At 47.6% G+C, this 288,358-nt stretch overlaps 3 protein-coding genes and 3 pseudogenes across 22 annotated transcripts; 3 read left to right on the top strand and 3 right to left on the bottom strand.

Annotated features, from left to right (window-relative positions):
• The first annotated feature begins 86,159 nt into the window (after positions 1 to 86,159).
• Positions 86,160 to 88,171, top strand: LOC149346442 (uncharacterized; annotated as a pseudogene).
• A 7,584-nt stretch (positions 88,172 to 95,755) lies between these two features.
• LOC149346441 (uncharacterized) lies at positions 95,756 to 97,644 on the bottom strand. Its single transcript, XM_089585396.1, has 2 exons — positions 96,571 to 97,644; positions 95,756 to 96,011 (listed from the first exon to the last, which is right to left on the bottom strand). Exons 1-2 carry the CDS (start codon positions 97,419 to 97,421, stop codon positions 95,927 to 95,929), a joined length of 936 nt encoding a protein of 311 aa, XP_089441522.1. The 5' UTR covers positions 97,422 to 97,644; the 3' UTR covers positions 95,756 to 95,926.
• A 5,693-nt stretch (positions 97,645 to 103,337) lies between these two features.
• LOC149346440 (uncharacterized) lies at positions 103,338 to 113,838 on the top strand (annotated as a pseudogene).
• A 3,242-nt stretch (positions 113,839 to 117,080) lies between these two features.
• LOC149346438 (uncharacterized) lies at positions 117,081 to 254,470 on the bottom strand. 20 transcript variants are annotated; one of them, XM_089586437.1, is made up of 24 exons: positions 253,897 to 254,416; positions 249,008 to 249,052; positions 238,036 to 238,153; positions 232,824 to 232,962; positions 225,877 to 226,034; positions 225,402 to 225,558; positions 215,823 to 215,962; positions 211,976 to 212,112; positions 208,223 to 208,306; positions 207,665 to 207,821; positions 202,865 to 203,004; positions 201,111 to 201,222; positions 194,779 to 194,936; positions 192,751 to 192,907; positions 188,334 to 188,473; positions 178,316 to 178,424; positions 176,718 to 176,859; positions 172,145 to 172,205; positions 167,974 to 168,175; positions 139,106 to 139,272; positions 133,368 to 133,538; positions 122,723 to 122,807; positions 119,283 to 119,370; positions 117,082 to 117,206 (listed from the first exon to the last, which is right to left on the bottom strand). In XM_089586437.1, exons 1-5 carry the CDS (start codon positions 254,008 to 254,010, stop codon positions 225,998 to 226,000), a joined length of 453 nt encoding a protein of 150 aa, XP_089442563.1. In that variant the 5' UTR covers positions 254,011 to 254,416; the 3' UTR covers positions 117,082 to 117,206; positions 119,283 to 119,370; positions 122,723 to 122,807; positions 133,368 to 133,538; positions 139,106 to 139,272; positions 167,974 to 168,175; positions 172,145 to 172,205; positions 176,718 to 176,859; positions 178,316 to 178,424; positions 188,334 to 188,473; positions 192,751 to 192,907; positions 194,779 to 194,936; positions 201,111 to 201,222; positions 202,865 to 203,004; positions 207,665 to 207,821; positions 208,223 to 208,306; positions 211,976 to 212,112; positions 215,823 to 215,962; positions 225,402 to 225,558; positions 225,877 to 225,997. The 20 variants fall into 20 exon arrangements, 11 of the variants coding, with proteins under 11 accessions (XP_089442566.1, XP_089442567.1, XP_089442563.1 ...); XM_089586436.1 differs by having other exon boundaries at positions 117,083 to 117,206; positions 208,149 to 208,306; XM_089586440.1 differs by lacking the exon at positions 201,111 to 201,222 and having other exon boundaries at positions 117,081 to 117,206; positions 208,149 to 208,306.
• LOC149346439 (uncharacterized) lies at positions 182,407 to 183,234 on the top strand (annotated as a pseudogene).
• Positions 254,471 to 260,110: 5,640 nt separating the features above from the next.
• On the bottom strand, positions 260,111 to 267,801 carry LOC149346437 (uncharacterized). Its single transcript, XM_089585395.1, has 2 exons — positions 266,902 to 267,801; positions 260,111 to 260,254 (listed from the first exon to the last, which is right to left on the bottom strand). Exons 1-2 carry the CDS (start codon positions 267,784 to 267,786, stop codon positions 260,111 to 260,113), a joined length of 1,029 nt encoding a protein of 342 aa, XP_089441521.1. The 5' UTR covers positions 267,787 to 267,801.
• Between the last annotated feature and the right edge of the window lie 20,557 nt (positions 267,802 to 288,358).

The raw sequence follows: 288,358 nt of genomic DNA, 5'->3' as shown, positions 1-288,358 counted from the left end.
ACAACAGCGTCATCTAAATATACCAGACAAATTTGTACTTGAGGCCCGGCAGCACTATATCCATTACTCGCTGAAACATCGGTGGCACAGAACAAGAGACCACATGGCATCACCTTGAAATCGAAGATGCCATCTGGAGTGAATAATGCGGTCTTCTCACGATCTTTTTCATCGATCTCAATTTGCCAACAGCCGCTCTTTAGGTCTACAGATAAACAATACTTACCGTTACAGAGCCGGTCCAGCGCGTCGTTGATGCGGGGTGGAGTTAGACGCCCTTCTTTGTTTATTGTTCAAGCGGCGGTAATGTACGCAAAATCGAAGTGCGCCGTCTTTCTCACTAGAACAACCGGTGCCCCCAAGGGGCTCTTTGAAGGCTGGATGACACCGTCGGGAATCACTTTTTTCACTTGGTTCCCGATGACTTGTAGTTCTCGCTGCGACATGCTGTAGGGGCTTTGGCGGAGAGGTCGGGCGTGCTGGTCGGTTTTTTCGCCTGACCTTAGGCGTTGAGAAGCAGCACTCGCTGCAGCTTCGAAGCAGATTGCGGATCTGGCCTTGTCTGTTCCGGGGCAGGGCTGGATTGATGTCGAAAGTGGGCTTGTTCTCTTGGTGCGGCGAGTCTTGTGCAGATGGGAAAAAGAGGGAGAAGTCTCGTGTGTCGGGTATTTCGTCGAAGAAAGCAATCGTCATTCCTCTGTTAACGTGCCGGTATTCTTCGCTGAATTTACAATACAATACAATACAATCTTTATTCAACATCTCAAGGATGTTTGGAGCACAGACAGAAAGCGTGATAAAGGCTTGACTAGGCCCGCACCCCAATACATGGCAAACAGACGTAGCGCATGGTAAAAATAAAAAGAGAAAAAAAAGAAAATAAAACACAGAATTTGGATTTTGGGAACGCAATCTGCAGCTACTGCTGCAGTGATAAAAAGTATATATATAAGTGCATAAAGCAGACTAAAAAATGACAGTGAAACGTATACGCCAGTCCAAGTTGTGCATGCATCAATAAGACATACAGGTAATGAAATTATTACATAACACATAGAAGCGTGCACGAACTTAGACTCCCGTATAAGATAGTTGAAATATACCTGGTAAAAAATAGAGACACATAAGTAAATGCAAAAAAACAAATGGTTCCAAAGAATAAGGAAAGCATGTTAACATTCTAATTCCATACAAATTTTTTTCGCAGGTTTTTCAGTAAAGTAGATTGTATATCTGTGTTCTTGTCCTTCGAAAAATCATTTAGTATTGTCGGCAGTTGGAATTTAAACATTTGATTTCCATAACCCGTACGGCATTTACTCACATTCCATTGTTCGGGCTTGCGCGTTGGGTAGGTAGGAGTGTGTTTTTCCAGTCCGGCCAGCAATTTTAATGCATTTATATTTTTAGATTCTTCTAATTTATATTGTTCAGACAGTCTATAGGTGTACATAGATTCCACACTAACAATGTTCAGCTGCCTGTACATGTCCTTCGTATGGCTTAAATAGGGTGTTTTACAAATTATGCGGACGGCACGTTTCTGTAGCAACTGAAGATCATTAATATTATTTTTGCTTGTGGTTCCCCACACGTGTGCGCCGTAGTTGAGCGTGGATGAGAATAAAGCTGTAAAGCAGAATATTAACTGCTCTTGGAAAAGTAAAACAATGACGCCTCATGCGACCAACAGTTTTCGAAAGTTTTTTTATGAGGTCATTTATGTGCTGATCCCAGGACAAATTTGCAGAAAAAATAACACCGAGCGACTTGAAACTGTGCACAACCTCTATCTCTATACCCTCCACTAGAATTGGTGGCAGTACATAAAGTTTATTTTTTGGATGAAACATAACAACCTTCGTTCTTCCAATTTTAAACTTCAAGTCATTTTTTTGCTGCCCAGTTGCTAATTATACGAAGTGCACGATTAGCACGACGGGACAAATCTGCACCGGAAGAGCCGGAAAAGAATAAACTTGTATCTTCTGCATAAATTATGTACTTGGCCGTTGGGTCAGTGTTCACTATGTCATTTATATATAAAACAAATAGAAAAAGACCTAGAATGCTTCCTTGCGGAACGCCTAGTTTAACTGGTTTTACGGTGGAAGAATGCCCTGTTATTACAACACACTGATATCGGTGTTCAAGGTAGGATGAAATTAACTTAAGGGCTACACCGGGAATACCATAACACTCAAACTTTTCAATCATTATACGGTGACTAATATAGTCAAAGGCTTTTGTAAAGTCAAGGAAGACATCAAGGACCATGTTTTTATTTTCAAAACTTTCCAGGATAATTTCTTTTTGCGTAAGTAGTGCTAATTCGGTAGACCTATTTTTTCTGAAGCCATATTGCGCAGGAGCTAAGATGTTACAGTGATCGGTGAAAGAAGATAGTCGTTTGAGAATAACTTTCTTAAGTCCTTTCGAAATAACTGGAAGTACTGAAATGGGACGGTAATTAGAAAGGTTGTTTCGGTCGCCCTTTTTATATATTACGGTTACCTTGGTACACTGCATACTCCGGGGGAACACCCCTGATGACAGGCAGATGTTGAATATATGCACCAATGTATGGGCAACTAAGTCAATTACATGTTTTACAGGCTTCACTTGAAGGCCCATTATGTCAGTGGAGGCGCTGTTTTTTAGGCTCGCAAACGTACTTATTATTTCAGTTTCCGAGACCGGCTCCAAAAACACAGCTTGTGGGCAAGAAGGTTTCATGAAAGTTGACTAGTCTCCGCCGGACGACACTGAGACCAGAGAAAGGAAGTGGTCATTGAAAGTATTTGCTAATCTCTCCCCTCATATTTCAACGCCATTATTATCTAGCTTTGTGATCGTCTCCGGAGATTTGCCGAAAATTTGGTGCAATCTACGCTAAACCTGACCTGATTGCTGATTCGAGGAAGTTAAAAGATTATAGTGGTAACGATTCTTAGCAGTACGAAGTTCCTTGGTGACTTGATTTCTATACCTCTTAAAGGCTTCGAGCGCGTCCGGGCAGTTGCTTTTGATAAATTTCTGGAAAAGCCGGTCACGCATTTTATTGCGGTTTAGCAGTTCTGACGTTACCCATGGTTTCCGGATTTTCTTTGACTTATGAAAACTTTTTTTCGGAAAACTGGAATTATACAAAGATAAGAATTTGTTTAAGAACTTGTCATAAGCTACGTCCGGGGTATATTCAGAGAGGACGTCATTCCAGTTTACTTCTGCAATGCATTCACGAAAGCTAGATAACGTGCGCAGATTGATTTGCCAGCGGAGCGAAGGCAGCTCAGATTTCGCACTGATTTTAAAACCGTGATACACTGAGAGAAATATCGGAAGGTCATCACTCAAAGAGTAATTGATGATACCAGATTTAATACGACAGGTTTCGAAGTTAACTATAAAAATATCAAGAAGTGTTTGGGAGCCAGCTGCTAGCCGTGTTGGTGACGTTATCACATTTTAGCATGAGTGGATGTTCAAAAGGGATTCAAATTTCATCTTTGTGCTATTCTCAGCCAGAAAATTAATATTCAGATCTCTACCCAATATAATGTAGAGGTTTTGAGCATTGACAAACTCTAGCAAAGAATCCATGAAAGTGAAAAATGAAGAGACGTCACGGCAAAGTGGACGATAACAACTACACAATAAGTATTTTCGCGATTTTAGTACAAGAACTTCGAAGTCAGCAGAAGCACAACAGAACTCATCAAGAACTTCGCACTCAATGTCGTTAGAAATCAGCATCGATACACCGCCACCACGTTTACCTACACGATTAACAAAGTAAGATTTGTAGCCAGATAGCTTAATCACGTCCTCTTCACAGTCAAACCAGGTTTCTGAAAACATCACTACATTAAATATAATATTGGCTTGGCTAAAGGAAACCTCAAGAGCGCCATCCTTATTCCTGCCAGATTGCAGATTAAAATGAATGCAGTTCAAACACTGTCGAGAATCACCCAATGCACAACCGTCCAGCTCCGTCGCGTCAACTAAGCCGCTCGTACATGTAGCCATCGTGAGAGAATTAGGGCAGATTTATATCTCGGCCACACGTTATCAAACGACCAGCGCTTGAAATATAAGGAAAGACAACTTCGCGCTGTTGCGCACCATTCATACTGGGGGCGGTGCATTAGGCTGGGATTCAGATTGTTCGATATCAAGTGTACGCAGACACCTGCGTTAACATATGACGACTCATTGAGAATGCTTTGTGCAAGCAATATCGGCAGTGCTTTAACTTTCGAAGGTCTGCGTAAAAAAAAGGGGGACATCAAGCGTCCGCGGGCACAAAAGAAAGAGACGTACATTGTCAAAATCAACTGCAAACCTAGTGTACATGTTACAAAAGGCTGATGAAGGCGGGTTTCTGGTTTCCGCTCGAAGCGTAATCGTTGGTGCTACGTTAGCGTCGTTGCAATCTGTTGTGAGGAAGTCTAAAAACTTCCACCGCATGCCGTTCCATTTTTTTGTTAATTAGTGGTGCCATCACGCGTTCAACGCCCTGACAGGAAACAATTTTAGACCTAACAGCGGCGCTCCAACGAACGTTAGTTTCCATGTTCTGCTCCATTGTTTGTTTGTTTTTTTCTTTTTTCCCCTCTTTGGAAGTCCAAGCTGATACAGGGACACTTTCACTGCATCTTTTCAAGATCGCATTCCTGCTTGATGACCAAGGCGTCAGAGCCATCTGACTTTCTAGCGAAAAATTTTCCGTTGCAGCACCAGACATACTTCCAGCCAGAAGAATGTTTTTGGCAGCAGCCATTCCCAAAAGAAGCTTGAGAGTAGGGCGCAGGTGTTCATTAACAAACACCGGGGATTCTGAAGTTTTGCTAAGGTCGGAATTCTTAAGGCGCGGCTTTCTAGCTTTTTCGAGTAAGAAATCCCTCTTTTGGCGCCGACTGAACTGAACAACAATGCAGCTGGGCTTATTCTTGGACGGGACGGGATGACAAGCCTCAATGTCCTCAGGGGCAATGGCCACACCAACGAGCGCACCAATGTCACAAACAATGCTGGTGACGTCCTCGTCGGCTTTTTCATCTAAGACTTTAATTTCAACGTTTTTGTTTCTCGAGTATTGCTCTGTCTGTGTCAGACGGAATTCCGTGCCGGCTATGGGTTTCTTAAGGGCATCAAGGTCAGCACGCAGTAAACTGTGTTCTTCTTTTAGTGCAGCATTCTCTGCCTTGACGTCACAGCAATCTTCCTTAAGCTCTTCAAAAACTTCATTCATGTGAGTCATACTTTTTTCATTTTCACGTGCTTCCGCACGCAGTTCCCTCAAATAGGCACGTAAATCCCGTTCAACTGTTTCACGGGCTTCCTTTATCTCCTGCCGCAGTTCTTCCCGCAGATCGTTGATTTGTTTGCCCATTTTGAACGAAATGCACAGCAAAGTAACTTCGCACAATGTATATTGAAACACTCAATGGCAGCAGTGACAGCGAACGAAAAAAAACGCACGCGCAGCGTGCTAAAATAGACAGGGCTGACAAACCAACCTGCTAAACATTGAATAGGTTGGGGCAACCGAAAAGGAAATAAAAATAATAGGCCCCTGCCTGCACCGTTTACACACAACAGGCTTAACCCAATTGAAAAATAAAAGAGGAGGCCCGTAGGCAAGTTGTAATTTGACCACCCGTGGGTGGAAAAATAAAATACTAGGGAAAATGCTACATTAGCGACCCACAGCCGAGAGAGCGGGCCCGGGGAGGATCCCCTGACCTCCCCTGGGAAGTAGCGGAAAGGGAAATGGGACGTGGGAAGGGAATGGGGACAGCGAGGTTTTTGCTCTGATCCTTCAATTATCTCGACTCCATTACTGGCCCGCCTGGCCAGGGCAGGGAGAGCATCGAGATTGCCCAATGGTGCGGCCCCACTCACGGGATGCCCGACCACCCACCATACGCAACGGGCTCCGACCGTCGGAGACAGGAAAACCTAACACGGGGTCAGTAGCTACCTGGGGCTCCTCATCGCACACTAGAACGCCTTTCCCACCTGCCGGCTACTAGCCGTCGATGGTTTTTAGCGGTTTTTCGGACACCGGAAGTATGTGTGATAGTCCCGAGCCAGTGGAGGTGCAGAACGTCAACGGCCTCGTGGCCTCAGAACTGGTCGCTCCGGGGGGTCCATCTGTGCTTCCTCCAACCATCCATGCACTTATTTCCTCTCCTAGCTTGCTCTGCTCCTACTGAGGAGAGAGTGTTCAAGGCTGGGCGACCGGGCCACTAACCAAGAACGTGGCTTAGGATGAGATGACCCGGGCCTACTCCACCGGTACTCCACACATCTTCGGTTTTCGCCAGACTCTTACGAGGCAGTACTAAGCCCTCATCCCCCGGCATCCCGCAGGCGGTGAAGCCTGCGGCCGGCCGTAAGGCCGCTTCCCCGAGGCGGCGGTCCTCAGAGCCTGGCCACTATGAACCCCCGCGCGGACCTGGTTTCTCCGTAACCAGAAACCGACGCGTCGGTAGCCAGACTTGCACGCCCCCGCGCGCAGAGGAAGGAAGGTAGCATGTATTTGAAAACCTTTTGGCGTTTTGACATGCCTTCCGGGCCGGATTTCGTGGGTCCAACCTGAGTATAAACCCAGGCCTGCCTCCGCTCAGGCATCGGACCTCACGTGCACGACTGGCCCTCACAGTCGTCTGGGAGTCGCTGCCACTCCCATTGGGGGTTTGCATCCCCAGAGGATGGGTCCCGGCCATCCCATACCCACTGCTGGCATTGCACCGAAACAAAGCCTAGTAGCCGAAACTACACCGGCCCGTATTCGGTGGCGGGGGGGGGGGGGGGGGGGGGCCACGAGCAGGCTGCACAGTCAGATTTCCCCCCCAACCTGCTAAACAGACGGAATGAAGGCTCAGAGCGTGCAGTCCGCTGCGCTGTCACTACCGCCAAAAAGTTAGTCAGCAGTACTTCAGCAGCCGCTAGCCGATGATGACCTGCTCCTCTGTAAGGAAATCGTGCCCTAAATAACTTCGCTGTATGATGAAGATCACCCGCAGTAGACCTCTGCGTCTAGTAGAAGACGAGGAGCTCGCGGCAGTCATTAGAGCAGCGTTTGGACGACTGCGCTCAGTTACCATCTTGTGACCATTCTGTGCACCGGAGCAATATGCCAACGTGACTCTCCAATCTACAGCGGCACTGACGAGCAAGGCTTCGAAGACTAGCTCGGAGCTTATGAGCGCATGAGTACGCACAACAAATGCGACAACGTGCTCAAGCTCAAAAAAAACGTTATTTCTTTTTTTTTTGCACAAGTAGCCAAGCTGTGGTTCACGAACCATGAAGCACACTTGCCGAACTGGACTACATTCAAGACACGCTTCACGGACGTTTTCGGTCGCCCTGCGATACGCAAACTTCGCACCGAGTATCGCTTGGGCGCACGTGCACAGCAGTCGGGCGAAACGTTTACCAGTTACATCGAGGACGTCACCGACCTGTGCCATCGAGTGAATGCTTCGGTGCCTGCGAGCGAAAAAATTACACATCCTAAAGGGCATCGATGAATCTGCTTTTCCCATGCTGCTGGCCAAGGATCACCATACTGTCGCCGACGTGATCGTTATATGCCAAAATTTCGGCGAACTCCGGCGGCAGCGGATCTTCGTCAGACGCTCAGTCGAGAGCTTGTCGAGTTGAACGGGTGGCGTTGACTCTACGCTACTGCATCAAATTCAAGAATTCGTACGTCAGGAGGTCGCACGGTAAAGTCATGTTATCCAGGAGCACGTTGCGGAAGCGGTTCCTCGTGCTTGCCAGCCAAGACCACCGGCTGCCCCGCTCACGTACGTCGAAGCCGTTACTCGCTGTCCAGGCGGCTTCCCCTCCTACCTACCGCAGGCCCGGACGTCTGCTCCCCTCCCCGTTGTGCTGCCAGCCGTTACTCGCTGGCGCACTCCAGACAACCGCCCTGTGTTTTTCGCCTGCAGCATCTCTGGCCTTGTAGCGCGGCACTGCCGACGCCGCATGCTTCCGCCTTACGATCCACCACGGCTAGACTACTATGCTTCCAGGCAAGGTGCCGACACCAGGTATGGTGCTTCCCTGTCTTACCAACCTTCCAACCCATCGCCACCTCCATTCAAAACAACCCGTCCGCTCTACACCAAAAGCCGGTCCAGGCCACCTCGCCGTCGCTCGCTTTCTCCGATGCGCCGCCGCACCAGCCCTGCACCTCCGGAAAACCATTAGCTGCAGTTCCCGAGGCAAGAACTGCATTTGTGTCGAAATTTTCAAGTCCTCGTACGTCGCCAGCTAATGCTGTTGATCTTCGTGTCGAAAGTGCTGCTACCCGCGCCCTTGTTGATACTGGAGCCGCCGTTTCCGTCATCGCTGCTCATCTGTGCCGCTCACTGCGAAAGTAACCACTCTGCTATCTGGCTTTTCACTTCGAACTGCAACAGCACACCCTATCCAGCCGTTAGCTGTGTGACCTCTCGGATCTACATACAGGACGCAGTGTATATTGTCGAATTTGTTGTGCTGCCCTCATGCTCATTAGACGTCATATTAAGCTGGGATTTCTTCTCTCAGCACCACGCCGTTATCGACTGCGCTCGCGCTGAAGTTGAGTTATTTGCTTTTTCTGAACTACCGCTGGCCACCGCGGCGCCTGTCTTTGACAAACTCAGTATTGTCGAAGAGATCGACGTGCCTGCGCATTCTTCCGTCGTCGCCACCGTCTCTTGTGGCTCACTTCTTAATTCTACTGTCCCGATCACCCAATCCGACGTTTTTGCTTCTTGCCATTCCCTTCTACTCCCCTTGCTGTGCTCACTGTGGAACACTGCGTCACCTGCTTGCCTATTTCTAAAACGCTCCCCTTCAATTTGACTTTGCCTGACTGACCTGCCTAGGGCGCGCTCAACCACTCGACTCTGCTCATATAACCCCTGTCCCGTCTACGTAAAATGAACTACAGCTGAACGCCCTCAGCCCTCCTCACCCGTGTCAGCATTCACATTTCTTACGAGCCACGCGGTCCCAACACGCCAGCACAGGACATTTAACGCTCCTGCTCAGCGACCACGAGGCGCCCCGCATCCCAACTTTCTCCTACGAGCGTCCCCCTTGACAAGCCACGATGCTGCGCCTTACGGCAGCGGAGTCGTAAGGAGAAGTATCTTCAACCAACACGTCTGGACTTGTCACAAGAGGCCAGACAGCGAGGCGCCGTTTCCTTCTCTCCCGGACGCCAGCGCGCGCGGCAAGATTTGAAGCGGTTGGCCGCGCGGTCGCTGGTTGGTCCTTTCGGAGTGCCGCCTTTGGATTGGCCAGTTCGGAGGGGCCACCGTTCCTCAGGCTATAAAAGCCCCACCGCTGCAGCATGAGGGAGAGACGACCGAGAGGCGCCGACGATACGAGACGCGTCGGCGAGGCCCTCTCAACTCTGCAGATCCGCCGAACCTCCTACGTATCAATAATCCGGTTATCTCATTCTTGTATCCTTAAGTCCTAAAATTAAACCTGTTTCCCTTATTCGAAAAGAATCCGGCCACTTCCTGCTAACATGGCGCAGCCGACAGGATCTGCAGAGGCGTCACCCGTGAACGAAGACCGAGCCGACAACGTGGAGCCCAGCAGAACGCCGACGGTGAGCTTGGAGTCCCCGCTCATTCTGTCCCTTCTGGCATCGGGAGCACGCAACGCACTGACCACCTTGAAGAAACGGCAACTGGTGGAAGAGCTCCGATGCCGAGGACTTTCGTGCAGCGGCCGCAAGGACGACCTCGTGACGCGGATCATGGACAACGCTCGCCGCCAAGCCGAGAGGGCGGAATTCGAGAGACTGCTGGCCGAGAGAGACCATCTGCGGAGGCTTCTTGCTCAACGACAAGTGTCACGCGATACGAGTGACAGCACGAACCAGCGGCCACTGTCGACACGGGCCGGCAACGAAACGGGCTCCCAACGACACGAAGGGCCACTCGTCCCTGCTGTGGACTCCACGGTGCGACTCGACGGACCCCGCGCCCCCGCCACGGACACTACGGTGCAGCACACGGTGTGGCCGCAAGCGGGCCACGAAAAGGGCTCCCAACGACACGACGGACCCCGCGCCCCTGCCACGGACACTACGGTGCAGCACACGGTGTCGCCGCAAGCGGGCCACGAAAAGGGCTCCCAACGACACGACGGACCCCACGCCCCTGCTACGGACACTACGGTGCAGCACACGGTGTCGCCGCAAGCGGGCCACGAAAAGGGCTCCCAACGACACGACGGACCCCGCGCCCCTGCCACGGACACTACGGTGCAGCACACGGTGTCGCCGCAAGCAGATAACGAAACGGGCTCCCAACGACACAACGGACCCCGCGCCCCTGCCACGGACACTACGGTACAGCAGCCGGTGTCACCGAGATCGAGCCACGGAACGGGCTCCCTACGACACGACGGGCCCCGCGCCCCAGCTACGGATATTACGGTGCAGCAGCCACTACCGACACGAGTTGGCCACGAGACGTGCCTCCAACGACACGGCGCAGCTTTCGCATCTGCTACAGTTACTACAATGCAGAAGCCATTGCCAAGACGAGCTGGCTCATCCATAAAGCCAGCGCCGCGACGAAAGCACGGCAGGATGCGGAACGATCCAACAAGCCCGGCTCCCTGGACCAAGAAACGTTACGAACGAGACAAACACGGCAGTCCGCATAAGTCGTATCACGTCCCCAGGTGGAAACGACGACGCAGTGGTATCGGTGAGCATCACGGTACAAGCCCGACTCCCTGTACCAAGAAACGAAACGAACGAGACAAACACGGCACTTCGCACAAGTCGCATCGTCTCCCCAGATGGAAGCGAAGGCGCATTAGAACGGGCTGGAAGCAAGCCACAAGGTACGCGGCGAACGCCCAGCTCGCCGCAGAATTGCTGTCGGCAACGTGCGCCTGAGGACAGGCGCAAATTTTGGAAAGGCCGTGTCAGCATTCACATTTCTTACGAGCCACGCGGTCCCAACACGCCAGCACAGGACATTTAACGCTCCTGCTCAGCGACCACGAGGCGCCCCGCATCCCAACTTTCTCCTACGAGCGTCCCCCTTGACAAGCCACGATGCTGCGCCTTACGGCAGCGGAGTCGTAAGGAGAAGTATCTTCAACCAACACGTCTGGACTTGTCACAAGAGGCCAGACAGCGAGGCGCCGTTTCCTTCTCTCCCGGACGCCAGCGCGCGCGGCAAGATTTGAAGCGGTTGGCCGCGCGGTCGCTGGTTGGTCCTTTCGGAGTGCCGCCTTTGGATTGGCCAGTTCGGAGGGGCCACCGTTCCTCAGGCTATAAAAGCCCCACCGCTGCAGCATGAGAGAGAGACGACCGAGAGGCGCCGACGATACGAGACGCGTCGGCGAGGCCCTCTCAACTCTGCAGATCCGCCGAACCTCCTACGTTTCAATAATCCAGTTATCTCATTCTTGTATCCTTAAGTTTTAAAATAAACCTGTTTTCTTTATTCGAAAAGAATCCGGCCACTTCTTGCTAACACCCGGTCCCAAGTTCTATTCCTTCATCTGTCTACGCCACTGCTATCGATGCTAGCCTGCAGCCTGCTCAACGTGACCAACTTCTGTCACTGCTGAACCGGTTTAGTCGCTGCTTCGACGTCCAGCAAGCGTCCTTAGGCCCCACCGATACTGTTGCCCATGACACCTACACTGGTGCTAATGCACCGCTGCGGCAACGCCATTAACCGCGTCTCCCATCGTGCACCGAGTCATACAAGCACAAGTCAACGACATGCTGCAGCGGCACGTCATTCTCCCGTCCACGAGCCCTTGTGATTCACCAGTCGTCCACGTTAAGAGAAAAGACGGCTCTATTCGCTTCTGTGTCGATTACCAAGGGTTAAACAAGATCTCCTGTAAGGACGTTTACAACCTCCCTACGAATGACGATGGCGTTGACCGTCTCCAAGGTGCCGCATTCGTTTCTTCTTTAGATTTACGTTTAGGATACTGGCAGGTTCCCAAGGCCGCATGTTACCACCGGAAGACAGCCTTTGCAGCACGTCAATTCAATATTTGATGTCACTTAGTCTGCAAAGGTGGCGTGCTTCCTGACCCGTCGAAATTCCATGCTGTTGCCTATTTTCAGAAGCCCACAACTGCGAAACAACTCCGCAGTTTCATTGGCCTCTGTTCTTATTTCCGTCGCTCTATACGGAGCTTCACTTCCACCCCCCGCGCCCTTAACCCGACCTCTGACCACTAAGTCTGAGCTGTCTGACTGGTCATCGGATTGCGATCAAGCCTTCAACACACATCGGGCTCTTCTAACGTCTCCGCCCATACTGCGCCATTTTGACCCGCCGCACCCACTGAGCTGCACAGTGAAGCCAGCGGTGCCGGTCTCGGTGCTGTGCTCGCTCAACGAAAAGACGGATTTGATCAATACGTCATCGCGTATGTCAGCCGGACTTTAACGAAGGCGGACACCAACTACACAGTCACGGAAAATGAGTGTCTAGCTGTTTGGGCACTTCACAAATTTCGCTCTTACCTGTATGGCCGCCTGCTCGACGTCGTTACAGACCACCATGCGCTGTGTTTGTTATCTTCACTCAAGACTCATGGGCTCTTCGATTCCAAGAATTTGTCATCGGTGTTGGCTACCGGTCTGCCTGGAAACAAGCTGACGCGGATGCTTTGTCCCGCTCTCCTATCCCGCTATGCAACCTCTCTTCGACGCCTTCAACATCCGAAGCTCTGTTGTCTTCTCTATTCTTCAGCGACATGATCTCTGAGCAGCAAAAAAATCCCTGGATCACCTCCCTTCCGGCTTATTTGTCTCAACGTTCGCCGCATTCAGCTCCTCGAGCACTCCGTCGCCAAGCGCCACACTTTACCGTTCGAGATCGACTGCTATATCGCCGCAACTACCTCTCCGATGGGCAAAGTGGTTACTTGCGGTTCCACACCATCTGAGATCTGAAATCTGGTCACTCTATCTCTCCAGCCCTCACTGCGCTCACGCCGGTATACTCAAGACGTACGAACGACTTCACCTCCGTTTCTACTGGCGAGGCATGTATTCTTACGTTCAGAAATAAGTCCGCTGCTGTTACCGCTGTCAACGCCGCAAATGTCCTCCATGCGATTCATCTTCTCCTCTCACTCTCTACCATGTCCAAGCCGACCTTTTTACCTCGTGGGCATCGATTTGTACGGACCACTTTTTTATACCGCCACCGGCAATCGCTGGATCGTTGGGGTGGTCGACCACCTGACCCGCTATGCAGAAAGAACAGCGTTGCCAACCGCTACCGCCGGTGATGTCGCACTTTTATTTTGTGTCACGTGGTCTTACGTCACGGCACGCCCTGCGAACATTTGAGCGACAGGGGGCGAGTTTTCTTCTCCCAAGTCTTTGAAGCGCTCCTGCGACAATGTCGCACTCTACACCGTACCACCAGTGCCTACCACCCACAAACTAACAGTCTCACTGAACGCTTCAACCGCACGCTTGGAGACATGATATCAATGTATAATACTTCAGACCATTCTCATTGCGACGTCTTCCCTTTCGTTACTTTCGCCTGCAATGCGGCCACGCAATACACCACCGGATTCTCGCCGTTCTTTCTTCTCCGTGGACGTGAGCCCTATTAAACGATTGATACTATCCTCCCGTACAGCCCTGATCCCTCCGAATTTACTCCGGTGTCGCAAGCCGCGACGCACTCTGAAGACTGCAGGTGTCTTGCGCGATCGCTTTCGTCAGAACACCAGTTCCGTCAACATACTCGCAGCGGAAGTCTCCAGCCGGTCAACACCGTCCCACATGGCTCTCTTGTTTGGCTGTGAGTTCCTCCCGCCACTCCCTAACTGTGCCAAAACCTGCTAGCAAAGACCCTTACCGTGTAATTCAACAGCCATCTCCAGTGAACTATGTCGTGGAGCCTGTCACTCCTCCTGCCGATCTCCCCTGCCGTGGGAGGAATCTGTTCACGCGCAGCGACTGAAGCCGTACTACAGCCCGCCATCTTTTCTCGTCCTTAAGTCGCCAGGATGGCTCCGTCTTTTCTCGAGGGGTGATTGTGATGAAGAAGATGACCCGCAGTAGACCTCTGCGACTAGTGAAAGACGAGGAGGTCGAGAAAGAGTCAGGGGAGCAGCGTTTGGACGACTGCGCTCGGTGACCACCTTCGCCAGGTTCTCTAAATAAACCACCTTGTTAGAGCTGGAACATTGCTCAGCACAACGAAGGTCGCATGATAGGCATGTCCCTTGAAAGTTCCTCGCACTGTGCATCGTCCGGATGGCGTAATGGGGTGGCACTTGTGGTGCGAATTTTTGGCTGTGCCAAGCGGTCATGGCTTTGCTCAGCTGTGCAGCGAACGTACCATTCATCGCCGAGTAACCCTATCCTGTGTATATGTTGTGTCCCCTTATTGCTTTTGTGTGTGTGCGCCCCCTCCTAACGACCACTCGCATTCCCCTCCTAACGACAGTTCGCATCCTCCTCCTAACGACCACTCAATCCTCCTCCTAACGACCACTCAATCCTCCTCCTAACGACCGCTTGCCCCTCGTCGCACGCTGTCACCAGATGCCCCCCCACGGTGCGCCCCCGCACCCTCCTCCTGTTCTGGGAAGCCACTCCCTCCCGTGGACGCTTCTCAGCTCCCTCCTTTCTTCGGGCGGCCAGTTCGGCTCCTGCCTCGGTCGACGCTGGTCGCACCTTCATCGGCTTTAAATAAACGAAGTCTAAAAGTACCGTGTGCGTCTTTCGCTGCATTCAACACAGCGACCGGACACGACAGTGGCGACGAGAAAGTGGATTCGACCCGCGCTACGCAACGCTATTGACAACCCATGGCTACGCGAGGGTTTCCCAATCAGATACCAGAATTCAACGGCTCATCGTGGTCATCGTGGGTTGGACGCCTTCAGTTCTACTTTGAAGCTAACAACATCACAGACCCAGCCTTGAAGAGGGCCAACCTGCTGACGCTGTGCGGGGAGCAGACCTACGATACTGTCTGCGCCCTTATTCAGCCAAGCACACCAGCGGCAGTGTCTTACGACGACATCGTAAAAGCGCTGCAAAAGCACTACGACCCAAGGCCATCCGAGGTCTACAGCCGGGCTCGCTTCCAACGACGAGATCAACTGGGAGGAGAAACTGTGAGCGCCTACGTAGCCGCGCTCAAGAAGCTCGCTGCCGACTGCAATTTTGGAACGCTGTCGACAACAGCTACCGGGCAGGAGGGAGACGCAGCTTCTTCTGCTAACACCACCATGCTTCCCTTGGACGTGATGTTACGCGACAGATTTGTGTGCGGACTGAGTGACGAGTCACTGCAGCAGCGCCTGTTCGCTGAGAAGGACCTCACATTCAGCAAAGCTTACGACATCGCCGTTCGAGCGGAGAGCGCCGGTCACCAGCAGAGAGGGATTCGCCGGAACACCGAGCCGGTACACCAGACAAGCAACCAGGTGCGCAAGCCTTCTGTTGTTGTAAAATCGGTCAAAAAGGCACAACGCTGCTGGCGGTGTGACGACCAACACAACCCCCAGGGATGTCGATTCCAGTCAGCCACGTGTAATTTTTGCCACAAGCGAGGGCATATCGAAAGAGCATGCATTACGAAACGGAGACTTGCCAAGATAAAGTCACCTTCCCAGCCTAATCACAGCGTCAACGCCTCAGAGAATACGCCGCTATCTGATCTCCATGGAACAACATCAGCAACACCATCTGTGTTGTACGACCTGAACACCATGAATCTCGGCACGCGACCGAAGATTTTTACAGAAGTAAGCGTACATCACCAGCTGATTAAGTTCGAGGTGGACTCCGGCGCAGCCTGTACTCTGATCAGTGAGGACACGTTCCGAACTTCATGGCCATCTGACGCACCCGCCCTGCAACAAGACGACACGCACCTGCGAACGTGGTCAGGACAGAATCTGCCACTATTGGGCTCTGCCAACGTGCAGGTTAACTACAACGGCCAGACCCATACGCTACCTCTGCTTGTTGTGAAGGGCACAGGATCAAGCCTTCTAGGGAGAAACTGGTTTTCTCCACTAGGCGTGATGATATGCGGCATACACCAGACGCCGAGCCAGAACATGGTTGAGCAACTGCAAGAGAAATACGAAAGAGTATTCTCGGAAGAGATTCCAGGAAACGAAGGGCCCCCGGTCACACTGGAGTTGTTGGACAACGCGCAACCCAAATTTCTGAAGGCCAGGCCGGTGCCGTTTGCTCTCCGAGATTCAGTTGAAAAAGAGTTGGACAAACTGGAGCAGCAAGGTGTCATCGAGCCGACGCAGCATTCCATCAAACTCTCAGCGTACGACTACGCTCTGCTCTACCGCAATGGGAGTAAACATCAAAACGCCGATGCGCTAAGCCGTCTGCCACTAGACGCAACTGTTGACGAACCATTTCCACCAGGAGACGTTCTGATGTTCGAAGCACTGCCAGAACCTCCGCTTACAGCAGGCACAGTTGCAGCATCTACGCAGAAGTGCGCAGCTCTCCGGCTAGTTTACACAGCTGTTCAACAAGGCAACGTGCATAAACTCAAAGGGGACAACTTCGACGCTTACCGCAGGCGAGCTACAGAGTTGAGCACCCATCGCGGCTGCATCATATTTGGGTCCCGAGTTGTTATGCCGAGAGAACTATGCGCACAGGCTATGTCTCTCATCCACGCCGGACATCGGGGCATCGTTGCAATGAAAAATTGTGCCAGAAGCTACATGTGGTGGCCTGGCATTGACAACGACATCGAAACAGTGGTGCGAGAATGCAAGCCTTGCCGGAGCAGCCGGAGCGCCCCGCCGAAAGCTCCTGTCCCAGAATGGGAAAAGCCAGACACACCATGGCACACACTGCACATTGATTTTGCAGGACCAATTGAGGGCTGCACTTTCCTTGTGGTCGTAGATGCCTACACAAAGTGGCTTGAGATAAGGCAAATGGGACAGACGACTTCGGCAGCAGTCATTGACAACCTCCGATCACTATTTGCAACGTTCGGCCTGCCGCGCAAGGTAGTGTCGGACAACGGAACACCGTTTGTGTCTGCGGAGATCCTCAAGTTTTATCGCGACAACGGGATCTCATCAGTTACATCGGCCCCCTACCACCCAGCGACAAACGGACAAGCCGAGCGCTACGTAGCCGAGCTAAAACGCGCCCTTGAAAGAGATCAGACAGGCTCGCTGCAGCGCCGCCTTGCGCGCTTTCTCTTCAAGCAGCACACGACGGTTCAGAGCACAACAGGCGAGACCCCCTCGAAAATGATGTTCGAGCGTGAAATGCGAACCCAGCTCACAGCCATCCTCCCCGAGCCAAAGGCAGAGACGTTCCGGGAAGAAAAAGCAATTCCGCGCTGCGGCACGCTTAATGAGGGGCAGCGCGTCCTCGCCCGACAGTTTCTGAAAAAGCCACGCTGGGAGGAAGCTACAATTGTCAGACGCATAGGCCTGCGCTCTTGGCTCGTCAACATACATGGCACAGTAGCACGCCGACATCTCAACCAGCTGCGTAGATTTACGACGCCGTCTGAGAGCTGTCCGCCAGCGGAGAGAACACGTGCACGATCTTCCCACATAGCCTGGCACCCCTTCCCGGAAGAAGAGACTTCGCCCAGGACAGACCTGGGAGACGCAGCGAACAACAGCCAGCCTACAAGTGTTTCTCCCCCGAGCGCACAAAGCCAGCGCGCCTCCACGCGTGAGCGCCGACCCCCTGCACGATACCAGGCAACTTTCTAAGGGGGAAGGAAGTGTTGTGTCCCCTTATTGCTTTTGTGTGTGTGCGCCCCCTACTAACGACCACTCGCATTCCCCTCCTAACGACAGTTCGCATCCTCCTCCTAACGACCACTCAATCCTCCTCCTAACGACCACTCAATCCTCCTCCTAACGACCGCTTGCCCCTCGTCGCACGCTGTCACCAGATGCCCCCCCACGGTGCGCCCCCGCACCCTCCTCCTGTTCTGGGAAGCCACTCCCTCCCGTGGACGCTTCTCAGCTCCCTCCTTTCTTCGGGCGGCCAGTTCGGCTCCTGCCTCGGTCGACGCTGGTCGCACCCTCATCGGCTTTAAATAAACGAAGTCTAAAAGTACCGTGTGCGTCTTTCGCTGCATTCAACACAGCGACTACTAGAGCGGCAACTTTCCGGTTGTGGATAACCACTTTTAAGCCGGATTTCCTGACTCTTGCGTGGCGTGTTCTTCTTGGCGCTGGATCACGGCTTCGTTCTCTATATCAGTCATAGGCAGTAGGTGTCGTCTTAGCTTTTTTTCGGCGGCGGCGACGTTTTCGAGACGGTTCGCGTCGTGGTCAAAGTTGTTTATACGCGGCGTCGCCGCGTCGGTAGCGGCGTCTTCATACGCTATGGTCGTTAGAGGATCTTTGGCGTGTTTCTCGTTAGTAACCTCACCTGTAGAGGCTGCTCTCTTTAGTTTCACCTACTGGGCCTGGGAGACCTTCCTCTTAACGCGGCGGCGTAGCGGTGGAGTGGCGACATCAAACGCGAGTCTGACGGCGATGGTGAGCGCGAAACAGGGTTCGGCGCAATCTCTTCCCGACGCGGGTACTCGCCAATTATTTGCGGATGTTGGTAGAAGCGTGGCCATGCTGCATCAACGGCAAAGCCACGAAGACGGATACGGCGAAACGGGCTGTGACGAAGAATATGACCGACTTCACTGCAATGGAAGCACAACGGGCGGCTTTCTATTGACCTCCAGGCATGGAATTTCCTGGGGCTTGGGCGTACTTGGTATCCTGGGCGGCCGAAGGCAGGGGGGCGGTGTTCGGGAGCAGTTAGTTCACGTTGAAGATGTTGCTGTAGGGTGTGTCGGTGGGACGGAGGACTGCGTACTGCAGTAGCCAAGGGCAAGGATTGAGCTTCAGCTGCAGGTGTAGATGATTGGGGGCCAATCATATGCTGCACTTTTTCGCGCAGGATTTCTTCAAAGGCCGCTTCTTGAGGCTCGTTTGAATATGGTTACAGGCGACGCACCTCTTCCAGTAAAATTTGCGGATGATATCCCGCAAGTTTCTTTCCAATGCGGTGCCATCCGAGAGGGTTGTTGATGTCACTTAGAGCTGTGGTGGGAAATGATGGGCTCGGGCTTCTAAAGTTTTCTTCAATGGTGGCTGCTTTGCTTGCGATTTCAACGTCAGTCTTCGGTAGACAGCAGGTCAGGCCAACGAAAAGACCTCTTTAACACCATGCATGTAAAGATCACCTTTTTCTCTTCCGTCATGTCAGTATCGACACGTCGAAAAGGCGCTTCGTCTGCTACGTACGCGGTAACTTTCTCATTCGGGTGCTGGATGCGTAACTGTACATGGAGCTGAGCTCTTTATAGTATACCTCCGGCAATTGAATGACGCATTTGTCTCGATGGGCTTACAGGTATCGGTAGGAACAAGTATCAACACGTTTAGGCGATTAGCTGGTTCACTTGCTCTGTTCATGATGCCAGAGAACTGCTCGTCAACATTAGCCCGGTGGCCGCAAAATATTCCGCAACTCAGTAGCATGGTGGTCCACAGAATAGAAGTCCATCGGTACGCTGTGCAGAACGTTCCTAACTGGCACCAGTCGTGAGCTGTACTTCACTGCAAAGTGAAAGCAAACGATGAAGAATTGCCTGGTTCTCACAAAAGACGATATGAACTGGTTGCCTAGGTACAGCGTTCGAGCTTCTTTCTAATGACTCCTCCAGTGCTTCAATTATGTCCCCGTAATGCTGAGAGAAGATCCTAATTGATTTGTATTTTGACGACCACCTTGCTTCACACAGCATAAGAATGTTGGGTGCCAATTTCCTTGGGAGCACTCTGCTATGAAAGAAGTTTACTGTTTGCTTCATGATGCCTATTGTGTGTCGAAGTTCCGAGGCCTCGTTAAAATAGTTAATCACGAGATTCAGTTTTACTTGCGCAATGGAAGAATAGTGCCTTTTCATGTTCTTTCTGTATTATTCTGTTCACTGCAGCTTCTTTTCACAGCAATTGTAGAGTATCCATCGTACTCCTGTGAAACGAGGTTTTAAAGAATCAGCATGGCATCCGTTAAAAACTTCAAGATTGCCGCGGCGATCGAAGCGAATTTTAGTTGCTCCAGCTTTACAAATCAAATAAAGCTGTTCTAGAATGCCAACCACGGTTCCTCCCTTGCCATTGACACGAATACCTATAGATATCAGCTCTGTTTCTGCAATATCTTCAGTTTCGACTGCAAGGACGGAAATACCAAACGCTGTGCCAGCCTTGGCCGCCATTTTCTTTCTCAGGATGTCGTGACAGATTTCGTTGATCTAGCTTTGAACGCGGATAGAAGTGTACTTAGCACTGCTAAGAAAAGAAGCGAAGTTCTAAGGATTTCGACTGTCTCCAACTTCTATCTGAAATTCAAGGAGATCAATGAAGACTGCACTGTCAGTCTGCTTCCCGCGAGTTGGCAAGTCGTGTGTTGTGCAAGGGAAAATAGTCGAAACTATAGGAAATAGCTTAACGATGTTGCTTTGAACTTGCTCGTATTGGACTCAGTTTAGCTGCTGAACAACGGTAGTTGCTTGCCAGTCATAACATTCATAAAGTTCTGCGATGCAGCCTGTTCCTTCTGGTGCCATTGGAATTTTGCATGGTCCCTGTAGTTACTGAAAGCGCGCACGATAAAACTTGATTGCGGTGGCGGGAGAACCGAAAGCCATGCAGTTGGCCGGGAGACATCGGTGCGTGCAGACTTGAGTGAGGTACGGCAGGTCAGTGGTCAGCAAATGAACCTAGGGGGGGGGGGGGGGGGGGCTACTAGGGAGTATAAGTGGTAGAGAGCGCGGACGGAGGCCCCGAAGACGCGAGGCCCACGTTCGCTCGTATCCGCCATCCCCATGAGCCCCGCAACGACTGTCTGCAGCCCCGAAGACGTCTGCAAAGGGGTCATGCACAACATAAATCCTGACGTGAGCGATGACTTTATCTTTCACGCCCTCTATTCACCCGACCACCACATCCTAGCGGCGCTTCGACTCGGAAAATTATCCTCTGTGGTAGCAGTGTTCACTCGGCACCGAGTTCCGTTCACCATCAGCTACGACTGGTCCAAGCGCCGTGTACACATATACCGCAAGACCAGACCAGTATGCCTCAACTGCGGCACGCCAGGACAGAGAATCGACGTTGGCCCTCAACCCAGAAAAACATTGTGCTAACTGTGCGGCAACGCGCTCACCGACGGAGCACATGAGTTTAAACCCATGTGCGCCCTTTGCAAGGGTTCGCACAATACCTATTCTAAGGACTGCGGAGAGAAATTTCACTCCCCCAAACCCAAAGCCTCAACTTCAACCACCACAACACTCATGGAAGACGAAAGGTAAGACGCAGAAGACCACAACCAATCTTCTTCAGGGAGACCACGAACAAGGGAACCACCCGGAAGGTGACGCTCGACATCAAAGTCCCTCCCCCGTTCCGGCTCCTCGAGCAAAAAACGATTCAACTCGAGGTCCCGAGACGTAGGTGATGGAAAACATTTATGTACAGGTAAACTTCAGGAGGAAATGCATGAGCTGACCCAGAGGGTGCCAGCCCTTACAAGTACTAGGTGGAGGTCCCTAGTTTGTGACCCCAGTGGCGTCGGCCGCCGCCCGGGCTCGCGCGGCCAAGGCCCGTAGGGCCTGGAGGTCAGAGCAGCCAAGCAGGGTCGCCTGCCAGTCCACCCGAGTTGGGTTGGGGTGAGGGGGGATAGCAGGGTTGGAGGGGCAGGCCCACACCATGTGGTAGATATCCGAAGAAATTTTCCACACAGTGTGGACAGCTGCCCGACAAAGAAGGATTGAAGTGTTTCAGAGCTGCCGGGCACAGGAAAGTATTAGTATACATGAAAAGCAGAAGCCGCTCCCGCGCCTTTGAGAGACCTTTACACGGGCGGGGATAAATACCGTGGCCAGATTGACAAAGTAAAACAATCTCTTTGAAGGAGTAGGCTGGAGTGAATTCGAGTGAAGCTGGAGTGAAGTCGAGGGGAATGTCTGGTGAGAGAGCGCGCGAGCGGCAGTGTCAGCTGACTGATTTCCCCCAAGGCCCGTGTGAGCAGGAGCCCAAACGATACGCCGGTGAGCGGGGTCCGCGGTGTAGACGCTGTTCTGGAGAATTCGGTAGGCTAGAGACGGTACTCAGCCCTGGTCGACTTTTGACAGGCACCTCGCGAGTTGGAAATAATTGTTTTTGAAGTGGGATCAGATGCAGCCAACGCAATGGCGACCTCCTCCGCGTGTGCTATGTCACGGACTCGGAAAGTAAGGCCGTTTACTGTTTTGGATTGCTGGACGACTACGGCCGTGTACCATCCCCCATGATGGGGGCCGGAGGCGTTAACTTAGAATACGCCGGGTTTCGATCCATAGTGGCGGGCAAGGGCTTCCGCACGCGCCAGGCGCCGGCCATTATGGTCCTCACGGTCCAAGTTGGCGTGATGAAAGCGCACGTGGAGGACGCAGCTCCACTGGGATGGAATACGTACGCGCTCTTAGATGAGGGCGGTGTGTTGGATGTGTAACCGGGCAAGGAGGGGAGGGGAGGAGGCCGACAATGTCTTCGAGAGTCGTGTGTATTGGTTGGTGAAGTGGGCTTCCCGGAGCTCCCCAAATGTCAAGCCCCAGGAGGCGCTTGTTGGAGGTGTTTGCGGAGAGGTCCAGAGCCCGCTTAATATTTTGCGGAGGATGACTTCGAGTGAATCCTCTTGTTGCTTCCCCAGGTGCATGTAGAATTCGGCTGGTTACCAATACATGAGCCAGCCGCAAGGCGTGCTTACATTGTAACCCCCCGCGCTTGTTAGAAACCCCGCGGACCAAGCGGCACACCTGGTCCCTCACCTGACAGAGTTTGGCAAATGTTGTTTGTGACCGTCTGTCTTGATGAATTAAGAGCCCCAGTACTCGGACTTCGCATTTTTCAGGGAGTCGACCTGTCTCAAGAGACAATGAAATTTTGGCTGTGCACTTTGGTGATGGGCGTATGTGCACAAATTCAGACTTTTGGGTGGGGCATTGGAGGCCGCAGCAGCGAGCATAACGGTCCACTATGGTCGCCGCCTCCTGCAGGCTGGCCTCAGAGTCTCCAAGGGAACCCTGTGTGGCCCACAGGGTGATGCAATCGGTGTAGAGCGCATGCTGCACACAGGCGACAGCACAAAACTGGGCCGGTAGGCGCATCGTATAGCCAGGTTGAATAACAGGGGAGAGAGCATCGTGCCCTGGGGTGTACCCCTGGTTCCTAAATGAAAAGCGCCATGTTGCTTATCCTGGATTCGAATGTAAAATTGTCTGCGGTCAAAAATTGCCGAATTTATCAAAAGGCGTTTCTGTCGCAGTTATTTTGGGAGAGGTGGGTGAGAACGATCTCGTGGGTAACGTTGTCGAATGCACCCTTTAAATCCAAGGCGAGTACGACCTTATCATTGCGAGGGTATTCGACGGGGTTGGAGGACAGCCCGGTTGAGTTGTAGCAGGACATGTTGCGCAGATCTGTGTGGGCGAAACCCGAACATGGTGTATGCGAAAAGGTGTTTGGATTCCATGAACTCGGACAACCTGTCGTGTACCATCGTCTCCATGAGTTTGCCCACACAGGAAGTCAGAGAGATGGGGCGGAGGTTGTCCGTGTTGATGGCCTTGCCATCTTTAAGAATAAAGGTGACCAGGGCGATCTTCCAGTCGATGGGGAGTGGCACTTCCCTAAGCCAGATTGAGTTATTGTAATTCAATAAAGACAGGTATGTCGGGTCGGGGAGGTTGGCTAACAATTTGACTCTAATCTTGTCCCGACCCGGAGTGGTACCACGTTTCATTTTTGCCAGGGCCGCCCTCGGGTGATGGAGGTGGAACGGTTGATCCAACTCAACGTTCTCAGTGCCTGCATAAGACTACGCCTGCCACGGGGGTCCTGGGTGGTGCACAAGTACTGGTCCCGGAGCTTGAGCGCCAACTGAGTTGTGTTGCCCTGAAAGCTGTGTATTGCTCTTTGGAGGTGTTTTTGATTTTCCGCGCGTGTTTGCGTTCGGTCAATCAGGGCGCGAAAGAGCCTCCACGCGTTCCGGCTTGACATTTTCCGCGCGGCCGTATTGCATCTGGCCACCCAGTTGGAGTCGGCCAGTTCGGCCGCATACTCAGCCGCTCGTTGAGTGCGCTCGGCGATGCGAGCTTTAAGTTTCCGGTTGTGCTTTTCCCTGCGCCACCGGCGAAGGAGGCAATGCCGGGCCACCCAGAGGTGAAGCAGGTGGTTGTCCACATCTGAGGCCGTCTCTGTGTTCTGAATTTTAGTTTCGGAGGAGCGAGGGCCAGAGACCAATTGTTCTGACCAAGACTGGTAGCTTTGCTCATGTATGGGTGCGGCTGTGTTATAATTTCGCCTGAACTTGGTCCAATCTGGGAGTCGGGCTTGTGTTGTTGGTCATGCGAAAGGATGTGTCCTAATCGTAGTGTTAAGGAGGCAGTGGTCGCTGCCGAGGGTTGCCTCGGTGTTGACCGAGTCTGCATGCTGAATGTTGCGGGTGAAGGTCAAGTTCGGACATGTATCCCTAGTCACGGAGTTGCCTATACGAGTTGGGTGGACGGGGTCAGTGGGCTCGGTGGCTGTGCTCCCGCACGAGTCACTAATCCTCTGATCTTCGTCATGCAGGTGTTCGCCATCGCTGCCAACGCGCTCTTCGCTGCTCTACTGGCCCTTTCCCCCCCTACTGTGTCGACTACAGCACCAAGCTGCTGTGATAACGGCATCATATTCCTGCTTCCGCCTGACATCATCGCTTCATCCTGTCCGACAGTGCCACTTCCCGGTTTTTTGTTCCTTCATGATCAATTGAAAGCCTCATCGCCAGTGTCATCACCCGCCGATAAAAAAGTTCTGCAACCTCCGTCGCCGCTCTGTGGGCTCGGTGGCTGTGCTCCCGCACGAGTCACTAATCCTTTGATCTTCGTCAAGCAGGTGTTCGCCATCGCTGCCAACGCGCTCATCGCTGCTCTACTGGCCCTTTCCCCCCCTACTGTGCCGACTACAGCCCCAAGCTGCTGTGATAACGGCATCATATTCCTGCTTCCGCCTGACATCACCGCTTCGTCCTGTCCGACAGCGCCACTTCCCGGTTTTTTATTCCTTCGTTATCAATTGAAAGCCTCATCGCCAGTGTCATCACCCGCAGATACAAAAGTGCTGCAACCTCCGTCGCCGCTCTGTGGGCTCTGTGGTTGCTCCCGCACGAGTCACTAATCCTCTGATCTTCGTCATGCAGGTTGGTGACAAGTATTCTCTGTTTGCCAAAAAAGCTAGCAATTATTTCTTAGTGCAGCTGCCGAGCCCGCAGTGCTTTGTGTTCATTGTAGCTGACTGCAGTAATATTTTGCGTGCCTTGCTCCTCTTGGCAGGAGATGTAGAATCCAATCCAGGCCCTAACACTATCGAGGATGTGCTCGCTGAACTAAAAATTCTATCTGCCGGTCAAACAACACTCATTACCAAAATACAGGGCCTCAAAACCGCGATAAATACCGCTGAAGTTGCCATAACCAGCTTGACTAAGCGAATGACCGATCTGAAGGCCCATTTTCAAGCTCTTTCGGATCTTCAAACCGATTTTGAAGCAATGAAATCTGAGAGTGCTGGGATGGGCCGACAGATCGACATTCTAGAGGCTCAAATAGAGGATGCAGAAAACCGCTTGCGTCGCAATAACCTCATATTCTATCGCATACCCGACACTAACGCATCCGAAAATTTTGCAGGCTCTGAGGAAATAGTCATCAACCATTGCCTTCAGAACTTGAGCGTAACAATTGACCCTGAGAACATCGAACGCGCCCATCGCCTTGGCCGTTACAAATCTAACCACACTCGTCCAATCATCGTCAAGTTTACTTCATCTAAAATTAAAGATGCCATATTATCCAATGGTCATAAGTTTAAGTAAACTAACTTCAGCATCGGCGAGGTCTTTTCCCTCACAGTCTGAAATGCACGAACGCACCAAGTCGCGTTCGCAAAAGAAAAGACAACGAAATTTGCTTGGAATTTCAAGACATTGCATATTAGTCCCAGGCGCTACGTGTTCGATGAAACCACGAAAACAGTCAAGGAAATAGTAACTCGTCCCTCACAATCAGACTAGCAATCACCTCATCATGAACCGTCTACAAACCGTACCACGAAAGCTTCTTTATCTAGCCTCTCGCTCTCCGTTATATACACTAACATCCGTAGTTTTATTCCTAAGCGTGAACTTATTTCCAGCCTTGTTTCGCCATCAAATAGCAACCTACTAATACTAACTGAGACTTGGCTGAGCGGTGACATAACAGATAACGAAGTACTTACTGATCTACCAAACATTCAGGTTTTTCGGAAAGACCGTGACGATTCACGAGGGGGGGGGGGGGGGGTGTACTCATTGCTGTCAGCCAAGATTTATCATGTTCCCTAATACAAGATTCATCCGACCTCGAAATGTTGTGGCTTATCTTAAACGCAGCACCTAACACAGTTTTACTCGGCATTTGTTACAGGCCGCCACACAGTAGTCACGATTTTTCCCGTCAGCCTAATAACGTACTAAGTGAACTGTCCACAAAGCATGCTAATTCACAAATATTCCTCTTTGGCGATTTTAATTTTCCGAATATTGACTGGCATAACCAGCCCACACCTATAGCTAACAATGGAGAAACAAGGGAATTCTTAGAATTTTGCAACAACCTCAATCTTACTCAGGTAATACTTGAACCTACCCACGTAACACAGAACTGTGCCAATATTTTAGATCTCTTATTAACCAATCACCCGGACAGCGTACAGCCCGTTACATACCTGCCTGAAATAAGCGATCACAAAGTCCTCCACGCTAACCTTGTCCTCACGCCAAACCGGCGCCGCAAATGCCATAAAACCATTCGTCTTTATGACAAAGGGAATTATAACGCCATAAATAATTAACTTAATGCGTTCCTTCAAGTCTTCTCGTCACGTTTTCATTCCCGCAGTATTCAAGAAAATTGGTTACTGTTCAGAGACAAACTAGTAAGTCTAACCAATAGATTCATCCCCCAAATTAGTTTTCGCTCTAATTCACAAAAGCCATGGTTCACTAAAACACTGAAACGTTTGGAGAACAAAAAGAAGCGTCTTTACCGTTCAGCCAAGTCTCAGGGGACGCATAGCGCATGGGTAAAATATCACGAAGCTGAAAGATCATATATCATTGCTATTTCTAATGCCAAGCATACCTTTTTTCACTCGGACTTGCCGAATATGCTCACAAATAACCCAAGAAAGTTCTGGCAAGTTACCAATCCGCATCATGCACCAGAAATAACCCTGGCAGATGAGTCAGGCGCAGTTTTGACTGATGGTGAGTGCGCCGCTATGTTTAACTCTGCCTTCTCATCCGTATTTACAAAAGAAACTGAAATATCATCATCTTTTTCAGCACCATCGTCGATGATAAGTGATGCTATGCCACCAGTTGTCTTCACGTCATCTGGCATTTCGTCCCTGATTGAAAACGTGAAACTTTATCTTCATCCGGTATTGACAACATTAACTCAAAGCTTTTGAAAAATACCAAGGATATTTGTGGGCAATTTTTATGCTTACTTTTTTCACAGTCACTGTTAACAAGTCCACTACCACACGATTGCAAAAGCGGTGTGGTCGTTCCAGTCTTCAAATCGGGTAAAAAAATTTCGCCGCTTAACTACCGTCCCATTTCCCTTACCAGTGTACCCTGCAAACTCATGGAACACGTCATCTACTCCAGTGTCATGAGCCTCCTCGACTGTCACAACTTTTTTCATCCTGCGCAACTTGGTTTTCAGAAAGGTTGTCATGCGAAACACAGCTGGTCATTTTTATCCATGATTTGCATGCTAATCTTGACTCTAACCTACAGACAAATGCTGTTTTTCTACACTATGCGAAAGCGTTTGATAAGGTTCCCCACAAACGCTTACTACTGAAACTTTCATATTTGAACCTCCCCTCTAATATCTTTAAATGGATACAAGAATTCTCGACTAACCGATCACAGTGCGTCACCGTTAACAGCCACAACTCTTGTCCTATTCTAGTAACGTCAGGTGTCCCGCAAGGGTCTGTCCTCGGTCCGCTTCTGTTTTTAATTTATATTAACGATTTACCAACGAATGTACGCAGTAATATTCGGATGTTCGCCGATGATTGTGTAATTTATCGCCAAGTTAATAACGCCTCTGACCAAAAATCTCTTCAAGACGACCTTAACCGCATTCTAGAATGGTGTTCTAATTGGTTAATGGAACTTAACCCTCATAAATGTAAAATCTTGTCCTTCACGCTTCGCCGCAACCCGCTTCATTTCCCAAAACGTAATAGCTAACGTCCCTGTACATCCGGTTTTATCATACAAGTATTTAGGCATTACCTTGTGTAGCGACTTGTCCTGGAGCGCACACGTTACAAACATAATTTCATCTGCTAATAAAACACTTGGATTTTTAAGACGTCATCTCCGCCAAGCCCCTATACATGTAAAGTTATTAGCACACAAATCTCTTGTTAGACTAAAAATAGAATATGCTTCACCCATTTGGGCCCCCACCAAGCTTACCTTATAAATACACTCGAATCACTCCAAAACGGAGCAGCCAGATTCATTCATTCATCGTATTCTTACAACATCAGTGTATCAGCGTTGAAAGCTGAATCCGACTTATTGCCCTTATCGCTTCGTGGCCGCAGTGCCAGCCTTTGCTTGTTCCATAAATTTTTCCATAGTTCACTAGGCCGCGCACCCTACATACTCCCTCCAACCCGCATATCTCATCGCACTCGTCATCCTTTTCAAGTTTCCAGACCTCGTGCCCGTACTATCACCTTTGCCGCATCATTCTTTTCCCGTACTGCAGCAGACTGGAACGACCTACCCAACGACATCGCAGCCATCATGTGCTCATCCAACTTTGCTAATAATGTTACCAGTCATGTTTCTTTGTGTTAACACTTGCTCACCAAAATATATGTACCCACCCCTTATGTAATACCCCTCGTGGGTCTTTAAGGTAATAAAATGAAATGAAAAGAGTGAGGCCCCGCGTTGACGCAAGCTCCGCCAACTTGCGTCCCCGCTTCTCTTCACGGCAGTAACCCCCCATCCGAGCGGGAGCGTTGAAATCGCCCACAATCAGGAGGGGGCGCCGACCGGCAACTCTCAGCGCGCGGCTAAAGAGGTCCGCGAACGATACATTCGGAAATTTCGCAACTGGGGCCGAGGGCGCCAGGAAGGATGGCAGCACAACAGGAACACAAAGAAACAGACGTCCTCGGGCCACCCTACCGGTTACAGAGGCCAATCCCAGCTACCCATTAGCCGAGCTACGGACACCAAGGTGAGCTGGGCAGAATGGCCTCCGCTCCCCAATTCCTCATCCCCCTGGAAGAAAGACAATGTTATAGAGTCACTCCGGCAAGAAAACAAACAATTAAAGGCAATGGTGGCTGCACTCACCACACGCCTCAACGCCATAGAGCAGAGCATGCGCACAAGCTGAAACCCGAAACCACAACCCGATTCTGAATCTAAGAATGCACCCGCAGCGTAACCCTTGCTCAAGGATATATACAAACAATGCATTCAAGAACTGAGGTCAGAAGAGTTCCGAGCCTACCAACAATACGTAGACCACCAAACTGCTGAAACGCGCGAGAGCATTGCAAACACTAAACACTACATGGAAACTACAATTTCAACAATCCGCCACGAACTGCCGGAAAAACGACACAAATATCGGCTCCCTAGACCGTGATCTCGGACGATCCATAATATAGTGAGCAAACATAGCTAATTCAAGAGAAACGCTGTGGCAGTGCAACTGCCGGGGATTTCAGCAGAAGCAAGCGACTCTTAGCCTCTACATTTCGCAAGAGCCCCCCCATCCAGCCATTCTGCTACAAGAACCACTTGCCACAGGATTAAAACTCATCAGTTACAGAACATAGCAACACGACCAATTCTCTGCCATAATAGTTCACATATCATACACAGCTGTAATGCACGAGATACTCGATGACATAACACATTGCTACATCACGCTCCGTGCCGCTACGGAGAGGCAAGGAAGGCATTCATATATTGAACGCCTACAGCCCACCTAAGGAACGAGAGCCTAGGCTAGGCCATCTCGTTAAAAGGTTCCTGGCGCTGGCGGGAAAGGCTGCCTGTATGATTGGGGGGGGGGGGGACTTCAACGCCCTGCACCCTTTGTGGGGACCCCACAAAACTCTTTAGAAGGCAGAAGAACACTCTTCTCCGACTACAAGCAGACACTCTTGAAACTCCATTTAAACTTCACCAGTGGTACCCCTGACTCGACAAACCAGAGTGCCCACACTGTGGAGAAATAGCGACAGCTTTTCACATGGTGTGCCCATGCCAATTCAATCCTGGCATAGACAGACTTCCGAATCCCAATTTGGAGCCGTGGGAGGCCATTCTGCACAGTGAGGACCCTGACCAGCAACGAGGATTGGCTCGCAGGGCCCGCGCTGCGGCGTAGGTCAGTGGGCTGCCGGAATAGGCGGACAACCCAAGGCTCCAGTAAGTGCCTTTTTTTTAAAAAAAGTTTTTAATCAATCAACCAAGCACCTTGGAAGGCTCATCTTGTGAACGCCATAACACGATTATCATTCGAGTTTAATTTTCGATATGGACGCTATACACTCCATAGACCCTGCGATCGTTCGAACTGGCCAGATTACAAGTGAAAAGAAAATATTTATTCATTGAATCTTTTAATCTACATCAGACAAATGCAGATAAGATGTTCGTACTGGAAACACATTTTTTCCTCCGAAGGTCACCTAACTGGCGCTATTTTGCGCGATTTCAACGCGCATAACTAGATTCAAACATCTGTACTAGGCCACAGGGATACTTTAGTCCTTCAAATAGCCCATGCTCCTTAAACTTGATAGGAAAAATGAAGTTTTCGTAGCGGAACCCAAAGACGTCAGTGCTTATCTCCATGGAAAGGATCGCGCTATGACCATCTGCTGAATTAGTTTCCTGCTGCTTAGGAATAAATAGATCTGAAGAAACGCATAATCACTCATTCGTGTGTGTGTGTCTACTTTGTGATGTATTCCGGAACGCTCGCTTACTCATTCTCCTTCGTGTAAATTCTGCGTTTTAACGACCCGAATCACAGATGAGCACAGACAGATGGCCTAGCTGTGGGCGTTGTATTTATTAGAATACCTTGGGTTCTCTAAGGAGCGCTGATTTCGCACATCAGACCGTCGTATTGACGTTTAGCCTCTAATGACATGCGATCGCTCAAGCCGACATTCGATGCTGTGACCTTGGGATCAGCAGCGGGACACGAATACTGCTAAGCCTGCGTGGGGGGCATAACAACGTCGCTATACGGGTATTTTATCCAATCTTACTTCTTTTGCGTTCGAGGATTCAAAGACGGTCAATGGAAGCAAGAGTGAAGTGTTTTTTTTTTCGGAAGCTTGTACACTACCTCGAAATGATTCACAAAATTATGCGAAAGAATAACAGCGCTAATAGATAGAAGAAGTTAAAAAAACAAGAGGGAAAAATATCTACAAGCCTGTGACGGTACAAAGCTGAGCATGATCATTAGAAAGCCAAGCTTTGCACTCAATATGCCATTAGAGCAAAGCGTGCATATGGCCCTGCCGCGAACCATTGCCGTCTTATAAAACCGGTATTCAGCAACCATCATTCTTCGCGGGCGACCACTATGTTGCAATGCTGCCACGAGTACTTTGTTTCAGCAAAGGAAATAGATATCTTTAGAGAGCTTTACAACATTTAGTAATGCAATCTACGAAAGAGAAGTTTTATTTTGTGTTTCGCATGAAGCGACTTTCAAATCAATCTCCTATGTAAAATGCCGTTCGTGTTCTTTGAAACAGTTTTTCATGTATCCCTAAGTAGCAAGGATATTTTTCCAGCGTCAGTCTGCGCAAATTTGGCAACTATCTCCTCATTTATGTAATGTGTATCGAATAAGTTGCGCATGATTATTTCATTACAGCGCAATTTATGCCAGAATAAGAGAACCAGATCTGCTACCTTAATATGCGAAGGGTCCGTAATGTGTCTCTGCATGTTTGTTTAAGGACGTACACTCGCTACTACTGAAAAAGTTTGTAACGTAGTTTTATTCTCTGTCAAAATGAAACCAGCACTGCTTAGCTTAAGCAGAGGACAATGCTATACTTGTGAATAGTACCCACACGTGTAGTTGCGTGCTGGACGAAGCATGCAATTAAATCTATTTACGAAATATTTTGTAGCGAAAGCTACACTAATACAGCTGGAACGCATTTGGCCGTGCCTCCGAATGACCTTGAAAAGACCTTGTCATAAGTATGGCTAGTGTTGCTAATCTCATATACCTAACCATGTGTGGAACACTCAGTAGACCACCTTTGACCTGAGACTTTTACCTTGACCTTCGATCCTTAAACTACTTGATTGGAATTTGACCTTGAACTTTGACATTTAATTTTGACCGTCTAAGTTGTCGGAAGAGGCAGTAAGAAAGCCTCGTCATGGACAAACACCACATGAACGTTCCGACGTAGAGTGGGACCGTGCAGTGGTCCAGGGACCCAAGGGGGGTCTAAACACACTTGCCATAATAAAGTTTTTCTCTCTCTCTCTCTCTCTATAGTGGTAATCACATTGTGTGACGTGATTCAGTTCCCAGTTGTGACGTGAGCTATAAGGTGTCTATAACCCGAGCTGTGCGCTTAGACGCTATGGAGGAGGACAGCGTGCTAAGGAGGGCAGCTATAGTGAACTACATTTTTTAATATTACGGATAGCTGCTTCTGACCACCCGTAAGAAATCGCTCGCCGTGAGCGGGCTCGTCAGCGAAGAAATGACACTACACAGCTAAACGAGCTGCGCAAAACACTGAAAAACGAGAAGACCGACTTGCCGAGAGACGGCGTAAAGAAACGGAGGAACGACACAAGCAAGCCACCGGCGACACATCGATCTCAACTGCTTCTACCACCGGCTCCGAGTAGGCGATGAACATCTCTGCGGGCAGAAAGACAATGGACGTGATTCGTTTAAGTGAAAGTGACACCGCTGCGAGAGAGTTTCACCAGCGCTTTACAGATAACGCGTTTGGCAGTGAGTGTGCCGTGTCTCCTTATGCGAAGTATTTTGTTTGCTCTTAAGAAACCTTGTAGGTGTGCAACTATCCACGTTCCATTCGTTAGGCTGTGGTAACGGCGTCAGTATCTTAGAATATGGCATGGAAAACCAGCGGAAAAAATGGCATGGGTTTACTATCGGTCAGTAGTCTATATCCATCAAGCTAATTAATGAAGACGGATAAGAAGCGTTGAAGTGGCGGAGGGAATTAAGAAACAACCAAAAATGTTCCCAAGATAAGCCATGTTTAATCGTGCTTATGTAGCTTTCGCTACGTGTAACTGGGTTCGGCAGAGTTAAAGCGCTTCCACACTTTTTTTTAATAAAGTTTCAAATTTATGTCATTGAATGAAAATAGAAGCGGCAATATGTTACTGCTTCATGCCAGATTACAGGTGGAGATGGTTCAGGGGCATTGACATTCTTATGCTAAGTCATATAAATATTTACCTTTTACCCGAACATGAACACATGCGTTTCACAAGTCTAGTATGTGCTGTAGATTCAACACATCACTCTCATGATGGACAAAATGAATGTGCTTCAGTCGTAACTCAAAGAACACCCTCCACCCCGGGCGACGAGACGAAATTTATGTCCTCAGTTTGGAGATAAAATTATCTTAAAGCTTTTTCGTACTGTTATATCTTTTCATTCATTGAATATGCTTAACGAGAAACCGAGGACAAATTTAATTTTGCCGGTATCCACAGAATAAGCTATTAAAATACAAAATAAGACTCTTTCACCGAAAATGAACCTTTCAGAGTCTGGAAGAGAAAAAAATAGTAAGCACAGAGGTCGCCACCAGCATTTCATTCCGAAAGTAAACCTCACGCTTCGAGGCCATTTTGTCGGCTGGAATTCCAGATGATGTTGTCACGGTGCATAGTCGCGATACGAAGACGACGTTGCTTGGACGCACGGCAGTTGACGACGACGAGGACGTGGCAGTTTGTTCTGGGGTGATTCGGTTAGTTGGTTTGGTTTATGGGGTTTAACGTCCCAAAGCGACTCAGGCTATGAGAGACGCCGTAGTGAAGGGCTTCAGAAATTTCGACCACCTGGGGTTCTTTAACGTGCACTGACATCGTACAGTACACGGGCCTCTAGAATTTCTCCTCCGTAGAAATTCGATTGCCGCGGCCGGGATCAAACCCGCGTCTTTCGGGACAGCAGCCGAGCACCATAGCCACTGAGGCACCGCGGGGTGATTTGGTTTGGTGTGCCTTCTAATGGTTAACCCCCCCGTAATAATATGCTATATCGCGTTCACTTGGAAATTGCGGTAACATGTGTACTGGGTGTAGGAAAATATCCCGAATATTCGTAAAATCAATTTTCTCTTTTGCTGACGCACAAACTGACATTTTCAGAAAGAAAGAGCGAATATATTTTTTCTGGGAAGAATATTTCGATCAGGCTACCTTCAGCGTCCCTTTAAAGGGACAGTGATCAGAACTTATTCCAGGTTTTGTTCCTAATAAATAATAATTTCATTACTCCTTCATTGCATATTGATAATTTTGTCATGGAAAGCGTTTATAGCTGAGAAAGTTGCTTTCATAAGTTATTCCTAGGGAATGCAAATTCTTCCAATCTAATCCTAACAACTGTTTCAAAGGAATGGCTTTCTAAGATAGCTTCAGCAACTCAATAAATAACAACAGTGTCGACCCACTGCTGCTTAATCCCAAAATCTAAGGCTGATGGAGACGCTGATAATGTCGTAATTCAAGCTTATCTCGTTAATAACAGCTCTGTTTTCATGAAAAGTACAGCTAGCGTCTTTATTGTTACAGTGCGATATGCTAGGGCCGCAGTAAATGCTCAATTTTTCCTTAGTGAACTTTTAGTATGTATGTCATTCGGCTCGTTGTTCGAAAAATTTCTTGAAAAATCGGGCTTCTTTCCTTCTGCACATATATTTCTGTTCCCGTTGTAAACCATTGCGACAGTTTATGATTAGACCGAAGTAAAATATCGGTCTCAAAATGAAAAGCGTGCGCTCCACAGATTGATGCTTTCTGCAGGCAGCAGATATGACGTCACACTGCGGTCCTTTGGCATCTGTGCAATAAAGTGAGCAGAACAGCCATTTTGAGAGCGTTTTGAATTGCTTAGTCATTTTTGATTGAAGAGCTCTGCCCTCGATATTCCCATAAAAGACAGTCACCGCGCACTATCTGCCTAAGCGCTCTAAACGTCGACCTTTCAGAGACATCACAGACATCTGGCGTACCTCAGCGCTGTCACCGCAGATAGGTGTGTATTGTTTTTCTCTGCCGAGTCTACAAAAGGCCCCTTAAGATGTTGCTTTCTTAACTATATTCGTTGTTGTACGACGAATACATTTTTACACAATTCATTCGTTGCACTAAAGAAAAGAAAACGAATTATGCATCGGCATTTTGCATTCTTTTGTCGTTGGTTGGTGTTTCTTTGCTATTTCATCACTCAGGAAAGCGCTGACGTGTAGCCAAATTCATGTACAAAAAAAGTGCGCAGGATCGCGAGAACATACGCTCGTCTGCATAAGACGTTATGAAAAAACGGGAACATCACCAGATGGATTGAGAAAGACATTCACCGCATCGCCCATTCCACATCATGGCCGGTCACCCGGTAAATTCGGCTTTATGAGAAGCCAGCTAGTCAGGAAAAAATAGCAAGTATAGTAAATGAGAGAAACCTTGCCTTAGGTTTCAAAACTCAGTTTTCATACCGGGCGTTCAGAAATTTAACGCCAAGCTTTCGAGACGATTTCCTGGTGGAAATATGTTAATACCAGGGTATAAACATATTTGAAGTGATTTATCAGGGTAATACCTTATATAGTCAACGAAACCTTAGACTTCAATCAACCAAATTATCAAGCCGGCCACGTAAAGTATACTCGACAATATACACTGTTTACACTATCAATTAGGTGATAGAGAAATGCGCAGAATGTAACCAACCTCTATAATAATTACGAGAAACCATTTGGGTCAGTGGTAATCTTAGCAGTCATGCAGGCATTGAGGAATCAGGGTGTAGAACGGTCCTGTAAAAGTACTGTAAGATATATGTAACAAATGCACTGCTACCACAGTCCTCCATAAACTAAGCCATAAAATTCTATTAAGAAAGAGCGTTAGGAACAGAGGCGTGATCTCACCAAACTACTCAGCGGCTATTTGCCGGAGGTATTAATGGGCCTGGAGTGGAAATAGTTGGGGATTACATTTGGTGGAGATTCCCTTAGTAACCTGGGATTCGCTGATGACATCGCCTTCCTAAGTCACTCAGATCAGCTGCACAACATTATAAAATGTTGAACATGATTCTAATATCGAATGTAACGTTCAACAGTCTCGGAAGGCAACGGCAGTTTACAGTTGGTAGCGAGGTACTGAAAGTGAGAAGGGAATCCATCTATTTGAAGCAGGTGGTGAGCTGATATTCACTCATGATAGCGAGAAATTTAGGATTATAATGAGGCTAACGAAAAGAGTACAACTGAAGAACAGCGCAAACAGGTATGGAAAGAAAAATGTTAGGTGTAATATTAAGAGACAGGAAGAGTGGAGAGTGTGCCAGAGATCACACACTGGCTAATGGCATCCTAGCCGAAATATAAGCGTCCTTGTGCACTACATGTAATGCGAAGAAAGCGGCATCGGAGAAACCGGAAACATTTAGCGACACATAAGGGATCGCCAGGGCGATGTAAGAAATAACCGCTCGTCAAAAATGCGATTGCAGAACACGTGTTGTACACAGGCCACAAGATAGGCCGGGATATGGCAACAATCGTGGCAACGAGAAGAAGCATTTCGGCGAGGCTAATTTGAAGTCTCTAATCATCCAGACGACGGCCAACACGCTGAACAAGAATCAGGGCACGATTCTTCACATCCACGGGAAAAGATTACGGAGAATGGTAAAGCCTATATAGCCTTCACTTTAACCTCCCTGCCTTTCCGTCCTTTTCTCTCTCTCTCGAGGCAGTCTTAGTCTGAACAAGGTTCTCGCAGAAACCGAAACGTAATTCTCTTTTTTATTTTACGCCCTGCCGCGGTGGATCAGTGGTTACAGCGCTCAGTTGCTGGCCCGAAACACGCGGGTTCGATCCCGGCTGCGGCGGCCGAATTTGTATGAAGGCGAAATTCTAGTGGCCCGTGCACTGTACAATGTCAGCGCACGTTAAAGAACCCCACAGGGTGGAAATTTCCGGAGCCCTTCACTACGGCGTTCCTCATAGCCTGAGTCTTTTTGGGACGTACGTTAAACCCGAATAAACAAGCTTTTTTTTACTTGGTCAGTGGCCCAATCTTCACGTTAACAAATTTGTGTCTGCGACGTAGCTTGCTGTAGAAGAACACGCGGGTAAAGTTCTTTTTTGCCGCGAGCCTAAAGGCATCCTGTTCACCGAAAAGAGCTCGAAGCTTTTCTTTGAAAACCTCCCAAATCGTTAGGCCTGCCTCATGCGTCTCATGCCGTTGCCGTACCGTGCCCGTGAAATAAAAAAAATGACGTTCGTCGGGATCACAGTTTGGTCCCACTTGTTATGGGTGTTTGCGAGTTCGTAGATGGCTGTCCTCTCCTTGAAATTTTCGCCCGGGCCACCGGACAAAGACATGGGTTCACGGGGATGAGGAATCATCACGAAAGTAAGGTTATAGTGCTCTGTGGCTCGCCGGGTTGAGTCATTGTGGCCGTCCCGCGTAGCGACAGCTAAGGACCTCCGTGGTCAAAGCGCATGTACTCAGTGAGGAACGCTCCACGGCGCCGATGATGGGAAAAGACCGCTGATCCACCAAGATGTAACGGGACAGAAGCCGATTGCAGTAAGTAGAGCCGCCGAAGAACTAACAACACGAGGTACAAAAAAAACACAAGACAGAGGGCGCCGCGATAGTTGGTTGGTTGATTAGCCTCAAATAAAATTGCACATACACACTACGGAAGAGTGGTCAAGACACAGGCGGTGTGTGGTTGGGAAGAGGAGCGTTTGTAGGTTATAGGCAGACAGATTGGACAACGCAACGGCGTGGGAACTGTTAGTTCGGAGATCGATAGATTTCGCCTGCAAGCACGCGCCCAGCGCACAAAACTTCGTCCGCGTCGTCGCAGTTCGCTGAGTTCGTAGCAATATCTTTTTGTTATATTATTTCTACTATCAGCCAGACATATAAATATTGCGATCATCTAAGCACCGCCTAAGTGCGGTGTTTTTAAACTACTAGGAAGCATTTCACTCTATGTAGGCCTTCCGAACCGTATAGGCATACGGAACCAGTGTATGGAGGAGGCACATGTGCAAATTTCTACAGCGCCGCTGTACAACAATAATTAACTCAAGAAAAATAACGAAATCCTAACAAATGAGGATGTCGGGCAGGGAGAAAAGATAACTGCCTCATAAATCACCGCATATTTACAGGAGGCACTTAATGATCTGCACTGAGAACCGTTGGGGAGAAATTTTATCTAGATGACCTGAGTAATCACTGATTCGCTGATAACATTCCCTTGCTAAGTTCAAGAACGAAGTGCCGTAGGCGACAAAAATTTTATATGCAGAATACAAACGTTTAGCAGTCCGAAAAATAAAGAGCATTTTGCGATAGTTATCGACAGGTTCAGCAGTAAGCGAAAACGTCTAATTATTGCATGCAATGTCGGAGGATTCGTAATACGAGAATGACAAAACTAGCAGAATAAATGCAGACTAGAAATTGCGGTTTACGAGTATCTCTGAACAGGTTTGCATATAACAGCTGACTCATCGGTACTCACCTGTAGGGGAGAAACATGGAGGCTTATGGAAACGGATTTCCCTATGAGGAGAAATCAGTCGGCAATAGAAAGGAAAACAATGGGTGTAAAGTTAAGAGAGGGAAAGACTGGACAGTAGGTTAGAGAACAGAAGCACATTATTGACATCATAGTTGATATCAGGAAAAAATGACATGGGCCGCGCATATAACGTGAACGCAAGATAACTGATGACAAATTGTAACGAGCAGGATTTGAGGAGAATTTGCCATAGCCCAAATCGGCATACCGTCAGGTGGGTGGATGAGGTACAGAAGTTTGAGCGGATAAGTAAAGATAAGTTTGTGCGGATGCGTAGGACAGTGTTGTTAGAGAATCCCTGGCACAGGACAGGGGTATTGGAAGAATTGGAGAAACCCCGGCACAGGAAAGTGGTAGTAGAGGTATTAAAGATACTTTTCTTCTGCAGTGGGCATAGTTAGCCTTACATTGAGAAACGTGAATATTTCGTTGACCTTCATTAAATTGTTGCGTATTCTACAGCGGACTTAGCCTTTGATGAGGCCCTGCGTAGAAGCTATTCCAGCGAGAATCTTAGAGCAATTGTTGTTCACAGATGAATGTAAGGAACCACGACGAACGCGTACGCGAAAGATACTAGTACTGTTGAACGGGTTTTGCAACATTTGGCTTCCGCGCATATGAAGGAAGGGCAAGGAAAAGTGCGAGAAGGGCAGCAAACAAGTGAGAAAAGACGGCGCGTGGAGCAGGGTAGGAAAGTACAAGGAAAATTAGGCCAAAAGGCAGAGGTTGTACGCAATGGCATGCTATTCCAACTCCCAGCGCGAGCCGAGACAATTCAGACGTGCACGCAGTGGTTATGTGTCATCTGCTTTGTCTCCGCAGGCGCTTTTTGCTATGCTCTGAGCTGCCAAAGACGCGTTACTTCCAGTGGTACAATTCCGCCGGTTGGCTGTGCGACTGGCAGTGATGCCGTTCCACTAACTCAGAACCACGGTACCGGTATTACTACGGTCGTCCCTTCATAGACCAGTTATTGCTGCATTTCGCGTTACCAGATGGGTGAGAGTCCAGGGATTTGTTTTCGCCTACTTCTGCAGGAAATGCGGCTTTTGTTTATTGTCGCAGATATAACACAAGCGTAACTTCTCACGAACTGCGCTACACCAGTCTTTACGATGTAAGAAGCATTTTTTCATTCGCTGTCCTCACGGTATTTATTTACTTAAGCACTCGTTCTTCTGGAAAAATATTCCCATTCAGGATAGAAGCCGAACCACGGGCACCTGAAAGGTTTTGCGAAATAGATTTTGTTAGTTATCCTGGTCCCCTTATTATATCTGCCATTCAATAACTGGAAAAGTCGGTTAATAGTGCCACATTTCGTACCTGTACCACCAAAGATGCAAATAATTTCATCAGGGTGAGGATATAGTCAGTATTGGAGATAAAATGCTTTATACCCCCGAAAAAGCTAATAGCAAGGATTATACAGATTATGCTCTTGCCGCGGATACTGCGTAGATGATCAGCAATATAAAAAACTTTATTTTCTATAGCAGACATTTTCTATTACTCCATACCTCAGCAACTCTTTCTCTATTTTTCTTTACCACCGACCAGGCAGCAGTGCGCGAGTGCTACCTTCGGAACAGCCATGGTTTACTACATCTCTGCAGAAACAAAAAATGATAATCTTTCTGGAATAGAACATTGATAACATTATCTGCACATATATTTTTCACATATTATATCGAATCACAGTTCAAAATTTTCAGCTCTAATCGCACTCTAGTCATTTTCTGCTTGCTATCTTAGCACTGTGGTCCTCGCAACTTAGTTGTTCCGTCGGTTCAGAAGATAAAATGCTAGCTTGATATTTTGTTTATGAAGGAAGGTTATCCCAACCTTAGCTTTCTTATCTCTTTTCCTGAACCAGCTCCTTCCGATGGTGGCCGCAGAAGAAAATTAGATGGAGTCACTCATCTGTGATCACGTGACCATTTTTGAGCAATAAAATAACCGAAGTGGGAAGTTACATTCGAGGAATTTGCCGTTTAGCCTGTTATAGCAGTGCCTCTCTTACATGCACCTCTGGTGCAGTTTCCAAGGTTATTTTGTCGAACGGTACAGATTCCTTTTGAGTACGATTGTATAAAAACACCAGCTTGGGTACTTACAGGGTTTTTAGCGGCTCTTGACCTCAAAAGCAAAAAAACTACTGTAAACAAGGCACTGATATCAAAAAACTGTCTGCTTTGGAATAAAATTGCTTATTATATAAAAAATCGCTCAAAAAAAGGATGACATTCATTCATCACTGCAATAAAAAAAATGCCCAGCGTTAACAGCGTGACAATTAATCCAAACAAAAGAACTGCTTGTCCAGAAGCCGTTAGCAACCTACTGTGCTACATCAACGCATAGCACAAGTGGGGTCAATGATTTTCACATGCATGGCTGAGCAAGACATACTTGCTACATTTGGAGACGTAAGTAAATGGTGGTCCATGTGGCCCTTACTTATTATGCTGCAAGAAAACAAAGCAGACCTAGATGATACACAAAGTGGCGACATCCCAGCACTAACGTTGAACCATCCTTTACTAAAATGAACCGCAATTGTATAAGCAGGTTGGCAACGAAGTGTTTTCGCTAAAAGCTATGGAAACAGCATAATGGATGAACTAGACCAGTGAATATATACTACATCAAAATTGAACAGAAACCATTTAGAGAAGCTTACTTTTTATATCGAATTTTCCAGCCAGTAGACCAGGAAGGCCTCGTTAAGCGCTTGTCCTGTCTACCTCGTTCCTTTGTGTCGTGTCTTTTGCGCAAAAAACCCACAATGCTTAGGCACCAACTAGCCTGCAAAAACATACTCGTGATGAATACGCTGCTTTTCGCTGGCGCTTTCTTTGTGACGGCGGCACGGATCACAAATGTGGCGATTCACGCGGAAACCTTCGTTCCGGTTCCTATGGATAACGGTGAGTTGTATTAAAAGAAAAGATTAATATTCTGCTGTGTTACAAGAGCTTCCAAATACTGCTCATTGGATTCGCGTATAAGGAAAAAATTGGCTGTGGTTTGACCAATGGCCAACCCGAGTAGAATTGCGGAAGCAACGGCGCGGCAATCGCAGCGTAGGCAGCACCTCTGAATCACCCGCGTAGCGGAGGGGTCGGCGCTGGCCCCAGCGCCACAGCAGTGCGCCGTGTGACGTCACTCCTCCTGGAGAATCCACTGCTGGCGCAGCGGCGACGGCACCTCTGAGTCACCCGCGCAGCGGAGGAGTCGGCGGCGGCTCCGCGTTGCTCTGACGTCAATCGCTGCTCGCGAATGCGCAGTTGGAGCTCTCCGGGGCTCCGCGAAATCACTCACACCTAGAGTAGTGTTGCTTCCGCAACCAAAGCAGCAGTGCAGCGTGCGCACGAGGAGGATGTTTTGCATGCGAGCCTGAAGTACTGTGAATAGTCCATGCTTGGCTGTTCTCAAAATGCAATTACAATGAGAACGATATTTGTAGACCTTTCAATTTACCGCGGTTCTGCACAGCACAGCTGCCAACAGAGGTTGCGTGCTGCTAGTGACTTTTTTGCCGATGACGAAGTTTATACATGCTGTCACCTGGCACTCATTTACTCCTGCATCCTGGTTTCAAAGGCCATGACTTTTTTTCGGCGCCAAAGTAAGATGATGGCCATTAACGGCGTAGTGGCAGAGTCAATATTGCTCTCATTCTATAAGCTTCGCGAAACTGAGTGCTTTAGTGAACTTAAAATTAATTTTACAAATTCAAGATTTCACTTGCAAAGCTCGCTTTTTCTGCATATTAATGCCAGTAGCGAGATACATAGAAAAATACGTAATAAGATTTCACTTGCAAAACTCGCTTTTACGGCATATTAATGCCTATAGCGAGATACATCGAAAAATACGTAATAAGATTTCACTTGCAAAACTCGCTTTTACTGCATATCAATGCCAGTAGCGAGATACATCGAAAAATACGTAATAAGATTTCACTTGCAAAACTCGCTTTTACTGCATATTAATGCCAGTAGCGAGATACATCGAAAAATACGTAATAAGATTTCACTTGCAAAACTCGCTTTTACTGCATATTAATGCCAGTAGCGAGATACATCGAAAAATACGTAATAAGAGTTCACTTGCAAAACTCGGTTTTACTGCATATTAATGCCAGTAGCGAGATACATCGAAAAATACGTAAATTATGTTGAAATGCCAGCGGCCAAATTCATTTCTTATATGTACCTTTAAAAAATAATTAATCTACAAAAATTTCTAGGTGGTTATTATTATTAGCCATATCAATTTATGATATTAGAGATATTAGAGAAACTAGAGTGCGTACGGAAGAAAGGAATTTGGGTCACTATCCATGCCATTATAAAATCGCGTGGTTACATGTAGCAGGGTTGCTGTATAAGTACACAGAGTTACGCTATTGTTCTCCCTGCACTGCTGGCGCCTGTATTAGCTAAAGGCGATCGCATAGTTGAAGAGCATCCATGCATTGCGTTGAAGACAAGTACTTGGCATCGTTTAGCACAATAACATTACTTATAGTTCCTGTGTACACCTACTTTCTTTGCGGCATTTCATTTTGTCCGAGTGCACAAGATTGCTGTAAACGGTGTTTTCTTATTAATAACACGGAATTTGTCACAACTCTTCGCCAATTCATTAGAGAAAATTTATGATTTGTGGCATTTACAACAGATGGCACCACCCATACGCATGGCGGGTATTTTCTTCGTGACTCCTTGAGATAGGCCTTGTGCAACACGCGCATTGCTACCAAGCTTAGTCATTCAATGCAACGCGAATTAGTTAGGCAGCCACAATAAACTAGATTAAGCTTGGACTCGGCATAATCACTGCACCAAGTGACCCTCTTGCATGCGCCGCACGTGTGGCAGTGAGAAGACTACGGGTAAGAGGGTAGAACGGTTTGTATCAAAAATGGCAAACCGACCTGACAACGAACATAATCGGGAGTACGAATATTTCGCTATGCTTCCACCAAAGCCTGCACGTTTGAACGTCAGTCGCAGCACCACAGGACGAGAGAAAAAAGACACAAGACTGCCTCTCCTGTGATGAACCGACAAGCCCATATCACCACCCTTCATCAGTTATAGCAGAATTGCACTTGGGCGGTCGCCGTCAGACATGTGGCAGATTTGGCTACTCTTTTGCGAGTCCTTGTGCTCGAGTAGCTTCTTGCTCCGAGCTTATTAAAATGATCCCACTTTCGCATCTTCGATTAAAGATGTGCGGTATGGGCTAGGGATTCCTTAGCTGCCAGTGAACGCTAATACTGTTATTGCATTCTTTGCGGCTGGAAAAGAGGCAATGTATTGAAATGAAAGTTAAGCGCACACGAAAAACGCACACAAGAGGAGGATACACACAGGACAGGCGCTAACTTCATCTGATTTATTCGCAGGTAAGAGAGCGAAAATATATATATTTTCGCTCTCTTACCTGCGAATAAATCAGATGAAGTTAGCGCCTGTCCTGTGTCTATCCTCCTCTTGTGTGCGTTTTTCGTGTGCGCTTAAATTTCATTTCAATATAAGCTATTCCCTATCTAGCCCAAACAGAAGTTTTGTTAAAATGAAGCAATGTTGGTGTGGTGTGCACAAAATGCTTAGTCACCCGTTTGCTTAAAAAACTTCTCTTTATTGCAGCACGTCACAGTGCAGCTAATACAATTTGTTTTTCATTTATGCAAAGAAAAATATTTGCTCCATACGGGACTAAAAAGCTGTCACAAAAGTTGAGACAGGTGCACAAAAAACAAAAAATACATAGCAATATATCTCGCCGTAAAATAAGAAAATAGCGAATCTGGATAATAGGCATCGCGCGGTACAGTTTTCAAAATTTGTATTCAAAGTTGAAAAACTTTTCATGCAAAATTTTCCGGACATCAAAATAAACAAGTTGCTGACGTGCGCCGCTTTCGCTCCTCTTATACCGCTTAGAAACAGGGACCACATCATCATTATCATCATTCACCGCTCGACTTCATTAGACAAGTGAACCTTTTTTCATTTATGTAAGCGTCCTTGCCATCCTCATTACATAACCTTTTAGGCCCTGGGACAATAAATATCGATTTAAAAAAGAAAACTGAAGTGCCAAGATTGATACCCCACATTACGAGGGGGTACCCAAAAGAAACCGGACTAAATTTTTTGGTCGGCAAAGCTTCTGTGGTACCGCGTTTTGCCACTAGGAGCGCATAGAACGAACATTCCAGAGTCAGTAAGCCGAGTACCGTCATTGAAGGAGGTCAGACTAGTTTAGGCAGAGTTTTAGAGTGACGACTGTTTTGTGTGAATGTCGTTTTTGCAATGGCTGATTTTCGTGAACAGCGTGCGCCGGTGAAATTCTGATTTTTGTTCGGAAAAAGTTGAATGGAAACTCTTGAAATACTAAGAAAGACGTAAAAGGACGATGCTATAGGGACAACTCAAGTGTTCCTGGATCGAAGCCTAAATCAAAGCAACAATCATGCCAATGGAAAACTTCAAATTCACCTCGCCTCAAGAAAGCTCGTCAGGTGAAACCAGACCTCAAAACAATGCTGATTTGTTTTTTCGACGTGAAAGGAGTCGTCCATTGAAAATTTGTTCCGCAGGGTCAGACATTTAGCCAGGCTTTCTACTTGGATGTTTTGAAAAGATTGGGCAACAGTGTTCGGTGGAAGCGGCCAGACTTGTGGCGGTCGGGTGACTGGTTTTTCCATCATGGCAATGCGCCTGCTCACAGAGCCCTGTCTCTACGACAATTTTCGACCAAAAATGGCATGACCCCTATTCCTCAACCCTCATACTCTCCCGACCTTGCTCCGTGCTACTTTCTTTGTTTCCTAGAATGAAAAAATAGGTGAATGAGAAGCGTTTCGCTGATGTTGCTGAGGTGAAGAAAAAAACGACGGAGGCACTGTCAAGCATCACAAAAGATGAATTTAAACAATGTTTTGAAAAATGGAATGAAAGATTCGACAAGCGTATCATTGCAAGTGGGGAATACTTTGAAGGAGATTGAAGGTCTGTGCTTAAAATGTGAACAAATAAGTTCAAACAAAAATAAGTCCGGTTTCTTTTGGGTACCCCCTCGTATTGTTCATTGCAGTGTCCAGCATTTTGCTGGTTACAAATAAATGTTTGCAATATGCCCGGTGCGTTAAAACAGGTTCTGAAAGCAACGAATCTCTTCGACAACCACGGAAGCGAAAGTTACAGACGGGCATATGTCGATAGTTAGGGCTGGGAGGAGCTATACTCTGCCTCCGGACACAATACGACAGATTTCCGTCCTGTTCTCGCGCACAGCTCTCCGTCGGGCTTATACCGGGTGTCCCAGCTAAATGTAACAAAACTTTTAAAAAAGGCGAAGTGTTCTAGTCCAGTGAAAGCAACTGAGGTTTGCTCATAGTCGCGTGGCCTAGTCTTGTGTATTTTTTTCCCTCTTCAACGTACATTAATTAGTTAAGTTGAATTCGCTAACTTTTTAATTATTGACTTCAGGCAGGAAGTGTCAATGAGAAAGTTTTAGATCGCCTCGAAAAACCGCTTGTGGTGCTGTTTCCGTCTAGTTACGATTTACGTGGCTTCGTTTATTGGCCTTAAAAGAAAGCTTTCACGTGATCAGCTGCGCGATCACTTCTCAGCCCTAATGTGCCCCCGAAGTCTCATTGAGGAGAGGACTTCAGAAAAAATTGATTTTATTCCTTCAGACGCGCCTTGGGACGTTAAAGTGGTACAGTTCTCATCTGGAAGCTTTGTCTTATTGTGCGGGTTATGGTTAAAGGCTGGTAAAAAAACTACTTTACGTAAATATCACTTTGCTGCAAAGGTCTTAGTAAGCTGTTTCTCAAAGCGAGCTACAACTTTTCTATTGACGCTTTGTTCCTAAAGTCAATAATTAAAAAGTTAGCAAATTAAGCTATACTAATTGGTCAACCTTGAGGAACGAAAAACATACTGCAGATTAGGTCACGCGGCTCTAAACAACCATAATTTGGTTTCAGACGGCTAGGACACCATGTGTTTTTTTAAAAGCTTGGTTACATTTAGCTGGGACACCTGGTATATCACCCGTCACTGCTGCGAAATGGCCAGAAAATCGTGACCTCTGAGGCCGTCAGTGTGAAAGGACACAAGCTTGGGCGCCGTACATAAGGTGTTCTCACTTAGCTGGCGATGTATAAAAACAGTACTTCCTCACGTGGCTCAATAAACATCCCAATCTAATACTGAAGTGCAGTGCTTTAGCAACGTACTCAACTTGTCCTCAAGAATTACTAAGAATGGAAATTTTTCGCCAGCTATAAAATTTAATGAATTGAATAGGCGCTGTTAGGAAAGGATTCAGCAATCTTTTCTGCTCTTATACTGAAACTTTTTTATTGTGCATGGTAGAAACTTTTGCAGTGAGAAATGAAACTTCTAAATAAAAGGTTTTCCTAGAACGTTGACGAAATCAGAATGGTATTAAGAAATTTGAGTGTACTGGATTCAGTGAAATGCGGTACACTTCGAGAGCTCAAAAAAACAGAACATTACAATCTGAATTCAGGGACATCTTCTAGTAGAGCTACGGCCCTGAAGGAAACTTCACCTCTAAACAGGCAATTATTCGCCTGCTTGGAGATTTTCAAAGCTTCGCGTATCGCAAGTGTCGCGCTAAAGCATGTCGTATTGCCGCATAGTGGTGAAGACAGACCGGTGGTCACGAAGACAGAGAAAATAGCTTCTGAAAATGACTCTTTATGGGGGAGACCTCCGCCCACAAAGAACTGAATGACTCGGTGGTCATCGGACAGAATAACGGCGTTCTTGCATGCGCTCAATTTAAAGCTCACAACGAACTTTCGAGATACAGCGTGCAAAATGAATACAACATTCTGGAACAATATGGAAGCAGTTGTGCGCGGCCGCGATCGATTGAGATAAGTGTTGTCATATCTCGCGTCACAAACAAAACGATAAAGCCGCGTGCTGGCGGCTTTCAGCTTGAACGAACACATTACAGATTCATGGTATTACTCTCCGCTCAAAGAATCATCTACTCGGTGCATTAACACAGCATGTCTTTTGATTAGAAATACACATGGACTCTACAATATACACATTGAGAATGGACACAGTTTATTTTGCCGCTTATAACACTGCTCTAGTCTTACGAGATGAATAATTTTTGGTCGTGCGCGCCGTCACTGGGGTGCTGTCATTACACGACAGACGGCTTCACAGTCCAGTTCACCTGGTCTATGAAGTAGGTCAAACGATACCAAATAGCGGAGCAATAGTCGCTCACTACGTCCGAAACGGCGAGTGGGCTTCCGCACCCATACACACCCCCTGGACTTGTATTACTCATGGCGTCGGCGTAGATTGTAGCGTCGGTCTTCGCTGCGCTGTTGGTCCCTTATCCGTAGCCGTGCAAGCCGTCGGGCATCTCCTGCGTGCTGAAGGTACGTGACCTCGAACCTGTCTTCATCGGTGGCGTTGATGAGCAAGGCATTGAGCGGCATGGTGGTTGGCTCCCTGTGGTGGACGAGTCTAAAGGGTTTCATCTGGGTGGGCTCCTGCACAGCAGTGTTGTACGCAAAGACGATGTACAGGAGGATGGCCTCCAATGTCATGTATTCGGCGTCTCCACATACCGAGTCCGCAGCATGCCAGCTATGGTTTTGTTCAGACGCTTCGCAAGTCCGTTAGTCACCCGGTAGTATACAGGACTTTACCGGTGGCTTGTGTGGCTGCAGTTCAAAGTAACTTAGGTAAGTTGTGCAGCAAACGCTGTTCCCCTATCCGTGAATATAACTTCTGGATTCTCATGGCGCCGCAGGATCTGTTCCCCGCAAAATTTCGTGACTTCCGCAGCAGTACCACTCGGTATGGCTTCCTCTGCGGCTTGGCCGGTCAAGCAGTCGGTCACCGCATAAGCCCCTTGTTGCCCGAATTTGAGGTAGCAAAGGTGCCTTGGAGACTGATGCACCACCAGCGACCTTCAGCACTAGCGGCGGCCTGACGCTCGCTCAGGAAAGAGAAGGAAAGAAAAAAAGGAGAGAGACGCGGGGCGTGGCGAAAACGGCGCGAGGAGACGAGCTCGGCCACTAATAGGCGAGGTCACGGCTGAATGGCTTCTTGAGCTGAGTAAAACTAACTTTCCACAGGGTCGTATTTGCATGATTGGTGACATCAATATTGACCTTCTGAAATCTAAAAAGCAATTGGTTGTCGATTATTTAAACACTCTTGCCGATACCGGCATTGATGCCACAATCAACCTTCCCACACGTGTTGAAATGTTTGGTAGTAAATTAGTATCGTCTTGCCTTGACCACGTGAACGTTCGTCTTGTACACAATGAATCCTGTTCATTTATCGTTGAACAAAAATTGGCGGACCATTTTTTCATTGGCTGTCGTGTCTTTCCGCAAGCTGGGATAAGGGCTATGAGGCAAGATAAATTGGACACAATCGAAGTCATTGACCGACTTCGACTTGACTCCGCAATTCAAAAATACGGCTGGGATCTGTTCCTAACTTGCGCATCCGAAAACGGCTTTATGATTCATTTGTTGAAACCTTCACGCTGTTGTTGGAGTCGTGTAAAAAAACTATATCGATAAAACAAAGAAAGTCTGGTCTTCCGTGGATTAACGACGACGTTTTATCGGCTATTGCAGAAAGGGAAATGGCTTGGGCCCGTTGTAGGCGCTCGCCGAAGAACACTCAATTGAGGGCACTGTACAGGGCTGCCCGCAACAGGGCTAATACTTTACTCCGATCAAAAAGACATCAGTATTTCCAAGCAAGGTTGTGGCGTTTAAAGGGAAGCCAGATAAGTCCTGGGATGTTGTTAATCGCTTACGTGGCTGTGCACCTAAGAATGTAGCTGATTCCATTCCCGTAACTTTGGGGCATTATCTCTGACACTTGCTGATGAATTCAATGCTTTTTTTTCTGCTCGCGGTCTGACTGCGGATTCAAAAGTTCCCAGTCAACCATCTCGTAGCATGCAATCTGTGCTTGAATCAGCATTTCTGCCACCTTGCACTGAAGATGATCTACGTTGCATTCTTTCTGGCTTCAGCAGGCGAAAGTCTCCAGGGTGGGACGGTATCTCAGTCGATACACTGTTCAGAAATTTTGAACGGGTAAAGCATGTTCTGCTCGCGATTATCAATGGTATAATCGCCACCCAAATAGTTCCTGAGGGCTTGAAGAGGGCGGTGGTTATCTCTATCTATAAGAATGGAGTAAAAAATAAAGTTGAAAATTATCGTGGTATTTCGATCCTACCATGCATTGCGCTTGTTTTAGAAAAACACATTTAGACGGTGATGTTAAGTTTTCTCGAAGCTCATGACGTGTTCGCTGGCAATCAGTTCGGGTTTATTAAGGGTCGTGGTACGCTGAACGCACTTGATGAACTATGTGATCTACTAAACAGCTGCATTGAAGAAAATAAATTTGCCTGTGCTTTATTTTTGGATGTGTCCAAGGCGTTTGACACGGTTAATTATGTTGTGTTGTCAAACTCCACAATTATGGGTTTAGGGGTCCTTTTCTGTCACTTCTTGTTCACTATCTTTCCAATCGTTCACAGCTCGTTGCATTAGGTAAATTTAGAAGTGGTCTGCTGCAGATTAAATCCGGCGTTCCTCAAGGATCTATACTTGCACCTATTTTGTTTAATTTATATGTCAATGACTTGAGCACTGTCTGCAAACTGTGCCGTGTATTTCAATATGCTGATGATACACTCTTAGTTGCTAGACATAATGACTTTAAGACAGCTTTATCTCTAATCCAACACGACAGCGAGCTACTTATGGAATGGTTCAGCAATAACTTGATTAATGTTAACAATAAAAAACTCAATTAGTATTTTTTCACAATTATTTAAAGAGAATTCCTAATGATTTGTCTCTTCGTTTGCACAAACCAAATTGTGCCCCGTGCAAATGCCCTTCAATCATACCTGTGTCAACGGTGAAATATTTAGGTGTATTCTTTGATTCTGACATGTATTGGAATACTCATTTGTCGTTCGTTTGTTCCCAGCTTCGCAAAATTGCATGTTTGCTGCACTCTATAAAGTCCCTTTGCCCTATGTATGTACGCAAGCAAATTGTACACGCCTTAGCCTACAGTGTGTTACGTTATGGTATTTGCTGCTTTTATTTCTGCTCCGCCTTTTGGCGAAAGAAGGTTAATAGCATACTGGAATCCATCCTCAAATCAGTTTTATATGGTAAGGCACGAATGAAGGGAGTAGTGTTTTTGATCTGTTACACATGCCTGACTTCTCTCACCTTTTTTCCGAATCAGTAGTGTTTAAGCATATCTGGACAAGCGATTTTTGTACACAATATATTCCGGTCAAAGATCTGAGAACTCGTGATCGTTTTCTCGTCCCTAGAGTCCGAACTCGATACGGCCAGCGTCTGCGAAAACATTATGTTCCTTCTGTGCTCAACCGGTTACCTAAAGAAATGTTTTCTGCTAACTCCAAAAAAATAGTTAAAGCTTTTCTTCAGAAACTTCGTTGTTAGTTCCAGCATTATGTTATGATTCTATGATTTTACGTGTTCTTTATTTTTCCGTGTGTTGCATTTTTTACTCCGCTCTTTGAATTTATTTTACTTTTCTTATGCCCCACTTTTTCTTTCTGTTTTCTGGCACTTTGTGTGTTCGGTGCATGAGTTGTGTGCCGTCTACTGCCGGGCGCTGCCACTCAAGCCTTCTAAGGCTTTGGCAGGCCCGCATTTGTATTGGAATGAATGAATAAAATTATTATTATTATTATTATTATTATTATTATTATTATTATTATTATTATTATTATTATTGAAATCGGTTGACAAGGCCTGGGGAAGCCGTCCTCGCCCAGTTCAGCGCAACCAGGGGCCTGCGTCTCCCGCCTGCCTCTTGCTGCCTCGGAGTGCGGGCGCCGTGCTGGGCACAGGCAGGTGCTGTCCGCCCGGGTATGCTGCCGGCCCTGCAGTCGGTTCGTGCCTGACGTCCCGTGGTTAGGACCTGCTGCTGTGAAAAGGTGCCTACCTGGCCGTGCCCGGGTGTCCAGACCTGGGCGGCCGTCTCCTCTTTGGTGCTTCATCGAAGCCACTGCTGCGAGTGTTCCGCGTCCGATTTCCGGCTTCTGCGGGAACAAGCTTGCGGTTGTGCTTGGGCCCGCCGCCTTTCTAGCGACAGAGAGCGGATTCCCCGGTCTGAACCACTCCTCGACCCTCGGCCGCACGGTTCTCTACCCATCTATGCCTGATTGACTTGAAGTAAAACTATTTTTGTTCTATCTACAGACGTGCTCGGTCTGGGACAGTTTTCTAGATGCTCCGGGGCCCCACCTCGGAGGACACTCGAACCTGCTTGGGGGACTTTTCCCCTCACAGAGGCCCATTCAATCAGCTGAAAGCGCTTGCTCTGTGGCGGATTAGATTTCAGTAGTCCAGCTGGCCTTATGAGCGGCGTCTTTTGTCGTTGACACTCATGGCATCTTTTGACCTAATATGCACCGTCTGCATACAGTTGTGACACACAGTAGTTATATTATTGTTTTGTGGGGTGCGAGTAATCTCGACGTGCCCAGGTTCCCATAATACAACATTTTGGGCGAGTTGGTTACATACATTCATTATTACAGCGCAAAGACGGCACAGAACAAGAAGGGGACACAACAGCGATGACTGTCAACTAAGATTTATTCGAGACCAGCAGGGTTTTTATACCACCTGGCGATCAGAACAGGAAAACAAACATACAAGAATAGCTGTAGGCACGCGCAAGGGTACAGTAACGGCGGTTATCCGGCACGTGTCAGATTTCACAATCTAGATACTTCATCTCTTTCTGGGACAATGCCACTGATGGTGCGCTTATGCACTCGTCCTGCAGTCTTATAATCATAGCAGCTTCTATTATTTCTCTTGTTAATGTGTCTCGGTGTTTCCCTATGACACTGCATTGCCTATACATCGGTTTACATTTATCGTCGCGGTCATCTTCTGCGCTGCAGTCCCTGCAATGTTTGGCTACGTGGCCTGTGGTAGCCACACGTGCGACATTGTCACTGTGCTCTTTTAGCCTGTTGTTGAGACAGCGGCCTGTCTGCCCGATGTATTTTTTCCCACAGGACATGGGCAGTGAATACACCACACCTTCTTTACATGGTACAAAATGATCCCCGTGTTTAACTTTACACCTGCGCGTTTCGTTAGTCGTGCAGTTAACTATTTTGCACAAGCTGGAAAGCTTTTCCACCGCTGAAAATACTACGTCAACGCCTGCCCTACTTCCAATTTTTCGGAGCTTGTGCGACACCTGATGGAGATAAGGCAAAACAACAACCTTTCTTTTTTCCCTTTGCCTAACCGGTTCGCTAGTGTGGTGAGTTCTCAGGTTTTTTAGCTGCTTTTCTGCCACTGACACTAGTACATCGGACGGATAACCAGCCATCGTAAGGCGATCAACTTGTTTCGCAAAGCTTAGTTCCATACTATGCTGGCAACACTTCTTTAAAACATTATTAAAAACAGAATGAATAATGGCCCTTTCTACAAGTTTCGAATGAGCTGATGCATATGGCAGGATGGGTTTTTTTGCTCGAGGCTCGTACGACCAACACACATGGGACGGAGTGAAATGAAGGGCGAGATCTAAGAACCTGATAGAATCATTAACTGGGGTTTCATGTGCTAAAACCAGTGGTTTAAGACACTCTGTGAACACTGAATGAATCCTTAAGAACTGCTGCTCAAAACTGAGGTTGTCATTCTGTACTAACACAAAGTAATCGTCAACAAATCTAAAAATGCGGCACACACCGAGCCTTTCCAAACGATCTTGCAGTGTTTTGTCACGCAAGGCCAAAAACATATCGCTAAGAACCGGAGCTAGGCACGAACCAATACATATCCCGTCTTTCTGAATGTACATATCCCCATGCCGCATTTTTAGATTTGTTGACGATTACTTTGTGTTAGTACAGAATGACAACCTCAGTTTTGAGCAGCAGTTCTTAAAGATTCATTCAATGTTCACAGAGTGTCTTAAACCACTGGTTTTAGCACATGAAACCCCAGTTAATGATTCTATCAGGTTCTTAGATCTCGCCCTTCATTTCACTCCGTCCCATGTGTGTTGGTCGTACGAGCCTCGAGCAAAAAAACCCATCCTGCCATATGCATCAGCTCATTCGAAACTTGTAAAAAGGGCCATTATTCATTCTGTTTTTAATAATGTTTTAAAGAAGTGTTGCCAGCATAGTATGGAACTAAGCTTTGCGAAACAAGTTGATCGCCTTACGATGGCTGGTTATCCGTCCGATGTACTAGTGTCAGTGGCAGAAAAGCAGCTAAAAAACCTGAGAACTCACCACACTAGCGAACCGGTTAGGCAAAGGGAAAAAGGAAAGGTTGTTGTTTTGCCTTATCTCCATCAGGTGTCGCACAAGCTCCGAAAAATTGGAAGTAGGGCAGGCGTTGACGTAGTATTTTCAGCGGCGGAAAAGCTTTCCAGCTTGTGCAAAATAGTTAACTGCACGACTAACGAAAGGCGCAGGTGTAAAGTTAAACACGGGGATCATTTTGTACCATGTAAAGAAGGTGTGGTGTATTCACTGCCCATGTCCTGTGGGAAAAAATACACCGGGCAGACAGGCCGCTGTCTCAACAACAGGCTAAAAGAGCACAGTGACAATGTCGCACGTGTGGCTACCACAGGCCACGTAGCCAAACATTGCAGGGACTGCAGCGCAGAAGATGACCGCGACGATAAATGTAAACCGATGTATAGGCAATGCAGTGTCATAGGGAAACACCGAGACACATTAACAAGAGAAATAATAGAAGCTGCTATGATTATAAGACTGCAGGACGAGTGCATAAGCGCACCATCAGTGGCATTGTCCCAGAAAGAGATGAAGTATCTAGATTGTGAAATCTGACGCGTGCCGGATAACCGCCGTTACTGTACCCTTGCGCGTGCCTACAGCTATTCTTGTATGTTTGTTTTCTGTTCTGATCGCCAGGTGGTATAAAAACCCTGCTGGTCTCGAATAAATCTTAGTTTACAGTCAGCGCTGTTGTGTCCCCTTCTTGTTCTGTGCCGTCTTTGCACTGTAATAATGAATCCAGGTTCCCAGCTGTTGGTTCCTCGTGCGAATCATGCATAATGCTTTCTCGGAAGATAATCGAAGCGACAAGGCGGTAAGCTGTATTGTTCGGTCAGTGTTTTTCACTAGAATGCCATTTTGGAGGCAGAAGGAGGCAAAACATCGCTTTAAAACTGCTAGGGTTAAAGAAGTCTTGCCTTCCAGTTAATGTATAAAATGCTCTACTCGGTGTCCGAGCGCTAGCTTTCGCGCGAAGTCACCCGGGGTTATCGGCCCCAAAAAGGCGTCCTCATCGTCCTCTTCCGGCGGCTTGTCGACAAGGGGCCCGAAATAGGGAGTGCGCACAGGCGTGACTCTGTCCAGATTTGTAGACGATGGGGATACCCTACTGCTGTAGGTGCAGACTCCATTGCGCAGAGCGGCCGGAGGGCTTCTTCAAATTGGCAAGCCACCACAGTGCGTGGTGATCAGTGACCACTTTGAATAGGCGACCGTATAGCTAGGGGTGGAATTTCGTCGTAATGCAGTTGATAACTAGGCACTCTTTCACGGCCGCCGAATACATAGAGTTGTTTTTCTGTACAGAATGACTAGCTGATGATAATACTTTCTCCAGTCGGTCGATTTTTAAGCATGAAATGCTTTTAGCTCCCGTTGTTGGCAGTGTGGTGACGTCACGCCGAGACCGAGATCCACTCATCCGAGCTCTGAAACGAGAACATCCGGGCACCGTACGAGACTTAACGAGATTTAACGACTCTCTCTAAGCCCTCCTACGCGACCGGCATGCAAGCGCCGGTTGGTCTCCAAACGAGTCACAAAAAATAACTGCTGCCAGTGCCTTCTCTATGTTTATCAAGATATCAGTCGAGCTGTCGTTTGATAATGCACGGAATTATAATTTCCAATTTCGAATAACGCGTGCAAAAAGCACATACATGCCACAATATTTAAGCATGAAATGCTTTACGGCGCGGTTCGGGTGTCCACCGCGATGACATAGAATTACTGCTCCATTTCCTGTCCGCAAAAAACGTTGCGTTCAAAGGGCAAGGCATCGCGCCGAACGGGTGGTGGCGTTCCTACCTTCCTGTAAGGTGCGGCTCGGGTGTCCACCGAGATGGCAGAGAATTACTGCGTAGTTTCCTTTCCTCAAAACGCGTCGCGTTCAAAGGACGAGGCATCACGCCGAACGGGTGGTGGCGTTCCGCGGACTGCCTGGCATCGCCACAACACGCTGTCGCGTTCCACTCCTAAAGGCGAAGCTTAAGCGTCATTAATTAGCAGTTTTTAGTATTTAGTCATTAATCAGTCATTACACACTAATCCGTAATTTGTCATTACTTCGTCATTCGACGTAATCCAGTGGTAACATCACCAGTGTCACATACGCAAAGTGGTGCTGAAAACGCTTTCGCCTCTACGCACTTCGGACAGTTTCGAACGCGCTGCATATACATTCTTGTCAGGCTTGCGTCTCGTCGTGTCTGCGCGCGCTTCGCATTATGCCCGTAAACATTTCATGCTTACTCTACTCTCGGTTACGGGAGAGGCAGAGTTCTTTTTAGCAACGACTGTGCCAAGGACTACGCTGCTTGCGTCGGCCAGAATTTCAGTCTCAGCGTTTCCATCAAAGTGCACAAGGACCGTAGGGGACAGTTATTAAGAAATTGTCGATAATGCACGCCCAGTCCGATAAATCTGCACACAGGTTTTTTATCGGCCTGAGGTAGAAACTGTGCATCAGCCGCTGTTTTTTTTTTTCGTGTCTGGGTGTACTCTCCTTGCTTACGATGTGGCCTAGAAACAGCAACTATTCATAGGTGAAGTCCCTTTTCTCTACTTTCTCTACTACTTTTCTGTACTCTCGACGACATGATTGCCTCCGGATCTCCTCGAAGCCTTCTTTTGTGGTCACCGAAAGTTAGAAGCGACGACAATGATGTCGTCTCAATATACTAGACAATTTTGCCGCTTCACGACTACCAGCACCGCTTCCCCTGCTTGTTGAAATGTCGCTGTTGTGGAACAGAGACCAAATCGCATTACTAAGAAATCGTACAGGTCATGAATGCTCTTTCCTTGTGACCTCTTTCATTGACCTCAATTTGCCAGTTGCCGCTATAGAGGTCCATCAATGAGGAATACTTTGATTTCCAGACCTGGTCCAGCGTGTCGTTGACACCAGGAGGTAGACATGATTCCTGTCTACTTTATTCACGGTAGATAATAAATACAGAACCTAAGTGCGTGCTTTTCTTTTTCACCAGAACAAACGGCGCTGCCCAGCATCTGCTGAATGGCTAGATGACATCGTTAGAAATTATTTATTGAACTTGATCCGGGATGGCTTGGCGTTCTTATAGCGACACATGGTAGGGACTTTGGCGGAGAGGCCTGCCTGTTGGTTGGTTCACAATGCGGTGTTTGGAGATGGGCATTTGACGAACCATTAACGACGACGAGACCCAATAGATGTAACTTCGAAGAAGACTGCGTATGTGGTCTTGCATCTTCCTGGGGAGGGCTGGGTTGATGTCGCAGGTGAGTGAGTTCTGTTCGTTAGGGGAATCTCCTGGGGATCGACGGAAGAAGGCGAGAGTGTCTGTTGTGTCGGACTCTGAGAAAGCAATCGTCGTGTCTCTGTCTGTTCAGCTGTCGGTATTCTTCGCTGGATCTTGTCGCTAGAACATCGGCGTGTCCATTCCGCAAAGGAACCATGCCTCTTGCGATGCCTAGTCCTTGGTCTAGAAGCAACTCCGTGTTCCCTTGGATGATAGCTACGATGCTCTATGCTTCGATGGCACCTACGATCGCCAATCCACTTCAGCGGGAGCGGGACGCTTCCTTGTTCTTCGAGGACACTCGGGCCCACGTGATGCTCCTTCGTTGTCAACAAAGGGACGGCTTCGTCCACCCAAAACGTGATCAGAACGCATCGTATGTAGATTAAAGTCTGGTGTCCATTAAGGAATGCATTTTCAAGATAACATCCAGGGAACATTGCTGTAGTACTACCAAGGTGGCACGACAGGTATGATCAAAAATGGCCACTCACGCATTGCATCTTTCGGATCGCGTAATAAGATGCCATCCTGCGGTACGGGTTTGTGGGCTGACCCAAGCGGTCGTGACTAATTTCAGCTGCGCAGCAAACTCTCGATTCATCAACTAATAATCAGCTACTGCGTTGGCTACAGCGGTAGCTTTCTGGCCATCGATACCGTATTTCCAAGTCGCATGTTCAGGCTCTTGCGTTGCCCGCCACCCTCAGCGTTTGGTTACGGCTTCGTCGGGTATGTGCATCATGAGTAGGTCTTCTCGTCGGTGCTTTTGCAGGTAGCGGCTTCATTCTGAAGTCAGATCTCGTCGTCGTCGAGCTTGTCCTTGTGAGCGGCGTCGGCGCATTAGTGGAGGCGTCTTCGGTGATCGGTGATCGGCATACGGCGTGATCGGTGCAAATTCGTCAACCGACCTCCGAAGGTCACATTTTTCAGTTTTCCCTGGGGGGTTGGAGGACCTTCGGTGGACAGCCGCTGCGTAACTGCGGAAGCGGAACGTGGTGCGCACTGTAATGGTGTGCCGGAAGAATGGCTCAAAGACTCGTACTTCTGTCGGCGCAGGTGCTGGTCGATCTCCCGTGGTTGTTGACCGCAGTCGGGACGAGGGGCATCAACTGAAAAGCCGCGCAGGCCCATTCTCCTTTAGGGGCAGTGCACAAAAATATGGCCGTGTTCGTTTAATGGAGGCGAGAGGTTGGCACTGATCAAGCATCCTTCAGAGGTATACTTTTCTTGACTGAGCTTGCAACATAGGCGAGCGCATGGGCGACAGGTATTTTTGTGGCAGTACATAAGGCCCCGGGCACATAGCTGCAGGACGGCTTTGGCTGCGCACTGCAGTGGCGTCTCTAGCGGCCTGGGGTTGTGTTGCCGTTGGAGTGTGGGTGCGACGTGCGTGTTGCACCTTTCGTACAACATCGATGATAGTCGCTGCTTCAGGCTATGAAAAGATGGCTGTAGCCCCCGTAGGTCTTCGCGGAGGACTTTACGGATAACCCTTCACCCAAGCTATCACTAGTTCTGGTAATCTTGTCTGGACGAAGTGCACACACTTGAGCTGGGTGGTATTGCCACCTAGTCCGTACACCAAGGCTCTTCTCGATCGTGGAGGCTTCTTGCCTGTATTCGTCGATGGTTCTTGGTGGCTGGCAGATGAGGCCGCAAAGGGTTCCTTGATGCCTCAGATAAAACTGAACATAATTTATCTCGGTCATCGTAGGGTCGGCACGGAGAAAGAGGCTGTTAATTCCTTCGACGTAACAGAGGAGGGCCTTGTTCCTGAGCTGGGCCCTGGACTCGTGTAGTGAACAGGCTCTTTATTTCATTGCGAGACTCGTGAATGCCTTCAACAGTGCTTTCTGGAATAGGTCTCAAGTCTTTAGGGAAAACTAGTGCTTTTCATTCCACGTACATGCTGAGCCCTTTATTGAGAAAACAACGGGTCCGACAATTGTAGCATCATCCCAACTGTTCAACAGTACCACGCGATTAAATTGGTCCAACCATTCCTCGGCGTCTTCGCCTGGGGAGCCATTGACAGTTGGCGGTGCCCGCGGCTGCTGCAGGATGAATGGAGTCGACGTCTGTGCCGAGGATATGGGGATGTTGCAGCTTCTTTTCGCTGTCGGCTGCGGTTCGCCAGGGTCCCCAACTCAGGTTACACACCTTGGAGACGTGGGCTGGCTCAGTGAACAGGCGACAGGTCGTCTGGTTCGAAGCGTAGAGAGCTGGCGTCACGGCTTGCAGGGGGTGTTCGGTACATGGACGGCCACCCAGCATCTCTGCCAGATGTCACGTGGTGCTGACGTCTTTCTGGCGGTCAGGAAGACAGACACAATGTTTTCTTTAACTCTTTATAGTGCAGACCTGCGCCCACAGAGAAATGAACAACCTAGCGGCGCTCAGAATGTCGGCGCTTGCCGCTGTACTCAGTTTAATGCTTACAACGAACTTACGATATACGGCGTGGAAAGTAACCACGCCAGCCTGGAACAATGTTTGAGCATTTGCGCTCGGCACCAATCGGGAGAAGTGTGGTCACGTCTCAGGGCTCAAAAAAATTGATTAAGCCCCCTTCCGGCGGGTTTGAGCACCATCAAGCAAACAGTACAAAGATTCGTGGCAGTATGATGCGAACAAAGTACCAGGAATTGTCTAGACGCAGAACACTTCCGTCTAGAGACAAAAAGCGTATCTTTGACCGAAGTTTCGGAATTCTAGAAAATCGAACTCTAATATTCACCGTATTCAGGTGACAACTCGAATTCTGTATAGATATATTAAGGCTAAGAAAAAAGAAGGGCAAGAAGGAACTACAAGAAGAAATTCGAAGTACCCTTCTTTTAACTGCCACTCACCCAGACCAGAAGGCACCTTCGCATTGACAGAAAATGTGTCAAAACAGATAAACATCCTGAAACAGGGCCGGAAAGTAAAGCCGCAGCATTCTTGCTTTAACGCAGTCGACGTTCCTCTCCGCGAGCCTTACGGCTAAGATTCTTTTTCGCAGGCCAGTAAGCTATGTCTAAACTGCGTTTGGAGCAGGCATTTTTTTACACTATGTGTACTGCTGGCACACGAAATTTCAGTGGCGGAAAGCGGACTTTGTGTCTGCAAATGTGCTGCACGGGCACAAGCTCAGAATACACGAACGGCGCAAAATGTAGAAGCATCGAAGGCAGCAAGCTATTTTCAGTCAGTGAAGACATCAAAAATGAAGGCTTGCGCTGTATTCATGGAAAATTGACGTTCGCTGTCTGTATCACATGGTCGCACTGTACATTAAACCGTTATGTGATAAAGTTTTTTCTTTTATGAGCCATTCAAACAGAACACGACGCGATGCATGCTGGCAGAGTGTGCTATCGGGGACAAAAGTGGTGTACCCAACGCGGTGCGAGTCTGAGCAACGGAAAACTGCTTTGCAACGACATCTACAGGCGGTATCTCGGATACAGATAGCCAGTCTGTGACTTTTATTAGCAGCAGGCATGCCGCTTGGCTCGTTTCAATGTTTCAAAAATGCGCTGCTTCCACGACAAGTTAGCCACGCGGGCGCGGGCATTTGATCGCATTACGACGGTCCGCACGCCGGCTCTCAAGCCATACCTCGAACGCGCGTTGAAAAAAAGAAGACACAAAAAGAAAAGAGGGCCACCAGATTGATACTGTTGCGGCGCCCCTCGGCATTTTGGCGAGCAAAAGCACGAACCATTGAAACGAGTCACGCGACATGCCTGCTGATAATAAAGGTCACAGATTGGCTGTTTGGGTCCGAGATGCCGCCTGCAGATGGCGTTGAAACGCAGTTTTCCGTTGCTCCGGCTCCCGCCGCATGGAGTATACCTCTTCTGTCCCCGATAGTACATGATATAAATATTTGTGTAAGATAGGGCAAATAGACCACGAATAAAAATTTGTCTGATATGTTTTAAAAAAAAAAAAAACTTTAGACCACAAACACATTGTGAAACTGAAAGCTGTCACAATCCAAGGAGAGCTTACAAATTGATACTTTCCGAATTGGCGACATAGGCGGACATATAGAATGTGAACGAAGGGTTTAAACACTTTTTAGGTTGTATTTATGGCGTTGACGTTCATAAAAATCTGTTATGCATGACGTCTAAATTCTTTGACAAAAAAACAAAAAAAATTGCTGGGGTTTAGCTTTGGTTAAACCCGGTATGTTGCGTAAGCATCCATAGCGTTTCATTCGGGATCATCACCGGTTGTAGACGATTCGGTCTCGATAGAGGCGCGGTGCGCCCGTCTAGCAGCGTCTTGAGCGCGCCGCTTAGCAAGGCGCTGGTCGCGTTCATCTGTGTCTTGTAGTTTCCTGGCTTCGTCAGCCGACGTAGCCTCCCTTTCTCATTATAAGGCGGCGTAACGACGGAGCCGGCAAGCGAGCGAACGCATTTTATACACCCCCTCCCCCCGTTCTCCAGCCTCCTCTCCACACTCCGCAGCTGGCGAGAGCGCGAAGAGGGCAGCGCCTCCACTCAGCAGCGGCGTGGCTACAGATGTAGTGCGCCGCGCCTCGCGCCGCCCTTCAAGGTCAAACGTGCCTCGCGGCCGCCCCGACGCGAAGGGCTTACGCAATAATAAACCTCAGCAATATTTCTTGGACTAAAATTTGAGAGTGCCGCTTTAAAAATGGGGCCCATGCCTCAGCCAGTATAACGCTTTTTGAAGCGCGATTTCCGCTCTTTATATTTCCGGTTTAAAATATGGCTCGCATGTTCTAGGATTTAAGCAAGTTTGCCACGAGAATAGCCATAAACTTAGACATAACTGCAGCGCGAACAAAACAACCACGTATGGAAAGAACACACTCAAGACATGGACAAACGCTGCACTCACAACTGATTTATTGTACCAATGCATTGCAAATATAAATGATGCGCCGCGCATGCGCAGAATACAGAAGGAAAGACGGAAGAAGAACACAAGTGCCACTGCAAGCATAAATCATTTTTCATCGTGCGAACACCTCAACTATTTTTCTCAGAAAGGGCCGTACTTCGAACTGTACAAATAAATAAAAGTATCGCTAACACAGTTCACGCCCTTTTTCTTTATATTGTATGCTCTTAATAACTCGCGTGCAGTTTGATCTCTGCTCTGTCCTAAAATCTAGGTACGATCAAAATGCGTTGAACAATTATTGCACGACCTGCAATGCTCAGCCAATATAACGTCTTCGTTATTCTCAAAATTTCATGCGTGCTCACTTCACCGATCGTTGACGCATCTGTCAGTTTGGCCGACTTAGGCTTTTGCGCACGACAGTGGAATTTTGTACATCACTCCTGAATGGCACTGCACATAGGGCTTGATATCTTTTTTTTCCGCATGCAGCTTTGGCGTTCTCCTTGCGGGAGATACGAAGCCATAGTTGACCGAGCTTTACCTGAACCGAAAAAAACAAGCGGCACCCCAAACCAGGTCGCTACTTTGTTCAAGTTATGCAAATCTTTGTGCAGGTAGGGGGAAACTTCAGGCCGCAGGGTCCCTTCAGCTTTCCTGTCTTCAATTTCGTGGTGCTCATTAATTTCTTCAGTAGAGTCTCGGCAACAGCCGTCACAACCGATCGAGGGTAGCCCGAATCCAAAATTCTTGCCCATTGGCTGTCGAAGTTGGCGTGCATTTCAAGTACGCATGATTTATCCAGCGCTGATTCGAGGCAGAAGTTCACAATACTTCTTTTTATTATTTTTGAGTGTGCTGAATTGTAAGGCAGCAGTTGTTTTTGCACACGTAGGGCGTAGCCCAAACACACATGGTCCCCGCAAACGTGTCTGAAAACTGAACTTATCTTGAGTGTGTTCTTCCCACATGTGGTTATTTTGTTCGCGCAGCAGTTATATCTGCGCTAAGCAACCAGCTTACCATAAAGTTGGTTTTACTAAATGGACCTAAATTTTGCTCCATATTCTTGCGGCCTGAAAGAAAATAAAAAAGTTGACGGTAACGGATTAGTTTTCATTTGCACCTTACCTAAGAATTGATGTCTGCCTTCCCGCATAATGCACCTGCACAGCCCGCAGATATATTTTACTAGTTTCGAAAGAATACCCTGGAATCAACCAAGGGGGCCAAACAATACGCTGGAAGCAACGAATGGTCGCTAAAGCTGATAAATTACTTGAGTGCTGTTATAGGTGACGACCTGCAAAAGTCTATATTAGTGAAGCCGTTCCAAGCTTGAAGGGACTGCAACCGAAAAGATAATCGAATGTGAATTAACCCTAAGGAATGGGGCTGCCTCGGGCATGGTGGCATCATGTAAGGCGTCGCGATTGCACATCACTCCGTTATTTAAAAGAACTATGCGAGTACGAGAAAAATAAGCAGTAACAATGTTACATTGACTACAGCAAAAAGAGACAAGCCGCTCAATATTTTGCCTTGCGCAGGGCTCTAACCAGGTATCAAGAAATTCCCGACAAGCATCATTACCTATTTAGGGTTCGAGATTCTTCCTTAGTTTTGACGTAATCCACAACCACATATAACTAGAGGAACATCAGAGTTTTGAAGCGGTGCTTCAGTTCGCTAGCGCATAAAAAATAGACGAGAGTAGGCAGAGGCCTTCATTAAGGCTTGCCAGGGAAAGGAAATCAAGAACTGATTATAGGGATTCACATCGACAGATGTTTCACAGCTCCGCACCAGGTAGTACTATGTTACTAGTGAATACGGTTAGAGAACGGCTGGATACAATGTTCACATCGAATAACTAATCAACCTTCTTTTCGCACGTACATTCTTGTTATCAGTTCAATATTCCTAGTCACTATATCGTGCTGAATGATATATATAGTATACAGAAAATATCTGTATATTCTGTAAAACTTGTAGATAATGCTGAGTGCAAAGCGCAAAATGTGCTAAAATTGCCTGTTTTTATACCTTTAATATCTACGCAAGTATCGAGACACCTCCCTTCCCCCCAAACAAAAACCGCGCAGTTATAAACAGCTAAAATGTTTCTAGGTACATGCAGTCATGGGTGAAGGATGACATAGAAGATAGTTGGACCATAACTGAACTGTAATTCATATGTGAGCAGCACCATAGAGGTTCGGCTTTTTTTGGTTTCAAGTCTCGGGTAACGTCCGACCAGAGATTCGCCGTAAGGTTTGATTTATCTTCGGCCTTATGCTGAGCACGGATTTTGAACAACGTTCTCCTTTACTTGCCACGACAGAACTGCATTTCATTTTTATTAATTTGTGTTTTATTTTTTCGATTTGTTTTTGTAAAGGTTCTTGTATCTACCACAACGAAACCATTCCAAATGGACAAGAACTTCATTTGGGACTTCTTGGAACTCCTTGCGAAAGACTGACATGTAATGGAGGCAGCAGTAATGTGACAGTGACCGGGTGAGTGGCATGGTAGCATTGCAAAATTTTGATGAAATATCTCCTAAACTGTTCTCAGTAATTCGTTAGTCCTCCATGAATGCTCCCATGGTTCAGTTGGACTCTTTCTTTACTGCCCAAGGTACATATTTTCATAGGCTTTTTTTTTCTGTTCGCTTCAAAGTGGCAAGCGAAAACTTCTATAAATAGCAAAAATGCACTCCCTCTCGTTGTCGAGAGCACATGTAAGCATGAAATTATCTACATTAGAGGCGTAGCACATTCGAGAGACTGAGCTTCTTTGCTAGGTACAGTATCGGGGAAGCACACCTATGCGTCGGTAACGTAGCTCGGATGGGAGATTGTAGAGCTTAGTCTCGTGCGGAGGAATGGCCCTATCTTTCGGCGTGGCGCGCTGTAGTTTTGAGCAGACACGACGACCTAACGTCTTGCGGGCTCGCGCGCAAACTTCTCATCACGGCGGCTCATACGTAATGAGGACTGCATATGTCGTGCTCCTGCTGCAGGACAGAGCACAGGCTTTTTCGCGCAGTGCGCTGGCTTCATCCTGCAAGAAATAAGGAAGGCGCTACTGTGGACGCATGCGCTGCTCCGGCGTCAGCGTAACGTGTAAGCGCCAGAGGGCAGACAGAAATTTACGCAAAAGTTCCTTTAGGATCATCTTTTTGTGTAGGCACTCCGCTCTGTAATGCTGCAGTGGCCTTGAAGTAATAATAACAAAATAAATAAATACACCCCTTCTGTTCGCCTTCGGTTCGGCGCCATGATCACCGTCCGCGCGCTGAGAACGGGAGCTAAAAGCATATCACGCAAAAACATACTTTGACAGAACTTAGCAGTCACGTCGCGGGAGCTTGCATCGTCCCTCGAAATCAAGCCACTGAGTGGCGGGGCAAATTGTGAGAGCATTGGGAACCTTAAGCACGCGGGGCAAAATAAGATAGTAACAACACAGGAATTAAACACTACAGCGTGGTACTCGGTCGCCCTAACCAATAATATCATAAATATTAAAAACGGGTGCACAATAGTTGGCAGCTTCCTAGCCTGATACAAAGGTGGTGGGCACACCTGTGACGCAGACGAGTATGCCAAGATCTCGGCATCCCGACAGTCGAGTTACATTCACTGGATAAATTATGTTACGAAACTAGTGTAAAAGTGCTTTTCTAGAAGCTATATGAAAAAAATACTTACTACAGTCCTTTCTCACGTTACGAGGATAGATAAGGAATATATATCATTCAAAAACGGAGAGTGTCTCACCTATGGTGCCACTGCGCTTTGCTGAAAATGAGAAAACTAGGATTGCAATCCCTGAAAAATAAATTTACACCTTGCAACATACCGCATTCATCTGGCATTGACAAAAGGGGGACAACTGTTGTCAGTACGCCTAATTTTTTTAAACATTTAATTCTCCCGAGGCATCATGTTTGAAGCATGTTGAGGAAATAAGTGAATTCTTCTTTTAGTCAAGTGGGTACACATGCAAACGCAGGAATGAGGAAACAGATGAGAATACTGTCCCACAGTGTGGATAACATTCCTTGATTAATGAAGTCTCCGCTCAATGAGAAATGTTTAAATACAACGTAATGTTTTAGTAAAAAAATTGAGAATATAAACTTGATACGAAGGAAGCCGAAAGGGGTGGCCGGAATCAAACTTTATTTGCTGCGCGCCTAAGTGTTCATTGAAGGATGCAGGAACAGGAGCCAAGGTGACGTAAAGAAAAATTTGAGTGATGTGAAGGTGAATATTTTCCCGTTTCACATTTACAGAAATAAAACTAATCAGAGTGAAACTTATACTTGACACAATGGATTGCGGAAAAGAATACTGAAGGCTGTTCGTGCAGACGAGGCATTCCGTATTCACACCGCAGGTGCCTTTTGCATGCGTGTGGTGAATAGCAGTTATAGACATTATTCACGGTGTGCTCAAAGAAAGTGACATTGAAAACATCTTGGTTGGATACTAGCCACCTACTGCCGAAAAAATATTTGCATAGCTGCGTGTAAAATCCTAGAAAAATTATAACGGGCACTAGAGTCACAGCTGGCCAGGGAACGTGAAGCCTAAAATGAAACGAATTTTGCGAGCTCGATGGCATCGAAGTAATATTAAAGGCGAAAAAGAAAGCTGAGGAGGTCAGTTAAGATTACTTAGGTGCTTTTAAGGCGAAAAAATTATTTTTATAGTATCATTTCAATTTTTTTGCGCTTCATAACGACACTACTGCATATGAGCGTACAGGCTTAAGACCGCGCATAAACTAGGTTCACCTTTCTTTGCCAGGAAGCGATACAAAGAATTCATTTCGATTTTCCCTCCTTCTATCTACCGCTCAATATACTTTTGCCGGGACATTATGTCACTACGCGGGTGCGATAACTTTTTTGAACAAGCTGCATACAAGTACAATGACGGTGACGAAATGGCTTCAGAAAAAGCGAATTTCTGTGTCGTTTCTCAACTACCACCATTGAGATGTGCCTGAAACAACTGAACATTGCTTCATGAGTTCTAAAGACCCAGTCACATTCTGAGGTGCCTTGCAATGGACCTTCAAAAAGGCAAATTAATTTTGACTAAATATACCATATGATACCTTTCCGGAAAGGAATATGCTGATGGGCCTTTTTATGAGCTTTTTCCAGATTCAACTGCAGAGCTTACGGAAAAATAGATTGATTTACCGGAACTGTGAGCCAGGTGTTGCGACAAAATCTCATTTCCGCGATGTGATAGTTCATTTCAGGGAAGTGTGAGAAAAGAAAGACATCAGACTTTAAAAAGGAGTGGCACTATCTCTTGTTGGCGGGGTAGGCTTTACCTCCATTTTAGTGCTCTGTTGCTGTGCATTTTTGTAGATGTCTTTCTTGCCGTATCCTAAAAGCTTTCCATGTAGTTCTTGAAAATATAACACAATTGCAGTGTACTAAATAGAATGTTCAAGAAAAGTGGTTTTATGGAGAATTGTTGCGCGCTCGCTTTGCAATGTCGGAGTATTATGTTCAATACCCCGCATGTTTCAACACCGAAGAAATTTCGTTTTTCTTTGTTACCACGCCGACGACGTCTGCTATTTTTGGGATCGCTGCTGCTGTGAAACGCCGACGCCTATTATCGTTGCTGATGACTCATATATTGCTGTCGGATTAAAAGTATGCCTTGTGAAATCAGATTCTGGCATCAAGACAAGAAGCGGCAGGATATTAGTAATTTTATTGAGATATTACTGCAGCTGATGGGATTTACACTATCCTACAACATATCCCTGTCACACAGGTTTGCCATTTCGTTATTCGATTAAAAACAGAAGTAGCAAGACTGTTCGAACTTATATCATCAGTACGAACCATATCCAATCATGTGCCTAATATATGATGTACCTGAACGCATTAAGTCTTCAAATAAAATGCCGAATATATTGACTTCATCCATGGAGCATGCGATAATACTATAATTGTCGCACTGTACACGACTTCGGCATCTTCTCTGTGATATCTAGGACTGTTATTTAGCAACTGGCTTGATTCTGTTTCATATAAAAATGGTTCATATATCTGTTTTCCAATCAGGAGATAAAAGAACAATTCGTGGTTACCACCAGTTCTGGATAAAAAGGGATGCAGTTTTTTACTGGCAATAAGTCCTGCCATATGCACGTGACGGGCTTTTTTCCAAGTGAGGGTAGATTCACGAAAGTGCTTTCCTACGACACTCAACTTAAAACATTTTGCATTATTTTTTTCATTATACAAACAAAATAACACAATAACACGATCCTCGTGCATTTTATTTTACTTTATGGGTTTAATCTGTACTACTTATTTATTATTCATACTTCCTAGTCACTTTGTCGACTCCTCTGTACTCTAATCATGTGTTAAAAATTTTTACTGTGCATTGTAATTCTTCCATTCTGTCTTGCTTATTAAGTTTGAGAGCACGGTTCGAAAATTTAAACCTCTCACAAAATACAGCACAGACGGTAAGTTATTTCAAATAAATAAAGAGATAAAATAAAGATCATTGATCAAAATCAACACACAAGTAGAACACTACCATAATACCGCGCCTGTATAGTGTGCACTGCTCTAGAAGTAATTGAAGAGCAGCTCACTTAAGCAGCTTGAATGTTGCTGCAAGTCACAATGTACTCACTATGCTCCCATGTAGCGAGCACCTTGTCGACTGCGTAACAACACGAGTACTGTTATCTGTTTTTCATGATTGTTGCTGGATTTCCAACAAATTTCTGCGTTCAGAAATCAAATATCTCCGAAGTTCCTAGTATTTACCGTGAGAGTAGTTCTAATTTTTAGTAAAACTGCATTCTGTCGTCTATTTATTTGCCTAAATATTCCTAATAAGACGTTTTTTTCAGGCTTATATTGTGAGGGGACCCGTAGCACAGATCTTGGAGCAGAACTGTGCAGATATCTTTGAATTTTAGCAGCAAAATTTACAGTCGAAATTGTGAATCTGTCACACCGTAGCCACAATAGCAAGAACGCTTCTCACGCGCCCACGTTCGATTCTTCTTTCCGGCTCAGAGAGCAGATTGTGCTGGTCTAGGCAGGCAATGGTTCCTTAGCCGGTTGGTCGTCGGTGCTGGAGGATGTACTTCAGCAAGAACAATTGACTAGTTCAAGCGCACCTCATACGTACGTTCTTAACTCATCTTTACGTCTTGCATAAACAGCGCGAAAGACGACAAGCACAAGAGACACGGAAATGGGCGACACAGCGCTGACTAACAGCTGAGGGTTTATTGCTGATCATACAAGTTTAAATACATAGATGTTGGCAGTTTGGAAAAATATACAAACTGCAAAATACCTTAAATGTGACAATAGCAACAAAAGCACGCTAGAAATCAGCAGAGATTATCAGCCCCCAGGAGTGACAGCTCTTTTTGCAGTAGTGTTAGCGAAGCAGTGCTGATACATGCATTGCCCTGCTTTCATGTGTTGTAGGCCTCGATAATTTCCCTTGCAGTTTTTTTCCCAGTTTTTGGCAATGACTGTGGTTTCATGATATAGCGGTACGCACTGTTTTTTCTCTTTCTTTGCCTATTCACATTCGCGGCAATGAATGCCGAGTGACCGGAAATTACTTTAGAGACTTTATAGCTGTGTTCGCTCAGCCTTTTATTAATACATCGTCCCGTCTGTCCAACATACTGCCCTCCATAGGGACCAAGTTGTTGACCACCAGAGAAGCCTTCATGGTGCAGATGTAGAATTTCTTTCAATAGATATAAAGAACCTGTACCACTCTTTGCCTCATCAGCATCTTTTAGAATACATTGAAGACTGCATTTATAAATTTGGCGCAGCATTGTTTCAAAACGAAGCCAGTATTTCAGTTGACGATTTCTTGAATCTAGTGTCATTACACTTGTCGTCAACCTTTGTTAAATGGAATGGGGAATTTTACCTGCGCAGAAAGGGAGTGTGTATTGGCTCGTGCATAGCGGCTGTCCTTAGTGACTTGTTTCTTGCTAGCGCACATAGGAGGATCCAGAGTAATCTAGACAGGGAAGTGGTGATAAAAACGTTCCGTTTTGTAGGTGATTACTTAGTTTTTCTTCGAATGACGAGTGGAAACTTTCTTCAGTTTGAAGAAAGCACAATATCTGCCTTTGCGAAGTGCCAGGAGCCACTGTCAATTACTCACGAGCTTCCTGTTGAGGGTATGATCCGGTTTCTTAATTTAAAACTAGTTGCTTCGAGTGAAGTTTGCTGGATCTATGAGCCTAGAGGGCATAAGGTTCTCTTACCGTATACCTCGGCACATACGAAGTTGGTTAAAAGAGGAGTAGCAAAAACATGGCTGTCTAATGCAGTAAATAAGTCATGCACATGCCTAATGACAACAAGTTTAAGTAATCAGATTCATCGCTTTTAGGAAGCGGGGTACCCGAGGTACCTCGTAGTAGCAGTAGCAGAAAGCATGTACATACAAAGAAAAAACACAAGGTTGACAGATAAAAAGGAAGGTCCCAACAAAATTGAAGTAATGCCATATATTCACAGGCTATCCCACGGCCTCAAAAAGATTGGAGAGAAATATGGAGTTAGAGTTTGCATCCCAGCCCAGAAAAGTTGTCCCGCATGTGTAAGGACACATGTCCCGATGAGCAGGGGAGGAACGTCTGCTCCGTACGGCACCAGAACCCCTGAGTAAATTTCACCGATAACGTTGTTCACAGGTTGCCACTTTCATGTGGCAAGTTGTATATTGACAGACAGGCCGGTGCTTGAATAAGCGACTAGCGAGCACTACAGAAACGTTAGAGATGAGGGGCTAGGTAATTTGGCTCGTTACTGTCGTGGTCACAAGTGCGCGCCTAAGTTCGAGGAGTGTTCAGTGATAGGAAAAAATAGCGATCAAAAACGAAGGAGATAATTAAAGCTGCGGCGATAGAAAAAGAGGGATTGGAAAATTGCGTTAGTGATCCTTCGGTGTCATTATCAAAAAAGGACAGCTTTCTTAGATTCAAGGCAGTAGGCGATAGTGTGAAATGTACTCACTGATTGGTGGCTTGCATTGTGTTTTTCTCATTCCTGACACGTCATGAACTTGACAAGATAATCATTGTTTTTCATCTATACCTGTAGCTTACGTGATATTTATAAGCTTGTCCGCGCCAAATAAAGATCGTTCAGTGGAAGTTTAGCGCTTGTGTTGCGTCCCTTCAATTTTGTGCGCTATGGATCCTCATGTTGACTACCCACTAGCTTGAACCCTGACCCTTCTAATGTATATGGACGGTACCCAGCACCTCCACGATATGTCACGTCGTAGTGACGGCAGTACAGCGAGCAGAAAGACAGCAAAAGGCGCTTTCAAACGAAGCTGTTCATTTAGGCTAACCTGCGCCAGCAAAGAACTGTATGAATGGGCTGCGGCGTAGCAGCAGGCGTGCTCGGCAATGGTCGAACAGAATCTATGCCGTTCTCAGCTGCGCTCAATTCAAGACTGATAGCAAGTTTGTCCCTGTACAAGAACGTGCAGGGACAACGTAGAATCGGCTGCGCCTTCATGCGATCGACATAAATGTGGTTGTCTTGCATCACAGACAAAGCGATAAACCAGCGTGCCGGTAGCTTTCAAGAATTAGCAAACACTGCAAAGACTCGCGGCAACATGACAGCCTCCAACAGTGCCTTCAATGCTTTATTAAAGTGTGTATACGGTAAACAAGGCAGAAATCCGCGCTTTAGACAGGTAGGAAAGTGACGATGGATAGTCGATTTTCTGGCGTTTACTACTTACGACCAGATCAACTCCAGACTGTTATTTACTTCTTTCTAAACTGCTTGCAGGAGCCGCGGGCATTTAGTTAGGACAGCAAAGTTGATATGATTGCAAACATAAAGAGAATACAACTCAAAGTCAAGGTAGCAAAATAAGTAGGAATGTTTGCTACAGAAAAAACTTCCTGAGCAAAACATAATTGCAAGGTAGGTGTTGGATGAGCAGTAGTACGCTCAATGAAGAAATATACAAATTTCGAACGAAGCAAAAAGCAGACGTTTTTATTTAAACAGCACATAGTTCATAGACCACAAAAAGCTGTAGGTAATGCAAAGTGGAGAAAACAAAAAGCTCATATATACAAAACAAACAGAAAATAGGGTCGCACGAGCTCGGCTGAGGTAATGTTTGCGCAGCAGTTCATGAAATGTTTAAACAATAAAGAAAGGCACCAGAGTTTCTACCAAAACATTGAAAAGAACAATATCGCGTGGAAATGCAGGTAACTTTAGGGTAACGGTGTTTCATAAATCTATTTGATGCTGTATTTATTCTTTATTCGCAAATAATGGTTTGAAGGCTCTTTGACAGAAAATTCATTCCGCAAGTTTATAGAGACAGATTTTAATTAACATAGGCTTCTCTCTCTCTCAAATTGCGGAATAATTTATGAACGCTACATCGCATTCCAATGTAAGCACGGGCACTGTCGCAGGTGGCGTGTAAGTATTCAGCTTTAGTCGGATAAACGACAGCTTTTCCCAGCCAAAGGACACCCTTAAAGTTAGTGGCGGCGGCCAATGGCCATGGCCCTTGCTAGCGTGATAATGCAGGGAGCGGCGGCATAATGAAGAGAGTGGTGGTCTATCTCGGCCACAGAGGGAAGGAATCATCCCCTTTGGTTTGCGGGGCTCTGCTTGCATGTCTACCCCTATGACATCAAGAGATGGCGTAGATGACCAGCATCCTTCTCGCTTGTAAGCCGAACGCGGTTCGAATCCATGTGCCGCGCCATAAGTCAATGGGTTTGAAAAAAAAAAAAAATCCGCGCGTCGATTGAATTGCGTAACCAGGCCTGGGGTGCGGCCTGATTTTGGTGACCAGAAAGAACAACGCACTCCCTCATAAGAACAGGATTTGGCCACCCTGGTGTAGTACTTGTCCACAACCTCTATGAACTAACCACTTAAGCCTAGCCCTTCTCCCCCCAGCGGCTGCGGAGCAACTGACCAAGGTGGCAGTCAGACCTCTGATGCAGTGCAGGGTGCTAGAGTCACTGACTCCGAGCAGGGTGCCATTGGAAACTGCACCTGAGAAAGTTTAACGCTAGAGCCTTATTGAGTGAGGCTAGTCTAGCTGTGCTGTTCGAGAAACTAGCGGGCATTAAATGACCTGTTATAGGGCTCAGCGAGTTAAGAGGACCGGTGAGCAGTTTACAGTACTGGAGGGCGAGCACACAGTGTCCTAACGCGGATCAGCGGATAGACGAGAACTAGGTGTGGGATTTCCCATTAATCAGGATATAGAGGGCAACGATTGGGAGTTCTATTGTACTACGGAGAGAGCGGTAGGCTAAATATAAGGTACAAGCTGGAGGTGGTACAGCCCTACGCGCGAACATCAAGCCATGATGACCAGATCGTTGAAATCTTCTATGAAGACATACAAGCGGCAATGAAAAATGTAAAATCACAGTGCACTAAACATATGCGCAATTTAAATGCGAAGTTAGTCAATAAACAGGCTGGCGACCAGATGGTCGGCGACTGTGGGATATGCTCTAGGAATAGCAAGGGATAGTTATCAGTAGAATTCGCAGATAGAAATAATTTACGGACCATGAATATCTTCTTCCAAAAAACGAGAGAATAGGAAGTGAACTCATTTTGATGCTGACCCTGGCATCGTGCAGGATGTCGAGGTGCTCGGCGAGGTGCGTTGTAGCGACCATAGAATGGTAAGGGCTCGAATTAGCCTACATTTGGAGACGGATCTGAAGAAATGAATGAAGCAGAACCGTATTAATGAGTTTTCTTTAGGACAGAAAGTAGAAGAATTCAGGATTTTTGTACGGAAGAGATAGTCGGCTTCAAGCAAGGCACATGATCATTACGTTCAAACAATGAACGATAATCTCATGGCTATCATTACGAAGTGCTCCTTAGAAGTAGGCGGTAGGACGGCGAGACAGGGTACCGGCAAGCTGTCTCAGGAGACTAACTATCTGGTTAAGAAGCGCCAAAGCCAGCAGAGCAATCGAAGTTGATAAATAAGTGCAGGGTAGCCGACATAAGGAAGTTTAATATGGAGGTACTCGAGCATGCTCTAACGAAAGGAGGTATCCTAAAAGGGCGAAAAGAAAACTAGGCATAGGCAAAAACCAGATATATGCGTTAAGAAACAAGGAGGGATATGTCATTAGCAGTATGTATAAGGTAGTTAAAGTAGCCGAAGAGTTCTACACGAATTTGTACAGTAGCCAATGTAATCAAAGCATTATTCAAAGAGTTTGTAGCGCACAGCAGTTCTTCATCCTTTGAGTAACGAAAGAAGAATTAAAGAAAGCCTTAGGTACAATACAAAGGGAGAAAGGCAGCTGGCCAAGATCAGGTAATAGCATACGAGTTAAAAGATGGAGGGGGGATTGTACTAGATAAACCAGCTGCCATGTGTACGCAATGACGTATCACCTCGAGTTTACCAGAAGCTTGAAAGAACGCTAAAATTATATAAATTCACATGAAAGGAGGCCCCAAGCACTTGAAAAAAATTACAGAGCAATCAGCTTAGTGTGGGTTGCCTGGACGGTATTTACTAAGGTAATCGCTAACAGAGTCAGGACAACTTTATACGTCAATCAACCAAATCATCCGTCAAGCTTTCGTGAGCGATTTTCCTCAAAAGATTGTATTCACACTATGAAACATGCGATAGTGAAATGCGAGAATATAACCAATTCCTATATATAGCCTTCATTGCTCATCAGAAAGCACTTGACTAAGTGGAAACGTCAGCAGTCATGCAGATGTCATGCAGTCATGCACATATCTTCCAGTATTGTCGCCTTCAGAGCACTTATCTGTGCCCTCACTGCTCCTCCTGTCTTGGCTCATTTCGATCCTTTTGCCCCCATGAAAATTCTCACCCATGCGAATTGTCATGGCATTTTGCCATACTTGCTCCTCAGCAACGCAATCAGATACGCGTGACTGCGTACGCTAGCTGCCCCCTCTCCTCGCCAGAGCGTAGGTATTCTATTCTATAAGGCAGTGGGAATGCCTTGCCCTCGTTTGGGAAATTGCCAAATTACGCTCTTTCTGTTGGGCCACCGCTTCTCTGTTTAGAGGTTCATCATGCCTTGTTCCGGCTCTCATCACTGAAGGACTCTTCTGGCCTGCTTGAGCGCGGGCTCTTCGCCTTCAAGAATATACATTTTCTGTCTTCCATAAGCCCGGCGGCTTGCACCAAGACGCAGATTGCTTGTCCCGTTACCCTGTCGACACCCCTTCCTCAAGCGGATGTGAGCCTTACACCTGCGTTTTGTCCATATCAGACATTTTGAACATTGCTCAAGAACAGCGCTTAGATTCCTCGCAATGCTCCCTCATCGACCGCCTCGCCGCCGACCGCTCTGATGCTTCCCTCGCCACATTAGTGCTCCGTGAAGACAACCTCTACTGGCGCAGTATGAGGCCTGACCATGCTGAGCTCTTCCTCGTGGACCTAGAACACGTGCATTCCAGCGTCCTTGAACAGTTCCGTGATGCTTCCACGGCAGATCAGCTTGGTGTATCCCGCTTGGATGAATGGATGGATGTATGATAAGAGCGTCCCCTTTGAAACGGGGTGGTGGCAATTGCCACCATGCTCAGCTTTTCTTCCTTTATTTTTGTTCAACTGTGTTGGCACGTACGGGAGCGAGCGCCGCTGCTTCTTTTGGGCAGGTATCTACCGCTCTGCAGGCCCTATGTAGCCTCCTACGAGGTCTGCCACTGCCGGAAGAAGCCCTCGGTTATTCGTCCCCGCCCTCTTCAGCTCACTGCCATCCAGATAGATCCGATTTCCCGTATTCCGTTTCCGGTGTCTTCTATGGGGAACCAATGGATCGTCGTCGCGATAGATTAGTCGACGCGCAACGCTATCAAACGAACGATCCCAAGCGGCTGCGCCACTGATGTCTCTGACTTCCCCTTGTACGACGTCAGCCTCCATCACGGAGATCCCCGTCATCTGGTCGGAGATTGCGGCAGCGCAGAAAAACGGCCTGACCAAACCCCTGAACCGTACCTTGACCGACATGATTTCCATACACGTCTCTGACCATCACCATGTCTGGGATATTAGGGAGCCATTCGTGACCTTCGCATATAATTCCACTCGTCACGATACAGCGGGTTACTCTCCTTTTTGTCTTATGTTTAACCGCGATAATTTGCTGCCTTTCGACAGCGTACTAGCCGCCACTAGCTGTTCTCGACCGTGACAGTGTCGTTATCGGAGTAGTGTGAACGCAGTGACCACCACCGTCGTCGTCGTTGTACACTGAAAACGAGCTGAGGCTTTAAAATGCGTTTGTAAAGTGTCGTACAGCACCACGAGAGTCCGTGTAGTCGAGTCCGAACGTCATTCCGAACGTCATTCCAAGTCTCGAATGCCATTCGACTCAGTTGACATTTGAACCTACGCGTGTAGCCGTGCAGCAAAAGTATTATTTGACCATACAACGGGCACGATCAATACACTTATATATCTATCCTTACGTAAATCTCGTTTGGGATATCTGAAATAATGTATGTTCTCGCAAATGACTCCAGTTTTTATCTACTTTTAACAGCGCTTTCCTCCGTGAGTAATTTTTTTTATTATTGACGAATGTGCGGAAATGTGTAATGTCATCCCCATGGGAGCTGTAGACACTTGGTTGCTGTTCGCAGCTACGGCTGCATTACGTACTAATAGAAGGAAAGCACGTATTTATTTTAAGTTTGTAATAGGTCCGCGACTTATGTTGATGATAGTGTTGAATTTAGGGCAGCTCTGGCAGAAGGGCGTCATGGTGCAAGATAAATTTTGGGAAAAAACATCTGTGATCAAATACACATTTTCAACCATTTAAATCTAGAGAAGCCTAACTTAAGGCCAGTGAAAATATTGTCCTCGACTTATATTCGGAGAGTACATGGCGGCACGCGGCTCAAACCTCGCCACTCTTACATGTGAGGCTTGTACTGATACCTCTAGGCCACCACGACTGATATTGAAACTCAGAAAGTGCAATGAGTGATAATTCTTATTTGAACTTCGTATTGCAGATGTCCTCCTCCTTTTCACTACCTCAAAGCAATCGCCTTTACCGGAAGTTTCGGAGGCCCTGGAAAACCATGGCCTTGGTGCTGCCCATCTTTTTGGCAGAATGAGAAGACGAAAGCGTAAGGCAATCACGAAGTCGTAGAGAGATATATATTGGGGGGCCTTCAGCTCAAAGAATCTTATTTCATAGATCTGAAATAAACTTTCAATTATCGCTGGATGTCCTGTCAAGAAATACAGCTTTTCTCGACACTTAGGGAGAACGTCACAACAAAAATTAAGAAGAATGAAACAGTTCCTGGTGGGCGCTGGATGTTTTAGATGGAAACACAGCTAACGAGCAGGTTTCTGCAAAAACGTATCGGGTATCTAGAGCAGACGACGTATATCATGGTTTATGATTTTTTACCTTTGCCAAAATTGTAGCACCCAGTTTCTTTTGAATCAACAATTTATTTTTAATCAAGGCACTGCGGACGTGTGCACATACAATCTTGTAAGACACTTTTTTTACAATTATCGAAGTCGTGTGGCTAATGATTCTCAACGACGGCTCTTAACAGATGTTTGCTAGGAAGCATCTCGAACAAACATTTGCAGAAAGGACGGAGAAAGGACAGGGCCGCTAAAGTCATCGCCAAGATAATCAAATTGGACCTCTAGTGGGAGGTCTTCAGGGTGAACGCAAAAGTTCTACCTTAAAAAGTTTCCCTCCTTATACATGTATAGAATCCAGTTAATGTTGGTAAAGAGGCGTAAATTCTAATGCTAATTAGGTGAAAACTTTGAATATGAATCTTGCTGTTTTAGTCGTTCACCAATGATCCTTAGAACCATTGCTGATTCAGAGTCGCGTTCATGAACAAATGAAGAAAAAGTATCCAATTTGCAGCGTGCTGGCAACACACATTTCTGCTGAACGGAACTTTTTATAATTCATATAGGTATCTAGTTGCCACAATAGTAAGTTCAACTTTCGCATCCCTATTTAAATAAAACTATTTCCCCTGTAAATATATTTTACAAAACATTGTGCGCATATCTAGAAAAATACAAGTTGCCTCTGCATTCTGTCTCAGGACTCTGAAACAGGAAGCCTACTGACCGACAACAATACTTAGATTTCACTAGCCATCATCCAAGACACTGCAAACAAGGTATATTCGTAGGACAGGCAACGAGACTAAGAACAATATGTAGCGACAGCGACGACTACCTGAAACACCTCCACTCGCTAAGAAACACACTAATCACCAGAAATCATCCACAGACAACCCTTAATAATGCGTTCCAATGAGCAACCACTTTGAAACGAGATGTAGTTCCTAAAAAACGAACAAAAACTAACAGTCAACGACCTCCTGCACTTATAACGAAATACTCAAACGCGCTTCCAAACAAACAATATCCTGCGGAAATACCACTCCATTTTAACTGGTAACGACCGTCTCAAGAAAATATTTCCCGACGCACCAAGGGTAACATACAGACGCAACACAAACCTGAAGGACATCCTGGTGCGTGCTAGGATCGGTAAGAAACCACCACCCACAGTAACTTCATGCTCTCGACTTAGATGCAAGACATGCAAACATTTACAAAGGGACACTACGGTTAAAAGTACGGCAAGTGATTTCAGTTTCGATATAAAGACCAGTTTTGACTGCACCTCGTCCAATATTATCTACGAGGGGCGTTCAATAAAGATTTCCCCTGACTCACTTCTACTAACTGCAGGATGCTGAAACTGCGCATGTGTAATGACTTATGTCTCTATAGGTCACGTGCCAATGTGCAACTTTCAACTAATAACGGTCTTCCTTTCACAAGTGCTGAAGTGGTGTGAGGTGTGATAATGAATGCAGTGGAATACAGAGCAGTCATCGAGTTTCTGTACTTGAAAGGCCGAACTCCAAGGGAGACGTTCGATGAGACAAAACAGGTTTATGGGGAGGATTCCCCATCATATGGTGTAGTAAAGAACTGGCATCGTCAATTCAAATGTGGTCGGACTTTGGTGGAAACGGCTCCAATTGCAGGGCGACCTCACTCCGTTATCGATGAACACACCATCCAGCAAGTAGAGGCCGCCATTTTAGAAAATCGCCGCGTAACCGTTCGAGACCTAGCCCAAAATATCAAGATTAGTGTGGGGTCCATGGAAAAAATCATTCAGAACAATCTTCACATGCGTAAGGTATCCGCTCGCTGGGTTCCCCGCTGGTCACACCTTTCCGAAAGCAGGAACGAGCCGAATGTTCCCAGGCTCTTTTGACCATGTGCCATGGAAACCAGGAGGACTTTTTCAACAGACTGATTGCGCAGTATAAAAGCTGAGTCCATTACTATGATCCGGAGACTAATGTCCAATCGGTGCAATTGAAGCACTTGGACTCACCGCCTCCAAAGAAGGCACGCGCCCAGCCCTAAACGGGCAAGGCCATGCTCACAGTCTTTTGGGACCAGCACGGAGTAGTCTTGATGGATTTCCTAGCAAAAGGTGCCACGATTACTGGCGCATACTATGCTTCACTGCGGCGGAAATTGCGGGCGGCCATCAAAAGCAAGAGACGTGGCATGCTCACCAAAGGTGTCCGCCTTCTGCAAGACAATGCCTCAGTTCACAACTCTCATGTTGCCCAGATGGAAGTACGCTGTTGCGGCTCTGAAATTCTACCGCATCCCCCTTATTCACCCGACCGCGCACCATCGGACTTCTACCCCTTTCCAATAATGAAATAATTTTTGAAGGACAAGTATTTTCCAGATGATGAGACTCTGATTTCCGAAGTCACAACATGGCTTTTGGAGCTACCTGTTGACTTCTACAAGCGAGCTGTTTACAGTTGCATAAAAAAATGGGAGAAGTGCGTGCCCCTGGGCGGCACCTATGTAGAGAAGGACTAATAAATCTGCAAAGTTTCGTTGCTCTCCGTCCAAAGGAAGTGGGTCAGGGGAAATCTTTATTGAACGACCCTCATGCTCCAGTGCTCCTTCTGCAGAAAAAATATATCGGTTAAACCGGGCAAACAATGAGTTACAGATTAAACGGGCAGCGGGCTGAAAAAACACGGAATGAGCAGAAGGCAGTGTCGACCCATTTTAATCAACGCCATCACAAATTCGACGAACTCAAATTGTTCATTCTTCAGTCAGGCTTCAAATCGACTAGGGACAGAAAATACAGAGAAGCATTCCTAATCCACAAATTTAAAACACTGCAACCAACAGGGATTAACATGTCCATAGGAAACCTGGAATCTTTCAGGTACATTTCAGGGTTAGCATCATTTTAAATTAACAAATGTCTTGCACATGGTCAGACCATTTCCTAGAACCTCGCATAAGTATATTATCTTTTCAGGAGGACACAGGGGCGCGATGGGGGGGGGGGGGGGGGCGGGCGTGGAGGTAGACAGGGACAAGCCCTTGTCCCTGTCTGCTTCTATGTCCGTGTCTTTTGTTGCGCCCCTGTGTCCTCCTAAAAAGTTATGAACCAACACGCCAAAATACAAGTACATCTGAGTATACTATCGCTCTTTGCATCCTTCCCACGTTATACCTTCCACCACATTTCCGGCCTTCTCACCCTCTCCCTTTGTTCACCTTTTTTTTTCTCCTAAACCCCTACTATCAGTTCGCGGAAACCATAACATTCCTGTTACCCCCTCTGCCCCCACCTTTTGGCTTTCTCTGAACTCGAGCCATCCACCCCCCCTGCCTTGTCCTTCCTTGGAAATGTCCCCCCTTTCCTTCTCCTGCCAGTGCCAGCTTATTTTGTTTGCCTTGTTCTCATTTCCCTGTACCACGCTGACTAATCCTCTTATCTGAGTTTTTCAGGTCCACCCAGTGCCAACCCCCCGTCGCAGCCCTTTCAAAGCCTTTGTTCATTACACACCCTCGGGATATAAGTTTTTCCACTATTGCAGCTTAACGAATCAAGATTCACCTCCCTCCCCTTCCTGACACGCATCCCCTTTCACACCACTTTCCTTCCCCACCCCCGGGGCCTTCCTCCTCGGAGCGAAGGCCCTATTTAATCCCTGCCAATGATGAACGCTTTGCCCCGACGAAGAGAAGTCCCCTTGTCGAAACGTTGCCTCAAGCAACCTGAGGTTTTCCCCTCCCTTGTTCATTTTGTGATCACCAAGGACCATCTACCACACCCTCTCTCTACCATGAAGCACACTCGGTTATTCTATCGCCCTTTGCTACGAAAAATAGAAGCAATGAGAGATAGCAACTGCCGAAAAATTCAGATGAAAAATATTTTATCAAATACCAAAAACCCGTTCTGGCCAACCCTTCCCGCAAAATATGTACGGACACATCTGCGCTGACAGCCGCTTTGGTTGCTATTATGCTGGAATTAACTAGGTACCGTAGGCAATGAAATAAAAAAAAAATCTCGCTAGAGATGCGACTTTGCCGCCTTTTTCAAACAGAGCACACTGATGACGCACAACATGCCGCTGAAATGATTGTTCAGAAGAGCATGCCGCCACGAAACACAGTGAACAAAGGAGGAGGTGGCACGAACTACGTTTCTTAACAAAATGCGTCCCTGCTAGTGAAGCTGTCAGTACGGTCCAAATGAGGGTGAATAAAATTGGCTGTCGTTTAGCTCTGGTTACACGTCGGGGATTGCGAAAGAAACATCTGCGCGTTGTCATATATTGTTGAGTGAGCTACATTTCCCACACACTCGCCGTTTCGCATGCTCTTGCACGACCATACCGCGCATGCGCGAGCAGCAAGTGACGTCACTATGCACAGCTGGCGTCCCGGCGGCACCGGTACGCTAGCTGTGCGCCGCTACTGCGCATCGGAGAGGAGAGGCGATGGAGAGCGCGCGGCAGCGGCTCCGGCATGCTAACTATGCGCCGCTACGCCGCATGCGCAACTGGCGAGCGCGGCAGCGGGACATCTGAGTCACCCGCGCAGCGACGGCGCGCCAGCTGTGCGCTGTGTCACGTCACTGCTCCTCGCGCATGCGCAGTATGATCTTTCCTCGGCACCGCGAATGGCTCGGCGACTAGCTTAGTGTTGCTTTCCGAACAAAAATAGAGCTCAGCACATGCTCAAAAAATACTTGTTCACGTAAACATGCATGACTATCTAACGATACGCTTGAGACATGCGCACTTAAAGTAAGTTAACAAGACTTCCTCTCATCATCATCATCAGCCTGACTACGCCCACTGCAGGGCAAAGGCCTCTCCCATGTCTCTCTATTTAACCCTGTCCTTCGGCACTTGCGGCCACTGTAGTAGTAGTAGTAGTAGAAGACATAATCGACCATAATTTACAGGCCGAGCATTTCGACCACCTGGGCGACCAGAAGCCGCTGTTCTTCTTCCCCTTCAGCGCCAAGCCAGTCGAGCCAGGTGGTGATGGATAGAGAGGGTGGGGGGAAGGAACCCGACTGCTGAGCAGCCGGGCAATAGAAGAGGCAATGGGCCAGGTCCGCATAGATACAAGGGCAGTTGGGACCGGAAGGGTCCGGTGTGACAACGGGTCCGGAGTGGCAGGTGTGACAACGTGGTGGAGGGCTTGCACGTTCTTGGCCGCATGGAAAGGAAAGCCAAGAAATCTGCACTGCATGTCCACAGGAATGGGAGAGCCAGAAAGGAGGAGAGAGACGAAGTGGTTTTGTGAGCGCTGGTAGGAGGAATGGTTGAGAAGGAAAAGCTCGGATTTCTCAGGAGCAGGAGAGAGGCCAGCGGTGGTGAGAAAGGAGTCGATAAGATCTAGGCCACGTTGCAGGGTGTCCTGTACGTGACCGGGAGAGCCAGATGAACACCAGAGAGTGATGTCATCGCCGTAAAATATATGATGCAGGTCGGGAATTTCAGCTAGCTGGGAGGCGAGAGGGGCCATAGCGAGATTGAAAAGGGTAGGAGAGAGAACAGCACCTTGAGGAGTGTCTCGGGTGAGGTTTGGGGGGTCGGACAGATAGGTGTCGACTCGAAAGCGAGCGACACGTTTAGAGAGGAATGAGCGGATATAACAGTACATGCGGGAGCCACACTCTAGGGAGGCAAGTTGGGAAAGGATGTGGTCGTGGCAAACACCGTCGAAGGCCTTGCGAACATCGACGGTCACAAGTGCGTGAATTTGAGGGGGGGTAGGTGACAGAAACGTGTGCTGGAGAACCAGAAACATGTCCTGTGCACAGACGTGGCGTCGGAAGCCGATGAGAGAATAAGGGAAGAACTCCCTCGTCTCGAGAAAATTAGAGAGGCGAGTCAGGGCCATTCGCTCAAGGGTCTTACCAACACATGATGTCAGGGAGATTGGGCGGAGGTTAGAGAGAGAGGGAGGCTTGCCCGGCTTTGGAATCATAGAAATGAGGGAGGAGGTCCAGGAGCTGGGCAGGCAGCCGCTGTCCCATGCATCATTGTGGGTTTTAAGGAGGAATTCTTTGGCGCAGTCAGGAAGGTTGCGAAGTGTGGTGTATGTAATGGCATCCTCACCGGGAGCCGAGCGTGTAGAATTAGCACCGAGAGCAGATTCGAGCTCCCGGAGAGTGAAGCATTTGTCCAGATCGGGGTTAGGTCCACCCGAGCACACCGGGTAGGAGGGTACCAGAGGGGGCAGGAGGGGGCGGGAGGTAGAGAGAGGCGAGTTGATCAAAAACTTCGGAGGGAGTCCCCTGAGTGAGGGCTTTAGCTAGAGTGGGAGCAAGGGCAGGCTTAGTGCCAAGGAGGGATTTAAAGAGAGACCATGCGGATCGCGAGTGCAATGCAGAATCAAGGCCGTCACAAAGAGCACTCCAACGAGAGGTCTCTTGGGAGGCGCAGTGGGCGACGATCTCGGCCCACAAAGCAGTGATCCGGGAGGAAAGTTGGGCATTGTGTGGTTGGGAGCGAAAGGAGCGTTGAAGACGTTTACGGCGACGCCATAAACGGAGAAGGTGAGGATCTGGGTCTTGGATTGGGTAACGAGAGCGAACGCGACGGCTACTGGACGTGAGCGCTGCAGAGATGCGCGACGTCCAGTCGTCGTAGGATTGAAAGGAGTCGGCGAGATTAGTGCGAAAAGCATGCCAGTCAGTGTGAATAATCGGATGACAGCGAGGGATGTGGGAGAGAGAGGTGGTGATATGGATGAGAAAGTGGTCACTTAGAAGAGTTTCGGCTGTCACCTGCCAGTGAAAGGAAAGTGAACCCCGAGAGAAAGTGAGGTCGGGTGTCGTAGGGCGTTGTGAGGCAGTGCCCGCTCGAGTAGGAGAGCCAGGAGTATTAAGAAGGGTGAGGTGGCGTTCCTGGGCCAGACAATGGAGGAGGCGGCCGGGTTTGAGGGTTTGTGGGTAGCCCCAGAGTGTGTGAGGGGCATTAAAGTCACCACCAAAGAGGAGATGGGAGGTAGAAGAAAGAGAGTGAAGGAATTTGCCCAGAGCAGAGAATAAAGAGGAAGTGACAGGGGGGTTGTAAAAAGACAAAAGGACGAGTGAGATGCGGGAAGAAGGGTGGTAATACACCACACCAACTAAATATTTAAGGAGGGTGGAGGGGATGTCAATTTTTTCTACGAGCACGTCACTGTGTACATAAATAGACGCAAGTGGTGTGGCCGTAGTGGCATGGCAGGCGCGGTAGCCTGGGACATTGCGGGCCGTCCGGGTCTCCTGGAGAAGGAGAAAATGAGGCAGGGAGGGGCGGATGAGTAGATACTTGTGGAGGGGGGTCTTATTGTGGCAAAGATTTCGGCAGTTCCACTGCACAGTCTCGAGGTCCTCGCCAAACGCCTTTATGATAGTGGAGAGGAACGCGATGGTACGCGTTGCTTCTTTTTTGCCGGGGGCAGTGACTCATGGACGGATTGGAGCATAGATGCGAAGGAATCCAATTGCTTTGATTGTGCTTGGAGGGCGGTAAGGATCTGGAGAACCGAAGTTTCCAGCTGAACTAAGCGAGTGTGATGTGCCTGTGTGGTGGTTTCTACAAGGTCAGAAAAAGGGGCGACCTGGGCGCTGGAGGAAGGAGTGGTGAACGTGGCAAGGTGCTCATTTAGCTTGCTAAGCTGGGAGGTAAGAGAGGAGGTGGTTGTCTGGAGGGTTTGAGTCAAGGCATGCGCTGCTGCTCTCCCTGCTGGCGTTCCAGCATTGCGAGCCGGAGGTCGAAGATCGCCGCTAGGGGGCCAACGGGAGCGGATGCCTGCAACGTCGGCTCCGGCAAACGGTACGTGCTTCTCCTACCCAATCTCTCCTACGGCCACTAATCTGCTCGAAAACCGACATAACTGCCTAAGGAGGACAGGAGAGCCGCCCATTACGGGCAAAATTCGATCTATTCTGAGGGAAGAACAATTATCGGACCGAGATGACAAGTCGCACAGCTAGGCCGCACTCGGATTCCTCCCCTCCGCAGACTCCGTCGGCGACGGCAGCCGTTGTCATGGAGGTAACGTTTGAAGGCCGCACCATCACCGCGGAAGAGCAAAACTCAAGCGACTGGACATCGGTGCTGTATAAAGCCTACGCCTCCCGACCAGCCAGTTCGCCGAAACCTTACCGCTCCGACAACGCAACCTCAGACGCAGCTCACCCGAACGCCAACAACGCGTCGCGCCACGCAGCAGCCGTAACCGGCAGCGGCAAGACGCCGGCCCGTCTACCACCTGCGACTCAGCAGGCTCGCCTCGCAGTACAGCGGAGCAAGCGGCTGCCACCACTCCCACCGAACGCTATTCGAGTAGTCGTTCGCCCGCGAGGTGAACTACAACTCCAAGATGTCCCAGCACCCCGGCTCTTGAAGACAGTGCAGACCCAGCTCGATATCATTCCACCGGACGACTTCTGTCTGCGCATTCACCCGACCAACAATACTTTCACCATGGCAACCACACATTTCCCAACAGTCGAGACTCTCAAGACGCTGACCTCTCTCACCATCGGAGGCAAAACATATCCCTGCGCGGCATACGTAGCACCACCACCGGGGGCTACCAGAGGAGTCATCACGAAAGCCTATGACGACGAGACGCCGACGCAACTGTACTACGACCTGGTCAAAATAAATCCTGAATACACCATTCTAGCAGCACGACGCATGGGAAAGACACACTCCATCCTGATCACCTTCGACGAAACCACAGTCTCACACTCCATCAAATACATGGGAACCATCCACCGCTGCACCCCATACCGTGGCAGTCCGGATGCCTGTACAAACTGCAGACAGCCGGGTCACCGCCACGACGTATGCCCGAGCCCCAAGACAAATATCTGCCCCCGTTGTGGAACTCAACACTCCCAAGAAGACACTCTTTGCACGCCCAAGAGCATTCTGTGCGAGGGCCCACACCTGACAGGCACGGGATCCTGCAAGGGACGAAACCTCCACCAGCCACGGAAACAGCAAAATCACCCACAAACGCAGCAGCAAGACTTGGTCCTCTCTAGAGAAAATTTTCCCCATTTGTCGTCCGGACTCCCACAGCCCAACCAAAACAAACCAGCTTGGTCAGTGCCGTTGAAACAAGTCTGGGACACCTCCGCGTCTTCACACAGGCACACGACATCCTTGACTGCAAAACCAAGTCTACAACAAGCCCTGGTAAAATCTCAGGAGGAAGCAGCAGCGGCTAAAGCAGAAGCTACAGCAGCCCGAGCAAAGCCGCCGCCTTGCGTCAACACATCACCAAGCTGGAAGCCCAGATAAGTGCTCTTGCCGCTGGTTCTACCCTTCCACCTGCCCCCGCTCCTACCACATCCCAAACTCCTCCCAACCCGCCTACCGCCCATACCTCGACCTCCCACTCCGAGCCTAATTCCTCTCCTGATTTGCTAGCAATGGAGGCTGACACTGATCCCTTTACAAATTCACCTATGTGCACAACGCCCCCTCCCTCCACACCGATCCCACTAAACAACATACCAACCCTGCTTGATTCATTTGCAGCTCGCTTTGAGGCAAAATTGCAGGGCGCTATAACTCGCATCAACGAAGAATGCACACCGCTCAAAGACACAGTAATCCGCATAACACAAGACAACGCTATTCTTAACCGCCGATTCGATGTGCTAACGCAAGGATTCTCTGAACGCTGCAACGATCTTGAGTGCCGACTCCCAAAGCGTGACCCCACACCAAACAGACGCAAGAAGCCAAAAGCACCGGAGAAACAGGCCAACCCTATCCCTACCATAGTTCAGGGCTCCCAACCCCCCGTTACAGCTTCCTCCTCTATAGATTGTCATGATGGCAGTTCCACTCCCTAATCTTACAATCTGGCAGTGGAACTGCCGGGGATTTGGTCAGAAGCGTCACGTAATCCACCAACTGCTGTCCTGCGCTGCAGGACCCGACATCCTTGCCCTGCAGGAACCCTCAAACCCACTCACCCTACCCGGCTATGCTCCTGTTCTGCCCATATCCCCCACACCCCCTCGGGTAGCATTTCTGGTTCGTCGTTCAATCACCACCATCTCCCATTCCATAGTGATTGAAGACATTGATGATTTTCTTATTGAGCTTGTGCCGCAACACGCTCGAGCGAACAGTGTCTTCATCCTAAATGTATATAGCCACCCTAAGTGCCTTCAAAGGTAACTTCGAACGCCTCCTTACCCTCGCGAAGCGCATAGCCAACAAGTGCCCCTTACTCGTCGTGGGAGACTTTAACGCCCCGCATACAGCCTGGGGTTACCCACATGACACATCGAAAGGACGTCGGGTATGGTTAGCCACGCAACAAGCCGGTCTCTCCCTGCTCACAGACCCCACCTCTCCTACACGTACGGGAAACAGTGTCTGTAAGGACACTACGCCAGACCTCACGTTCGCACATCGCCTCCCTGACGCCACATGGTGCAACACAGAAGAGAATCTAGGTAGCGACCATTTCATTATCAAGATTCTCTTACCCATTCAACTACATCGCAGGCCTCCCAGAGGCTCCACTCTTACAAAGTGGGACTCTTTCCGCTCATGTCGAACAGCACGCACTTTCGTTCCCATCACGGACATCACCGCATGTACCGAGCAGCTAAAAAGCGATATCCGATCCGTAACTTGTACTCTACCTGAAGACTGCCCAACCGACACAATTGAGTCCCGCCTCCTACATTTATGGGAGGCTAAAACAGGCCTAGAGCGTCGCCTCGCCCGCCTTAACAAAGAGGTAGAAACACACGTAGCGAATCTTTCACGTCAAAACTGGGACTCTATCTGCAACAAGCTTGATGGCAATATGAGTGTGCCTCAGACCTGGAACCTTTTTCGGCACTTAATAGACTCCACTCACTCTAAGACAGCCCAGAGACACGCCGTCACCAAACTCATACATACTTCCGATATACGTCCACCAGACCTCCTCCAAGAACTTCGAAATCGATACTTCCCCACATACCCTCCTGCACACTACCCTGAGTATGCAGGCCCCCCTAACGACCAGCTTGACCAACCCATTACAGAAGCAGAGGTCCAGGCTGAACTCCAGACACTTAACACGTCCTCAGCCCCCGGCCGAGATGGGGTACATAACAAGGCTCTCAGGAATCTCGACGCACAATCTATTGCTGCACTTACAGAATACTTTAATGAGTGCTGGCGACTGGGCACCCTCCCACCACAATGGAAAGAGGCGAGAGTCATTTTCGTCCCCAAACCTGGCAAACCTCTGCTCACTTCTAACCTCAGACCCATCTCCCTCACATCTTCTATTGGCAAACTCATGGAGCATGTACTCCAGCGCAGGCTTTGCCAATACCTAGAAGGCAACAATCTCATGCCCACTAGCATGCTTGGATTTCGACCAGGGCTTTCCACACAGGACGTCTTCTTGCAGCTAAAACATCACATTCTCGACTCACAGACCTCCGACACTAAAGCTATCCTAGGGGTGGATCTCACTAAGGCATTTGATAACGTTACACACTCAGCTATCCTAGAAAACCTTGCGACCCTGGGAGTCGGCGCCAGGATGTACAACTACATCCGAGACTTCCTCAGCCACCGCACAGCCACGCTTACCTTCGGCGACCACAGCCTACCAGGGATCACGCTGGGAGCACGAGGTACGCCCCAGGGAGCTGTCCTCTCCCCTATTTTATTCAACATAGCACTTCTTCACCTACCACAACAGCTAGCTCAAATTCCCGACATCCATTTCAGCCTCTACGCCGACGACATAACTGTCTGGGCAAATCATGGCAGCGATGCCGAAATAGTAGAGCACCTACAATTGGCCCTAACCACCATCGACACATATGTACGGGAGCGTGGCGTGACGTGCTCCCCTTCAAAATCGGAGCTTTTCCTCTACCGGCCCAAGCAACACGATTCAGTCAATGCACCCATCTCCCTCGCCCTAGGTACCCATCCCATCCCACTAGTACACAAAATCCGCGTACTAGGACTGGTTCTCCACTCCCACGGTGCGCACAGAGAAGTCATAAAGACACTTCAAACACACGCTCAAAACACCACTCGACTGATTCGCCGCATAGCGAACCGCAGGGCTGGCCTACGCGAGCGAAACACGACTCGCCTCACCCAGGCTTACATCATAAGCCGCCAGCTCAGAGGCTGGCCGTACTTTATTGTCCCAGTTGAGCCTGGCCCCAATTACAGAGCCTGCCGAGGGGGTCCCCCTCTCTGCTACCCTCCGCTCTAACCTCAACGTAACCCCCATCCCCAAGAACATGCACACTGAGCGAGACAGGGAACGCAGAGTAGCAAGGGCTCGGGCCCTTCACAAACAGTATAGCGAGGACCATGAGGTGGTCTACGTGGACGCAGCGGAATATACGGCAGGCTCCCGTATGGCCCTGGCGGTAGCCGACAATAATGCAAAGCTTCTAACCTCCGGCTCAATCATTACCAATTCGACCACAGAGGCAGAAGAGGCAGCCATCGCGCTTGCTCTCATTTCTACATCTGCCACAAAAATTATCTCCGATTCCAAATCTGCAATTTTGCATTATGCAAAGGGCTACATATCCAGCACCGCTGCTCGTTTACTACGTTTCTGGCAGCCCCGGCGCCTCATCACCCTCATCTAGACGCCAGCACATGCTGGCCTCCCTGGCAACGAGGAGGCTCATTCCCTAGCCCGAGGTCTCACATTCCGGGCAGAAGTCGAGCCCCCTCTACGAGCCTCGGAGCGCCTGCTCTCCTTCCGTGATATTCTCTCGTACTACCGAGACAAACGAAGGGAATACGCACCCCCAGCTCCATCCCTCACCATAGCCCAGGCTGCACATTGACGACAACTACAAACCCGAACTGCTCCATACCCAATAATGCTGCATGCCCGATACCCCGACCAATTCCCGTCATCATGCAAACTTTGCGGCTAACCAGAAGATTTCTTACACACCCTCCTCACATGCCCCACCTTCCCTCATCCCCCATCACCAACCGCGGCGGAGTCTTACTGGGAGTCTCTTCTGACCAGCTCGTCCGCTCAACACCAGCGTGGATCATCTCCTGCGCTCACAGAAGGATTGCGCTCCAGGGGCTATCCTTCGCGTTGTAAGGGTGCCTCCTCCTCACATTGAGGAGGCATCCAAGTGCCATGTAGGGGGCTTGGCCCCAACGATTGAAATCATTGGCAATAAAAGTTTCCACCACCGCCACCGGAGGTCGAAGGAGCGGCTCTCGTCAGTCAAAGATGGAGAGGGTGGTGTAGTGGAAGAGAGGGACGCTGGCACCGAGGATCCTTTAACTATGGCGGCGTAGGAGCCTGGTGGTGAAGTGATCGGAGATGATGGAGATTCATGATTAATAATTATAATAATAATAATAATATTTATTCAGCATAACCTGAACATACAAAGAAACAGAAGCGCCGAAGCCACAAGTGGGCTTGTGCGGCGACAACCGGCAGCCGCGGCAATCTTCGCGCTACATCAGAGCTCCATCAGAGGCAAAAGAAAATTAAAAGACGTAAACATGAAAAACACAAAAATTTTGGCACGGAAAGAATGAAAAAGCACTGATGAGATTTTAGTACATGTTAAAGATTCTCTAACGCTTGAACAGCAACACGCAGTTTTTTGCGGGTGGTTAAAGAAAATAAATCATCCGGTAATTCGTTAAAGATAGCTGGCACGTAATATTTTCTAGTTGCTTTGCCGTAGTGAGTGCGCACTCTCGGTTTATGATAGCGAGGAACATGTCTCAACGGTACCGGTTTCGTATTTATGTGTCTGTATGCGCTATTCCAAAAATATTTCAGTACTAGAATTTGTTTAAAAAGATTGTCAAAAGAAGGCAAACCGGCTGCGGTAAAGACACTGTTGGGCAGATTTTCCTGCGGCAAGTACAGAACGCTTGTAGCAATGTTTTTCAAAGTCCTATTAACACGATATTTCCATGTGAAAGAGCAGTTAAAAAAACAACACATACCGTATCTCAAGACACTATACCCCAGAGCCTGGGCGACTAATTTTCTCACAGAAAATGGCATCATAGTTCGCAAATTAAACAACAAGCATGCAACACTTCTGAGTTTCTTACAAATGTGAGCCATCTGAGTATTCCATGCCAAATCACTATCTATGTATATACCAAGATACTTAACCGACGGGACGCTAATTATAGTTTGACAAGAACACAAAGAGCAGTATGCGGTGTGTAAATATATGGAACCTGCACTTGTACATCTTTATGCGGGTTACGAAAACAGACAAGTCTGGATTTGGTGTTATTTATTTTTATTAAATTTGAGGCAAACCAATCACTAACTTTAATAGCGTCCTCCTGAAGGTTAGCCAGGGCATATGAAAAATCAGGGTTGCTTGAGACTAGTAAAGTGTCATCGGCGTAAAGGAATATGGTGGATGATTTCACATGGTCACATATGTCATTCACATATAAGTTAAACAACAAAGGAGATAAAATGGACCCTTGCGGGACACCACACAGCACTTTTACAGCGTCACTGCAGATAGGCCCAAACATGACTGCTTAGAACGATTGTGAAGATAGTTTTCAATTAAAAACAAAAAAGGAACCCTAAATCCATACGAGTACAGTTTAGAACACAAAATTTGATGATTTACCGTGTTGAAAGCTTTTTTTACGTCCAAAAAAAAGTGCGAATGCTACATAATTGTTCTCCAGGCTTTGATGCAGCAAATCGGAGAGATTTTCCAATAGCACCTGTGTTCCTGACCCGCTGACAAAACCGTACTGATTCCCACTCATTAGGTCATGTTTAGTAATAAAAGCATTCATTACAGAAAGTACATGTTTTTCCAATATCTGGGATACGCAGGAAAGAATAGATATAGGGCGGTAGTTTGCAATATCATTCTTCCTCCCACTTTTGTACAGAGGAACAACGCGAGCGCTCTTAAGTGATTCTGGCCATGTACCACTCTTAATTATGCCGTTTAAGATAAGCAGCAAAACATTTTTCAGAGCTGTAAGGTTTCTTATCAGATCCCCTATGAAAATGTTGTCAAGTCCGGCAGATTTGTTACGTTTCAGACTAGACAAAATGCTGAAAAGATCAGATTCTGTCATAAGAGGAAGGAAAGCCGATGGCGATACGCTTTTTATCATTTTCGTCGAGCTCACAGTTTGGACTGCGACCCGTTGCTCAGCGGAAAAAACGTTATTTAACTCATTCGCCAAAATATGCGACACAACACCGAAATTGTACTCCACTGATTCTTGAATGGAAAAGCGTTGGTTACCACGTAACTGATTAATCAGAGACCAGGTGCTCCTGACATCGCGACGAGTGCTGCGAAACTGCTGTGCAAAGAATTTTCTCTTTGATAAGCGAATAAGTGCAGTTACCTTGTTTCTGATGCAACGATATTCCGCTCGAAGTTTGTCATTTTTTGGTGCCCTGCGGCATCGAGACCAGATAGCTTCTTTTTCTTTGATGGCAGCCAGGATTTCAGCAGTCAGCCATTGACAGCTAATTTTACGTTTCTTCACAGCCAAAGTTTTTTTACACACTTCCTTTATTTCGCCTAATACCTTGACGAAACTGTCGTACGCGGTATCATTAGTGTTATGATGAATAAATGAATCCCAATCATATCCAGTAACATGATTATCGAACTTTTTTTGGTCTAAAATGGTCACGACATACCTGGTAGAGTCGGTGTGTAGCGTAGAGACTGCTTTCGTAAGGCGACACGCAATGTAATAGTGATCTGCAAGTTTCTGTCTGATCAAGGCTCTGGATACATAGACCTCCGACGCACGGACGTTAGCATGGTCAATGCAAGTAGTTGTGATGCGATTGTTAAGAAATTCTTCTCTGGTAGGATCGGCGAGCTCTGGTTCAATCCCAAATTCCGCGAGCATGGTTAAGTATTTTCAGTGCCATAGAGATCGCCCTTCATCAAATCGATATTAATATTTCCTATCATGCACTGATTTTTCCCAACAAAATTGGTTTTGAATATTGTTTGCAATTCTTCAATAAATGCCGACGCATTTAGACTAGGAGGTCGATACATAACAAGAAAGTAAAATGAAAAAGCATGAGTGGATATTTCAAAGGGCATGACCTCCACTGTGCCGAAGAAAACACTAACCTCGGAGACCATCAGTGATTTTTTGAAGAATACCGCAAAGCCGCCACCCCTGCTGTTGTGTGTGAGGAAGTAGGCATGGTAACCGGGAAGCCTAAAGACATCGGTTAGAGTGCCGGTAATGTTAATTTCCGTTAATGCAAACACGTCAACAAAGTCACTGAGAGCACAGGCCGTAACCGCAAATTGATCCCAATATTTCCTGATGCTCCGGTTATTAATGTGAAGGATGCTGCAAGAACAACCCAACGCTGGCTGAAAGGTCTTAACAAAGGAGTCGAAATCTGGAAACGACATACTCTATTCAAGGAAGTACAAACCTTAAACCATCTTATCAACGTCACTTATTGACGTGATCTTTAGAGCAGTAGCACCCTCTGTCTTCCTCGCAAATATTTTCCCGTTTCGCACCCAGACAAACTTATATCCCTTTGCTTTGCCTTGAACCCTAGTCCTCCAAAAAAGTTCACTATTCGTACGAGTCAGATCCTCACTGAAGAAAATGTCAGGAATAGTTTTGTTTCCAGCCAACGCCCTGAGTCTAGCCCTTTCCTACAGCCATGTGTCACGCAAGCCTGGCGACGTGAATCTTGCCAATACCACCGGTATCTTTCCCTGGCCTGCTGATAAGCGGTGAACAGAACTTACTTGTTCCGTCGTGTGGTCATTCAAATCAAGCTTTACAGCTAGGTCCGACAAGACTGCCTGCAAGTCTTCATCCGCCGTGACCGGTAATCCGCTTATTTCCAGGTTAGCTCGGCGAGTATACTGTTCAGTGTCATTTAGCTGCGATTGTAAGTCACTGATCTGTTTTGCTTGCTCCAATACAGTTTCCTCAAGGCAGGCCACTTTCTGATCAAGTTTCATCGTTGCTTGCGAGTTGGTGTTACACTGTTCCAGAAGCTTATCGTATTGGGATGACATGATCGTGACTGATGCTTTTAATTCAGCAGTCGTAGTCTGCAGGGTCTGACAAGTGAGTGTCAACTTATCAACGTGCACTGGTATCAGTGCAAGACTGTCAATGACGTCTTTCAAACCCAGGATAGCTGTCAACTTGTTTTCAAGGGAGGCTAACCTTGCTAATATGCCTGACGAGTTGTCCTGCGGTAGCTTTTCAGAAGCGACAGTAGCTCTAGGGTCTCCGCGACATTCACGACAACGCCGTTTCTCTCGTTTCGCAGGACCCATTGACGTGTATGTCGACTCAGCGATACCAGAACAGTGCTGCCCCAAATGATAACACAAGCTGCATTCTGCGCAAGTAATGCTACACTCATCCTTTTCAAATGCCACATTGCACAAACCACACTTTGCATTGCCGTCGGTCATAGTACCAGATCAAACAACTGCACGAAGAAACGCTTTGCAGTCAGCGGCGGGGCAAAAAAAAAGAAGATATATATGTATATATACGCAGCTCACCTGCCAACAATCAGAGTGACATTCAGAGCGCTGCAACAGACTGCTGCTGACTGCAGGGTTGAAGCGGGTCGCGTAGCCTTTTACAGCTGTTCCAGTAGCGCCTTCCGGTGGGAATTTCCTCGTCCTTCGCTCTTGAGTTCCCCTGGTGTGAAGTGGTGGAGAGCGACCGCCCGATGACAGCACCATCTTGATGACGGTGATAGCTTGAATGCGGTTGCAGCTCTGTCCCTCACTTCAAGGCGAAGGGGTGGTTATCCGATGAATGCTGCCAACAATCAGAGTGACATTCAGAGCGCTGCAACAGACTGCCGCTGACTGCCTAGAGGAGGAGGAGGAGGACGGGGAGGAGAAAGGGGTGGTGGGTTGAGTGGCCCGGCGCAAAGCTAGGCGTCGGAGGTATGAAGTTTTAGCACACTCGCGTTGCTTAGCAAGGATGAAGGGGCAAGTGGGGTCGAGGGAGGGGTGGGTGTTCACCTGGCAATGAACGCACCAGGGCTGGGCACACACATGAGCGGAAGGGTCAGCGGGTAGAGGAGCAGCACAGCGACGGAACGTGGCCGGAACACTGTGCTGGGGGCATTGGTGGGCGCGATGGCCTAGAGTGAGACAACGGGTGCAGGTGGGAGGCTTAGGTTTATGAGGACGGCACCGGAAGGCAACACGTTTCAAATAAACAAAGTGGGGGATGACGGTACCAGCGAATGTTATGAGCACTGACTGAGTGGATCCCATCATGCGAGCAGCGAGAATATCTGTTTTGAAAGATTCCAGGTCATGCATGAGGTCATCAGGAGTGAAGTGGCCCCCGACGTTATGGATGGCGCCGAGGCATGAGATGGGAGGATGGGGGGTGTAAGTTTTGATGGTGACAGGCTTACCATGAAGCTGAAGATGCGTGACAGAGAGTAGGAGGTGGGCGGTGAGAGGCGAATGAGTTTTTAGAAACAAGGCTTTGGGCTGGCCTGGCCTGAAGGGTGATGTCGGCACTGGTCTTCGAGAAAAGTTGTGCAGCGGAGGCGACTGCGGCGAGTACGTCGTAGAGAGGTAGCTTGGGGGTGAGGGTTCCAGGGGGAAGCTGGATGGCAACTGTGATGAGCTCGGCGCGGGGTCGGGCTGCGGTGGCAGGCTTACGGTTGGCACCGATGGTGGTCCAGCCGATTTCCTGGGATGGAGTGTCGTCTGCCGGGGACGTCGTAAGGTCCATGTCTGAGTCCTCAGCCGGAGTGTCAGTGTGCGACGCGGGTGCCGGGCTGGAGGTCTTGGTGTCAGTGGGACCTTTGGCTGGAGTAGGTGCAGCGGCTCCAGCGGCGGCGACGAACGCAGCCGGCTGCGACGCGTCTATGGCCCCGAAGCTCTTGGCGTCCCTTAGAGCGTGGAGTTGGCTAGGTGTGGACGCTGCGTCGACGACGAACGCTGCCGGCTGCGCAGCGGCCGTCGATCCGGTGCTCCCAGCGTCGCTCAAGGCGTGCAGTGCGGCAGGAATGTGCTCGGTTGCGTGGGCGGCGTTGAACGTACCCGTTTGAGAGACAGCTGTCGACGTGGTTGGAGCAGGCCCCGCGGTGGCGGCATCGGTGGGTCTGGGCTGCAGGGGCTTGGTCAGACGCTGTATTGCGGCGGTGCAGGCGCGGCGCGTTAGGTTTAACGAGGCGCCGCACCGCTTCACAGTTTTGAAGAAGCTTGGAGGGCCAGTTCGGCAGCGGGCCGTGATGCCGATGGTTTCCACGTGCATCGGGAGCCTTCCTGAAGCGATGGAGTGTAAATCCAGGGGCGGGCGAGGCCCTGGACCAGGCCAGGGGCAGGTTAAACCAGAGCGCGGTAGGCAGCCAGCTAACCAGGGCGGCGCCACCTAGCGGAAATCTCCCACTGTATTCTCCCAAATTTCTCAATCTCATCCGCCAACCTAACTTTCTACCGCTCCCTGCTACTCTTGCCTTCTAGTGGAATCCACTCCGTTACCCTTAAGGACCAGCAGTTATCTTGCCTTCGCGTTACGTGCCCTGCCCAAGATCACTTCTTCGTCTTGATTTCAACCAGGATGTGATTACCTGGGTTTGTTCACCCACCCACTCCGCCAGCTTCCGATCTCTTAATGTTACACCTATCATTTCTCTCTCCATAGCTCGCTGAGTTCTCCTTAACTTAAGCTGAACCCTCTTTGTTAGCTTCCACGTTTCTGCCACATAGGTGAATACTGGTAAGATACAGCTGTTTACTTTTCTCTTGAGGGATATTGCTAAACTGCCGTTCATGTTCTGAGATAACCTGCCATATGCGCTCCGCCCCATTCTTATTCTTCTAGTTACTTCCCTCTCATGATCCGGATGAGCTGTCACTACCTGCCCTAAATAGACATATTCTCTTACTACTTCCAGCACCACGCCATCAAATGTGAAGTGCTCTTGATTTGCTAGACTGTTGAATATTGCTTTGGTTTTCTGCATGTTATTTTTAGCCCCAACGTTCTTCTCTACCTCTTTAATTCATTGATCATGCTTTGCAGTTCATGTTCTGAGTGACTTAGCAAGGCAATGTCATCAGCGAATCGCCGATTAATTAGGTATTCTCCATTAGCTCTTATCCCCAAGTGTTCTCATTTCAGGCCCCGGAATACATCCTGTAAACAGGCAGTGAATAGTATAGGCGAGATCGTGCCTCCCTGCCGGACACCTTTCCTTATTGGAATTTCATTGCTGATTTTATGGAGAACTATGGTAGCTGTGCAATCGTTAAATATATCTTCCAATATTTTCGCATAACGCTCTTCTACGCCGTGATCGTGCAATGCCTGCATGACAGCTGTGGTTTCAACTGAGTCAAATGCTTTTTCGTAATCAATGAAGGCTATACAGGGGGGTTGGTTACATTCTGCGCATTTTCTATAACCTGACTGATAGTGTGATTATGTTCTATGGCCGCGTGTCCCTAACTAAATTCTGCCTGATCATTTCCATGATTGAAGCCTAACGTTTTACTGATTCTATTTCTGATTACCATAGTAAACACCTTGTAGGAAACGGACAGTAAGCTGATCGGTGGGCAATTTTTCAAGTCCTTCATGTCTTTTTTCTTTTAAAGTCAAATAATGTTAGCGTTCTTCCAAGCTTCTGGAACGCTCGAGGTCGAAGGCATTGTAAATACAGGGTGGCTAATTTTTTTAACACATTCTCCCCTCCATCCTTAAAGACATCTGGTGTTACCCTATCTTCACCATCTGCTCCTAAGGCTTTCTTTACTTCCTCCTTCGTTATTGGCGGGATGTTCCATGATGTGCTCTACTACATCTCCCAGTAAGATTCTGATTGAAATCGCTACTGTAGAGATTTGTATAAAACTCTTCGGCTACTTTAACTATCTTATCCGTATTGCTAATGACATAGCCCTCTTTGTCTCTTATCGCATACAACTGGTTTTTACCTATGCCTAGTTTTCTCTTCAGTGCTTTAGGCTACCTCCGCTCTTTAGAGCATTCTCGATTTTCTCCATGTTAGACTTTGTGATGTCGGCTACCTTGCGCTTATTTATTAACTTCGACAGCTCTACGAGTTCCATTCTGTCTATGGAGTTAGAAGTCCTCAGGCTTTGCCGTTTCTTAATCAGATCTTTAGTCTCCTGAGATAGCTTGCTGGTATCCTGTCGAACCATCCTACAACCTACTTCTGTGACACATTCCTTTACGATAGCTGTGAGATTATAGTTCATTGTTTCAACGTTACGATCGTCTTGTTCTGTTAAAGAGGAACATCTGCTCTGCAGCGAAATCCTGAATTCCTCTACTTTCCCTCTTAACGCTAACTCGTTAATAGCCTCTCGCTTCATTAGTTTCCTCCGTTCCCTTTTCAAATCTAAGCTAATACGTGGCCTTACCATTTTGTGGTCGCTACAACAGACCCCTCAGAGCACCTCCACATCCTCTACGATACCAGGGTGAGCGCACAGTATAAAATCTATTTCATTTTTATTCTCACCATTGGGGCTCTTCCACGTCCACCTCTCGTTTGGTTTTTTGCAGGAGAAGGTATTGATGATCCGTAAATTATTTCTATCCGCGAACTCTACTAATAACTCTCCCCTGCTATTTCTAAAACCTATCCCATGACGTCGTGGCTGAAGCTTTTTTCAAGGGGGATCCTGCAAGCTACTCGCGATACTACACTAGGAGAACCGTGACGTCACGGTAAACAATTTGAAGCCATTTACTTGATCTTCTCTCAGGGGAATTCGACCCTGCATTGTCGACTTTTACTCGACCATAGGAGCTAGATTCATTTTGCCGTAGAATTGAGAATTGATACTCCGCATGAAGTGCTAAAGATTAGACCCTGGTCGGAAAGTCGCTTTCAGCTCCACCGCGTTATGCAGCGTGCGAGTCCAGCCGGGCGAAGCATTTCATTATTTTCCGGTAGATTCCGTTCTGACTTCGCATGACAGGATTTTTTCGCTTCCACAGCGAGTTTGGTCTTTACACTAGATATTCACGTACGTAGGGACGAAATATAAGTGCTACGCGCAAGATATTGCGTGTTGCTTTTCTACCCATACCTCTGTTTTTAGGCATCGTTTGAACAGTACATCAAATTATTGGTGCTTGTCCCTCTCTCCACACTGAAATCTGCACAATATATCTGGATCTAGTAAAATATTATTGGGAAGTAGAACCGATGCCATTTGTTTCAGCTGACAAATTAGCCTTCGGCACCACAGCATAAGCATCCACGCAGACGTTCGAAGCCCCCTCTGTTAAGATCCTCGTGCTTCTCAGTTGCCATACTTATGAAAAAAAACAGCCAAGAAGACGGGTACAAAAGAGCGACGAGGCACACACAACGACTGGTTGTTGTGTGTCCCTCCTCTCTCCTTTGTCCCCGTCTTTTTGGCTGTTTGTTTTTAATAAATATGTGGCAACTAACCCAGACTTCAGCCCTCCTGCTAATTTGCCATATTTGCAGCTGAAGAAAAGTGCAGCACCAAATATGTTTGCAAAACTACAGCATAGAACATTAAAGGGAAACTGCCAGGCAGTTTCTACTGCTAAAGGCTGTTGTTGCCTCAAAAACGATGGCACATACACACGGTGGGGTATGGCCAGGGTTTGGTGCAAATCCAAACAAGAAAAAACTCGTCCAGATTTACCTCTAGCTGCTCTTAAATATTGATACATGCATTCGAAGAGACAGAAGTAGTGCATGCACTAGAAGAGCAAGAAGTTAGTTGGCTCTCGCGCGCGCGCTTGACCACTGAGGGACCGCCGCAGTTTTATCGCCTCTGCTCCGATGTTCTATTTAGCGTTGCACGCTACAATTTGGTGGAGGTGTGGGGTACGCTTCCCGACCTGCGCACTCTGTACAGCGTCACTACGGACCTCACACCGGTTCACCAGCGACCCAGCCGCCGTCTCCGCGGAGAGTCGCCTGAATTTGGGCCCCTTCCCCCGCCAACAAAGACGACGCAGCTTCGACCGCCGAGTCCAACTGACATGGCCACTGACACTAGGACCGCGCCGCCGATCCAGCCTCTACCGTCGAGTCCAACTGCCATGGCCGCTGACACCAGGCCCCTGGCGCCTATCCTTTGCCACCCACCGCGAACACGGCAATCTTTTCACGGTGACGTGTTCGAAGACGCTGAGGACTGGCTGGAGACGTTCGAGCGGGTCGCACGCTACAACGGCTGGTGCGACGAGCGCAAGCTCAATAACATCTACTTTGCCCTGGAGGAGTCTGCTCGGACATGGTTTGAAAACCACGAGGCTACCCTTCCCACCTGGGAGACGTTTTGCCGGAGTCTCCTGGCTACGTTCCCCAACGCTGACCGCCGGGAGAAGGCTGAAGCTGCGCTGCACTTCCGAAATCAGCGCACGAACGAAAGCTTGCGCATGTACACCGAAGACATGGCCCGTCTTTTCAAGCGCGCCGACCCCAGCATGACAGAGGAGAAGAAGCTGCGCCATCTCATGCGTGGGGTTAAGCACGAGCTATTCGCTGGCCTCGTGCGCAGCCCACCCCGCACGGTGGCGGAATTTCTAACCGAGGCGACCACGATGGAGACGACGCTGCAACAACGGGCCCGCCAGTACAATCGGGACATCAACTGCATGGTGCCCGAAGGATTTTTGTCGTGTCTCGGTGGCACTGCAGACACCTTGCGCGAACTAATTCGCTCCGTTGTCCGGGAGGAACTTCAACGGATCCATCTGCCCCAGGTTGCACCTGCGCCGCTGGCAGCGCTGACTGAACTTGGCAGTAGCGGCGAAGCGTCGAAGAACCACCCCTAAAGGCTCTCTGCTCTTACTGCAGTTACGGCCCCGGAATCAAGTGACAAGCGCATGCGTCTGGCCTACAAGATAGGACACGGACGACGGTATCACCATCTGCATCGCCACGCGGCAGCTGAGCTGCGCGTGCGCCGTACTGCGTCAGATCCTGGATGCTACAAAAGGAGCCCTGAAACGTCGGCCGGTCTCAATTGGAAGTAACGGTGAAGCGTCGAAGAACCACACCTAAAGGCTCTCTGCTCTTACTGCAGGTTAGTTACAAAAGCGATCTGCCAACATATTTGGAATGTCGAACTGTACGCCTCGTCGCTGCTGCCAGTTTTAACTGCATGAATAGCTGCACTGCATGAATTGCTGATTCTGGTGCGCTCGAATACTTGATTTTGTCGTTGATTGTGTATTTTGGAAACTGTTTTACAGCCTCCTGTCTTTTGTTGGCTAACAATGAGTAAGGAAGTGAAAGAGCTAGCAAAAGCTCTAGACGATTTCAAACGCGAGATAAGGGCTGACCTCCGAAACTTGAAAGACATTGTCAAGCACTGTAGCGACATATGTGACGGCGCCTACAAAATCAAAACCGAGATCGAAGAACTTCGGAAAGAAGTTAAAGGCGCTCTCAACAAAATGATGAACTGACTGCTGAAAACCAAAAGCTTACTGAAAAAAATGAAGAACTCGAGCAGTATCTGAGAGTAAACAATCTAGAAATAAAGGGTGTACCTGAGGAGGGTGATGCAATGGACATAGTTAAAAGGATTGGAAATCTGGTCAATGAGCAAATTGTCGACTCTGATATTGATGTGTGCCATCGCGTCAGTACCTTTAAGTCCGACAAGAACAACATTGTTGTCCGTTCTGTGCAGCGCACGAAGCGAGGCAAGCTCTCGCAGAAATGCAAGAAGCAGGATATCGATACCAAAGACCTTGACTATGATGGCGAGGGTACACCTCTGTATGTAAATGAACACCTGACTGGCACAAACAAAAAGCTTCTCGGTGCAGCCATTGCTCAAAAGAAAAGAGCAGGGTGGAAGTTTGTGTGGTTTACTCGCGGCCGAATCCTTGCAAGGAATGACGAGCAGGCAGACATTGTCAGAATCGCCAATATGACAGATATTGCCAAGATTGCAAGATAGACATGTAAGACAGGCCTTCGGCTCCCGAACCTTGGGCGGCTGGCGTGAGGAAGAAGAAGACGAAGACAGCGGCGCCAATGCTCGAGCGTGTGCGCTGATCGCTGCCGCTGGGACTGATCGCTGCCTCTGGACTGAGCCGAGACGTACCGCTAGCCGTTCGCGACGCAGCGCCTTCGTAGACGTCCTACACTACACTTGGTGGAGGTGCTGTCTGTACTCACCATCGAGATACGCCACCATGCCCAGGCTTCCAGGCTCTACCACGGTGCCCGACCCCCCGGCCCAACCTGCCCAGCCTGCAGGCCCTGCTGTCATCTGTTCTGGTGCCGTCCGACAGCGCGACCCCACGATCTTCAGCGGCACGGATGACACCGATGTGGAGGATTGGTTGGCCTCCTATGAACGCGTAAGCGCGTATAACAAGTGGGACGACAGCGTCAAGCTTACCAACGTTATATTTTATTTAAGCGACGTTGCCAACCTTTGGTTCCGCAACCACGAAGCGGACATCTCCAGCTGGGCGGATCTGAAAACCAGCCTCACGGAGGTCTTCGGCCGTCCCGCTGTGCGTAAGCTTCGTGCCGAGCAACGCTTGCGCAGTCGGGCACAACAGAGCGGCGAAAACTTTGCCAGCTACATCGAAGATGTAGTCGATCTCTGCAAACGCATCAACGCTTCCATGAGCGAGGCAGACAAGATCCGAAATATTCTGAAAGGGATTGATGATGACGCCTTTCAGATGCTCGTCGCGAAGAATCCCCAGTCTGTCTCCGACGTGATAAGCCATTGCCAAAACGTCGATGAGCTGCGCAAACAGCGCCTTTCGACCCGCCGAGCCGGCTTTCAAGAGGCAAATATTTCCAGCTTGGCTCTTCCCCGGGACGGTGCTCTGGACTAACAGTCGCTCCTCCAGCACATTCAGCAGTACGTCCGTGAAGAAGTCGCCCGCCAGCTGTGCTTGTCGACCAGCCCACCTACTCCTGCGCCGCCGCTCACTCCCAACATCCAGCGAGTCATACAGGAGCAGGTCGCCGAGGTACTGCCCTCTCCTCCTCCACCTCCTCAGCAGCCACTGATCACGGCTCCATTAACTTACGCGGATGCTGTGGCGCGACCGCGGCCTTCGCCTGCTGCTCCTGCTTACGGGCCTCCCCATCACCTCTTGGAGCCCCAGCGACCTGCACCAACCGCTTATCGTCCAGTTGCCCGCCCAAGACCACAGCCGCAGCCTCTCAACCCCTGGCGTACGCAAGACAACCGCCCTATTTGCTACGCCTGCGGAGTCGCTGGCCACGTGGCTCGCTTGTGCCGCAGTCGCGACTATCGACCGTATATTTATAGGCGTGAGCCGACTTACGATCTATCCCCGACCTCCTCGCCTGTGTCACATGAGCCGCCTCCCGATCCGTCTTCGTCTAGCTACCGTTTCCGCTCTCACCGCTCGCCGTCCCCTGGCCGACGTTCCCGCTCTCCGATGCTGCGCCGCCCACCCGCTCCGCAAGCGGAAAACTAAGGGCCGCAGTTCCGGAGGCAAGAACTGCGCCGCCAGCGACTCGCTCAAGCCCTGTATCTGTGCCAGCCAACATTATCACCGTGTTCGTTGAGGGAGTCGCCGTCGAAGCACTTGTTGACACGGGCGCAGCCGTTTCTGTTCTTAGCCACACACTATGTCGCAGACTCAAAAAAGTGACGACGCCTCTTCCCGCCGTTTCTCTCCGAACCGCCAGCGCTCAGGACATTCGACCATTAGCCGCCTGCACCGCCCGCCTGCTTATTGAGAACGTCCCCTACACAATAGAGTTCATCGTCCTCGCCCGCTCATCTCACGACGTCATCCTTGGTTGGGACTTCCTTTCCACTCATCATGCTGTAATTGACTGCGCCCGTGCTCAGCTTGAGTTATCGCCCTTCAGTGACGCTCCCTTGGACGTGCCCGACGCTGCTGCCGCTACGGTGATCGTCTCACAGGACACTGACGTTCCGCCCTTTTCTTCAGTGCTCGTGCCTCTTTCTTGTGCTGCTCTCTCCGACACAACTGTCGCTTATACGCCCTCTTTACGATGCGCTGACCAGAAATCTGTTTTGGTGCCTCATGCCGTGCTGGCAATTATTCGTGGCTCCAGCGCTATTTATGTATCTAACCCGTTCTCCTGCCCTACCACTTTGCTCCGTGGCCAATCGCTTGGTAGTGTTGCCGTGCTAGATCCCGCCTCAGCGTACCCCCTCGTCGATAGCTCGGCCGACCTTCACGTCAGCGCCATTACGCCTGTTTCCATCGCCAATCCGTCTCCTCTCGATGTTTTTCACCGCTCCGTCGACGCCGCCCTGACGCCTACCCAAAGGGCCCAACTTGTCGCCGTCCTGCACCGTTTTGCAGCTTCGTTTGACTACCAGCAAACATCATTGGGCCGCGCAACCACCGTTACCCACTCTATTGACACTGGCACACATGCCAACGTCCGTACCGCGTGTCAGCCGCTGAGCGCCGCATCATTGACGAACAGGTTACCGACATGCTCAAGCGCCACGTGATACAGCCGTCGCAAAGCCCGTGGGCATCGCCGGTGGTCCTTGTCAAGAAAAAAGACGGTTCCATCCGGTTCTGCGTTGACTACCGTCGTCTGAACAAGATTACACGCAAAGATGTTTACCCTCTCCCTCGTATCGACGACGCCCTCGACTGCCTGCAGGGCGCTGAGTTCTTCTCTTCATTGGACTTGCGCTCTGGTTACTGGCAGGTGCCGATGGCAGTGGCCGATCGCCCAAAAACTGCATTCGTCACACCCGACTAGCTCTATGAATTTAATGTCATGCCCTTCGGCCTGTGCAATGCCCCCGCCACATTCGAGCGCATGATGGACAACCTACTCCGCGGGCTTAAGTGGCACATATGCCTTTGTTACTTAGATGACGTTGTGATATTTTCGCCGGATGTTTCGTCTCACCTACAGCGCCTTGAGACTGTTCTTCGCTGCCTGGCCGACGCTGGCCTTCAACTCAATTTAAAAAAGTGCCGCTTCGGAGCTCGGCAGCTCACCATTCTCGGACATGTCGTGTCCAAGGATGGCGTTCTCCCGGACCCGGCAAAGTTGCGAGCTGTAGCAGAGTTTCCGAAACCGACTTCTGTAAAAGACCTCCGCAGCTTCGTGGGCCTCTGCTCCTATTTCCGCCGCTTTGTCCGCAACTTCGCCACTATCATCGACCCTCTCACCAAGCTCCTTTCCGGCCACGACCTTTCGGCCTGGTCGCCAGCCTGTGACGAAGCCTTTACGACACTGCGTCGCCTCTTGACCACTCCGCCAATTCTGCGCCATTTCGACTCTCGTTCTCCGACGGAACTCCACACCGATGCCAGCGGCGTCGGCCTCGGTGCAGTCCTCGCGCAGCGCAAGCCTGGTTTTGACGAATATGTTGTCGCTTACGCTAGCCGGACACTCATAAAAGCTGAAGCGAACTATTCTGTCACTGAGAAGGAGTGTTTAGCCATCCTGTGGGCGATAGTCAAATTCCGCCCTTACTTGTACGGGCGCCCTTTTGACGTTGTCACCGATCACCACGCCTTCTGCTGGTTGTCGTCTTTGAAAGATCCCTCTGGTCGACTGGCGCGCTGGGCTCTGCGGCTTCAAGAGTACGACATCCGCGTGGTCTATCGTTCCAGCCGTAAACATGCGGATGCTGATGCCCTCTCACATTCCCCTCTGCCGTCTGAGGCAGCGTCTTCTATCTGCGCCCTGTATTCTTTGACGTTTGAGCCCGCTGATATGGCTACCGAGCAACGCAAAGACCCATGGATCGCTTGCATCTTGGATTTCTTATCTGGCCAATCGCCTCGACCTCCTTCCTGTGCTCTGCGTCGTCAGTCCCACCATTTCGCCATCAGAGACGAGCTTCTTTACCGTTGGAACTACCTTCCGGATGGTCGCAAGTGGCTGCTTGTCATTCCGACCCATCTGCGCTCCTTCATTTGCTCTTCCTACCACGATGATCCCCAGTGTGCTCATGCCGGCTTCTTGAAGACCTCCACCCGCCTACGACATCGGTACTACTGGCGTGGGATGTACAGTTATGTGCGCAAGTTCGTTCAGTCGTGCCCCGCATGCCAGCGCCGAAAAAACCCACCTCGCCAACCCGCCGCTCCTTTGCAACCGCTGCCTTGCCCAGCGCAGCCCTTCGAGCGTGTTGGCATCGACCTCTACGGCCCTCTTCCCAGCACATCAGCCGGCAACAGCTGGATCATCGTCGCCATCGATCATCTTACCCGGTACGCCGAAACATCACCTTTGCCATCTGGTACAGCCCACGACATTGCATCCTTCATCCTCCATCGCATCGTTCTTCGCCATGGTGCTCCCAAAGAGTTGCTGAGTGACAGAGGTCCAGCCTTTCTGTCTGAAGTTGTCGAAGCTCTCCTTCGGGAATGCAACATCGTTCACCGCACCACCTCTGCCTACCATCAGCAGACAAATGGCCTGGTTGAGCGTTTTAACCGCACTCTTGGCGACATGCTGGCCATGTATGTGGCTTCCGATCACTGCAACTGGGACCGCGTTCTACCTTTCGTCACCTATGCTTATAATTCCGCTACTCAAGCCACCACCGGATTCTCTCCATACTTTCTCCTCTACGGCCGTGAGCCTTCTTGCACAATGGACGCCATTCTCCCTTACCGCCCTGATGCTTCTGAATTTACGACTCTTTCTCAAGCCGCCAATTATGCCGAAGAATGCCGCCAGCTTGCCCGGTCTTTCACTTCACACTCCCAGCAGCAGCAGAAAAGCACCCGTGATCCCTCTGCACTACTTCCCACTTATCTTCCTGACTCTTTGGTCTGGCTCTGGGTTCCTTCCTCAAGTCCCGGCCTTTCCTCCAAACTTCTCAGCAAGTACCAGGGCCCCTACCGCATTCTTAAGCAGACATCCCCCGTCAATTACCTCATCGAACCCCTTACACAGTCTACTGATCATCGTCGCCGAGGCCGTGAAATTGTCCACACCGACCGCCTCAAACCATACTACGACCCCGCCGTCGTCACATCTCCCTAGGCCGCCAGGATGGCGCCTTTTCGCCCGGGGGAAGTTGTAAGACAGGCCTTCGGCTCCCGAACCTTGGGCGGCTGGCGTGAGGAAGAAGAGGACGAAGACAGCGGCGCCGATGCTCGAGCGTGTGTGCTGATCGCTGCCGCTGGGACTGATCGCTGCCTCTGGACTGAGCCGAGACGTACCGCTAGCCGTTCGCGACGCAGCGCCTTCGTAGACGTCCTACACTACAGACAACATAACCCGCATTCTTGTGTGCTTCTGAAGCTGCTACAATAGAAAGACAGGCAATTTCTTGTTTCTATTATGACTCACCGACATTTAACAAAACATGTACAACTAAGAACCTCCAGTTTACCACCATACATTTGAACATGAGAAGTATTAAAAACAAGATAGACGATTTAGAAATGTACCTCGATTCTCTTGCTGTAAAATTTGATATCGTAGTCCTTACTGAAACTTGGTTAAAGAAGGATGAAGTGCCACCTCACATTCAAGGTTATAAGAGCGTAGCCGTTAGCAGAGAAAACAGGAGAGGCGGCGGTATAGCCATTTACTTTAAGTGTAGTTACGAATATGCAATTCTCGATGACCTAACAAAGCTTAATGAAAATAGCGAAAGCCTATTTCTTAAAGTATCGAACGTGGTAGTCGGTGCAGTCTACAGACTACCATCTGGCACTGTAGCGGAATTCTTAATTTTTTTTGAAAATGCCGTTGAATCACTTGGGCATCTAGCTGCCTCTTTCGTTATTCTCGGTGATGTGAATATTGATGGTCTATCCGATGAACCATGTGCAAAAGAATTTAAAGATATTGTTCATGAGCATGCGTGTAAAAATATGATAACCTTACCAACTAGGATTACTGCTGATACTGCCACGTGTATTGATGTCTGTGTCACAAACAATTAAATCGAAAATCTTATTGCTGGTGTGATGGCAAGCAATATCAGTGACCACATGCCAATCTTCTGTCTGGCCTCTGTCGCAACAAAAAACCAATGTAAAAAAAGCATATTAAGTCACAGGTCCGCACAATCAACGAACAGATGTTGGAAAACTTTCGTTTTCTTTTACAGCAGGCAGACTGGGATCATATATTTAAAGACACCAACCCCAAAACTGCTTATCAAAAATTTCTTCATCAGTTTCTTTCCTGCTATAATACAGCTTTCCCTGTGCGAGAAAGTAAGACCAAAAATGGAAAATTTAGAAAACCATGGGTAACCAAGCATCTATACAAAAGAATTAAAGAAAGGGACAACATGTATCATGCTTTTATAAAAAATCGTGATCCCGCTTTGCTTGTTGAGTACAAAAAGATCAGGAATCGATTGAACTCGGACCTGAAAAAAGACAAAACTGAATTTTATCAGAATAAGTTTAGCCAGATCAACGGAGACCATGATGGGACATGATTAACCACCTTATGAACAGAAAGCGTACTTGTGATGCTGTGCAAGAAATAATAGAAGACAACGAGCATGTAAAAGGGCAGAAACTGGCAGATATAATGAATTGTCACTTTGCTAACATTGGTCAGTATGTTGGGCAAAATACGTGCACGGATAACTGTCCACAAGGACATAGGCTGCCGCAATCTCTTATGCTTTGGTCATCTACTCCTGCTGAAATTGAGACAATAATAGCGCAACTAAAGAATGATGCAGCAGCTGGAGACGATGGAATAAGAGCATTGCCACTTAAATACACTGCGCCTATTGTTAGCCCAATACTGGCACATATCATTAATGCAATGCTTCAGTCTGGAGATTATCCAGAAGAATTAAAAATTGCTAAAGTCACGCCCGTGTATAAAGATGGTTGTGCATTAGATATCAATAACTATCGGTCTATTTCCGTCCTCCCAATGTTTTCAAAGATACTTGAAAGAGCTATAAGGGATCGGCTTGTGTCCTTTTTCGAAAAGCATCAGATTATTACCTCTGCCCAATACGGGTTCCAAAAGAGAAAATGAACGGAAATGGCTTTCATTCATATTAAAGAAAAGATAGTGCAAAACATTGAACAGTTATTTTTCGACCTAAAGAAAGCATTCGACACTGTACAGCACAACATTCTGATAAAAAAAACTGGATATGTATGGTGTACGAGGAATAGCACTCAATTTAATTAAAAGTTATTTATGTGATCGCTAGCAGTATGTTGACATTAATGGTATAGCATCCAGTAAAATGCGAATTCTGTATGGTGTTCCCCAAGGATCCATTCTAGGACCGTTTTTATTCCTGGTGTACATCAATGATATTACCTCAGTCACTGGCTTTACCGACATAGTTTTATATGAGGATGACACCAATGTCTTCTTCACTGGAGCAAACAAAGCAAGCTTGGAAGAAGCTGCTAATGAATACTTGCTTAAATTGTCAGGATGGCTTTTCAATAACAAATTGACCCTAAATAAAAGTAAGACAAAGTACATTATACTCAAGCCCATAAATAGGAGAGACTATTCAACCATAAATGTAACCTATGACGGAACTCTGATAGAACGTGTAGAACAAATATTTTTGGGTGTTTGGTTCAGTGAAGAGCTTTCCTGGACTACGCATGTTAATAAATTAAAAGCTGATTTGGCGCTAATAACTAGGAGCATCTACACGATCAGGAATATGATACCCACGTCCTTAAAACAGGTGTTATATTATTCTCTATTTTACTCTAGATTAAGTTATAGAATATTGGTCTGGGGGACGACGACAGGCTATAATTATAATAAATTAATTGTTGCACAAAAGAAGGTACTACGCTTGTGTGAGAACTATAAAGGCGATAGGCGCTACTTACTGACCGGGCCGCTTTTTGTTAAGTACAACATGCTAAAGGCAAACCAGGTCTATTACTTTACACTGCTGCAGTGGGTCCATCGAAACAAGCTACACATCCATCTAGGACAATATAGCAGTACACACATGATTCGCGAGCCTAAACGAAGAGTGCCTATGATATGAACTAACTATGGTAGCCAAACGCTAACTTTTCAGTCTATTAAACTGTTAAACAGCTTTCGGATGAACATGGATTTCAACAAACCTTTTACTGTTTTTAAATGTAAATGCAGACACTTCTTGGTTGATTCAGCAATTTCGTACACAACTTAATGATATGTGTTTCTACTAGAGCCTCATCAAATCGATTTAATCGACAATACGTGTTCCGCGGTTTGCACATGGAATATGGTACCTAACGATTGCCATTTGATACAAAATTGTTTTGGTTTTCTAATTTTCTTTTCTTTTGTTCATGACGGGGAGATGGCGCGGTGGGGAGCACGAGGTAAGGTAAGGGAGCGGCCCGTGTTCCTTCTGCGGTATCTTTTCATCATGAACGTTATCTAATTCGCCCAACTTTCGGCTTTGCTTTTCTTGTGTATTGGTTTTGATGTTTGTAGTGCCGGTTTCGCACTTGATATTTCCTATTGCCTGTGCCCTTTGTATGCAAACCTGGATATGTTTACAGAATCCGCGTTTTCTTACAACTTTGGATCGTTTGAAACTGATGTACAGGACGGTAAAGTTTTGCCTTTTAAAGAATTGTTTACATTTTTTTTCTCTGCTATTGGCCGAAGTATTATGCCTGAGTTCTGTTCGTTGCTGCAAAAATTTGTACAAGGGGCCAAAGCCTCGTCAGGCCTTTAGCCTTGGCTTTCTCTTAGACACTGTCTGAGGAACAAATAACGAAAAAAATAAATAAAGTCGTCAGGAACGAGGTGCGACAGGCTGCGCAGGCACCTCCTGTCTCCGAAGCGCCGCCCCGGTTCGATGAGAGACCCACGTACGCATCCATTGTACGTCGCACGACAGGCTACGGTCCCATTACCCCAACGCCTGGCGTGAGCAACATCGGCACGTGTCACGCAAACATGCCTGGCTACGGTATGACCCCGACGACCCCTGTGTGTAACATCGCCGCATATTCCTCAACCGCAACTGCTGCAGCTGGGCCACGCCCTCGCAAGTCGGATTCGTGGCGTACACCGGACCGCAGGCCTCTCTGCTACCACTGTGGGGAGCCCGGTCACCTCTACCGAGCGTGTCCGTACCGCCAAGTGGGCCTTCGCCGCTACCATCCCGACGCACCCTGCCCTCAGAACGGCGAACGACCGCATGGGATTGCGCAGCATCTCTGGGCACGCCAGAACCCTGCCTACTCTGGAAGGCGCGAGTCCCATCCCCTTCGCCTCTCCGTTATCGCTCTTCCAGCCCTGGCCGCCAGAGTAGCTCTGCTGGCCGTCGCTCGCCGAGTCCGCGTCGGGAAAACTAACACCAGCGACCTCTGGAGGCAAGGCCGCTGACGTCAGGACGCGCCAAGATCCTCGATCGCGAAACCCTCCAGCCGACGATACCTCGACAGAAAGAGGCAGCGACAGTATCATATACGCTGCATCCGTTTGCGTGTGACAATTGTTGGCACTGAGATTACCGCGCGGCTCGATACCGGTGCTGATTATTCTGTTATGAGCCGTGTCTTTGCTGGAGAACTTAAGAAGGTTCTGACACCGTGGACGGGGGCCCCCAATTCGCACCGCTGGTGGCCACTTATTTCCCCTGTGGGCAAGTGCACGGCTAGAGTTGGGATTAGTGGTTTCACGTACGTTGGTGAATTTTTCCTACTCCAAAAGTGTTCCAGAGACTTGATTCTGGGGATCGACTTTTCCTGCAGTCGAACGGCGCTGTGATTGACTTTCAGGAGGCACGTGTCACGTTCTCGACCAAACAGGCCGTGGCGCGCTTTGACTCCCGCGATCCCTGCAGCAACGCTCTGCGCATTGTCAAGGACGACGTTATGGTGCCGCCGCGGTGCAGTGTTCTGGTGCTCGTGCGGAATGACCTCTTTCACGACTACGAGGGCCTAGCGGACAGCCACAGTCCACTGCTGCTTAAGCGGGGACTTGCCGTTGCAAGAGGTCTCGTCCAACTACGTGACGGCCGCACCCACGTCCTCGCGACTAACTTTGCCAACGAATATCAGCACCTGGCCAAAGGCATGACTATTGCCTTCCTCCACGACGTTGCTGAGGTTCCAGGTTTGTGCAGCGTGGGAGGACCCACTCCGGTGTATGCTGGCCCACATCACGTTCTTCAGTCAGTCAGAATAAATACTGCCCTGCCGTCGGTTCAGAGTGATCTTCTGCCGGACCTCTTGGCAGACTTTGCGGACTGTTTCGCTACGTGCTCGAAGGACGGCCGAACTCCACTCGCCAAGCATCGTATCATCACTGATTAGACTACGCGACCGGTCTGCCAGCGCCCATATCGTGTTTCCCCGGTGGAGAGAGAAGCCATTCAGAATCAGGTTGCCGAGATGCTTGCAGACGATGTCATTCAGCCGTCCACCAGTCCGTGGGCATCGCCTGTGGTTCTTGTAAAAAAAAAAGGACAATACTCTGCGTTTCTGCGTGGACTACAGGAAACTTAACAACGTGACCAAAAAGGACGTTTACCCGCTGCCCAGGATAGATGACGCACTTGACCGATTGCGGAATGCCCGATACTTCTCGTCATTAGATCGTAAAAGCGGATACTGGCAAATCGAAGTGGGCGAGAGAGACCGGGAGAAGACGGCTTTCGTGACTCCTGACGGCTTCTATGAGTTTAAAGTGCTTCCATTCGGTCTGTGCGCAGCACCGGCCACGTTCCAACGTATGATGGACATTGCTCTCTTTGGCTTGAAATGACAGTCCTGCCTGGTGTACCTAACCGATGTCGTTATATTTTCGGCCACCTTTGACCAACACTTGGAGAGGTTGCGCATTGTGCTACAAGCGCTCAAATCCGCGCAACTCACCATCAAAGCCGAGAAATGCCATTTTGGCTTTGAGGAACTTCGCTTTCTTGGTGACGTTGTCAGCGCACAAGGTGTTCGCCCGGACCCTGACAAGACCGCTGCCGTCTCAGGGTTTCAACGGCCAACTGACAAGAAGGCCATTCGCCGGTTTTTGGGCCTCTGCTCCTATTATAGGCGCTTTATCCAAGATTTCTCGAAAATCGCGGAACCGCTGAACGCACTGACCCGTGACGACACGCCCTTCCTGTGGGGGACCGACGAAGAGGCTGCATTCGTCGAGCTTCGCAGCCGTCTGCAAAGCACTCCGATACTCGGCCATTTCGACGAGCATGCTGCCACGGACATCCACACTGACGCCAGCAATGTTGGCCTTGGTGCAGTACTGGACCAGTGGCAAGACGGTGCAGAACGAGTCATCAGTTATGCTAGTCGAACACTTACGCGCTCCGAGACCAATTATTCCACGACGGAGAAAGAATGTCTTGCAGTGATATGGGCCATCTGCAAGTTCCGACCGTACCTTTACGGACGACCCTTCCGTGTGGTAAGCGACCACCACTCCTTATGCTGGCTGGCGAGCCTCAAAGACCCCTCAGGACGCTTGGCTAGATGGAGCTTACGCTTGCAAGAATACGACTTAACCGTTGTTTACAAGTCTGGCCGTAAGCGTCAGGATGCGGATTGTCAGTCGCGCGCGCCTACCCCAATCAATACCGAAGAAACCACCGACGATTTTCCTTTCCTGGGCTCTGTTAGTACCACCCAAATGGCGCAGCTTCAGAGGGCGGACTCGGAGTTGGCGCCGCTCATCGATTACCGCGAAGGCAGTAAAGCTCCCATTCCTCGTGTTTTTCTTCGAGGGCTTCGCACCGTCACTTTACGGTCTGGTGTTTTCTACAAGCGCAACTTTGCCAACAGCTAATAAGTGTTCCTTCTTGTCGTACCATCACAGCTGCGGTCTGAGATCTTGAGTGCCTGTCATGATGCACCATCCGCCGGCAACCTTGGAGTCAGCCGTACACTCGCGCGGATTAGACAAAAGTATTATTGGCCCAGGTTACACCCATCGGTGTGGGCCTGCGTAAAAACATGCCGTGAATGACAACGCCGGAGCACTCCTCCATTGAAACCAGCCGGATTTCATCACCTCGTCGTTCGACCGAAGACCCCTTTCCATCAAGTGGGCATGGACCTCCTTGGTCTATTTCCGAAGTCGTCGTCTGGAAAGCGTTGGATAGTTGTTGCGACTGACTACCTCACACGGTGCGCTCAGACCACGTCTCTTGCCAAAGGCACTGCTTCTGAAGTGGCGCAGTTCTTCGTCCACAACATTGTCTTGCGTCATGGAGCACACGTCGTTGTTGTTACTGACCTGGGAACTGCTTTCACGGCGTGCTTAATCCAGTCCGTGATGACTCTGACGCACACGAGCCATCGACGTGCTACGGCGTATCACCCGCAGACAAACGGGTTGGTAGAGCGACTCAACTTCACGCTAGCCGACATGCTATCAATGTACGTTGACGTCGAGCATCGAACTTGGGACACCATTCTGCCATACGTAACGTTTGCGTACAACACCGCCCTGCAGGAAACAACCCGACTGACCCCTTTCAACTTGTGTTCGGTCGCCAGGTGACCACTCTGTTGGATGCTATGTTGCCCGTCGACCCCTACTGCGACTCTGACGCTGACCTCGACGTAGATACCTTCGTTCAGCGTGCTGAGGAACCGCGTCAACTGGCCCGCCTGCGAATCCACCGTCAGCAGGAGACGGACGTCGCTAGGTACAACTTTGGGCGCCGTTTCGTCAGTTATGCGCCCGGCGACCGTGTGTGGATTTGGATACCTGTTCGTCGCCGCGGGCTCTCTGAAAAGCTGCTGCGCCGATACTTCGGCTCTTACGAAGTAGTGCGCCGCATCAGTGATGTGACTTATGCAGTTGCTCCCGCCCCGACAGCTTGTTCATCGCGCCGGTCCCACGGAACTGAAGTCGTACACGTTGTTCGCGTGAAGCCTTACCACGACCGGCTACCTGCCTGAACTGCGGTTCACTGCAGCTGTGTTCTACCCTTTCGCTGACTTTTCTCTCCTAGCCGCATCGTGTCGATGCTGCAGAAGAGGGGGTCAGTGATACATGCATTCGAAGAGACAGAAGTAGTGCATGCTCTAGAAGAGGAAGAAGTTAGTTGGCTCTCGCGCGCGAGCTTGACCACTGAGGGACCGCCGCAGTTTTCAGTTTTGTCGTCTCTGCTTCGGTGTTCTATTTCGCGTTGCAGCTACAATTTAAATAGACAAATTTGTGAAAAATAAACAAATCATGAATTTGGCGAGGTCATGAAAAAATCCGAACGAAAATCGTGGAAACAAAGGTGTCTGGGTTGAATAAAAAATTTTAAAACAGTTATCAGAAATAAAATAATGTTGAGAGAAAACTAAAGGCATCGATAAGTTAACTCAGAAATCTCCCGGTTTCAATAACATCCTTGTGAAGAAGCTAACACATCGGCTTAAGGGCATGCCCTTTCCTGGCACGCCGGCTCCGAAGGACGCTGTCGAACTCCAGTATGGGCGGAACTGTACAGCTGGTTTATTTGTACATATTTACAATCTAGAAAGAAGGGTTCGGTCACAAAACAGCATCCCGTTGAATACGCTTCGTATTCCCCAGATCCCAGACCGGGAATAAACTTCGGAGAATGACATTCAATCAGCAGGGCAGTTGTGGACACTGGTGTATCCCGCACGGCAGGGGGCAGTGCTGATGCTCCCTCGCTCTCGCGAAGCTAGGTCCATGGAAAGGGTTAGAGACTCACTTATGAAACACGATATGTCAATTTGACCACTGCGGTAAGTATTCTGTTCGTTGCCTCCGCAGTCTCCCAGCAGATGACTGAGCATCCTCGCACTCCCCCGCCGGATGTCCGAAACGCATTACCTCTGTCGGGGACGAAACCATCTTTCAGTTAACAGCAAGAGCTTGACCTTTGGCAGGATCACTCCGTCCGGCGACCCGAGGGCAGACTCGGCCATTTGACGCCGCCGCCGTCGCCATTGCTTCCGCCGCTTCTGCCGTCGCCGCCGCTGCGGTCACCGCTGCTACCGTCGCCGCTGCTGCCATCGCGGCTGCTGTCGTCGCCAGTCCTCGCCGCTTCTTTGCTTCGCGATCTTTGCTTTTTGTACCTATTGTTATTGTTGTTGTCCTTTCCAGTGTAGTCTGATCGCGGTGAATAATCTCCGATGTGCGGCCATCATCATCTGTGAACACAGATTGGAAGTATGTATTTAAGGAATTTTCAAAGTTTTGATTTGTCCTTGCAAACTGAAGGTGTGTTTTTGCGTTTTGAGGAAGAGGTATTTCCAAAATTTTCCAAGGGAATGTTTTAAGAATTCGCGAGCGTAATTGAGAAGTAATTTGTTTCCGATGCCTTAATTTTTGCTTTCTTTTCACGTATGGCGTTCGTCAGCTTATGTTTTACTTGAGAGTCATTTTGAGTGATTTGTTTAGTCTTTTTACTTTGCGTTTCCCATGAATGAGATTACGTGTTATCCAGGGATTAAGTATAATTATTCGTTTGGTTTTCAATTGTACAAAGTTTTATGCAGCGCGATACAATGGCCTTGAAGCTTTCCCATAGGGTATCTATATTTGTACCTTGAAAATTAGCGAGTTGTTCAAACAACTCACGCTCCAAAATTAGGTAATTAAGTATGCTTCAATCATCAGCGTTTGTGAAATCTGGGTAAGTAGTTTTTGAGATAGTACGAACTGCTGTTACTTTAATGGGGGCGGTGCACAATGTTAGGTTATGATCCGATATCCCATCGAAGACTGCTAAGTTGGTTTGATCGATCGCAATGTGATTGCTGAGAAAGATGAGGTCAAGAATGTTAGATGCACTACATTGAACACGTGTGAGATCGTTGATAACTTGGAACAGGTCCAAACTAAGCATAATATCAAAAAGTGTTTGGGAACACAGGGAGCGATACGACATGCTTTGCCAATCTATATCTGGTAGGTCGAAGTCCCCAAGAAGGATCAGTGTAGATTTTTGAGCATGTTGTTGCATATAGTCATACAGCGAGTCCATTGCGGGCTGATTTGCCGAAGGGACGTGGTAAACACAATCAACAGGGGCAGTGTTCGCTCCAAATATCAACTTACAAAAGAATGCCTCGTCACGCTCAACTTCTGGTAAGATTGCGAAGAGTTATTTTTTATTTATTAGTACAGCCGCACCTCCTCCACGTGTTAACCTGTCTTTGAACACAATAGCATAGTTTTGTGGGGCGATTACTTTGTCATTGATATCACCAGTAATCCAAGTTTCTGTAATCGCTATGAAGTCAGGTTGGAGGCCGATCAGAAGAGATTCTAGTCACTCAGTTTATTGAGAATACTTCGCACATTTACATGTGCAAAGGTTACTTGTTTCGTTTGGTGGGATGGCGGGGGCGTAGGTTTGGTGCTTTGCCATGCTTGTTGTTTTGGCTTGTACTCGCGTTTGTCTCAGGACACGGGTTAGTTGTCGCGTTTGTATGTGTCTATACCGGTACTCGGCAGTTGCTTTCATCATCCCATTAGAACATTTCACGGTTTATGCGTATTTCATCGAACACTAGTGCAACCTTTGCCCCGGAATCTTTCGTTGCTTTCGCGCTAGTCCACCGCTTTTTCCTTATGTCGCGTACTCGGGCTGAGAAATCTTCACTGATCGCATATTCAGTATCTTTAAGTTTACTACAGTTTTTTAGCACAAGAGTGTTTTCACAATAGTCAAGAAGTTTTAGTATTAGAGGCCTAATTTTTTCAGCTGAAGAGTTTCCCAAACTATGTTTGCGTTCAATGGCGATAGGTTGAATTTTAAGGATATCCCTGGCTATGTTTTCATTAAAAATGTGCTCTAAGGACTTGTTGTTTTTATCAGGATCTTCTGTAATACCGTATACTAAAAGGTTACTCAACCTCGCTCAGTGTTCCAAGCCATCCAGTTTTAGTTCAAACGCGGCAACGACTTTTTGCATGTTCGCGACCTGGTATATGCAGTACAATATTTTTCTGCCAAGGGCAGCCATGTTTTCCCATTTAGCTTCAATTGATGCTAGTAGTTCCTCTTTGATGTTTTTTATGTCTCCTGCAATCGCCTCTAGCTGCTTGGAAATCTGGGCGAGATCTGGACGGGGGTTCACCTCGATGTCCCCGGCCAACAACAGCAATTCCACCACGTGCATTGCCAGATCACACAGTAAAAGACATAGCTGCGTAGAGCACGGCGGTACAAGAAGAAACGGATTATTTGAGCGAAGCCAATTGCAATAATGTTTTCTTACCTGCACAAGATAGAGGAACGGATAAAGCATCCGCATGCCGCTGCTGCTGCCCTGCCCAATGATGCTGGCGCTGAACTGTCCTCGTTTTCTGCAGAGAAATTTTGTAAAGTTAAATAGGCAATCGACTTATTATGTCTACTACCGTGCTTGTAGACACCGTGAAAAAAAATAATTCAATCATATATTACTTAATGTCTATATAGGATTTTACTGAGGTAGTTTCTGTCTAGTATGTAAACCAACACCTCCACCACGGGCTGACGTAGTGCTGGATAAGAGAGAAAAAGACAAGCAGAAATCGAAATGTGAGTAAAATGTGTGTGAATGTGAAATCTGTGCGAAACAGCATGAATGGAACCAACTGATTCTGTCTTTTCCATTCAAATTCGGCATCTCTCCCAGGCTGTGCCGATAATACTGCAGTGCAGTATGATATTAACGCGACATTCAAATTGTGAATTGCAAACAAAACGCTTATGATGATGCTAAAGATCGAGGGCTATGCAGATAATGCACTAAGATTTTAGGCAGGTGTTGGCGGATGACGCGAAAGTTTAAGCGCAGAAAATTAACAATGCAAGTGACACACGGTGCAAACATATTTTATTTTGGTTATCATAATCAAAGCCAATTGCTTGATTGCTGGACTAAAGCCCCTTTTTTAAGCAGTGTGCATTATTTTCTTCGTCTGAGTGCGAAATATTTTTATTCCCCATATATATTCGCTCTTTCACACTTTTAGGCATATTCCGTTCTTTAAGCTTCCTCTGCCGTCTTCACATTTTGCTGCACGATTCCCTTACGTTATGTATTCATTAAATTTGAGAGGTGTGCTACCTATATCATACACAGTCCGAAACATTGAAGCGTGGAGTTTCTTAACAAGGTTTTTATTTCCTACAAGAACATACCAGTGTCCTGTCCTGAGCCCAACCCTGTTCTGATCAGCCCTGTATGGTTACACTAGAAACGTCAGTAATCGTCAAGATAAAAGTTGCATGTCTGCTTTTAAGCGAGAGAATGAGAAACTCCATTTTTCTGTCCATCGCTATCAAGATGATGGCTCTGTTCGTTATTTGCTTTCTACTTCTTTACTGCAACGGAGATTTATATTTTACTCCACGAATCTTCGATCACCACATGGAACATTTCCTGGGTAGTCTACATTGTTCTCAATGTAGAGCTGGGAAGGTACCTAAAAAAATTCAATTTTTCAGGTTCACTTCTTGGCATTCGGTGCATTTTTTCAATCTTTTATTTACAACAAAGGTCTTCATAATTTGTATGCCATTTCATTTAGGAAAATTTGACTCATGAATGTTCTAGCTATCTTTGACACAAGCCGCAGTGTAGACTGCTCCGTGGTCGTTCGCCTGTGGTTTGCCAAGGTTGGTACTGAAATCGCTCGTCGGTACAGTGAACTGAATTTTTAGTTTACTCATTTCTCATTTAACGTCTTTTTAGCTTTTCTCTGTCATTAATTATTCCAAAGAAGCACCGGTGTGTTCTCTTCATACAAACCGGAGGGCGCCTTCATCAAGGGAGGTATCTCGTCGCCGTACGTTGAATGATGCAAGATAAAGCACAATGTCCCACAAAATGCTTGCGTTTAGTAGGCGCAAAAGTGCATTTCTTATTCTAGAGCTCTCTATTAGCTTTAGAAGTCGTGGTGGTGCACACATTTATTGTCAATATTAGAGATGTTGGGGGCGGATCCACTTACATGGCTCCTGGGAGCTCTCCTTTTGTTGGGAGGGCCCCTTGCCACTCATGTGCACGTATGGGTGGTCGCCAGCGATGCGCTGCTACACCGACGCGCTTGACAAGCCAGAAGTGGTGTTTTACGGCCTTCCTTACTGTTCTCGATAGCCACGGTGCTGTGGCTTCGCAGAGAGCTCGCGAGTTAGCTCGCAACTTTGTTTTCAGGCGCCGTGTTGGCATGTGTGCACTTCGCACCATGGCAGTCCTATAAAAACGTCGTCTGCGAAGTCGCCAGAGAAATACACCAGTTTTTTTAGCTGAACCCCTTTAATTATTTGCTGCAGAAAGCTGAAATACCTAACAGCAGCATCTTCTGGTTCTAGCAGTGCCTGCATAAAAGGAATGAAAAATATAAAATACCGTTTCGCAACCGTCTGATCAAAGCAGCAACTTACATTCAGCGATTTTGCAGACGGAAAGTCGTCACGGCGTCTTGATGATTCAGAATGGCAGGGAGCGCGCATTGTGTAGGGAGTGAGTGCATGCCATAAATTTTCCTCTCCGTTTGGTTTTCCTCTCAAGATAAATACAAAACTCTTAGTTGTGCGAACAAGAAAACTGCCTTTTATTTTCCATAGGCGATCGGTAGCTGTAGCGGTCGCCCTCAGCTTGTGCAAATCCATGCGTAGTTGTGTGCACTATTTTCTTCCTTTAAGTACTTCTTTTAAGTACACTTCCTGCCTTTACGGTCAGAAAAGAGCAATGAAAGAGTATCTGAACTATGGTCTCCATTTGTCTAGCCGAATGGGTAAGTAAACCAACTTTGATAATACCCGTTTAGAGTGGACTCTGAAGCGCGACTAAAATTGTGGCTGAATTTTTTTTTTTGTCGCACTGGTCGCGTTCCATTTCTCGCCGCTGGAAGTTTCGCGGCGGAAACCGCAAAGCAGTGACATCCTGCCGCCGCTGACAGTCGCAACCGAACCGACATCCGCTTCCGCCGTTTCGACCGATCAGGTGTGGTTGCTGTGGGAGATTTTGACGCTTTTGACTACGACACAAGCTCAGAATACGCCTCCAGCTGATGGGGCACTAAAAGAAACATTTATGCGGGACGCATAGCAAACACAGATAGAAGACACACAAAAGAAAGGAACAAAATTCCAATGCTACACCTAGATAGTCATGGTAAACGCTCAGCCCTAACATGAAGACAAACCTATACAAAAGAACGAAGTCTCATAAAACCGTCCCCGATGCAACGTACATTACTCAAACTTCGACATGGTGTGTCGCGCGGAGTGGGATTGGAGGTACCTGGCACGGGTGTTGATGGTGTGTTGGGTAGTAGTAGTGCTAATATACGCCGGCTACGTCACACAACTCCAGGGACCGACGGGTCGTTGCCCACGTTGCAAGGACACTGGTGTTTGTAACTTGCTTTTGAACCTTGATGTCAAAAAATCACCAGGTCCCGATAACATACCAAACACTTTTTTGAAGCGCTATGCGGAGTGGTGCGCAAAGTAGTTGACAGTAATATTCAATACATCTTTACATGACTGTTCTTTACCGAATGACTGGAGGACAGCCGCGATTAAACCTCTGGACAAACCCGTAAAAAAAGCACACATCGAGAATTACTGACCCATATCGGTAACGTCGACATCATGTACAATTTTATAACATATAATTCATAAACGTATAATAGGTTTTTGGGAAGAGCACAAAGTACTTACCGATTTTCAGCATGGTTTCAGGCGTGGGGTTTCTACACGTACACAGTTAGTTGAAACTGTGCATGACTTTGCTCAGTCGATTAACCTGAGAAAGCAAAAGACGCAATATTCATGGATTTCCGCAAAGCAATTGATAATGTGTCACATGATACACCAATTCGTAAATTAAGTTATTAAAATAAACACGACAGGATACTTACTTAGATTACAGCCTATCTCTAGAACAGGTATCAATTCGTCGCTCTAAACAATATTTCTTCTAGCAGTGTCCTGGTTATGTCTAGCGTCCCCCAGGGATCTGTTTTGGGACCACTCTTACTTCTTTTGTTTATTAATGACATTGTGGCAGATCTTTCAGTCCGTGTGAAGCTGTACGCGGATGACTGTATTCTGTATCAAGTGGTGTCTTCAGTTGACGACCAGGTCAAATAATGATCTAGCGAAGGTGGTTGTGTGGTAAAACAAATGACAGATGTGTAATAATTTTGAAAAAACCGTCTTCATAAAAATTACACACAAGAAAATGCCTCTTCATTTTGTGTACGGTACTAGCAGCATATAATTGTTAGAGGTGACAGAGTACAAATATTTGGGCCTATGTATTGCTAACAAGCTTTCATGGTCAAAACACATACACGCTGTGGTAACAAACTCAATGCGGAGACACTTTTTCTTGAGGCGCTCACTAAAGTCATCTCCACCTAGTGTTCGTCTATTGGCGTAAAATTCCCTCATCCGTCCGTTACTAGACTATGCCGTAATCATTTGGGACCATTTCACGTTAACAAACATTCAGAAAGTAGAGCGAATGCAGCATAAAGCAACTAGATTTGTTGTAACTGTTATGGCCGTGCATCTGTAAGGGAGCTCGTGAGGCGAAGTGGGTCACCCCCCGTCGTTGAGCGCAATCGTGTTTGTCGATTAAAATTTTTCTTCCAGCTTATAAAAGGACGTTATAAAGTTGATACTTCTAATTATTTTTTTACTCCTCAGGTTATAACACGAGACAAAGGCATGCACTAGCATAACCCATTTGAACACGCGAGCTAACTGCTTTAAATATTCTTTTTTTTTCCGAGGACAATTACTGACTGGAACAAACACAATAGCGAGACTGTTAGTCATAATTGTTTACTGCTGTTTGAAAAGTGCCTGCAAATGTTATGAATTTGAGTGTGTTTATATGCTTGTATTTTGTTTTGTCCCACCCTGCTATGATCTGCACACGATCGCAGTATATGTAAATAAATAAATTAAGTACATAAATAAATAATGGTAACACCAGCTGGCCTACTCGGCGTCCAAGGGGCGTTCACGCTGAGCCCTTGTAGCGCATGTTTTTCACACCTTGTTGAAGGCGCCCAAAGAACAAGCGACCAGATCAGATGACAGCCAAACAACGCCGTTGACGCATAGAATGCTCTCCCCGTAGTACACATCTATTTTCTTTTATACCCCTTGCTTGAACCTTTTCTTCTAAGCGATTTTGTTACTTTTTTCTCCTGTCCGATTTTTTATCATATTTAGCAAATCTTTTATTCTCATTTATTAGCCAATTAAACAAACGCACTTGATCTCCTTTCTTTCCATCGTAGTCTTCGTCCTCTTCTTCCTTATCTAACACCAAACTACCCTAATTCCCATCCTCAGCGTCTTCAACCTTGTCTTCTTTCATAGGCTTGCCACTCTGCCACCTTAAACCTTGACAAATGTATTCAACCCCTATATAGCCTGCTTCATCACAATAAAGAACGTGCCTGCGCCGGAACCTGGATAGTCATGCACATAATATGCTATCAGGGTGTACATGAGCCTTATGTATATATACTCGAAGATATGCATATGGAATGCGCAACTACCTTAGTCCATAAAGTAAGCAATGAAAGTCGAATAAGCAAGGATGTCATACTAAAAACCTCGCGAACAAGAGCGGAAGGCAGAGATGAGACGTTCACAGGAGCGCTGACCTACAACTGACGATTTATTGCAGAGTTTCACTTTTATTTGCATGTTGTGCGACTGAGAAGAAAGAGTTTTGAAAAAAATGATAGGAAAGACGGAAAAAAGGAATAATGAAACAATATATCGTCACAAAGGGTTCACCTATTCGCTTAAAAAAACATTTTTTTGTCGCATAAAAACATTGATGGAGCACTGACACATGCCTATATAATTAACATGTTGTTGGCCTGAATCACTTTCCTACTGAGCTCATCAGCATGCGAACCTACGACGTCACAGTATTTTAAATCTGGATGACACTTGCAGCATATTTTGGAAAGGGCGGCTAGATGCCTTTTCACGCGATTCGTTACGGCATTTTTATTATCCCGCAAAAAGTCATTTAGGCACTTGCAAGGCTGCCCAATGTATTTTAATTCATACCTTGGGGGAATTTCGGGAATTACTTTTTTTTTCACGTGGAACGAAGTGCTTTTCGTGACCTTTTTACTGATTCCTCCCGGCATTGAACGAAGGCTGACGCGGTTGCATATCAAAGGCAGCGTTTCAGAACTGGGAAAATTGATATTCACTTTATTGCGACTGAACACCTTTTTAGGGGTTTGTTTTTGTTTATTTTGTATTTCGTTCTACTGTTTGTTTTTGTTTTTATTTCTTGAGTTCGATCATTGTGCCTTACTTCAAATTTATTATGATTATGCTGCTTTGGACGCTTTAAACAGCAATATACAAAATATTTGTGGCGATCATTTGCATTATTTTTTCGCAATTTATTTGGATACAGCGTCGACAAGATTTTTTGAGACCGCTGTAAAAATAGAAAGTGGCTATGGCTCGCTTTATAAATTTTGAACCTGCTGATTGGAATGGAAGGAACGGTCTTCAACTCACAAGCTTTATGGCCTAGTCAAGGCAATGCCATCGGCGCCGCAGTTTGACCTTCAAGTGGAGGAGCGGTGGTGGTGAGGCAGCCACGCGACATACCACGTCACTCGCCGCATCTTCAACTGCGCGCCTCCGCAGTGCTGACCGCTGCGTCGACCGCCGCCTTGGAAGCTGTGGCCACGTGACTAACCACGTGTCTCACCGCTTGCTAGAAAAAGGAGCCCCACGTCGCTCTCGTAAAATTCACACTGCAGTTCTCTCAATGGACGGAGCGAGTTAGCCAGAGCCGTCTACGTCGTCGGAACGATGTCGCTAAATTACGCTTAGATGAGCCAAACTTCAATCATTTTTGCTGGTGGCTTCTTAGGTTGAACAGATGTGCACAAGCTGGTTACCCTTGATATCTTCTGTCACAGCGGTGGCTCAGTGGTTATGGTGCGCGGCTGCTGACAAGAAAGAGGCGACTTGGAACTCAACGAAGCGGTCCCAATACAATGAAAGCGAAATGTCAGAGGGTCGCGTACTGCGCGGTGTCAGTACGTGTAATTTATTTATTTATTGTGCATAAATGTACGCCCCGTAGGCACTACAGAAAGGAGTGGTGAGTTTGTTACATTAGTTGCAGAACAAAACAAAAGAAACTATAAGCAAGTTTCAGAAGCGATCTTGAAGTGAATGGCATCAAAAATGGAGAAGGTGGAGGAGGGAACACCGTTGCATTCTTCGCAAAGAGAAAGAATGGCACAAATTAGTTGGGCAAGTTGGCACTGCAACCCTCAACTTCAACTCAATGTTGAAGTGCCCCGGGAAAACCGGGCGTTCGAAAAGATCCAGAGCCCTACACAGCGGCGTCCCCGATAGCCCGAGTCACCATGGAATGTTGCACCCTATATTGCAACCGACCAACTTACCAACCAACTAAACTTCATATCTTCTCATTTCAGCCACGCTAAAGACGCACAAGTTGAAGAAAATTGGATTATGTCGGAATGCTTTGACTCAACAAATTAAAGGGAACCAAAAAATAGCGGTATTGCCGCAATCTCTCATGTAACCACAATCACACACCACGTAATCACATGATCGTAATTCACAACCTTAAAAAGATTGTGAACAGTGCTCGTCTAGAGAATTGCAGAAATTGTAAAAAAAGATCACCACAAGTAATTTCTACACTTTGATACAGAACTATTTTATGAATCTCCCATCAAATGTGTCCGAAATTCATTTCACAAACTGAGAGTTTGATAGATAGCAAAAGATAGCGTTTTTCCAAACCAGGAGGAGAGAGGATAAATGTACGTGTACATTTCCTCTCATTGAACATTTACTTCATGCTCACAAATTTCGTTCTATCAATTTATTTGTTTTCTCTCATGGTGCCTCAGGTACGCAGCAGAGGTGGAAAACCCGGTCGTTGTTGCTACAGGAGGATGGCTAGTCTACGCTGGCAGTGGTTTGCAGGCACTTCTATTTGTTTATCTTTCCTAGTCACTGCCATGCTCGTGTATTGTCCCATGTCCTCCATCAGGCCACTGTGCGTTGACAGGGTGAGAAGCAGGAGCTCCCTTTTACTGCAGGACAGCTGCAAATGCAAAATATAGAAAAAAAAACATTCGACAGCACTGAAGAGTTGAGCTGCGCGAATCACACGAAAAAAAGCTGAGTGCGGACGCTAATTCCGTGGAAATGTGCACTGACTTCGTGGTTTGTAGGTTTGTGCGGCAGAATTTAAGAGTGTTCAATGCCATTATATCTGAAAATTCAAAGCAGTATTTGAACTTTAAGGCAGTGTTTGAGAAAGTAACCCAATGTGACTTAACACTGTAAGTGAAACTGAGTATGTGAGCGACAAAGGTACACCTATGTCCAGATGAGTGACAAAAGTGAGACTGGCTGCTGGTAATTTAACTCAATTACAGAGAACACTGTCCCAAGGAAGTGCTGCTCAGCTCTGACCCAAGTGGTACAATTCTGGGCCGTCAAGTAGGTCAAAAAGGTTGCCAAGAGTCAGCGGCTTCTGGACACCTAGTGCTATCAACAACTCTCCAACTCTCAGCCCTTGCAGACGAATAAAGTTTTTCTTCGTCTGCTTCCTCCAAAGGACATCCTGAAATGATGCACAAATACTCATTTCGAAACCGACATAATTGGTGCATTCGGGATAGATCACTATGTTCCAGTGAAACTACTAACGAACACCCCTCATGAAAATGTTCTCAGTCTCTGCATTACTGGGCACCACAAGGATGATAATTGCTCAAACTAGCCAAGTACTTGCACACATGCGTGTAGCTCTCATCTATTAAAACCAACAAGTTTAATATATATTATTATAGAATACAGTATAATAAAGATAATTATGAGGCACTAAATGTTAGTTCTCGATAATAAATTTTGAATGATATCAGCTGCTTATTCATTTACTTACAAACACTGGTCTCACTTTTCTTAAGGCAGAGCAGAGGTGGATTACACATTTTTAACAACGTAAAGTAACATGGTGAGGCTTTTGTTAATGTATTATCAATGTCAAGCAACATAGAAGATTGGCCTGAGGGGAGAATGGTGTATGATGAAATGAACGGCGGCGCAGCAAGGACACTGACAAGAAAGGGGACACCACATATGCACACTACCAGTTTGGTAGTGTACAGTTGGTAGTGTGCGCATGTGGTGTCCCTTTTCTTATTACGGTCCTTGTTGCGCCGCCGTTCATTTCATCAAGTAACATGGTTAGGCTTTTGTTAATATATTAGTTAGTCATCCATAAGTACAGGGAACCATATAAGCTATTTCATTACACAACAGTAGGAAAAAATAAAAAAAATCTAAGGCTGAGACGGCTAAGTAGTCATAAGTGAGATTAAGTATCTGCACATACCTACTGCACAATTTTGGTAGCTTTTTGGAAACGGTATATGCGCTAACTGTTGCCTGAGTGAATTTTAGCATGGAGACGGCGTAATTAGTGTCAGTAGCAAGCTCTAGTCGTCGGTATCTGAAAGGCTGAATGCGAAACTTGTGGCCACAACCAAAGAGATCAGTAAATCAGCCACAACCAATCTTGCTGAACGTGGCCAACATTTTGGAAAAATTGTCTTGAAGGCAGAATGCAGCAGGAACGAAACAAAAAGAAAGATGTTGCATATTTTTCGTTAAAACTGACATCAAAGAGCAAATAATTACGTGGCTTCTAAGAGTCAGTCATCTTTCGCGTGATAAGTCGATTATCGCATTCTCTTCTAAGATCAAGCTCTGTTTGGAAGGGACGTGTACTCCATAAAATATGGACATCCAAATGTGCGGTCTCTTGACACAAGAAACGCTAACGCTACCTTCTCTGATCACGCTAGGTGCATTAATGCTTTCGAGGACTTTATACTGAACACACACGCTGTTATCTCGTACATACTTATAGCTCAAGGTTTGATGTAGTCAGAAACCTACAGGAGAATGTGCCGATTGTACATTCAGAGCCACCTAAAAACGGCAGTTTGGAACAGGCAGCACTCAACGGTGCGAACCGCGAGGGGCAGGGGGAACGCCGATGGCCGTGTACGTTCGACATCAGAGCAGATCGGCTGAGTGAGAGGGATCGATGTTCAGATGTGTCTGAGACAGTTTTGCACTACGATTCCTGATGCAGTAGATGTGCAACTTCAGCCGAGTTAATATAGGAGAAAACGCGAGTCAGCTGTGGCACTGCAGAAATCACATCTGCCGCACTTCAGGTTAGAACCACTCCCCTACGGCACTCTAAGAAAGGTCTCGGGAAAATAAGGGATAGACACGCCAATACCCAATGTGTTTCAAGCACCTGCGTGCAAGTCACTGCAGTGGTCACTTTTGGGGCAGATCAGGAGCGAAGTGTGGATACTTGAAAAGCCCAATTTTCTAAGCAGGCTTTCATACTGCTAACGCCTTTGACATTGGAGGGTACCAGAAAAGGATGATCTGACGCGTCCGAAAGTTAGGGCGTCAGAGCGCAACCTGGAGAATATTTACCGGGCACGAAGAAAACTTTATTCATATTCTTGTAGGCGTCTTCTACACAAAAAAAAACATAGGTGCTTATAATCACAGATTAAAACACCTAAAAGACTAGCGGCACTCATATCGCAGGATATGGTGCTAAGTGAACATTTCCAAGTCTCTGTGTAGGCCTCCAGGCCTGATCTTTAGCACTTGTGCATTCATTGAGAATCTCAGACGACCAAAGAGAGGTCGAGCTATTCATGGGGGAAAAAAAAACAGCAGACGCAAGTCAAATTCGGCTCCTTATGCATTCATACGATATATCCACATAGGTTGGCGGCTTTTAACGGCCGTGCATCTAAAACTCATTAGAACAGTATTTACACGACGTATCTTATGTTATAATACCAAGCTGGTACCAAGATTGAGAACAGGTACAATGCTTGCACGTGTTGAGGTTTGTTCAAATGTTCTTCAGACACACTATCTGCTCTTGAGCCATGTGGTCAGGCATTTGCTACATCCCCGAGTATCCTATCAAGACCGGGGAGGTGTGCCATCTTAAGGAGCTTTGCAGCTCGATAGGCACCTCATGTGCCCTCGCATGTATGTCCGCATCCCATCGAAGGCATATAGAGAAGCTTGCTTTGAAAAAGCAATTAAATTTAGTTCCATGCAAGGCTTTGCTTCAGATTTATTGCAGCAGTCTGTTTCTTATGGAGTCCACATTCGGCTGCATATATATTAGATTCCGATCTGTGTAAAAGAAGCCGATTAATTTATTTTCCTCCAGTTATTCTTTCCCAGAACTGCGCGCCGCTGATATACCAACGTCATAAGTTTTGTCTGAAACGCTGAAGCACTAGGCTATGGCACAACGTGAGTGAATTCATACCGCAACTGATTCCTCAAAGGCGCTTTTCTCACGCTTCTCTTGCTTGCATGGTTGTGCAGCTTTGCCTTAGTCTAATAAGTGTCCATAAGGTCCAGCGCGTTTTTGGAATATTTAATTTTTTTGCACCGCAGAGGGAATTCGAGGTGCTCTATAGGCAAGCGGTTTTATGTCGGTGCACAAAAATATAAACTAATAATATAATTGAATGTAGACATCTTCTCAACTCGAAACTTACAAGGCGGTGTTGGTACATTGGCGCTCTGTACATCTGCGATATTTTGGCACAACTCATGCAGCAGGCTTGTTCATTGAAACCATCTAGCGGAAACAGTGCTAGACTCGAGAGACATGTATGATTGTCCCTATTGGGCGGAACATTGCATGGGCACTGTATTCATAGCTCAATAATCAGTGTGGCGAAGAAAAGTTAACTTCGAGCGAATTAGTAGGTGGGCCGATAGCTCCCAAACAAAGCGGTAATCGGTGATTTACACAACGATGTAGCTCAATATTTTGCAGTTAAATTTTGCAAAGATTCCAAATTCTTTGCCTTGGCCATTAAAAACGCACCTTGTATACTTGAGCAGATGCAGTTCGCCCTCAGTGCCTCCTTTGTCTGCGCGCATTTCGTCACTTAAGGCGAACTGCATCTGCTCAAGTATACAAGGTGCGTTTCTAATGGCGAAGGCAAAGAATTTGGAATCTTTGCAAAATTTAGCTGCAAAATATTGAGTTACATCGTTGTGTAAACCATCGATTACCGCTTTGTTTGGGAGCTATTCGCTCACATACTAAGGCACTCGAAGTTAGCTTTTCCACGCAACACTGATTATTGAGCTATGAATACAGTGCCCATGCAATGTTCCGCCCAATAGGGACAATCATACATGTCTCTGGAGTCTAGCACTGTTTGCGCTAGATGGTTTCAATGAACAGGCCTGCTGCATGAGTTGTGCCAAAATATCGCAGGTGTACAGACCGCCAATGTACCAACACCACCTTGTAAGTTTCGAGTTGAGAAGATGTCTGCATTCAATTATATTATTAGTTTATATTTTTGTGCACAGACATAAAACCGCTTGCCTATAGATCACCTCCAATTCCCTCTCCGGTGCAAACAAATTAAATATTTCAAAAAAGCGCTGGACCTTATGGACACTTATTAGACTAAGGCAAAGCTGCACAACCATGCAAGCAAGAGAAGCGCGAGAAAAGCGCCTTTGACGAATCAGTTGCGCTATGAATATGTAGACTTTGAACTCACCATTCCGCTCACCTCAGATGTAGCGTACTTTCAATACCCCAATATATTTCACACCCAAACAAAAATACGAAGATCGTGCGCCAATTTAATATTTTTTTTGTGTTTTGATTGGGCAGTGTTCTATGCATATGTTCACCTTGACGCTGAAACCTGCGGAACCGATTCAGCCGGCATGTAAATCGCAATGTGTTCATGATAGGCTACGTAATGTGCTAAACTAGGCAGAACCTGTAGTCGTGCTGTTCGTTGTCGTTTGTTGGCTCCTATGGCCGGATGTAAAAGTTTATCACCAACAAACTTTGTGGCCACATTGCCACCCCTACGTTCACAAGGTCACCTGGTCATGAATGCGTGAGGTCACAGGAACGAATGCTTATTGTTTGTAAAAAGTCACATCCCAGTGTTTTGAGACAATAGCTGCATGCGAAGCATTCTTAAATAAAGATGCAGGTTGGTAAAGTGACCCAATATTCTGTATAGGGCGAACTCTTCCTTGTTCTCAGCTTTTCGTAGCAGTGACTTTTTTCATCGTTCTAGCTTCTGAAGTGGGCTGCCTCTTCTCGAGGCACCCATGTGACGAGTGCGCGGGTGACAATGCCGCGGGCGCACCTTCACTCATAGTTCAATCAGCAGAGGCTTTTCTTCCTGCTAATCTACAAAGGCGGATCATGCTCATTACAAATTCAGCTGCTACTGCAGCTTTACAGGTGACAACCTAATTACTTGGAACAAGAAAACAATACAAGCTGCATTGCATTGTTGCTTAGAGATGTCACCATATGCCATGCGTTGCGGTGCGCAGGTCAATGTGTAGTGATGAACATTCCATTGCTAGTGAAAGAATGAACAAGATAGTTTTCAGGCCCATGCCGGCTCCGGGCTACACTAAGCAGGTGGGCAGATGAGATCTGGTAGTTGTGCGGGATAAACTGCTGCATCTGGTGCTTTAAAGAGTTAATTTTAGGGATATGGGAGAGAGCTTTGTCATGCAATTGACGCATTTCGGTTTATCACGCTGACTACTGTTGTAAATTATCAAGGTTAAAGTTACAAAAGGCTATGGATATACCGTAAAGTGCGATTAATTTGAACCACCTGTTGACATGTACTGAAGCTGCGCAGTACGCGGGTAGTATTGCAATTCACCTCCATCAAAATACAGCCGGCTTGAGGAAGCGGGGACGTTGTCCCGTGGGCCTTGAGACAACAAGCAGAGCGCCAAAGCCATTCAGCTACCGTGGCGGGACTACTGCAGGCACCCTGATATTAGTTAATGTGCTCTAGAATATCATTGTACATCCATGTTTCAAGCTGTTACCTCTATCGAAACAGAGCTGTCGCGGAGAGTATGGTCTGTGGAACTCGCCAAATTACTGAACAATTTATATTAATTTTATGCGGTGGAGCACTGTGTCTCTCAGCAGTTGTAAGAGTGCAGCCAACACACATAAACGCTTAGTTGAGAGACAAGCACTCTAATATTCCTGTGCACTTCGAAAATTTTACGAACATTTAATACATTGGACAATGCCTGGGAAACAGGAAAAACCTCGAAACATCAAAGCAAAAATTCGCGCCATTACACAGCGAGAGTGGTCACATTGAAAGTTCGCGCCAACACACAGTGTAGTATGCAAGTAAACAAGCCGGTCTCTACTCACCTTTTCTGCCGCAGCAACATTTAGATCACAGCAGATTCATGTACGGGAGCGGTCAGATGACGCGAAGAAGTCGCTGCAGGCAGTGAAGAGCCCACTGCTGCAAGCTGGGAGGTGTGAAGCGGACGGCGATCATTCTCAACCTTGGTTTCCAAAGAGGACGCAGAGTCTGCGCTGGAGAATACGGTGAGCGATGTTAAGGGCGTCGCGGACAAATACATACATGAGACACAAGACGGGCCGAAGCTCGAAACGTTGAGACGTAAACAGACATGTATGCAATATATTAAGTGTGAGAATAGAAACTGCCAACAGGTGTTAGTCAGAGAAAAGTTAATCATTGTCTTATGCAACAGCCATAGTAACATAGGGGTTATCAAGACAAAAATTTGATGGAAGATGAGTGGGTAATCATGTGTTCTGATAGGGTAAGAAAGCGTGCAGTCGGATGGCGGCGTGTACTTAAAGCGGACGATGCCTTGCCCATCAAAGCGTACTGCCAATAATGACATTACGCTGTAAATTAGATTCCAGCAGATACGGACTGATGCGGGCAAAATTAGCATTTTTCATTGCTTCAATGTATTGACACTTCAGGTTGGAAGCACAGAGAGAACTGATAGAGACCATGGCGAAAGGAATAATATTAGATCCCCAGCACCACGTATAGTGTACATATGCACCCTACTATGCACCCTGATGGAACAACGTTAATGGACGAGAAGGAATACACAGAATCCTGCAGACAACATACAGAAGCGGCAATGAGCTGAAATCAGTTCACAAAGTGGCAAAAATGAACGAAAACAGAACAGAAACTTGCTGGCTGTTGAAGAAAAAAAGAACGTTCCAAGAATTCAGAAAAATGAAATGGAGTCCTATTCAGGGTAAAAAAATTGGTCTGGCAAAGTGCTAAGCAGTATCACACCAGTCCCTCTGAAAGGAACCGACAGATTTGAAGAAAATGTGCAAATAGTAAATTCAGTAATTAAAAATCTCAGCAATGATCACATATCACCAAATATTACTTTACCTATTTCTACAACAGACAGCATGGGGCACGAATTCATTGAATATTCAATTCAGTGAATGAATGAGCTATGTAGATTATAGAGACCTCATTATCATCACCATCATTCCAGTTGTAGCCCACGCAGGAGAAATGATTTTTCAATATTCTGACACCTAAGCATGTCCAGCACCAACAGCAGCTACCCCGTTCACGGCAACATTCTAATCATGCTAGCACACTACCTCCCTCTCCACCACGAAGAGCAGCCTTTCCAATGGCGGCTTCTCATCCAGAAAGCCTTAGCACCAGCCTCAGTGCAATTTGATAGCCCCTGAAAGGATTCCAAAACGGTGGGTTGAAAAATTAATACCCAGAAAACTAATATAATATTCAACAGTCTAGGAATAGGACAGCAGTTTCCGATTGGTAGCGAGGCGCTGGAAGTGGTAAGGGAATGTCTACTTATATCAGGTAGTGCCCGCAGATACACACCACAGCAGTGAAATAACTATAAAGACCAGACCAGGACAAATTTTTCTTAAACTAGGAAGTTTCTGAGAAAGCTGTATAGCTTTCCTTTGTAGCCGTATGGCTGCGCTTAGGTGGATGCCAATGAGTAATTACTTCCTTATTACAAATTTACTCCACCTTGGGGGTTTTCCCTAAACATTTGACAAACACAGTTCCCACTTCGAGTTATTGATCAATTCGCTCTCGCCCTACCATAAGCTTGCCGTCCTGATTAGCTCAGTTGGTAGAGCGACTGCTCCGGTGAAGCGCTGGTCCCGGGTTCGGACCCCGGACCAGGACGAATTTTTCTTTAACTGCGAAGTTTCTGAGAAAGCTGTATAGCTTTCCTTTGTAGCCGTATGGCTGCGCTTGGGTGGATGCCATGAGTAACTACTCCCTTATTACAAATTTACTCCGCCTTGGGGGATTCCCCTACACATTTGACTAACTATAAAGATAAGACCGGAAATTGGGCAGGTTCTAAGATCATAAACGGCAGCTTCCAGCTTACCGATATCCCTCAAGAGAAATATAACACCTGTTTATTACCAGTGTATCGGAATGGGGCACAAACGTGGAGGCTAAAGAAAAGGGTTCAACATAATTTGAATACAATGCACCTAGTTATGAAAAGTAAAATGATAGGCATAATGCTGGAAGACGGTTTAATGTTTATGAGGGTTCAACGTCTCAAAGCGACTCAAGCTTTAAGGGACGGCGTAGTGAACGGCTCCGAAGATTTCGATCACCTGGGGTCCATTAACGCCAGATGGTCAAATTTCCGGAGTCCTTCGCTATAACGTCCCTAAAACACAAGAAGAGAGCAGAGTGGGTGAGGGAACAAAAGCAGGTTAATGGCATCATATTCAAAAACAAACAGAACAAATAAGCTTGGTCATTGCATCCAACACCAAGGCAAGATAACCGATGGTCCAAAAGAGTAACGGACTGAAATCCAAGAGGAGGAAAGCGTAGCAAGAGGAGGTGGAAAGTTAGGTGGGTGGATGAGGTTAAGAAATTTGCTGGGATAAGGTGCCACGGCTTGTAGAGGAGCGGGTGAATTGGTGAGAGATATGAAACCTTTGTGATGAAGTGGGTGTGGTCACGCTGATTATGATGATGATGATGATGAAAGGATTGACAACTAAGCATAACGTGTTATATTCATTGTTAGAAATAATTACATGTTGGCTGACATTTCCCGTTAAAAGAACAGTTAGTAATTTTCTCTTCTTAGTAGAAAGCGTGTAAAACATGGCGGTGCGACGTTCTCTGGTCAAAGTTTGGCATAACTGCTTTGTCTCGTCAGTAAGCCATACCTCTGCAAACTATAATTTACACCCATGGAGTAAGGAAGCTTAGGAGAGGTCCTCACTATCCCAACTGCATAAAAAAAAGTGTGCCGGATGTTACATGCTACCGCATGGACTAGTGAGAGACTTTGGCCAATAGCGCAGCCAATAGTCACCTCGAGTGCAGTGTTGCCGCCTGCTTCATCGTAGTCTGCGCATGCGCGAGAACTCTGACACGGCGGCCAATTGGCGAGAGGGTGCCCTCACATAAGGCTTCACGAAATAGGGCTTTACGGAGTCTCCTAAATTCATTCACTCATCCTTGTTTACACAATGATAAAACCACGTCTTTTTTTTTTTCAAAAGTATTCATTTCTTCGATATGCTTTGTGCTGTTTCGAATGCGAAAATTGACTTAATAAAGAGAGTACATTGAAAAGTACACCTCCCTTTGCACCTATAACTCCATGTGCTCTGAACTGTTACGGCTGGATGGTGCCAGTGTTTACTGTCAGTGCGTTCAGCGATAACAAGTAAGGGCGTGCAAATCACACTTTTTCAATATGAAACAGAAGAAGTATAAATTAAGATTATTTGCTCAACAAGGGGAAGCTTTGGGCCAGTTGGAATGACATCTTGAAGAGGAGGAATAACCGCGAACTTGGACGAGACTTAAGAACGAGAAGTAGCTAGTTACCGCTCGTCCGGCCTTCATCTCGTTCTCAAGTCTCGTCCAAGTTCGCGGTTATTCCTCCTCTTCAATCAGGTTATTTGCTGCTTGGCCAAATGATCGTGCGAAACGAATATTCACATAAAACAGCAAATAGCCGGCGTGAGTGCTGAAAGTAACGGAGTTAATGCTGTAGCTGTCGAAAGAAGCAACATTGATCTCCGGAGTGATACCTGCACCAAGAAAGTAAGAATAATAACTCGTTGCCTGTCTTTTCATGCGCCTTAGCAAAATAACTTTTGGTAGTTACGACAACGGAGGACAAGCTAGCGCCACATCTAAATTTGATGCAAGGTTTGCTCAACTTGGCTGAACCCTGAAGCATCGCCTACTCTTGAAAGGCACGTCTGAGCATTGCACACCGCTACACAAATGGAATACTTCGTGGAGCTCGAGAATTGCGACATCATGTAGTGCGGCGTCAAACTAGGCACTGGTTTTAGAAGTACAAGCTTTACTAGCCTAGTGGCGCGGAATTCAGTGTGTAGGCACGAATGATCCTTCACAGGAGGAGAGTAGCTGCTTAAGAAAACACGCGACGTACCACGCGAGTCTCAGCAGCTGTAGCCGCACGCTGCCTATCAAGTGTCTTACTATAGATGAAACATGAATAAAGCTTCCTGGACCGTGTTTACGATTGTTTTGTTGATCCTTTATGCCTTTTACCCAGGTGTGCACGTTTTATACCCTTTTTTACGTCTGCTTTACACGAGTGCCGTCGGACTGGTAGTTTTTTATAACGCATATTTCTCCCAGACAACACCAAACGTTCCGTGGAGGTCCTTAAATGGTCAGAATGTCCTCATTCCGAACAGAACATTCTGAGTACTTTTTGAGTGCATCATGACCCTAGCGTCCTCATGAACATGTACTAAGTTTGTACTTCGCTGGACGACTCGAGGATGAAAATTTCTCAAATGCCCTACAAATGTCCTACACAGGAATATATTGTGTCATTGAACTTAGATACAACAAGCTTTATTCCTTGAACTCGGTCTTCATTAATTAAAAACTGCAGGTTTATTAAAAGATAATTATGTCCAATAATGATATACTGAAAGAAGCCATTGTGTCTGAAGAAAGTGTGACCCTTCAGGAGCTATTTTGATATTTTGGCTTTTAAACTGGTTCTGGTGTACTGCATGCTTATGATGGGATTGGACTTTAGATTTTGGGGCCATTAGTCCAAGTGGCCTTTGCACTACAGTGGCAGAGTTCAACTCCTGAACGTACCACGTACCAACAAATCTAGGTAACGAACCAGTATTGCACAAGGCAAAACTTTTGCATAATCTGTTTGCTAGAACCCAGATCAATTAAGGAAGAAAAGAAAACATTCACAGCCTCTGCTCACACTGCCTACAACTAAGCATTATATTGAAACACATTCTCGGGGCTACATACTCATCTGCCGTCGTGAAAACATACTAAAAACATCGCTGAGAGGAAATTTGAGGATGTCCTGAGGGCATACTATGTGATGACTTATTGAGGATAAGTTGAGTACGTTCTCAGGATAACACAACGTCCTCAAAAATAATCATCAGGACGGCCTGAGGATGTGTTTGCTTTGTATGGAGGTAGTTAGTTCCTCCCCGCATTTTATGTATTCCTTTTTATTAGGTTTGTGTATAAATACGGATTTAGTTCTTGCATAAAGTTAAGTGATTGTTCGTGACCTATGTCAAAAGTGTTGGAGGCATAATCGCTGCTAGTCTTAGGCTAAATATCAACTACGAAAACAAAAATAAAAACTGCTGCTGCTTCTCCTCTGCTCTCAACCTCCCCTCCCCCCCCCCCCTGGAATATATACGCCCCCCCCCCCCCCCCCCTCCCTCCATATTTCAATTCCTGTGGAAACCTGTTTCTCGAGTAGGACCAACGGCATCCTCTGGGAAGTGAATTAGGGGCTGCTAGTAAGCATTGAGCAAATGAGAGCTGAAGATTTGCAGTCGATGGGGAGGGCTTTATGCGAAGCCAAACTTGCGGAAGATTTTCCCGCGCCCCCATGGGCAGCACTTATTAGAAAAGGCAATTTTTTGCTATGTCTCTGCATTGCCATTATTCGTCCCAACATTTGTGCACAGGATGTTAAAAGGAATAAAGTATGTACCAACATTGCTTACAATGTTCGTGCCTCGAGTGAAAAAAACAGGCCCTCCGGCTGCGCCTGTGAAAGTTGCATCATTCTCCTTACCACTTGCACGCGAGCTGCCTTCGGCTCGCAGCGGATGCACCGCTTGGAGTCTTCCTCCGATGACGTGAAGAAATGAGTGCAGGCAGCAGGGCGGTATCCCCTACAGTAATGATCGGAGCTGAGCGTATGATCGGGCCCAACATTGGCTTCCGACGAAGACAGCCAGGCTAGAGCAGAGACGTAAAGACAAGGTTGTGAAAAACAGTCTTAGTTGGCTTGTTCACAAAAGATTGTGTAACATAATAAGAGATTGGCGACACCCTAGGCATCAATGTCTTATGCGGTACCGAATAATAACCTTTGCTCAACATCGCAAACCTTCAAGTGGGTTGTCAGACCGCAGTTACATCGTATCACAGCACACAGATAATTTTTCACTTTGCCTTCACTGAAAGCGCAGTCACTGAGTCCGTGGTTGATATCGTGACAGTGACTATAGCACATAGAGGCCAAAACACAAAGACACTGCTGAAGATTTTCACGATGTTTTGTGCTGCTTGTGTATATTTCTGCACGATTCATTCGAGTTGTGCATCTAGATCAGGTTTCCAAATTTTTGGCGATTAATGTGATCGGTTTCTGCAAATGCAGTTAGGTCCAAGATTTATTTGTCTCATACACAGGGTGATAACAGAAATATCTTGATATATTACACTTTTTGAATGTGACCGTATGACCCCTGTACTGTACGATATCAGTAAACGTTAAAGAAATCCAGCTGCTGGAGATTGTACACAGCTCTTCCTTTTGGCGTCCCCATAGCCAAAGTTTGTTTGGGGCGTTAAACCCCTTGAAATCAAATTGAACAGGTCCAGGTGACCATGCATGGCGGGAGCTTAAAAAACCAGCACTCCTACTACACAAGTCTGCTGGACTGAATTGCAGTTGGGTACAAGGGTCGCACAACCAATAAGCGTGACGAGTTAACTTTTGGGCCCAGCTGGGCTTTGCAGGTATACTGCAACAACAACACATCATATCTGACAGGCACATATATATGAGAGTAGCCAACAGCCACAGAAACCAAGGAACAGAGCGAATTTTTAAATATTTATTTATTTTGTGGTTTTGATCAACTGAGAATATTACTGAATATTTCATCGCTTACAGATAATTGATTAGAAAAGCAGAATAAACATGCAACCACATGGGGTAGCAGCCGAACCCATGACTTCCGAATTACGCACCGGTGCTCTACCAACTGTATATATATATATATATATATACTACGATGAAAAAACTTGCTCGACTGCTGGTAACATAAGGAAAGAGTTGAAGTACACTTCTTAGAGAAACATTTATTTACCGACGGTTTCGGACGGTGGACCGTCCTTCATCAGGGTAACAACCTTACCCTGATGAAGGACGATCCACCGTCCGAAACCGTCGGTAAATAAATGTTTCTCTAAGAAGTGTACTTCAACTCTTTCCTTATATATATATATATATATATATATATATATATATATATATATATATATATATATATATATATATATATATATATATATATATATATATGGCCTTCGTCAGAGTGTCACTCTGACGAAGGCCAGACCCTGGTCGAAACGTTAGAATAAAGTTGTTGTTTTTCTACCGTGTGTCAACCGAATTACGTTTATATATATATATATATATATATATATATATATATATATATATATATATATATATATATTGTATTCAGTAGGGGTTTCAATAGCCCAGTTTACTAGTTTAGGTACAGTATTACGACAAACGCGACTGTTCTTTTAACGTTTATTTTTCCAACAGTTTCGGGAATGGTATTCCCTTCATCAGGGTAGGCTTAAAATGAATCCGTTTCGTCAATATGAGGACACAGAACAAGCGAGGAGGTATATTCTCCGCCCTCTAAACAAACTTGAGAATGAGGGCAGGGGACCGTATAATAGGCAGCACGACAAGTCTCACACGGGCAGCAGCTGAACAACAACCAGAAAATTCAGGGGGCACTTTGAATGTCTAAAGTGCGTAGAGGCGAAAGCGTTTTCCGCACCACTTTCAGTGCTTCTGTGGCACTGGTGGCGTCACATGTAATTGAGGACTAATTACTAAGTGATGACAAATCACTAATTAATGGTTAATTCCTGATTAATGCTTGATTACTGATTAACTGCTAATTAAGCTTAAGCTTAAGCTTCGCCTTTAGGAGTGGAACGCGACAGCGTGTTGTAGCGCTGCCAGGGAGTCCACGGAACGCCACCACCCGTTCGGCGCGATGCCTTGCCGTTTCAACGCAACGGTTTTTGAGGAAAGGAAATGGCGCAGTAAATCTCTGTCATCTCGGTGGACACCTGAACCGCACCGTACAGGAACGGAGGAAGTGGGAGTGAAAGAAGAAAGACGAAGATGGCCCGTAATGAAGAAAATGAAAATTGTATTTGAGGAAAGAAAATTACGGAGTAACTGTCTCACATATCTCGGTGGACACCCGTCAAAATTCAGGGGAGGGGGGTGCACTTTTTTGACCAAAAGTGTGGTCACTGATGTGTGGTTAAGATGTTAAGCTTCGCCTCTAAGAGGAAAACGCTGCCAGGGAGTCCATAGAACGCCATCGCCCATTCGGTTCTACGCCTCGCTCGTCCGTAAATTGGTTTTTGAGGAAAGGAAATGTATTTCTCTCTCATATCTCGGTGGACACCTAAACCTCGCCGGAAGGGAAGGGAGGAGGATGGCAGTGAGCGAAGACACCGTATTCACTAGACGTGCCTTTGTTCATTCCAAACCATCGAGCTGGCATGGCGGAGTGGATAGCATGCTCGTCTCGCACTCCGAAGACCGGGGTTCGATTCCCGAGCTCGACCAATTTTTTACTAGGTTTTATTTATTTATATGGCCTGACTAGAGAAGTTAATTAGGCTAATTGGGTAATTAAGCATTTAACTAAGCTCAGTCCCACTTACTTGGAGCATCACTATATGGTCCCTTCAATTGGTTGCATGGTTACTAGCCAAAGTACAATCGGCCCCGTTTGAAATTGGCGCACTGTGACGTCACGACCGTTTCGACCAACTGAAAAGCGTGACATTGTCTGTCGACAACTGCTGCTTACAACGATGAGACATTAAAGGCTTTCGCCTTAAAAAACAAACGGGGAGGTGGAAATGGTTAAGTAGTAGCAAAGAACGAGCCTGAACAGCACAGCGATAGAAGGGGCAAAAGAGCGTTAAAACCGGCTCTCGGCGCACACGGAAACCGCTACCCCCCACCCCCCCCGCCCCCCCTCCCAATACGCGCACACCCCCGCAAGACGCCGCGGGCGGCCCGTATCAGGTATCCTGAGACGCTTGCAAGGGACGCGTTCGAGAGACGGCCAACACACACTTGTTAACCGCTGCAACGGCAACTTGCGACTGTGCCCTCTGCGTATTTTTGCTTCATTTCGTCGCATTGCTCTCCTGTCGGGCCTTTCTACCAGACAATCTGGTGCCCCTTTTCCCATAAATATACTAGGCTGTCCAAACCCGTGTCCCGCAGTGAGCTTCCCGTGAAAAAACAGCGTCCGTCGGGTAAAATACTGAGCTAGCCCGAGCGTGTAATGGGAAGGCAAAGATGAATTTGGGGGAACAAAACAAAAGAAGAGAAGAGCAGAAAAAAAAAATTAGCTCTAGAAATGTTTTAAGAAAGTGTAACACAAAAAATGTTAACGCACACAAAGGAAGAGAAAAGAGAAAAAGAAAAACTACTGATTAAATGTGGCGCCAAACAAGTATGACATGGTGAGAGCACTTTGATAAAGTTTTGCGCAGTGCATGTGGTTTCGAGATTTGCATGCACACGCAGTTTGAATCATTCTGAGATTATCGAGTTGAGTCGATGTTGGTGCAAGTAAATAACAAATGACAACGAATATGTAGAAAAATGAAAATAAAAATGGCACGGAGAATAAAAAATTGAGCACAAGAAGTTATACAAAAGTTAACAAATTAAAAATAATAATAATACATGTGTGCGGAAAACGCGAAAGGTCTGCGGCCCGCGGAGCTGCCGCGTGGTCCCAATGGTCTAGGTGATAGATCAAAGGTGTCTATTTGGAATGGAACATGGATGCTGGCAGGAGGTTGGACAAAAAAGTACTCAGGAAATAAACTGCTAGATTCCCTGCCATTTCAAAGTGTGTCTGCAGTTGTCAAGAAAAATTAGGTTCAGGCGTATTCTGATAATAACGCTGTCCAAGGCCTATGACCGGCGGAATTTCCTACGTTGGCTCCTTTAAGCAGGATAGTCTCCCGGGAGTAGCGTTCTTGCCATGAGAGAACGTGCCGAATTGATGAATGAAGTACGATTCCCTTTGTTCCCTGTAATATGTGTTAGGGAACCCGGACTGGAGAAGGATTACACAGATGTTTTCAAAACTGTGCAGGGGCAGACGCAGGTGCCTGGAAAGGGGCAAGTTGGGCAGGGATGACACATGCGCTTTGTGGTTGTTGAAGCGGAAACGAAATGTCTTGGTCTGACCAATGTACTCCTCCCCACACACCTCGCATTGAAGTTTGTAGAAAACATTGCTCGAATCGCAGTCGAGGTCTTCATTTATGTGAAACGTAAAGCAATCAGACTTGGATTTTTCCAGTTTGGTGTCGGAAATGTGCGAACACACCTTGCAACGGGGTTTTCCGCATGGGTGGCATCCACCTCGGGCAGCGGTCTTCTTAGTTTTCGCGTTGACAAGCAAGTCTCAAGTTCTTGTCCCTGCGGTACACCACTCGGGGTGGTTCCTTGAATATTAGTGACAGCCTATTACTCTATCTGATTATATTAAAATGACGGCTTAGTATGTTGTTTATCCTGGGAGCAGTTGCGGAGTAAGTAAGGATTAGGTTTGTTTTGCTGTCTTTTTTCACCTTGTTCTCTGCCAAGATGGAAGAACGGTCTAGGCTGCGAGCGCGTTGAATCACGTCTTCGACTATTTTTGGTTGGTAACAACTTTATTCATAGTCCTGCAGAGATTTCGCCGACGGGGCCTTAGGTCTCCCACGTGGGGACGTCGAGGCGCTGCCTCGCCGTCGCCTCGCGGGCCTGCTGGACGGCCCAGAGTTGGTCCCCGAGGCTGGGGCTGCGCAAGGCAGCGGCCAACCGCGGCGGGAGGGTTCCGGAATTAGCACCGTGAAGGTTTTTGTTACAGTCCCACAGCATATGAGTTAAAGTGGCTACATTGGCGTTGCAGACCTTGCATATATTTGTCGGGTATGTACCGGGGTAAAGCCCGTGGTATAGTTCCGGGTGAGCGTCTGCAGTTGTCTGACGTGAGCGTCTGCAGTTGTCTGAGGGTCACCGCGTGCGCCCTGTCCAGCTTGTCGCTGGGCGGAGGGAAGGTTCGGCGGGCCAGGCAGAGGGCCTTGGTAATTTCGTTGTAGCTGGTCAAGCAGTCTTTGGTGCTATTCCACGGACGACGGTCGCCGGCGCGGTTCGCGAGCTCGCGCGCCTTGGCGTGTGCCGTCTGGTTGCGGTTGCGATACGTCCTCGATACTTCTTCCATGTGCGCCGGGGACCATTGAATTCTGGTTTGGAATTCTACCTCCTGCTGGACTTGTCGGTTCCTCATGACTCGGGCCGCTCTCTGTGAGATCCATCCTTTGGCGAAGTTTCTAACCGTCTGACGCGAGTCGCAGAGAACCACGGTGCACGTCGGATCCGTGAGGGCGAGTGCCACCGCCGCTTCCTCCGCCTCTTCTGCGCGTTCGCACGCTACGCTTGACGTTATGCGCGTTTTGTCGCACGAATCGACGACCGCAACCGCGAATCGCGAGCGTTCTGCGTATTCCGCGGCTTCAACGAACCTTGTCCCCGTATCGGTTCCGTGGCTGTGCAGGAGAGCTCTGGCCCTGGCCACTCTTCTTCCCCGGTTGTGTTCCGGGTGGACGTTTCGTGGAATCGGGTCGACTCTTAGCGTTTGTCTGATCGCGTTTTGAATGGCGACTTTCTGGCCTTGTTGTACGTGGTAACGGATGCCGAGACTTTCCATGATCTCGCGGCCTGCTGTCGTTCCCGTTAATCTTTCCAGTTGTGAAGTGCGCTGCGCCTCGGCGATTTCGCTAAGCGTGTTGTGAAGTCCGAGCTGGAGCAAGCGATGCGTGCTGGTGGACTCGGGTAGACCCAGTGCTATCTTGTACACCCTGCGAATGAGGACATTGATCTTGGCTTCTTCTCCCTTGTACCAATTGTGGAATGCCGCAACGTACGCAATATGGCTAATGCCGAAAGAGTGTATGAGTCGTGTGAGACTCTCCTCCCTCATTCCGTTTCTTCTGCTAGTGACCCTCTTGAGGATTCGCATGGCGTTAGCTGTCTTGTGCATTATTTTAGTGATCGTTTCGCCGTTGACGCCGTTGGCCTCGATTATCATGCCGAGGACCCTAATTGTGTGTACTTTCCCCCGGGTATTTTTGTCGTGACAAAGCGTCCTTGAGAGTCCCCGTATGCTGGTCAAATTCCTCGGTTGTAGAACATATTCTTCGGTATCTGTGAGACTGAGAATATGGAAAACTTGTTTTGCGGTGCTCCGGGTGGCTACTGTGAAAATGGAGATACTGCTGCCTATCCGCTGGTTTTCTGTATAGGGTGGTTGAAAGGCAGTTGCCGTCTACCGATATTTCCACGTCGAGAAAGTTAATCTTTGAGTCGGAGATACAGTGGGTAAACCTAATGGAGGGATGAAGGGTATTAAAGTGCGCAATGAAGTCCAGCAGGCTCGCTTCATCATGTTCCCATACAAGAAAGATGTCGTCTAGGAAACGCTTGTAGAAAACTGGTTTTTTTGGCTCTTCCTCAAGGAAGGAAATTTCTAGTGACTCCATAAAGATGCTGGTATAGCTAGGGGCCATTTTCGTGCCCATAGCAGTACCGCTTGTTTGGAGGTAGTGCTCGCCATAATTCAAAATTATTGGAATTTAGGACCAGTCCAAGAAGGACAGAAAGGGTTCCACCGTCCAAATCAACCAAAGAGTTTGAGCTTTCGAATGCTGCCAGCGTTGCTGCTATGCCATCTGCGTGCGGATATATTTGTATACAGGGAGCAAACATCCATGGTCGCCAGAAGGCCTCCTGTGGGGATGGTCAAGTTTGAAATCTCCCGAAGGAAATGGCTTGTGTCTTTGATGTACGAGTGAAAACGGGGAGGGATGTCCTTGATGAGAAAACTAATGAAATTTGACACGGGTTTGGACAGCCTAGTATATTTATGGGAAAAGGGGCGCCTGATTGTCTGGTAGAAAGGCCCGACAGGAGAGCAAAGCCAGGAAATGAAGCAAAAATACGCAGAGGGCACAGTCGCAAGTTGCCGTTGCAGCGGTTAACAAGTGTGTGTTGGCCGTCTCTCGAACGCGTCCCTTGCAAGCGTCTCAGGATTCCTGATACGGGCCGCCCGCTCGGACCCGGCGGCGTCTTACGGGGGTGTGCGCGTATTGGGAGGGGGGCGGGGGGGGGGGGGGGGGTAGCGGCTTCCGTGTTCGCCGAGAGCCGGGTTTAACGCTCTTTTGCCCCTTCTATCGCTGTGCTGTTCAGGCTCGTTCTTTGCTACTACTTAACCATTTCCACCTCCCCGTTTGTTTTTTCTGGTTGTTGCTCAGCCGCGGCCCGTGTGAGACTTGTCGTGCTGCCTATTATACGGTCCAATGCCCTCATTCTCAAGTTTGTTTAGAGGGCGGAGAATATACCTCCTCGCTTGTTCTGTGTCCTTATATTGACGAAACGGATTCATTTTAAGCCTACCCTGATGAAGGGCTTACCATTCCCGAAACTGTTGGCAATATAAACATTAAAAGAACAGTCGCGTTTGTCGTAATACTGTACCTATATATACATATATATATATATATATATATATATATATATATATATATATATATATATAGCGAAGTATACGCTTCGTTAAAGGAAACATATTTAATTTCAATTTCAATTTATTTTCCCATGTACACATGGTGAGGGCCGAGGGAAAAAAGCCAGAAATTTTGGCTTGACGTGCCCCTCGGCCCCTACATTGCAGGGCAGCAAGTACCATAAATGTTTTAAACAAATAGCATCTCAAAATGCAAATAGTTATCAAAAATGGTTTTGCGTATTATTAGAAAAATGACAAGGAATGAAGTGTACAACAAAAAATGGTAACAAAAAAAAGGAAACAGAAAAATACACGTCATCGAACAACAGGAATTCGGTTACTCAAATTAGGTCAACGCTATACGGAAAGGAAAGAGATAAAGAAGCAGTGAAGGGATAAAGAAGCAATGAATCTATAAAGTGGCACATACATCGTGTATAACTTGGCGGAATGCACGTGAAAGATCAACTTGTGCAGTTTGAAACTTATTTAGAAGACGGGGCAACGTGTTTGCTAGACTATGTGTACCATATATTGCGCGGCAGGTTGGAATATGCCACAGTTCGCTGTGTCTGGTAGGATAAACTTGTACATTTAGTGAAAGGTGTGAAACTAGTGAAACTAGTGAAACTAAATGGGCATAGTTCACTTGGCACATAAAGAGCGAATTATATATTCGAATTATATATTATATAATTATTATATAAGCGAATTATATACTATATATATATTTATTCGACTCGACGTTTTGATCGGAAGACCGATCTTCTTTAGGAGTGATTTTACGTTGTTAATTCATCCCCTTTTATAGGGGTGGGCACAGCACAAGTAAGTGGGAAACACAAAGCACATAGCAGGAAAATACGCATAAAAAAATTATTAGAGGCAGTGCGACCCACACGAAAAAAGAAAAAAAGAAAGCAAAAGAAAAAAGAGAGAGAGGGACAGCGAGGAACAGCTACTCAGTAAGAAAATACAACGTCCAGATGCGGCCTCAGCTTTGTTAAGCACCACAGGATTGCTTATTGACAAGCGTGTCCTTAGCTCGGAGGTGCTCGACAGGTGCGTGGCCGTGAAACAAATTTCGTAGAAAAATGCGAAAACTTGTTCCTTCTCCTGGCCGCAAGGGCAAGCAAAAAAAAAATCTGACCCTTGTGGGTTTCTACGTGGACACAGGCCACCACCCACCGCGGGTTCGAGCTTCGCGCGAGCCAAGGGCCCCGATCAGCCGTCACCACACACACACTGGGACACCGATGCGGTGCACTCAACCTCCGCTGGGAGGAGAGCGATTCGCCGCAAAGAAATAGGCCTCCAAGTTCACAAAGGAGACGTTTATTCACGTCGTCCTTCAGCAGTACACACACACTCAATCGTCACCCCGTCCCGGGGGCGCGCGAGGAGCAAGGCTCCGCTGCGCGCACGAAGCGACTCGAGCAATGCGCGCCGCTAACACGCCGCTGCAGGAGAATGTCCCCGCGGCAGTGCTGTGATCTCTCTCTCGTGTCGACCGTTGGGCCGGTTGCGAGAGAGAGTGGGCAATCAACGCAAGGTACGCCTGTCGGAGGTCGCTGGACCCCGCTGGACAGGCTCGAGCCGCTGCAGGTCAGAGGACACGTGCGGGCGAGCTCGAGTAAGCACTGGTCCGAACGGCAGAGGCCGGGACGGACAAACAGTAACGTACGCACCTTTCGCTGTCTCGGAGGGATCTCTCTCTCTCTGGGCCCCGCTCGGACGGTCGCGGGATGCGCGGCCGCCAAAACGGGTCCCGGATTCCCGCCAAAAGGCGCCAATGGCAAAGGCCCTTGGGGAGCCGGGGCGGAGCTGTGGCTAAATGACAGTGATTAGTCACCCAGCCGCCTCTCCACCGCCTGAGGCGGGAGCAAGGGAAAGAGGAGAAACAACGCGGGAGGCCGGCTAGCCGCGCAAAGGCGACGGCGGAAAGCCAGATTCCCACATCCCCCTCTCCTTAAATGCCCTCCTACCCATCGGCAAAGCACGCGGCCAAAATAAAGAAATCAATACACAAAAAAAATAAGCTACACTTCAGTTCCAAAATAAAGAAATGAATACACAAAAAAACTATATACACTTCAGTTCCAGCCAGAACAATGTAAAAAAAACAAAGGAAAAACAAGGCAAACAACACTTGCATACGCTTCAGTAAATCAAAACAGCTTGCAGATTATATACACGGCACATAAGAAGATGTGAATACAACTGTACAACTATGTTACAGGTGGATGCCAGCCTCAAAGTTCGGTGGCGCGGCCCAGTGGGCCTGTCGGCGACTCACCGCTCGCAGACTTCAAGTTGAACGGGTTGGGAGGGCCGACGACTGATGGCGGTCTTCTTTCCGTTGATGACGACGGGGCCGCGGCAGAGCACTGACCTCGCGCCCTTGGACACGACATCACGTTCGGGCACAAGAAAGTTGGTGCACCCCTTTCACGCCGGCTGAAACGGGCGAGGACGTTCGGCGGCGTCCAGATGTGTAAAATTGTCCACAGCGAGGGGTCCTTCTCATCCTCGCGCTCACGCAGAAGGACACAACGGCACAACTCACAGGCGTCGCCTTGGCTCATGGTTACGCGCGCACACAGTCACAGCCACAACCACGCATAAACCGGCAAGTGCGCGGGCGCTGGTCGGCGACAACGATCCCCTCATCAGAAGCGTCCAGAGGCGCCGCGGCGAGGGTCAAAGGGTGCACTTTCCGCCCCCCATCGCCCCAAACGCCCCGCCAACTTCCCCTCCATACGGGCCGCACAAAACTCGCACCGCGACACACGGCTCCTTAACGAGCCAACCACCCACAGTCGGGCCGGAAATGAGAAAAGGCTCGCTGTACAAACGACACCCAATCTATTGCTTCTAGAAGATAAGAGCAAGCACGAGCGGGCTGAAGTTTGCCTATGTATGTACATCTCGGTACGTTAGAACGGAAACAGACGTACAAGCGGGGAAACGAATGTGGCTAGAAACTGACTCATACAAAACAAATAAATAAACTGATAAACACACAAGACTGGAACTGAGCATGCTGCAAAAAAAAAATAATAATAACACACCGTGCTTCGCCTGGGTAGGGCCTGACGAGAAAGCTCGCCAGCTAGCTGAGGCTGCGCGCCTTCGGTTGCGGAAAAGTCCGCCGTCCGGCATCAATCACACCGGTGACCGTCGCCTCAGATTGTACCGTTGCTCCGTACGCTTGCGTTCCGCAGCACCAGCTGTGCCTTTGCGCTTGCCTTTGATACCAATGGGTACCGGCGCAAGCTCGTCAGACCGTGACGCGTAGGCCTTCAAGTCTATGAACCCCTGCTTGCTCCTGGGGAAAGGCCCCATCAAATCGCAGGTGGCCATCTGCCACGGACGCACACTTTCAATCGGTTTCATCATTCCAGGCGGCTTGCCGCCCCGTGACTTCACCGCTTGACAGACATGGCAGGAACGGCAATAGCGGAAAATGTCACGCTTCATGCCGGGCCACGTCACCGAATGGCTCAGTTTTGCAAAAACTTTGGAGCCACTCAAATGACCGGCCAGTGGTTAGTCATGAGAGAATCTCAACAGTGCGCCTCTCAGACTTTTGGGGATAACCACCTAGAGCGGGTCGATGGACTCGTCATCGGTGGCTATGTATTTCAGCACGAGCCCGTCATGGTCCAGCAAATATGAATCCCCGGGGTTCGCCGCGACACACGCTGGCTTCTTCCCCCCTGCGCCCGCTACAATACAAGTAGCGTCACGGCGCTCCGTCTCCCTGAGACCGTCGCTCACCTCGCGACAAAAAAGGTCATTTTGCTGGGCTTTCAGTAGCTCTTACGGCTGAAAACGATTCCAGTCATCCCAGAGGGGAGCATGGTCTCGTCCCCACTCAGGTTTGCAGCCAAAATTTCCGTTCGCGTCGGCACCTCCGAGGCGCTCACGAAGAGCTTTGCCTCTCGTCCGCTTTGCGAAGCGCTGCTCGCCTGGTTAGCGGAATGGGTTAACCCGTTTGCGGGTTCCCCCTCCTTGCCGCCCGGCGGCTCGTCCGCTGTTTCGCCCCCTCCGCCTACAGGCGTCAAGGCGCCGCTGGCGAGTGGGGCACGGGATAGCGCGTCAGCTACCATGTTTGTGCTCCCCTTTCGACACTGCACGGAAAAGTCGTAATGCTGTATCAGGAGAGCCCAGCGCGCCAGCCGACCCGCAGGCTCGCGGAGCCGCATCAGCCAACTGAGCGCACTGCACCCCTGCCTCAGTGGAGGCTTGGGCGGGCTGCACGAACGAGGGAGGCAAGGCTCCTAGTTCGATGAGCGGCGTGGTTTCCACAGGGAACCGGGCCAGCGCCTCGCCGTTCCCAGAGCAGAATTGACTGCTCGCGGGGCACGGCTGCTGCTGTTCGAAACTGCCGGTTGCGGCAGCGTGACACGAACTGCTTTCGCACTGGACGGAAAGCTTGCACAGCTGAGGCATGTGACCAGCGGATGCACCGCAGGGTGCTCCCGGTACAGCTCCAATGGGAGCCGCGTGGTCGACATTTTGGGTTGTGCCGCAGTAAACCCCAATGGGGGCCGCGGCCAACCACGGTGTCTAGCTATTCGAAGGAACAGCAGCCAGCGGATCAAACGACGCTACAACTCCGTAGGGAGCCGACATGTAGCTGCCGAGTGCCCCGCTGGGGGTGGTAGACATGGTGCGCAAGCGTGATCGGCAAGGCGACCTGCTCGGCTAATGTGCCATCAAAGGCGTAAGCGCCAATGACTTAGCACGTTGGGCGCCAGTTGCGAGGGTTTCTACGTGGACACAGGCCACCACCCACCGCGGGTTCGAGCTTCGCGCGAGCCAAGGGCCCCGATCAGCCGTCACCACACACACACTGGGACACCGATGCGGTGCACTCAACCTCCGCTGGGAGGAGAGCGATTCGCCGCAAAGAAATAGGCCTCCAAGTTCACAAAGGAGACGTTTATTCACGTCGTCCTTCAGCAGTACACACACACTCAATCGTCACCCCGTCCCGGGGGCGCGCGAGGAGCAAGGCTCCGCTGCGCGCACGAAGCGACTCGAGCAATGCGCGCCGCTAACACGCCGCTGCAGGAGAATGTCCCCGCGGCAGTGCTGTGATCTCTCTCTCGTGTCGACCGTTGGGCCGGTTGCGAGAGAGAGTGGGCAATCAACGCAAGGTACGCCTGTCGGAGGTCGCTGGACCCCGCTGGACAGGCTCGAGCCGCTGCAGGTCAGAGGACACGTGCGGGCGAGCTCGAGTAAGCACTGGTCCGAACGGCAGAGGCCGGGACGGACAAACAGTAACGTACGCACCTTTCGCTGTCTCGGAGGGATCTCTCTCTCTCTGGGCCCCGCTCGGACGGTCGCGGGATGCGCGGCCGCCAAAACGGGTCCCGGATTCCCGCCAAAAGGCGCCAATGGCAAAGGCCCTTGGGGAGCCGGGGCGGAGCTGTGGCTAAATGACAGTGATTAGTCACCCAGCCGCCTCTCCACCGCCTGAGGCGGGAGCAAGGGAAAGAGGAGAAACAACGCGGGAGGCCGGCTAGCCGCGCAAAGGCGACGGCGGAAAGCCAGATTCCCACACCCTCCAACAGAGAGAGCAGACAACAGAAAAAAAGAAAACGAGAAAATGAAAACAGCAAGGAAGAAACTTCGAAAAAAAAAGTGAAATAGGTAAAAGAAAACTTTTAAAGTAGTGTTTTTTCTTCGAACCCAGCAATAATGCACCCATGCCCGGTTGAGGGGAAGTATTGGAAGGAATATATATATATATATATATATATATATATATATATGAAATTATTCCTTGGCAGGTGATTGATTAATATAAGATAAAGTCACCTGAAGTTGAAAAACATAACAAGATTTAATTCACGACGTTTCGGCTCAAGGACCAGCCTTTTTCAGACCAGGCTGATCCTCCAGCCGAAACGTCGTGAATTATATCTGATGTTTTACAACCTCTGGTGACTGTGTCTTGAATATATATATATATATATATATATATATATATATATATATATATATATATATATATATATATATATATATGAGAGAAGTCAACAGCCACAGAGACCAAGGGAGGGGCACAGGGGAGTTTTTGATTTATTTATTTATTTTGTGGTGCTGATCAATTAATATTACTGAATATGTTATCGCTTAAAGCTAATTGATTAGAAAAGCAGAAGAGAAACAACCACATGCCGCCGGTGGGATCCGAACCCACGACCTCCGAACGAGGGCCTCGGTTCTGGCAGCCTTGATGCCTTAGGGAAGCATAAGAGGGTTCTCACACAGCTTCCACCCTCGCCGTTCGATGACGTTCTAGGTCACATCAGCGGTAACACAGGACGTCCTACGTCCGCCGCTTAAGAACGTGGGTGGCGCTGGTGAACACTCCCAAGGTTAAGCAAACAAGGGAAGGGGATGAGGGGCTCGTTATAAATATGACAGAAGCCAACAGCCACAGAAACCAAGGGGCACAGGGGATTTTTTTTTTTAAGTTATTTATTTTGTGGTGTTGATCAATTTAGAATATTACTGAATATGTTATCGTTTAAAGATAACTGATTAGAAAAGCAGAAGAAAAAACAACCACCTGCCGCCGGTGCGATCCGAACCCACGACCTCCGAATTACGCGTCCGGTGCTCTACCTCTGAGCTACGGCGACGGCTGTCAATTCTGCTGCTTTCGGGGGTATTTATGTTTACAAGTAACCTAACCTTGAGAGTGTTCATCAGCGCCACCCACGTTCATAAGCGGCGGACGTGGAACGTCCTGAGTTACCGCAGGTGTGACGTAGAACGTCATCGAACGGAGAGGGTGGAAGCTGCGTGAGAACCCTCTTATGCTTCCTAAGGCGTCAAAGGCTGCCAGAATCGAGGCCCTCGCTAAGCAATTAAGCAAACAAGGGAAGGGGATGAGGGGCTCGTTATAAATATGACAGAAGCCAACAGCCACAGAAACCAAGGGGCACAGGGGATTTTTTTTTTTAAGTTATTTATTTTGTGGTGTTGATCAATTTAGAATATTACTGAATATGTTATCGTTTAAAGATAACTGATTAGAAAAGCAAAAGAAAAAACAACCACCTGCCGCCGGTGGGATCCGAACCCCCACGACCTCCGAATTACGCGTCCGGTGCTCTACCTCTGAGCTACGGCGACGGCTGTCAATTCTGCTGCTTTCGGGGGTATTTATGTTTACAAGTAACCTAACCTTGAGAGTGTTCATCAGCGCCACCCACGTTCATAAGCGGCGGACGTAGAACGTCCTGAGTTACCGCAGGTGTGACGTAGAACGTCATCGAACGGAGAGGGTGGAAGCTGCGTGAGAACCCTCTTATGCTTCCTAAGGCGTCAAAGGCTGCCAGAATCGAGGCCCTCGCTAAGCAATTAAGCAAACAAGGGAAGGGGATGAGGGGCTCGTTATAAATATGACAGAAGCCAACAGCCACAGAAACCAAGGGGCACAGGGGATTTTTTTTTTAAGTTATTTATTTTGTGGTGTTGATCAATTTAGAATATTACTGAATATGTTATCGTTTAAACATAACTGATTAGAAAAGCAGAAGAAAAAACAACCACCTGCCGCCGGTGGGATCCGAACCCACGACCTCCGAATTACGCGTCCGGTGCTCTACCTCTGAGCTACGGCGACGGCTGTCAATTCTGCTGCTTTCGGGGGTATTTATGTTTACAAGTAACCTAACCTTGAGAGTGTTCATCAGCGCCACCCACGTTCATAAGCGGCGGACGTAGAACGTCCTGAGTTACCGCAGGTGTGACGTAGAACGTCATCGAACGGAGAGGGTGGAAGCTGCGTGAGAACCCTGTTATGCTTCCTAAGGCGTCAAAGGCTGCCAGAATCGAGGCCCTCGCTAAGCAATTAAGCAAACAAGGGAAGGGGATGAGGGGCTCGTTATAAATATGACAGAAGCCAACAGCCACAGAAACCAAGGGGCACAGGGGATTTTTTTTTTGAAGTTATTTATTTTGTGGTGTTGATCAATTTAGAATATTACTGAATATGTTATCGTTTAAAGATAACTGATTAGAAAAGCAGAAGAAAAAACAACCACCTCCCGCCGGTGGGATCCGAACCCACGACCTCCGAATTACGCGTCCGGTGCTCTACCTCTGAGCTACGGCGACGGCTGTCAATTCTGCTGCTTTCGGGGGTATTTATGTTTACAAGTAACCTAACCTTGAGAGTGTTCATCAGCGCCACCCACGTTCATAAGCGGCGGACGTAGAACGTCCTGAGTTACCGCAGGTGTGACGTAGAACGTCATCGAACGGAGAGGGTGGAAGCTGCGTGAGAACCCTCTTATGCTTCCTAAGGCGTCAAAGGCTGCCAGAATCGAGGCCCTCGCTAAGCAATTAAGCAAACAAGGGAAGGGGATGAGGGGCTCGTTATAAATATGACAGAAGCCAACAGCCACAGAAACCAAGGGGCACAGGGGATTTTTTTTTTTAAGTTATTTATTTTGTGGTGTTGATCAATTTAGAATATTACTGAATATGTTATCGTTTAAAGATAACTGATTAGAAAAGCAGAAGAAAAAACAACCACCTGCCGCCGGTGGGATCCGAACCCACGACCTCCGAATTACGCGTCCGGTGCTCTACCTCTGAGCTACGGCGACGGCTGTCAATTCTGCTGCTTTCGGGGGTATTTATGTTTACAAGTAACCTAACCTTGAGAGTGTTCATCAGCGCCACCCACGTTCATAAGCGGCGGACGTAGAACGTCCTGAGTTACCGCAGGTGTGACGTAGAACGTCATCGAACGGAGAGGGTGGAAGCTGCGTGAGAACCCTCTTATGCTTCCTAAGGCGTCAAAGGCTGCCAGAATCGAGGCCCTCGCTAAGCAATTAAGCAAACAAGGGAAGGGGATGAGGGGCTCGTTATAAATATGACAGAAGCCAACAGCCACAGAAACCAAGGGGCACAGGGGATTTTTTTTTTAAGTTATTTATTTTGTGGTGTTGATCAATTTAGAATATTACTGAATATGTTATCGTTTAAAGATAACTGATTAGAAAAGCAGAAGAAAAAACAACCACCTGCCGCCGGTGGGATCCGAACCCACGACCTCCGAATTACGCGTCCGGTGCTCTACCTCTGAGCTACGGCGACGGCTGTCAATTCTGCTGCTTTCGGGGGTATTTATGTTTACAAGTAACCTAACCTTGAGAGTGTTCATCAGCGCCACCCACGTTCATAAGCGGCGGACGTAGAACGTCCTGAGTTACCGCAGGTGTGACGTAGAACGTCATCGAACGGAGAGGGTGGAAGCTGCGTGAGAACCCTCTTATGCTTCCTAAGGCGTCAAAGGCTGCCAGAATCGAGGCCCTCGCTAAGCAATTAAGCAAACAAGGGAAGGGGATGAGGGGCTCGTTATAAATATGTCAGAAGCCAACAGCCACAGAAACCAAGGGGCACAGGGGATTTTTTTTTTAAGTTATTTATTTTGTGGTGTTGATCAATTTAGAATATTACTGAATATGTTATCGTTTAAAGATAACTGATTAGAAAAGCAGAAGAAAAAACAACCACCTGCCGCCGGTGGGATCCGAACCCACGACCTCCGAATTACGCGTCCGGTGCTCTACCTCTGAGCTACGGCGACGGCTGTCAATTCTGCTGCTTTCGGGGGTATTTATGTTTACAAGTAACCTAACCTTGAGAGTGTTCATCAGCGCCACCCACGTTCATAAGCGGCGGACGTAGAACGTCCTGAGTTACCGCAGGTGTGACGTAGAACGTCATCGAACGGAGAGGGTGGAAGCTGCGTGAGAACCCTCTTATGCTTCCTAAGGCGTCAAAGGCTGCCAGAATCGAGGCCCTCGCTAAGCAATTAAGCAAACAAGGGAAGGGGATGAGGGGCTCGTTATAAATATGACAGAAGCCAACAGCCACAGAAACCAAGGGGCACAGGGGATTTTTTTTTTAAGTTATTTATTTTGTGGTGTTGATCAATTTAGAATATTACTGAATATGTTATCGTTTAAAGATAACTGATTAGAAAAGCAGAAGAAAAAACAACCACCTACCGCCGGTGGGATCCGAACCCACGACCTCCGAATTACGCGTCCGGTGCTCTACCTCTGAGCTACGGCGACGGCTGTCAATTCTGCTGCTTTCGGGGGTATTTATGTTTACAAGTAACCTAACCTTGAGAGTGTTCATCAGCGCCACCCACGTTCATAAGCGGCGGACGTAGAACGTCCTGAGTTACCGCAGGTGTGACGTAGAACGTCATCGAACGGAGAGGGTGGAAGCTGCGTGAGAACCCTCTTATGCTTCCTAAGGCGTCAAAGGCTGCCAGAATCGAGGCCCTCGCTAAGCAATTAAGCAAACAAGGGAAGGGGATGAGGGGCTCGTTATAAATATGACAGAAGCCAACAGCCACAGAAACCAAGGGGCACAGGGGATTTTTTTTTAAGTTATTTATTTTGTGGTGTTGATCAATTTAGAATATTACTGAATATGTTACCGTTTAAAGATAACTGATTAGAAAAGCAGAAGAAAAAACAACCACCTGCCGCCGGTGGGATCCGAACCCACGACCTCCGAATTACGCGTCCGGTGCTCTACCTCTGAGCTACGGCGACGGCTGTCAATTCTGCTGCTTTCGGGGGTATTTATGTTTACAAGTAACCTAACCTTGAGAGTGTTCATCAGCGCCACCCACGTTCATAAGCGGCGGTCGTAGAACGTCCTGAGTTACCGCAGGTGTGACGTAGAACGTCATCGAACGGAGAGGGTGGAAGCTGCGTGAGAACCCTCTTATGCTTCCTAAGGCGTCAAAGGCTGCCAGAATCGAGGCCCTCGCTAAGCAATTAAGCAAACAAGGGAAGGGGATGAGGGGCTCGTTATAAATATGACAGAAGCCAACAGCCACAGAAACCAAGGGGCACAGGGGATTTTTTTTTTTAAGTTATTTATTTTGTGGTGTTGATCAATTTAGAATATTACTGAATATGTTATCGTTTAAAGATAACTGATTGGAAAAGCAGAAGAAAAAACAACCACCTGCCGCCGGTGGGATCCGAACCCACGACCTCCGAATTACGCGTCCGGTGCTCTACCTCTGAGCTACGGCGACGGCTGTCAATTCTGCTGCTTTCGGGGGTATTTATGTTTACAAGTAACCTAACCTTGAGAGTGTTCATCAGCGCCAACCACGTTCATAAGCGGCGGACGTAGAACGTCCTGAGTTACCGCAGGTGTGACGTAGAACGTCATCGAACGGAGAGGGTGGAAGCTGCGTGAGAACCCTCTTATGCTTCCTAAGGCGTCAAAGGCTGCCAGAATCGAGGCCCTCGCTAAGCAATTAAGCAAACAAGGGAAGGGGATGAGGGGCTCGTTATAAATATGACAGAAGCCAACAGCCACAGAAACCAAGGGGCACAGGGGATTTTTTTTTAAGTTATTTATTTTGTGGTGTTGATCAATTTAGAATATTACTGAATATGTTATCGTTTAAAGATAACTGATTAGAAAAGCAGAAGAAAAAACAACCACCTGCCGCCGGTGGGATCCGAACCCACGACCTCCGAATTACGCGTCCGGTGCTCTACCTCTGAGCTACGGCGACGGCTGTCAATTCTGCTGCTTTCGGGGGTATTTATGTTTACAAGTAACCTAACCTTGAGAGTGTTCATCAGCGCCACCCACGTTCATAAGCGGCGGACGTAGAACGTCCTGAGTTACCGCAGGTGTGACGTAGAACGTCATCGAACGGAGAGGGTGGAAGCTGCGTGAGAACCCTCTTATGCTTCCTAAGGCGTCAAAGGCTGCCAGAATCGAGGCCCTCGCTAAGCAATTAAGCAAACAAGGGAAGGGGATGAGGGGCTCGTTATAAATATGACAGAAGCCAACAGCCACAGAAACCAAGGGGCACAGGGGATTTTTTTTTAAGTTATTTATTTTGTGGTGTTGATCAATTTAGAATATTACTGAATATGTTATCGTTTAAAGATAACTGATTAGAAAAGCAGAAGAAAAAACAACCACCTGCCGCCGGTGGGATCCGAACCCACGACCTCCGAATTACGCGTCCGGTGCTCTACCTCTGAGCTACGGCGACGGCTGTCAATTCTGCTGCTTTCGGGGGTATTTATGTTTACAAGTAACCTAACCTTGAGAGTGTTCATCAGCGCCACCCACGTTCATAAGCGGCGGACGTAGAACGTCCTGAGTTACCGCAGGTGTGACGTAGAACGTCATCGAACGGAGAGGGTGGAAGCTGCGTGAGAACCCTCTTATGCTTCCTAAGGCGTCAAAGGCTGCCAGAATCGAGGCCCTCGCTAAGCAATTAAGCAAACAAGGGAAGGGGATGAGGGGCTCGTTATAAATATGACAGAAGCCAACAGCCACAGAAACCAAGGGGCACAGGGGATTTTTTTTTAAGTTATTTATTTTGTGGTGTTGATCAATTTAGAATATTACTGAATATGTTACCGTTTAAAGATAACTGATTAGAAAAGCAGAAGAAAAAACAACCACCTGCCGCCGGTGGGATCCGAACCCACGACCTCCGAATTACGCGTCCGGTGCTCTACCTCTGAGCTACGGCGACGGCTGTCAATTCTGCTGCTTTCGGGGGTATTTATGTTTACAAGTAACCTAACCTTGAGAGTGTTCATCAGCGCCACCCACGTTCATAAGCGGCGGACGTAGAACGTCCTGAGTTACCGCAGGTGTGACGTAGAACGTCATCGAACGGAGAGGGTGGAAGCTGCGTGAGAACCCTCTTATGCTTCCTAAGGCGTCAAAGGCTGCCAGAATCGAGGCCCTCGCTAAGCAATTAAGCAAACAAGGGAAGGGGATGAGGGGCTCGTTATAAATATGACAGAAGCCAACAGCCACAGAAACCAAGGGGCACAGGGGATTTTTTTTTTTAAGTTATTTATTTTGTGGTGTTGATCAATTTAGAATATTACTGAATATGTTATCGTTTAAAGATAACTGATTGGAAAAGCAGAAGAAAAAACAACCACCTGCCGCCGGTGGGATCCGAACCCACGACCTCCGAATTACGCGTCCGGTGCTCTACCTCTGAGCTACGGCGACGGCTGTCAATTCTGCTGCTTTCGGGGGTATTTATGTTTACAAGTAACCTAACCTTGAGAGTGTTCATCAGCGCCACCCACGTTCATAAGCGGCGGACGTAGAACGTCCTGAGTTACCGCAGGTGTGACGTAGAACGTCATCGAACGGAGAGGGTGGAAGCTGCGTGAGAACCCTCTTATGCTTCCTAAGGCGTCAAAGGCTGCCAGAATCGAGGCCCTCGCTAAGCAATTAAGCAAACAAGGGAAGGGGATGAGGGGCTCGTTATAAATATGACAGAAGCCAACAGCCACAGAAACCAAGGGGCACAGGGGATTTTTTTTTTAAGTTATTTATTTTGTGGTGTTGATCAATTTAGAATATTACTGAATATGTTATCGTTTAAAGATAACTGATTAGAAAAGCAGAAGAAAAAACAACCACCTGCCGCCGGTGGGATCCGAACCCACGACCTCCGAATTACGCGTCCGGTGCTCTACCTCTGAGCTACGGCGACGGCTGTCAATTCTGCTGCTTTCGGGGGTATTTATGTTTACAAGTAACCTAACCTTGAGAGTGTTCATCAGCGCCACCCACGTTCATAAGCGGCGGACGTAGAACGTCCTGAGTTACCGCAGGTGTGACGTAGAACGTCATCGAACGGAGAGGGTGGAAGCTGCGTCAGAACCCTCTTATGCTTCCTAAGGCGTCAAAGGCTGCCAGAATCGAGGCCCTCGCTAAGCAATTAAGCAAACAAGGGAAGGGGATGAGGGGCTCGTTATAAATATGACAGAAGCCAACAGCCACAGAAACCAAGGGGCACAGGGGATTTTTTTTTTAAGTTATTTATTTTGTGGTGTTGATCAATTTAGAATATTACTGAATATGTTATCGTTTAAAGATAACTGATTAGAAAAGCAGAAGAAAAAACAACCACCTGCCGCCGGTGGGATCCGAACCCACGACCTCCGAATTACGCGTCCGGTGCTCTACCTCTGAGCTACGGCGACGGCTGTCAATTCTGCTGCTTTCGGGGGTATTTATGTTTACAAGTAACCTAACCTTGAGAGTGTTCATCAGCGCCACCCACGTTCATAAGCGGCGGACGTAGAACGTCCTGAGTTACCGCAGGTGTGACGTAGAACGTCATCGAACGGAGAGGGTGGAAGCTGCGTGAGAACCCTCTTATGCTTCCTAAGGCGCAAAGGCTGCCACAATCGAGGCCCTCGCTAAGCAATTAAGCAAACAAGGGAAGGGGATGAGGGGCTCGTTATAAATATGACAGAAGCCAACAGCCACAGAAACCAAGGGGCACAGGGGATTTTTTTTTTTAAGTTATTTATTTTGTGGTGTTGATCAATTTAGAATATTACTGAATATGTTATCGTTTAAAGATAACTGATTAGAAAAGCAGAAGAAAAAACAACCACCTGCCGCCGGTGGGATCCGAACCCACGACCTCCGAATTACGCGTCCGGTGCTCTACCTCTGAGCTACGGCGACGGCTGTCAATTCTGCTGCTTTCGGGGGTATTTATGTTTACAAGTAACCTAACCTTGAGAGTGTTCATCAGCGCCACCCACGTTCATAAGCGGCGGACGTAGAACGTCCTGAGTTACCGCAGGTGTGACGTAGAACGTCATCGAACGGAGAGGGTGGAAGCTGCGTGAGAACCCTCTTATGCTTCCTAAGGCGTCAAAGGCTGCCAGAATCGAGGCCCTCGCTAAGCAATTAAGCAAACAAGGGAAGGGGATGAGGGGCTCGTTATAAATATGACAGAAGCCAACAGCCACAGAAACCAAGGGGCACAGGGGATTTTTTTTTAAGTTATTTATTTTGTGGTGTTGATCAATTTAGAATATTACTGAATATGTTATCGTTTAAAGATAACTGATTAGAAAAGCAGAAGAAAAAACAACCACCTGCCGCCGGTGGGATCCGAACCCACGACCTCCGAATTACGCGTCCGGTGCTCTACCTCTGAGCTACGGCGACGGCTGTCAATTCTGCTGCTTTCGGGGGTATTTATGTTTACAAGTAACCTAACCTTGAGAGTGTTCATCAGCGCCACCCACGTTCATAAGCGGCGGACGTAGAACGTCCTGAGTTACCGCAGGTGTGACGTAGAACGTCATCGAACGGAGAGGGTGGAAGCTGCGTGAGAACCCTCTTATGCTTCCTAAGGCGTCAAAGGCTGCCAGAATCGAGGCCCTCGCTAAGCAATTAAGCAAACAAGGGAAGGGGATGAGGGGCTCGTTATAAATATGACAGAAGCCAACAGCCACAGAAACCAAGGGGCACAGGGGATTTTTTTTTTAAGTTATTTATTTTGTGGTGTTGATCAATTTAGAATATTACTGAATATTACAAGAAAAAACAACCACCTGCCGCCGGTGGGATCCGAACCCACGACCGCAGAAGGTTTGACAGCCGTCGCCGTAGCTCAGCGGTAGAGCACCGGACGCGTAATTCGGAGGTCGTGGGTTCGGATCCCACCGGCGGCATGTGGTTGTTTGTCTTCTGCTTTTCTAATCAATTAGCTTTAAGCGATAACATATTCAGTAATATTAATTGATCAGCACCACAAAATAAATAAATAAATTAAAAACTCCCCTGTGCCCCTTGGTCTCTGTGGCTGTTGGCTTCTCTCATATTTATAACGAGCCCCTCATTCCTTTTTCATCGTCTGCTTAATTGCTTAACGAGGGCCTCGGTTCTGGCAGCCTTGATGCCTTAGGGAAGCATAAGAGGGTTCTCACACAGCTTCCACCCTCGTCGTTCGATGACGTTCTAGGTCACATCAGCGGTAACACAGGACGTGCTACGTCCGCCGCTTAAGAACGTGGGTGGCGCTGGTGAACACTCCCAAGGTTAGGTTATTTGTAAACATAAATACCCCCGAAAGCAGAAGGTTTGACAGCCGTCGCCGTAGCTCAGCGGTAGAGCACCGGACGCGTAATTCGGAGGTCGTGGGTTCGGATCCCACCGGCGGCATGTGGTTGTTTCTCTTCTGCTTTTCTAATCAATTAGCTTTAAGCGATAACATATTCAATAATATTAATTGATCAGCACCACAATATAAATAAATAAACTAAAAACTCCCCTGTGCCCCTTTTTCTCTGTGGCTGTTGGCTTCTCTCATATTTATAACGAGCCCCTCATTCCTTTTTCCTCGTCTGCTTAATTGCTTAACGAGGGCCTCGGTTCTGGCAGCCTTGATGCCTTAGGGAAGCATAAGAGGGTTCTTACACAGCTTCCATCCTCGCCGTTCGATGACGTTCTAGGTCACATCAGCGGTAACACAGGACGTGCTACGTCCGCCGCTTAAGAACGTGGGTGGCGCTGGTGAACACTCCCAAGGTTAGGTTATTTGTAAACATAAATACCCCCGAAAGCAGAAGGTTTGACAGCCGTCGCCGTAGCTCAGCGGTAGAGCACCGGACGCGTAATTCGGAGGTCGTGGGTTCGGATCCCACCGGCGGCATGTGGTTGTTTCTCTTCTGCTTTTCTAATCAATTAGCTTTAAGCGATAACATATTCAATAATATTAATTGATCAGCACCACAAAATAAATAAATTAATTAAAAACTCCCCTGTGCCCCTTGGTCTCTGTGGCTGTTGGCTTCTCTCATATTTATAACGAGCCCCTCATTCCTTTTTTCTCGTCTGCTTAATTGCTTAACGCGGGGCTCGGTTCTGGCAGCCTTGATGCCTTAGGGAAGCATAAGAGGGTTCTCACACAGCTTCCACCCTCGCCGTTCGATGACGTTCTAGGTCACATCAGCGGTAACACAGGACGTGCTACGTCCGCCGCTTAAGAACGTGGGTGGCGCTGGTGAACACTCCCAAGGTTAGGTTATTTGTAAACATAAATACCCCCGAAAGCAGAAGGTTTGACAGCCGTCGCCGTAGCTCAGCGGTAGAGCACCGGACGCGTAATTCGGAGGTCGTGGGTTCGGATCCCACCGGCGGCATGTGGTTGTTTCTCTTCTGATTTTCTAATCAATTAGCTTTAAGCGATAACATATTCATTAATATTAATTGATCAGCACCACAAAATAAATAAATAAATTAAAAACTCCCCTGTGCCCCTTGGTCTCTGTGGCTGTTGGCTTCTCTCATATTTATAACGAGCCCCTCATTCCTTTTTCCTCGTCTGCTTAATTATATATATATATATATATATAGCACAATAAGGTAAACGTACTTGGTTGCTAGTTTAAAATAAGATGCGCAGGACAGGCTCTGTCCGAAACGTCGACTCCCAATAAACGAAGCGTTTCTCAATTTCACATCATATATATATATATATATATATATATATATATATATATATATAATCACATTTATTCCTCAGCTGACGTATGTACAGTAGCCTGTCCATACAAAACATGGACGCTGCACAACACCGAGAAAATCACCGCTTCAGTACACTAACACTAATGTAATCTAAGCTTATGCATCAATAATGTTAACAAATAAGTGACTATAATTCTAACCATCTAAACAACGTCACCGTATTTTCTACATGGTGCTCTACGCAGATTCATGCCTAGGAAACTAGCACAATCCCTAGATTCCCCTAGATAAGACCAGCAATGTCAGATCAGCTAATCTGGAGGCAAGCTTAATTTTATCAAACTCTCTTATCATGAAATTATGTTAGCGCGAAACTGGGTTCGAACCAGGCCACGGTACACAGGGTTTCGATGGAGGTGGAACGCAAAGGCGCCCGTGTGATGTACAATGCAAACATATTGCCACATTCGTTGGCACTCTCGTGGCGCCGTCGGTCCACACGACCTGCCGCGCCGAGGGCGGCGCTTTTCAGAGGGGGGAGCAATGCCACATTCGTTGGCACTCTCGTGGCGCCGTCGGTCCACACGACCTGCCGCGCCGAGGGCGGCGCTTTTCAGAGGGGGGAGCAATGCCACATTCGTTGGCACTCTCGTGGCGCCGTCGGTCCACACGACCTGCCGCGCCGAGGGCGGCGCTTTTCAGAGGGGGAGCAATGCCACATTCGTTGGCACTCTCGTGGCGCCGTCTCCCGGCCGAACTGCCTTCCCCGCTATTCTGGCTAGCCTTAGCCATGGTGGCGGGCAGTGTTTTCTTCGTCGTCTCTTCTGTGTGGTCCCCTCGGGAGTGGGCTGCTGCCTGACGCTGCACAGTAAAGCGTGTCCTGGCCGTCCCGACGGTCTAGCCGTGACAATATGATCAAACGGGCCCCGATTTTTTTTTCATTCTTGGCGCATCTTACGCAACCGTCAGTGCCATTGAATGTGACCCGCTCCTGTAACGTGACCCTGCGCAGTTACGTGAGAGACAGCATGCAGCTATCCGAGCGCACTCTACGCTGGCCGATCACGTCAATGCAAGACGCTACTGACAGGTCAATCTATGAGCACCCAAGGTGGCCAACTTAATGACTAGCCAGAACAGGCGAAATTAGATTAGTGGGGGCTACAGACGCCAGAAGGCCGCAACAGTGGACTAGAGCATCGTCCTCGGCGAGGCGTCAGCAGAAACCCAGCTGTGCTGTAATTATATATCGCAGCGTACACAACTATTTTTAGTGTATTGTTTACTTTCTGTTTCCTTCACCTGCGGTGTGGAGGATGGTTGTGATATAGCTTTACTATCACGGTTTGCTATCACAGCTGGCATTGAAAATAAGGCGAGGTATCAGGCATCTCCGGCGAAACCTGAAATCAGCATCTCCAGACGTTAAAAAACTGGCTTATCAAACATTCGTCCGCCCCAAACTTGAATTCGCATCATCTATCTGGCATCCATCCCAAGCATACCTTTCCGCCGAAATCGAGGCCATCCAAAATCGCGCCGTCAGGTTTATCACCTCTGAATATTCCAAAGAAGTTAGTATCACTGCACTCAAACGCTCTATTTCCCTCCCATCACTTGAATCACGCCGCATAATTTCACGTCTTTGCCTGCTTCATAACTTCTTCCATCATCCAGCTTCAAGACACCCACTTCTAAAATCCCCGATAAGAACTTCAAGTTGCCTCAGCCATAGCCACCCCATAGCCGGTATCAAGACCCGTACATTAGCAATGAATAGTTCATTTTTTCCCAATGCAATAACACTCTGGAATGCCCTACCTAACGACATAGTTTTATGCAACGATTCAAAATCTTTTCGTACAGAACTGGCCCGTCATCTTCAGAATAAGTGAATTCCTTGTCATTTTTTAACACGTGTTGATCACTGACTTTCATCTCTGCTCGCTGCCGCAAGCGAATTTTTTTTTCTTTTGTATGCTTTCACTGCACATGTAAACCCTTTATCTTTTTTCTTTATTTTTTTTCTCTTTAGCTTTTGAAGTTTGTTGTGTGTGTTCATTGTGCGTGTGTTTTTTATGCTTCTTTTATATGAATTGTAGCCCCCTCCTTATGTAATGCCCTTGGGCCTTTAAGGATGAAATAAATGAAATGAAATGAAATGCTGCGAGAACTTTCATGGCTTCTGGGAAAATTTTCGGGTCCCTCACCTGGCGGCCACATGTCGCCGCGTTGTGGGCCACGTTCTGTGTATGTGCTGACGAAGTGACACATGCTGCACTTTAATTCCGTCTATTGACTCGCGCCTCATTCAACGGGCATGGTGTTTCAATGTAGATGGATTCAATGACTGCCACCTGACATTTTCAAGATGGGAAGGCTAGCGATGCAGCGAGTTCTTGCTTGACCATGGAACAACATTCTCAGAGAGTGCCATAAAAATAACACTCATTACGGGGCACTCCCATACAGAGCGCTCTGGCAGGATCCTGTGAGTGGGCTTCGTCAAGAGGGGGGTGGGGGGGGGGGGGGTGTGGCCTGGCAGGCCGTTCAGCCCCAGGAAGATGCTGCCAATGTAAAGCTTTTCCAGTATAGTATTATATTAGACAGCAGTCGTTGGCGCTGTAGGCATTGGAATGAGGCTTGGTTCTCTAAAACTGTTTCTCGGAAAACATTTATAAGCTGCACACTCCTTGCGGGGGTCGTGCGCTTTTACGTTTCGGCTGCTAATATCATGGTGGTGCCTGTAGCAATTTCTTGTCGCAGCAGTTGCTTAATAAACCCAGGTGTTGTAAATTATTCCAGAGCTGTGCACTATCCCATATGTATCTAAGGGTATGAAAAGCCTCTATAAAAATGCTTCAAATAGGATTGTTTTCTTCCTCACGAGATGTTCTTCCTCACGAGTTGAGTTGTTTTCTTCCTCACGAGATATTGTGCAAGTTAACCTTATAAACTGAACTGGACCCATTCAGAGCTCTCAAAGAGAAGACAGTAGGCGTGCGCACGTTCGAAACCTAGGCACGTTTGCGTACGTGAACGTTAGGAGCACTCTTTAGCACACATCAACACCTCTAGGATGGCTGTTGACACATATGAACACCTGCTGAAGCAACAATCACTGCAATATTACTGTATGCTTCGAATATTTCTCAAACTGACATGCTTTCGACATGACATGGCACGCATGCAAAAATTCAAAACGCAGAAGAAATACAACAATAATGTATATCCGCAAGACTTAGACTGCAGGTCTCAGAGGGATAAATGACGGCGGCAGTCGTCAGTAAACAAGTCACAGCGAAGGACCCACAAGAATAACACAGGATGACAGAGGATTCAGCTTTGAGTAAAACGCAGCTGCGGGTCCCCGTTACCTGGCGAGTTAACAGCATGTGGCAAAAAGTACCAACCTCTTGATGACCTCCTCTTGCAGAGTCCTGCACAGCGGTCTCCATAGCGCATCTGTTTCCTTCTCGCGCAATCAAGTCACACGAATATTCTCACCCATGTCATTCTTGTGTTTATAACAGTGGTGAAAATTCGCTTCAGCCCAATGGGTACCAACACTGCTTGGTACGTCCTGGGGACGTTTGAAACATCCCGCGGACGTCGAGTGCAGTTTCAGTGCCCAATGTGAGCACACAGCATACAGGACAAAATAGCGGTCCCTTCTCACCTTATATGCCCCAACCACTTTTAGATCGAAGCCAGGTTCTCCTTGGGAGTCGTTTCCACTGACGCGGAGAAGTCCCTGCAGGCAGCTGCACTGTGCGGCTGCTGCAAGGTGCAGGAGGGAAGGCGATTGAGCCTATAGTTGGGTTCCAAGAAGGGCACTGAGCCTGGATTGGGAGACCGAGGTGAACGACGTTAGAAGTATGCTGCGTAAGGTAGATATAGAAGAGAGACGATAGGCAGAAAGCCTAGGATAACGAGATGAAAGTGAACGTCAGTGACCAAGCATTTCAGGAATAATTTTCAAAAATTTAGAAAGATAGGTTTTTTGGGTAAAAATATATCTTTTGTGCCATAGTTTTAACTGTTTGTGGACAACGGAAAGCCTGTGAATTCTCATTAGTACTAAGCTGGTGAACTAAATTTTAATAACTAACATTTTGTCTACCACAGATGGCCAACTGGTTGCAATTACAGAGATTTGTACCAGGTCATTAGTAATAGCCATATCAGCTTCTAGAATTTTGAAAACGCGATTACACTCGCCGCTGTAGCTCGACAGAATCTGGCCTCATCATGCGGAAATGCATGCAGGAAATCGCACCTATCAACTGCATGTAAGTAGTCAAAAAAGCCAAATTTTGTAGAATCTTAGCCCCAAGAGTAATCGCGTTTTCGAAATACTAAAAACTGATATGGCTATTACTAACACCTGGCTACAACTCTCTAACTGCAACTAGATGCCTACCTCAAATAATTAAAAAGTCAATTATTAACAATTAGTTAGCTAGCTTACTAGCACAGACGGTTCACTGGTTTTGTAGTGTTTTGGCGGACACTATAAAACCAGTGAACCGTTTGTGATAGTAAGCTGGCTTACTAATTGTTATTAATTGACTTTTTTGCCAACAATATTTGCCAACGCTGGTAACACTAAGCCGCTATGCCACAAAAGCCATTTTTTCCCGAAAAGCGTACTTTTCTTGCCTGTCTTGATGCCTGGAGACATGCAAGAAATGTCCGCTGAAACAACCAGTATAAATTGAGGATAGCAGCGTGGATAGGCAATATGTGTTAGATGCAGAAATGGAATTGGGGTCATTCTATAGAAACTAGAGCAAACTTTGTGCTCAACAATCTCATTTTTCTTTAATGACAATCATGATTCAGTGCGTTGCTATATCAAACTTTATTCATGGCGAAAAAATGTTTCATGCTCTGGTCGCCATCTGAAAGTTTTCAAACATTTTGCGCATGGCTTTTAATTTTTGTGCGTGAATAAAAGGCATTACGCTTTCACAGATGTTGATTTCAAATGAATTTGTTTTATTTTTCTCTGAAACATGAAATATAGAAAAAACATGCTAAAGTATGGGATTTCAAAGCTTATTTCAAATTTTGTGTTCTTACAGCAGTCATCTCAAATATTTTTCAAGTTTTCAGCAAGACAAAAAGCTGACAGGGACGTTTCAGTGATCAAGAAACATAAGCTGTGCCAGAAAAATATTCGTTCCTTGAGAATAATTTTTTTCGACATATTCACCCTTCAGCTGCAACAGAGGACGCGCACTACATTGCACAGTGTCATTAAATTACATTTTTTACGCAATTTAATGAAATCCAGTTTGTCTGTGGCGAGAAAATAACTTTACAACTCGAGCCCCAACCATCTATTCAGGCTTTCTACTTTGCCCGGTCTTCACTGCAGCGTGCACTGGAATTGGCTGCACTGAGCACGTAAATACCGCCGCATGGTGCTCTAAGAGGATCTTCCCAGAGTTTAGGTATTGAAAGGTAGGCTAGCGTGCTCATCCAGTATTCGACACTTGAAACTCTTGGGTCACTGGCAACACCGCAAGTCCAGCACGCACAGCTTAGGTAGACGAAGGTGCGATCTGATTAAACTCTCGTGGTCAATTAAGCTACACTATGCAGGTTGGAAGGAGTCTCACGTGCACTCTGCGCCGACCATACTGCGCATGCTTTGCAGCCGCGTGACGTCATGAGAGGTGCATCTGAGTCGCCCTTGTCGCCAGCTCGCGCGCTTCTCTCCGCCGATCGGCGCATTCCAGAGCGTGACGTCACAGTCTCGGCAGACGTGCCGGAGCCGCGTGCTCCCGCCGCTGTGCTTACGACTACCGCGCGCTACTGCGCATGCGCGAGGAGGGCGCACCGTGCGGATATAATGCGCGGGAGATGCGGTTGATGCAGTGTGCTCTACATGGAGGTTAAAGAGAGTCGAGCCGCAGTCGGCGGAGAAGACTAAAAAAAAACCTCAATTCCTCAGACCCCGAGGTTGTCGCTTGGTAGTCAGCCGCTTACGCTACGTATATCCTGGCCTAACAGAGCTAAGCCACTGGAATGTTTTTTTTTCCAAAAGCCCTTACAGCACGTCTTCGTTTGCTTGAGTAATTTATTGTACCACCAACAGACAGATTGACCGCTTCACAGTTTTGTCCGTGCAAACAAATAGCTCAAGAAGATCAGTATTTGACCTTTTTATGACCTCTGAAGACTGGCTCTTGCTGCTAAGCGCCTTCCTTCCTCTCCTGTGCGCGCGTGAGGCCTCCGTGATCAAGCGCCCGTTGCTCTTAACCGGAGCCGATTGCAGTGGGCACGGAAGGCTAATCCTGCGTGAGTCAGGGGAGGTTTTGGTGGGGCCCTTGCACGGATCTTTTTTTTTTAATATTTCGTTCAGGAAAACGGTTCTGCCCGTACACGGGTGCATTTATGCAGCATGTTCAGTTTTGCTAGTCGAAAAATTTCAGGAAATTTCAAACCGCGTAATAGGCGCACGCCGAACTTTGAGCCGGAATATTTGAAAAAAAAAAGTTTGGCTGTTATGCGAGTAAATAAGGTATATGCATTGGTGGAACCTACTGAAATATACACCACTGAATGACACTGAGCAGCGCAATGCCTTTCATTGTTTTGCTAGGACCAGATTCATCAATCGATTCATTAAATATTCTATTTTTACAAGTTTTCTGGCAGACAGGGGTTTCCTACAATTTCGAAATGCTTGTGGCCCCATCGCAGAAATATTTCCGCCGGAAACAACCTGGGATAATGTTTGTCGTAGTAAAGCAATTAACATTTTTGTAAACGAATTTGAAATGGTCCAGTTCAAAGTGTAGCTTAGTTGATGTTAAATGACGCAATTGCAGTTCTATGACTGCTAGTGTCAAAAAACGAGTTCAATGCAAGAAAGGTGAAGAACGAGGAGCTGTGGTAAACTTAGAAAATGCGTACTCGAGTGGCGTCCATAGACTAATCTCATTGGGCCTGACTTAGTAGAAATAGTATGTTACTATTGCACAGTATACCAAATTCGAGAACTAACGGACTGATACGGTTAAACGAGCAGTTTTTACTACTGACGCTGCAGAGTGCAAGTAATGCTAGAAGTTATAGAGGCAACCGCGGAGAGCATTCGAATAAGACTTTAGCACCACGAAAGAGGCCTCCAAGTATTTTGAGAGAATACTTCTAGTCCATAACAAGGAATACATACAAGGGTGCATGAATACTCAATGGAAAGTCCGCAAGAATATAGAAAGGATTAGTATTGGTCCACAATACAGTTACACCAATACAGGACTAAGCAACACATAACAGAACACTTGCAGGCAGTTCAACAAAAAGGAGTAACAAACAAGACGCAGTAAAGGCGTTACTCTCATTGCAATAAAGGTATGCGGTTGGAAACCAAAGCAGATATTGGTGGCATAGCAAAATGGCAATGCCTTCCGCGTTTGTTCGAAACAAACACTTACAACTTGATAGTAGCAGGTCAGATCCTTAGGGTGCTAGTTGAGCATGTTTTCTGCATTAGGCCAATAATTTCGCGGCATTCAAGAACTTATGGTTTTTGCAATACATACAACAGCACGTCTCGTACTTTACACGAGAGCTACACGAATAGATTGTTTTTAATAGCAATGTATGTAGGATAGCTGTACCACTTTCCAAAGTAATACAACGTTTTCAGGGCCTCTGTGTGCTTTCAAGCATCGACGCAGCTTGGAATGCAGCCAGCCGTAACACAGCCGCCTACAAACACAAACAAGACTGATTTCCTTTGAGACTTATATGTAAAACCTTCCTTTTTGCATCGTCTGCTATATATACTTTCTTCCACAATAATACTATAAAGAATAAGGCTGCACAATCACCTTCAAAGCTTAGGATGAAGTAGGCGACGCTTTTCCACGGCTGGCGTCGCCCGGTGGTGCCCTGCGAATAAGTGCTGCGTCAGCTCTTAGCCGTGGCAAGAGAGAGAGCATGATCAAAAAAAGTTAATTTCCCCAGATGAGTCGGGTGTAGTGCATTCAAAAAGTGTACTAATAGTCAGGGAATGAATTTGAGACAGGTGAGGTAAAGGACGTAGCAAGTTCAAAGTACACTTACGGGAAATACTGCCCCCCAAAAACATTTAGTTGAAATTTATTCGCATGCATTAGCGACTGCACATGTTACAGGTCTCACAGAGCTCCTACAGAATGTATTGCAAAGATTCTTTCCTGTTTCACTTCGTGAAACAGGAAACAGGAATTTGAGTACAGATAGCATTAGCCAATACTCCACCATCATCGTCATTATCACAAGCATCACTCAAGCATCACTCAAGGTCACATCAAGGACGTCTTAGCTTTAGATCTTACCAAAGCTTTTGATCGCATTGAACATCAGGCGATCCTGACTGCCCTTTCCAGATTGAATGTGGGCGAGCGCACGTACGCCTACATTTAAGCATTCCTAACTGACCGCACGCCTGAGATACACTTCGGCCCTCTTTCTTCCCCCTCCTACACGCTTCAGAGTATCGGCACCCCTCAAGGGTCCGTCCTTTCCCCCTTTCTCTTTAACATTACCCTCATCCCCCTCGCCCGAAAATTGGCAACTATTCCCCACCTGAAGCACTCTTTATGCCGACGATATCACCCTGTGGACCACCCACGGCAGTGACGGCGGCACAGAGAACACCTTACAGAAAGCTGCCACACTCACCCAAAATTACGCACGGACCATCGGACTGTCTTGCTCCCCAGAGAAATCAGAACTCTTCCTGATCCGGCCTACGAACCACCGCTACCCCCGCTCCATTGAACTGAATGGTGACCCGGTACCTGAGGTTGGCACCCTCCGTGTATTGGGCCTACACATCCAGAACGATGGTAAAAACAACACCACAATCAAGAAACTAAAGCAGGTTGTAGGCGCGATATCGTGCCTACAACCTGCTTTAGTTTCTTGATTGTGGTGTTGTTTTTACCATCCTCATCCGCAGAGTTTAAGGACATCACATAGGCATGAAGGAGCGCGACCTATGTCGCCTCGTTCACGCCTTTGTCCTCAGCCGTGTGGTGTACACTACCCCATATTTGCAACTATCCAAACATGACATAAACGCTTTGGATGCTTTGATTCGCAAGGCATTCAAGGTAGCACTTCATCTTCCCTGAACACACCCATAGACAGATTACTAGGCCTGGGCCTCCACAACACGATTGGGATCGGTGAACTGGTGGAGGCCCACCGACAGGCCCAATACATCAGGCTCACACAAACCTCCACAGGTCGGTATATTCTGGACTTCCTTGGAGTCAGAATACCGGCCAACGACCCAACCTTCCTCGCCATCACACGACCCCTTCACTGGGAGCTCCTCATTAGGCCGCTCCCGAGGAATATGCACCCGTCCCACCATAAGCAGCGCCGCAGAGCCCGGCGAAGGCACTCCATCGAGCGTACGGCTCCGAGCCGGACACCGTATGTGTGGACGCTGCCTGCACTGGAGATGAAGCGACAGCAGCTGTGGTGGACTCCTTTTTATCCGCCCTCCTCACACTACCTCTCCCTCCATACACCCCCCCAAAGGTTGCAGCGGAAGCCGCCATTGCACTTGCTATCACTCGCACGGAAGCCCAGTACATTTTAAGTGACTCTAAAACCGCGATTCTAAATTTTGCTAGAGGCCGAGTCCATGTCCCTGCTTTTGGCATACTGGACTCGCCCGATGCACCCCCATCCCGCCAAGTGGAGCTGATATCAGTGCCTGCGCACCGCGGGTATCCTGGAAACGAGGCCGCCAACCTTTTAGCCCGAGGTTCTTTAAACCGGGCTCAGGTGGCCTCGGATCGGGGATTCGCGAAGGAGCGCATGCACTCATTCATCGAGCTGACGCAGGCCTACAGAGCCTCACGCCAGCTCTACCCCCCCCCCGGCCCACTCCTCCCTAGGTAACAAACAAGCAAAACTCTGGCGCATACTACAGACACACTCTATCCCATCACCCCTTACCCTAGCCCACTATCATCCATCCTTCCCCACTCCGGCATGGGCCCTATGCCCAGAACCCTTCGCTTCTTCTCTCCACATCCTTTCCCTCAGCCTGGCGGACCCTCCACTGCGGGACCCAGAGAACCTCAAGACCTGGGAGGACTGGGAGACCTTGCTGCGCTCGGAGGACTCGGCCGTGCAGACCATCGCCACCGGCCGGGCTGCCAGTTTTATGGACCTTAGGAGCATAAACACTTGAGTGCAGTGGGGTCGTGCGGGGACCCTGGAGCAGGCCCCGAATTCCTCTTGAAATAATGTTTTTCTCTCTCTCTCTCTCTCGGCGACACTGCACTATTTGATTACCAGAATTAGTTTTGCACCTGGGAACTCCCCACACATCTGTATGATGAGTTGGTCGTACAGGCGCAGACTGTTTGCTGTTTTGAGTGGATGTCGTGCAATGTCTTCGGGAACTAAAATTAAATTGATTTAGTACTCTTCGATAATATATTTGCTGAATTTTAAGATAATTACATGTTTGAAATAAAGGTTAAGTGTTCTGTACATACTGAATCTGCTGAACAGGCTTACAGAGCGACTAACTCTTTGTCCAAAGAAATGAACTTGATCGCCATATAACTGATAGCACCCAAAATGCACACCAACAATTGAATAGTATTATTAATTTCATCTGTGCAAAGTTAAATGTTACATTGAGACTTCTTGGAATATTTGTACGTTTAGCGTAGAAAATGCCTTTTTTTGTCAGCAATATTTTGAGGAAATTCTGCATGGACCGTGCATTGAACTTACGTGAAATACGCGTGCTTGCTGAGTCAACTTAGCAGGAGAGGAAGAAGATATAAATATGCTGACGTCATCAACATGCATGATGAGCTTTGGTTCCTGTGTGTAGGCTACGTCACTTATGTAAAGGTTGATGAGCAACAGACCTAGAATGCTATCTTGAGGGGCACCTGTGTCTATCACCTCTATATCCAGTTTAAATTGATTTACTGACACAAATTGCAGCGTGGTTGTGAAATAAGACTTGAAAAATTGTAATGAACGGGCATGGGGGTGCAGTTGTGGGCAAATTTTGCAACACCCGAATTCCCCAGAAAAAATTATTACGGCATTGCTAGGCCCAGCAGTAGATTGAAATTGACAAGAGCGCAAGCAGACGTGTCTGCCCTAACTGCTAGAAAAATACCACCTGATTGCTAGAAAAATCTCATTGGATTGGCTGGTGAGTCAGTGGCTAGTGACGTCCGGCAAACTTTTGTCTATGACCGTACATAAAGAGGAGCCGCCGAACGGTGTAAATTACTGTGTAATGAGCTACTCTACCTTTTAAATTTGGTCACAGCATACTTTGTTTAACCAAATTTCGAAAGATCGCTTAAGGTTCCCCCAACTATTTGTCACATTTAGTTCTTTTAGCAGAGGAATGATGCTTCACTGAGCAAAATTTTGAGAATCAGAAGTAAAGAGTCTAACGTAATTCTGCCAATCACTGCTTCGCGACGTCTGTTTTGAAATCTTAGCTGCTATTTGGTGTGCAACCAGCATTTTACGTTGCAGAAGTGAAGCTCTCTGCGAGGTCTCTACCATGGCGAAGTGGCACTCGGTGTAATCTGTGCCAAGTGCCGTACTCACAAGATAGACACTGTAGACCTCGCTGTGATAGCTAGCAGCCTCTGCGGTGACCGGGCGGAGCACATGATGGTGCTACTAGAGACATCCCGGAAACCGCGGATTCTGGATGTTGCAGAGAAAGGAATGCAGAAGGTCAGATGTAGTTCTTCACGAGAACAGTGACGCCATTCAGAGAACATTCAGACACTGCTCATGACAACTTTGTAAACGCACCTTCAGTGTTCAGAGCTATAGCGGCATAGATTACAGTATAAATGTCGGCGGCCACCTGTGAAGAAAACACATGAATGTTGCCCGGGATGAAACATGCGATACGTACTTTGAGTGAGAGCGGCATTCTAATTTCAGATGAAGACGAAGGGAACCGGATGCATTGGCTACGCTAGTGGAATGCTTTGGTAGACCCAAATTATGATGCATGGCGCACGCGTAGAAACAGTCCCATGTAGGAAGCCATTAAATGCCCCCTTGCTGCAGATTTGGCCAGTGTAACCAGCAATACATTTCCGATTTTTCACCTAACATGATGCTTAATCTGACGTGAAAGATCGGTAGAAGTTTAACGGAAAATAATTAATACAAAAGACTATTAGACTGAAAACAGCTACTATTGAGAAACAAGTAATGGCGAATCATTCAGCACACTCATGTCTTGAGAAGAATTTGGGAAGACTAAATGGCCACCAAGCGGCAGCATGTACGCCGGAAGCATTATTAACCGATGTTACGAACGTCCTGATGCACGCTGCAGCTGTTATCACACGATGTTTGATCGTAACGTCGGTAATTTCGGAGCGATGCACGTACCTGGTGACCATTGACCTCTACAGCGAAACGCAACCGCTCCACCACCACCCGCTGACTGGACGTCGTCAGTACCGGAGAGCACCGCTGGCATTGGAGACAGGGCGCCTATGGGCGTAATTCCCAGCTTTGGCCGACCGGTACCCTGTGGCAAGTGAAATCCCCGCGCAGTTTAACGTACCCATGTAAACTGCTTAGCTAAAAAGAAGTGATCAAAGGAACAATAAAAAGTTAGAACTAGATGCAGACGCTGCCAGCTGGAACCCACCTTGCGGATTTCGGTGCATTTTCATGCGCACACACGACTGAAAAGTCGATGTGACATATTAACGAATATTTTACAGAAAGGAAGCATTTGCCTTACACGGAAGGAAAAGGCCATGGTGGTCAGCGGGAGCAGTGAGAGAGAACTCATTGGATGAACGGCAGACTAGAAAGTGCTAAAGCCAGAAGTGGCAGACTCGAAAGTGCTAAAGCTAGGAAAGATGCAGAAAAAGACCACAGTCGATTTGCGTAGTTAGGGCAAGTGGAAATTAGGTGGGCTAGCACTTCGGCTCCGGTGTTCGAATTCAAGGTACACAAATTGAAGTTATTCAAATAGCATTAATGGGTGAATTCTCATATATGCTGAATTGGTCATCCTCTACATTAAATTCATAAGTCCCTGGCGGTCCCCTTACTGCTACTGCCGCAGTGGTGCAGTGGCTAAGCGATGCGCCACTGCCCAGTAATGGCAGCTGATGCTATCAGTGGCACTAGTGAGGAGGTTGCCTTGGTTAAATGGTAAATGACCAATTTTTATAGCTTTAACGCCGGGATTAATGTACCGGGCTGCAAACCCACATCCACACATTTTCGTTTAGGGCAACTTGAATGAGCACATATACAATAGATGTCTTGTCTCTTTCCACGAATGTTTTGAAAAATAAAGTTCTTTAAAAGGCTACGTTCGAATACATTCACGTAGCCGCTTTTGGCTGCTTTGTGCCTATTCGGCAGGGATGAGCACCAAGAGAACATACCAAACAATTCCGGGTAAGAAAATTTTTGAACGCGAAACAGTTTTTTCATGCATTGTAAGACATCACATTTTCTCCCGTACACAGGCGTACATTTTTGTTATTATTGTTTTGGAGATCAAAAATGTTCACGTTCCCCATTGTTTTCCTACGGTAGTCTTGATTGCTACACATCTAATGAATTCAGCATTGGCTTCAATATTATCGCAACAGTACCTTACAATTTTCAATGTTTGTAATTTTTGTTCAAAAAAATTTTGGAGAAACGCAGGCGTAGTGCTGACAGTTGAGACCGGTGGAAGCGACATTTGTACATGCACCGATTAATATTAATTAGCGCGGTACAAGTGCAGCTATAGGAGCAGCTCTGCTCTAGCCTGCAGTCCTAGTTTCTTGGCGGTGTTCAATGGTAACTCCTCTAAAATTAACCACTTTGCTTAGTTTCAGTGACTGCTTGCAGTGCTGCATGCAATCGACCCCTGCACCTCCACCTCAACATTAAAAAAGCTGATGTGGAGCGAGAAAAACAAGCGATGCTTTCCGACTGTGTTCGCAACACGAAAGTGGCCCCTAGATTCTTACCTTTTGTGCCGAGCTGTTCTTGGATATGTGTGGATGAGCCTTAATGGTCAGCTGCTGAAGGTGCGCCTGCGGTCGAGCTCAGCTATGGCTTCTGAGAAGGGCACCCAGTCTGGAGAAGCGAAAATATGAGACGGATGAATTTAAAACGCTGTAGGTGACTGGTATTCTCCGTCAAAGAAAAACATTGGAACCAATCGGGCATTCCAATTGGAACTAATTGGACACTCCCATTGGTTAAATTGGATTTTCCAATTGGTTCCATTTGTGTTTTTGGACACCCGACCAATTAATTGCATCCAACTGGATTAGACAATTGGACCCATTAGGCCAGGCAGTTATTTCACCCAGAAAATATTTACAAAATGGGTTATGTTCATTGAGAAAGGTAGCTAAATGGTTGTGAATAATATGCTCTACGATCTTGGCTAAATATTTGTACAACTTAACATATTATCATGTGCGAAAGGAAAAACGATTTATGAGGACTGCAGGGAGACACTGTGCCTAGTGCCAGTCAACATTTTTCTCTGGTATTGAAATTAACATGCTTTTATAGAAATCAAAGCCAGCATACACACATACATGACACACAAGCAACACTGCACATTCAGGTACGGGTAGCATATATTAGCTCAATATTGACATCCAGGGAACATACTTCTGCTCCAACTAATGTACCCAATTTATGAGGCTGTTCTGCTGGGGCCACTGGTGCTTGCCCACTGAGCGCAGTTATTCAATTTATATAACTGCAGTGGTGTTGTATATGATGAGTACAGTTTGGTAGGTTAAGCTGCTGACATCTCTTATTATAAGAACCATATTATACCCTGTTTGTAAAATATGCAAACATTCATTGGATAAATTTGGTGCAGTTGGGCGGACCAATTGGATGCAATGAGTAAGGCCAATTGGGCTCATCAATTGGAAACCCAACAGGTTCAAATAGATAGTCCACTTGGACCATCCAATTGGAACACCATTCTAATTGGAACAAGTAGGAAACTGAACTGGTCGAATTGAAACCAGCTGTAACCGGTTGGATATCCAATTGGTTCCACAGTTTTTTTTCTGGGTCAATTGATACTAAATCTCCAGTTTACAATTATCCGGCTCGTATATGGGTGTAAAACTGCACTTGTGGGGAGGAGGTATGTCAGTTGGGGGAGAAGTATGTTTTCTAGCGTTGGCAGTCAATGACATGTTTACCCAACCTCTTTCATAATACCTGTCCAGCATTTTCATGTAGAGGCCCTGTGTTGTAAACCGGTGGTAGGAGTGGGCCACAATTCGGACTTCAGAAGACTATCGCGCTTCATGCGGCAACGAGAAAACTGTTCAACTGTGCATGACACGCCAATGTAACAGGCAAATAGTTCTTAACTGACAGCCCTGCTAAGAGGTGGCACTACCTTCTGTTAATATAGTAATGAATATAAAATTTCGCAGAAGATATGGCCAAATAGCTATGCTGCCTACTGAATTAATGCAGTGAATAACTGAGGTTTGCAAGATGCGGATGATGAGGAGGAGTAATACTACCAACGAAAGAATGCAGAACTCTACCGCTGGAATTTTTTTAAAGATGAAGACATATTATTTTTATTGGTTTCCTTGTTACACTCTCCAAACATTTCAGCGAATAATGAAAAGAAGCATATATTGCCCAAATGCGCTTTGTAACGTACATAACAAGAATATTCATGGAGAAGGAAACTGTTCTAAGACTTGAAAATTTGAACGACGATTTCGGTACTCCCTGTTGCGAAATCTGAGAGCAGCATGATTTTGCAATATATTGAGGCAGTTAACTTGCACTACGCGGAAGTGACATTTAAGAGTACAGTACGAAGCACTGCCGCTTGATAGCAGAAGACCTGTAAACCAAACCACTGAAACAAGGCTCCTCAGTGCTGTAGAGCTGCGCAATGCAACATTTCCCAGTTTTGGCTTCCTCTCCAGCGTTTGTTGATCCTGGCTAGCATGTGCTGCAACATGCTTGTCTCATTATTGGAGGAGGAATACTGAAACAATGAGCCCTCCACTACGGCAACTCACCCATTCCTTTATCCCTTCCTCAAGGCACATTTGAGATGTCCACCGAAATGTGAGGCAAATACTCAACCAGTTCTTTTCATCAAAAACCAATTATTTTTCTTTTTGAGGGAGGAATATTGAAGCCACAAAGGATGAGTCTTCGTTGGCAGAGGAACGAGGCACGTGGCCCGCACAATCAGAGTAGCGCGCACCCGTCCTCGTGGTAAATGGAGTGGACCCCTCCATGCACCACAGATCATTAGCCCTGTATTGGAAATGGGCGGTGTCCCTCTTGTCCTTCCCAGGGCCGGATTTCACCAATAAATTTTAAATATTGGGCCGATTAGCTATACTGCTTCGGCCAGGCACGACCGCCACAGACACACATGCATTTGTCGAGGTGAAAAGCTCGAGTGCCGAATTATATCTCAGTGGAGTTACGATTAGTGATTTTACGGCAGATCTTATGCTGCTTAGAACATGTTTACCCACGATTCTGTGTGACCATTAAGGGCCTTACAATATTTGCGCAAGTAATTACCTCACTTGGGCAAGGTAGTGAGGTGTTTTTCACAAAGTGTTCACTGTGTGCCACCTGAAACGGTGAATTTATGGAGAACACCCCCCTCCTACTGCATCCAACTCTGTCTCTTATGCGTGCGTAGGTTGTTTGGTGCTCATTCAAAGCATAATGTATATCGGGAGATGCGTTTAGAAGCAACAAAGGCTGGCGCAACCAGAGCGGGACTTCTCAACTTGCCACCGTCGTACCCTCCTAATTCACATTCCAACTTATGCTTCTGCTTTTCCTTCTTCCAACACTATCCTTCCTCTGAATTTCAATTTTCGCGCTTACTTTGTTATCACCCTGCTTTCATTCTTCGCCGTGCTGTTCAATTCTCTTGAGAGGACACGTCAACGCTTGTGGATTGTTGACGTGCTGCACGTGCTGCACGCTTGGCAGTGGTGACGCCGGTGTGAACGGCAGCTAACCAAATCTTCTACATATCGCAGATCATCGTGCAAGGTGGAATACCGTTTAATCTACGAGGAAGTGCTAGCGATTGCAAGTTGGCCGGCTTCTTGCTTCTTGCGCACCTGCTACATCGTCCGGCTGCGCCAGACCAACGACCACTGCAGACGACTACTTCATCGACACACGAGAGGGCTCTGCTGTTCGCCAAGGACAAGCCTACACCAGAGGGAGCGGCCACGTCACGTGTCTACCACGGTGGCTATAAAGCCGCAGCGCGTCCCGGAGGCAACGCTTGGCAGTGGTGACGCCGGTGTGAACGGCAGCTAACCAAATCTTCTACATATCGCATATCATCGTGCAAGGTGGAATACCGTTTAATCTACGAGGAAGTGCTAGCGATTGCAAGTTGGCCGGCTTCTTGCTTCTTGCGCACCTGCTACATCGTCCGGCTGCGCCAGACCAACGACCACTGCAGACGACTACTTCATCGACACACGAGAGGGCTCTGCTGTTCGCCAAGGACAAGCCTACACCAGAGGGAGCGGCCACGTCACGTGTCTACCACGGTGGCTATAAAGCCGCAGCGCGTCCCGGAGGCGACGCTTGGCAGTGGTGACGCCGGTGTGAACGGCAGCTAACCAAATCTTCTACATATCGCAGATCATCGTGCAAGGTGGAATACCGTTTAATCTACGAGGAAGTGCTAGCGATTGCAAGTTGGCCGGCTTCTTGCTTCTTGCGCACCTGCTACATCGTCCGGCTGCGCCAGACCAACGACCACTGCAGACGACTACTTCATCGACACACGAGAGGTCTCTGCTGTTCACCAAGGACAAGCCTACACCAGAGGGAGCGGCCACGTCACGTGTCTACCACGGTGGCTATAAAGCCGCAGCGCGTCCCGGAGGCAACGCTTGGCAGTGGTGACGCCGGTGTGAACGGCAGCTAACCAAATCTTCTACATATCTCAGGTTAGAACATTTCTTTATTGCGCATTGCTGTTGTTATCCCCGTCACTACTGCCAAAGCTTGAGTGATTTTTTTTATCGCTAAGTGGTTTTTGTTCACCCAGTATAAAATGACGAAAGAAATTGTCAAGCTTTTTAACGAATTGAGAGATGAACTGAAAGCAGAGTTGAAATCCCAAAGAGAAACAATTGGGAGGAACTTCCGCTTAGACGAGCGTACCTTGCCCACTGAACTTGAGGAAATCAAGGCAAGCCTGGAATTCTGTGGTAAGGGACTTGACGAAACAAATAAACTTCTGGCTACAGCTTTAACCGACAACAGCACATTGAAGAAGGATAATGAAATGCTGAGGCAGAAATTGCAGGTCGCAGAAAAGGAATTAAACGATTCCCGAGCAAGCTTAGTGAAATCTGAGCAATACACACGAAACAGGAATCTAGAAATTAAAGGTGTGCGGCAGGAACCAAACGAAAGCATTCCTTAAATTTTGGAAAAAATTGGTATTGCGATTGGGGAGCCGATTACCCGCACTGACATTGATGCATGCCACAGGGTACCAACGAAGGACAAAAACAGCACAAACATTGTCGTGCAGTTCCAAAGGCGCGACAAGCGTGACAAAGTCCTGGAAAAAGCAAAAAAGGAAAGGGTCACAAATGCTACCCTGGGCTTGCGCAACAAGACTTCAGAGGAGGAATATTCTGACTCCCAAACAGAGCAACCCATTTATATAAACGAACACCTATGCCCTTACCTCAAGAAACTTCTGGGAACAGCCATCGCGCGCAAGCGCAAGCACAGGTGGCGATTTGTGTGGGTCAGAAACGGCTTAATTTTTGCCCGTCACAGCGATACGTCATCTGTCGTTTCAATCAAACATGAGAGCGACCTCGACAAGATATGCGCTATCGCAGACGTCTCTGAACCCTTGTCATAAGCTTTTGTATAAGCCTGCATTGGCAATCATGGCGATTCTTCCGGAAGATGTCCAGAAAACAATCCAAAATAATGACGCAGACAAATGGTTCAAAGTCTTTCATCTAAACGCTAGATCTGTCCGGCCAAAATGGGATGACATACTGCTTTTGTTGGAGTCATGTGGCGCCAAGTTTGACGTACTGATGTTCACGGAAACCTGGGACAGTGATGATTCAGAACGTTTAGTTCTACCCGACTACAATAATTTCTACTTGAACAGAAAAGACAGCCGAGGGGGCCGGGTTGCCATACACACATTACTTCCCGGTTTCAATATCGTATCTGAATATACTACAATGAAGGCGGATTACGAAGCGTTACCTCTCCGAAAGGGCAAGAATATGCTCACTGTTCTGTACAGACCCCCTCATGGAAGTGTGGCAGTATTTTTTAATTTCTTGGATGATTTACTCTCTTTTGCAAATACAAATCATACGTACTAACTATCGGCGGAGACCTAAATATTGACATCTTGAACACTTCAAGCAATGCTAGAGATCTATTAATGATTTTAGAGTGCAATAATTATCGCAACTGTATAACAACTCCCACTCGTGTTACGCCCGTGTCATGTTCCTTGATTGACATGTTTATTACAAATGTATCAGACGAAACCATCGTAGCTAACGTCCTAAGTTCTGACATCAGTGACCACCTTCCTATCATTTTATTTTCGAAACAAAATTTGTCATTTCGGAGATGCACGAAGCCTGAAATCACGTACCGCGAAATATCCGATCACACGATGGAAACTTTTAGACAGAACATCTTATATCAAGATTGGCAGGCCATATTTTCCCATAGCGATGCTGATAAATCATATGATGCTTTCTTGAACATTTTTAAAAAACACTATGATACATCTTTCCCAACAAAGACACATCGATCGCATAAAAAATCGCGCAAGCCGTGGATTACCAGACACCTCCTAAAACTCATTCGCGGTAAAAATAAAATGTATCAAACTTTCATACGCTCTCGTGATGAACAGAAATTGCGGGAATTTAAAGCATTTAGGAACAAATTAAATAAGTCGATAAAAAATTCTAGAGAAAACTACTTCAAACAAGTGTTTGAGACCTGATGCCATCATAGAAGCGACATAATGTGGAAGACCCTAAATAAGGCTCTCAATAGACAAAAGGCACAGAGCGGCAATACCTGCATTGTGATCAATGGTACAGAAGTCACTGGCACAAGCCTTTCAAACAAATTCAATGACTTCTTCATTGAGATAGGCAGCTCTAAACCTTCTCCAGAAGCGGCATTGTGCATTTTGCCTTTACCACATTCTATTTTTTTCCAGCCCACATGCGTCTCTGAAGTTACTTCACTTTTTCGTCTCCTTAAAACAGCCACAGTCGCGATGCAATAGATATAGAAATCAGACCGGTTAAATACGTCTTGGACGTAATTGCTCCTATATTAACCCACATCTACAACTGCGCACTTTCCACAGGTGTTTTTCCTAGTAATATGAAAATCGCAAGGGTAATCGCAATCCACAAACATGGTGACAAAAATACTTTTGCCAATTACCGGCCAATTTCCATACTTCCAATTTTCTCTAAGGGCCTAGAGAAGGTGATTAAAATACGCATCTGTAACTTCTCTCAGAAACATGAACTCATTACTAGGTGCCAGTTCGGGTTTAGAAAGAACCGTACAACAGAAATTGCGCTTCTGGCACAGAAAGACATGATATTGAAGAATTTTGAGAACAAACTATTGGTTCTGGGGCTATATCTAGACTTTAGTAAGGCGTTCGATTGCGTGAATCATTCAATTTTGCTACAAAAACTTGAAAGATATGGCTTCAGAGGAACTGCTCAACAACTGATGCAGTCTATCTGAAAGACCGATTCCAATTCACGGACATAAATAATCATAGATCGCGCCTCAGATGTATAGAATCAGGAGTTCCGTAAGGAAGTATCCTTGGGCCTATTTTGTTTCTTTACTACATCAATGATATTGTACAATTAGAAAATAACTGCCGGTTTTTTATCTACGCTGACGACTGTACTGTGTTTTTTTCTGGGAAGGACATGGCGGAACTAGAAACAAAGGCAAGGGTTTTTTGTTACAAACTGCAAGATTGGTGTAAAAGCAATTCGTTGATTCTAAATGAATCGAAAACAAAGTGCGTGCTGTTTCGTGCCCGCAGCTCATTAATTGATGTCCCAAAAACTGTTAATTTAGGTCCATACATAGTATCTGTAGAAAAATGTGTCAAATCACTTGGGGTGATTTTTTCAGAACACATGTCCTGGAATGATCACATCAACTACCTCTCATCAAAATTAAGCAAGGCTGTGGGAATGATAAACCGATGCCGCCTTTTCCTTCCAACTGCAGTGAAACGTGTTATTTATTATGCTCTTTTCCATTCCCACTTGTGTTATTGTGTTTTAATATGGGGCAACACCACTACAACGAACATGCAGAAAATTTTTGTTCTTCAGAAACGAGCCCTACGCGCTGTTGCAAATGTGCCATTCTTCGAACACACAGCACCACTTTTTATTGCACATAAGATCATCAAAACACAAGACATATATATGTATAAATTACTTTCCACTTACAAAAGGGCCCTTAAAGGCACCTTAGATTTGTTTTTAGACTTAGCACAACTAAAACCTCCTTTGAGTAATTACTGTCATCGTAATCACTCACCTTGGTTGGTTCCAGCATCACGAACTAATTACGGCATAATGATGACTCAACACACGTTACCAACAATACTTAATCAGTGTGATACACTGCAAATTGATATTGCACAACTACCTCATAAACGTATTACCGAATTATTCATACAAAAGTCGTTTATTACCATCGTTACATAATGTATTAATGTCTTATCCAAGTTTGTTTTCCAGTTATGGTATTTCTGATGTGTGCATTTTTGTTTGTTTCCCCTGTATTTAGCATGTTTATTTTTCTCACCACTATGTGCCAAACCAGTTTTTGTTTCCGCATGCAAGTGCATCGTTCGTCGCTGCTAATGGGTGATGGGTGACTGGAGCTCAGTCAAGCCGCAACGAAGCGGCTTTTTCTCCAGTCACCTTTTTTCGCTGTACACTGTATGCGAAAATAAAGAACTGATTGATTGATCACATGTACTGGGTAAGTTTTTGACACCGTACTTCATTTCAAAGCTAAAGTTTTTTCAGGAAGCTAACCGCAAGCTCACAAAAAAGGAGAAGGCAATTCGCATGCGGTTCCCATAGTCGAATTGACAAAAGTAAAGTGTACCCAGGGCCATACGACAATAAAGGCAACTTTTCAAGGGACCGGCAAACATGATCCGCTTCATACGGACATGCACACACTCAGAAAACAACTCAGGTATCATTGCAAATGAAGAGACATGGAACCCTGATGCTGAAGGGTATATGCTTGGGCTTGTTGGTTCATAACTGCAAGGTGAAAAACGTAGCGCAAAGAGACGAGGACACAGAAAGACGAACAACACACGGCGCTTTCTGTGTCCTCGTCTCTTTGCGCTACGTTTTTCACCTTGCAGTTCTGATGCTGAGCTCAGACCTAGATAAGGAAAAAAAGCAATCAAGCCCAGGCAGCTGCCAGTTTCTAAGGGATCCTGTCCGAATCCCACCCTTGAAGGTTAAAACATTCTCGAAGTTGATTGAAGACGCAGTTTTCTCCTCCCTCTATCGGATATGTTGTCGGAACTTATGAGCACCTTCGAAACACCGAATTTATTATTGAGTATACAATATTTGTCACCGTATGGGACTTCTCAATATGGAGGCAGTGGGAGTTGAGCTAAACCAAATGCCAGCGTGACGTTGTCCGAAGCCGAGGCAAGACACGCTTAGGCCTCGCTAGGCAAACTGTGTCTGAGTCGTCGCCACTGCTCGTGCCAGTAGGTTTTGAAGCTCAGGTCAGTTATCAGTAGCAAAGAACACAGGAGAAATGCAGTAATCTGTCTCGTCATGCAACAAGTTTTTGAAGCTTCGTTATTTTAGTCATTAGTAGCAAGGAAAGAACACAACAGAAACACGGTAACTTGGCTCTTCATGGCAGTAGCTTTGGATGGTCATGGCTGTTGGCTTCTGTCATATTTATAACGAGCCCCTCATCCCCTTCTCTTGTTTGCTTAATTGGAGGGTCATGTTAGTTATCAGTAGCAAAGAAAGAACAGAGGAGAAATGCCCCAACCTGTCTCGATATGCCACAAGTTTTTGAAGCTTCGTTACTTTAGTCATTAGTAGCAAGGAAAGAACAGAGCATAAGCGCAAAAACCTGTTTCATCCAGTCGCCAGCTTTTGAGTCCAGTTGCAACATCCTGTAGATAGCATAAATTAAGAGTTCTCGCTTGGTTCATAGTATCCCTAATGAAACAACACAAGTTTTCTTTTGCAGAGAAATACGGGGAGCTGATGATGACAGCATTTCCACTTTCTCCAAGAAAGTTGAAAATAATATATATTTGAAAATATATATTAGTTGAAAATAATTATTTAGTTGAAATTATTTAGTTGAAAATAAAATTATATTTCCAATGTTCTAATTGTTTGTGATTTCGTATTTTTGCACCCCCCTTATGTAATGCCCCACCTAGGGGTCCTTAAGAGAAAATAAAAGATGATGATGATGATGATGAAAGCAAAAGCTGTACATAACACTAACATCTCACCAAAGAGATTGTTTGCGCCGATCGTGCACTTTCAGTTTCTTAGTTATATTGAATAAACTGAACATCGGAGGTGGATATTAAGAATACGAGTGTGCTCAGAGACGTCTACCGCAAAAAAGCTTGCAAATTACCCCCCCCCCCCCCTTAATTTCAGGCAAAACCATGCATGGTTATTCCAGGTAGGAAAATGCTAAACTGAGCAGTTCTGTACACACCACTCGTATTTCGCGATTTGAGTAGACTTGATTTTGAGTTTTAAGCTGTGGATTTTAAGTTATTACGAGGTTCTGTGTATGTGTAGGCTTATCTGCAGTTTTTTAGCTGTGCTTTTCTGGCCATATACCATAGAGTAATGTTCGCCTCTGCTACATGGGAAAAGCATGTGCAGTCATCCTCACTTGCAGCCATTGATTCTGCATGGATGAGTCACTAGGGGCTGCTGGACGACAGCCGGCTGTGGGTGCCACTTGCGTGATGGTAATCCTCCAGACATAACAAGCCCCCGTGGCTTGGACGATGGCCTGGCGAAAGGCTCGAGCTGCCGATCAGGACGAAACAACAAAAAGGTCACTGACCCAGTTACGGCAAATTTAACTTCCGCAGTATTAAAAAAAAAAAAAGTTGGTGGCTTAACGTCCCGAAGCGACTCAGGCTACGGGGGACACAGCAGCGAATGGCTTAGGGTAAATCTAGATGCCCGGAGGTCAGTAACGTGCAGTGATTTTGCAAAACACTTGGGCGTTTTTGCGTTTTGCTTCCAACCAAACTTTGTCGTCTCGACCAGATTGAAAAATTAGGAGGATCTTTAGCGGCTAAAGTGGTGAAAGGCGAAAGCCTGAGTGCTGCATTCTGCTACACGATCGTTCACTTCACATTCTTTTGGTGCATTAACAAACTGCCAGTCAATGAGCTTAATCTTTGCCTTTAGGAGTGGAACGCGACAGCGTGTTGTAGCGCTGCCAGGGTGTCCACGGAACGCCACCACCCGTTTGGCGCGATATAACGCATTTTGAGGAAAGTAAATGGCGCTGTAATTCTCTGTAATCTCGGTGGACGCCTGAACCGCACCGTACAGGATGGGAGGAAGTGGAGTGAAAGAAGAAAGAGGGGCCGTATAGAAGAAAATGAGATTTTTATTTGAGGAGAAGAAATCACGCAGTAACTGTCTCTCATATCTCGGTGGACACCCGTCAAAATTCGCGCGCTGTGACGTCACGACCATTTCCACCAATCTGAAACGCGGACAAATTCGATAACGTGTCTTGGTCACGACAGTATGAGCCATTAAAGGCTTTCGCCTTAAAAAAGAGTCCTCCGGTTCACCATGGAGCGCAGTAACCACCGAGTTGTAATCAAATGGTTTCTGTTACAACGTGCACATTACATGAAAAAAAGTACGCCACTATAGTATGTACGTTATGTACAATTTTTTAAGCAGAAAAAAAAAAGCTCCAAATACCAAAAAGTGATATCCCAGTGATTACTAAAAGGTAACAGGACACAATATTCATATTCACCTTCAGGAAATAGGAGGGCCTTAAATGCGATGAAAGGCAACAGGCTAGGGTATACGCATGAACGATCAGCATCGCACGTATACTTATGAATTAAATACAGGAAACTGCAGCATGCCTCAGGAATGTGGTGCATTTTGCTTTATAGTAGCCGTCCCTGCTATGGAGTTTAATTAAATCTCGAAATCCTAGTTCTCACCGAAGCCAGGTCTCTTATGCATGAATGCAACCCCACAGACAAAGCGCACACAAATGATTCAGTCCGCTCTATCAGGGGCCTCGGAAATGGAACCACAGTTGTTGATGCTGGTGTGAAAACGGTATAAATACCTCCGCGGCTGTTTATGCCCATAGAAAAGCTGTATCTTACTGGTAATCACCTTTGATGCCGAAAAATGGTTGTAGTTAGGTTAAGGACAGCGTAGCCAGATATGGAAGTTATGAGACTGCAATAATGTTAGGAGACCAGAAGCAGGCACAGTGGGTGAGGCAACAGATGCGGGTTAAAGACATCCTAGTCGAAATCAAGCGGAAGAAATGGGCTTGCGCATGAAATGTAATGCGAAGGCAAGATAACCACTGGTCCTTAAGGGTAACATAGTGAACTCTGAGCGAAGGCAAGTGTAACAGGGGGCGGCAGAAAACTAGTTGGGGGGATGAGATTAAGAAGTTTGCCGGGATACAATGGCTGCAGCTGGCAAAGAGCAGGGTTAATTGGAGAGACACAGGCAAAGCCTATGCCCTGCAGTGGCTGTAGTCAGGATGATGATGATGACGTATACGGGGTCTAAAGCAAGCCACGTGGACCAGAAGACGAATGACGCTGCATATGCTAGTGTTAGAGAATAAACACACAAAAAAGAATTTTTTGATACAGCCTGAACTGTTTTGTTGCTGATAGCCCAAATAAGTGCTAAAGGATTTGCAGGACAAATAACGACACAAGAAAATTCGCATACTGGCAATTCGCATCCTGGCAATTCGCATTGCCAGACATTCAGGTGATAATTATTTATTGTGAAAGATTTTCATGGTGGGAGCTTTTATTGAAGATGAGTTTTACCCGGCAAGTTCATGGCGGTAATTATCTCATGAGAACACTTTAAAACGTCATTTTCATCAGCGGCAGAATTGTTTTGCCAAACATTGACAGCGACAGAGTTTAGTAAACAGAGACTTTTAAGACAATGGACTAATTTTTATCGACTCCAAAAGTGACAGACATTAACAGCTGCCAGGTGTATACCGAGAGACTTTGATGCCACCGATTTTTGTAGTGAGGGACTTCCATAGCGAAATGCATGTACGGGGACAGAGTGTTTACAGCATTAGATATTTCGGGTAACATCTTCATGAACACAAAAAACCTTGGACGGTGGCAAGATTGTTCGTCATCTGTTAACCAATTGATAAATTTAGTGGGAGAATTAGTATATGCCTTCATACATAGCCGAGGAACGCAGGAGCTCTGTCCTTCGTAAAACTTCTATGCAATGTATACCAGGTGCTTCAGGGAGGATGGCCCCACTAATCTGAGGTAAAGAGTTTTTGTGGTAAATAGAAACTTTTTGTGGAATAGCCATAAAAGTGTTTGCTGATGTCAGAAAACAACATCATGTTAAGAATCAAATATTTATAATAGCTAACGTTTTAAGCATTACCGAGAGGCGCCTTATTGCAATTCGATATTTCTAGCCAGTCGTAAGTAATAACCATGTCCGTTTTTACAATTCTGAGATCGCAATTATCCTTTCCAAAGTGGTTCAAATAATTTGGACAATTTCTCGCGACATCTGAAGACCACGCGCCTGCGGGAGGGCGCGAAGTGACATCAATCCAATGGTGAGAATGTGTGCCCCACGTACCACGGGACACACTGAACCTCGCCCGAGCTGCAGTGCTCACCGCTGCTTGCCACATAGCTGCTGCAGTGCTGGTGAAGTAGAGAATGTCATGATCTCCGTGTTTCACGGAGCGTTGACTTTTGACTGGCGCAGCTGTGTGCCCTACAAGCACGCGGTTTTTGAAGGGTGCGAGAAACGGCTCAAATTTGTCGCGCCGCAGCGGCAAGGGTAATAGTGTTTTCAAAACTATAAAAACATTTACGGCTACTGCTAACGTCCGGCTACGAATCCCTAGTTGCAAACAGGTGCCTACGTGTAATAATTTAAAAGTGAACTCTTCCAATTTAGCTATTCAAGTTACTAATTAACATGATTTCTTTTTTTTGGCATCCACCAACGAGGCTATTACTATTCAGGAAAAAGCTGCTCTTCTCCTCAAAAACCCTATGTTTAAAAATTATTAGCCGCCTTCCCTGAAAATCCTGGCACATGCTTCTCCTCTTTATGCTTCAGCTGTTTTTCACCAGGTAAGGATGCGTACTTGCTTTTATAAAATGTTTTGCCCAGGCACTCAAAACTCCACAGACATGGAATGATCCACTGCTTCTGAAAGCATTACAAGAGTGCGGCTTTAGGTTTAAAGGAGCGCAACCTGAATTCGAATGCTTCCGCAGATAGCACAGGTACTCGCAGCAAACTCGTGTCAGTGCGAAGTGCGGGTAACAAAATTGGGCAGTTAAACTTTAGATTTTCTAAGAGGTGATGCTCAGGCATCGCCGATTGTGTGCGCAGCAAGCCGCAAAAGTCGTTGAAGACAGTGAGGCAAATGGCTATAATTACCACAGCAAGAGCAGGCATCCTCCACAACCAGATAATCTGCCATGACTGCAGATTCTTAATCACGTGCGCTCTGTTAGAAGCCGCATGCCCCACAAGCGTGCTAAACACCTAACTCCCTCCATGCCCTCGCTCACAGTTCTCTTCAGGTTCCCGCAAAGGACGAGAGAAAATGAAAGCGCCGTTGCGTTCATAGTATTAGCTGCTCCTCTATAGCGCTCACTGACGCACTTGGTTTTAGTAACAGCTTCGGTCGCGCACTTTTTTTTTCATCACATTTTTACAATCCCAAATTATAACATCATGCCCCCAAACAAAACTTAAATGGATGTCAGCTCATTTAGTTGAAGTAATGGTCCCTTTATTGCACCTTGTTCCTGCCACTTGCCTTCCTAGACTTGATAAGTACCAACACAGATCACTCCCATTCATGTTCAGCATGTTGAAAATATTCTGTGCGGAATAAGAAAAAGATTAAAGCTCTGGTATAGTTGAGAAGAGTGTTTTATGCGCAGCTTTCATAGGAGTCAACGGCACCGATAAGCGGTAAAAATGAGCAGCCCCATTCTGGGGCTGCTCACTTGATCCAATTTCACCGAGTTATTCATGGTGCTGCTCACCTCTGGGCACCAATTTCACTCCCCTCAGTGTTGCGGTAGAGAGGGAGTGGGCCTAAGCTTCCGCTGGCACCCACGTGACGAAGGCGCACAGTGCTGCCTACACGCATGGCAGCTTCCTCCTCAAAGAGGGTTCGATGTGCACGGACTCTTGCCACTGCTGGAAGACACGAGGAATAAGGTCAGTAAGCATATCAGAGTGACTGGCGCAGCTCTAGAGACGGCCAAACCAGTTTTGGGAACCTTCAGTTTAGCTTAAAGGGGTTTAACATCAAAAGCGACTCCGGCTATGAGGGATTTTTATTTATTTTTATTTATTTATTTATTTATTTATTTATTTATTTATTTATTTATTTATTTATTTATTTATTTATTTATTTATTTATTTATTTATTTATTTATTTATTTATTTATTTATTTATTTATTTATTTATTTATTTATTTATTTATTTATTTATTTATTTATTTATTTATTTATTTATTTATTTATTTATTTATTTATTTATTTATTTATTTATTTATTTATTTATTTATTAGAGATACTATCAGTCCGGTCAGGACCAAGATAGGAGTGATACAAGGTACAGATTACAAAGGCGGAACACGACAAACAAAACACCAGCACCGTCCAGTCGGTGCCAAGTTTTAACATATCAAAAAATGGAACTTACCTCTAAGCAACAAATAAAAATGCGCAAAAATATCGCTGCAACTAAACAGAAAACAATGTGAAAACACCATGCCCAACACAAATGCAAGGCGCATTATATTAGGCACTATACCAACAAATCACGAACTCCAGCAGAGAACACATCAACACCCGATGCGAGCACCACATTCTCTGGCAGTCTGTTCCATTCTCTCGCTGTGGACAGGAAGAAGGAATGCTTGTAGCAGTGCTTAGAAAACTTTTGTTCTTTTACGTGTCTGCAATGTTTACCCCGAGTGATACGTGAAGTACTTTCGCTTATGTACTGCTGCTTATCGATATGTACCATGTTGTTCATAATCTTATAGAAAAGAATGAGTCTTTTTTGTTTCCGGCGACATTGAAGAGGGCGCAAGTTCACTAAAGTGTAAAGTGAGGTTACCTGATCTTCTCTTCGGAAGCGAGAATAGATAAAGCGAAGTGTACGTCGCTGCACTCGCTCCAGTTCAGCTGCAAGTGTTTGAGTGTAGGGATCCCACACCTCACACGCATATTCCATTATAGGGCGTACGAGCATCTTATAAGCCGTAAGTTTAGTATCCTGTGTAGCATGCTTAAGTGACCGCCTAATGAATCCTAATCTTTTATTTGCTTTAGCAACAATGTTATGTACGTGAGTGTTCCAACGCAGGTCTGAAGTAATTGTCACTCCCAGGTATGTATATTCTGTTACTCGATTAAGTTTGTTTTCTTGTAATGAGTAGTCAAATTCGAGTGGCTGATGTTTGTGTGTGATTGTCATACATACTGTTTTACTGGGGTTTAAAGGCATTTGCCACTTTCTACACCATTCGCTAATGTTGAGCAGGTAACCATTAAGTTTAACTTGATCTTCAACTGATTTAACATTAGTATAAATAATCCAATCGTCTGCAAATAATCTGGCCTTGATTTCTGAATCTTCAAGGAGGTCGTTTATGTAAACAAGAAACAATAACGGTCCGAGTACCGAGCCCTGTGGTACTCCCGATGTCACGTCACACACTTGGGATGCGCTCCCATCAATACTTACAAATTGCCTGCGGCAAACAAGAAAACTTTCCAGCCAACGAACTATATTTGAGTTTTTGAGTACTGATTGAAATTTGCTTAAAAGTTTTCTATGATTTACCTGATCGAAGGCTTTCCTAAAGTGTAGGAATATTATGACGTAGTGAAGGGCGCATCAATCTATTCTGTAGAGCGCTTCCTGACGCGCTTGGTTTCAGTAACGGCTGGTTTTAGTAACGCCGACAGCACAGATAAGCGGTAAGAATGAGCGCCCCCATTCTTGGGCTCCTCACTTGATCCACTTGAGTCCAATTATTCGCAGTCCTGCTCACCTTTAGGCACCAATTTCGCTCCGCTCATCGTTGCGGTGGCGACGAAGAGGGTCTTGGTTTCAGCTGGCACCCACGTGACGAAAGCGCCAAGTGCGGCGCACGCGAACGGCTTCTTGCTTTCTCAGTGACGGTTCGATGGGCACAGACTCTTGTCACTGCTGAAAGACACAAGAAAGAAGATCAGTGTTCGTATCATAGCAACCGGCGCCACTCGCAAGATCGCCAAACCAGTTTTGGGAACGTTTAGTTTAGTTTATACAGGTTTAACTTCCCAAAGCAGCTCAGGGGTGCCATAGTGAGGGGGAATAAATCTATTATATGTTATTACTACTTAGGCTCCCACAATCGGTGAGATGTGGTTACAAAAGAGACAGTCATCTCATATCTGCTAAGGGCAGGACGCCATGGACCTCAAAGGAGAGAACAGGTGGCACATGACACCTGCAATGAGAAAAATTCCGTTTGGTTTCCTATATGGAGTTTAACGCCTGAGAGCGACTTGGCTGTAAGGGACGCCATAGTGTAGGGCTCCGGGTGATTTCGGCCAGCTGGGGTTATTTACCGGGGGTTGAGATTGCACAGCGCACTGGCCTCTAGAATTTCGCCTCCATCTAAATGAAAATGTTGCAGCCGGGATCGAACCCGCGTCTTCTGGGAAAGCAGCTAAACACAATAACCATCGAGCCACCGCTGCAAAAATTTGGCTTTGAGGAAAAGGACGACAGAAAATGTGTGCATTGAGTAGAGATGGAGACCTTCGTTTTCTATCTGATTTGGACAAAAAGCAGGGGACACACTTGAACACACGCTAATGCATGCCCCATACGACATATATTATTCATACTTCACAACACTGTCACTCAGAACTAAAAATGAATGTAACTCGAGCATTTCATGAACATAATTATTGCTGTGAGTGAGTGTGCTCAATAACTAATATTTTGTGCTGTGGTCGCAAGTAATTATATTCCATGAAAAATACCAAAAAAGAAGAGAAGAGGTAAGTGCTTTTGGGAAAGTACAGTTCTCCCAGAACCATTAGTCCTTTTCGAGACTGACTGCAAACGGTTTACTTGTTCATCCCTATCAAAAGAGTGCAGCTGACAGTGCCCATAAGTACCTGTTCCAAGGGGAAAGCAAGTGTAACATGTGAAGGCAATGCACAGAATAGTTTCTGGAAGCACTTATTACACATTTAATATGAAAGGAAAAGGCAATAAAAGGACACGAATACCCCACGATACGATCTTGAACCTTCGGAGTGAGAATCGAGTGTGGATACAAGACCATATGTGTGTGTTGTGCGTGTGAGTGCAAGTTGGATTTGTGTTGCATGAACAGCTGAGGCTGTCATGTGGCAAAAATTGCAGGACGTGTATGCATCGCTTTTAAGAGTGGAACGCGGCAGCATGTTCCAGGGCTGCAAGGGTATTTATTATTCACGCACGCATCAGTACACAAACATTTCATGCACTGAAAGCGCACAACGCGATCCCTAGGTCCACTTTTTATGCCGTTCCAGCTAAGGAGTCTTCAGTGCTGGTGGCCTCGGTTAAGTCCACCTGCATGTCTGACAAATGTTTTCACAATTCTTGTTTCTCCAAGGCACTGCCCACCAAATGGTGCGTGCATTCTTGCAAGTCAATTTAGTTCACGCTTTACCTAGCATCACTGGGTCTTCCAATGTTTCTGATCAGAATTGCTTGTGGGAATTCATGCATGGGGTGCATTTGTCTACTCGTTTCCTGCTTGTTCATTTTTCCCCGGAATTCCTGTATTGGTGACGCGGAAACTGTTGTATACAAACAATTGTTTTGCTCTTTCCTCTGCTAATGTCTCGCTCTGGGTATTTTGGTTTACCAGGTTGTGACGTACTCAAGAGGGTACATGAAACGCCCCTCACACTATGTACAAAAACATTTTTCTTTAATCTACACGCTGAGATACTAATAGTTAATGCAGGACTGCAGAAAAAAAGTGCATTTTTGTCTCTACGGTGAATGTCACCTTTGTGATGCTCCTGAAACGATCAAGCATCGTTTCAAAAACTGTAAAGAGGAAATATCTGTGAACTGTAAAGAGGCGGTAAAGAAGCAATTAGTGTAAAAACGGAATACTATGTAAGCTGTAAAGAGGCTGTAAAGAGGCAGTAACTGTAAAGAAGCATTAACTGTAAAGCGGCAATACGCAATAGGAGAGACTTCCACAAGGCCTTCTTGGTACTGACACTATTTCATTCGCCATGGATCGGCTTTACCAGCTGCAACAATCAAGTGGACTGCCATTTTTATTAGTTTGCTCTTTATCTATGTTGAGCAATCTATGTGCAGAATATTTCCTTTCCCTAGTTTGCTTTGGTAAGCTCGAGCCGCGCACAGACATCGGCTCTTTCGGTAGCGGCTATGCTGGCATGGCTGGGCGCGCAGCATAATTTTACTTCTTGTGTATTTTTCGTTTATTTATGTAGAATTTACGTGCTATTAAGGAATGCACTGCATGTGTGGAGTGCCACGCTGTTACCATGCTTAGTGAGTCAGTAGATAAAATTTTTCTTAACGTCAGATTAAATTTTTCTTAATGTCCTCTTTTATTTTACTTTTTTTTTACAGACAACGTAGCATTCAGCTGCGTCTTACACGTCGAAATTTCACCTCTATGCGGCGGCGTGTCCCCTGTTAGTCGTCTCCTCAGCAGTCAGTCTGTCGAAATTGCGCACGGCACGCATTTGTGGAAATAGGACTGAAGTGTGCAAAATCACAAACTAGCAGCGCGTTGCGTGGGGACTGAATTTGACATTGTTCCCCTACAGCGTCACTTTTCTTCATTGGTAGCATGCTGTAACCTCAACACAGGGGGAGGTCATTGCAAGAAAAATTCAGTTTCTGGCAGACAGTTCAGAGCTTCTGTTCAGTTCAGAGTTTTTGGCAGCAAAAATTTGCTGCCAGAAACTCAACATCTGCAAGCATGAGCTGGTGTGGCCAGCTGCAATAATAACAAACATTCTTTTTTTATTATTCTGGTTCTGATTTGCATCGCATAAATTAAGAAAAACCAAGGTAATTGTGGTTTCGAACCTGACAATGCCTTGCTTCTCCTGAACAAACATGCTCATACATTAAAGCAATAAGACACTGTATCCAACACTTAATGAGCGTGAGTTATTGAAAGCACCAACTGTGTCCTAGATGTGCGCACTGATCGGACAAATTCATACTGGCAGCTCCCTACGCCAACAGCACAGATACTGCGTCACTTCTACGCTCAGTGATATGGCAGACTGAAAATAGTGTATATACTGGGGACTGGCAGGAATTTGATGACAGCTATATGTTGACAGAAATATGATTTAGTTATTTTAGCATAGGGTTGAGCGCAAGAAATGACTATAGCTCGAGGCAGGCACATGATTCGTTCTCGCTCACAGGACAGCATAAGAACACTAACTCGCGATAAGATATGACACGATGACGGCACCACAAAACCTTATTATATATCAATGGCTAGACGCTGCTGAAGCAAACAGCTTATATGCCAGGTTTTTAGATTTTATTGGCCTTACAATATGCACATCAGAGTATTAGCTATCTAGGAAAGATAGCTCGATGTAAGCGGGAAGCTTTGTGACGGCCAGGAAAACCAGCGTATTTCAGCGGGCCAAGCGAGTAAAGTGAGCTTGGAACTGGGCCATGGCACCCACGTGGCACCCACCTTCCATAGCACCCACGTGATGAGAGCACATCAAGCGTTTCAGACGCCCATATCGTCCGCCTCGGCATACAGAATTCCATCACCACGGGCTCTGGCTACTACTGCCTGCGTCGAGGATAACAGGCTTCCTCCCGCATTCAGCCTAGAATTAGAGCCTCAGAGGTGCAGACAAAAAACTCTTCGGAATAAGAGATAGCCACGAAAGTATGTTAATTTAGTCACACCCTGGAAGCATGCGCTCTACTGAAAAAAGCAATGTGATGAAACAATGTCTTAGAAGCGCAATCATGAAATATCACTACATCTTCATCTGGCGCACAAAGCTCTACACTGTCATGCATTCTGAATGATATCGTTATCATAACTAGTGATGTGTGTATGGCAAAACGCTGAGCGTCACGGTGTACGAGTAGAGCAGAAAATTCCAGAGGACAGGTTGAAGCAAGTGCTGCACGTATAAAGTGCTAAGAAATCAATTTTTTTAGTGGTTTTGTTCTGACGCCAACTTTTGCGAGCAGCTCTAACTTCTAAAGAACATTTAGCAAGAGATACGACTCCTTTCCATGTGTACTGACCCGTGAAAAGGTTATCTCTCTTTCCTCTCCCCTTTTCTACTTATCTGTCCGTTCCCCTTCCCAAGGGGAGTAGGATAGCATGCTAGGTGTCAGCTAGTTAACCTCTCAGCCATTCCGTTCATCTCTCTCTGTCTCTCTCTAGCCCTTTGTCCTTAGCTAATACGAAGACAGGTATAATCCATGCGTTGGAGAGTGCGTTAATCATTCCACCATCGAGGAGGAGACAGATTCTGATCGGTGCCTGCACTGGGTAAAGTGTGCAATGTCAAAGTGAACATAAACGTAGCTCAGGAAAGATACCGAGACATGCTTATTTTAAAAGAGCAAAATACTGGAAAGTAGCTTTGCGGCAATTTAGACACACGTAGGCAAGACTAAAAATTAGCTATCAGTTAAGGAGTAAATTTGGACTATACTATGGAACGATGTATTTGACGCTCTTAGAGGCTGATTACATAAAAATACTTTATGGATGATGAAGCCATGTATCGCGCTGGCATATGGCAGACTGCAGTGTTACTTTTGCCTTTGTAAGACTAAGCAGCCAGTGTATTTTAATGCAATGATCTTCGAAGCTTACTTGGGCCGGTATTGTGGAAGTGTCCACAAAGTGGTATATCAAAAGAAAGTGCCACAAATAGGGTGTATACTTCTCCTTTTTTATTGGTTGGTTTAGGTTTATGGGGTTTAATGTCCCAAAGCGACTCAGGCTTTGAGAGACGCTGTAGTGGAGGGCTCCGGAAATTTCGACCACCTGGTGTTCTTTAACGTGCAAAGGCATCCCACAGTACACAGGCCTCTAGAATTTCTCCTCCAAAGAAATGCAACCGGCACGGCCGGGATCGAACCCGCATTTTATTGTAAAGATAATTTCGCACTACTCATTGAATGGCAAGCTATGTTTCAGTGGAGAGGAAGCTACAGGGAATCGCGGGACCACAGTCGTCAGGCAGTGGGCATATCTTGCGCAATCTTCGTAGACACGAGTGCCGATCACTTTCTATTGGAGACCACCACTAGAGCTCTGACGTGCTTATGAAATGTTGAATTCGAGGTCAAGTAAGTTGCCTATACAAAAGGGGCTCAAACTCTCCAATTTTTTCTAGCAAAAGCATGTATATTTTTCAATCTTTATCCTCCGAAATGATATCTTTCATTGCAATCCAGTCTTTCTGATGAGCATGGTGAAATTTCTCGGCTAGAATTTAAGGTACTCAAGTGCACATGATCGTGGTAGACTAAAGAGCTTCGTAGCTTTCCCTGTCATTGGCATCCAATATCGGCGTCTACACACCCACTGCTGCCGAGCGAGAGCTGAGTGAGACGGCTGAGCTCTCGGGTGAGGCCACTGGCCATCGCATTCGTTCTCTTAATCTTATTCGCTCACCTAACTTTTCCCCACAACCTGCTATGCCTACCTTCTCTTGGAATCGATTCCATTAGTACTTGTTGCAAAACTCTCAAGAAGTGTGGAAGAAAGCCGACACCAAGCAGAGGATATCCCAGAAAAAGCGGCCAAGCGGCCGCCGTTAACCGACGAGCCGAGTTGGTAGCCCGTCTCTCACTCCAGGTATGCCAGCACGCTGTGACGTCACTAGGCATGGTATGACGTCAGGAGTCATTCTAAAGGTCAATCGTGTGAAGTGGCCGCCGCTACACGAAAGACCGTTCCCGGGAGTAGCATTGCTTTCCCGATAGTAAAAGGAAAGTGGCCAACGCCCATGTCAGAAGTTACAAAAAACCAATTAGACAAAAAGGACCAGCGGATATATCTTCCCTTCGCATTATATGTCCCATCCAAGCCCATTTTTCCTTGATTTTGACAAGTATGTCATCACCTGCGTTTATTTCCTATTGTAATCATTTTAATATTGTGATTATTATCGGCATAAATACTAGTAATAAAAGGCAATATAATTTTTACTCTTGAGTGACTATCAGTTGGGAAATGGCTATTAACTTTATGATCGACATTCGGCGTTATCCCGCGGGAAGCTCATGTCCAGAAAAATAATGCCAAAGGCCAGACCCCGAACTTATCACACTCACTCGATGGTCACTCTGCCTTCCACCCACGTGACGGCAGCCTTCCAGACGTTGACAGCGGCTTCATTTTTCGGGTGAGTTTACCGACGGCCGCTTGAGCCGCAGGTCATCCCAGCTACGAGAGAAAACCACTGTTACAAATCCCTCCGCTGTCGACTAGCAACTAGAGACGCATGCCACCGTGGCCTAAGCGATAATTTAATTGAGCTCGTATTTGCAGAACACGTTTCGTACGTTCCCCAATGGTTCTTTCTTCCTTCTTGTGTCACCTCACGTCGTTCTGCGCATGTATCATTCACAAGCACACAGCTTATTAGTCGCATAGAATGAGTACAGCAGAAACGCAGCAATCTGCCTCCTCATGGCACTTGCTTTTGATGGTTAGGTTATAAGTTTCGAAGAAAGAACACAGGACAATTGCCGTGACCGGTATTCTCGAGTCGCTAGCTTTTAAAGGTTAGGTTAGTTGCTAGTAGCAAAAATGAACACAGCATACACACGGTAACCTGTCTTGTCGTGGCGGTTAGTTATCTATTGCAAGGACAAAAACAGTATCCCATGATAAACGCAGTAACCTGCCTCGTCATGCCAATAGCTTTTCAAGGTTAGGTTAGATGTGATAGCAAAGAAAAAACACAGGAGAAATGCAATAACTGTTCCCGTCATGCCACTAGTTTTTGAACGTTAGGTATAGATATTAGTAGCAAAGAAGATTACAGCAGAATCGCAATAACCTGTCTTATCGATGAACCAGGTTTTTGAAGATCAGTTTAGTTATTAGCTGCAAAGAAAGAACACAGCAGAAACGCTGTAACCTGTCTCCTCGTGCCAGAAGATTTTGAGGGTCAGGTCAGTTATCAGTAGCAAAGAAATAACACAGGAGAAATGCAGTAACCTGTCTCATCATGCCACAAGTTTTTGAAGCTTCGTTATTTTAGTAATTAATAGCAAGAAAAGAACACAACAGAAACGCGGTGACCTGTCTTTTCATGGCAGTATCTTTTGAACGTCAGATTAGTTATCAATAGCAAAGAAAGGACACAGGAGAAATGCAGTAACCTGCCTCGTCATGCCACATGTTTTTAAACCTTCGGTATTTTAGTCCTTAGTAGCAAGGAAAGAACACAGCAATAGCACAAAAACCTGTCTCATCAAGCCAAGAGCTTTTGAATGTTAATCCAGTTGCATCATCCAGTAAATAGCAATAATTATGAGTTCTCGCTTTGTTCATAGTATGTATCGCTAAAGAAACAACACGTTTTTCTTTCAGAGAAATAGGTGGAGCTTATGATGGCAGCATTATCACTTTTTCTCAGAAAGTTGAAAATAGAGCACACGCTGTACATAATACCAATATCTCACCTAAGAGGTGTTTTGCGCCGATTGTGCACATTCAGTTTCTTAGTAACATTGAATAATGTGAACATCGGAGGTGGATATTATGAATACGAGCGTGCTCAGAGACATCTACCGCAAAAAAAAGCTTGTAAATTACATCACCTCTTAAATTCAGGCAAACCCATGCATGGTTATTCCAGTGAAGAAAATGCTAAACTGAGCAGTGCTGTACACGCCACTCGTATTTCACGACATGCGTAAACATTATTTTGAGTTTTAAGCTGTGGATGTTAAGCTATTACGAAGTCCTGTGTATGTCTAGGCTTGTCTGCAGTTCTTTAGCTGTGCCCTTCAGATCATGGGCCATAGAGTCATGTTCGCATCTGCTACGTGGGAAAAGCATGTGAAGTCATCCTTACTTGCAGCCATTGATTCTGCATGGCTGAGTCACTAAGGGCTGCTGGACGACAGCCGGCTGTCGGTGCCACCCGCGCGATGATAATCCTCCAGACACAAGAGGCGCCCGCGGCTTGGACGATGGCCTGGCGAAAGGTTCGAGCTGCCAATCAGAACGAAATAAGAACGTCAGTGACCCAGTTACGCGAAATTTAACTTCCGCAGTATTCCAAAAAAAAAAACCAACAGTTGGTGGTTTACCGTCCCCAAGCGACTCAGGCTACGGGGGCAACAGTAGTGAACGGCTCAGGGTAAATCTGGATGCCCGGGGTTCAGTAACGTGCTATGATTTCGCAAAACATGTGGGCATTTTTGCGCGTTTTGCCTCCAACCAAATTTTTTCGTCTCGACCGGATTGAATAAAAGAGCTATCCGGTTAAGCATGGAGGGCAGTAACCACCGACTTGTAATGAAATGGTTTCTGCTACAACGTCACATTACTTGAAAAAAAAAAAAACTACGCCACCATAGTATGTACGTTATGTACTATTTTTTAAGCAGCAAAAAAAGCCCCAAATACCGAAAAGCTATATGCCAGTGATTTCTAAAGGGAAACAGGACACAATATTTATATTCATCTTCAAAAATAGGAGTGGCGTAGAAGGGATTAAAGGCAACAAGCTAGGGTATAGGCATGAACGATCCGCCTCGCACGAATACTTATGAACTAAAAAATAGGAAACTGCCGCATGATTCCGGAATGTGGTGTATTTTGCTTTATAGTAGTCGTCAGTGCTATGGAGTGTAATTAAGTCTCGAAGTCCTACTTTTCACCGAAGCTAGGCCACTTATGCATGGATGCAACCCCAAAAACAAAGCGGACAAAAATGATTCAGTCCGCTCTATCAGGGGCCTTGGAAATGGAACCACGGGTTTTTGATGGTGGTGTGAAAACTAAATACCTCCCTGGCTGTTTATGCCCATAAATTCATTCCAAGCACAATGACTAATTTCATAGCTCTGGTAGTAAACTTCCATTTCTTCCACGTACTGCAGGACTCCTGCCGAATAAAAACACGCAAAATTCCCTTCTTGCTAACAAAGGAACCTGTAGAGGTCGCCCTGCTGGCTGGAGCAAAGACAGGCTGTACAACTCATTTCAGTCGTGCTCTTCCCTTCTAATGCTAAAACACATTTCAACAGGAAAGTTAACACTAGGGCAGCAGCAGGTTTCCAGGACGATGTCAGATCTGCTCGGTTCATTCGCTATCATTCACGAAAAATAAGAGTCACTTAAAATGTGTATGTCACTTCTGTCTGATGACAAGGATGTTTCTTGCATCTGAAAGTGTCACGATTCTTCTTGTTAAGAAGTTGAATTCATTGAATTTTTTTCGAAAGAGGTAAGAACAGCACAATGTAGCAAATAGACACTGAAACAGCAGTGCGCCAACTCCTGTTCACTCACGAAACAAGAAAATGGCCAGAACTTTTCTAGTGCGCGTTGTTGTGCTTCTGAGCCATGCAGAGTTGCACCGAAAGAAGACCAGAACCTAGAGAGAAAAATGCTTTTATATAGGTAACAGTTAATGGAGAATTGCAAGTAATCGGCGATTCGCTCATAACATTGCCTTGCCGAGTGACTCCGGACAAGAACTGCAAAGCATGATCAATGAGATAGACAGGCAGAGGTGAACAGTGGGTCAAAAAACTAACATTCAGAAAACCAATGTAACGGTCAATAATACCGCAAGGGAACAGCACTTCGCAATTGGTAGCGAGGTGCTGGAAGTAGTAAGAGAATACGTCTACTTAGGGCAGGTAGTGACCGCTGATCCGGACAATGAGAAGGAAATAACTATAAGAATAATAATGGGGGGGAGCGCATATGGCAGGTCCTTTCAGACAATGAATAGCAGTTTATGGATAACCGTGAAGACAAAATATACAACACTTGCATCTTACTGGTACTCACCTATGATGCAGAAATATGGTTCGAGTAAGGTTAAGGACAGCGAAGCGAGATATGGAAGTTAGAACACTGTAATAAAGTTAGGAGGCCAAAGGCAGGCACAGCGGGTGAGGCAACAGATGGGGGTTCAAGACATCCTAGCCGAAATCAAGCGGAAGAAATAGGCTTGCGCATGACATCTAATCCGAAGGCAAGTGTGACAGGGAGCGGCAGAAAGTTAGGTGGGGGCTGAGATAAAGAAGTTTGCCGGGATGCAATGGCTGCAGCTGGCAACGAACAGGGTTAGGAGACACAGGCGAGGCCTTTTCCCTGCAGTGACTGCAGTCAGGATGATGATGATGACGTATATGGGTCTAAAGCAAGCTACATGGACCAGAAGATAAATGACGCTGCATGTGCTAACGTTAGAGCATAAATACACAAAAAAAAGAATGTTTCGATACAGCATGAACTGTTATGTTGAGGATAGCCCAAATAATAAGTGCTAAAAGATTTGCAGGGCAAATAACGAAACAAGAAAATTCGCATACTGGCTGTTTGCCAGGCATCCAGGTCATAATTATTTATTGCGAAAGACTTTGATGGTGGGAGCTTTTACTGAAGATCAGTTTTACCCCTAAGTTCATGGCGATAATTATCTTTTCAGAACACATTTTAAAACGTCGTTTTCATCAGCGGCAAAATTGTTTCGCTAAACACTGACCGCGACACAGTTTAGTAAACAGAGAGTTTTAAGACAATGGACTAATTTTTATCAACTCCAAAAGTGACAGACATTAACAGCAGCCAGCTGTATATATAGAGACTTTTATGCCACTGATTTTTGTAATCAGGGACATCCATAGTGAAATGCATTTTCGAGGACGGAGTGTTTACAGCATTACATATTTAGAATAACATCTTCATGAATAAAAAAACTTGGAGGGTGGCAGGATTGTTCATCATCTGTTAGCCAATTGCTAAATTTAGTGAGAGAATTGGTCTATGTCTTCATACATAGCTGAGGAACGCATGAGCTTTGTCCTTCTTAAAACTTCAATGCAATGTACACCACGTGCTTCATGGAGGACGGCCCCACTAATCTGAGGTAAAGAGTTTTTGTGGTAAATAGAAGCTTTTTATGGAATAGCAATACAATGTTTGCTGATTTCAGAAAACAACATTATGTTAAGAATCGAATAATCATAATAGCTAAAGTTTTAAGCATTACCGAGAGGCACCTGACTGCAATTCGATATTTCTAGCCAGTCGTTAGCAATAGGCATGTCAGTTTTTAGAATTATGAAATCCCGATTATCCTTTCCAAAGTGGTTCAAATAATTTGGACCATTACTCGCGACATCCGCAAACCATGCGCTTGCGGGAGGGCTCAAAGTGACATCATTCCAATTGTGACAATGTGTGCCGCACGTACCACGGGACGCACAGATCCCCGCCCGAGCTGCAGTGCTGCCTGCTGCTTGCTACTTTGCTGCTGCAGTGCTGGAGAAGTAGAGAATGTTATTTTGTAAGTGTTTCACTGAGCATCGACTTTTGACTGGTGCAGCTGTGTGCCCTACAAGCACGCCGTTTTCGAATGGCGCTAGAAACGCCTTAAATAATTAGAGCCCCAGCGGCAAGGGTAACGGTGTTTTCAAAACTGTAAAGACTGTTATGGCTACTACTAACGTCCGGCTACGAATCCCTATTTGCAATAAGGTGCCTATGTGTAATAGTTTAATAGTGAACTCTTAGAATTTAGCTAATAAATGTACTAATTAACATGATTTCCTTTTTTTTGGCATCCACCAAGGAGGCTATTACTATTCATGAAAAAGCTGCTCTTCTCCCCAAAAACCCCAAGTTTAAAAGTTATTAGCCGGCCTCCCTGAAAAACCTCGCATATCCTTCTTCCTTTTATGCTGCAGCTGTTTTAACCAGGTAAAGATGCGTACTTGCTTTGATAAAATGTTTAGCCTAGGCACTCAAAACACCACAGACATGGAATGAACCTCTGCTTCTGAAAACATCGCAAGAGTGGAGCTTTAGGTTTAAAGGAGCGCAACCTGAATTGGAATGCTTCCGCAGATAGCACAGGTACTCTCAGCAAACTCGTGTCAGTGCGAAGTGCGGGTAACAAAATTGGGCAGTTAAACTTCAGATTTTCTAAGAGGGCATGCTCAGGCATCGCCGATTGTGTGCGCAGTAAGCTGCACAAGTCGTTGAAGACAGTGAGGCAAATGGCTATAATTACCACAGCAAGAGGAAGCATCCTCCACAACCAGACAGATATCTGTCATGACTGCAGATTCATCATCACGTGCGCTCTGTTAGAAGCCGCATGCTCCACAAGCGTATTAAACTCCTATCTCCCTCCATGTCCTCGCTCACATTTCTCTTCAGGTTCACACACAGCACGAGAGAAAATGAAAGCGCCTTTGCGTTCATAGTATTAGCTGCTCCTCTATAGCGCTCACTGACGCACTTCGTTTTAGTAACAGCTTCGTTCGGGCGCTTTTTTTTCATCACATTTTTACAATCCCAAATTATAACATCATGCCCCCAAACAAAAATTAAATGGATGTCAGCTCATTTAGTTGAAGTAATGGTCCCTTAATTGCACCTTGTTCCTGCCACTTGCATTCCTAGACTTGATAAGTACCAACACAGATCACTCCCATTCACGTTCAGCATGTTGAAAATATTCTGTGCGGAATAAAAAAAAGATCAAAGCTCTGGTATAGTTCAGAACAGGGTTTTATGCGCAGCTTTCATAGGAGTCAACGGCACAGAAAAGCGGTAAGAGAGAGCACCCCATTCTGGGGCTGCTCACTTGATCCAATTTATCCCAGCTGTTCATGGTGCTGCTCACCTCTAGGCGCCAATTTCACTCTCCTCCCGGTTCCGGTAGAGCGTGAGTGGGCCTAAGCTTCCGCTGGCCCCCACGTGACAAAGGCGCACAGTGCTGCCAACACGCATGGCACCTTCCTCCTCAATAAGGGTTCGATGGGCACGGACTCTTGCCACTGCTGGAAGACACGAGGAAGAAGGTTAGTAGTAAGCATATCAGAGTGACTGGCGCAGCTCCAGAGACGGCCAAACCAGTTTTGGGAACATTAAGTTTAGTTTCGCTTAAAGTGGTTTAACATCAAAAGCGACTCCGGCTATGGCTATGAGGGATGACGTAGTGAAGGGCGAATCAATCTATTCTGTAGAGCGCTTCCTGACGCGCTTGGTTTCAGTAACGGTTGGTTTCAGTAACGCCGACAGCACAGATAAGCGGTAAGAAAGAGCGCCCTCCTTCTTGGGCTGCTCACTTGATCCACTTGAGTCCAATTATTCGCAGTCCTGCTCACCTCTAGGCACCAATTTGACTCCCCTCGTCTTTGCGGTGGCGAGGAAGCGGGTCTTAGTTTCCGCTGGCACCCACGTGACGAAAGCGCCAAGTGCGGCGCACGCGAACGGCTTCTTGCTTTCTCAGTGACGCTTCGATGAGCACAGACCCTTGTCACTGCTGAAAGACACAAGAAAGAAGATCAGTGTTCATGTCATAGCAACCGGCGCCACTCGCTAGATCGCCAAACCAGTTTTGGGAACTTTTAGTTTAGCTGATATAGGTTTAACTCCCCAAAGCAGCTCAGGGGTGCCATAGTGAGAGGGAATAAATCTAATATATGTTATTACTACTTAGGCTCCCACAATCGGCGACATGTGGCTACAAAAGAGACTGTCATCTAATATCTGCTAAGGGCAGGATCCCATGGACCTCAAAGGAGACAACAGGTGGCACATGGCACCTGCAATGAGAAAAAATTTTGTTTTATTTCCTATATGGAGTTTAACGTCTGAGAGCGACTTGGCTGCAAGGGACGCCGTAATGTATGGCTCCGGGTGATTTCAGCCAGCTGGGGTCATTTACCGTGGATTGACATTGCACAGCACACTGGCCTCTAGAATTTCGCCTCCATCTAAATGAAAATGTTGCAGCCGTGATCGAACCCGCGTCTTTTGGGAAAGCAGCTAAACACAATAACCATCGAGCCATCGCTGCAAAAATTTGGCTTTGAGTAAAAGGACAACAGATAATGTGTGCACTGAGTACAGATGGAGACCTTCGTTTTCTGTCTGATTTGGACAAAAATCAGGGGACACACTTGAACACACGCTAATGCATGCCCCATACGACATATATCATTCATACTTCACAACACTGTCACTCAGAACTAAAAATGAATGTAACTCGAGTATTTCATGAACATAATTATTGCTGTGAGTGAGTGGGCTCAATAACTAATGATATTTTGTGCTGTGGTCGCAAGTAATTATATTCCATGAAAAATACCAAAAAAGAAGAGAAGAGGTAAGTGTTTTTGGGAAAGTACAGTTCTCCCAGAACCATCCGTCCTTTTGGAGACTGGCTGCAAACGGTTTACCTGTTCATCCCTATCAAAAGAGTGCAGCTGACAGTGCCCATAAGCACCTGTTCCTAGGAGAAAGCAAGTGTAACGTGTGAAGGCAATGCACAGAATAGTGTCTGGAAGCACTTATTGCACATTTAATATGAAAGGAAAAGGCAATAGAAGGACACGAATTCCCCACGATTCAATCTTGTACCTTCGGAATGAGAATCGAGTGTGGATACAAGGTGATGTGTGTGTGTTGTGCGTGTACGTGCAAGTTGCGTTTGTGTCGCAAGAACAGCTGCGGCTATCATGTGGCAAAAAATTGCAGGACGCTTAAGCTTCGCCTTTAAGAGCGGAACGCGGCAGCGTGTTGCAGTGCTGCAAGGGTATTATTCACGCACGCATCAATACACAAACACTTCATGAAGTCAAAGCGCACAACGCAATCACTAGGTCCACTTTTTATGCAGTTGCAACTAAGGAGCCTTGCAGGTTAGGCAAGTTTGTGACACCAGTTGTGCCCCAAACCAGGTTACAATATTTGAGTAAAGACAACGCTAGGGAATTGTCGAGCATGATTTTAAGTTTTTCGGGAAGTATGCATTTTAATCTGCTTAAGACCCGTATAACAGAAGCTACTTTACAACACAGATGTTTTATGTGCTTATTTCATGTTGAGCGCATTGAATACATATGACAACAAGGACCTTTACAGAAACAACTATTTCTAATATGTTTGTGCCTAACAGTACATTATGTGGCTTGGAAATGCGTTTTCCTTAGGGATAGTGTAACGCAGTCATTGTTTTATTTCGATTTATCTTAAGATGACTTGCATGAACCCATGTCTGAATGTCGGCCAACACTCTATTTGCACATATTTACATGCCACTTTCGCAACTACCTGTAATCAAAACAGATGCATAACCCGTGTAGAACACAAATTGTGCGTTGTTTTTGGAGCAGATTATGTCGTTTATAAAAATCGCAAAAAGCAATTGTCTTAGAATGCTCCTTTGTGGTACCCTGGAGTTAATAGGTTGCGTAGATGATTTCACATTGTTTAGTTCTGTGCTTTGCATTATATACTGAAAATATGATTTTAGCAAGGCTTGCGTATTCCCACAGAAACCGCGACTGCGAATCCTGGAAAGGAGAATTTTGTCATTGAGTCGAATGCCTTTGAAAAGCCCATATATAACCTATTACCAACGTCTTCTTCATAAAAGATTTGATGATTCTTTTTGAGTAAGAACTGTTAACATGCTGAAAGTCATATAGAAATTTAAGTTGGTGTAGGTATGATCCCATTATTGTATGTACTAATTTCCTAATGCTTTTTGAGAATACGGGCAAAACCGAAATAGGGCAGTAGTTATGAAGGTTATTTCTATCGCCTTGCTTAAATATAGGTACCACTCGGGCTTCTGAAGAAGAATTTTCTTTTTTTACTGGGTCATGCCCCTTGACATGCCCGTGTTTGCTAATAGGGAGAGGCCTCATTAAAATGCAAACCGCCCGTGGGACTCTAGATCAGCGGCGCCTATTTGACCTGAAGCCGCCGCGGTGGCTCTGTAGTTACGGCGCTCGGCTGCGGATCCCGAAAGCGCGGGTTCGATCCCGGCCACGGCGGCCGAGTTGTGATGGAGGCGAAATTCTAGAGGTCCGCGTACTGTGCGATGTCAGTGCACGTTAAAGGACCCCAGGTGGTCGATATTTCCGGCGCTCTTCCCTACGGCGGCCCTCATAGCCTGAGTGACTTTGGGACGTTAAACCACAATAAACCAAACCAAACCAAACCTTCATATCTACTAAGGAGAGCAGGGAATTGGGGGTTAGGGGAGGCCCCTTCGCAGTATGCAACGGGGAAGAGCTTGGAAGCAAGATCATTTAAACAAAATCACCTCTAAGCGGACCCGTAAACATGAACGTCATTAAAACTATGCTCGCTATTTTGGCCTCTAAAGTGGCCAGCACCGTTGCCTCCGGTGGCATCATGTGAAGAGGAAGCTCCAATGGATTTTAATAAAACCGAGTGGTTTATTTAAACGCTCAAAGCGTTATCATCCGATGCTACATCCCCGATAGGATAGCTGGTGCTCAGATGAAATCCTATTTACCTTTTCCCGGGTGAACCGCCGCCTTATTTTCTTTTGGAACTTCCCCGGAAACGAGAAAAATATGTGTGGGCTATATACAACAAAAAAATTACAGAGACTGTTAGTTTCTTGCTTAAAGTTGTGACTTTACAAGGTTAATGGTCGTGTCCAATTTTCTTCATTGGTGCCTCTAAATACGCACACTCATTAGCGTACATGTGTATGCGTACTACACGCACAAACCGCGCAAGGTCTCGACATATTTGAAGGAACGTGCCTCCATGGCATAGGGGAGAGCGCGTTTCAATCACATTCAAAGGGCCACTGGTTTAGTTCTTGTGAGATACCCCGGTTTTCATTTGTGCCTGATTAAATTACTTTACAGCATCACATGTCACAATGACGTATCAGAGATGCTACGACTTCGTAGCCGCAATCTAATTAGAGATTTATTTATTCTACAGCTCAACTGCGATGTCACAACCCTTTTGACCAATTGTGAATTGGAGTGAGAACGCATACGTCTTCTCCTCGGAAAGGCTCCTCGAACGGTACGTCAATAGATGCCTGGTGTATGTCAGTCTTTACTGCAAGTGACCTGAGCACTTCGCGGTTACCCAAAACGGCCGAGTTCTTCGGTTGGTCGCGAGGCCGAAGCAAGCATTTTAGAGCCATCCTTACCCGAAGCTCTGCCACCGGCGTGGTGGCGAAGAGGCGAGCCCTGGCTTCAGGTGGCACCCACGTGAAGACAGCACTTCAGACGCTTCCGACGCGCGTGTCGGATGACTTGGCACCGAGGGCTGATCGCCAGTCACTTGCTGCCAGTTCAAGAAAAAGCAAACATTACAGAATGTCGTTTTCTTCCAGCATGCATCCCTGGTTTAACATGCCCTCAGAAGTTTTAGTAATACGACCAAATCCATATCCAGCATTCTTGGACAAAAATTTTTAAAATTTAACAACTGTAAGATACTGCAATGAAAATTTTAAGCAAATACTCCATTCTTCCTATGTGTAGCAAAATATTTCTTAAAGTTTTGCCATCGCTTGCATCCGATAGTTAAGACTGCCTTATAAAAAGAATTGGGAACGTTTTGACGATAGCGTAAACGTTTATTAGTAAAAAAAAAAGCTAAGCCTGCCAACAGGAGAGCTGAGGATATATTGGTTTTTGGTGAAGTCTGATCAATATATGAAACATTGTGTTAAAAAACTGTTGTTGGGTAAAAGGAAACCACCTTTGCTAGCAGCGGAGAAGCGCAAACAGAAAATGGGCGTTGCTGTGTGTGAGTCGCGAAGAAGGGAAATGCAGAGCACATCGTTCTATTCCATGGTTGCGTGTTTAAACAGAAAGAGAATAAATTTTTCATTATTCCATCCCCTTGAGAAATTATTTAGTCAGGTTTGCAAACAGAGAACCAAAAAGCGTGAAATTATGCGCGCTATTTATCATGTAGTTACAAATTCTTATATAGACATGATCAGCAGGGGACCATGCTAGACGCTGGATGGTACAAGTTCGAAAGAGATGGTAGACACCCATGGTTTCCTGAAGGAGGAGCACTATTCGGAAGAGTGAACTTTTGAAATGCTTGCTCGACTTCATTGAAAATTCCGCGTCTGGTTTATATACTGCTTCCTGGTGCCCTCGAGAGGGCCCAAGCCTCTGTCTCAACCTTATTCTTAACTCCTACCATCTGTTCCTCCTCCTGCTGTGATAATCTCTGCTAAAATGACATTTAATGCTTACTTCAAATGTGCTCTCTACATGCGGTCTTACTGTAGCTGGTGTGATCTCTTGTGTGATTTTGTGCGATCTCCTCGTTGAGAGCTTGTGCACCACACACGTACGCGTTCTTGTTGCCACTAATTCTGACGTGACCCAGCAGAAGTGTTAAAATATATTCTTGTGCTGTGGGTTTGGTTAGAATGCATACAACATCTCTAATTCACATTACGGCTGCATTTCTAGCCGCCGCGGTGGCTCAGTGGTTATGGTGCACGGCTGCTGACCCGGAAGACGCGGGTTCGATCCCGGCCCCGGCAGTTGAATTTATTTGGAGGAGAAATTCTAGAGGCGCGTGTAGTGCGTGATGTCAGTGCACGTTAAAGAACCCCAGCTGGTCAAAATTTCCGGAGCCCTTCACTACGGCGTCTCTCATAGCCTGAGTCGCTTTGGGACGTTAAACCAAACCAACCAGACTCTATTTCTGTGTTTAGAACCTTTCAGTAAACCGAGAAAATAGGTACAAATATTGCTGTTTTCTGTGCTTTATTTATACAGATTGCACAAAATGTGTGACCATAACGGCATCTTTAGGTTCTAGCTAAACAAAGCTTTTGCATTGCAACCCGTGCGGGCGCTTTCTATAATCTCTCACATTAAACACGTGGGTTTGAAAGGCGGCGTTGTCATAGAGACTCCAAGTGAAGTTCGGGAATATCCATGTCAGTGTGTGAGCTTTCTATGTTTTATTTTTAAATGGGATTGTTCACTGTAGCTAGCAGTATCCACTGTATCAGTGTATCCAGATGCGATCTGCCTCAGCCTCAGAGCTGATGTGCCTGGAAATTTTGAAGTGGTTTATGGTTTAAGAGGGCTTAACGTCCTAAAGCTACTCAGGCTATGAGGGACGCCGTAGTGAAGGGCTCCGGAAATTTCTACCACCTGAGGCTCATTAAAGTGCACTGACATCGCACAGTACATGGGCCTCTAGAATTTCAGCTCAGAAGTCATATCGTTTGAAGATGTCATATCGTGTGAAACCTAAGCAAATAAAAAAAATCTACCCCATGCCTCTTCGAATGTTCTCTATGCCCGTTTGCTACAAAAGGCAAGCTAGGAATTTTACTGTTTATTTAGTTATCTATTTCAATACCCTAAAGGCTCAATGCGGGCATTACATAGGGGGGATTAATCAAAGAAAACAACAGATATACAGCACAGAATACAAACGGCTGAAAACAGAAGTAAACAAATTAAGAAGGCAGGAACAAGTTAAGAGAAAGCAAAAAAAAAAAGGCCAGGATAAGGTATTTGAAGAAATGAACATGTAGCAAACCCCGCAAAAAAATCAAAAAAGATCCCGGCTTCGAAAGTTACTAAACACAGCATCTAACATTTTGCGGAACGTTACGGCCAACACACACACACTGGAGCAACCAAGAAAAAAAATAGGAAGTGAATCACAGAGATACAAAAAAACTTCTTTACTGTTTTACTGTTTACTTTTTTCTGGGAGGATAAAATTTGGAAATCGTTGCCGATCTAAATTAAAACAGCTAGGAACGTTGAACTAGAATTTCAGCTCGATCGAAAGTCGACCACCGTGGCCAGGATCGAACCTGCGTCTTTTAGGTCAGTGCCATGAACACTGAGCCACCGCGCCGGCGGGAACTTTACAGAAATGCGTCGTGGAAGTTATGAGTGCCGAATTACTTCCAAGGCTCATAAAAAAAGACAGAAAGCAGTACTGTTACAGGTTCTATTCACAAAGATATTTACTTAGGCAGGTCGAACTGAGCCTGGACCGAGCGGTAACCTGTCTCGTCATGCCACCAGTTTTTGAAGCTACGTTATTTTAGTCATTAGTAGCAAGGAAATAGCACAGCAGAAAAATGGTAATCGGTCTCTTCATGGCGGTAGCTTTTAAAGATCGGGTAAGATATCAGCAGCAAAGACAGAACACAGGAGAAATGCAGTAACCTGTCTCGTCATGCCACAAGTTTTTGAAGCTTCGTTATTTTAGCAATTAGTAGGAAGAAAAGAACACAGCAGAAACACGGTAGCCGGTCTCCTCATGGAAGTAGCTTTTGAAGGTCACGTAAGTTATCAGTAGCAAAGAAAGAACACAGAACATATGCGGTAACCTGTCTCGTCATGCCGCAAGTTTTTAAGCTTCGTTATTTTAGTCAAACCTGTCTCATCAAGCCACCAGATTTTGAAGGTTAATCCAGTTGCATCATCCTGTAAATAGCAAAAATTATGAGTTCCCGCTTGGTTCATAGTATCCCTAATGAAACAACAGAAGTTTTTCTTGCAGAAAAATAGGAGGAGCTGATGATGACAGCATCACCACTTGCTTTCAGAAAGTTGAAAATAAAGCAAACGCTGTGCATAACACCAACATCTCACCAAAGAGATGTTTTGAGCCGGTCGTGCCCTTTCAGTTTCTTAGTTAAATTGAATAATCTGAACATCGGAGGTGGGTATTATGAATACGAGTGTGCTCAGAGACATCTACCGCAAAAAAGGGTGTAAATTAAACCGCCTCTAAATTTCAGGCAAAACCATGCATGGCTATTCCAGTGAGGAAAATGCTAAACTGAGCAGTGCTGTACACACCACCTGTATTTCACGATTTGCGTAAACTTGATTTTGAGTTTTAAGCTGTGGATTTTAAATTATTATGAATTTCTGAGTATATCTAGGCTTGTCTGCAGTTTTTTAGCTGTGCCCATCAGACTTGTAACCACAGAGTAATGTTTCCATCTGCTACGTGGAAAAAGCACGTGCAACTGTCCTCACCTTCAGCCATTACTTGTCCATGGCTGAGTCACTAGTGGCTGCTGGACGACAGCCGGCTGTCGGTGCCATTTGCGTGATGATAATCCTCCAGGCACAAGAGGCGCCCGCGGCTTGGACGATGGCCTGGCGAAATGCTCGAGCTGCCATTCAGGAGGAAATAAGAAGAACCTCAGTGACCCAGTAACGGCCAATTTAACTTCGACAGTATTCCCCCCTAAAAAAAACAACAGTTGGTGTTTTAACGTCCCGAATCGACTCAGGCTATGGGGAGGGGGTGACAGTAGTGAACGGCTGAAGGTAAATTGTATGCCCGGGGATCAGTAACGTGCAGTGATTTCGCAAAACACGTGGGCGTTTTTGCATTTTGCCTCCAACCAAACTTTGCCGTCTCGACCGGTTTGAAAAAAGAGTCCTCCGGTTCACCATGGAGCGCTGTAACCACCGAGTTGTAATCAAATGGTTTCTGCTACAACGTGCACATTGCATGAAAAAAACTAAGCCACGATAGTATGTACGTAATGCACAACTTTTTAAGCAGGAAAAAAAAATCTCCAAATACCAAAAAGCGATATCCCAGTGATTACTAAAACGAAGCAGGACACAACATTCATATTCATCTGCAGGAAATAGGAGTGCCTTAAAAGCGATGAAAGGCAACAGGCTAGGGTATACGCATGAACGATCCGCATCCCTAGAATACTTATGAACTGAAAAAAAGGAAACTGCCGCATGGTTTAGGAATGTTGTTCATTTTGCTTTATAGTAGTCGTCAGTGCTACGGAGTGTAAATAAATCTCGAAGTCCTAGTTCTTACCGAAGCGAGGCCTCTTATGCATGGATGCAACCCCACAGACAAAGCGCACAAAAAGGATTGAGTCCGCTCTACCAAGGGCCTCGGAAATGGAACCACCGGTGTTGATGCTGGCATGTAAATGATATAGATACCTCCCTGGCTGTATATGCCCATAGATTCATTCCGAGCGCCATGACTAATTTCATAGCTATGGTAGTAAACTTCCGTTTCTTCCGCGTACTGCAGGACTCCTGCTGAATAACAACACACAAAATTCCCTTCTCGGTAACATACGATCCTGTAGCAAAGACAGGCTGTACAACTAATTTCATTCGTGTTCTGCCCTTCTTATGATAAAACACTTCAACAGCAAAGTTAACACTAAGGCATCAGCAGGTTTCCGGGAAAATATCACATTTGGTTTCGGTTCATTCGCTATCATTCATGAAAAATTATGGTTTGGTTTGGTTGATGGGGTTTAACGTCCCTAAGCTACGAAGGCTATGAGAGACGCCGTAGTGGAGGGCTCCGGAAATTTCGACCACCTGGGGCTTTTTAACGAGCACTGACATCGCACAGTACACAGACCTCTGGAATTTCTCCTCGAAAGAAATTCAACCACCGCGGCCGGGATCGAACGCACGTCTTTCGGGTCAGCAGCCGAGCAGCGTAACCACTGAGCCACCGCGGTGGTTATGAAAAATTATAGTCACTCAATATGTGTAAGTCGCTTCTGTCTGGTCGTAAGGCTGTTTCTTGCACCAGCTTGGTTCTTGTTAAGAAGTTGAATTCATTGAATTTTTTTCTAAAGAGGTAAGAACAGCACAATGTAGCAAATCGACACTGAAACAGCAGTCCACCATCTCCTGTTCATTCACGAAACAAGAAAATGGCCAGAACTTTTCTAGTGCGTGTTGTTGTGCTTCTGAGCCATGGAGAGTAGCACCGAAAGAAGACCACAAGCTAGAGAGAAAACGTGCTTTTATATAGATAGGAGTTAATGCAGAATTCTAAGTAATCTGGGATTCGCTCATGACATTGCTTTTCTGAGTCACTCAGGACTTGAACTGCAAAGCATGATCAATGAGATAGAGAGGCAGAGGTGAACAGTGGGTCTTAAATCTAACATTCAGAAAACCAATGTACCGGTCAATAATACCGCAAGGGAACAGCACTTCGCAATTGATAGCGAGGTGCTGGAAGTAGTAAGAGAATACGTCTACTTAGGGCATGTAGTGACCGCTGATCCGGACAATGAGAAGGAAATAACTATAAGAATAATAATGGGGGGAGCGCATATGGCAGGTCCTTTCAGACAATGAATAGCAGTTTATGGATAACCGTGAAGACAAAATATACAACACTTGCATCTTACTGGTACTCACCTATGATGCAGAAATATGGTTCGAGTAAGGTTAAGGACAGCGAAGCGAGATATGGAAGTTAGAACACTGTAATAAAGTTAGAGGCCAGAAGCAGGCACAGTGGGTGAGGCAACACATGCGGGTTAAAGACATCCTAGTCGAAATGAAGCGGAAGTATTGGGCTTGCGCATGAAATGTAATGCGAAGGCAAGATAACCACTGGTCATAAGGGTAACATAGTGGACTCTGAGCGAAGCAGGTGTAACAGGGGGCGGCAGAAAGTTAGGTGGGGGGATGAGATTAAGAAGTTTTCCGGGATACAATGGTTGCAGCTGGCAAAGAACAGGGTTAATTGCAGAGACACTGGCGAGGCCTTTGCCCTGCAGTGGCTGTAGTCAGGATGATGATGATGATGTATATGGGTCTAAAGCCAGCCATGTGCACCAGAAGACGAATGACGCTGCTTATGCAAGTGTTCGTGAATAAATACACACAAAAAAAGAATTTTTTTATAAAGCCTCGACGGTTTTGTTGAGGATAGCGCTAATAATAAGTGCTAAAATATTTGCAGGGCAAATAACGACACAAGAAAATTCTGATACTGGCTCTTTGCTAGACATTCAGGTGATAATTATTTATTGAAGATGAGTTTTATCCCTAAGTTCATGGCGATAATTATCTTATGAGAACACATTTTAAAACGCCATTTTCATCAGCGGCTGAATTGTTTCGCCAAACATTGACAGCAACACAGTTTAGTAAGAGAGAGTTTTAAGACAATGGACAAATTTTTATCGACTCCAAAAATGACAGACATTAACAGCAGCCAGCTGTATACCGAGACACTTTGATGCCACTGATTTTTGTAGTGAGGAACTTCCGTAGCGAATTGCATTTTCTGGGACGGAGTGTTTACAGCATTAGATATTTAGGGTAACATCTTTACTATCTTCATGATTCATCATCACGTGCGCTCTTTTAGAAGCCGCATGCTCCTCAAGCGTACTAAACTCCTATCTCCCTCCATGTCCTCGCTCACAGTGCTCTTTAGGTTCCCACACAGAACGGAAGAAAATGAAAGCGCCTTTGCTTTCGTAGTATTAGCTGCTCATCTAGAGCGCTCACTGACGCACTTGGTTTTAGTAGCAGCTTCGATCGCGCGCTTTTTTTTTCATTACATGTTTACAATGCCACAATATAACATCACGCCCCTTAATGATCCCTTAATTGCACTTTGTCCGGTCCACTTGCCTTCATAGACTCGATACTGCCGCGAATCTTGGTAGCGTTTCTTTGTTGTGTTCATTTGTTCATGCTTCAAGGCTGCTGGCACGCCGCTTTATCGCTACGTTTGTGACGCAAGGCGTGCTAAGAATTATCTCGATTGATCGCATCCAGGCGGAGCCGATTCTACTTTGTGCCAGAATGTTCTAGAACCTGCCATGCTTTATCTCGACGGTTCGATATCAGCTTTAAAAAAAGCACGGCCTACAGCGGCGGGCATTCTGTACGACGACCGCCGAGCACGCTTGTTGCTACGCCGCTGCCGAGTGATTCACTTTGCGGGCGCAAGTCAGCCCGAATAAAGAGTTTCGTTTCGAAGACATTCTCGCTTTGTTCCTGTTCGCAGGACTGCAGTCACCATTACGTGACGTCTGGTGGAGGTTCTAACGGATGTCCCTATCGCCCTCACCTCCTGGGAGCCGTCAGAGCAGCCCGAGCCGTCTCGATGATGATCCCGCGAAAGCCGCACAAGCCGTCCCTTCCGCAGGCGAAGGGCGAAGCAGCCGTCGTCTACAGAGGTGTCCACCAGAATTCGGACTGCTACCGGACCGCACGCGAACGAAGAAGGACCCCTCAATTTCGACTTCAGCCATGGCTACGACAGCAGCCCCCATTATTTTACACCAGCCCCGACTGCCGCCCACGTTCAACGCTTCACGGGGCGAGGATCCCGAGGAATGGTTGGAACAGTTTGAGCGTGTCGCCGTGTTCAACAGTTGGGACGACCAGACTATGATGAGCCATGTTTTCTTCGCCTTGGAAGGACCAGCGAGAATCTGGTTCGAAAACAACGAAGCTTCTCTAGCGACCTGGGAATTATTCAAACAGGAGTTCCTGGAGGCCTTCACGAGCATCATCAGGAAAGAAAGAGCTCAGCTGCTCCTACAGTCACGCATCCAACACCGGAACGAGTCAGTGACCGCATATGTAGAAGATATGAAGCGCCTTTTTCGACGAGTCGATCCTGACATGGCGGAGGAGAAGAAGGTGGAGCTTCTGATGCGTGGTGCTAAAGAGGCACTTTTCGGCGGTCTCACCCGCAATCCACCGACGACAGTCGCAGAATTCACCACTCAAGCAGCCGCCATTCAGAAAAACCTAGGAAGCACGACAGGCCCAAGTGACCTCGTCTGCCCTCTCGGATAGCACAGCATTCGGAGGCCACCTGCGGCATTTTATCCGCGAAATTGTACGGGAAGAGCTGCGTCGCCTGCTACCATCTCCCAACCAGCCTCAAGTAGCGACCCTTGAGGAAATCGTACGCGAAGAAGTGCAGCATGCGCTTGGCACCCCGTCATCTTCGCCTCCTGCTGAAGCTCCAGCATTAACCTACGCCGCTGCACTACGCAGTCCTCAGCCCCAACGCGGGAGCCGAAGTCCGCCTCTTCGACGTGAACCAGCTGCTCTCGAACGCCGCCTCCCTGCCCCCACCCGCCCATTCTACGAACGACGCCCAAGCCCCAAGAAGTGCGACGCCTGGAGGACTTCCGACAACCGCCCGCTGTGCTTCCATTGCGGCGAAGCCGGTCATGTACTTTGCCACTGCCCTTACAGACGCATCGGCCTGCCAGGTTTCGCTATCGACGCCCCACGACCATTCCCCGGCCAGCGACCACGGGAAATCGACGACTACCTGCACAGAGGAGAGTACGCGTCGTCAAGCCGTCTTTCCCGCTCCCCTTCGCCGACCACCGCACGTTTCTCATCACCGGGCCGCAGCTAGCGGCTGTCAGAGGAAGGTCCCTTAGCCCCCGTAGGGGAAACTAAGCAAAGCAACCTGTGGAGGTCAGGTTGCTTGCCGATGAAACGACGAAGATCCTCCAGCGACCACGCCGTATGAAGACGCCGCACCTACTACACCGACGAGGCATACAACAACCTTGATCACGACGCAATCCGCCTTCAAAACTACGCCACCATCAACAAAAGCTCCGACCACACGCCCCACCCACGATTCACATACCCGACGAAGCCGTAACCCGACGCCGAGGACGACGTGTAACTCCAGAGGCAGAACATCCGACTTAGAAGTGGTTATCGACGGCCGGAAAGCCACAGCTCTAGCCTACACAGGAGCCGATTATTCGGTGATGAGCGGACCATTCGCTGTGCAACTGAGGAAAGTAATGACCGCTTGGGTGGGCCCACAAATTCGCACCGCAGGGGGCCACCTCATTACGCCATCACGACGATGCACAGCGCGAGTGACTCTCAAGGGACTTACCAATCCCGCGACCTTCGTAGTGCTACGGCAATGTTCCCTCGAAGTGATTTTGGGCATGGATTTCCTTAATGAGCATCAAGCGATCATCGACCTGCGATGCAAGATGATCACACTTTCCACGGACGAGGCCATCCCTTCGATGAGAACTCCGGAACATCAGGTCGCGCTCGGTGTCCTGGAGGAACAAGTGAGTGTCCCACCCCGCTCAAGCGTCATCATCACCGTAGGCGCCACGGAAGCGAATAACACTGAAGCCATTATCGAGGGGAACATGCAGCTGCTTCTCGACCGAAGAATTGGCATCGCAAGAGGCATCGCACATTTCCGCAAAGGACAAGCCGAAGTATTGTTGACTAACTTCAGCGAAGAATACCGCCACGTTAGCAGAGGAACGAGATTGCATTCCTCGACGAAATATCCGACGTACGAGACTTCTTCACGCTCTCCGACCCATCCGTACAAGATTCGCCTGACCAAGAGAACTCGCCCACTTTCGACATAAACCCAGCCCTGCCCCGGAACAGACAAGACCAGATTCGCAATCTCCTTCGAAGCTACAGCGAGTGCTTCTCGTCACCGCTGAAGGTCCGACAAACGCCGATTGCCAAATATCGCATTATAACCGACCAGCACGCCCGACCTCTCCGTCAGAGCCCCTACCGAGTGTCGCCGCGAGAACGACAAGCCATCTGGGACCAAGTGGAAGAAATTCTGCGCGACGACGTTATTCAGCCTTCAAAGAGCCCGTGGGCGGCACCTGTTGTTCTAGTGAGAAAGAAAGACGGTGCACTTCGCTTCTGAGTTGATTACCGCCGCTTGAACAACATCACAAAGAACGACGTCTACCCCCTCCCTCGCATCGACGACACACTGGACCGGCTCTGCAACGCTAGGTATTTCTCATCAATGGACCTCAAGAGCGGCTACTGGCAAATTGAGGTCGATGAACGAGATCGTGAGAAGACCGCATTGATCACACCAGATGGCCTCTTCGAGTTGAAGGTGATGCCATTTGGTCTCTGTTCCGCACCAGTCACATTTCAGCGAGTAACGGATACAGTGCTGGCAGGCCTGAAGTGGCAGATTTGTCTGGTATATTTAGATGACGTCGTTGTCTTCGTTTCGAACTTTGAGGAACACCTGAAAAGGGTTCGAACAGTACTAGACGCTATCAAATCGTCCGGGCTAACCTTGAAAGCAGAGAAGTGCCACTTTGCCTATGAAGAGCTGCTGTTTCTAGGCCACATTGTTAGCAAGGAGGGAGTACGGCCAGACCCGCAGAAAACAGCTGCTATCGCAATGTTTCCGCCACCGGCCGATAAGAAGGCTGTGCGCAGATACTTCGGACTGTGTGCGTACTACCGACGATTTGTGAAAACTTTTTGCGCATCGCCGAGCCACTAACCCACCTGACAAAGGCAGACGTGCCATTTAAATGGGAAGCGCCGCAAGTGGAAGCCTTCAAGGAGCTTCAGCGTCGTTTGCAATCCCCACCTATCGTCGCGCACTTCGATGAAAACGCCGAGACTGAAATTGATACCGACGCAAGTAGTGGGGGCCTAGGCGCTGTCCTCGTTCAGAACATTGACGGAGTGGAGAAGGTCATCGCGTACGCTAGCCGTTCCCTGTCCAAAGCCGAAGCTAATTATTCGGAAATTGAGAAGGAGTGCCTTGCCAACATCTGGGCTACGTCGAAATTCCGCCCCTGTCTGTACGGACGACCGTTCAAGGTGGTCAGCCATGACCACGCACTGTGCTGGCTCGCCAGTTTGAAGGACCCCTCCGGCCGCCTCGCTTGATGCAGCCTGCGGCTCCAGGAGTTTGATGTAACCGTCGTTTACAAGTCCGGACAATCACTCTGACGCCGACTGCCTGTCACAAGCCCCTGTAGATGCACCACCGCTGGACGACGCTGAGGACGCCTTCCTGGGACCCATCAGCTCCAGATCTTTTGTACAACAGCTACGCGCGGACCCCAACATAAAATGCCTGATCGAATACTTGGAAGGCAAGGTTTCTTCACCCCCCGCCTCGTTCAAGCGAGAATTGTCTTCGTTCTGTTTACAGAACAATGTCCTCATGAAGAAGAATTTTGCAGCGAACAAGACGGCCTACTTCCTTGTTGTACCTGTAAGTCTGCGTGGAGAAGTTCTTCAGGCTGTCAGCTGGACATCTCGGGTCTTCTCGCACCCTCCGCCGCATTCAAGACAAATATTACTGGCCCCGACTGTCTACCGATGTCGCACATTATGTGAAAACCTGCCGAGATGTCAGCGACGAAAGACCCCTCCAACCCGACCAGCAGGCTTTCTGAACCCCATTGAACCCCCCTCAAGGCCCTTTCAGCAGATCGGCATGGACTTGATCGGCCCTTTCCCGAAATCAACATCTGGAAATAAGTGGATGATTATAGCGACCGACTACCTGACCCGCTAGGCCGAGACAAAAGCCCTACCTAACGGAACAGCAGCAGAAGTCGCCAAATTTTTTGTGGAGAACATTCTTCTGCGACACGCGCCACCGATGTGCTCATCACTGACAGAGGAACAGCATTCACGGCGGAACTGACGCAAGCCATCCTCCATTACAGCCAAACCAGCCACCGGAGAACAACTGCATACCACCCGCAGACCAACGGACTGACCGAGCGCCCCAACAAAACCATCGCCGATATGCTCGCCATGTATGTCGATGCCGAACACAAGACCTGGGACGTCATCTTGTCTTACGCAGTCTTCGCCTACAACACTGCAGTGCAGGAGACCACCCAGATGACGCCTTTTAGGCTCGTCCATGGCAGAGAGGCCACGACCACGCTGGACGCCATGCTGCCGAACGTTACCGAAGAAGATAACGTCGACGCCGCCGCCTACCTACAACGCGCAGAAGAAGCCCGAAGACTTGCCCGATTAAGGATAAAAGACGAGCAGCGGACCGACGCCACACGCTACAACCTACGAAGACGCAACGCGGAATACAAGCCAGGAGACCCAGTCTTGCTTTGGACGCCCATTCGCCGCCGAGGATTGAGTGAAAAGCTTTTGCGACGCTATTTTGGCCCGTACAAGTTTCTTCGTCGGCTAGGTGAATTGGACCATGAAGTCGTCCCTGACCAAATGACTGCATCCCAGCGACGCCACGTACGACCAGAAGTAGTCCATGTCGTACGCCTAAAGCCCTGTAATGCACGCTAAAGGACGCCGTGTTTCCACGTTCGGTGTTTATTTTTGCACAATCTGTTTTTGATTGTTGATAGCCGAGTTATGTTCTAAAGCATCGAGTCGATGCTTCTTTGAGAGGGGAGTAATGCTGCGAATCTTTTTAGCATTTGTTTGTTGTGTTTATTTGTTCATGCTTCAAGGCTGCCGGCACGCCGCTTTATCGCTTCGTTTGTGACGCAAGACGTGCCTAGAATATACTCGATTGATCGCATCCAGGCGGAGCCGGTTCTACTTTGTGCCAGAAACTTCTAGAACCTTCCATGCTTTATCTCGAAGGTTCACTATCAGCTTTAAAAAGAGTACGACCGACAGCGACGGGCATTCTGTTCGACGACCGCAGAGCACGCTTGTTGCTACGCCGCCGCCGAGTGATTCAGTTCTTTGCGGGCGCAAGTCAGCCCGAATAAACAGTTTCTTTCGAAGACATTCTCGCTGTGTTCCTGTTCGCCGGACTGCAGTCACCACTACGTGGCAATACGTACCAACAATGATCCCTCCCATTTATGTTCAGCATAGTTAAAAATATTCTATGCGATATAACAAAAAAAATAAAGACCTGGTAGAGTTCAGAAAAGGGTTTTATGCACAGCTTTTCTAGCAGTTAACGGCACAGTTAAGCGGTAAGAGAGAGCGCCCCCTTCTTGGGCTGCTCACTAGATCCAATTTAACCCAGTTATTCATGGTGCTGCTCACCTCTACGCACCACTTCCACTCCCCTCAGGGTTGCGGTAGAGAGTGAGTGGGCCTAAGCTTCCGCTGGCACCCACGTGACGAAGACGCAGAGTGCTGTCAACACGCATGGCAGCTTCCTCCTCAATGAGGGTTCGATGGGCACGGACTCTTGCCACTGCTGGAAGACACAAGGAAGAAGGTCAGTATGGATATCAGAGTGACTGGCGCAGCTCTAGAGATGGCCAAACCTGTTTTGGGAACGTTTAGTTTAGTTTAGCTTAAAGTGGTTTAACATCAAAAGCGACTCCGGCTATGAGGGATGCCGTAGTGAAGGGCGAATAAATGTATTATGTAGAGCGCTTCCTGACGCGCTTGGTTTCAGTAACGGCTGGTTTCTGTAACGCCGACAGCACAGATAAGCGGTAAGAAAGAGCGCCCCCATTCTTGGGCTGCTCACTTGATCCACTTGAGTCCAATTATTCGGAGTCTCACTCACCTCTAGGCACGAATTTCGCTCCCGTCATCGTTGCGGTGGCGAGGAAGCGGGTCTTAGTTTCCGCTGGCACCCACGTGACGAAAGCGCCAAGTGCGGCGCACGCGAACGGCTTCTTGCCTTCTCAGTGGCGGTTCGATGAGCACAGACCCTTGTCACTGCTGAAAGACACAAGAAAGAAGATCAGTGTTCATATCATAGCAACCGGCGCCACTCCCAAGATCGCCAAACCAGTTTTGGGAACGTTTAGTTTAGCTTATATAGGTTTAACTTCCCAAAGCATCTCAGGGGTGCCATAGTGAGGGGGAATAAATCTATTATATGTTATTACTGCTTAGGCTCCCACAATCGACGACATGTGGCTACAAAAGAGACTGTCATCTAATATCTGCTAAGGGCAGGATCCCATGGACCTCAAAGGAGACAACAGCTGGCACATGCCACCTGCAATGAGAAAAAGTTCGTTTGGTTTGCTACATGGAGTTTAACGTCTGAGAGCGACTTGGCTGTAAGGGACGCCGTAGTGTAGGGCTACGGGTGATTTCGGCCAACTGGGGTTATTTACCGTGGGTTGAACTTGTACAGCACGCTGGCCTCTAGAATTTCGCCTTCATCTAAATGAAAATGTTGCTGCCGGAATCGAACACGCGTCTTCTGGGAAAGCAGCTAAACACAATAACCATCGAGCCATCGCGGCAAAAATTTGGCTTTGAGTAAATGGACGACAGATATTTTAGAATGGATAGAAGAATTCCTCGCTAATCGCACGCAGTTTGTCACTATTAACGATCACAATTCTAACTTCATTCCTGTAACATCTGGTGTCCCTCAAGGATCTGTACTCGGTCCACTTCTGTTTTTAATTTATATTAATGACCTGCCAGGCAACATCAATTCTAAAATTCGCATGTTCGCAGATGACTGCGTCATTTACCGCTCAGTTACTACCATTAATGACCAAAATTCTCTCCAGGAAGACCTTAACCGCATTCAGGAATGGTGTGAGGTTTGGTTAATGGAACTTAACCCTCATAAGTGTAAACGTATGTCTTTTCACCGCCGCCATAATCCGCTTGATTTCCCGTATGTAATTAGTAACGTCCCTGTACAGACTTGTCTATCGTATAAGTATTTAGGTGTCACCTTGTGTAACGACTTGTCCTGGAGTGCCCACATCACTAATATTATCTGATCTGCTAATAGAACACTAGGTTTTTTACGACGTCATCTCCGCCATGCCCCCGATCATGTAAAATTATTAGCATACAAAACACTTGTCACATCAAAATTAGAATATGCCTCACCTATTTGGAGCCCGCATCATGCTTACCTTATCAACGCACTTGAAGCAGTACAAAACAGAGCAGCCAGATTCATTCATTCTTCATATTCCTACGACATCAGTGTGTCAGGGTTGAAAGATAAATCCGGGTTATCACTCCTCTCAGTTCGCCGTCGCATCGCCAGCCTTTGCTTATTCTACAAATTCTACCACAGTTCACTTTCCTGCGCACCCTACATCGTCCCGCCAACCCGCATATCTCATCGCACTTCTCATCCTTTCCAAGTTTCTCGACCACGTTCCCGCACGGTTACTTTTGCAGCCTCATTTTTCCCCCGTACCATTGTGGACTGGAACGGCCTTCCCAGCGACATTGCAGCCATCATGTGCTCCGCGACCTTCGCTGATAATCTTCATGCTCATTTGTCATCGTGGTAACACTTGCCGCCAACGAATATAAACTGAAAATATGAAAAATATGAATGTGAAAAGCGAATATGACACCTGCTTTTATAAGTAGTTTCTGGGAACATACGTTGTTCAAGGTAACGTACTGTTGCCTCATTGACAAGAAACTCTGGAAAAGATTTAAGGTAATGCCTCTAATGCCACATCTGTTCAATTTACTAAGCATGATATCGTGATTCACCGAATCAAAGGCCTTCCGTAAATCAAGGAAGATACCTAGGCTATACAGCCTCCTGTCAAGATTGTTAATAATATGAGTTCTAACTTTTACGAGGGCTTCTTCTGTCGTCTTTTTTTGAAAACCATATTGGGATGGCGAAAGTATATTGTATTTGTTAAGGTATGTTGTAAGGCGCTTGTGAATGCACTTTTCATATATTTTTGAAAATGCGGGAAGGACTAAAATTGGTCGGTAATTTGAGATATCATTTGTAGAACCACCCTTATGAACGGGGACTACTTTCGCCACCTTCAGTTTCTGTGGGAAGATTCCAGTCAGAAACGATAGGTTTATCAGGAACGCAAGTATTGGACTAACTACAGACGAGACTTCCTTTATTGGCGCTACCTTAATTTCGTCATATCCATTCGAAGCATTGGCTTTTAATTCCTTTATAAATCTGGCGACCTCAGCTGGAGTAACATCAAACAGCACAAGAGAATTAATTTTACTAGTTTCATCATAGTTAGTCATTTTCAACCTGGCCTGTTGCGGGCATTGCTGCATGCACAAAGAATTCATTTATCACGTCCGCTAAGGTTTGACCTTCGAAAACGATGTTATTAATTTTCATTTGTTGAGGTGCATTGCTAGCTTGATTTTTCCCTGTTAAGAAATTAACTTCTTTCCATATTTTTCTTGGGTCCGATCTTATTCGGGAGAATAGTGACTCATAGTAGTCTTTTTTTGCTTTCTTTACGTCGCTATTTAATTTGTTCCGAAAGCGCCTAAACTCAAGAAATAAGCCATAATCCTTACTGGCAAGAAATTTATGAAACATTGTGTTCTTTTGTTTTATTCTTTTATAAAGCCCTACACTAATCTAAGGCTTCCTAATTTTACGTTTCTGCACTTTTGCACTTTATAACGGAAAGGCATCATTGTAGCAGTATAGAAAGGTGTCCAGAAATAGGTCGTATGCTTTGTCTGGATTTTCTTCTGAATACACTTCAGCCCAATCTGCTTGCTCGATCAATACTCTAAACTTAGTCAGTGAGTTGTTGCATATGATCCTCTGCTCAAAATTACGAGTTCTATCCTTATCTTTTCTGAATAAACATTGGGTGGCGATATAGATAGGCTGATGATCACTAAGATCACATGTCAAAACCCCTGCTGCATATCCCGAGTCGTTAAGGTTTGTTATTGCGACATCTATACTTGTGGAATAGTTCCAAGTAATACGGGTAGGGCTGGAAATGGCATTCTCACAGCCATAGGACATGATGAGGTTTTTCAGGTCCCGTGCGGGTAAATCGTCCTTCAGCAGATCAATGTTCACGTCCCCCATTACAAAATATTTATTCTTTATTTGGACGTTAAACCGCCATAAACTATAAATCAAACGCGTGAGTATACACAACTTCTATTGTTTGCTCTGTAGTGCATACGCCAGAGAGTTGAATCTGTAATAAAGGTTTCATGAGGTCTGTAGCATCACTCGTTCCCAGCGACGGTATTGCAGCACATATCAGCTATGAAATCCTCTACAGGCAACTCTGGTCAAGTTTTCAGTACCATATTCATGTTTTTAGTGGCAGTTCAGGGGAATGCAGAAAGCGGCAAAGTACTCAACTACTTTCGTCTTCGAACACAGTCAAGGGAGGTGCTTCCTGGTTGAAATTTTAGCACACGTAACGAATTCGCTTACTTTTTAACTTAAACGAAATCCTGGGAGGGATTTAATCATTATTAGCTGTTTGTGCACCAAACACAGTGAGCCCTAGTGGAGTCCTCAGGCAACCACTGGACATGGGATGTGCAAAAACTCTCCGGGAGGTGCCATGCACCTAACCCCATGTTGGGGCATCTCCCGCAAGGTGATTCTTCAATTCACAAAAAAAATTCCAATCCTTCCTGTGAACGTTGTTTGTGTGGCCCAGTGGTGGGAACAACTTGTGGTGACTGACAGTGTGGTGCATCAGGTGCAGCCTCCCTAGAAACATTCAATTCATTTTTTTTCGATTCTTTTGTTGTTTTTTTTCAGAGGAGGAGACAGGACCCAAAGACGCGGTAACAGCTTCACGTAGGTTTGTTCCCTTACAAACTGGAATTCATACAAATGTGCATATGACAAGTGTTTCACAGGTTAAAAAAAAAGAGGACACACAAGTATTACCAAGATTTTAAGCAGTAATGTAATAAAAATGAATGAGTTGGCATGAATAAACGGTTGCCATTGAAAAACCTTTATGTGGGAACAAGTAAAACATCCCAATGGGCACTGAAACTCAACTGGACATCCGCAGGACGTCTCTAATGTCCCCAGGACGTTCAATCGAGTTTCAGTTCCCACTGGTATACTACGCACTCCGCATAAGTAAAGATGGCAAAATAACTTAATCTTAGAATTTGGATTTCAAAAAGGATCAAACGACTCTTTCTCCAAACAATTTAACAAAGAGGGAAGCATGTATGATAATGATTCATAGCAACAGTTTGCTTGTGGCATGGGCCCATTCCGTGTTTCACCATGACAGGTATGGCGAAAAGATTCGTTCTTTTCGGGCTTCGCGATTTTCGCTAAGTTGTTATCGCTGTTTTGAACAGAGGACTCGAAGCATACTAGCAACCTGTAACTATAAATTTTGAAAATGGGAGAAATACCATATCGCAAAAAGAGATCATGGGAAGAATAATGGTAGGAACGTTTCCTATACATCTGAAGGCTTTTGTCTGGAGTAAGTGCAGGTTAGACAAGTTTGTGACATCAGTTGTGCCCCAAACCAGGTTACAATATTGCAGTAAAGACAACACTAGGGAATTTTAGAGCATGATTTTAAGTTTTTCGGGAAGTATGCTTTTTAATCTGCGGAAGACCCTACAGCAGAAGCTACGTTAGAACAAATATGTTCTATGTGCTTAGTTCATGTTTAGCGCATTGAAAAGATATGACAAGGGTGTTTGCAGAAACAACTATTTCTAATATGTCTGTGCCTAACCATACATTAAGTGGCTCGGAAATGCGTTTTCCTTTCGGCAAGTGTAACACAATCTTTGTTTTATTTCAATTTATCCTAAGATGATTTGCATCAACCTGTGCCTGAATGTCGGCCAACACTTTATATGCACATACTTCAATGCCACTTTCCCAACTACCTGTAATCAAAGCAGATGTATCATCCGCGTAGGATACAAATTGTGCTTTCCTTTTGCAGCAGATCATGGCGTTTATATAAATGGAAAAAAGGAGTGGTCTTAGAATGCTCCTTTTTGGTGCCCCGGAGTTAATAGGTTGGGTTGATGATTTCACACTGTTCAGGTCTGTGTATTGTATTCTATACTGGAAATATGATTTTAGCAAGTCTTGCGTATTCCCACAGAAACTGCAACTGCGAATCCTGGAAAGGAGATTTTTGCCATTGAGTCAAATGCCTTTGAAAAGCCCATGTACAACCTATTAACACGTACTCTTCATAAAAGATTTGATGATTATTACTTTCTGAGTAAGAACTGCTAACATGCTGAAAGTCATGTAGAAATTTATTTTGGTGCAGGTATGATGCCATTATTGTATGTACAAATTTCTTAATGCATTTCGAGAATACCGGCACAAGAGAAAGAGAGCAGTAGTTATGAAGGTTATTTCTATCGCCTTGCTTAATATAGGTACCACTCGGGCTTCCGAAGAAGAATTTTTTTTTTTACTGGGTCATGCCCCTTGACAATGCCGTGTTTGCTAATAAGGAGAGGCCTCGTGAAAATGGAAACTACCCTTGGGATTCTAGATCAGCGGCGCCTTTTGTCCGGAAGCCGCCGCGGTGGCTCAGTGTTTATGGCGCTCGGCTGCTGGCCCGAAAGACCCGTGTTTGTTCCCGGCCGCGGCGGCCGAGTTTTGATGGAGGCTAAATTCTAGAGGCCCGTGTACTTTGCGATTTCAGTGCACGTTAAAGAACCCCAGGTGGTCGAAATTTCCGGAGCCCTTCACTACGGCCTCCCTCATACCCTGAGTCGTTTTGGGATGTTAAACCACAATAAACAAACCAAACCAAACCTTCATATCTACTGAGGAGAGCAGGGAATTGATGGTTTGGGGAGTCCAATACGTAGTATGCAACGTGGTAGAGCTTGGAAGCAAGATGATTTAAATAAAACCTCCTGTAAGCGGACCTGTAAAGATGACCGTCATTAAAACTATGCTCACTATTTTGGCCTCTAAAGTGCCCAGCACCGTTGTATCCGGTGGTATCATGTTAAAGGGAAACTCGAATAGTTTTAAATAAAACCGAGAGGTTTATTTAAACGAGCGAAGCATTGTCCTCCGATGCTACATCCACAATTGGATAACTGCTGCTTACATGAAAGTCCTATTTACCCTTTCACGGGTGAACCGCCGCCTTATTTTCTTTTCGAACTTCCCTCGAAACGAGAAAAATATGTGTGGGCTATATAAAAGAAAAAAATTACAGAGACTGTTATGTTCTCGCTTAAAGTTGTGACATTACAAGGTTAATGGTCGTGTCCAAATTTCTTCATTGGTGCCTCTAAATACGCACACTCATTAGCATACATCTGTATGCGTACTACACGCACAAACCGCGCAACGTCTCATGACATATTTGAAGGAACGTGCCTCCATGGCATAGGGGAGAGCGTGTTTCAATCACATTCAAAGGGCCACTGGTTTGGTTCTTGTCAGATTCCCCGGTTTTCTTTTGTGCCCAATTAAATTACTTTCCAGCATCACATGTCTCAATGACGTATCAGAGATGCTACGACTTCGTAGCCGCAATCTAATTAGAGTTTTATTTATTCTACAGCTCAACTGCGATGTCACAACCCTTTTGACCAATTGTGAATTGGAGTGAGAGCGCACACGGCTTTTACTCGGAAGGGCTCCTCGAACGGTACATCGTTAATAGACGCCTGGTGTATGTCAATCTTTACTGGAAGTGACCTGAGCACTTCGCGGTTACCCAAAACGGCCGCGTTCTTCGGTTGGTCGCGAGGCCGAAGCAAGCATTTTGGAGCCATCCTTACCCGATGTTCTGTCCATGGCGTGGTGGCGAAGAAGCGAGCCCTGGCTTCAGGTGGCACCCACGTGAAGAGAGCACTTCGGACGCTTCCGACGCGGCCGTCGGCTGCCTTGGCACCGAGGGCTGATCGCCACATTCACTTGCTGCCAGTTCAAGACAAAGCAAACATTAATGAATTTCGTTTTCTTCCAGCATACATCCCCGGTTTAACATGCCCTCAGAAGTCTTAGATTTACGACCAAATCCATGCCCAACAGTCTTGGAGAAAAAAAAAGTTTTAAAATTGAACAACCCTAATGTACTGTAATGAAAATTTTAAGTAAATGGTCCATTCTTCCTATGTGTAGCAAAATATTTCTTAATATTTTGGAATCGCTTGCATCCGATAGTTAAGACTACCTTAGAAAATGAATTGGGAACGTTTTTGACGCTAGCATAAACGTTTATTAGTAAAAAAACGTAAGCCTACCAACAGGAGACCTGAGGATATATTGGTTGTTGGTGAAGTCTAAACAATATATGAAACTGTGGGTTCAAAAACTTATTTTGGGTAAAAAGAAACAACATTTGCTAGCAGCGTAGAAGCGCAACCAGAAAATGGGCGTTGCTGTGTGTGAGTCGCCAAGAAGGGAAATGCAGAGTACATCGTTCTATTCCATGGTTGCCTGTTTAAGCAGAAAGAAAATAAAGTTTTCATTATTCCATCCCTTTGAGAAATTATTTTAGTCAGGTTTGCAAACAGACAACCAAAAACGTTAAATTATGCGCGCTATTTCTTACGTTGTCACAAATTCTTATACAGACATGATCAGCAGGTGACCATGCTTGACGATGGATGGCACAAGTTCGAAAGAGATGGTAGACACCCATGGTTTCCTGAAGGAGGAGCACTATTCTGAAAAGTGACCTTTTGAAATGCTTGCTAGACTTCATTGAAAATTCCGCGTCTGGTTTATACAAGGGGATGCTGAAAAGGTCCTGGCTTAGCCCCCTTTTATGTCGAACTGAAAAATTAGTTGGGTACCATAAAAAAGCATGATATCTTTTTATGTAACTGCGCAAGTATCAGATGTTTCGTGTTTTTATAACTATTTTTAATTTCTGGTAGAACGTTGAGTATGAGTTTATTTCAAACAAGCATGTTTACATACATGTTTGAGGTGCATGGGAGTAAAAGCCGCTCAAGAGCAGCTTGACAAAGCTCCCATTACCCTTCTATACTCGGCAGTGCAGGACAGAAAACACAGATTACACTAAAAAGATAACAGATAACAAAAATCAGCCAGAAGCAGTGCAATACAACCAAAATTGTGCAAATACCACAATACATAACATTATTATATGTTCACTGTATAATGGTACTCATGCAATAGATATACAGGTGCATTAGAAAAAAGTTCTTTTAACCTTTTAAAAGAAAAAGAATAGCTGCTAATATTTTGTTGTGTAAGTTTAAATTTATTTAATGTGTATGGAAAAGCATAGTAAACTGTTTCAAAGCCATAGCTTGTGCGCGGATGCGGAAAGTGCCAGTGTTCGTGGCATCGTGTTGTGTAATTTGAGGGATTTTCAATTAAGTTAGCGATGTCTCTAAATAACATATTGTTTTGTTAAACCTGAACTTTATAGCACCTAAGAATGCGAAATTCGTACATTTTTCCGATCTCCATGATGTGGTATGTTGAGAAATAGGAGCTAACGTGTGACATAAAAGATACATTCACTATGGCTCTCATCGCAGCATTCTGCAATTTCAGAAGTTTATTTTTACATGTAGACGTTGTGGTTCCCCACACCAAATTACAGTAGTTAATTTGAGACCCGAATAAAGCATGATATATTGCGATCTTTGTTTTAGTTGGTAATGTGCGCTGTAATTTTCTTAATACTCCTACAACACGAGCTAGCTTAGTGGTTATCAGGTCCACGTGATTGTTCCATAGCATGAATTCGTTGAAATAAACGCCGAGTGTTTTTACAGCACTCACTATTGCTATTGTGTTATTAGCAAGTGTCAAGGTGAGGTCAGTCGCAAGATACACATTTTTTAGCTCTGAATATGACGGCTTTAGATTTTTCTGTGTTGATGAGCAACGCATTTCTTCTGGACCATGCATGCAGTTTCGCCAGTACATCGTTTCCTCTACGTATTAAATATTCTACATTTGTTCCTGAGATAAATATGCTTGTATCATCGGCAAAAATGATGTAATCGACTTCACGTGAGATTGCAGAGGCACAAGCAAGTTTCACGCCTTTGGAGTTACGGGTCGTGATGAAGTTTTTGTTTCTATGGGGAAAGTCTGCAAAGGACATTCACAGTGAGATGTCACAAACACTAGGGGAAAAGTGTCCCTCCTACAGCACTGTCAAAACCTGCGCTGCTCGTTTCAAGACTGGGCATTTGACTGTTGAAGATGAACCCTCTAGTGGGGGCCCCACAACCTCAACAGAGCCGGCAAGAAACGATTCTCTCCGTAAGCGGATTCTTGAGGGTCGGCGAATATCCGCCAAAGAGATAGCCCAGATACTGGACATCTACCGGGAGCGCGTTGGTTATATTATTACGGATATCCTAGACATGCGCATGCTTTCAGCGAAGTGGGTGTCGAAATGTTTGAACAGTGAACAGGAGGAGACTCGACTTGAGGCATCCAGAGCTGTTTTGACCCATTTTGATAGTACAAAAGACTTTTTGAATAGATTACTGACTGAGGATGGAACATGGTTCCACATTTATGATCCAGAAACCAAGGAACAGTCAGAGGAATGGCGCCACAGTGGGTCCCCGCGACCGAAGAAATTCTTCGCCCAGAAATCGGCAAAAAAGTCATGGCGTCCATTTTTGGGGAAAAGATGGAGTTCTATTGGTAGACGATCTAGCTCAGGGCTGTAGTATAAGCGGAGAATATTACGCCGGCCTCCTCGACAAGCTGAAAGAGGCAATTAAGAAGAAAAACGCCGGAGAAAGCTGAGCAAAGGAATCCTTTTGTTGCAGGACAATGCATCTGCGCATTTGTTCAAATTTGTGACTGGCAAACTGAAGGCTCTGGGTTTCCAATTGGTCCATCATCCCCTGTATTCACTTCACCTGGCCCCATCTGACTACCATCTGTATCCTAACTTGAAGAAACATCTGAAGGGTCGTCATTTCGACGACATTGGTGACGTCAAACTTGCTGCTGAAGGCTGGTTTGACGACCTGTCACATAATTTTTTTTAAATGGACTACAAAAGCAGAAAGAACGATGCAATAATTGCATCAGACTCAAGGGGGAATATGTTGAATAAATGGGCACTTTCAAAACTCTGGCTACATTCTTTCTGTGCAAAGCCAGGAACTTCTCAGCACCCCCTCGTATACTGCTTCCTAGTGCCGTCGAGAGGGCCCAAGCCTCTGTCTCAACCTTATTATTAACTCCTACCATCTGCTCCTCATTCTGTGATAATCACTGCACAAATGGCAATTAACACTTACTTCAAATGTGCTCTCTACATGCGGTATTATTGTAGCTGGCATCATCTCTTGTGTGATTTTGCGCGATCTCCTTGCCGAGAGCTTGTGCAGCACACACGTACGCGTTCTTGTTGCCACTAATTCTGACATGACGCAGCAGAAGTGTTAAAATATGTTCTTCCGCTGTGGGTTTTTTTAAATGCATACGACATCTCTAATTCACAGTACGACTCCATTTGTGTGTTTAGGGCCTTTCAGTAGACTGAGAAAATAGGTACAAATATTGCTGTTTTCTGTGCTTTTTCTGATACAGACTGCACAAAATGTGTGACCAGAACTGCATCTTTAAGCTCCAGCTAAAACAAAGCTTTTGCATAGCAACCCGTGCGGGAGCTTTCTATAATCTGTCACATTAAACATGCGGGCTTGAAAGAAGCGTTGTCGTAGAGATTTCAAGAGAAGTAGTAGTAGTAGTAGTATGTTTATTTGGCCATATCCATCCATGTCAGTGTGTGAGCTCTCTACGTTTCATTTCATAAATGGGCTTGTTCACTGTGGTTAGCAGTATCCACTGTATACCTGTATCCAGATGCCATCTGCTTCAACGTCAGAGCTGATGTGCCTGGATGGATGGATGGATGGAAAAACTTTATTTTCGTCAGAGAGCATGTGTGGACGATTCCGTGTTAGATGGCCATCAACCCGTGGCTGACGGCGACCTGGGTGGCCCACTCCACGGCCCTGGTCTGGACGACCGGGTCTGAGCTGGCCAGCACGGCCTCCCACTGCTCGAGGGAAGGATCACGCATAATGTCCGCCGGTGGCGGTGCTATGCTACAGCTCCATAATACGTGGTCATAGGTTGCCAATTCGTGACACCATTTGCACTCCGGCTGAATGTCCGGGTAGATTTTGCTCAACACGTATGGGTTGAAGAAACATCTGGTCTGCAATCGGCGCCAGACGCATTCCTGCGCCTTCACCAATTGCTTGTCCGGGGGTGGGTAAATCCTCCGGTTAAGTCTGAAATGAGTAGTAATGTCATGAAAGGATACCAGCCCATCTCTCGTGGACCTTCCCGGGACGTCCGGCTCACCTACTCGGCTGACGAAACCTCGAGCATTCATGTGAGCCGTCTCGTTCCCTGGGTTCCCAGAGTGTGCAGGTACCCAGACAATTTCCGCCTCCGTAATCCCTCGCTCCGTGGCCCGATTCAACAACCGCGCCGCTGTGACAGATATTCTGCCCCTCGCCAAATTTCGGATGGCTGTTTTTGAATCGCTGAAGATCAGGTCAGCATTACTACTAGTCATAGCTAGTGCTATTTTTTGAAGTGGTTTATCTTTTAGGGGGGGGGGCGGGGTTTAACGTCCCGAAGAGACTCAGGCTATGAGGGACGCCGTAGAAGGGCTCTTCCTTCCACGGTACCAATCTTGTGCGTTACTTCTCATGACAACCCCGCCCAGTTGCTAAATGCTACATCACAAAACTCATTAGTCTTAATCACATTTTACCCTTGACGTAATACCCTTGAATTCGTGCAAACCACACTCACAAACCAATCAGACATATCTTGCATGGTATGGAAATTAAAAACTTCATATCAAACAAAGGTAAAAAGGACAAGTTTAAGCCATTTTTTTTAGCATATGCAGAGGAATAGGTGCCAACAAACAATCCCCACATTCTCTTATTGGCCAGGGAACCATACTGACTACAGGACAAGACAAATTCCCCTCGTCTTCCCAGTCTTCGTTACCTGTGGCTTTCTGTGTCGCTAGTTTTATCGTCTCAGTGCGGATCGAAGTGGTAGGCGTCAGCATCCGGCGGCACCCACGTGACAGCTGCACAACGGACGCTGCCGACACGGGCACTGCCTGTATCCACAAAGAAGGTATGATCAAAACAGGCTTCTCCTGCTTTTGCTTGAAAACAAAGAACATCAATACCATAATTATATATAGCCGGCAGCACTGAAGCTTTGCAGCCAACAAAGAACTGTTGCAAAAATAGCAGGCTGGACAACTGGCAGTATTCGCTGCAAGGAGGCGTCGCCAGTCACAGCGATATGGTTTAAATGCATAGCGCATCATCCCGCTCCTCCGATACCCTGAGACTGCCTAGCACGGCAGCCGTTTATTTCATGGTGTAGATTTTTGAAAACTTTAACGGGGACAGTCTACTATGAGATCGGCGTAATGGGGTCTGTGTATCCGTTGCAACTCGTTTGCAGCACAGTTTTTGGTGCATTGGATTGCGGTTAAGGTCCGTCATGCACGAAACTAATTACGTGCACCCTAACGTGGGCACAATAACAAAATTCTGAAATATGATAATCTGCCCAAAGAGCCTTTTTTATGATGAGCTTATTGGTCATCACAAAAAGTGGACTTTCAGCAAAATACTACTTGCGGGGTCCCGCATGGCCCTAGTTTGAGGTTTGCTTTATTCTCTCTATTTGTCAGTGACCTGCCAAACGCATACAGATCTCAGAGGTATGTTTTATGCAGATGTCACTGTAGGGTATGCACCGGCAACTTGCTTCTGGCTTTAAAACTATATGAATAATGAATTATAATTAATTTTGACATGGTGTCGCAATAAACCATTAGCTGTAAACAGTGAAAAATAGAAATAACTGATTTTTTTATGAAACAAAAGTTTCTTGAGTAATATGGTATTTGGATATTGAAGATATTTTCATCGATAATGTCCTCTCTTTTGAATACTTAGGGGTCGTATTTGATAGCCACTTTTTAAGGAAGAGCTGCTCAGTGTGGGCAAAATCGTTCCATATGGTTGTATTACCCTGGCAAGAGCACGGCAGTACTTCCCTCGCACCGTTCCTTGGTCCGTGTACTTTTCACTCTGTCACAGTCATCTTAATTACATCAGTGAATAAAGGGGAGCGAGATAGAGAACAAGTTTATTGCCATTGTATAGTGTCCAAAAGCACGCTCAACTAGCCACAGCTGCAGTACTGCACCAGTCAGTGAATACTGTTTGTTTTTCAGGAATGGATCTTTTAAAATCCTTCAAGAAGGCATGTCGTGCGAAACCTAACGCAAATAAAAAATCCACCCCATGCCTCTTCAAATGTTCTGTACACCCGTTCAAAACAAAAAGCAAGCTAGGAATGGTACTGTTTTTTTGTGAGGATAAAATTTGCAACTCGTTGTGATCGAAATTATAGCAGCTATCTAGAAGGTTGAACTAAGCTGCAAGTGACAGTTCCTGCTAAAAGCTGGGGCTGCCCGGAAGTTCAGCTTCTTCGCTGTTTACTGCAGACACACGCGCTAACGGGGTTTGTAAAAGCCTCCAGGACGCGTGACATGCAATCCAGTGCACAGCTCACATACCCGCAAATGATAACCGCTTTTAAATATCAGATGTGAGAACATGTGAATTTTGCTTTCAATTGCACAAGTACCGTATGGAGCCATCGGCTCTCAGCTTCAATTGCTGCTTACGCGTCCTGTTGTGTATAATTGCCTGTAGTTATCAATAATGAGCCAATAATTGTGTCTATGTTTTCTGAACAACGGTTAAACTTGAAAGGAAGGCAATATATGTTTATCTGTTCTTGTAGACCTCATGAGCGACAAAGGACGGAGAACAATGCGTTTTCTTTCTTGCTTGCTTTTTACTGGTTCTGTATGCACGCGCATGCGTGAATGCATCCGCACCTGGCTTTTATGAAGTTAAAAGAAATGTATAGAGTCTATTTTTCACCGGCCTTGTGTCTGGGAATTCATAACAAGTAGAAAGAAATGCATTCCGCATTTTCTCCCCAACTAGCCTACCTGCAAGCCTTAAAGATAATCCGCCTTTCATTAAGTACAGTGCTCACCAGTGATAAGTGCAGCTGGATAGCGCGCGCAAGCCTTGCATGGCAGCAGCAATCATTTCGCGACACTTATTCCAAGCGTCCTGGTATATTTCTTTGTGTGGACTACTCAAGCAACAAGTGTGGCTTGGCAAGAAGCTCTCATGAGGAGTGTTACTAGGGGATCCCATTGTTTCAGATTTGCTGTAAAATATATTAGGAAATTGGAAATAGAAGTATGAACTAAAATCTGGAGAAGACGATGAGGATGACGATAAGCGTGACGTGTATTAATCCGAGATTAAAGAAGATGAAGTATTCGGTGAAGTGGGAAGAGTTGATTGGTGGAAAAGAGAAGGTGACGACGAAGACAAGGATGACGTGTCCCAACGAAAAGGGTATAAAAGCGCGATGGATAGCGTGGCACGGGGAGAACAGAGAAGCGGAGGTTCCGGCGGGTCAAGAACGCCTCGCCTGGAAGAGTGCAACGCCGGCTACTCCTCCGGTGGTCTCGAGTTCTACGGCGTCGCACCGTAGACTTCCTGCCGTTCCTGAGCCCGTGAGCCCGTTTCGTGGAGTCGACTGACGCAACCACCTGCCACCGCGAGGGGTGCCTCCAGCGTTGTTGCCACTCATCCGGGTGGTGCCCTCCACGCCAACATCACAAGTGTCGCCTCCACGGACACTTGGACCGGGAACTCGCATGCCGCAGCCAACGACGCCGCCAGCGAAGCCAGCCCGAGCACTTCGAACGCCATACCACGACGCCGGCTACCTACATGCCACTGACTGGACCCATGCAACGCATCAGCAGTCCTGAACCGTCTGCACGAACGCCGAACACTAGTCGCGCAGGGTGTATTGAATGTGCGTTTGTGTGGGTACATCTGTCGCCTAGTCCATTCTTTCGGTTTTCTCGGGAGGATCCGTGACATTCGCTTATAGCAATTGCGTCGCCAACTGTGCAGATCACGTTACCTCCTTAAGGCTAGGAGGACAGGTCTAATATATTTTTTTTAGCCTTCATGGCCTAAGGTCTTCAGTCTCAGCAGCGGAAATATGATCGAGAATGTTCAGCAGTGGAATTTGAGATGGGCCGCCACGGAAGGAGGCTGTTTACCGTAAAAAGTGGTATATTATGGTATGATAGGCTAGGGTATGGTGTGGGCAAGGTACTGCAAGGCATGACGGTATGGTTTGGTATGGTAAGATATGGTAAGGCACGGTGATAAGGTATGGTATGCTATTGTGCGGCATGGTAAAATACGCTAGGGTACTGTAACCCTTTTTGGGACAGCGGGACTCAAGTCCCACTTTTTACATAGTCATGTTTTGCTTTTGGGGCTATAAACTGCTGAATTAATTTCACCTAAATATCCACTGCACCCTCGTGGATGTTGACAGCTCTTTTAATAGCTATGTTGAATGTAGCAGTGTGCTTAGAGCATAGACATGTGTCTGAAAAGAACCATTCCGCTTGCGCCGCTGCGTGCTGCTTTCAGCAGATTTTGGTGCTCCCTCGGAGCGGTTCATTATGAACTATAAGTTTCAAAAGTTTTGTTTTTACTAATTCTTAAATCTGCTTTATACATCATTTCCTTTTGTCCTATGTGTAGTTACTGCAAAAAAAGTCAAATTCACTGTTTCTCAGCAATTAATTTCTTGAAGCATATCCACTATAACGTAGCTTCATTCTGCTTTATGCACGGAAGTCTTTGTCCAAGCAGGAAAGTGGTTAGTTTAGCTGGTGTTCAGACTCCTGGACGACTATGTGATTGTAAAATTCATGCCTACAGAGTGGAAGATGAAGATGATGTAAATCCATTGTTAGCGACTTGTATGCCACTTTTTTCGTGGTTACACTGACTTTTGGGGTGAAAACTGTGCGAATCAATTTCGTTTTAACTTCTACTGGCAGCTCGCGGATGTTCAAAGGAGGTGTTTGATGACTGTTTAGAAGGTAGCCGAGTGGTGGCAGCACATACCTGTGTCTCAAGCGAACCAATCCCCTTGCGTGCGCTGCATGTTGTTTTAGAACATGGTTAACCGGCAGACTCCGACGTGCCCCTTTGTGCAACTTGCTTCTTGCCTTTCCACGACAGAAAGTAGATAGCGGAAGACGCACCCGTGTTCATTTTTTGAATGTGACAGTGAGTGCATATATATAGAATGACATTCTTTAGTTTTTTCGTCTTAGAAAGTAGGCTGTTGTATGCTCTGTGCTTTATCGCTTCGAATTTCACATCACAAAATAAAACTACCTTTTTTTTCTTAAGCGGCTCTGCCTCAGAGGCGAGCGGGAAACATAGGTGCCACTTTCTGAAACGCATTCATAATGCGGTGGAACTCCTATGTCCCACTTTTATCCCGAAAACTGCTAACTCAAGAGAACTCGCATTTTGCGTATTTCATAAGAAGCTGATAACGAAAATCCCAGCCTTAATAGCCGGCGTGCATTATTCACAACTAAATTTCTCATAAAGGGGGAAGACAAAGTATGGTGTGGCATTGTGAGGTAAGGTAAGGTATGGTATGGAATGTGATGCGGGCTTTACCTCTGACTAGTTATCATGGGCTCTGAAAGACGCCGCATGGCAGGGCTTCAGATTAATTTCCATGACTTGGGTCCATGAATACAAGTTGACTGTAAACAGTGCAGCTCCTCTGTATTGCACAAAAAAATGCGTTTTTATATTCTTGAAAATGCACCGTTTCCTAACACATGAGCATCAGTTAAAAGGGAGTGCCGGAGTCAACATGCCCAATTAGCGATGGAGGTCAAAAAGGGCAGGTGAAATAAAACGCGTTTCAATGCGCCAGAGGGCAATTTCGAGCACCAAACTTATAAACACACATTACCGTGACGGTAACTCTGTGCTTCGTGTCCACTTCAATGATTTCTGAATTTTCAGAGAGTTCCTACACAAAAATTATAGACTAGCGCGTGTTTCACAGGAAACTACTTATGAATGCAATTTTATCATATATCGCAAGATTCCACTTCACACTATATATATCCGAAGATTTCTCCCCGGCAGGCTAGTATTTTTGCTATTAATGTGTTTTGTATTGCCAGAAACGCTTTTCATTGCTTTTCTATGGCTATCTTAACTACTCCACACTGAGGATGAACAAACTTTTGAAACAAAAATTTATTGTGCACTTGAAAAATGAACCATTACCTTCAACCTTTGCATAACCGTGCCTTATACTATTCCACAGTTGCCCCAAAATAAAATAGGCGTCCATGAATGCAGTACTTGTGGCCATTTCAATGCACAGATTGGAAGTTCCGAGCACCTCCGAACAAACTGAATTTGTCCGCCTGAACTAGAGTTATGATATTCGGCTCGTTCGAACAAATTTAGTGAGAGAATTTACTAATGTCTGAGCAGAATAAATGGCAGCTCGGTTCGGAGTAGACACAAAAATTACAGGGCGTCCTCAGAGACAGCAATGGCTCGCTGGCATTCAAAATTGGAGGACGCTTAAGCTTCGTCTTTACGAGTGAGACGCGACAGCGTGTTGCAGCGTTGCCAAATGGTCTACGGAACGCCATCGCCCGTTCGGCGCGACGCCTTGGCCCAAAGAAGGTCTACGGAACGCCATCGCCCAAACGGCGCGACGCCCTGCCCGAAGGAAAGCAAGGACACCGGTCTGTCATATCTCGGTGGACACCCGGACCGTTCCGTAACGGCCTTAAGGAAAATCAGATGAAAATTGGTCTTAAGCAAAGAAAATTAGGCCTGCCCCTCATGTCTCTGTGGACACCCGAAAGTAATGTACAACACAGTACATGTCTCTAATGCACTCTTCAAGGACATGATATTCACTACACGCGCCTTTGTTCATTCCAAACTATCGAGCCGGCTTGGAAGAGTGGGTAGCGTGCTCGTCCCGCACTCCAGAGGCCCTGGTTTCACTCCTCATATCGACTAATTTTCTACTCGGTTTTATTTATTAATGCTTCTGTGATTATTTGCTCACGGCCAGCGTCGCCGCCGGCGACGACATCGGCTTTTCTGCGACACGGGGCCCTTAACGTTGTCGCGTTAAAAAAGTAAAAAAAATCTCTGCCTCTCCCGTAACCGAGAGTAGAGTAAGCATGAAATGCAGGGCGATGCAGAAGCGTACGTGGACACGACGAGACGCTGGCCTGACAAGAATGTATACTTGTCCACTGACCCCGGGGAGCCAGTTATGCGCACTTCCTTTCCTTAAAATTATCGCAGAGCGTAAAACATTGTCAACGCCAGTGCCAATGAACACAATGAACGCCGAGGGCCTATGTCTTCAGCGCCGCGTTTTTGGCACAAATTTGTCAATCTGCAGCCCACATCTCTTTCTCATCACCCCACGTACCTATAAGCGCGATTCAGGCGTCCACTGACCCAGGTAGCAAGGTATGTGCACTTCCTTTCCTCAAATGGCCGCCGCGGCGGCTCAGTGGTTATGGTGCTCGGCTGCTGTCCCGAAAGACGCGGGTTCTATTTCTCTAAGCAGCCTTATCTCAAAGCCCCTAACAGAACACGTATGACAACGAAGTGTATTGTGGCATGTATGTGCTTTTTGCACGCGTTATTAGAAATCGGAAATTATAATTCCGTGCATTATAAAATGCACAGCTCGATTGATATCTTGATAATTTGAGAAGACACTGGCAGCAGTATTTTTTATGACTCGTTTGGAGAGCAACCGGCGCTTCTATGCCGGTCCCGTAGGAGGGCTTAGAGAGTCTCGTTAAATCTCGTTAAGTCTCGTACGGTGCCCGGATGTTCTCGTTTCAGAGCCCGGATGAGTGGAATTCAGTGCCCGGATGAGTGGATTTCAGTGCCCGGATGATGGCTCTCGGTCTCGGCGTGACGTCACCACACTGCCGACAACGGGAGCTAAAAGCATTTCATGCTTAAAATGCACGAAGCACGCACTTTGCACCTAGGGACATGAGCGGAAACAAAAAAAAGTTCTATGGGTGAGAATAAACAGTACAACAATATTAAAAGAAATCAGAGGGATCACGTTCCAGTACACTGCAGCAGCCTGGATTACCACGTTGACACGCCAGAGACTAGAGCGCACATACGCGTAGTCCGCTTCACAAGGCGCACACGGTTGAGATCCAAATAGTAAAGAAAGCCAAATGGATGAAGACACGCTCGACTGCGTACCGGTGCATGGACCGCTGAAATCCGTAGCACAGGGCGTGGGGCGTTGGTCAGTCACTACGTCCGGTTTCGTAGCCGGTGCGCCAAAGTCACAAAAAAGCAAGTAGCATTTCGCTGCCCTGTTTTGAACTGTATAGAAAAAAAAATGTCAGAGGCTTAGCTTAGGTTAAGCCTAGTCAGATGCGAAGCATATTTTCGCCGAGTTGCATATCGAGCACGCCGCTTGGCTAGACGTTCTTCACGCTCTTCATCAGTCTCTGTAGCACGCCGCAACTTTTGCTTCTCATTCCAACGAGCAGCCCTGTCTCCAGGAGGCATCTATATCCCGTGTACGCCTAGCACAGGCAGGCTCGGGAGGATACCGCTGCAGCATCACGTGTTCACTACAGCGCACCTAGCGGCAGAAGCAGGAAACACATTGGTCGCGACGCCTCGCGCGAGGGCGCGAGCTGGGGCCCCGTTTCTCCTATGTCGTTACGTCACGCATCACGTGGTCCTCCTTGGTCGCGACGCCTCGCGCGACGGCGCGAGTTGGGCCCCCGTTTTTCATCTGCTGTGACGTCACGCATCACGTGGTATGACATGGAGGTCACGAAAGGTAAATGGTAACGACACCGCCGCGCTCGAGGAGCTGGGTTGGGCTATTTTAGTATGCTTCGCATAAAAAAAATGGCCGACGATTATGTTACTTCCTAACGCGAAATTTGAGCGCAGCTCATCGGCTAGCTTTTTGATAGACTGAGGCAAAGATTTCGAGCAAGACATGTATGCACATTAAAAACTTATTTTTCACACACATTCCTTCTTCAACAAACACTCCACTCTTGTCATGAAAGAAGCTTTGTGGTCGGAGAACTAGATGGATATATATGATCTACTTGCTGCGCTAATGCGTGGTTCTCAAAGACGAAGTCTGTACAAGTAATTCGTGAGGTAAGGCGTTACGAGCGAGAGGAACGGGATGTTCTCCCGCATAAGCGGTAAGAAATTCCTGTTTGTCTTTATATCTACATTGAAGCTCCCACCCACTCTGCCTCCCTTGCAGGTGGCAGATGGTGAATCGCGAGAGTTCGATCACCGTTGTCAGCACTAACGCATGCAATCTCTCATCATTCCGCCTACTATCACGCTCAGTATGAGCTACACCAAGCGAACGCCCTTGTATGCGCTCGCGCTGTGTAGCTCATACTGAGCGCGATGGCATTTATAAGCCCGATTCAGGCCTCCACTGACCCAGGGAGCCAATTATGCGCACTTGCTTTCCTTAAAATGATCAGAGTGTAAAACATTGTCGATGACAACGCCAGCAATGTACACCGACGGCGTATGGCTTCGGTTTGGCTTGTTTATTGGGGTTTAACGTCCCAAAGCAACTAAGACGCCGCAGTGAAGGACTCCGGAAATTTTGACCACCTGGGGTTCTTTAACGTGCACTGGCATCGTACAATACACGGGCCTCTAGAATTTCGCCATGATCGAAATTCGGCCGTCGCGGCCGGGATCAAACCCACGTCTTTAGGGTCAGCAGCCGAGCGCCCTAACCACTCAGCCCCCCGTTCTCCTACCCCGTATGGTTTCAGTGTCGCGTTTCTGGCACAACGTTGTCAATGACAACGCATACAACGCACATCTGCAACTACCGCCACGTAGCTTAAAGCCCTATTCAGGTGTCCACCGTTCCAAGGTAGCAGTTCATGTAGGGCTCGGTTCCTCGATACACCCGACGTTTTCTAACACGAGGACGCGTTTTAGGGGCGCTTCATCGTATCGAACGCTAGAAAATTAAGTGCGGCGCCAGACCGTCATTGGTTCATATAGCGCTCCGCATAACGCGGGGTACCCTTCGCGGCACAATCCGGGATATGGATTAGAGCTGTTGCTTCGTAAAATCGAACGCGGAAAACCATGCACGTGGCATAAAGCGCGCATCGGTTCAAATAGGACTCCGTAACGCGGTGCACCCGTTGAACTGTCGTTTCGTCGAATCCAAAGCGACGAAGCATTATGGGCGGCACGAAACGCGCATCGGTTGAAACAGGGCTCCGTAACACGGGGTACACGCCGCGGCAAAATCAGGGATATCGATTCGATCTGTCGCTCAGTCGAATCGAACGCGACAAAACATTCTACGCCGCACAAAACACGCATCGGTTCAAATAGGGCTTCGTAACACGGGGTACCCTCTCTGTCACCATAAGGGAGACGCAGTATCGCTTCGTTCTATCGAACGCGATAGAAAATTCTACGCGGCGCCCAAGCGGCTTCGGTTTTAAAAATTCAGGTGGGGGGGAACGGGGGGGGGGGGCACTTGTTGACCTAAAGTGCCGTGAGGCGAAAGCGTTAAGTGCAGTGTTGCTGCTTGTGTCACTGATGTTTGGTTAAGATGTTAAGCTTCGCCTATAAGAGTGGTACGCGACAGCGTCTTGCAACGCTACCAGGGAGTCCATAGAACGCCATCGACTGTTCGGCCCTACAACTTGCTCGACGGTAAATTGGTTTTTGAGGGAAGGAAATGTCTTTCTCGCATTTCTTGGTGGACACCTGAACCTCGCCGTAAGGAAGGGACGAAGATGGGAGTGAACGAAGACGCTGTATTAGCTAGACGCGCCTTTGTTCATTCCAAAGCATCGAGCTAACATGGCGGAGAGGTTAGTGTGCTCGTCTCGCACTCGGAGACCCTGGTTCGATTCCCCAACTTGACCAATTTCCTACTCGGTTTTAAACGCTTATGTGGTCTGGCTAGAAAAGTTAATTAAGCTAATTGGTCTTTACCATTGTTCTAAAGCCATGCATCATGCCCGGTCACTCACGCTGTCAAGCGATGCAAAACTCTAGAACGTTCGACAGAATGTCTACGAAACGTCTAGAAACATCTAAATATCAATGATGGTTAATGATAGGTAAGCATGACTTGCACTTTTCGTGATACTAGTAAACTTATGGTTAGTGATAGCTAACGTAACCTTAACTACTAGAATGATTAGTGTTAGTTACGGTACAGGTGCAGTGCACACTCCCACATGCCACTTCTTTCCTAATTTCTAATTAGTAATTTAGTCATTAAGTACGATCCATCAGATCCATCAGATGCCTACAGATCCATCTGGAAGGAAACCTGTTCTTCGGCTGGCAACCGCGGTCGTTCATCACCAGCGATACCACTATCAGCGCCGGCCACACGGAATATAAGCTGCTGCCCGTGAACGCCCCTCTGGGGCACGACGCCGTATTGGCAATGGAGCGCTTACCTTTCACACTGTTCCAGGTGAGTTACCTTGATCATTGCACTTGCCTAAGAAGCAAGAATCGCTGCTTGTTTTTGGTGTCGTGCCCCAGAGAGTGGTTATATGCCCTAGAAGCATGCGAGGAAACTGTGCAACATTGCTTAAGTAGTTTACTCTTAATTCTTTCCGGGGATGTGGAAACAAACCCCGGACCTGATTCTAATGACATCCTGGCTACTGTGCTGGAGACTGTACAAAGGATCGAATCCGGCCAAGATGGAATTCGAAGTGATTTGAGAGAGTTGAAGCAGTGGCAAGCGTCAGTAGACATTGAACTGAAGCAGTTGTCTTCTAGACTTCGCAGTGTTGAAGTGGACGTTTTAGATCTAAAAAACAATCCCGCTACGTCTTCGGCTGATTCTCCTGGTGCAGTTTCCAGCGTCATCTCTGACCAGCTCAGAATTATTGAATCGCGTTGTAATGACGCGGAAAACAGGCTGAGACGCTGCAACTTACTTTTTTTCGGCCTTTCCGATGACATATCTGAGACATGGCCAAGTGCTGAAACGAAAGTGATTGACCTGTGCAAGAATGAATTGGACATTACAGTAGATTCATCGCAAATAGAACGGGCACACCGCATTGGTAAATACGACCCGGAAAAGTGCAGGCCAGTGATGGTAAAATTCACATTATTTAAGGACAAACAACAGATCATTGGGAACGGCATCAAGCTGAAAGGAACTAACTACGCTGTGCGCGAAGATTTTTCCTTCCAGACACGACTGGCTAGAAAGAAGTTGATCGAATTTGCCAAACCACAAAAAGTTCCGTACAAGCTAAATGTCGATAAGCTGAGAATAAACGATAGTGTTTACGTATACGACGCCGCTACTGACACCGTAAAACTATCTTCCGCATAGGTAAGGTGTTGCTCGGCTACACGTGTCATCAGGAAAGAACGAACATCTTACCGCAATAACACCGCGCAATCGCAGCTCTCCTTACTTTTCACTAACATACGCAGCATCCTTCCTAAGCGCATCGAACTTTGTTCATACCTTGACAATTGTGAATGCGACATTTTAATACTAACCGAAACGTGGCTTCATAAAGATATTAGGAACGATGAAGTCTTGCCTGATATGGACAGTTTCACTATCTACAGAAACGATAGGAGCGACAGAAGGGGAGGAGGGGTGTTGATTGCAGCTAAAAAGCATATAACTTCTTTTCTCGTTGATATTCCTAGTAAATTAGAAATTTTGTGGGTTTGCATCACATCGCCATCTTCCAAGCATCTTCTTGGAGTTTGTTACAGACCACCAGATAGTCCGCAATCATTCGTCTCCGATCTACATGATAACCTAACTGAAGCAAAAGCTAAATTTCCAAAAGCAAGTATTTGTCTTCTAGGTGACTTCAACTTTCCCGAAATTGACTGGCCGACCTTAAGTTCGAGAACACGTGATAGCACTAATTTTGTTCAACTAACTCTCGATTTCTCTTTGGTCCAATTAGTCGAAAAACCTACCCGAGGAAACAATAAGCTTGACCTCGTATTCTCGTCAGTCCCAGACAATATAAGCCCTATCTCTTATTCTGATGGCTTCAGTGATCACGAACTGCTTAATTTCACGATTTCCATGCCTCCATGCGCACGTGCACAAACACATAAACGCATTTTTGATTATAACCGCGCTGACTACAATGCCATTAATATCGGGTTACAATCCTTTTGTGACACATATCTTCCGAGTTTTTCTCAGCGTTCGGCCAACGATAACTGGGTTTTGTTCAAAAATAGTTTACTGGAATTAGTGCACCGTCATATACCACTGCTCACCCTCCGCACGAACACGTCTAAACCATGGTTCAACAGGATGCTACATGCACTAAAAAACAAGAAAAAGCGACTTTTCAAAGCTGCCAAACGCCTTGGCACACCGGCTTCATGGCAGAAACACAAAATCGCCGAAAAAACATATTGTAGTGCCATCCGCAAAGCAAAGCTTAAATATTATTCCCATGACCTTCAATCCCTTATGACACACAACCCTAAAAAATTTTGGAAAACGATATCACCTACTGACACTCCGGTTCTTGTTTCGTTGTTGGATAACACTGGTGCTCCAGTTATAGAAGAAGAATGCCCACTTATATTTAATAATTATTTTTCTTCAGTGTTCACACAGGAAGACCATTCCACTACTCCACCATTAGTAGATGCCGATTACCAGTACATGAGTCCCATAGAAATAAGTGTCTCCGGTATTGCAGCATTAATAAACAATCTCAAGATTTCGACTTCTGCTGGTATTGATGATATTAATACAAAAATTCTCAAAAACACAGTGATCCATTCAAGCAATATTCTCTTCCATATCTTTCGTCAGTCGCTATCAACTGGTGAGATTCCAAGGGATTGGAAAATTGGTAAAATTATCCCCATCTTCAAATCAGGTGATAAAACGAACGCGCAAAATTATCGCCCTATATCTTTGACATCTGTCCCATGTAAGATCCTCGAACACATCATCGTATCAGCAGTGGCGCAGCATCTAGATAGTAATAATTTCTTTTTTTCTAACCAGCACGGGTTCAGGAAAGGCTTCTCTTGTGAGACTCAACTACTGGAATTTACTAACGAGCTACTACACAACATGGACGAGAACTTCCAAACAGACTGCATATTCTTAGATTTTTCAAAAGCATTCGACCGCGTTGCGCATTCACGCTTAATAGGTAAAATTACTTCCCTCAACCTAGACTCACTAACTACATCATGGCTAAGGAATTTCTTGTCTTTTCGTAAACAGTTCACAGTTGTTAACGGCCACTCATCTCCGTTTAGCGATGTTCTATCTGGTGTTCCTCAAGGAAGCGTCCTGGGCCCGTTGCTGTTCCTGATTTACATTAATGATCTGCCATCCAACATTACATCAACCATTCGCTTGTTCGCAGATGACTGCATAATTTACCGCAAAATCCGATCACCTGCAGATCATCTTGCACTTCAAAGGGACCTCGATCATGTAACCGCTTGGTGTTCATCATGGCAAATGTCACTTAACACTGAAAAATGCAAGTTAATGACATTCAGCCGCAAAAAATCTAACTCTTCGTTCAATTACATGCTCGATAAAAGCTTAGTCTCTCAGGTGTCTTCTTACAAATACCTCGGTGTCCATTTTTCATGTAACTTGTCCTGGTCCACTCATATCCAGAAAATAACAGCTAAAGCATCCCGGACCTTAGGCTACCTAAAACGGAATCTTCATGGAACTCCTGCTACTACCCGTAAGCTCGCCTATCAAACATTTGTTCGTCCGCAACTCGAATATGCGTCATCCATTTGGTCACCTCACCAGGCTTATTTAATTAACTCCCTTGAATTAGTCCAAAATCGTGCTGCGCGTTTCATCTCCAGAAACTATGACCGTCACTCAAGCGTCACAAACATTAAATTATCGCTCTCTCTTTGTACCTTGCAATCACGAAGATTAATTGCCCTAGTCTGCTTATTTCACAAAATAGTCTATAGCACTAATCATTCGACTCTCCCTCTTGCCCAACCTCACCGCACCTCGCGCCGTTTAAACAACCATCTCAGCTTTCAACGCCTTTCAGGTAAAACCGTTGCATTCAATTCATCCGCTTTGCCGCAGGCTATTGTTCACTGGAATGGTCTTCCGCAACACATCGTCAATATTCGTGATCCAGCTTCTTTTAGGACCGAAATAACAGCCATTTTTTCTAATTACTGACGCGTCAATAACTATTGTATAATGATGTTCTTATTGTTTGATGGTGAGTACTAACAGTCAGTTGGCATTGTGTAATGATGTTCTTATTGTTTTATGGTGAGTACTAACAGTCAGTTGGCATTGTGTAATGATGTTCTTACTGTTTAAGTACTAACAGTCAATCAGCATTATATAATCATGTCATGCATGCTCCTGTTATTACCCCTATTTATGTAATCCCCCCCTCACACAATACTCCATGCTTGGAGCCTGTGAGGCAACGTGAATAAATAAATAAATACATATAATCATGATATTCCTTTACATCATGTTCCGTTGTCTTTGGACTGCACCCGATTAAGTATCGATTGGCTATTGATTGGCATATGCCTATATAAGGCATGCATCCGAAAAGAGGACACATTTGCTAAGAAGTCTTGATCACGGCAGTATGAGGCATCAAAGTATGAGGCTTTCGCCTTAAGAAATTCTAACGCAGGGCCCCCGTAGTAGAACAATAAGATGAGGCACTGGAAGCGTCGCTTCTTTTTAGCGAACGCGACAAATTGTTATGCAGCCCCAGACAAGCATAGAAGTTCGAAGAGGGCTCCGTAATACTGGCACCAGTCGTGGCACAAAGGAGACGCGCTCGATATGTCGCTTCGCCGTAAGGAACGCGACAGAAATTCTACACGCCGCCAAACAGGTCTTAATTAGTTCATGTATAGAAATTAAGACAGGGCATCCGTTGTAGCAGAATAAGATGACGCGTTGCAATGTAACTTCGTTCTTGCGAACGCGACAGAGATATCACGTGGCGCCAGACAAGCATCGGTTTCAAGAGGGCTCCGTAGTACGGGAACTTTTCGTGGCACATTGTGGGAACACATCCCGAAGCGTCGCTCTCGCTTGAGGAACGCAACAGAAAATTCTGCGCAGCGTCAAACACGCCTGAAATATTTCTTTGTAACATACGACATCCGTCTTAGAACAAGTGTGTAGACGGGTTTGTTTCTCCGCATCGACCCCGACTGAAAATTCAATGCGATGCCATGGAGGCAACGGTTTCAGAGAGCGCCATTCCACGACAAACGCGGTGCAACGCAGCCAAAGAAACGCGCTCTATGTACGTACGTACGTATGTCTCGAGAGACGCCAGGGCGACGCGTTCTCGAACACGACACGAAATTCAGTAGAACGCAAGAGACGCTGCGATTCGTAAGGCCTGACAGACCAGCCCGACGGGGCCCAACCACACAGACGCGCTCTATGTCTGACTTCGTCCCGGGCACATTAATAGGACATTCTTTGTTTCTTCGTCTCGAATGCAAAATTTTATGCGGCACCATGTACCGTGCCTTGGTTGTTTGGCTGGGTAGCGCGGGGCGCCCGGACGTCGCATTCTTGCTTCGCTGTGGCGCACGCGATAAAAATTTCAATGCGACGCTTACACACAGCCAAATACCACACCTCATGCAGCTCCGTCAGATATCTGCGCTATCATATCGAATAAGAGTACTCAGCTCGCAAAAAGAAAGCTCACCTGAACATTTCGTTGTGTCATAAAGAAGGATAGCGCAAAATAAAGAGGTATTATAGGCATTAGAAAAAAAAAAGCTTTTTAAAACACTTTACTTGCCAGCAGTGTAATGCGCTCACCACTGAACGTTGACCGGGAATTCCGCATTCGTCGGCACCGCTCACTAGTGTCGTATAGAAAGGTCCTTGGCACAGGCTGTCTCGGGTCGGTGGGCGTCCGGCGTTCTTGATCATCCGGCAGTCATTTAGCAGCACGGCCCGAGTCCAAAGTTCCACGCTGACGAGTCGTCGTCGTCGTTATGACTGAAAGAAGAATGGGAGGGAAACTGCACGGGCCTGTCCATTGGCTCGTGCTGACCCACAATCGGTGCCACGTGCGGAGTTAGAGACGCGAGAGAAGATTGTTTGGAGAGACGCGTCCCTCTCGCGTTCGACTTTTAAAGCTTCGGTGCTCCGCGAACGTTTCTGACAAAAGGAAAGACGCAGAAATTTCGTCACATCTCGGTCGACACCCTAAACGCGTGTAAGGGAAGGGAGGAAGGTGAGTGAAAGAAGAAAGAGACAGCTGCCTTCCCTTCCGTCTCTCAGAAACCTGCTGTGGCTGAAGAAGCTGTAACCGCCGCGGTGGCTCAGTGGTTGGCGCTCGTCTACTGAGCCGTAGTACCCAGGTACAAACTCGACCACGCCGTCCGCGTTTCGATGGAGCCGAAACGCAAAAATTCATGGGGGCTCTTTGTTGACCTAAAGTGTGTTGAGGCGAAAGCCTTAAGCGCAGTGTTGCTGCTTGTGTCAAAGATGTCTGGTTAAGATTTTAAGCTTCGCCTCTAAGAGAGGAACGCGACAGCGTCTTGCAACGCTGCCAGGGAGTCCACAGAACGCCATCGCCCATTCGGCTCTATGCCTTGCTCGACCGTAAATTCGTTTTTGAGGAAAGGAAATGTTTCTCTCGCACATCTCGGTGGACACCTGAACCTCGTAGTAAGGGAAGGGAGGGAGATGGGAGTGAACGAAGACGCCGTATAAGCTAGACGCGCCTTTGTTCATTCCAAACCATCGAGCTGGCATGGCGGAGTGGTTCGCGTGCTCATCTCGCACTCCGGAGACCCTGGTTCGAATCCCCGACTCGACTAATTTCCTACTCTGTTTTATTTATTTATGTGGTCTGACTGCAAACGTTAATTAGGCTTGTCGGTCTTTACCATTTAGCCAATGCCATCCATCGTCCTGTCACTCACCTGTCAAGTGATGGAGAGAGAGAGAGAGAGAGAAAACTTTTATTGCTCTTTCAAGAGATTCGCGGAGATGAAGACTTCTTGGTCGTCCTGCTTGGGCGCACTCTCTAGAATGTTCGACACAATGTCTATTAAACGTCTAGAAACATCTGTAATTGTTAGTTAAGCATGACTACACATTTCGTCACACTAGTTAGTGTGTGGTTAGTGATAGTTAACGTTACCTTAACTACTACTCTTTTAATTAGTGTTAGTTAAGGTACAGGTGCAGTGCACAGTCCCACATGCCACTTCTTTAGTACTAAATACCAATTAGTCATATAGTCATTAACTACGATGATATAATCATGAAATGCCTTTATATCATGTCCCGATGTCATTCCGTTGCACCTGATTAAGTATCGATTGGCTACTGATTGGAGTACGCCCATATAAGGTATGCATCCGAAACGCGGACACAATTACTAACACGTCGTGGCCACGACAGTATGAGGCATTAAACGCTTTCGCCTTAAAGGGCGCGCATGTGCTGTGCGATGTTAGTGCACGTTAAAAATCCCCAGGCGGCAGTCGTCAGCGGCCGGCGCAATCCTGTGACAGCTGCCACTTTGTGCGGGCGGAGCAGAGAAGTTGCCCAGGAAAGTGCAATCGGGTTAGCTAGCTTGCGTTGGAACGGAATTGAAGTTTGTCATCAGTGACAGCAAATCTACCATTAAATATTTTAGCAGTGGAAGGATTTCGCCTCTAGCGGCCAGAATTCTAGCCAGATAAAATTGGATCGGAAAATTCAGATAATTTGTAGTCCGGCGCACGAAGCCGTCCCTGACAAGGAGCTGGCGCGCGAGCTGGCTCGAGATCTCTACCGCCGAGCCGCTACAGGGCCCTTCGATGACAGAGGGAGCAGAAAGCGGATGCTAAAATATGGTGGTGGTGAAAAACATTTATCGTGCAATAAATATTTACAGAGAGGTGATTGGCGTAGGCCCTATTTGCCCTTTCCCCTAACAATACCAGGTGGAGCCCCTATTCCGGGGCCCCATTGGCAAGCAACGCCGCCCGCGTCCGGTGAACCAATGCCTTTTGGGTCTTTAGGTCCTGACAGCCGAGCAGGGCCGCCTCCCAGTCCTCTCTGGTGAGGTTGGGGGGATAGATGGGTTTGATTGACACGCCCAAACCAAGTGGAAGGTGTCAGCCACCTACCCACAGCAATGGGGAGATCAGGGAGCATTATAGATTGTAGCGTAGACTGGTACCCTCCCCAGACCCGAAATTAGCCAACAGACAAGGAGTGGTGTGGAGGCGACTGCAAACTTGTACGTATCCGCACGCGGTTATGGCTAACCATATATTCCCCGGCCTGTGTGTCGGGAGGTGGGTAAATCACCTTATCCGTTGGACAGTAAAGTTTATTCCATCCATCCGGACACTTCACTACGGCACCTGTTCCTTCTTTCACTCTCACCTTCCCCCCTTCCCTTACGGCGCGGCCCTCCACCCAATCCCTCCCTCCACAATTGTCATCACTTTGGAGGCGGCTCCAAATACTGTAGTGCGACGTCTTCTGAAACCTATCACGTGGTGAGGGCCTGCCCCTCCAATCCGGATATTCCCCCATCCCCAACCCAACACGGGAGGACTGGGAGGCGACCCTACTCGGCTGCCACGACTTACAGGCCCAACAAGCCTTAGTCGGGCGCGCCCGGGCGGCGACCACCGCCACTGAAGTCCCATACTAGGGACCTCCACCTAGTGCTTGTAAGAATCAGTCCCTTACGGGCTGATCCAAGCATACCTCCTGTCCCTTCTTAATGAATGTTTTCACCACGACCAAACACGCACTTTACCCTCCCCTCATATACGCTCGCGCTATCACGAAGTCTACACACACCCCTCCTGTACCCCCTGCCGCCACCCCAAAGCCACTCTCGACCACATCATTATCCTCTGCCCGGTGGATCCCTCCCCCGCGGGGCCTGGAGCACCTTACCACTTGGTAGGCTTGGGAGACCGTACTGCGTTCTGAGGACCCGGCCAAGCAAGCCGGACACCACAGGCCGGGCTGCCAGCGTCATGAGCCTCCGGGACATGAACGTTTGAGTGCAGTGGGGCCGTGCGGGGGCCCACGGACCTGTGTGTTCCAAAACTACCCTGTTGTAAATAAAGTTTCCACCACCACTTTACGGCGCGGTTCAGGTGTCCACAAAGATATGTGAGATATACTGCACCATTTCCTTTCCTCAAAAATCAATTTACAAACAGTTTCCGCAGATTGTTCCGGATGGTGTCATACGATTCGGCGTTTCGTGCAGCATAAACATACTAGTTAAAGCCTAGCTCACGGCAGGGACTCAGACCGGCGAGCTATAATCGGAAGATGCGTATCATACGCGGCTCGGGTGTCCACCAAGAAAAGTGAGACTGCTTCATTTCCTTTCCTCAAAACAATTTTTCAATTTGACCGACGAACAAGGTGTGGCGCCAAACAGGCGATGGTGTTCCGTGGGCTCCCTGGCAGCGCTTCAAGACGCTTTCGCGTTTCACTCTTAAAGGAGAAGCTTAATCGTTCTCCAAATTTTAGAGCGCAGCTCTTTGGTGCCCGTTTCTGCGTATCGCGGCGTCGACGTCGCCGTTGACGCCGCCATTGTCTTTTGTAACCAGCAGTGGACACCTTAGTCGCGCTTTAAGCTGCGAAACCAATAAGTGGGAGCTTGGAAAGCAGAGGGTAAAATAGGTAAATTGGTTCTTGAGGAAAGGAAATGGCGCATTATCAGTCTCACACTTCTCGGTGGTCACGTGAACCAGAGGAAAGACGCATAATTTCCCTCTTGTAACAGTGGACACCTCAATAGTGCTTTAAGCTACGTGGCGGTAGTGACAGATGTGCGCTGCATGCGTTCGCGTTGGCAACGTTGTACCAGAAAAGCGGTGCTGAAGCCATAGGCCATCGGCGTTCATTGTGCCCATTGGTGTTGGCGTTTACAGCGTTTACACTGCAAACATTTTAAGGAAAGGAAGTGCGCATAACTGGCTCCCTGGGTCAGTGGACGCCTTAAGCGCACTTATAGGTACGTCGGGTGATGAGAGATAGATGTGGGAGGAATCATATACAGAGCCTACAGTCACGAGACCGACGCTGAGATCCTCGCTGAGCTCCAAGCTCGAAACCCCGATCTCCCCGTAGTCGCCGCAAGCCGCATGGGCCGCACACGACATTTCGTGGTGAATATCGCCAATGCCAAGCTACCCCGCTACGTGAGGTATCTCGGCTTCACTTTTGAGGTGTTCCCCTACAAAAGCCGTCCGGAGGCATGCTTCAACTGCCGGAAGCTAGGCCACAGGGCGGATGTGTGCCCCCACCCGCGACAACCGAGGTGCTGACGCTGCGGCGCAGCCCATGACCCTCCTCCAGCTGGCCAACCGCCCACGTGCCAAGCCTCATGTATCGTCTGCAAAGGCGCCCACCCTACAGGCAGCAGAAGCTGCAAATACCGGTTCACGTCCTCCACTCGGCCCAAGTCTTCCCCGTCGGTCACTGACACCGATATCGGCTCCAACTCGGCAAACCCCGGACGCCAGTCCCGGTCCCGAGACCGCAAACGCGGCGACCACAACCTACTGCGGGGCGGCTCCTTCCCCCCGCTTGGCAGCGACTGCAGCGACAGCCCTTCCAGCCGCACTCGCAGCCGTTCCACATCCGCCTCACGCAGCTCTCGGGCCAGCTCTCAAGCCCGGCCGGAGACCAAAGCAGCCAAACAAGTTGGATGGAAGACTCCTGCACAAGTCACCGCTTCTCCACCAGATTCACAGGTAAGGGAGCTGGCAGACATGGTCAAGGAACTACAGCTACAATTGGCCAAAGCAAACGCTAAAATTCATAGCCTAGAATCAGCACAGGCAAACCCCAAATTGCAACCGCAGCAGGTGGCTCACGCTCTCACATCCGACCCTGTAGGTGATCCACGCATGGACACTGAGCAGCCTAAGCGCAGGAAGCGTACAGCACCTCCCCCCTCCTCACAAGAAGACATAAATGCCAAATTCGAGGCAGCTGATGCGCGAATGGCCCAATTCGAGGGCGCCCTCCTACGACTCGCCCCCACCATTGACCGTCTAGTAGAAAGCTGCGCCACAATGGCAGCCAACATCCAGACCCTTCATGCCAGATTCGATACCCTCACGAATCCCCCAACATCAGCAAACCCCTTGAAGTCGACAACCCCTACTAACTACCCAGCACCCATTATTGTCGCCACATCGGAGAGTGCAACCGCGCGCTCACGTGCAGGCGGCATTCTGAAATCACCCGTCGCGCTATCACAGCGTCCCGAACCCTACGGGAAACGCGATGGCTAGCTCCCCCTTCACAGTTTGGCAATGGAACTGCAGGGGCTTCAAGGCGAAGCGACGAGCCTTGGAGCACACCCTGCAGGCCCAGCCTGACACCCCCCACATCATCGCACTTCAGGAAACATAGATGGAGACGAAACTTACCAGCTACGCCGCATATAACCAACAAACGACACCAGACCACCGGCCCAACACCGCCATCCTGGTCCACCGAAATTTAGCAGCTAATCATATAGACCTTAGTTACCCCGAGGTTCCGCACACTTTCGTACAGGTCCTACCGAGCAGTCGCTCACAAGCCCCGCTCCACATCCTCAACGTCTACAGCCCCCCTAGCGACAAAAACCCACGAGTGGCAACCCTCGTTCGTAAGGCCTGCGCGACTGCACAAACAGGGATGCTACTCATCTTAGGTGACTTCAACGCGCCGCATACCGAGTGGGGCTACCCCCGCAAAGCATGCGGTCGTAAGGGAGCCAAACTGTGGGAGACAGCCCAAACACTGGGCCTGACACTACTCCTAGACCCCGACAGGCCTACTCGCATTGGAAACAGTGTCACACAGGACAGCTGCCCCGATCTCACTTTCCCCGCAACATCCCAGACGCACGCTGGGAAAACCTCGGCATGAACATAGGTAGCGACCACACAGCAAAGCCCCCAACCGAACAATCAGGCACACTAACTTGGTGGTGGTGGTGAAAAACATTTATAAGCAATTAATTTTTTTACAGAAAGGTGATTGGGGTAGGACCCTATTGGCCCTTTTTCCTCACAGTACTAGGTGGAGCCCCTATTCCGGGGCCCCATTGGCAAGCAACGCCGCCCGCGTACGTTGAACCAAGGCCTTTTGGCTCTTCAGGTCCTGACAGCCGAGCAGGGCCACCTCCCAGTCCTCTCTGGTGGGGTTGGGGTTGGTGGGGATAGATGGGTTAGATTGACACGCCCAAACCATGTGGAAGGTGTCAGACACCTCCCCACAGAACTGGCACGTGCCATCAAAGGATGTATTGAAAAGTTTAAGCACCGCCGGGCACAGTACAGTGTTAGTGAGAATTTTGATGAGGAGGCGCTCGTCAGCGCGATCCAGAACCTTACAAGGGGCCGGGTAGCGCTGGTGCTACTCCTTGTAGTAATCGGTGATTTGTTTGAATGTAATGGCCAGATTGTCTGATTAGGAGTACCCTTCCAAGGACAGGGAGATAGCCCGAGGTGAGAGTGCGCGGGCGGCCTGATCGGCCTGTTCGTTTCCCTGGAGTCCCTGGTGACCGGGGGCCCAAATCAGGTTGCGTGGAGTTGGATCTTCAGATCGACAGCTATATTCCAGTATGCGCCAGGCAAGCGGGGGAGCCCAGCCCAACTCGTAGTTCCGACAAGCCCCTCGCGAGTCGGTGATGATGTGTTTTGACTTGGGATTCGTGAGAGCCAGAGCAATGGCAATCTCCTCCGCGTGTGTTGCGCTGTAGGCTTCGAAAATGAGCCCGTTAACTGTGTTTGTGTTGTGTACGACTGCGGCCGTGTACCACCCCCCGTGGTGTGGGCCGGCAACGTCTACGTAATACACATGTTCTTGGTTACCATAGTATCGCGCCAACGCTTCCGCGCGCGCCTGGCAACGACCGCTATGGTCTTCTCTGGACATGTTGCGGGGAAGGGGTCGGACCCGGATTGCGCGTCTCCAGGGTTCTGGCACTCTCTCCCTTTCCTCAATGTGGTAGTCGTGTTTGATGTGTAGCCGGTCCAAGAGGCGGCGACCGGACGTGGTCTGTGCAAGACGAGTGTATTGGTTGACTAAGTGGGCCTCTCGAAGCTCCCGAAATGTGTTCACCACGCCCAAGGCCAGAAGCCTCTGGTTGGACGTGGTGACCGGAAGATCGAGAGCCCGCTTGATGACTTTCCGCAGGATGACCTCCGGTTGGTCACCATCGTGTTTGCGCAGGTGCAAGTAGGGAGTTGAGTAGAGGATTCTACTCGTTACGAAAGCATGGGCAAGCCGCAGTGCATCCTTGCTTCGTAATCCGCCCCGCTTGTTGGAGACCCGGCGGACCATTCGGCCCACCTGGTCTCCCACCGTGCGAAGTTTGGCTATGGTGGTGTCGACTCTGCGTTGGTGGTGTATGAAGAGGCCAAGGACGCGGATCTCGTTGGCCTCCCGGATCGGTCCCGAGGGGAGACTGATGCGAAGCGAAGTTGTGTCCCGAGGGGAGGGACGTAAGTGCAAAAAATTCTGATTTAGCTGGGGCGCACTGGAGTCCGCAGTAGGCCGCGTAGTCGTCGACTAGGGTCGCCGCTGCTTGCAGGCAGGACTCCATGTGGCCCAGGTTACCTTGCGTGGCCCAGATTGTAATGTCATCCGCATAAAGAGCGTGATGTATCCCGGGCAGAGAAGACAATTGGAGGGAAGATGAAGCATTGCCAAATTGAAGAGGAGGGGAGACAGGACCGCGCCTTGAGGTGTTCCGCTCGAGCCGATGGTATATGGCCCGTGTTCCGCATCTTGTATGCGTATGTAGTCTTGACGGTCTGTAAGAAATTGTTTTATGTAGTTGAATGTTTTGTGGCCACAGTTGGTGTTACTGAGGTGGTCCAGGATTACTTCGTGCTTGACGTTGTCGAATGCGCCTTTAAGATCCAAGGCCAGGACAACCTTGTCTTTGTGGGGACATTCGACAGGATCTAAGATGTCGTGGTGAAGCTTCAGAAGTATATCCTGTGCTGACTTGTGAGGACGAAAACCGACCATGGTGTCCGCGAAAATGTGCTGTGTTTCGAGATAATCGGAGAGTCTGTCGCGCACCATCATCTCCATCAGCTTGCCGACACAAGACGTCAGAGAGATGGGGCGAAGGTTCTCCACATCGATAGGTTTGCCGGCCTTCGGAATGAAGGTCACGAGAGCCGATTTCCAATCGAGAGGGAGAGGAGTCTCTCCGTCCCAAATGCTATTGATGTATTTGAGGAGCGCGGCGTAGGCTGCGTCGGGAAGGTTGGCCAAAAGCTTGACCGTAACCTTGTCGCGCCCAGGTGCAGTGCTCCGCTTCATCTTGCTTAAGGCCGCCCGGAGGTCGTGGAGCTGGAACGGCTTGTCCAGCTCCGTGTTCTCTTCGCCTGCATACGAGTACGCCGCCTGGGTGGCCCGATGCAATACGGCCGCGCGGCATATGTCCAGCCGGAACACGTGGCGACTCTTTCGCGCCCTAATTGACCCAACGCAAACACGCACGGAAACTCAAAAACACCTCCAAAGAGCAATACACAGCTTTCAGGGCAATACAAATCAATTGGCGCACAAGCTCCGGGACCAGTACTTGTGCACCACCCAGGACTCCCGCGGGCCGGCGTACTCTTATGCAGGTTCTGAGAACGTTGAGCTGGATCAACCGTTCCAGCTCCACGACCTGAAGGCGGCCCTGGCAAAAATGAAACGCGGCACCGCTCCGGGTCGGGACAAAATTAGTCAAATTGTTAGCCAACCTCCCCGACCCAGCATACATGTCTTTATTGAATTACATTAACTCAATCTGGCTTGGGGAAGTGCCACTACCCATCGAGTGGAAGACCGCCCTGGTCACCTTCATTCCTAAAGCTGGCAAGGCAATCAACACGGACAACCTCCGCCCCATCTCTCTGACTTCCTGTGTGGGCAAACTCATGGAGACGATGGTACGTGACAGGTTGTCCGAGTTCATGGAATCCAAACACCTTTTTGCAGACACCATGTTCGGATTCCGCCCACACAGATCTGCACAAGATGTCCTGCTAAAACTCAATCGGGCTGTCCTCGACCCCGTGGAATGCCCTCACAATGACAAGGTCGTAATCGCCTTGGATTTGAAGGGTGCATTCGACAACGTTACCCACGAGATCACTCTCACCCACCTCTCTCAAACTAACTGCGGCAGAAATGCCTTTCAATACATTCGGCAATTTTTAACCGACAGACAATCTTACATTCGGAAACAGGATAAAGAACATGGCCCTTTTCATTTAGGAACCAGGGGTACACCCCAGGGCGCGGTGCTCTCTCCTGTCTTATTCAATTTGGCTATGATGCGCCTACCGGCCCAGCTGGATGCTGTCGCCGGTGTGCAGCATGCGCTGTATGCTGATGACATCACCCTGTGGGCCACGCACGGTTCCCTTGCAGACATTGAGGCTAACCTGCAGGAGGCGGCGACCATAGTGGACCGTTATGCTCGCCGCTGCGGCCTCCAATGCTCCACCCAAAAGTCTGAATTTGTGCACATACGCCCCTCACCAAAGTGCACAGCCAAAATTTCATTGTCTCTTGAGACAGGTCCAATCCCTGAAAATATCGAAGTCCGGGTACTAGGGCTCTTTATACATCAAGACAGACGGTCAGAAACAACATTGGCCAAACTCCGTCAGGTGGGGGACCAGGTGGGCCGCTTGGTCCGCCGGGTTTCTAACAAGCGCGGGGGGTTACGATGTAAGGACGCCTTGCGGCTGGCGCATGCATTTGTAACCAGTCGAATTCTATATTCGACTCCATACCTCCACCTGCGGAAGCAAGACGAGGATTCACTCGAAGTCATCCTCCGCAAAATTATTAAGCGGGCTCTAGGCCTCCCCGTGACCACCTCCAACAAGCGCCTCCTGGGCCTAGGCATGGTGAACACATTTCGGGAGCTCCGGGAAGCCCACTTGACTAACCAATACACACGTCTCTCGAAGACATCGTCGGGTCGCCGCCTCCTTGCCCGGCTACACATCCAACATACCACTCTCATGGAAGAGCGCGTACGTATTCCATCCCAGTGGAGATGCGCCCTCCACGTGCGCCCTCTTCCCGCGAACATGAACCGTGAGGACCATAATGGCCGGCGCCTGGCGCGGGCGGAAGCCCTGGCCCGCCACTATGGATCGAAACCCGGCGTATTCTACGTGGATGCCTCAGGCCCCCACCATGGGGGATGGTACACAGCCGCAGTCATCCACCAATCCAAAACAGTGAACGGCCTTACTTTCCGAGCCCGTGACATAACACACGCGGAGGAGGTCGCCATTGCGTTGGCTGCATCTCATTCCAATTCAAAAACAATTATTTCCGACTCGCGAGGGGCATGTCGGAACGTCGAGCAGGGCTCGGTACCGTATCTAGCCTACCGCATTCTTCAAAACAGCGTCTACACCGGTGACCCCGCGCACCGGCGTATCATTTGGGCTCCCGCTCACATGGGCCTTGAGGGAAATGAGGCAGCTGACGCCGCCGCCCGCGCGCTCTCTCACCGGACATTCCCCTCCGACCCTGACGATCAGGAACTCGAATTTATTCCAGCTTACACCTTCAAAGACATCGTTTTACTCTATCAATCTAGCCATGGTCTTTATCCCCGCCCGTGTAAAGGTCTGTAAAAGGCGGAGGAGCGGCTTCTGCTCCGCCTGTATACTATTACTTTGCTGTGCCCGGCAGCTCTGAAACACTTCGACCCTTCTTTCTCGGGCAGCTGTCCGCACTGTGCGGAGAAGTCTTCGGACATCTACCACATGGTGTGGGCCTGCCCCTCCAACCCTGCTATCCCCCCTCACCCCAACCCAACCCGGGAGGACTGGGAGGCGACCCTGCTCGGCTGCTCTGACCTGCAGGCCCAACGGGCCTTGGTCGCGCGAGCCTGGGCGGCGGCCGATGCCACTGGGGTCCCGAACTAGGGACCTCCACCTAGTATTTGTAAGGGCTGGCCCCCTCTGGGTCAGCTCATGCATAACCTCCTGTATTATACCTGTACATAAATGTTTTCCACCACCACCACCTTCCGGGGGTTCTTAGTGGTGCAAAGGTATCGATCCCTGAGCGTGCGCTAGCTGTGTTGTCGTTCCTGTAAAGTTGTGCAATGCCCTATGTAAGTGGCGTTGGGTTTCCGTGCGTGTTTGTATTGGATCGATGAGAGCGCGGAATAGGCGCCACGTGTTGCGGCCAGACATCTGGCGCGCCGCCGCGTTGCACCGGTCCACCCAGTTAGTGTCGGCTAGCTGAGTAGCATATTCGGCTGCTTGTTGTGTGAGTTCGAGGAGGCGTTTCTTTAGGCGTCTGTTATGTTTCTGTTTCTTCCATCGTTTGGTGAGGCTGCGGCGGGCCTCCCAAAGGTGGAGCAAGTGGTTGTCCACGTCTGTTTGTGTTTCTGTGAGCTGTATCTGCTTTTCGTGTTGCGTGAGTGTAGACGTGAGCGATTTGGACCATGCGTCGTATCCTGACTGGAGGAGATCTACGATAGGTAGAGATGTGCGGAAAGTCGTCCAGTCCGGTACACGAGCTTGTGTTAGTGGGCGTTTCAGGGGACGCATGTAAATGGTGGTGTTGATTATACAGTGATCACTACCCAGAGTGTCCTCTGTATTCAGCCAGTCGGCATGGCGTATGCTGCGTGTAAATGTGAGGTCCGGGCAAGTATCTGGTTGAATCGAATTGCCGACACGTGTTGGGTTCGCGGGATCAGTGTGTAAATTAAGTCCAAGTGTGGAAAGAAGTTCCGCAAGCTTCCGCCTACGTCTGTCCTCCCGGGGGTACCCCCATAGCCTGCTCGGGGCGTTGAAGTCGCCGACGATCAGAAGGGGATCCCTTCCCGCCACCTGCATTGCTTGGTTGAAAATTTCATTGAACGTGACGTTCTTAAGTTTAGGTGGGCAGTAAATGTTTAGAATGTGTGCAGGTGGGTCAGACCGCTTTAGGGGCAGCACGGGCACCATCGTGTATGGGAAAGGCGGTGTTGTGGGGAGCGTGACCTCCTGCGCAGTATACTGCTTGTGAACAAGTACACATGTCTGCGGGTTGTGTTGAAATGTAGTGTAGTTTGGCAGTTTGGCACCGGCGCCGGGTTCCTGAAGGGCAACCACGGCGACGAGAAACTCAAAGGTCTCAAGATAGAGGCGGAGATGAGTCCGCTTCGTGCGGCTCTTGAGACCTCGGAAGTTCCACTGCGTTATTGTAAGCGGCTGAGTTGCTCTTGCTCGCGACTTAGGGTTGGGGGCCATGGTCGGAGGCAGAGGGTGGGGTTACGTTGTTAAGAATCCCCAGTCCGCTAGTGCCCGGTGCAGACGTGGAGGAGTCTTCCGAGAAGTCAAACTCATCGGGAATAACTCTGTTGAATTTGGAGGGGCGGTTAGCGTCCCTGATGGGCCCTACGCGTTTAAGGACGCGCGGATTGTCTTTTATCCATTTTTGGATAATGTGAGTTACGGCTTGTGTCACCTGTGCGATGGCACTCTCCACCTGACGCGCAATGGTATCGTGGATAATATTGGGGAGGTCAGCCAATTGTGTTTCAATTGCGGTCACCCGACTCTCCAGGGCCGCGGCGCGACTCTCCACAGGAGTAGGAATCTCCCTGTCTGTGATATTTTCTTACTCGTCGCTCGACGCGGGCGGAGTAGGGAATTTGGCATTGAGCGAGTTAAGCTCGCTGGCTAGTTTTTCGTTTTGAGCTCGCAAGAGGGCGAGCTCGCGCTTGAGTTCCTGCGTCTCGGCGGTGCTGGTGGGGGAGGAGGGAGGAGGGGAAGGAGAGGAGGCGACCCTCGCCCAGCTGCCTACCTTGGGTTGGTTGCAGGCGGCGCCGCCAGGTGAAGCGCTGAGAGCTGGAAACTCCGCTGCTCCGGGTGGTGGCGTTACCGTTGCTGTCTTGCCCGGGGCAGGCATCACGCCACGTCGTGGCGTCTTGTGGTTTTGCTGCCGCCCTCCCCGTGTAGCGCCGGAATTGGCTCCCTTGGATGGCGTCCTGGGCCCTGGCTGCGGCAGCTTGATGAATTTGGCGTTGCATTCGCGGGAGCTGGTGAGGTGCGGGCCCCCGCAGATTAAGCACATAGGATTGCAGACGTGGGGGGCCATCCCTTCAGTACCAAGCCCCACGTTTTGACCACAAAGGCCGCATCTTTCCTTGACCGGGGTGGGACAGTTGTCCACCCGGTGCCCCAGTGTGCCGCAACGGTAGCACGCTGGCACCGTTTTTTTATACTCTTTGACGGGAGTCAGTTCTGCATTATAATGGACGTAACGCGGAACGCTGCGTCCCTCGAAAGTCAGCACAGCTACATTCGATTTTCCCAGCTTGCGCACATGGACTAATTCACCACCGCGCCACTGCACACTATGTTTCAAGGATTCACTGGTTTCAAGGTTATGCACAGAAATCACACCACGACACACATCACCGGTGAGCTTGAGGTGTCCGTGAAGCGGGAGCGATCCTTTGCTGGTTGTAATTTGGATGTCCGTCAGAAGCTTTTGAGCTACCTCGGAATTCTGCGTGCCACAGACGATAATGTTTTGCTCCCAATTGGGAGAAATTGTAATCGCATTCATATGCTGTCTGCCGGTGAGTTCCGAAATGGCAGCGCCGAGGTCACCTTGCTGCAATGCTGTCTTGAGGGCGACCGTACTGCGTGGCCGCAGCACGATCACGTAATCGTCTGGGTTCATCCTGACCGTCGGCTTCGGCGTCCACTTGGAGACTGGTAAAAATGACTTTTATGGACATTTAGAAGACAGAGCGCGAGCGTCTCCCGTTGCTGATTTATCGAGAGGAGTCTCGGGCGTTGCAGCTCCTCGTGCGTTCTGCCGGCGGCGGCGCCGGCTTTCAACGACTTGAAAAAGGGCATCTTGCTGCGCCGAAATGGTGGATGGGCCATCCTCTGGCTGGCTTGCAGGGACATACGACCACGACAGAGTCGTGGGGTCGTATCCGCGTTGTTCAGGCAGAGCCATGTTGAGCGGTTGACCGGCGGGCGTCTCCGCAGCCAGCGGCGGGGGAGCCGAAGCCGTTAGGCTCAGCTCGACCGCTACGTGGTGATGCGGAGGGGTGCTCGAAATGGCCGAAAATTGGGTGTACCTGGGTCAGATCGGTGTCTCCAGGATCCTGCTGACTTCACAGATGCAGTCGCACAGGTTTGATAGGTGTTACATCAGATTACCGCGGTTCCAGTCGAAAATCGACGGGGCCGATGTGCCACGCGTCCGATCGCTCCGCGCTCAAACGCGGCGTCTGCCCTAACTGGGACGCCTTCCGATACGTGCGCACCAAACGCACTTCGGCCCCCTTAGACGACCTGGACGCATGGACAAACTCGCTTCTCGAAGACCCCGCCAATGCCACCTCCACGACTACCCAGAACGAGGATGGCCCCTCTCCCGACGCCAAACTCATACACATGTGGGAGGCCCAGCGCAGTCGTAGGGCTCGCTGGCTCCGCCAAAAACACAATCGACCCCTCAAGCTCCGTCTCGTTCGCCTCGAGCGAGAGATCGAAGCTTACTCCGTCAAACTGAGTCAGGAGCAATGGCATCAAACCTGCGACCGTCTTAACGGCCAGTTAGGATGCAAAAACTCGTGGTTCTTCCTCAGACATCTACTGGACCCAACTCACACCAAATCCACATCTCACAAGAACCTCACCCGTGTCATACACGCTTTTCAGGGAACAAATGAGGAACTCCTCGCTACCCTGAAAGACAAATACATCAATACTTCCACTGAAATTCCCATCCCTTCAGGATACACGGGTGCTCAGAACACCAACATGGACGCCGACATCACGGCAGGAGAAGTCCGCGCCGCCCTCAACTAGATTAAAACCACCGCGGCCGCTGGCGACGAACACATAACCAACAAGATGCTTCGTAACCTCGAAGATCAGTCCGTCGAGGCACTCACGGACCTCTTCAACCAACACTAGCATGAGGGTCGCCTTCCAGACACTTGGAAGCATACCAAAGTGATTTTTATACCTAAGCCAGGGAAACGACTCGAGCTGGGCAACCTTCGGCCCATCTCGCTCACGTCCTGCCTGGGAAAGGTCATGGAACACGTCATACTCAATAGACTCCACACTCACGTAGACCAAGAGGACCTTTTTCCCCCCCACTATGACCGGCTTCAGAACCTGCCTCTCCACTCAAGACTTTATGTGGCAAATCCAACACGATATCCTCGATCCGAGACCTATCCGAGCTACACGAACCATCCTAAGCCTAGATGTCAGCAAGGCTTTCGACAACGTGTCACATGCTTCCATCCTGGCAAACCTCTCACAAATGAATGTAGGCACTCGCACTTACAAATACATTGCCGACTTTCTTCATAACCGTATAGCAGAACTTCACATTGCAGACCTCCACAGCGAGAAGATCACACTAGGCACCCAAGGAACACCACAAGGAGCAGTCCTATCTCCGTTCCTTTTCAACACTACAATGAGAGGCCTCCCTCCGCTCCTGGAAGAGATACCTCACATTAAACACTAAATATATGCCGATGACATTACCCTATGGACCAACTCTGGCTCTGACGGGGAAATCCAAAACTCCCTCCAAACAGCAATCGATAAAGTACACTCCTTTGTACAGGCGAACGGGCTCACATGCTCCTCCACGAAGTCCGAATTACTAGTCATCAGGGACAGACGAGCTCGCCTGCCCGTCCCCGACCCGCAAGAACGTACTGTGCTACATGTCGACAAACATCCCATACCTCCGGTCCGCACCATCCGCGTTCTGGGTATGTTAATACAGAACAACACGCAAAACTCGGAGGCCATTCAGCGCCTACGCACCACAACCAATCAGATCAACGGCCTTATCCGCCGCATCAGCACCCGCTGCAGAGGTATGAAGGAGGATGACCTCTGTCGGCTCACGCAAGCTTTCCTCATTAGCAGGATAGTCTACTCCTACCCCTACTATCACCTCTGCCGGAAGGACGAGGAAGCTGTGAACAGCATTATACGTTCAGCGTGCAAAGCGGCACTGGGGCTACCTCAGTACGCCAGCACACAGCACCTCCTCCAACTCGGCATCTACAACACGCTCACAGAACTCATAGAGGCACACAAGACCGCCCACATCCACCGCCTCTCCCACACTAAACACGGGCGGCTCATACTTGACCGTCTCAACATCAACCCCATAGGCGACGTCCACCCCACGACGCCCATTCCGATAGGGGTCTATAGCCGCCTAGTTATAAAACCAATCCCCAAAAACATGCTACCTGGCCGCCATGATACGCGCCGTCAGCTGAAAGCCCAAGCACTAGATGCCACATACCTTGCCGACGAACACGCAATATACGTAGATGCTGCACGGCAAAGTGCAAACACATACGTGGCTTGTGCAACCACGCCACACTCTACTCTCGTCACCGCCGCCACAGTAGCAGCTCACTCTCCGACAGCGGCAGAAGAAACCGCCATCGCGCTGGCCATCCAGACCCACGTACGCGCACAGTCCTCAGCGACTCCAAAAGAGCAATACAAAATTACTCGGCAGGTTTTATCTGCCACCCCGCTGCACGCATCCTTCGCGGCTGCACTCCCGACCATACGATCAACCTGGTCTGGGTACCCGCCCACGCGGGAAACTCTGGAAACGAAGGGGTCGACCGACTAGCCCGCGGACTAACCAACCGGGCGGCCGGCCCCACGGACCCAGACGCTCTTGCCGAGGCTCCCCAGACCTTTGCCGAAATTACCAACCTCTACAGAGAGATGAGACGCCAGTTCCCGCCTCCACACCCCGACTTGAATCGAGCGCAAGCCACGTTGCTCCGCAGGTTGCAGACACACTCTATCCTTAGCCATTCTAGATTTTCATTCATCACAGACGGGGAATACGACCCCGTCTGCCGAAATTGTTACCAGGGAGAAATCGCCACCCAGGCTCACGTCCTCTGGGGTTGCGCGGGAAATCCGCCCCCTCAAACCTTACTGCCAGCTCCCTCCGAAGACGGATGGAACCAACTCCTCAAAAGGCCAGACAAGAGCATCCAACTGGCACTCATTTCGTGGGCCCAGGAAGTCGCCCCCACCTGGGGGCCACACCAAGCCCACGTGCCCTAAATCCCGCCAATCTGTGGCAATAAAGTTGTTTCTCTCTCTCTCTCTGGGCTGCATGCGCTAGCGCTGACAACAGTGAGCGAACTCTCGCGATCAACCATTAACTACCACCTGCCAGGGTGGCAGGGTGGGTGGGGATTTTAAGGTAGATATAAAGACAAACAAATTTCTTACCACTTATGCTGGAGAACACCCCGTTCCTCTCGCTTGTACGCCTCCCACGGCTGTGACAACCTCGCGAAATACTTGCGTACACCTCGTCTTTGAGAACCAGGAATTGGTGCAGCAACTCGAGCATATATCCATCTATATCTTCGACCACAAGGCTTCCTTCATGACAATCAGTAGTGGAGTGTTTCTTGAAGAAGGAATATGTGTTAATAACAAGTTGTCTGTAATTGCACATACATGTCTTGCTCGAATTCCTTGCCTCAATCTATCGAAAAGCTGAAACAGCCGATGAGCTGCGCTCAAATTTCGCATTAGGAACTAACGTAATCGTCGGCAATTTTTTTCATCACAATGTTCTTTGTTATTGAACTTTTAATATCCTTCTGTCCTTTTTCATCGATGCATCTTTCAAAATTCAGTCTTGGCTCTGATATCTTTTTCGTAATCGCCAATGGAAATCTACTTGGTTATGCCACTAAACTTTGGCCTATCCCCCCATGTGGGTATACGCCAAGTCTTAAGCGAAAGATGAAGAGAACAAACAACATAATGTGCCATTAAGCCTGAGGACATCATCACCATCATCATCATCAATCAATTGAGCCCTCAGCTTGTGTCGAGAAATGAGAGCTCGTTATCTGTAAGAACCATTGTGGCCTGGCTGATGCACGTGCCCTAGTTTTTCCACAGTCTCCCTCGTGGTCTTAACGTTGTGCTTGTATAGCACTATTGCTGTGTTCAATAAGGGCGCACACCTACTGCGCGTACGACAGAGCTTGACAATGTGGGAATCTGGGGACATTTTTTTGTGTTCTCGAAGGCGCTTGTTCAGACATCGTCCAGTCCGCCCTATGTACTTGACTACACATGATAAATTTATCTGATATACTGATATACTACGCCTTCATTGCACTGGACTAAAGGCTTCTCATGGCGTATAGTACAACCCTTGCGTACACCTCGGTTCTGTGCTTCCAGCTTATTATGCAACTTTGGACATATGCGGCCCAGTTTCAAGGGAGCGGACATAAAGACGTCAACCGATACCGTTTTCGTCCCAGTCGTTATTAGCGCTGTTGTTTCGTATTGGTCCAATACTAACTCGCCCAACTCGCTCTTCTTCTACGACGACTTAAGTTTTTCATTCACGTTATGTAGGCACTGCGAGAACCATGAGATGCCGCTGTTAAGTTTTTTATTTTGTGGAGTAAATAAATAAAAGGGGTGAGATAGTTGAGGGAGCCCTGAGGAAGCGTTTCATACTCATATACCACTCGAGCTACAGACGCAAGCGAGGCGGCGATAATGACCAAATGGGCACACGGCCGATCGTCCCACTGGACCAAATTCATGGCTTTTATAGGTCAAACTGCTACACACCACGCTGTTTCAGCGCGGACAGACAGATGGTAAACGCAGAAATCCAACGTTGTAGCTGCGGGCCGCACTTGTTCATCTTGTCTAGCGGAGCAGTAGCACTGCACACGAGGTTCAACGGCGCCGAAAGGCTTGGTTTCCGCAATTTCAATATAATTTACTGGCAAGCATACGACCGCTATCAGCAGCGGTACATGCGGGTATAAATACCGGTGCTACCTGGCGCGCGGTTACTGGGCTCTACGAAGAACAAGTATTAGACAGTGGCTTGACGTATCTGAATTCGCAGCATATGCAACATACATGCGCTGTACGAAAGTTCTATAAAAAGTAACTGCAATCAACTGAACTTCGTAGTCGAGTGTCGTTGCTCTTAATTCAAGAACTTGTCGCACAGGCGCATTAGGCTCTCCATACCGCACCGGCGACAAAGCAGCGACCACTGTCGAGCCCTCTCTACGAGCCTCGGAGCGCCTGCTCTCCTTCCGTGATATTCTCTCGTACTACCGAGACAAACGAAGGGAATACGCACCCCCAGCTCCATTCCTCACCATAGCGCAGGCTGCACATTGGCGACAACTACAAACCTGAACTGCTCCATACCCAATACTGCTGCATGCCCGATACCCAGACCAATTCCCGTCATCATGCAAACTTTGCGGCAACCCAGGAGACTTCTTACACACCCTCCTCACATGCCCCACCTTCCCTCATCGCCCATCACCAACCGCGGCGGAGTCTTACTGGGAGTCTCTTCTGACCAGCTCGTCCGCTCAAGACCAGCGCCGGATCATCTCCAGCGCTCACAGAAGGATTGCGCTCCAGGGGCTATCCTTCGCGTTGTAAGGGTGCCTCCTCCTCACATTGAGGAGGCATCCAAGTGCCATGTAGGGGGCTTCGCCCCCACGATTTACATCATTGGCAATAAAAGTTTCCACCACCACCGCCACTGTGGTTGAGCGCCGAACATCTACCTCTTATCGAAACGCCTCTTCTCTGGACTGTCGGAAACCGGTTCCGCCGCCGCTTCCACCGCGCAAGCGCGAGGTGCTCACGACAGTCCAGTGAACAATATGGCAGCGCCAAGGGGCCCTTATTGCAAAGGTCTACAGAGATATCCGTCATTGGAAAACGTGAAGACGAAACCTGAGCGCCTAAATTGAGCCACTGCGGCCTCGACAAGCTGGTCTGCAAACGGGTACCAACGAGGGAGGGCGCGGCCAGCGGATCCCATCACTATTTTTGGAACCGGCTTCAAGAAGTTTTTTTTTTCTTTTGTGGCGCCCCTACAGCCAGCGCACCTGGCGTATGCACCAGGTATTATAATATGCAGAGGAAAGATGTAGCTAAATTCAGTGCATGTTTTTTTATGTATTCTCTCTCCGGTGCAGCATCATGCCTTCCAGCCGTTTCTTCGTGTTTCCTCGACAATATTCTCCAGATTGCGCCGCGAAGAGTGCTTAACCTGTTTAGTGCTCAGAACCCCATAAAATTTCTCGGAGCTGTTTTCTGAAAATTTCTAAAATCATTTAGTGACCTCTGTGACTCTTCCTTCGTTTTTTCAGGCATGCTGTCTGAGAACAATTTTGGCGCATTAAGCATAATGTTAGGGAATGATCGGCTGAAGTAATTAGTCCTGAAATGGCGCAATACGTGCGCAAAGATGTCTTTATTTCAGCGAGAAACTCTTCTCTCCCAGATTATTTTCTTTTCGAGCATCTCACGCACTACCTCACCAATAATCTGATGAGTATTTTTGCAGCTGTTTTGCGCGGTTTTTTTTCATAAAGTCATCAATACAGTTGACGCACTGTTTCCCGGAGGATATTGGCTAGCGCTGTCTTTTGTTCCATGTCCTGTCCTTTTTCCCATTTTCAAAATTTGCGATGACATTTTAGTTCCATGCACAAGACTTTTTTCTTCCGCATAAATATTCCTCCATTCCATCACTATCCTCACCCCGAAAGGCGGTTTAAATTTTAGAAGTGAATAAAACAGGTGAAGTAAAATAGCACGTGATGTTACTTGTTTTGCAGGTCCGATGGCCAGCTTGTTATTCTCCTGCTTCAGCGGGGTACAGTGGAGGTGTCCAGCGCAGCCTGGTCTAGTTAATCTTCCCCAGTGTTTTTCTTTCTTTAATGTCATATTCTTCTCTCGCACGTGTCAAGGCTAGCGCATTAACTATGGCCGTAGCACAACGGGTGCAGCAAAAAAAAAAACTGAAACTCAGACTTTTTGTTCAAGCAAATATGCGTGAGCATGAGCGATTATTAATTCGAATACCCAAAGGTTCGAAAAAGGAGATAGCAGCGCAAGATAACTATCAAAAAGTAGTGTCGTGAGGACATTCGCGAGAATAAAAGCAGGAGCAGTGCAGGTGCTTTCAGTTAAATATTTACATATATGTTGCCATCACTCTCGCTCAAAGCTTTGGTGTTGTGAGAGTCAAGCTTTCAGAAGGCATAGAGCAAATGCGTAGCTGGTGGGCACTGTTCTTGCTTTCTACGGTCGCAAATACTGTACAATCCTGTGCTTCAGACCCAATGGATGTTAATTGACTGAACAGGGGTGTCAGAGATAAGATTACGCTCTAAAGTTTAGATGCTCCATATTTCACCATGGTTGTCGCTCCTGCGGTGTAAAACACCTAAGTGGGCTGCTGTGTAGAATAAAGGAAGCTTTATTGTTCGTCGAGGAACCGTGCTGTCTATTTTTACGTACTTGCACACTTATGCTCTTGGGTAGAACGCATATTTTGTATACGGAAGAGAAGCGTGCGTTCAGTTTAACTCTGTTTCATGACCATTATGGTCTCCCCGTGTTAGAGAAACATTAGAACGTACAATAAAATTCCCAACTCTGAATGTATAAGCATCATCTAAATAATGTACAGTCCTCTGAAACCAAATTGCAGTCAACCGCTATGAACAGTACTTTGGAACGAGAATTTTTCAGGGGTTCTTATGCCTGCTTATTCAACCAATCAATATTCAACACCCAGTCTATCGCACAGTGAGATAGCTACACGTCGCAAATTTTGCCTAGGCAAGCCTGCAGATGTGGCATGCTGCGACACGGTTTATTTGATCGCAAAATATTAAGTAGAAACCACCTCGATCAATCCGAAGCGTAGTAATTTAGCCGCCGTCAGTGTCATATAATGGCTGCTCTTCCCGATGTCCTTCCCAGAATCCCTAAGTGTAGTACAGTGTTGATGTGACGCGGTCAATTACTGTTACACGCAGCCATTATTGTGCCGGTTTAATCACTGCGAAACGTGTAGTACTTCACAGTAGGACATCATACAACCTGCGGTGTATTTTTTGTCCTTCATGCAGTAGTTGTGTTGTCTGTAAGCACTCCTTTAAACAAACTATTCGTTACGCAATTGCGTCGCATAGGACGGGGGTTAACGACGTATGATAGATAGGTAGATATCGATGTGTAATTCTTGCCATTCATACCCACAGGTGGTATCGGTATGTACTGAATTCAGCTTCCACCTGTGGTGGTCAGGTAGGGTTTTTGTTGAAATATGCGACACCAAGAAGTTCACTCATGAACTCTCGTCACAACGGCGCTTGCTTTGCATGATCATTTAAGTGTCCACAAAAGATTGCGTTGTTTCATTTCTCCGCAATGCACGTTTGCCATATGAAATTTTGCCACATAGAAAATGCTGGCGGGTAGTGATACCTCTCAAGTTTGTCTATTGATGCGGGAAGTGACGGAAAAGAAACGAGGCTTTGAATCAGGGTGACCTCGGCCAACCTGCAGAGACAAAATAACTATTGCCGCTACAGGGTTCCGATCCTACAGCGACGCGAACAGGTCAACTTTGCTGGCCACTGCACGAGAGAACTATGCTGTTACCGCCGCCGATCACGCCTCCTGTTAAACTGCAATACATTCTCGCACTCTTCACACTTTTCAACTCAGGCATGCTGAACTTCATACCGTTCTTCTTTTGCCCCGATGGGCCGTTTTTTTGTTGCCTCTGTCTCTTATTTTGGTTCGTGGTTGTGGGTGTTTCGGGAACCCAGGAAGAGCCTTGTCAGTGCTTTCCTCAGTGTTAAGAAAAAATTTCTGTCGGAAAATGCACCCGTCATATGAGAAAAACCTGCTAAGCCTGAACAACTGATTGTTGAAGAATATCACTTAGTAACCGCAAAATATCCGAGAAGAAAATTGCAGGGGACACAACCTCCACCTTAAGAGTTTGACGAGGTATACCGTAATGGGTTAATTCCCATATATGCAGAAGGACATTCTCTAGTTTACCTCTTGGCATTCCATCCCCCCTGGCGCAGTAGTGCAGCAATTAAGCGATTCGCTACTACTCTGCGATGAAAGGGGCTCCCAGCGCATCGCATTTTCGACCCAGGTTGCTCTTCCCGAGCGACCATTCTTTTGCTTGCCAAGCTGGACAGTCTATCCTGTCGGCAGGTTGGGATGACACCGCAAGTTCATGTGGCCTAGGTGGCCCACCTGCCTCCCAGGTTCCTCTCTGGGTACCGCCTGCCAGAGTCATGCAAGTGAATTTTCGCTCACGACGCCAGCAGCATTGAAGCCGCATTTTCTGGGAAACTGAGCCTTTAACGCGGCGCTTTAAAAATTGTGACGATTAGTCTTAAGGCCTGACACGAACATTTCGGCGTGTATAGTCATGAAAGTTATGAGGTGTGAACACAGCATCGCGTGGCAGATAGCCTCGAACCGTACTAGTGGCGATACGCGGCGACCGGTTTCATAAACAAAGTGGAAAGGGAGGTGTGTCCTTCGGCTTGCAGGAAGCTGGGCAAGGTGGAATAACCCTTTCCACCACGTCGTTATAAGCAGCCGCCGCGTATCGCCACAAGTAGGGCTTGAAGCTATCTGTCACGCGCTCCCGTGTTCACGCTCATAAATTTCATGACTGTACGTGACGCCTCTTCTCTGTTTCGCCACGCTATCACGTTTGGGCTGAGTTTCAGAAAATGCTGGTTCTTGTCGCTGTTCAGCCTTTCGCAACCGGTCACAAGCACGTTTGCGAGCTTCCTCGGACGGTTGCCCAGAAGGCACCGCGTCCACACGCAAAAGTGGCTTCATCATGCTATACTACTTCCTCGTGCATATTGCCACGTATCACTGTAGCGTCCGTTCGTTCGCGCAAGGCCGCAGGAAAGGGGTGTTATCATTTTTGTTCCTGACGCGAGAAGCGACCGGACTAATCTCGATTGTTCACAGCCATGAACAGCTTCGCCTACGTGTTTCTAGATTACTCTAGATGATCTCGACCTGTTATCTTGAAGTTTCCTAGCAGTCTTTAAATTGGACGATGCCGCGAGCAGCGGGATTCGTAGTTCGACGACCGACGAGCACGTTTGTTGCTGCCCGAGCTCGTCCAGAACCAGCGAAGTTTTTTCGGCGCTGGCTTGCTGAGAAGTTTTGACAAGTGCAGGCGGGCCTCGGATCCACTGCGACCCCGAGGATCCGCAACCAGCCTCCCAGCCCAGGCGCCGTGCCTTTGCCGGTGCTCGGGCAACTTCCTGGCCTTCAAGCAGCAGCCCAGTCGGCCGCCCGTGACGTCATGGGAGGCCCGGGACCTGCTGCCCCTCCGGTGTTCCGTGCGCCGCCCCCAAAGGCGCACTGTTTTTCGTTCACAGTTACATCCGACGCGACAGCTGACGACATCGTCGACGGCATCGAGTTGGTTGTCGGCCCGAAAGGGCTAGAGAGCCTCCAGCACCATGGAGGCATGAAGTTCTGCGTCGCCATGCCCTCGGCTGCGGCGGCGGAGAAGATGCTCGTGGAAGGCGCCTTCAACGTGAACGGCACTTCCGTCCCAGTAGCCTGCGTGGGTCGTGCCGTGGTCCACGTGACGGCTTTTCGTGTGCCGCTGTTCGTGGGAGACGCGGCGCTGGCAGCGGCACTGAGCTCTTTCGGCAAGGTGCTGGACATCACCCACCCCGTCCTCAAGGGCCGTCGTCACGTCGGCAACGGGACGCGCGTGGTCCGGATCGAGATGAAGCAGGCGGTGCCGAACTTCTTGACCGTCCAGGGCCACCGCGTCATGTTTGACTACCGAGGCGTCCGGAAGGTGTGTTCCCGCTGCGGGCAGGACGGCCACATCGGCGCGGCGTGTCGAACGCCGCGGTGCGCTCGCTGCGAGGTGTTCGGCCACGACACGGCCGGATGCGGAGCGGCTTGCAGGCGCTGCGGTGGAAGCCACGCCACAGCGGACTGCCTGCGGCCACGGTCCTATGCGGCGGCCGCCGCCTCGAGGAAGGAACCGAGTAAGGACAACGTGGCCGCAGAAACGCGGAGCCCACCAACCGTCCGGACGCGTGTTGCCGACGAGCACCCAACGACCAGCCGCCCGAGGGAGCCCGAACCCGCCCCCGCGACGGAGGTGCCCGTGAAGGAGCAGCTCGAGGGGACGCCTTCAAACGAGGTGGAGCCGTTCGGTGCTGTTTTCGCGGAACCCTTGCCGCCGCTACCCCGCACAGCTTCCTTCAACACCGAGAGCAGCAGCGGCGATGAGTCGAGCGTGGCGTCGGGCGACCTGGTGGACGTACCGGACAAAGTCACGCCGCTTCGCCTGACAGGCGACTTGACGTGCGGCCAGGTGTCACGAACGACGACTCCTGGAGGTGCGGACGACGCGCGCTTCCCGTCACCAGCCAGCCACACCCTCCCATCGGCGACCCTGGCGTCGGCATCGGCTTCAGCTGCGAGCGTCGCCAAGACCACGCAGCAACCGGTGAGCGAGGCCACAAGCGCCGACGGCCCCGAAAACATGGACTTTTCCCGACCAGACTTCAAACGTGCCCACCCCCAATCATCGGAATCCGAAGGGACTGTTAACGAACGTTCTAGCAAAAAAGTGCCGCGCGCGCCAAGCGCCGCCCATGGCAGCGCTCTTTAGGTTGTATGCTATGCCGTCGGTGCTCTTGGTAGTCATGGCGGTTGTGCATCTCCTCTCCCTGAATGTTCGGGGATTTCAATCCGTAGACAGACAGAGAGAGGTGATGCACTTTGCCCGGGCTAGGGGCGTCGACATCCTGTTTTTACAGGAATGCAACTTCCGTACTTCACTTGATGTGCTGAATTTCACCACCCGGTTTTCTGTTTTTGCTTATTTTTCGTTGACTGATTTTCACATGTGCGGTGTTGGTGTCGTTTTTGTAAACCCCTGCCTGCGCGCGGGTGCTCATTGCACTTTCGGGCTGGACGGCCGCACTCTTGCGGTCGACTTCACACTAAACCAGCGGCGGGTACGTGCGTTGGTTGTATATGCGCCAGCACGGCGGACTAATAGTTCTGATTTTTTTGAGCGCCTCGACTCATTCCTCCTTGATCCCTACCCCACTTTCATCGTCGGTGACTTCAATTGTGTACTCAACATCGACCGTGACGTCCGCGGACAGGGTCACGGTCGCCGTTATTGCGGTGCCCCCGCGCTCCGCCATCTCGTGACTCAGTTCCGCTTGTCTGACGCGTGGGTGCAGCTTCACGGGGATGCCTTTGGAGCGACGTTTGAGAGAGCACAGTCAGCGAGTCGGATAGACAAATTCTATTTTCCACCAGAGCTCGCTTCTTTTGTCGTTAGCTGCGAAGTTCTGGCGTTCCCTGCAGGCACGCCGGTGATTTCCGATCACCACCCCTTGTCAGTCAGGCTCGACTTTGGTGAGGACACCCCACGTACTGTTACGTGGCGCATGGACACGAGCCTACTGGCGGACCCGGAAAGCGTGGCGTCGCTGCGTACGGCGTTGGCAGCATCGTGCAGGAGCTTCGTTGCGACTGATTCATGGGACACACCCAAGGCTCGTTGGCAAGCAACCCTGGTGGCGGCCGGTCAAGACCGCAGACGCCGGGTAACTCATGCACTGAATGACACCCTCAAGCGCATCCGTATAGTGCAAAGGGGAGCACCCTTAACCTTTGCCATGAGCGATTACCTGAGTCTACTTAAAGCACGTTACCACGTGTTGCTCTGCCAGTCATCACGGGCAGCTAGTCGTGCACACCAGCTCGGGCGGCCGATATCAGACCCGGCTGTGCTACGACACGTACGCGCAGGCACGGCAGAGGAATTCGCTCCCGCTACTGTGCCTTTCGTGACACTCCCAGACGGCACCCAAAGCAAAACCACGGCCGATATCTGCACGATCTTCGCAAGCCACTTTTCGAACCTGTTCTCTACGGACAGTTGGCTACATCTTCAAGATGGTTATGACGGGCTTCTACAAAGTTTTTTTGGAAACTTGCCACGAGTAGCTGAAGAGTTGCATGAAAACCTTTGCGCACCAGCCACAAGCCAAGAGCTGCACGCCATCCTGCAGAGTATGAATGCAGCCTCTGCCCCCGGTCCAGACGGCATTCCAACAAGTTTTTATTCAAACTTTTTTTACGAGATCCAAGGAGCGCTCCTGAAGATGGTCAACGGCTTCCTCGCGGATGGGTTACGTCCAAACTCTTTCCGCGAATGTCGCATCATACTCATTCCGAAAGCGGGCGGTGACCCCTCCGACCCGCAAGCATGGCGGCCCATAAGCCTCTTAAACGCAGATTACAAAATAGTCACATCTTTACTGAACACAAGAATGCGGACGATCCTACCTCACCTAATCCACCGGGCTCAAACCAGCAGCGTGCCTGACCGCTCTGTGTTTGATGCATTGGCACTCACTAGAGACCTGTTCACATTTGCCAGCAGGACGGGCTTCAGCGGGTGCTTTGTTTCACTAGACCAGGCGAAAGCATTCGATCGGGTGGAACACTCGTATCTGTTCGGAGTCCTTGAAGCCTTCGGATTCCCTCCGCAAATTGTCAGCAGGCTGCGCTTACTTTACGCAGACCTGAATGCTCGTCTCTCCGTAAACGGCCACCAGAGCGCTCCCTTCTCAGTCACCAGGGGCATAAGGCAAGGATGCCCTCTCTCCCCAACATTCTTCGTGTTGTGCCTGGATCCACTCATCCGGCGCATTAACGACAGCCCATCCATACGCGGCTTCCCTCTGCCTGGCCAGGGCCAAATCAAGGTATCGGCCTACGCCGATGACGTGTCGCTTTTCCTCAAGGACGAGGATAGCTACGCCGCTTTTTCGCGGCTGTTTCTCGAGTACAGCAAGATATCTGGGGCCCTATTGAACAGGGGAAAAAGCAAGGCACTAAGGTTTGGCACCTTCACACCGAACCTTGCGGGCGAGGTGGAGTGGGTGCAGGGAGTGAAAGTCCTGGGAGTAGTATTCCTCGCCAGCGGAGAAGTAGCCCGCGAAACCTGGACTAACCTCCGCACGAACGCTGAGAAACGCCTCTCGGTGGCGTCAACTTTCCGCCTTTCAATGGCAGAGCGCTGCTATATAGTTAAGTCCACAATCCTAGCCGCATGTTTTTTTGTCGCCCGCGTCGCAAACTCACCGCGCACGTTTGCGCGCAGGCTAACCTCGGCCTGTGGCTCTTTCGTTTGGGCGGGCAAAACCGAACTTGTGTCACGAATGTTCATGCGCCTTCCATCGTACATGGGTGGGTTTGGTATACCTTGTATCCGCACCATGTGCAACGTGCTCGCCTTGCGAGGAGTACGAGATCTTGTACGCAACCCAGACTATCCCGGGAGAACACTCCTCACATATTTTCTGGGTACAGCGCGTAACGTGTTTTTTTCACAACACGTGGTTGGCCCTACAGCCGAGCAGCCGCCGGCATTTTTCGTTAATGTGCGTCGCACACTGACGTCGTTGACTGCCAGCGTGCCCGATCTGGATGTTGATGAAACCCCACCCTCCAGAATGTGTGAAGCACTAACGGTCGCTGCGCTGACCCGCGAACAACTCCAGAAAACGAGACGGGCACGCTGGCGCCAACTGACCTCAGCTACGCTTCCTGCAGATGTCAGGGACTTCGGCTGGCTGCGAGGCTGGCGGGTCCTGCCCACAAGAGACCGCCTTGCGGCGTGGGGCGTGGCGCCCTCCGCCCGATGCCCGCAGTGCGGTCTGCTTGAAACTTTGCAGCACGCAATGTTTGAGTGTGTAGTTGCGCGCACTTTTTGGACATTAGTGTCACGCATGTTTTTAACCCGCCTGGAAGCGCGCACTAGTTCTCCCGAAGTGTTTCAAAATATGCTCTTGTGTGTCGGCATGTTCGTTTTGTGGCGGCAGCGTGGAGTGGCATCCTTAAATGGGCGTCCGCAAAGAACAATGTTTTCAATGTTGCAGCGCCTGCGCACGCGCCTCTTTGAACAAGCATGCATGGACGCTCTGTCAATGAGCGAGGCTGAGTTCTTGCGCAAATGGTCGACATACTTTATCGTCCTGCGCGGCGGTCGAGTATCGGCATTTTTACTGCATTACTGACATGCTCAGTGCTGCGTCACTGCGCATGTGCTTGAATGATCAGAGAATTAAGTTCATCTGTTTTGTTGTATTTTCTATGCTATGACAGATAAAATAAACTTCTCTTTCTACGCCGCCGCCTAGTGATTCAGTTCTTTTGCGGGCGCAAGTCAGCCCAAATAAAAAGCTTCGTTTACAAGACTTGGTGTCTTCCTGACCGCTGGACTGCCGTCACTACAACGTCACATCTGGTGGAGGTGCTGGGTAGCCTCCCATGTTCCGGACACCCCCTACAAGTCGTGACGCCAGCCCTTTGAGTCATTTACCGCAGGACCTGAGTCCAGTCCACCGCGCAAGCCGACGCCTGCAAGGGGACGAACCTGAGTTCGGGATTCTGCCGGACCCTACCCGGAAGCGAAAGCCAGCAGCAATATCTACCATGAGCTTGCCCCAGGCGATGACTCCAATCATTCTTCAGCAGCCCCGGGTGCCACCAACCTTCGACGCTTCGCCTGGCGCCGACCCCGAAGAATGGCTGGAGCAGTTCGACCGTGTGGCTGTCTTCAACAACTGGGACGATGCCACGAAACTTAGGTACGTGTTCTTCGCCTTGGAGGGACCAGCAAAAGTCTGGGTCGAGAATGAGGAAGCTAACCTCATGAACTGGGAAACCTTCAAGGAGCAGCTTCTAAAGATCTTCACGAACGTCGTGCGAAAGGAGAGAGCCCAGCAGCTGCTACAGTCTCGCATACAACACCCAAATGAGACCGTTGCTGTGTACACTGAGGAAATGAAGCGTCTCTTCCGGCGTACCGACGCAAACATGAAGGAAGAAGAAATAGTAAAGCTGCTCATGCGAGGAGTTAAAGAGCAGCTCTTTGCCGGCCTCGTCCGAAACCCACCGAAAACTGTCGCGGAATTTCTAGAAGAGGCATCCACGATGGAAAAAACTCTTGATGCCCGAGCCCGCCAGTATGACCGCCAGCAGCGCGTTTTCTCAGCAAGCTGCCTGGACACCGCTAACAGCAACGACCTGCGGGAGGTTATACGTCAAGTTGTGCGAGAGGAGCTCCGACGATTGCTGCCAACGGGAACGCAGCCGCAACCTTCATCGCTCACTGACGTCATCCGGGACGAGATTCAACAGGCCTTGGGTGTGACGCCGACACCCATGCAGCCTATGCAGCCCCCAGCCATGACTTACGCCGCAGCAGTGCGCTGTCCTGTACCTCGACGACGGGACACAAGCCCCTATCGCCCTTAGCCAGCTGCGCTGGAGCCCCGCCCTCTCGCCCCAACTCGCCCGTCCTACGAGCGTCGCACACGGCCTAGGAAATGCGACGAGTGGAGAACACCCGACCAGCGCCGCCAACTATGCTTCCACTGCGGAGAAGCCGGTGACATTTTCCGGTACTGCCCATACAGGAGAATGGGCATCCGAGGATTTTCTTACGATGCCCCACGACTCCAACCTGGCCTGCGACCAGCCGCAATCGACGAGTTCTTGCGTCGGGAAGAATACTCATCGCCGAGCCGCCCATCTCGTTCTCTGTCGCCATCGTCACCGCGCTATGTATCTCCTAGCCGAGGCTACGCAGTGCATGGACGCTCCCCCGGCCCCCGAAGGTTAAACTGAATAAAGCAGCCTCTGGAGGTGAGGTTGCTTCTGAGCGCAAGAACTAAGACCGTCCATCGACGAAAACACAAGACTATGCCTCAACTACGACGACGACCCCTACGACGACGACCCCTACGACGACGACCCCTACGACGACGACCCCTACGACGACGACCCCTACGACGACGACCCCTACGACGACGAACCCTACGACGACGACCCCTACGACGACGGCCCCTACGACGACGACCCCTACGACGACGACCCCTACGACGACGACCCCCACGACGACGACGACAACTACGACGACGACGACAACTAGGACGACGACGAAACAGCCAGACTTGAAGCTTTTACCGCTGCCCTTAAACCTTACTACGAACGCTAAAGGACGCGAAGTTCGCATTCTCCGCGTTTATTTTCATTTTAAAGCATCGAGACGATGCTTCTTTGCGAGGGGTGTAATGCCACGTATCATTGTAGCGTCCGTTCGTTCGCGCAAGGCCGCAGGAAAGGGGTGTTATCATTTTTGTTCCTGACGCGAGAAGCGACCGGCCTAATCTCGATTGTTCACAGCCATGAACAGCTTCGCCTACGTGTTTCTAGATTACTCTAGATGATCTCGACCTGTTATCTCGAAGTTTCCTAGCAGGCTTTAAATTGGACGATGCCGCGAGCAGCGGGATTCGTAGTTCGACGATTGACGAGCACGCTTGTTGCTTACGCCGCCGCCGAGTGATTCAGTTCTTTTGAGGGCGCAAGTCAGCCCAAATAAAGAGCTTCGTTTGCAAGCCTTGTTGCTGTATTCCTGACCGCTGGACTGCCGTCACTACAACGTGACTTGGAAGGGACTACAGCGCCGCTGCACGGCTGATGCGCTGTGCAGAAGCACGGCGCCGATCGCGAGGAAAAAATCGTCTGTAATTGCCAGCTCTGTCTAAAACGCACGGATCATGCTGCGGCGAAGCGCGGGTTTTCGAGTCGGTTGCACATGGCTAGAAACTGCGGGGTCACGTCACCGCTGTATGGAGCAACAGAGCAGGCAACGTGCAGTTAGCGTAACAGCTGTACAATATGTACTCCTTGAAAAATAGCTTGATTTCACGTTGGCACAGGGAGCCGCGCTGTCTGATCACGGAGTCGAAAAAGTACAAAGTAGGAATTCGAAAAGAGTTGATTACCATAGATCCAGAAGGTCATCCTCCACTTTATATTCATAGATCCATGGAAGCGCTCATACAACTGCTGGCGCAATTCTGTGGCGGTTAAACGAGCCCTTCGGTGGCAGGGGCTACCACCGGTAAGACGTTGGCAACCCAGGTTGCTCTCCTGGAGCGACAAAGTATAAACTGTCACCTGCCACGGTGGCCAGTTTGCTCACACACCGATGGCCAGGCTGTGTGGTGCCGCAGAGGCACGTGACCTAGGTGAACCACTTTTCTCCTAGTTCTCTCCCTGAGGATTTTTGGCGGATTTTCCTCGCGCCGTCAACAACGCCGGCTGCATAGGCGACGCCGGATTTTCTGCGCATCGAGATCCTTAACGCTCTCATGTTATAAAGTAGGCATGTATCCGTTGGTACGCCTAGACTGCACCTATGCAGTTATGCATGCGTGCTGACACCTGTTTCGTTGCCATAAATGGGGAACGCTTTTTACGAAAATTGTCTTCTTCTATTGCCCATGTTTTGTGCGGTGGCCCGGGATGTCGACTAACGACAAGTGATAGCAGAAGTACCATACGTTATTCATGCTCCTCTTCTGTTCTCAAAGATCTATCGTGGAGATTTCTTAGGCGCTCGCACCGTAGGCCACCTACTTGTTATTAGAAACCCCGCCGTAGCGACACCTCTGAAAAGTTCCACCGTTTTTGAAGCTTAGGTTTAGGTTTATTCGGGTTAAACGTCCCAAAGCAACTCAGGCTCTGAGGGACGCCGAAGTGAAGGGCTCCGGAAATTTCGACCACCTGGGGTTCTTTAACTTGCACTGACATCGCACAGTACACGGACCTCTAGAATTTCGCCCCCATCGAAATTCAGTAGCCGCGGCCGGGATCGAACTCGCGTCTTTCGGGAAGCCTTTATGTCAGGTAACAGCAGCAGAGTTGGTGAGTGAACGTCAAGAGGCGAGCTAAAGTGTTGTGTCCATGTGACTATTTAGCAGCATTGGGCAAAAACAGTCGAGAAAACACCGCCAAAGGAACCGTTTGTTCTGCGCCCCACTCATTGCAGCTTCAATGGTAAAGCAATAGCTCTTTGCATAGGCCCCAGACGGCGCCACGCGAATCATTTATGCGATAGCTCTTTGTTCTCAGTCGCCGATGTTGCAGACGACACGGGTTTCTTCTGTATCATATCTAATCCTGCAAGTTCAGACGTCATACTGGCAGAGAAATACTGTCCTATGCCATCTCTTTCCAAATTCAGCTCGAATAAATAATTGCTTCAACATCGACAGTGTGTGAAAGACTTTATTGTCCGACAGAAGAAGACGACCTCATCCTACCCTCCTGCTCGCCCTCTCAGTCGAGAGATGAGGGCCAGGAGGGAATGGAATGGACAGGGTCACCGCGTCAGATGCTGGCCTGCATTTCTTGAATCCCGGCGGCCTCTTCAGCCAGTCGTACGGCGAGGAGCTGGTGCTCAGGGTCCGTGCTACGCAGTAAGGACTCCTAGGCGTCTGTACTCTCTATGTTATTCGCCCTGCCTAGGGATTGTGTGCACTTCCATATAATATGATCGAGGGTCCCTCTCTTTCCACATTTCTTACAGTTGTCATCGTAAATGCCCGGGATAGCATCTTTAATTAATATTGGGTGCGGGTAGACGCCTGTCCACCCGCACCGCTTGCTCATTAGACCGCTTGCTCATTATTAAGCTTTACACTGGGCGGGGTAAGTTGCCTGTGGTGTTGCCTGTAGTGGGGAGTTACTTGATATGATATCAGTCGCCCTTCTCTTCCGTGGTACTTGAAGTGGGGCCCTTAATGAGCAGTTCGGTGGTAGAGATCTCGAGCCAGGTCATGGGCAGCCTCGTTGCCATGAACAGATCCGTGCATGGGGGCCCATATTATGTTAATGGCCTGTCCAATTTTCTTTGTCTGAAATATTTGGCTCAGAGAGGGGAGACCCTACGTATACTGAAATCTTAGATTGAAGTTTTAGTGTCGCTTATAATATATTCAGAATTTGATCCGACGCAATCCAACGGGATCCCAACATCGTCTGCTGCTTCCATATTCGTCACCATTTTGGTGGTGGCTGTGATTGGGTTGCCCCGGTCGTTCATTACAACGGCTGTCGTTTATGTTTTATTTCTGTCTCCAACCGTGTCTGCGTAGGCGACCTTTTCTTTTTGTTTTTCGCCGTACATGCTTCCTTGCGCTTCAGATCTCTTTTGCCTCCTGTCTTTGTCTAGTTCTGGGTGCATGCTTTTTGGGTGACAGGAGATCCTAATGCGGCTCCCGTTCTCCATGTTAAATTCCACCCTTTCGGCTATGCCCCTGTCTGCTATGAGTTTGATTTTGGCAAGAGTGGTTCTGCCCGCGTGTGTTATGCTTAGCCTCTCTAGTTGTGATATCTTTACTGCCTGTCCTAGTTCTGCCAAAGTATTGTACATCCCGAGGACTAGGAGTTTCTTCGAAGATGCGCATAGGGGCAGCCCTAATGCTTTCTTGATG

The sequence above is a fragment of the Amblyomma mixtum genome, chromosome 4 (genome assembly GCF_055824585.1).
Source record: "Amblyomma mixtum isolate Tamu chromosome 4, ASM5582458v1, whole genome shotgun sequence".
Taxonomy (NCBI): Eukaryota; Metazoa; Arthropoda; class Arachnida; order Ixodida; family Ixodidae; genus Amblyomma; species Amblyomma mixtum.
This window is presented reverse-complemented; position numbering and strand designations above follow the sequence as displayed.

What these genes read in the sequence shown, in the direction of transcription:
- LOC149346441 (XM_089585396.1), bottom strand. Translation starts at nt 97,421, where the DNA reads ATGCACGTGGAAACCATCGGCATCACGGCCCGCTGCCGAACTGGCCCT. An exon ending in CACGCATCTTCAGCTTCATG is followed by an intron (nt 96,012 to 96,570) that starts GTAAGCCTGTCA and finishes CTCCTCCTCTAG; the next exon opens with GCAGTCAGCGGCAGTCTGTT.
- LOC149346438 (XM_089586440.1), bottom strand. Translation starts at nt 254,010, where the DNA reads ATGATCAAGAACGCCGGACGCCCACCGACCCGAGACAGCCTGTGCCAA. An exon ending in TTCCCGGTCAACGTTCAGTG is followed by an intron (nt 249,053 to 253,896) that starts GTGAGCGCATTA and finishes CTTTCGTTTCAG; the next exon opens with CACTTGGCCATGTCTCAGAT. An exon ending in AGCGACACAGAAAGCCACAG is followed by an intron (nt 232,963 to 238,035) that starts GTAACGAAGACT and finishes TTGAACTGGCAG; the next exon opens with CAAGTGAATGTGGCGATCAG.
- LOC149346437 (XM_089585395.1), bottom strand. Translation starts at nt 267,786, where the DNA reads ATGAACCCAGACGATTACGTGATCGTGCTGCGGCCACGCAGTACGGTC. An exon ending in CCGCCTGCAACCAACCCAAG is followed by an intron (nt 260,255 to 266,901) that starts GTAGGCAGCTGG and finishes CAACCCCACCAG; the next exon opens with AGAGGACTGGGAGGTGGCCC.